The 288,358-nt window shown below is 45.9% G+C and overlaps 1 protein-coding gene across 5 annotated transcripts; it reads right to left on the reverse strand.

Annotated features, from left to right (window-relative positions):
* Window positions 1-69,229: 69,229 nt before the first annotated feature.
* ADD3 (adducin 3) lies at window positions 69,230-208,803 on the reverse strand. 5 transcript variants are annotated; one of them, XM_077455071.1, is made up of 17 exons: window positions 208,715-208,730; window positions 177,298-177,416; window positions 163,228-163,268; window positions 114,271-114,495; window positions 102,811-102,949; window positions 95,253-95,404; window positions 91,147-91,227; window positions 90,895-91,044; window positions 90,262-90,405; window positions 89,093-89,191; window positions 87,572-87,754; window positions 85,639-85,899; window positions 80,870-80,986; window positions 79,462-79,548; window positions 77,550-77,661; window positions 74,251-74,334; window positions 69,230-69,815 (listed from the first exon to the last, which is right to left on the reverse strand). In XM_077455071.1, the coding sequence occupies exons 4-17, from the start codon at window positions 114,463-114,465 to the stop codon at window positions 69,538-69,540; spliced, it is 2,082 nt and encodes a 693-aa protein (XP_077311197.1). In that variant the 5' UTR covers window positions 114,466-114,495; window positions 163,228-163,268; window positions 177,298-177,416; window positions 208,715-208,730; the 3' UTR covers window positions 69,230-69,537. The 5 variants fall into 5 exon arrangements, with proteins under 5 accessions (XP_077311197.1, XP_077311196.1, XP_077311198.1 ...); XM_077455070.1 differs by lacking the exon at window positions 177,298-177,416 and having other exon boundaries at window positions 208,715-208,803; XM_077455072.1 differs by lacking the exons at window positions 177,298-177,416; window positions 208,715-208,730 and adding an exon at window positions 191,811-191,927.
* Window positions 208,804-288,358: the final 79,555 nt, after the last annotated feature.

Here is a 288,358-nt window from a genome sequence, read left to right on the forward strand (position 1 = left end):
CCTGAATGCTGGGGGACAGTGGCAGCCCATCCATACGGGGCACAGGGGCGCCACCCCCGTAATCCATGAGTCCGGCCCCTAATCTACATCCAGGGCACTGGACAGATGGATTCCAACAGGGCTTTTTTTTTTTTTTTAAGCACATGATTAGAGCCAGAGGCTCTAATAGGCTTAAGAAAAGGGTGGGCTTGTGGCACGGAGCACTGCGCCCTGAGCCCACCCAGTTGTGTGGCAATAATATTAATAATATTTGTTATTGTCTGAGACCCAATAGGTCAGGGAGTCTGGGGGTTTGCCAAGGGGTTACTAGGAAGGGAGAGTACCTGCAAAGATTTCTGGAGGAAAAAAAAAGCCCTGGGTATGAGGGACATGATTCCCCCAAAATATTATGGGGGGTGGGGGGGGGGGGGGGGGGTGAAGGAAAGGAGAATGTTGCACTGCAACACAATAAACATAGAGCAGGCATATTGAGATGAAATAAGTCAAGCTTTGAACATGTACACTCACCGGCCACTTTATTAGGTACGCCTTGCTAGTACCGGGTTGGACTCCCTTTGCCTTCAGAACTACCTTAATTCTTCATGGAAAAATTCAAGATTTTGCTCCATATTGACATGATAGCATCACGCGGTTGCTGCAGATTTTCTCAGCTGCAAATCCATTATGCAAATCTCCCGCTCCACCACATCCCAAAGGCGCTCTATTGGATCAGATCTGGTGACTGTGGAGGCCATTGAAGTACAGGGACCTCATTGTCATGTTCAAGAAATCAGTGGTGAGATGATTTGAGCTTTGTGACATGGTACATTATCCTGCTGGAAGGAGCCATCAGAAGACGGTTACACTGTAGTCATAAAGGGATGGACATGGTCAGCAACAATACTCAGGTAGGCCGTGGCAATTAAATGATGCACAGTTGGTATTAAGGGGCCCAAAGTGTGCCAAGAAAATATCCCCCAAACCATTAAACCACCAACCTGAACTGTTGATACAAGGCAGGATGGATCCATGCTTTCATGTTGTTTACACCAGATTCTGACTTTACCATCTGAACGTTGCAGCTGAAATCCAGACTCATCAGACCAGGCAATGTTTTTCCAATCTTCTATTTTCCAATTTTGGAGATCCTGTGTGAATTGTAGCCTCAGTTTCCTGTTCTTAGCTGGCACCCAGTGTGGTCTTCTGCTGCTGTAGCCCATCTGCTTCAAGGTTCGATGTGTTGTGTGTTCAGAGATGGTATTCTGCATATCTTGGATGTAACGAGTGGTTCTTTGAGTTACTGTTGTCTTTCTATCATCTGGAACCAGTCTACCCATTCTCCTCTGACATCAACAAGGCATTTTCCACCACACAACTGCCGATTACTGGATATTTTCTCTTTTTTGGACCATTCTCTGTAAAACCCGAGAGATGGCTATGCGTGCAAATCCCAGTAGATTAGCAGTTTTTGAAATACTCAGACCAGCCCATCTGGCACCAACAGCCATGCCACATTCAAAGTCACTTAAATTCCCTCTCTTCCCCATTCTGAACAGTTTCAACTTCAGCAAGTCGTGTTCACCACGTTTAGATGCCTAAATGCATTGAATTGTTGCCATGTGATGGACTGATTTGATTTGAACAGGTGCACCAAATAAAGTGGCCGCTGAGTGTAAAGCAAATAAGTAGTGTGGATTGGGATTTTACCGTCATTCAAACTACTACTTCCTAAAAATACAACTTATATCATCATATACTATGTCACAAATATTAAGCTCACCATAGGTGAATAGTGAAACAATTAGTGATCAACAGGAAAAACTTGGGTAAAAGTTATGGTGAAAAAAAGCTAAAAGTTGAAAAAGTTTATTCTCTTCCTCAAGGGAACAGAGAAGGTAAACAGAGCCCAATGGATCACATGGCAAAGGTGCATGTCTGCTCTGCAATAAAAAAAAGCCTACTGCCCCATACACACGATCGGACTTTCCGACTTAAAATGTGCGATTGGAGCTTGTTGTCGGAAATTCCGACCGTGTATAGTCTCCAACGGACAGTTTCCATCGGAATTTCCTTCGCACAAAATTTGAGATCTGGTTCTCAAATTTTCCGACAAAAAAATTTGTTTGCGCAAATTACGATCGTGTGTACACAATTCCGATGAACAAAGTGCCACACATACTCGGAATCAAGCAGAAGAGCCGCACTGGCTATTGAATATTTTTCTTTCCTGTTTTTTCATCACCGAATTCTTGATGTTCGGAATTTCCGACCAACTTTGTGTGACCATGTGCATGCAAGACAAGTTTGAGCCAACATCCATCGAAAAAAACATGGAATTTTGTTGTCGGAAAGTCCGATCATGTGTACGGGGCATACCTGTTCACATTTTTTTGGCTTTAGTTCCACTTTAAAACGGATTTAACCCAAATCCAAAAATTTTATATAAAGCAGCTTACCAATCATTCGATCTGGTGGCTGCATTCGTTTTCCTTTTTTTAGGCTTTTTTTTCCACTTTTCGCCCTGTTTTCACCTGGCCAGTAACACATCTCCTGTATTATAGCACCACCGCTCTGGATAAAGGAGCACAGGGGACACCTTTGGAAAGCAGCATTGTCAGTTTGCGGGGAGGGGAGTGTTAAATGTACTAGCAGATTTACACACACTAACAAATTAAAGCTGAACTCCAGCTCACACTTTATAATCAGTTTCCTTTTGGGATAAAGGTTTTACATAAATAAAACTAGATTATTTTAATCACTTGTCACTGTTAAATGGTTGGTCTCATCCCTGTAAACTGATACATTCTGCTGGAGAGATTTTGAAAAACAAACAGACTTACTGGCTGGATCACCAGATAAAAATAGAAGAAAGAAAGCCTAAAGAAAGGAAACAAATGCAGCCATCACATCTAAGAATTGGTAATCTGCAATATAGTAAATATAATAAATGTTTGCTTTTAGGTTTAATACCTCTCTAGTCCTAGTCTACCTCTATAGTCTGTATTATCCTGGAAAACTAAAAGATAATTAGATCTGCACTGTAATATTAGTCTCAATTGTATTCCTGGGATATTGAGTGAGCAGGAAATAACCGGAGAACACCGTGTACTTGGCTGCACCCCTGTCGGAAATATCATTAAGAGGAGAATACAATGTATTTTCAACCAGCATTTATTTTGAGCAAGTATTGCATTATTTACTATGACATGGACCTGTCATCAAATATATATTTTCACATGAAGTACATGTATGCTCAGTGTAACACTTACCTCTCACAGAGATCATAGTGCTAACTCTGATAGTGCCATAATCTGGTTTTCTGTCCAGAAAGATGGCACCAACTTTGTTCAGGCATCATCCAGGGTTACCATATACTTCCTGACACGATTGGACTTTCTGGCAGATATGGTCCGGCGGACAATTCGATCGTGTGTGGGCTCCGTCTGACTTTTTCTTCCCAAAAGTCTGATGGACCTAGAAAGAGAACGTGTTTTAAATCTTGGTCTGCCGGATCTATCGGGAAGCCTGTTCATCTGTATGCTGGTCCGACGGACCAAATACGACGCAAGGGCAGCTACAGCACCTGCCCGCGAGAATGTTTCCAGCGTGATCCTATCACGCTGGTTCTCGGCTACAGGGTACTGTACACCAGGTCCTTAGGTCTGGTATGGATTTTAAGGGGAGGCCCCTACGCTGAAAAAATGGCATGGGGTCCCCCACAAAATCCATACCAGACCCTTATCCGAGCACGTAGCCCGGCCGGTCAGGAAAGGGGCTGGGGGAACCCCCACCCCAAAGCACCTTGTCCCCATGTTGATGAGGACAAGGGCCTCTTCCCGACAACCCTGGCGGTTGGTTGTCGGGGTCTGTGAGCGGGGGGCTTATTGGAATCCGGGAGCCCCTTTAATAAGGGGGCTCCCAGATCCCAGCCCCCCACCCTATGTTAATGAGTATGGGGTACATCGTACCCCTACCCATTCACCTGGGGAAAAGTGTCAATAAAAAAACACACTACACACTTTTTTAAAGTAGTTTATTAGGCAGCTCCGGGGGTCTTCTTCCAACTTCAGGGGTCTTCTTCCGACTTTGGGGGTCTTCTCCCGGGCTCCTCCGCTATCTTCTGCTCTTTTGCTCTATTTTCTGCCCCCAGATCCCGGCCCCCCACCCTATGTGAATGAATATGGGGTACATCGTACCCCTACCCATTCACCTGGGGGAAAAGTGTCAATAAAAAAAACACACTACACAGGTTTTTAAAGTAGTTTTATTAGGCAGCTCCTGGGGTCTTCTTGCGACTTTGGGAGTCTTCTTCCGACTTTGGGGGTCTTGTCCCGGGCTCCTCCGCTATCTTCTGCTCTTTTGCCGTGGCTTTCTCCTTCACCATCATATAGGCATACGGGACGGGGTCACTGGGTGACATCCCCCGGTGACCCCTCCCCTTATGCCTATATAAGTCGTCACGCACCATGTCCATGGCATTACAGCGGGAGAGAGCGTTGTGTCAACATCGGAAGAACAGAAGAAGGAAGAAGAAGAAAAAGACGCCGATGACGAAGAAGAAGGAGAAAGCCCGGCCACCGCTAGCAAAAGAGCGGCAAAAGAGCAGAAGATAGCGGAGGAGCCCGGGAGAAGAACCGGAAAGCACGGAGAAGTCGGAAGAAGACCCCCGGAGCTGCCTAATAAACTACTTTAAAAACCTGTGTAGTGGGTTTTTTATTGACACTTTTTCCCCCAGGTGAATGGGTAGGGGTAGATGTACCCCATACTTATTCACATAGGGTGGTGGACTGGGATCTGGGGGCCCTCTTATTAAAGGGGTTTCCCAGATTCCGATAAGCCCCCCGCCCGCAGACTCCGACAACCAATGGCCAGGGTTGTCAGGAAGAGGCCCTTGTCCTCATCAACATGGGGACAAGGTGCTTTGGGGTGGGGGGCAGCAGGGCGCCTCCCTTCCACAGAGTACCCACCCCCCCATGTTGGGGGCATGAGGCCTGTTACGGTTGAGGAGGGGGGGTTGCTTGTCCCCACCCCCTTTCCTAACCGGCCAGGCTGCGTGCTCGGATAAGGGTCTGGTATGGATTTTGGGGAGGTTCCCCTTAAAATCCATACCAGGCGATAGGGCTCGCAAGGTGTGAATCTCGTTGATGAAAGCTGCGAGATTGACTTCCCTTTCTAGTCCTGTCGTACTTGGAGTCACTTTCAAAATGAACGGACAGGCAAGTCCGTTAATTTTGAAAGTCCGTTGGGAAGTCCTTTCATGTGTATGCAAGTCAGCTCGTTTGGAAAGTCCGTCGGGAAGACCGTTGGACCTAGTCCGTTGAAAAGTCCGGTCGCAGGTACGCGGTACTTTTTTTCGACATCGATGCGACTTATTTTCCCATGGTTCTCACCATGACATTGCATGAAAAATCACATTGCAAAGTTGCACTGTAAATCATGTGACTTTGGGGTCGCAATAGTGGAAATCTAGCCTCATCCTTAAACCTTTTCACAGCCAGAGACGTTTTTTATTTTTTTTGCATTTTTAATCATTTCATACCTGAAAATGACATAAAACCAGCAAAAATTATATATTTCCTGACAGTAGACACCCTAGAGAATAAAATAGTGGTAGCTTTTTATGTCACATAATATTACCGCAAAGGTTTAGGAAACCCAATATTTCAGTAAAAAAAAAAACACATTAAAGCGGAAGTCCACCCTAAAGTGGAGCTTCCGCTCATTGGAACCCTCCCCCCCTCCGGCGCCACAATTGGTACCTTTCAGGGGGGAGGGGGTGCAGGTACCTGTACAGTACATGTATCTGCACCCACTTCCGGCGTAGATTCTGCAGAAGGTACGCCCCTTTCCGCAGAATCTACGCCCCTTTCCAAAGGTCCCCCGCTGCCTGCTGGGAAACACACGGATCCCAGAGACAGCGGGGACCATCCTTATTGCGCAGCGTGACTTGCGCATGCGCAGTAGGGAACCGGGAAATGAAGCCGCAAGGCTCCACTTCCTGATTCCCATACCCAAGATGGCGGCGGCAGCACCCGAGAGACGATCGAGAGATCAGCTTCGGGTGCCGACATCGCGGGCGCGCTGGGCGGGTAAGTGTCATTATTTTAAAAGTCAGCAGCTGCAGTATTTGTAGCTGCTGGCTTTAAAAAAAAAAAAAAAACGGCGGACTCCCGCTTTAAAAGTTAATTTTAGGGGGCACAAAAATGCAAACAATTACCCAACTTTTTGGTAAAATATAAAAGCCGAGGTTACACCGAGTAAATAGATGGCCAACATGTCAAAACTGTTTCCAGACCGCCCCATATACTGCGGCAGGGCGTCCTTTTAGCGCAAAATAACGTACCTGTACGTTATTTTTTTTCGGGTCAGGGGTGCACATGCATGCCACTGGCAACTCGCTCCCACTGTGATTGGACATGGTGGGAGCCAATTAGTGGGTCTGGTGGACCCGATGTCCTTTCCAAGGCAGTCAGAACGGCGGTCTGCCCATGTAAACAAGGCAGATCGCCGTTCTTTTAGAGGGAAAGATGGAGATCTTGTTTTTCTGCTAAGCAGGAACACGGATCTCTGTCTTCCCAAAGTCAGACCATCCCCCACACAGTTAGCAAGCACTCCCAGAGAACAGTTTGAACCCTTTGATCGCCCTTGATTTTAACCCCTTCCCTGTAAGTGCCATTGACAGTGCATATTTTTTAACACTGATTGCTGTATTGGTGTCACTGGTCCCCAAAAAAGTGTAATTTAGTGTCCGAATTGTCCGCCACAATGTCACAGTCCTGCTAAAAATCACTGATTGCCGCCATTACTAGTAAAAAAGTAAAAAAAAAAAAAATCCATCCCATAGCTTGTAGACACTATAACTTTTGTGCAAACCAATCAATATACATGTATTGCGATTTGTTTACTACCAAAAACATGTAGTAGATTAAAAATTGGCTTAAATTATGGTGATCAAATAGCACCAAAAGAAAGCTCTATTTGTGGGAAAAAAAGGACATTCATTTTATTTGGGTAGAGCATCACATGACCGCACAATTGTCAGCTAAAGTAATGTGCTAAAGTGCCGTATTGTCAAAAATGCACTCGTCATGAAGGGGGGTAAACCTTCCAGATCTGAAGTGGTTAAACATGTCAATACCCTATATTTTCCATAGGCGATGCTTTAAAAGTTCCCTATAAGTCATCAGTTTAGCATTACGAAGGAGGTCTAGTGCCAGAATTATTGCTCTCATTCCGGCGTATGCGCAATATGTAACATGCATATCGTTGCAATCAACGTTTTCAGGCATAGGCGCACCGCCACGTGTGTTTACGTTTGTATGTGCGTGTATGTGGGGCCTCCATTTTTTGGGGGTGAAAGGGGGGGTGTCTATGTGCTAGGGTGTAACATTTTTTTCTTAACTTTTTTTCCCCATCACCTATGGGACAAAAAAACGACCCTGCATGTCTCCCCTGTACTTCACTGAATCTAATGCAGATCGGACTGCATTGCATTCTTTCCCCTCCTTGATGTTCGGGAAAACTGTCAACTGGGACCTGGAAGTGACGTCACTTCCGCAGTGGCGGCCCGCCCATAGGGGGCGCCCGGGCGCCGCCCCCCCTCTCCCTAGGTGTAAAAAAAAAAAAAGTAAAAAAAAAAAAAAAAAAAAAAAAAAGTAAAAAAAAACAAAAAAAAAAAAACGGGCCCTTTAAGACATTTAAAAAAAAATAAAAAAATGTCATTTAACAATTTAACATAGTGTACTGTGGCGCCGGTCACAGTGCACTATGAGAAGCGCCACGTCCATGCAATCACAAGATTGCATTCATGGCGCTTCATTTGCGGGTTAAAAACCCGCCTTGCGGCGCACTGCAGAACGCCGACTAGCTTCCGCCCGTAAAATCACTGTGATTCTACGGGCGGGAGCATTGTCACTCTTAGACAGGCAGTCACTTCCGGCTTTCGGCTGCTTCACGAAACCCGGAAGTGACGTAGGCAGCTCCGTTCCTTAGCCCGAGCGGAGCTGCCAGACAGTGAGAGGTGAGTCACCGCATAAAGGCTTTCTAGCCTCTACTTTGTGGAGAATGTTCGTGCATTTAGCTGAATGAATGCAAAAAGCTTTCACAACCAGAAAGGTTTCCCCAGGCCAGGCGACTTTTGCCGTGGCCAATCAGAGAATGAGCTCTGAAGGGGGAACTCCACGCCAAATTTCTGAAAAAAAATTTGACGTGGGTTCCCCCTCCGAGAGCATACCAGGCCCTTAGGTCTGGTATGGATTCCAAGGGGAACTCCCTACGCCGAAAAAACGGCGTGGGGTTCCCCCCCAGACCCTTATCCGAGCACGCTACCCGGCCGGCCAGGAAAGGGGGTGGGGACGAGCGGGCGCCCCCCCCTTCTGAGCCGTACCAGGCCGCGTGCCCTCAACATGGGGGGGTGCCTTGGGGGAGGGGGGGCGTGCGGCCCCCCCACCCCAAAGCACCTTGTCCCCATGTTGATGAGGACAAGGGCCTCTTCCCGACAACCCTGGCCGTTGGTTGTCGGGGTCTGCGGGCGGGGGGCTTATCGGAATCCGGGAGCCCCCTTTAATAAGGGGGCCCCCGGATACCGGCCCCCCACCCTATGTGAATGAGTATGGGGTACAATGTACCCCTACCCATTCACCTGTGAAAAAAAGTACAAAAAAAAACACAACACAGGGTTAAAATATTTTATTGCACAGCTCCGGGGGTCTTCCGTCTTCGGGGGTCTTCTCGCCGGACTCCTCCGCTATCTTCTTGTAGCTCTTTTGCTAGCGGAGGAGTCCGGCTTTCTTCCTCGCCGCCGGCCTCTTCTCCCGACTTCGGGGGTCTTGTCCCCCTCTTCGGTTCTTCTGCCGGGCCACCGCGCCTTCTTATAGCTCTTTTACAGGCGGTGGCCCGGTCTTCTGCTGCCGCCGCCGCCCGTTCTTCTTCTTCTTCTTCTTCTTCTTCTTCTTCTTCTTCTTCTCCTTCTTCTCCAGGAGATGTTGCCTCGACGATCTCCCTGGCCGGAATGCCAGGGACGCGCTGTGCTGCCACTTATATAGGGACAATGGGGCGGTGTCACATGGGTTGATGTCACATGGGTTGGTCACATGGGTTGATGTCACAGTCGCCATGTGACATCAACCCATGTGACCAACCCATGTGACATCAACCCATGTGACACCACCCCATTGTCCCTATATAAGTGGCAGCACAGCGCGTCCCTGGCATTCCGGCCAGGGAGATCGTCGAGGCAACATCTCCTGGAGAAGAAGGAGAAGAAGAAGAAGAAGAAGAAGAAGAACGGGCGGCGGCGGCGGCGGCGGCAGCAGAAGACCGGGCCACCGCCTGTAAAAGAGCTATAAGAAGGCGCGTTGGCCCGGCAGAAGAACCGAAGAGGGGGACAGGACCCCCGAAGTCGGGAGAAGAGGCCGGCGGCGAGGAAGAAAGCCGGACTCCTCCGCTAGCAAAAGAGCTGCAAGAAGATAGCGGAGGAGTCCGGCGAGAAGACCCCCGAAGACGGAAGACCCCCGGAGTTGTGCAATAAAATATTTTAACCCTGTGTTGTGTTTTTTTTTTGTACTTTTTTTCACAGGTGAATGGGTAGGGGTACATTGTACCCCATACTCATTCACATAGGGTGGGGGGCCGGTATCCGGGGGCCCCCTTATTAAAGGGGGCTCCCGGATTCCGATAAGCCCCCCGCCCGCAGACCCCGACAACCAACGGCCAGGGTTGTCGGGAAGAGGCCCTTGTCCTCATCAACATGGGGACAAGGTGCTTTGGGGTGGGGGGGCCGCACGCCCCCCCTCCCCCAAGGCACCCCCCCATGTTGAGGGCACGCGGCCTGGTACGGCTCAGGAGGGGGGGGGCCGCCCGCTCGTCCCCACCCCCTTTCCTGGCCGGCCGGGTAGCGTGCTCGGATAAGGGTCTGGTGTGGATCTGGGGGGGAACCCCACGCCGTTTTTTCGGCGTAGGGGTTCCCCTTGGAATCCATACCAGACCTAAGGGCCTGGTATGCTCTCGGAGGGGGAACCCACGTCAAATTTTTTTTCCGATTACATAAGGGGCGTGTTTTATGAGAAGTGGGAGGGGCCAAAATGGTGGGCGGGGTCATGATGGGTGGGGTCTGGCGCCCCCCCATCCAAAAACTTCACCAGCCGCCACTGACTTCCGGGTCAACAACTAAAAGGAGGGGAGAGCGGACATGTGTGCAATTGCCACGCGATTTGTGATTTCAGGCAAATCTGAGACATGCTTCCTCCACCTTCAGCAGAATGATCGTCTTACCCTGGACAAAGTCACTGGAATCGATTAAAGTGATATGCTTGGATGTTTTATTCTAAAATAAAAAAAAAGAAGTTTATATTTACCTGGTATTGCACAGAGTATTCCCTTATAGCCTCTTCTGGAGTCCATCGCTGGCGCTGTCCGCTTCTCCTCTTCTTGGTAAACCCCCATAGCAGGCTGCTTGCTATGGAGCACACGAGCCACGGGCACTCCAGAGCCAGGCTGTGTCCGTCCATAGACACTCACAGCGTAGCTAGGCCCTGCTCCCTCCTCACAGGATTTGATTGACAGCAGTGGGAACTAATGGCATATCTCAGGAGGTACTGGGAACACTGCATGTCATTTGCCAAGGCAAGAATGGAGATTGGGGGATGGGCCGAAACCTGTACACTGGAAAAAAAAAGAAGCAAAAAACAAAAAGAGCGATATTTATGTAGCAGAAAATGGGAAAGTTGGAAAGGAGGAAAGTTAATTTACAGGGTGAAGAACTCCTTCAAGCATGGCTTTGGCATGGGAGGCTCATTCTTCCAGATTTTTGTCACTTTGTTAAAGAGATTTTTAGATTAGCCACTAGAAGGCGCTGTGAGCTGCTCAGTGCAATTACTCAGTCTCTCTCTTTAAGGAGAAACATGGAGGCTGTCATTGCTGAGACAGTGGTTTGGAGCAAGTCTATAGTTAGGGAATTCTGTCTTTTGGTTATTACATGCTTTTTCCAGGTCTCACCACAGTCCAGGGAATCAGCATTTTCATAACATGTTTTGTAATGGAAAACCCCCATAAAATTCTCATGACGGGTGCACTTTAAGAACATGTTCGAGGAAAGTTGTCTCTGTGGAGTCTTGTGGGAAGTGACTGTATAAGTTTCCATCTTCCTTGATTATATTAAAGAACGCCAGTCTAAACAACAACTTGTCTTTGAATTGTCGGCTATTTAGATTTCTAAATATAACCCAATAACAGTGTCTGGGTTTCTATACCAGAGAAGTCTGCTAAACGAGAGACCCTGATTCATTCGGTGTTACGTCATCTCCCCAGTGCATATGGTACATTAGAAAGGATTTTTAGGTATTTACCATTTTTGTTTTGTAGATATGCATGCAATCAGAGGTGTACGCACAGGGCGTTCCAGGTGTGCCTGGGCACACCCTAATTAGTCCATGTGGCATAACCCCCCCCCCCACACACACACACCTTTGGAGCTATGATATTTCAACAAAGCCCTCTAACAGGGATCCTAAAAATATTGTAGAAAATATTTTAAAAAATGAAATAATAAAAACTACAAACACTGCCCTACTGACACTGTCAGTGTGTGTATATATATATATATATACACGCACACAAGTGTTATGAAGAGATGTAGAAGTGGATAGAGAATGAAGTGGGGCACAGAGACGCAGTTAAGAAAAGACCCGTGAACTACACACCTGACTGACGCCCTGGTAGCAAGGTCCTGGCATGGGTTGAGACTGGGCCGACCAGAAACCTGTGGTTAGGGTGACATAAGTGTAACATGTATACTCCTTTTACTTGAAATGAACTGGCCCACCCCTGTCAGGTTACTGACTCTGGTGAAGATGTGAACTGTATGTTCTTCCCCTCTTTTTCTTTTGGGGAGATGACATCCAACCTGGTGCAGGATGGAAACCTGAACTCGACTGAAGGGAGAAAGACGGAGAAAATTATGAGTGGCCCGCATGCCACTGGAGATAAATGGCCAACTGGGTGCCACTACGTGTTTGCATGGCTGATTGTGTGCCACTGAGGTGTGTCTGCAAGTTGGTTTTGTATGCAGGCTTGCACGTAGGTGCGTGAGGTTGCAAAGGTCTCAACTGGGGTCAGGTTGCTGAGATGATATTGAGTGGTTTCAAGGATCTTGATAAATGTCAGGTTGCTGGGATGATTGCCTGGTTGCAAGGGTCTGACACGTGTCGGGTTGCTGAAACGGATTTGCGTGGTTGCAACGGTCTCAAGCGAGTGTCAGTCTGCTGAGGCGATTATGCGTGGCTGGAAGGGTCTTAGCGGGTGTCAGGTTGCTGAGACGATGTTGTGTGGTTAGAAGGGTCTCAAATGAGTGTCAGGCTACTGAGGTGATTTGCATGATTGCAAGGGTCTCGATGAATGTGAGGTTGCTGAGACGATATCACGGTTGGAAGGGTCTTAACCTCCCTGGCAGTTTTCCCAAGTATGGCTCAGGGTTAAATTTCAGTACCATTAGCGGTAACCCTGAGCCACACTCGGGATTGCATTGTAGGATCCTTGTGCAGTGTACTTACCTTGTCCCCAGGATCCTGCGATGTCCCCCCGTTGTGTCTGTGGGCTCTGTCCTCCGCCTGATGCCTCTGTGCGCCGGGCTCCATTCCCTGTGAGTGTCGCGACGCACGAGGGGGAGCTTGGCGACAACTTAAAAAAATTGAAAAATCATAATACATACAGTACAGTGTTATCTTACAGATTACATTACTGTATGGAATTATTTCACATCCCTATTGTCCCTAGTGGTTTGTCCAGGGCCCTGCATGCAGTTTTATATGATATATACCAGTGATGGCGAACCTTGGCACCCCAGATATTTTGGAACTACATTTCCCATGATGCTCAACTACACTGCAGAGTGCCAGAGCATCATGGGAAATGTAGTTCCAAAACATCTGGGGTGCCAAGGTTCGCCATCACTGATATATACTGTTCTTTCTGTCTGGAAACTGGAGATTGTCCATAGCAACCAAAAAGTGTCCCATTACATCAAAAGTGGTTTTAGACCAGCTAGAAAACAGCGATAGTAAATTAGAACACTTGCAGGAGTGAGCGATAGTGAATCATGGGGAAATTAATTTTATTCTTATTATATTGTTTTTTATAATTATTTATTTATTATATTATAATTTATGATTCTGTGTTTCAAACTTCATCCGTGCAAACAATACATGTTCATCTCCAAATGGATGAGACGGCAGCCCAATGAACAGCGAATCCTATAACCAGTGAAGCCTATGTCGAGTGATATCGGACAACAATAGGATGGGATGACAAACAAGGCAGAAGGAACCTATGAATGTACTAAGCCTGTGCCAAATGATGTTGGGACATGACTGACAACAATTTGGAGGCAGTTTTTTTACGAAAGGGATGCAGGATAGGAAGCATAACGAATTGCAGCATTGCGCATGATACGAAAAGGTTTGAATCCTACCTGCAACAGTGAATGAGAACCACCAACGAAGACCACGAACGAAGAAGCTGCAAAACACTTGTGATCGAATGCACTGACTCACGAACATGAGGTGAGCTAAGAAGAGTCGGCCTAGGGATGTGTAGTATCGTGCACTGGAACTGACAAAGAGCATGGGCGAGTGGGGCTGCTTAAATACCCCCAGCGCTCCTTCTATAAATTCAGGCCACCATATCTAACTCATGTTGGAGACCACACTGGACTAACTTGATTGGTCACTGGTCCTGGATGGGTATTCGTGTGGGCAAAAAGGAATGAATGCCTTCCAGTGGGTAGTGCCCAGTGATGGATAGTATGGATGGGGCCTCTTGGGGATAGAGCTACTGCGTTTTGTGTGCGATCTTATTGTCATTTTAGCATGCAGACTTGGATAAAAGGAAAGAATCACCCAGAGTGTCCAGAGTGATGCAACTTCTAAGATATGGGTCATATGCATTTATTAAAAAGTAGCAACACGACAGGTGCTTCTGCAACTGTGGACAGCGAGGTGATGTTATGCATACATGGTGGGCTTGCCCAAGGCTGGTGGGGTTCTGGTCGAGGATTTTTGGTTTGCTGCAGACACTTTTCCACCTAACCATCCGAAGGGACCCTAAGCTAGCCCTCCTACATTCTCCGGTACCTGGTTTGCGGGGTCCTCAACAGAAGTTGGCTACTTATCTATTTATAGAGGCCAAGCGGACCATTGCCCAAGCCTGGAAGTCCCGACGGGTAGATTTTCAAGGTGTTAAAACCCGCATGACTGCAATGTTACTGCAGGAACGTATGTCCAGTATTGTTCATGATTCTCGTGCTAAATTTCTAAAAATCTGGGAGCCGTGGATCTCCTACGAGTTCCCCGCGCTCCAAGCTGCATGCCTGGGCTTGGTCTGACTCCTCTTGGTGAGGCATCCACACCCGAACGTTTCCCCCCCCCCCTTTCCTTCCCCTTCTTGTCTCTTTATCTTTTCTTCTTTTGTTCCCTATTTTTCTTCACTTTTCTTTGTAATCTCTCCCACTGCTAACGAACTCTGCTGCCCCCCCGTTGGAGGGGGTGGTGGAAGAAGGGCCTGCCCTCCGGACACGACGAGGGAATGAATTGCCTGGTCCTGGAACCAGTCTCGATACTATCCCCTACGCATATTCCCTCCTTTTTTTCTTCTGTTTATTATAAGTATAATGTGCTGGCTGGCCCTTTGGTTTTACATTCATGTTTGTAGCCCCTGCGAGGGCGCACAAGGAGCAGATTGTAGTCTCTTGTTTATTTCTGTTTGTTCAACTTTTCAATAAAAATATTGAAACAGAAAAAGTAGCAACACGTAAATCAAGCCAACATGTTTCAGGGGAATAGACTCCCCCTTCTTCAGGGCTAACAAGCAAAACAAAGTGTGGATAAAAAAAAAAAAAAAATATATATAGATATATATATATATATATCTATATATATATATATATAGTGCCAGGGGGGCTTTGTACAAGACCGTAGCATAAAACAAATACAATATTTACTTGTCTGGGCTCCTACACAAATTTATACCAGTTCTTGACTAACATGGTGCCCCCTAATGGCTTATGAATACAAACAGGCAGCACTTGCACCTTTTTAGGCTTCATGTACACATAGGCCCCGTACACACGCGCGGACTGTTCGCCCAACTTTGTCCGCTGAACAGTGTTTGGGCGGACAGTCCGCTCGTGTGTGGGCTTTCAGCGGACAGTTTCAGCGGACAGTTTGACGAACAAGGTTTTTCGGAAATTCCGTAAAACTGTCCGCTGAAACCTTGTTTCAGCGAACAGTCCGCCCGTGTGTAGGCTTGTTCGTCAAACTAAGTTCCGCGCATGCTCAGAAAGGATTTACACGCCGAAAGTTATAATGCAGTGTATAGGACGTCGTATTTTTCGTCCCGTCGTACGTGCCGTTCACGTCATCGCGCACGGTTTCAGCAAACTGTTCGTTCGTCGTGTGTGGCCATGTCCGTCCATGCTGATTTTGAGCGGACTGTTTGCCGAAACTGTTGGACGGACAAAGTTGGGCGAACAGTCCGCGCGTGTGTACGCGGCCATAGCCTATTATGGCGGCAGGAAAAAGCAAAACGCAGTAATTCTCCCCCGCCACCCCCCCCAAAGACATCTATGGCATACCAGTGAGTAAGAGTGGCTACATGCAGTTCCTATGACTGTTGAAGGTGTGAAAGCCACCAAAAAAAAATCTGTAATTTTGCTAAAATTAAGCAAAATTAAAGTGGTTGTAAACCCTTACAAACCACTTTGACCTACAGGTAAGCCCAGATTAAGGCTTACCTGTAGGTCCAAGCAATATCTCCTAAACCTATATGGTTTAGGAGATATTTGCCCGAAAACAACAGGCACCGCACTCATCAGAGTTTACTTCCTCTTTAAAGAGTTTGATATCCAAAAGTGACATGGTCAGCATCAGTCAAGATAGTTGTGATCATCAAATTGTTTGGAGGTTGATAATGTGGATACATCAACATTGGAAGTGCTGATAGTGGCATGCAGAGATTATATTTTGTGTCATGCTCAAAAATCTCTATAACATAATCAGGATCATTCCCTTGTCTCTGTAGAAAAAGGAAAGGGGAAGAAAATTTGTTAAGATTGATCAGTGCTTAGATTCAATGATATATCCAGGAACAAGGCCATAAGACATGAAAGTCATGCTGGGGTGGACACTTTGGTAGATAATATCAAGTAACGTGTTGCCAACATATGTCTCTGTCAGTTGTTATTTAGATCCTCCAATAGTCGTTTGGTCTTCTAACACCCAACCGCTGTCATACATCCCTGCGTGCCTTAACTCCCAGGATGGAAAGGGATGGATGCAGCTTCAGGAACGCCAATTGACAGGCCGCTTGGGAAAGTGAGACAGGATTAAGTGACAGGTTAACAATGACCCCAGGAGAGGAGCTTGTCCTATGAGGAGGGGGAAGTGCCAATTTTAAGCCCCCTATCAATAGTCTAATGATAGCTTTCACTCCAGCGGCATCTGCCACCCCACAGTGGGCCTTTGAGGTCCTCCATGGCGCGTCTGCTGAGAAGACATCCTAGGGTTATAATCTCCCCCTCGTGTCTCCTGACGAATGCTGGGAAAGGAGTTCAAGAGACGAGCACATGGCCTATCTGGTGTACTAAAAACACATTGGGGCATGCCATTCATGAAGCCACGGTGGCCATGTAGTTTGGCTAAACCAACCAGCCAGCCAACTAACCAACCAACCAACCTCTCATTTCAAATGGGTCTAATGGTGTCCCTTGTTCAGAATGTTCTTTGTGGAAGAATCTGGGCAATAAATACATCTACTTTAATGGCCCATTTACTGCTTTGCTGTGTTAATGCACGTTAGGTTGACCATTAATGTGCATTGCGCTAAGGGAGGATATTGAATATAATGGACTGCCAATGTACCCTAAAGAAAAGCACATGATCCTTTTTTTAAATGCAGCGCACTACCATGCATGGTAGTGCGCTACTACGCAGGTGTAGCGCACTACATGTTGGGTTGCTATTCAAAATGTACACCACCACAATGCAATAACACGCGTTAAATGGGTCACTGCACGTTACCACAATTGCAAAATGTAAATGAGCCCTAAATGTTTCATTTATTAATTGTAAATTCTTGATGTGATGCCAATTTGTAAGTTAAACTATGGCAGGGATGCTTCTCAATTCATAAACATCTATGAGCTTTATGTCACAAGTCCCCACATTATACTTTATGATTTAGCACGTATATGAGATATATTAAATGTCAACTTTCTGCAGGTTTACCATGTTTGGCTTTTTTCATTTATTCATATTTTTCTTATTTTGGAATATATACAGTATATTACAAAAGTGAGTACACCCCTTACATTTTTATAAATATTTTCTTCTATCTTTTCATGTGATAACACTGAAGAAATTACACTTTGGTAGAATGTAAAGTAGTGAATGTGCAGGGTGTATAACAGAGTAAATTAGCTGTCCCCTCAAAATAACGTAACGCACAGAGCCAGTAATGTCTAAACCGCTGGCAACAAAAGTGAGTACACCCCATGTGAAAATTTCCAAATTGGGCCCAATTAGCCATTTTTCCTCTACGTTGTCATGCGACTCGTTGGTGTTACAAGGTCTCAAGTGTGAATGGGGAGCAGGTGTGTTAAATTTGGTGTTATCGCTCTCACTCTCTCATACTGGTCACTGGAAGTTCAACATGGCATCTCATGACAAAGAATTGTCTGAGCACCTGAACTATAAGAATTGTTGCTCTACATAAAGATGGCCTTGGCAAATAAAATATTGCCAAGACCCTGAAACTTAGCTCCAGCATGGTGGCCAAGACCATATAGCGGTTTAACTGGACAGGGTCCACTCCACTAGAGCCTGATAACGACCCCAAACACACCTCCAAGACGAGCACTGCCTTGCTAAAGAAGCTGAGGGTAAAGGTGATGGACTGGCAAAGCATGTTTCCAGACCTAAACCCTATTGAGCATCTGTGGGGCATCCTCATACGGAAGGTGGAGGAGTGCAAGGTCTCTAACATCCACCAGCTCCGTGATATCATCATGCAGGAGTAGAAGAGGACTCCAGTGGCAACCTGTGAAGCTCTGGGGAACTCCATGCCCAAGAGGGGTAAGGTAGTGCTAGAAAATAATGGTGGCCACACAAAATATTAACACATTGAACCCAATTTGGTCATTTTCACTTAGGGGTGTACTCACTTTTGTTGCCAGCAGTTTAGACATTATTGGCTGTGTGTTGAGTTTTTTTTTTTTTACGGATTGCAGGTAATACAAAAACAGACTGAAAAGAACATGCTACTCAGCTTTCCTTGGTACCGATCGATATATTATGTACATTATACAGGTCAATTACAAAAGTACAGTATTTCAGTGTTACCAACAGCTAATACTCTAGGGCGATGACTCTAGGTCTCTTTACTGGCCTTCATACTAGCGATCCCCACACGATTAGATAATTCTCTTAGGTGTTCCCTTTTTGGGCTGGCTATGAGAAATCGCCTCTAACCACCTCTAACCACTAAAAGGTAAGGCCTGGGCAGTACTACGCTAATAGTTGCCATTCATCGGTAAGGAAGATGAGGAAATAGTATGACAAAATCCTGACAATCACAAGATTTTTTGCTAGACTAAGGGGTAAAGGCAGGGGGGAAAGGGAGAGGGGAATGGTAGGGCAAGAGGAAAGGAGACAGAAGGATGAAGAGTAGGGATGAGCTGAACACCCCCCGGTTCGGTTCACACCAGAACTTTCGAACGAACCCCAAATTCGAACGAACTTTAGAACCCCATTGACGTCTATGGGACTCGAACGTTCGAAATTAAAAGTGCTCATTTTAACGGCTAATATGCAAGATACTGTCCTAAAAAGGGTTTGGAGACCTGGCTCTTGCCCCAGGGGACATGGGTCAATGCCTAAAATGTTTGTAAAAATGGCCGTTTTGGCGGGAGCACTGATTTTAATGATGATTAAAGTGAAATAAAAGTGAAATATTCCTTTAAATATGGTGCCTGGGGGGTGTCTGTAGTATGCCTGTAAAGTGCCACGTGTTTCCCGTGTTTAGAACAGTCCCTGCACAAAATGACATTAAACAGAAATAACATCATTGAAAACTGCTTGCGGTTTTAATGTTATATCTGGTTCCTGCAATATGGTTGAAAACCATTGAGAAAAATGGCATGGGTAGCCCTCCCTGCCCATTACCAGCCCCTTTGGGTCTTTTACGCATATCAAGGGGAACCCTGTACCCATATTAAAAAAAGGAAATGCGTGTGGCCCCCAGGCCCTATATACTCAGAACAGCAGTATACAGGCGGTGCAAACAAGACAGGGACTGTGTAGGTTTGTTGTGTTAAGTTGAATCTGTTTGTAATTTTCAACTGGTACATTTTTAAAGTGTAGCTCCAGTCAAAAAAATGGAAAATTGTATACTCACCTTTCCGTAATTTTCCTTTCCTGACGCATCTTCATGGCAGCACACACTGGGTTGTGACTCCGCCCCCACAACCTGACAGGATTGGATTAACTATAAATTTGAAGGGGAGACACCCTGCTGCATTCTCTGTAAATATCATCACAAAAGAAACAGGGAGGGCAACTGTGTGCTGCCATGAAGATGCGTCAGGAAAGGAAAATTACGGAAAGGTGAGTATACAATTTTCCATTTTCCTGACGCCTTCATGGCAGCACACACTGGGAAATAACTCGCCAGTTGGGTGGGTGCAAGTAAAATAATATTTATTCCTTATAATGCTGAAGAATTGGCTCTAATGACGGATCTGCCGAAGTCGGCCATGGATAAATGAGCAGAATCCACCTTGTAGTGGGAAATAAAGGGATTCCTGGAGGACCACGTTGCTGCCCTGCATATTGTCTCTGGTGAGACCCTGCAATACGCTGCCCAAGAGGTAGCCACTGCCCTAGTTGAATGAGCCCTGATGTCTTCAAGAATCGCCGTATGCTGGGTGGAGTAAGCTTTTTTTAATGGTTCTGACTAACCAGGATGCAATAGTGCATGAGGAGGCGGCTTGCCCACACCTGGTTCCATGGGGAATGATCAAAAGAGAGTTAGTTTTCCTAAAAGAGGTGGTAGCAGTTAAGTAGTTCATGATGGTTGTTTTGACATCTAGTGAATGAGGATTACCCTGATCGTCCGTGAAGGATGGAAGGATGATGGTTGTAATGGAAGGAAGTTGCCACTTTGGGTATGAAATGTTCGGAAGGTCTGAGGACTACTTTGTCAGGAAAGAGAACTAACTTAATGCTTGGATCTCCAACACTCTCCTAGCTGATGTAATCACAATGAGAAAAGACAGTTCTAAAGTCAAGTCCCATAAAGAGATAGTTTCAAATGGAACAAACGGAGGAGAAGCGAAAGCATGGAGAACTATTGAAAGATCCCATAATGGAAAGACTGGCCTCCTGGGGGCTTTAATGTTTAGATAGGCTCTGTAAATTGGATTACCAATGGGTGGAATGCCCACTTAGTATCTGTTTTAGCTGACAGAGCTGATACCTGAACCTTTAGGGTTCTTAAGCTTAGACCCTTGTTGACCCCTGACTGGAGGAATTCCAGGACCTGAGAGGGTTGCGGAGAAAGGGAATTCCATCCTTTCCGTTGTGCCATGAAGCAGAATCTTCCCCAAACCTTTGAATAGATGGTATTGGTAGTGGCTTTCCTGGCTTGCATCAGGGTTGACTTCATGAGAACAGCCTTGCGCTCTTAGTCTAGCCCTCTCAATCTCCAGGCCATCAGGTGCAATTTCTCTGATGCAGGATGTAAAAATTGACCTTGAGACAGAAGATCCGGAGTTATTGGGAGAGGAACTGGAGGTTGAAGGCTGAGCTGTAAGAGTCGTGAACCACGGCCTCCTCGGCCACAGTGGAATAATCGTAAATACCGTCACCGAGGATCTCCTAAGCCTGGATAGGAACCTCACAATTAACGGAGTTGGAGGGAATATATACCCCAACTTGAAGTTCCATGGGTGAACTAGACAGTCCACTCCCTCCACCCATGGGAATGAACCTCTTGACAGGAATCTGTGGCACTTGGTATTCGTCGGAGTGGCTGCTAAATCTACTTCCGGCGTTCCCCAGATTTCCGTAAGGAGGGAGAAAGTCCGAGGGTTCAACCACCACTCGTTGTTGGATAGCGTTTCTTGACTCAGGCAGTCGGGTAGTATGTTCTGTGCCGCTGGTTCATACACTGCTTTTAAACTTGTTAGATGTATCTGAGCCCATTCCAAGATGGGCCGAACTTCTTCCATCAAGGTGGCACTCCTGGTACCCCCTTGCTTCTGAACATAAGACACTGCTACTTGGTTGTCCATTCGAATGAGCACATTCTTGTCCGTCAGAAATGGTGCAAATGCCCTTAAGGCATAAACGGCTTACCTGAGCTCTAAAATGTTCGAGACCAAACCTTGAGCCTGAATATGCCACTGGCCCTGGGCTGCCTGGTCTTGATAGTGGGCCCCCCAACCGCTCTGGCAGGCATCGGAAGTGACTACTTCCGGGTCTGGAGGGACTATCGGTTTGTATTTCCCGAGATTGCTCGGGCGCGTCCACCACCATATCGATTGCTTCACCGATCTGGAGATGAAGATGGGCTGACGCATTGAGACTCCATCCCACTGCCTGAAGAATGAGTTCTGTAAGGTTCTCATGTGTCACTGTGCCCATCGCACCATGGGTATGGTTGCGGACATGGACCCTAGTACACTCAGACAGGCTCTGGCTGGTAAGTGATTCCTTGATAGCAGCTTCTGCATTTTCTGTATCAGAGGCCGGATCTTCTCTTGTGGGAGCTGTATCTTGTTTGTTTTGGTGTTTAGATCTGCCCCTAAAAATATCATATTTTGTGTGGGTTGCAGACAGCTCTTTTCCCAATTGATTATCCACCCACTTCTGGAGGGTTGTAAGGAGGATCTCTCGGTGATGAATCAACGTCTCTTGATCCTTTGCTAAAAGTAGGATGTCGTCCAGATAATGGTGGACGCGTAATCCCTTTTCTCTGAGGAAAGTCACCAACGGTAACAATACTTTTGTAAATGTCCTGGGTGCCGAAGAAATGCCGAATGGGAGGCACTGGAATTGGAAATGATGTTGGTTTATGGCTAACCGGAGAAACTTTTGAAAGGCCGGATGAATTGGTATATGCAGATAAGCGTCCAATAAATCTATTGAAAGCATCCAATCGCTCAGATTTATTGCTAGAAGTATGGATTGAAGGTTTTCCATTCTGAAAGCCTCCCCTTTGATATCCTTGTTGAGAATCTTGAGGTCTAATACAGGACGCAAATCCCCTGTCTTTTAGCAGAAACAAGGAAGAGTAGAACCCTCTTCCCTTTTGGCATGATGGGACCTCCAGGATTGCTCCCTTTTGTTTCAATTCTGCTACGTACTTTACTAGCAGAATCCTTTGGGGTACTGAGAATGGTACTCTGGTTGCCTGGAAATGATTTGGTGGGAGTCCGTTTTTGAATTTCCACCTGTGTCCGAATCGGATTGTGGACAATGTCCATAAATCCTTTATATGGTCTGACCAGATCTTGGTGAAGTTCCTTCTGTTCCCCTGCGGGGGTGGCCTTAGATTTCTGTATCCTTAGAAAAGAAGGTTTTGTGTTTTTCCAGTCCCTTCTAAATTCCCTACCAGGAGAGTAGGACCTGGACTCTCTATATTTGTCCGGAAGATTATGTCTGTAAACAGGTCCCTTCTGCGTCTTGGGTCTCCTGTCGGAGGGGATCAGGCCTGACTTCCCTCCTGTTACCTTGGATATGGCAGAGTCTAACTTGGCACCGAACAGATTTGCGCCATCATATGGAATTCTGCACCAATTTATTTTTGATGCTGTATCGGCCATCCACGGTTTGAGCCATAGCGCTCTTCTCGCTGTTACGGAGGCCAGCATAGCCTTGGCTGAAGATCTTATAATATCTACTGATGCCTCTGCTAGCTTGACTTCTTGCAGAGAGGAAATCTTTCCCATTTCAATGCCATCCTGTAGGCCTTTTTCTATTTTAGATGCCCATCCTGAGATGGCTGTGGCCACTGCTGCTGTGGTAATTGCTGGTCTACAAGCTCCCCCAGCCATGGAATATGCCTTCTTCAATTCTAGGTCCATCTTTCGGTCGAGCACATCCCGAAAGGAAACAGCATCCTCAATTGGTAGTGTGACGTGGCGGGTGAGGCACATTAATGAGGAATCGATGATGGGAGCATTAATTAAAGGCTTCACTTTTGACTCTTTTAAAGGGTACATCTTGGCTAATCTGTTTGTAAGACTAGATCTTTTGTCAGACCTCTCCCACTCGTCTTTAATGAGATCCTCCAGCTCCACTATAAATGGGAAGGATAACGGATCTCTTTTTAGGTTTGGAAAATATTTCCGTATTTTCTGAGGTTCCGCCGCATCATCTTGCCAGCCGAATGCTTCTTTAACGCCCTTTGCAAAGGGTTCCACCAGGGAAAAATCAAAGCCCACTGACATCTCCTGACCCTCATCTTCAGAGGAAGATTGTGATGCCTGAGTGAGATGGGGGTCTGCTGAAGATGTACTGGGAGCAGCTCTATCTAATGCTGGTGTTGTTGTTTCCAGTATGGACTCCCGCACTGATTATCTTATGAGGTCTGTAGCAATTCTTGCGCCTGCGACAGGCAAGTTATCTGGCAGTGCCGGAGCGCCGCATACCCAGCAAGCGTTTGCTGCAGGTTGGGTGTGGCGGCTTTGACATTGTGAGGAAGGAGATCTCCTGCGACTTGATCGACTGTGGCGTGAGTAGCTATGTTGTGAGTGGCTGTGTCTTCAGTGCCATGAAGGAGATCTTGAGCGGCTCCTGCGGGACATCCTGCTAGAGGTATGGCTAGACCTTCTCCCATGGCTGGAACTTGCGCCTCTTGATCTAGACGGGCTGCCAAAAAAATGCAGCATTTAACGTCTGGCACTCTTTTTTTCTCCCCTTCAATACTTACCTTGCCCGGTAAAGCCTCTTACCTAACTTGCTGATGGTGGTCTGCGTGGGCAGTGGACTCCATAGAAAAAAAGGGGTGAAGGACAGTCTGAGATATAGAGAGAAATAATGTGTACATATATACATATATATACACACACACACACATATATACATACACATACACACACACAATTCACTTATAAATATAAATATATATATTATTTATTAACAAAGTTTATCTGCAAGAAACAATATAATAACAATAATAATAATATATATAGGAGTCCCACAGGGACTTACCTGGAGACTGCAGAGTGATCTACATGCAGAGGCAGCAACATTCCTTAAGTTTTGCAGATTGCACAGCAGAATCACAGAGAAATACAGCTCTGTATTTGAAAATAGCGCCATTGTGGCGGCTAATTGACGCTCTGCGCATGCACAGAAGCGTCCCGAGTGTTCCGGCGCCATTTTGGATAAGGGAACACACATTGAAAACATAGGGGGAAAAAAAAAAAAAACACTAGCACTGCACGTGCTCAGAGTGGCCGAACGGCGCCATCTAGGCTGGAATTACAGCATAGAGAAAACACCACTGAAGGAGAAACAAACGGCGGCCATGACAGGGGACTACAAGAGACAGCAATCCCAAAGGTAGAGAAAAAAAGGGAATATAAACCACCACTTACTATAGGAATAAAAGATGAATATTATTTAAATAAGAGGAATTAATAGGCAAAGGAAGAAGGGGAGTCCACTGCAAAGGTAAAAAAGCTTCTTTAAAGCTTTGGTAATGCCAGAAATCCAGTAGCCCCTTGAGACCACCAGAGCGGGGGTTCCCTCCATAGAAGCTCCTTTAGAGACTGTACAAGAGGGACTTCCAAACAGGAGAGGCTTGAACCTGCTGGGGCGAATGCGGTAGAGGCTTATTCATCTGTAACAGGAAAACTCCATCCGTCCAACCTGTCAGGTGAGGATAAAAAAGAGAATGCAGCAGGGTGTCTCCCCTTCAAATTTATAGTTAATCCAATCCTGTCAGGTTGTGGGGGCGGAGTCACAACCCAGTGTGTGCTGCCATGAAGGCGTCAGGAAAACTATTTTTAAGCTTTTTGGAAAACATAGGGAAGGGTTATCACCCCTGTATAATTAGTTTTGTCGTCCATCTTTTTTCATCTCACTTGCTGTTGTCTCCTTCCGTTTGCAAGTAGGAGATGTTTGTAAGTTGGATGTTTGAAAGTAGGGGCCTGCCCTATATGCTCTGCAGAAATGGTGGAACAAGGTGTTGGTTTTGCCACAACATTGTAAGCCCTCAAAGTGACTCTTGGTGGGCGCTGGAGCGCCCTGCTGTGAACGATTATATCAAGAATTGTAATTACATGCCATTGTTGAACAGTGGTAGAAAAATTGACCTTTGGTGGTTGTGGTGCTGGTGCCACAACACTATAAGTCCTCACAGTTACTCTGGGTGGGCACAGGAACAGGCCCTCCTGTGAAATATTATATCAAGAATTGTAATTACATGTCCCTGTTAAACAGGGGCAGAAAAATTGGGCCTTAGGCACTGGTGCTGGTGCCACCACACTGCAACCTCTCCCATATACTCTAGTTTTATTGCAGGAATTAGCCCTGCTGCAAAGCATTGCATCAAAAATTGTACTTAAACGCCCCTGTTAAACAGGGGCAGAAAAATTGGGCCTTAGGCACTGGTGCTGGTGCCACGACACTGCAACCTCTCCCATATACTCTAGTTTTATTGCAGGAATTAGCCCTGCTGCAAAGCATTGCATCAAAAATTGTACTTAAACGCCCCTGTTAAACAGGGGCAGAAAAATTGGGCTAATGGCATCACCCAGAACCAGAAATGTTCTTCCAACATATCAGCGGAGGAGGAAGAGGATAGACAATCAACATAACAGGACAGTCACTCAGCATCAGCATAGGCAGTCTTGAAGGGATGTGATATTTTAAAAAAAATTATTCGGTTACATCAGCTTCAGGTGCTTGGTAGCTGTGGGTGATCCAAGACTGATTCATCTTGATGAAGGTCAGTCGATCAACTGATTCGGTGGACAGGCGCACACTGTGATCGGTAACAAAGCCACCAGCAGCACTGAAGGTGCGTTCCGAAAGAACGCTGGATGCAGGACAGGCCAGTAGCTCAATTGCATACTGTGCAAGCTCTGGCCAGTGATCCATCCTCAAGACCCAGTAAGCCAGAGGATTTTCGGTGGGAAAGGTGTCCAAGTCTGACCTTGCCCCTAGGTATTCCTGCACCATGTAAATCAGACGCTGGCGATGGTTGCTGGAACCGATCATACCTTGGGGCTGCGGACTAAAAAATTGTCTGAAAGCATCAGTCAGACGGCCACCTTCTCCACCGCTCCTTCTGACCGATGCCTCAGCAACACGTTGTCCAGGACCAGGAGTTTGTAACCTCCCAGTCTCTGGGAACGCGTTGCACAGACCTTTCTGCAAGGCCTCTCGGAGATGTCTCATCCTCTGCTCCCTCTGCGATGGCAAGATAAGGTCGGCAACCTTGCCCTTGTACCGTGGATCAAGGAGAGTGGCCAGCCAGTAATGGTCCCTCTCCTTGACCCGAAGAATACGAGGATCCTTCCGCAGGCTTTGCAGGATCAGGGAGGCCATGCAGCGTAGGTTAGCTGAGGCATTCGGTCCGGAGTCCTCTGGGTCACTAAGGGCAACATGATCCGCAGCTACCTCCTCCCAGCCACGTACAAGTCCACGTGTTTCTTGGGACTGTAAATCATCCCTACAAGACTGCTGCTGCTACTGATGCTGAGTGCCAGCCTCCACCTCCATGCTGACACAATCATCCTCCTCCTCCTCTTCCTCCTCCTCATCCTCTTCCTGTGTGATGGGTAGCTCAGCAGGAACACTGTCTGGATAAAGGGGGCCTTGAGAGGCAAGGAAGTCCTCCTCTTCCTGCCTCTGTTCTGCCTCAAGTGCCCTGTCCATTATTCCATGCAGCTTATGCTCCAAGAGGTGGACAAGAGGTACAGTGTCACTGATGCATCCACTGTCACTGCTCACCATCCTTGTGGCCTCCTCAAACGGTGACAGGACAGTGCATGCATCCCTGATCATGCCCCACTGGCGTGGTGAGAAAAAACCGAGCTCCCCTGACCCTGTCCTGGTGCCGTAGTCGCACAGGTACTCATTGATGGCCCTCTGCTGCATGTGCAGCCGCTGCAGCATGGCCAACGTTGAGTTCCAGCTGGTGGGCATGTCACATATAAGGCGGTTCTTGGGCAGGTTCAACTCCTTTTGGAGCTCAGCCAGCCGAGCACAGGCATTAAATGATCGGCGGAAATGCACACAGACTTTCCTGGCCTGCTTCAGTACATCCTGTAAGCCGGGGGGACCTGCCCAAGAACCGCTGCACCACCAGGTTAAGGACGTGAGCTACACAGGGCACATGGGTCAGTTGTCCCTGTCGGAGGGCGGAGAGGAGGTTGGTGCCATTGTCACAAACCACCATTCCTGGCTTAAGCTGGCGTGGCATCAACCACCTCTCGGCCTGCCCCTGCAGAGCTGACAAAACATCCGCCCCAGTGTGGCTCCTGTCCCCCAAACAAACCAGCGCAAGCACGGCATGGCATCGTTTTGCCTGCGTACTTGCGTAGCCCCTGGAACGCCTACGGAGCACCGCTGGTTCTGAGGACAGAGCACTGGAAGAGGCCATGGAGGAAGAAGAAGAGGAGGGGGTGGAGGAGAGAGGTGTGTCACAACCAATAGTAGCATTTTGGAGGCGTGGTGGCGGAACAACCTCCAACACTACTGCACCTTGTCCTGCATCCTTCCCAGCTGCCAGAAGAGTGACCCAATGGACCGTGAAAGACAGGTAACGTCCCTGTCCATGCCTGCTGGACCATGAGTCAGTGGTAATATGCACCTTACCGCTGACCGCCCTGTCCAGCGAGCCAAGGACATTGCCTTCCACATGCCGGTAGAGAGCCGGAATCGCCTTCCGTGAGAAAAAGTGGCGTTTGGGGACCTGCCACTGAGGAACTGCACATTGTACAAACTCACGGAAGGGGGCCGAGTCTACCAACTGAAAAGGCAGCAGTTGAAGTGCTAGCAATTTAGCCAAGCTAGCATTCAACCGCTGGGCATGTGGATGGCTGGGAGTGAACTTCTTTTGCCGGTCCAGCAGCTGGGGCAGGGACATTTGCCTGCTATATTCGGACGTGGGTGTACCGCTAGCAGAGTTCCCGGAAGCACTTGGCTGTGACACACCTAATTCTACACCTTCATTCCTCTCAGAGCAGGTTTCAGAGAGGACTGAAGGTCTAGTGGGGTTGGAGATGCCAGCTAATGAGGAGCAAGGAGAGGTCCGCTTTGTTCTTTGGTGTGGGTCTTTGAGGTACGCTTGCCAACGAGCTGCATGGCAGGTCAACATATGTCTGGTCAAGCATGTGGTGCCCAAGCGGCTGATGTTTTGGCCATGCGAGATACGCTTGAGACATATGTTGCAAATAGCAGCGGTGCGATCTGATGCACTCGTCTCAAAAAAGGCCCACACCAAAGAACTTTTAGAATAACGCGCAGAGGCAGCGCCCTGCACAGGCGGAGCTCTGCGGTGTGATTCAGTCGGTGTGCTGCCCCTAAGCTGGCCCCCGGAGGGCATCCTGCCTCGTTGGACATGTGCCTCCTCCTCCTCCTCCTCCTCTCTCCTACCAGGCACCCACGTGGAGTCAGTGCCCTCACCATCCCCTCCCTCTTCATCGCTGTAGCAAACCTGGCAGTATGCTGCAGCTTGTGGAACATGACTGCCAGATTGCTGTCCTTCTTGAGCATCCCCTCTCACTGCGCTCACGCTACTGCCTTCCTCTAGCTGAGTGTCATCATCAGAGCCCACAAAACACTGGGCATCCTCCTGGAGCATGTACCCAACACTGTTCTCAAAGAGTTCAGGAGACTCCTCAGGAGGACGTGGTGGGTCTAGGGAAGGAGTCACTGATGATGACATTGAGAGGAGGGAAGACGATGCGTTGGCAGCTGCTTTGCTAGTACCCTGAGACTGGGTGAGAGAGGATGAGGAGGATGAAGAAGGCTTGGTCATCCACTCTACCAAGTCGTTGGCATGTTGCGGTTCAACATGTCCAGCTGCCGAAAAGAAGGACAAGCGTGTCCCATGGCCAGGTGCTGATGACAATGCACCGTGTCCATGACCAGCACTGTTGTCTCTAGACACAGAGCCTGCTTGCCCTCTTTTATCGGCTCGCGCCTGTCTGCCTCTCCTTGCTGGCCTTCCAGACATGGTAATGGCCTGAAGGGAGTTGGGTAAAACAGCAGTGTAATGGAGTCACACAACACCCACTAAGTCCTGCAGATGGCTCTATTAGAGAACAGCAATAAACGGTAGATACAGGTGTATATTGTGCTGGAGTCACACAACACCCACTAACTCCTGCAGATGCCTTTATTATAGAACACCAGAGATAAAGGGGTATACTGTAATTGAGTCACACAACACCCACTAAGCCCTGCAGATGCCTCTATTAGAGAACAGCAATAAACGGTAGATACAGGTGTATATTGTGCTGGAGGCACAAAAAACCCACTAACTCCTGCAGATGCCTTTTTTATAGAACACCAGAGATAAAGGGGTATATACAGATGTATACTGTGCTGTGCTGGAGGCACACACAACTTCCAATAACTCCTGCAGATGCCTTTTTTATAGAACACCAGAGATAAAGGGGTATATACAGATGTATACTGTGCTGGAGGCACACACAACTTCCAATAACTCCTGCAGATGGCAAGTGGGCTCAAATAGAGAAGAGCTATGTAGGTGGATATAGCGGTGTGTACTGGGTACAGAGCACGCAGACAGCACGCACAAGCTCCTAACACTACTGACTGCAAGCTCTATTATAAAAGATAGATCACTAGCTATATAGGTGAGGTGAATATAGCGGTGTATTCTGCGGTCAGGGCACACAGACAACAACCACTACACAACAGCAAGATCGAAAATCGGCCAAAAAACGATCGGTGTGTACTGTGTTGAAGGTACACAGAACACCCACTAACTGCTTTAGACGCCAACACACTACACTAGGCCGCCGCGCTGGCGACCTTATATATTGTGGGGCGTGTACTACACAGCTTGAGCTATGATTGGCCACAGGCATCCTGCCTGTGGCCAATCATGGCTCTCCTCGCTGCTGGCGCTGTGATCGGCCAAGCATGCGGGGTCACAGTGCATGCTTGGCCAATCATGGGCCAGCAATGCACTGCGATGAAGCAGTGCATTGTGGGCCGTGAGTGCCACACGAATTTGGCGCGAACGGCCCATAACGTTCGGAATTCGCCGAACGGGTGAACAGCCGATGTTCGAGTCGAACGTATGTTCGACTCGAACACGAAGCTCATCCCTAATGAAGAGAAAGGATAAAGTAGACCAGCGTGGTCAAAAGGGAGTAGAGCAAAGAGGAGAGACTCCAGTGGATTCGGCGAGCCGGGCCCTCCACTCCCCTCTAGCAAGGGGGCTCACAAATAAGTGTTATATTCATCTGAAAACCTGAAAAGATTCCAAGGCAACCATTGGGTGTCGTGCTCCTCCTCCCTATCCCTCATGGTCGACGTAAGCTGCTCCATACGATGAATGTCGCAGACCCTTGCAAACCATTGTGTTACTACCGGAGGGGACTGTTGCCTCCACGCACTAGGAATGCATGCCCTGGCCACATTCAAGAGGTGTTTCAATAGTGATTTACGATATTTTCTACCAGACATGGGGGTCAAGTTGAGAAATATCGCTGCTGGATTATCTTGGAGTTCAACCATGGTAAGAGTGTGTATAATCCGGAGAACTTGTCTCCAGAATTGGGTCAGGTGTGGGCATTCCCAAAAGATGTGTAGCAAAGTGCCATTTTGTGTGCCACACCTCCAGCACAATGGGCTGTGTCCCGGAAAGATGGCAGCCAGGACTGTGGGAGTTCTGTACCAGCAGGTCAAAATTTTGTAGTAGGGCCCACAAGTTCTGGTCTATATGAGAAACAGTGGGCTGAGTCAACGGGGTCTCTCTCTGTGTCCCTGATACTGGAGCAGCCTGTCCGCATAGCTCTGGGGATATCAGTCCGCACTGTGAGGGCCATTGGGATGCTTGGGAGCCATGCGGATACCAGGGCTGCAGTCTGCTGTGCTCGCCAGTGAAGGATAGCGATCGGGGAAGACAGGGAGAGAGGTCACTGGGTGGTGAGAACGGAGGCATGTTGTGGCCTCGTTCTGCTCCCTTCTCCCTTTCCGTGGGTATGCCTAGTCCTGAGGCGCGGCTCCATCTTTGCAGGGTTCGGTATGGAGGCCGGAGGCTGGAGCGGAATTAATTACCTGTCCATCGCCCTGAAGACATCTCCGCTGGTCAGACTTGTTCCTGCCGCTGTTCGTGGCCGCCGGAGACGCTGGAATGTGCGGTAATTCTAGACTGTTAGGCTGCTGAAGGGTCACGGACCGGGAGCTCAGGAGGTTTGCTTCCTCACTCTTCCATGCCGAGACCACGCCCCTCAGCGAGTGATGTGTTGAGTTATTTTGAGGGGACAGCAAATTTGCACTGTTACTGTTGTTCTTCACATTGTAAAAAAGTGTAATTTCTTCAGTGTTGTCACATGAAAAAATATCTTAAAATATTTACAAAAATGTGAAGGGTGTACTCACTTTTGTGAGATACTGTTACATAGTTGCATAGTTAGTAAGGTTGAATAAAAACACCAGTCCATCCAGTTCAACCTGAGTGAGTGTGGGTGCATGTCTACAATTGTCCCTATCCCTGCACATTGTGTCTCATGAAGATGCTCCGCCATTATATATATTATTTCTTTTTTAGGATACCCATATAGCACCGTCAATTTACACAGCGCACCATACACACATCGGCCCCTATCCTCAAGGAGCCCACAATCCAAGGTCCCCAACTCACATTCATATACTAGGGCCAATTTTGGACAGAAGCCAATTAACCTACCAGCATGTGTGTGTATATATAATCATTTTGTATAAATTATATCTATATTTGTAAAAGATATAATCTGGATTTGTACAGGCACGCTATTTATAGTTTGTTTATTGCATGGGGTGATGTTGGTTATTAGTGTCACTTTATTTCATATTTTTGTACTTTGTAATATACACATTTATATAAACATTTTATTTTGTATTTTTTTATATGGTGAATTATGCTAACGGACGGTGATGGTAGCCCTATCAGTTCACTTGCAACAAAACAGATGAATGCTATCCATGAAACCTTTTTTATTTCAATTTTTTTATTTTATATTATATATTTTTTTCTATTAACGCTGATAAAAAAAAGTATCGTGAACAGCACAAAACTGTATGGAGAATTTCAATACACATAGGGGGAGATCTTACTATGCTGTGCTTAGTAACTAATCAGCTTCCAGGTTTTATTGTCAAAGTTTAATTGAACAAGCTAAAGTTACAATATGATTGGCTACCATGCACAGCTGCACTAGATTATGAGTGCACCAGTTTTAGAACCCCCCCCCCATATTATGTATATGGTTTACTGACCTGGGGTTGGTGTCATCCAAGGCTCTATTTAAAGATGGATTATATATAATAAAAAGAATAATAAAAAAAAAAGATGGATTATATATGGATTAATGTATTATATACATTGTCTAGGGGCTGGTGTATTGATATTATTATTATTTTTTTTTGGGGGGGGGGGGGTTCATTTTTTTTGTTTTCACATCATTTATAATAATGTTACTTTTTGTGTTTGTGTGGTAGCCACAACTGTCTGCAACAAGCATGCATGTTGATGCCACAATATTTCTAATTGCCAACGTTTCATGTCCGTGGGCACGTTCGGTCAACCGGACACGAGGCCATCCACATCTAGGTGAGGTTAGGAGAGGTGAGGGTTTCTGCCGCGGTAGCAAAAAAGGACAAGAAGCAGATGTCGCCCTCCCCACTGCCGTTGACCATCTCCTGAATTATGCAGCTATAGTCGGGGCGGGGAGATGCAGCTGCAGGTTCCACAATGGGGACATTTAACTTGTCCAAAGCCTTTTGTTTTTAGACTTAAAAAAAGTCTCTAATAAGATATGGCACAGAAGTGTGGAGACAAGACTCTATGGAGAGATAAGGATCCACAGAATGGGGAGGGGAAGAAATTGAAGGCTTGCTAGGAAAGCTCATTATATTATTTTTTTGTTTCCTAGAGTACATTCTGATTCATCCTCAAGCTTGCCATACACAAGAAGATTTTTGAACGAATGTTCATCTGAGTATGTTCAAAGATGAATGTCGTTTGAAAGAACTTAAAAATGTGTTTGCTTTTAACATTCAATTTTGGAACAAATTGACTTTGTTCAATCAAAAAAAAAAATTTCATCCTGTTCCTTTGAATTTTCTCATCCCTGTAGACGAAAACCAATGTCAATTCGACCCCACTAATGATTAGAGAATTAAACAAATGTTCTTAAAATTAAAAATGTTTGAAGGGATGTGTATGGCCAGCTTTACACCCCAATGCAATCTGATGGGGGGCCCATTGGGGTGGATTTACTAAAGGCAAATAGACTGTGCACTGTAAATGCACTTGCTCCAGAACTTAGTATATTAGGGGAAGCTCTGCTGACTTCCATCATCTCATCATGAGTAAGCAAAAATGCATTTTTTTTTTTTTTTTTTGCTTGCGTGTAATTGGGTATTATCTGTAAAGTGAAGCTTTGCCATACAGTGCATCCAGGAAAGTATTCACAGCGCTTCACCTTTTCCACATTTTGTTATGTTACAGCCTTATTCCAAAATGGATTCAATTAATCATTTCCCTAATCAGTTCTACAAACAATACTCCACAATGACAACATGAAAGAAGTTTGTTTGAAATCACTCTCTGCTATGTGCACCCCCAAAGACACTACCACCAACACCACCACCACCATATACCTTCCACTTGAGTCACAGGAATTATTTTCTGATCCATATCATGACATTTCTGATGCGCAGCCACTCTTGGCATTGGATCAGGAAGAGGAAGTAGCAACAACCGCCGCTCAGCAGTCTGACGACAGTACCCAGATCAGCCCAAGGAGGAGGTTTGTCCCCGCTGTTGCTGCCTACTCCGAGATCTCTAATTATAGTGGTGGGGAAGGTGACGTCGATGATGACATGTCTAGTGATGTCACGTGGGTGTCCACAAGAGAGGAAGAGGAGGGGAGTTCAGAGGGAGATATGGACCAGCAGATAGGGAGGAGAAGCAGGAACAACTTAGATTGCACAGGAGGGACAAAGCAGAATGCGAATGTATCAAGAGCGAGTCATTGACCATGTACGGTCACATCTTGCGCTCCCAGGACGCCGGCACATGGCTTCGCAGTGTGGGCTTTTTTTAACGTGTCCGCTAATGACAATAGTGTTGCCATCTGCAGTCTTTGCAGTCAAAGCATAAGTCGCGGTAAGCCCAACACTCACCTAGGGACGACCGCCTTAAGAAGGCACATGAGCTGCCATCACGAGCCCAGTGGGAGCAACGGAACACACAAAGCCACACTCCAGGCTCTCACCGTCCAGCCTCGTCTTCTACTTCTCCTTCTCCTCACAATTGTCCTCCACTCCACCTTCCATCACGCCATCCTCACGTTTTTCTGCAAAAAGGCAGGCTTCTGTGGGCCAAATGTTTGAGCGTAAAAAAAATATGATGCCGGATAACCCTCTTGCCCAACGCTTGACGGCTGGCTTGTCAGAACTCATAGCCCGCCAACTACTGCCATATAAACTAGTGGACTCGGAGGCCTTTTGAAAATTTGTGGCCATTGGAACACCACAATGGAAGGTCCCAGGAAGGAAGTATTTCTCACAGAAGGGCATCCCAGAGCTATATGGCTATGTTCAGCGGCAAGTGAATGTATCTCTGGCACACAGTGTCGGTGCCAAGATACATCTGACCACAGACATGTGGTCTAGCAAACACAGGCAGGGAAGGTATATCACTTTTACTACCCACTGGGTGAACCTTCTGATGGCCGTCAAGCATGTAACCCGTGGCACCCGTGTAGATTTGGTTTTACCGCCACGGATTGCATGCAGGCCTGCTCTTCTTATCCTCCTCCTCCGCTGACTCCTCCTTTTCCGCTGCTAGCGTCTCTTCCGCTATGCCGCCCAAGCTCCCCAGAACCTATTTGACATGCCAGGTGAGACATCGCCATGCCGTGCTGCGTCTGTTGTGCCTGGAAGCCAAGAGCCACACTGGCCCGGCACTCCTGTCAGCTCTGCCTTCACAGGCAGATCAGTGGCTAACACCGCTCAGTTTGACAGTTGGTAAAGTGGTGTGTGACAACGTGCCAATCTGCTTAGCGCATTGAAACAGGGCAAAATTACGCACGTGCCATGCATGGCACACGTCTTAAACTTGGTCGTGCAGCGATTCGTTGTCCAATACCCTGGGGTCCAGGACATCTTGCGGCAGGCAAGGAAAATCTCGGGCCATTTCAGAAGATCTTACATGGCCATGGCTCGCCTTGCTGACATTCAGCGGCGACACAATCTGCCGATCAGACGTCTTATTTGCGATTACCCGACACGATGGAACTCAACCTTCTATATGCTTGATAGGCTGCTCCAGCAGAAACGTGCAGTTAATGTCTACCTGTATGAACTCTGTGGCAGAACAGGTTCTGGGGAGCTGGGTTTTTTTTCACCGCGCCAGTGGCTGCTCATGCGTGACGCATGCAGACTTCTGTGGCCATTTGATGAGATCACCAAACTGGTCAGTCGCAGCCATGGCGCCATCAGTGACATGGTACCTTATGCCTTCTTTATAGAGCGTGCATTGCGTCGTGTCATTGATCAAGCCATGGAGGAGCAGGAGAAGATGAGGAAGTCGCAATGCTGGATGAATTCCCAGGGGGGCTACTCAACAGGAGTCTGAAGAGGAGTCAGAGGAGGATGGTGCCGGGGCGGATGAGGAGGAGCAAGAAGAGCATGCTTTAAACCTTTCTGGGATCCCTGTTGTTGTGCGTGGGTGGGGAGAGGAGAACGAGGAGGACGACATTTAGTGCAAATGGGGGCCTTCATGCTCCAGTGTTTTAACAGGGACCCCCCGTATAAAAAGCATAAGGGTCAAGGACCAGTACTGGGTGGCAACGTACTTAGACCCCTGGTACAAACACAAAATGGCGGAAATTTTACCACCGTCACAGAGGGCTGTCAGAATGGAGCACTTCCAGGCCTTGCTTCGAGAAATGCTGCATTCTGCTTTTGCGTGCGCCAATCCAACAGCGCCTGCAAGAAGAGGGTGGTTTGAAGATGTGTTGGTGACTTCTGATATTAGTGTCATTCTTTCAGCCGACCCATCGACAGGTCTCATCCGGATCCAGCATCAGGGAACGCCTAGACCGTCAGGTGTCCAACTACATCGGGTTAACAGCCGATGTGGACGCTCTGAGGAGTGATGAACCCCTGGACTACTGGGTGGGCAGGCTTGACCTCTGGCCAGAGCTTGCCCAATTTGCCCAATTTGCAATGGAACTGTTGGCTTGCCCCTCGTCCAGTGTCCTGTCCGAAAGGACGTTCAGCGCAGCAGGGGGGATCGTGACCGATAAGCGCACTCGCCTAGCTCACGACAGTGTTGACTACCTCACATTTCTGAAAATGAATGAGGCATGGATCTCAGAGGAATTCAACACATGTGACCAGTAGACCATGCATATCTCTATAAACAATTTATTTAATCGAGCACACAGACCTTTTTTCTACATTTGGCTCACTTCCTTGTACAAAAAAAGCACACTGTACTATATGCTCGTACCCGCCTGTTTGAAGAGGTTGAGTGGTGTCATATTTTTGGGGCCCAGTAGCGAGTTGCTGGTATAAGTGCTGCTGTCAGTGCTCTCTATCTCGGTGCTGGTGTCAGTGCTCTATATCACGGTGCTGGTGTCAGTGCACTCTATTTCAGTGCTGGTCTCAGTGCTCTCTATCACGGTGCTGGTTTCAGTGCTCTCTATCACGGTGCTGGTGTGGTGTCAGTGCACTCTATCACGGTGCTGGTGTCAGTGCTCTATATCACAGTGCTGGTGTCAGTGCTCTATATCACAGTGCTGGTGTCAGTGCTCTATATCATGGTGCTGGTGTCAGTGCTCTATATCACGGTGCTGGTGTCAGTGCACACTATCACGGTGCTGGTGTCAGTGCACACTATCACGGTGCTGGAGTCAGAGCTCTATATGACGGTGCTGGTGTCAGTGCTCTATATCACGGTGCTGGTGTCAGTGCACTCTATCACGGTGCTGGTGTGAGTGCTCTATATCATGGTGCTGGTGTCAGTGCTCTATCACGGTGCTGGTGTCAGTGTTCTATATCACAGTGTTGGTGTCAGTGCACTCTATCACGGTGCTGGAGTCAGAGATCTATATGACGGTGCTGGTGTCAGTGCTCTATATCACGGTGCTGGTGTCAGTGCACTCTATCACGGTGCTGGTGTGAGTGCTCTATATCACGGTGCTGGTGTCAGTGCTCTATATCACGGTGCTGGTGTCAGTGCTCTATATCACGGTGCTGGTGTCAGTGCACTCTATCATGGTGCTGGTGTCAGTGCTCTATATCACGGTGCTGGTTTCAGTGCACTCTGTCACGGTGCTGGTGTCAGTGCTCTATATCACGGTGCTGGTGATCATCTCTTGCACCCTCGTCATAACCTACCCTGACCTTTCCTCTCCTCCATTGCCTTCATGCGCTCCTGAGTCCTGAATTGTCAAAATTTCACATATAAAAAAAGAATGCTTGTAGTTGTGGATCCCAGATTCACTTCATACATGTGTTATGTCAGTGTCCATGCGGTGGTACTATGTGTGCACAGCTATTAATTATTTTGTGGCTGGAAATATGACCTGTAGGTTTTCAAAGTTCGCCTGCCATTGAAGTCAATGGGCCCCGCCGCAAACTTTGCGGTTCGTGAACTTTCGACCTCGTTCGCGAAACGTCCCGTCGGAAGTTCGTCCATCTCTGCTCATTGACCTTTTATACCCACACACTAATTCAGTGGCGTAACTAGAACCTTCAGGGCCCAGATGCAGGAAACCATGGCGGGCCCCCCGACCTCCGGACAGGGCTCTTTTCTCCGAGCCCGATGGTGGAACACCAGGGCCCAGTCCCAAGTGGGTGGCTGCATATAAAGGAACCGATTTAAAAAACATCAATTACAGCCACTGTGCCCATCAAACGCCACCACTGTACCATCTAATGCCACCACTGTACCATCAAATGTCACTACTGTGCCCATCAAACTCTGCCGCTGTGCCCATCAAATGCCACCGCTGTGCCCATCAAATGCTGCCAGTGTACCCATCAAATGCTGCTACTGTGCCCATCAAATGCTGCCACTGTGAATCCCCACCGCCCGCTCACTGTCTGCCTGCCACTTACCCTGTCTTGGTGGGGCAGCGGGTAACGGCCATGAGCGGGGCCCTCCATGCAGCTACTGCCATCCTCATCTCCCGCCCTCTCCTCCTGATGGGCGTCCAATAGCTGCACCTATCGTTTCAGCCAATCTGGTGATGGGTAAAAGACCCGCACACCTGATTGGTGGAGAGGTGGTTCAGCATTAGGAAAGTGAATATTAATTCACTTTTCTAACACACCTGGGTAGACTGTGAGTGTCAAGCATGGCGCTCGCAGTTCACCTATTTTGAAGCCTATTAGAGCACATGGCTCTAATCAGGTGCTGCAAAAACACCCCCCGCCGCTGTAATTCAGGCACCCGGCACCCCAAAAGGGACCAGACACCTAAATATGGGGGTGGCAGCGGTGGCCATGGATAGATTCCTGCTATGCTATGCATGAATCTATCCATTGGTCATAGAGGGGGTGGAACCTGTGCACCCTTTTGGATGCACCACCACTGATAAACACATGCACACACACATGCATACATACACATACATATATGAACACACACACACACATACATACAAGCATGCTCACACGCACACATACAAGCATGCTCACACACACACACGAGCATTCTCACACACACACACGAGCATGCTCACACACACACACATACATTAATGCTCACATACACACACATACATGCATGCTCACACACACACACGAGCATGCTCACACACACACACAAGCATGCTCACACACACACACACATACATTAATGCTCACACACACACACACATACATTAATGCTCACACACACACACACACACACACACATACATGCTCACACACATACAAGCATGCTCACACACACACACAAGCATGCTCACACACACACACACACACACACACACACACACACACACACACACACACACACACACACACACACACACAGTGCCGATTTCAGTTCGGTTGATGATCGGGGAGCTCCTCTCAGCCTTCCCTCCTATCGAAGAGTACAGGGGGCCCTCGGGCCCCCTGCAGCAAGGGGCCCGGTCGCCATGGCGATCTTGGCGACCCCTATAATTCCGCCACTGCACTAATTACAAGCAAACAGATCACATGTGAGGATGGTTATCTTTAATAGCCATTCAAACCCTTTTGTGTCAACTTGTGTGCTTGTTATCAGGCCAAAATCACCAGGGTATGATAACTTTTGATCAGGATCATTTGGGTCATTTTGTTATTATGATTTAAAAAACGTAAACACAGTTGATTGATAATAAATGGCTTCAGCCAAACACTAAACATGAGTGAAAGAAATGTTTTTGTGTTATCATTCATATTCTCTGAAAAATGGCCAAGAAATCATAAATGTTGCCAGGGTGTGTAAACTTATGAGCACAACTGTAGATGAGAACAGGCTGTGTCTGTGTCCTCTCTACATAAATGGAGCAGACATGAGCCACCCACCCACCTGCTCAGCCGACATCAGCAGACAGATTCTCTCGGAGCAGGCAGAATCCAACTAAACCCGCCCTGTGTGTAAGTGGCCTTAAAGCGGGATTCCACCCTAAAGTGGAACCTCCGCTGATCGGAACCCCCCCCCCTCCCCTCCGGTGTCTCAATTGACACCTTTCAGGGGGGAGGGGGTGGAGATACCTGTCAAAGACAGGTATTTTCACCCACTTCCGGGCATAGACTCCCACGGGAGTCTACGCCATTTCCTGCCCTGCCGCGCTGTCTGCTGGGGCACACACGGGTCCCAGTGACAGCACGGAGATTTCTTATTGCGCGTCGCGGCTCGCGCATGCGCAGTAGGGAACCGGGAAGTGAAGCCGATTCGCTTCACTTCCTGATTCCCTCACCTAGAATGGCGGCGGCAGCCGCCGAGGCCCGAGCAGTCGATCGGCCTCGGCTCCCGGCATCGCTGGAACCCGGGACAGGTGAGTCTCCATTTATTAAAAGTCAGCAGCTGTAGTATTTATAGCTGCTGGCTTTTAATATTTTTTTTTTGGGCGGAATCCCTCTTTAAATACACATCCATTACTTAACCACTTGTGGACCGCCTCACGGGGATGTACGTCCTTTTTTTGAAGAGGGATATCTCAGGAACGGCAGCAGCTGCTGCCACAACCGAGATATCCATCTCTTCAGGCGGCGGTCGGCTGTACGATAACGGTGGTCTCCGCGGCGGATTCGCCGCGAGATCACCGCTATCGGCGGCGGGAGAGGTGCCACCCCCCCTCCCGCCGCCCTCCCGCACCTTCTGCCGCTTACCGGAGCCGTCGGTAGCGGCGGAGGCGATCGGGTCCTCTTCCTAGCTGGGCATAGAGACAAGTGAGGCTAAGATGGCCCCCACTCGTCTCTATACCATAGGAGGGCGGAAGCTACGTCAAAACGTCACTTCCGCCCATACCTCTTAAAGGTATATTTTTTTTTAAATGTCAGATTTTCTTTTTTCTTTTTTTTTTTTTTGCATTTTAGCCCAAATATGAGATCTGAGGACTTTTTGACCCCAGATCTCATATTTAAGAGGACCTGTCATGCTTTTTTCTATTACAAGGGATGTTTACATTCCTTGTAATAGGAATAAAAGTGATTCATTTTTTTTTTTTTTTAAACAGTGTAAAAATAAATAAAATCAATTAAAATAAATAAGAAAAAATTTTTTTTTTTTTAAAAACACCCCGTCACGACGAGCTTGCGCACAGAAGCGGGCGCATACGTGAGTAGCGCCCGCATATGAAAACGGTGGTCAAACCACACATGTGAGGTATCGCCGCGATCGGTAGAGCGAGAGCAATAATTCTAGCCCTAGACCTCCTCTGTAACGCAAAAAATGCAACCTGTAGAATTTTTTAAATGTCGCTTATGGAGATTTTTGAGGCTAAAAGTTTGACGCCATTCCACGAGCAGGCTCAATTTTGAAGCGTGACATGTTGGGTATCAATTTACTTGGCATACCATTATCTTTCACAATATAAAAAAAAATTGGGCTAATTTTACTGTTGTCTTATTTTTTTATTCAAAAAAAAGTGCGCTTGTAAGACCGCTGCGCAAATACGGTGTACAAAAAAGTATTTCAATGACCGCCATTTTATTCTCTAGGGTGTTAGAAAAAAAAACAATATAAAATGTTTGGGAGTTCTAAGTAATTTTCTAGCAAAAAAAACAGTTTTAAACATGAAAACACCAAGTCTGAAAAAGAGGCCTGGTGCTAAGTGGTTTTAAAGGCTTAAGATTTTTTACTTTCGTGCATTCTATGCGTGAAGGTAAAAAAAAAAAACCTCCTGTGTATGCCCCCCCCCCCCCACCCCCACAATACTCACCTGAGCTCACTCTTGATCGAGCGATGTGCACAAGAGATTTTCCTGGGTCTCTCATTCCTCTTTCCTCAGCCATTGTCTCCTGCTACTGTCAATCACAGCCAGTGACCCAATGAGAAGTGAGCACGCAGCACTGCTCCCAGAGCAAGTGGTTTAGTATTGGGGCAGTGGCTGAAGAGGAGGAGCCAGGAGTGCCAGCAGGGTACCTGAAAAGAGGAGGATCAGGTTGCTCTGTGTAAAACCATTACCAGTAAGTCAGAGCCACAAAATCAGAGTTTAGTGGCACTTTATGGAAATGCTCTCTTATGCCGCGTACACACGACCGGACTTTCCGGCAGACTAGGTCTGACGGTCTTCCCGACTGACTTTTGGGGAGGTCCGATGGACTTTCCAAGCGAACGGACTTGGCTACACAGGAACGGACTAAGTCCGTTAGTGTTGAATGTGATGACGTAAACGGGACTAAACAAGAAAGTTCAATAGCCAGTAGCCAATAGCTGTCATTGCGTCGTATTTGGTCCATCGGACCAGCACACAGACAAACGGTTTTCCCAATTTTTTTTTTTTTTAGTCCGTCAGAATTGAGTTTGTCGGATAGATTTGAAACATGTTCTATTTCTAGGTCCGTTGGATTTTTTTTCCCGAAAAACGATTGGACTAGCCCACACATGATCGGATTGTCCGACAGACTGATCCCGTCGGACCTAGTCTGCCGGAAAGTCCAGTCGTGTGTAGGTGGCAATAGGTATCTCCATTAGATTTCCTCTCTATATCTGCTCTGGAGAAAATTCTAAATTCTGCATTAACCCATTGGCGCCAGCTGTACACAAATATGCGGCCTTTCGGCAGGTGGGCCTTGGCGCTGAGCGGCCGCATTTTTGCATGAATTGGTGGGATACAGCCATGCAGAGAGCACACGCCCTGCATGCTCCCGGAACACTTACAAGCAGCTAACAGAAATCTCAGGATCCCTGCTTGCCTATCATGTGACCGCCATGGCAGCCAATCAAGGCGGTCACATGGTCATAAACCCTGCCTGGCATCCTAAACCCCTTAAGGGGCTGGGAGGCAACAGCTCCATTTAGTTCTGGTGACATTGGTAAAACCCAGAACTTGTAGAAAAAAGTTTGCTCGTGACCTAAAATCACGAGAAAGGGTGACCATATAAAAGTTCAGAAGTGAAAACAGTTGCTGTGGCCATCTTTGGATTTTTGGTGAAAGCAAGGCGTTATCCCGTGGTGTCATTGTGACACCGGCAGTGTGTGTAGAGGAATATTATTGTCCACAATGATACTGATTGTCAAAAAGATTCAAATCCCGAGACTGGAAGATAATGCCTTGAAAAAGCAGAGCTGGGTTCGTCCCACACACGTGACCATTATGAGCACATTTTGCCTAAAATAGAGTGAAATAATGTGCCCACATTTGGGCATCTGGGTGAAGACACTCGCCTCCCTTTTCATCCCTCCAAGGGCAGATGGTCAGAGAGGAGAATGCTGGTAGATTTGGGAGATGTCAATCACAATCAGTCATTGTTATGTAGATCAGAAAAGCTGACCCTTCATCAGCCCAAGGACCCTTTAATTATCACCAAGCCCCTCTTCTGTGTCACATTGTCCTATGTGCTTATCACCACATTTCACCCTTTCAGCACCGGCTACATACTGGTTTTTAATGGACTGATGGGACATTTTTACCTTCCATTAGATGGCAATGGGAATTCTTTCAAAGAGGAGTGACTGGAGAATGGGGCTAGGACCATATGTGTAGGGGATCGTCACAGTGAACTAGAGCTGTTTCCATGAAGGGCAAAGCAACATATTCACTTACATGCCCACCCCACACTCTTAGGCCTCCTGCACACTGGACATAATAACGTTATAAAAACGCCAGTAGCTTTGCAGTGAGTTTTTCAAAGTTTTTCAACATTTTTGCAAATAACGCTTTATAGCAGTTTTCTGTATTTTTTTGCGTTTTTTTTTCATGGTATCAAAAATGTTAAAAACGTGATTTGAGTATTTATCTGCGTTTTTCTGCATTTTTTGACATTAGAGCGTTTTTACAGCTGAAAAACTCCTCTCAGAACTCACTAGTTTTGGGTTTTTTTACAGCCAAAAAACACCCTAGCCAAAAACAGTTGATAACAGCCTATGTGTGCATGGACACATTGGATAACATGCTGGAAAGTTTATTGACTGTAGAAAAAAAATGTCTGAAGCCAAAAACAGAAGCTATAAAAATGTCCAAAAATGTCCACTGTGCATGAGGCCTTATAAGAAAAAAATATAGAGTCGCGCTACCTATATAATTCTTATATTATCCACTGGGTGTTGCTCTGTCTCAGTGTGGAGTGTGTCACTATTGCACATATAGGATGTACTTCTGGTATGTGTGGATGTGATAGGATAATGTCTCACACTAAATTTATTTATTTTTATCTATTTCTTCATTTAGGTTTTAATATTATTTTATTATATGTCTGAGCCATTGACATTTGGTTGCGGATTAACCTTTAGATGATCATGTCTCGGTTTTGTGTTAAACTCTAAGTTGGCCACATACATAGTGTTCTAACAGATCCTGTTGGTGTGATGGACATCTGTTTCACATTACCGCGCATGTCCGGGATGTGTAGCGGCTCCGAACTTGGCTTGATACGCTTTGTCTTTATATAAATAGAAGTGACACGGCGCGCCGCCCGTGCCCCTGGATGACATAAGTTATTACAAAACGCGTAGGGCGGAGCAACACGCTGACGTCACCTCGTGCTCCATTCGCTTACCCAGAAGGACAGGCTGTCTGTCTGTGCTCCGGCCGGCGCATAAGATTTTTTGTTCCTTGATTACTGCAACCTTGTAAGTTCATTACTTCTTTTAATAATAAATATTTTATAAGGTTTTACACTATATGGAGCGTTCTATTTTTTATGCACCACTTTATTTACGGGATGACCTGAATGCTCGTGAAGTGGCTGTTTAGAGTTTGTGATTATGCCTAATGTCTCCTGGAAACCAAGTTGTAACCCATTACATGCCTTCCTTGATCCTCTGTCATAGGGGATCATGGTGATCCGGTAAGAGTTTATTTATGCTGCTCAGGTGGTGGAATCAACACAGCCTGCTGTTTTTAGAGTGTGAGGATGGCTTTTTTCACAATGGAATTTTACTTCACAGTGCACTGGTGTATATTCATTTGGTCACGTTTTGATTTTTGTCATTTAATTTTGTGCACTTTTGGACATCATATGTGTTTTTGATGCTTATATTTTTGATTTATTCACGGGCACATTAATGTTGATTTTTATTATTCAATTTAATGGTGGATACACATTTATTATCCATATCTGATTTTTTGCAATTTATCAGTTTGTCACACCATATACAGGATTTTCTCACATTATCTGATTAATGGGTGGTCTATATATGTGTTCTTTTTGATTTCAGTTTTAGAATAATATGGGTAGCCTGCAGGGGTCAAGTCCTGGGAAAAAAAGTGTGGGAACTTCCACCCAAGATCCACTCCCCCACCATGTACGTATTGTGTGTATGAAGCTTAACTGTTAGTACATAAAAAAAAAAACAATCCTCAATAAACATAAATACGGTAATTCTCTGAATAATCAGCATTCATTCAATTGTGCTTCCATGAAAATGTGTACATCATGTTCTGATTTTTATTGGGGAATTTTATTTCGTTTATGTGGTGAGTTTACACTTTTCATTGAACAGAGTTTGGATAACACAGGGTTAAACGGAAAGGTTATGAATTAACTGCACATTAATCTGGACAGAATGCTTGGGGAGATAGTGATGTGTTCCTGCTTAGGAGATGTATGTTAGCTTGGGGGGCTGCAAACTCTGCAGGGCTCCAACACACACTCGCTGCTATTCCAACCCATCACATATTTCCACATAAACTTCCCTCCTGGCATTAAACTTTGCCAGGTATTGTGCTCAGCTTACCACCCCAAACTGATGTTCCTCCCTCAGCTCACCACTCTCCCTGCATGTCCTGTGAGGAGAATAGCTGATCTACCCATCAGCTAGACTTAGACCTGATCTATCCGTCAGCTAGACTTAGACCTGATCTACCCGTCAGCTAGCTGTGATTGTCATGTAGATCGAAGCGGAAGCTGTCATGGGGCCCCATACTGGCAATGCCTGAACGGTCAGGGGTGCAGCACTTACTATTGTGAGCTGTGTCGGCAGCTGCTGGTGTAGTACCTGCCACACAGCTTGCATACTTCAAAGTCTTGCAGGACACGGCTGCTAATGGGAACTGAGTTCCTGTTGTGGAAAAAGTACAGGAACTCCGTTCCCATGCATTCCCGCAGGACTTGAGCCCTGGTAGCATGACTCTATATTTTTTTTCTTATTTTTAATTTGTATTTATGTTATACGTTAGAATCGCAGCTCCCGGACTATTGTATGGTTTGAATTCAGATTATCAGATATTCAACCATTTGTTTCGTTTTTCCCTAGTGCAGTTTTCTTCCAATTTTTCTATTTGCATGAGGCCTTATGCGCACCATATCTTCGATATCCTGTGATACTCTATACTTTGAGGTATGAGGAACATGTGACTCTCCTTCCTTCCATGGTGCAGCACCGGGTGGTCCATAATGAAGTGGAATTCCCCCGTACTTCTGAGTACGGGGGAACAAGTGACTCTCTCCCCTTCCTTCCAAGAAGAGTACTGGGTGCTACAGAGTGAGGGAGAATACCTTGTACTTCTGAGTTTCGGGAGCATGTAACTTTCTCTCCTTCTTTTCATGACACAGGTGGGTGCTCTAAAGTAAAAGGAAACACCCCTAGCTTTCAAGTACGGAGGAGTACTTGACTCTCTCCTCTTCCTTCCATGGTGCAGCACTGGGTGCTTCAAAGAGAAGGATAATACCCTATACTGCTGAATATGGTGGAAAATGTGACTCTCTCCCCTTCCATCCACAATGAAGCACTGGGTACTACAGAGTGAGGAGAAATATCCCATACTTTCAACTATGGAAAGTTCCCCTTCTTTCCATGCTGCAGGCTGGGTGTCTAAGTGGCCAATCAACAGCCCCAAAATCTCTGTCATGTGGGGGGGGGGGGGGGGGGGGCGGGGACGTGTGCTTTGCCCTCTGTAAGCTGAAGAAACAATTGAGTACAGCCCTTGATATTTTTTGTATTTGCATTAACATACAATTTTTCAGACAGGCTTTCAGGTATGTCCCCTCCTTCAAGGTCCTAGTCTCTAACAGGGCCGCTGATAAGCCAGTACAACTGGCCCAGTTGTACCGGGCGCTGCCAGCAGGGGACCCGGGCAATCTAACAGCAGAATGCATGCAGAATAAAATAAAAAATTCTCCAACCAGTGCCCAGTCCGCCAGTCCATCCACTCACTGTAACAAAGCCCCGCCTCCTAAATCGTGATAGAGAGAACACTGATCCAGTGCTGGGAAACAGCGGGGCCGCCAAACAGTTCAGTCCCCGGCTCCATGTCACAGCAGGAGCTACCCGCTCTGTGTAATTAGGGTGCTGAGGAGGCTGTAGAAGGGCACAGTGAGGCTGCAGATGGGCACAGTGAGGCTGCATTGATGGCACTGGCGAGGCTGTAGATGGGCACAGTGAGGCAGCAGATGGCACAGTGCGGTTGCATTGATGGCACCTATGAGGCTGCAGATGGCATAGTGAGGCTGCAGATGGGCACAGTGAGGTTGCATTGATGGCATTGACGAGGCTGCAGATGGGCACAGTGAGGCTGCATTGATAGGCATTGATCAGGCTGTGGATGGGCACTGATGAGGCTGCAGATGGCACAGTGAGGCTTCAGATGGGCACAGTGAGGCTGTATTGATGGCACCGATGAGGCTGAAGATGGGCACAATGAGGCTGCATTGATGGCACAGTGAGGCTGCATTGATGGCACTGATGAGGCTGCAGATGGGCACATTGAGGCTGAATTAATGGGCACTGATCAGGCTGCAGATGGGCACAGTGAGGCTGCATTGATGGCACTGATGAGGCTGCAGATGGGCACATTGAGGCTGAATTAATGGGCACTGATCAGGCTGCAGATGGGCACAGTGAGGCTGCATTGATATGCACTGATGAGGCTGCACATGGGCACAGTGAGGCTGCATTGATGGCACTGATGAGGCTGCAGATGGGAACAGTGAGGCTGCAGTGATTGCACGGGTGAGGTTGCAGATGGGCACAGTGAGGCTACATTGATGGCAATGATCAGGCTGCAGATGGGTACAGTGAGGCTGAATTGATGGCACAGTGAGGCTGCATTGATGGGCATTGATCAGGCTGCAGATGGGCACAGTGAGGCTGCATTGATGGGCACTGATCAGGCTGCAGATAGGCACAGTGAGGCTGCATTGATGGCACTGATGAGGCTGAAGATGGGCACAGTGAGGTTGCATTGATGGCACTGATGAGGCTGCACATGGACACAGTGAGGCTGCATTGATGGCACTGATGAGGCTGCACATGGGCACAGTGAGGCTGCATTGATGGTCACTGGTGAGGCTGCATTGATCTCTTGTATCATGTCTGCAGTCACTGACCATCTCTTATATAATCACAGTGCTTATTTTGGATAATCAAACTCAAAACTGGCTGGAGATAGATAGATATCACTTGAAAACAAACTTGCACTTTGTTTCAAGGTGGGGTCTGGGGTGGAGCCAGAGTGAGGCTGAAGGGGGCCCCATCAGGTAGGCTCTACAGGGCCCCCGTGATTTCTATCAGCGACCCTGCTCTGTAAGCTACAAACAGAAAGTTGCCGGTTGTACAGTGCTTCTTCCTTTGGCTCTGGTGGGTGAATGGAGCAGCAGGGAGCAAATAGAAGGTGAGTATAAGCACATGGGATGAGGGGCCAATAATTAAACCTGTTGCTTTAGAATGCATTAGCAAAGGCTCACTTTGAAGTGTTCCTGTCTCACTCACTGCTGCTATAAGTCAAATACCTTGAAAATAATGTTGCAAGTGGTTTAAAAAAAAGGGGGGCACAGAGAGCGAGAGCAATAGACCTACTATATTGTAAAAGACCATAAAAATTTAAGTGAATAAGTGAGACATTGAGATATACACTCACCAGCCACTTTAATAGGTACACCTGTTCAATGGCTTGGTAACACAAATTGTTAATCAACCATTCACATGGCAGCAACTCAATGCATCTAGATGTAGTGAAGACGACTTACTGAAGTTCAAACTGAGCATCAGAATGGGGTAGAAAGGGGATTTAGGTGACTTTGAACATGGCATGTTTGTTGGTGCCAGACAGGCTGGTCTATTTCAAAAACTGCTGATCTACTGGGATTTTCAAGAACAACCATCTCTCAGGTTTGCAGTATCCAGTGAGCGGTAGTTGTGTGGACGAAAATGCCTTTTTGATGTCAGAGGTCAGAGGAGAATGGGCAGACAGGTTTGAGATGATGGAAAGGTAACAGTAACTCAAATAACCACTCGTTACAACCAAGGTATACAGAATATCATCCCTGAATGCACAACACATCGAACCTTTAAGGAGATGGGCTACAGCAGCAGAAGACCACACAGAGTGCCACTCCTATCAGCTAAAAACAGGAAACTGAGGCTACAATGCACACAGGATCACCAAAATTGGACAATAGAAGATTGGAAAAATGTTGCGTGGTCTGATGGGTCTCGATTTTAGCTGCGGCATTCAGATGGTAGGGTCATAATTTAGCATAAACAACATGAAAGCATGGATCCAGCCTTGTATCAACGGTTCAGGCTGGGGGTGTAATGGTGTGGGGGATATTTTCTTGGCACACTTTGGGCCCCTTGGTACCAATTGAGCATTGTTTAAATGCCACGGCCTATCTGAGTATTGTTGCTGACCATGTCCATCCCTTGATCACTACAGTGTACTCATCTTCTGATGGCTCCTTCCAGAAGGATGATGCGCCATGTCACAAAGCTCAAATCATCTCACCACTGGTTTCTTGAACATGACAATGAGGTCACTGTACTCCAATGGCCTCCACAGTAACCAGATCTCATCCAATAGAACAGCTTTGGGATGTGGTGGAACAGGAGTAATGCTATCATGTCAGGATGGACCAAAATCTCTGAGGAATGTTTCCAACACCTTGTTGAATCTATGCCATGAAGAATGAAGGCAGTTCTGAAGGCAAAAGGGGTCCAACCCAGTACTAGCAAGGTGTACCTAATAAAGTGGTCAGTGAGTGTACATGTTCAAAGCTTGACTCAGTTCATTTTTTTAATGCTTTTGATGAAGGCCTAAGGCCCCTTTCACACGGGGCGGATCAGTAATGATCCGCCCCGTGATGATCCGCTCGCTCAGCGGGGATCGCTCCGTTGTCCCTGCTGAGCCGGCTGCGGACAGGGCGGTCTCCGCACACTGTGCGGAGACCGCCCTGTCAGCTATCCGCTCTCCTCTATGGGGATCGGACGAGCACGGACCGTGTGTCCGTGTTCATCCGATCCGCTCTGCAGACGGACAGAAAAATAGGATTTTCCTCCGTCTGCAGAATCGGACATTTGCGGCGGCGGACAATAGCGGGTGTCTGCGGATGCTCATCCCTAGACACCCGCTATCCCATAGGGATGAATGGATGTCCGTATTTCATCCGCAAACGGATGGATGAAATACGGACATATCATCCGCATGTGTGAAAGGGGCCTAAGGCCGAAACGCGTAAACAATTTTGGATGATGTTATTGCTGTAATGCTTAAATAGATATTTTCTATGGAGAAGCTGTCGAGTTGCTGGCCTGTACTTTCTATGTACCTAATAAAGTGTCCGGTGAGTGTATACTGTATATCAGTATTTATAGCTTGGATCCCACAGGGATGTTGCTCTGTTTCTGTCCAAATTTTTTTTCGAGTTTTGTGTCTCACTTTATTGCAGGTCGTAAATCTTAGGAGTTGCGATTTATAGTGATTTGTTGTGGATTTGGTTGGTTGCCATCTGCATGTTGAAGTCAATCATTGGATAACGAATGAGTTCTGTCATTCCTGTTTCCAAGCTGCTCCCTGGTCTTGCCGCTTGCAAATACCGAACACGGTATGGTCAGCCTTACTGGCCCAAGCTGGAGTCTCTTACTGATGAAGGATTAATATTCCCATGGAGCAACTGTCGATTGCCATAAAATAGGTTAATGAGTTTCTCAGGCCCCTCTTCTAATTAAAGCTGCACATCTGCTTTCACCTGCAACGGCCTGTGAAGTGGAGAGGGGGTTTCCCGATGGCCCAGGCCTGCTTTGTCTATACACAATGGCTGGATGTCAGGTCACACGGCAGAGCCGGGAGTAAGGAGGATGGCAATGAGCCATCTGGTGCCCCCCCCCCCCCACCTCATCGGCCAGGATCAATGTCTGCCATTCCCTGCAGGGTGAGGAGAGATCTCAGGGATCCTTCTGTACTGCAATGTGTAGATTGCTACAACAACCTGCAGCAACCTGTCGCAATTCTATATGTGACAAAATCGGTGATCTTTGAAATGCCGGATAGGTTGAAAAAAACACATCTATTAGGTTCAATCAAAAGCCAAAAATACAATCAAAACCTCACATCTTTAGAACCAAGATATTGTGCATATTTAATTTTCCTGAAATTTTCCTGCAATTTGGCAAAATTGCATTGGAGTTCATAATGAAGGCAAAATGAAGCTGTTTTTGGTGGTTGTTGGGAGTGCAATGAGCTTTAAGTCTAGGTTCCCATATATGCAGTTGATGGGTTTTTCAGGCACGTTTTGCAGTGCGTTTTAAACCCGCGTTTTTGCATACATTTTTTATACATTTTGTATTTAATTTTTTTCCTTCCCTTTAAAAACACTGTATATAGCTGGTTGCTAAGGCTCGATTCACATCTATGCATGTTGCTTTTGAGAGTTTTTGCAGTGCTTTTTGCGGTGCTTGTCACGTTTTTGGACACGCGTTTTTACCTCGATTTTGCGTTTTTTATTTCCTTTTTTTACACGGTAGTTGCTTAGCAACCAGCTATATACAGTGAAAAAAATGAAAAATAACTGAAAAACGCAAAATGCTAATCACAGCAAAAACACGGTAGTTGCATTTTTGATGCGGGTCTATTGACTTGTATTACATGCAAAATGCTGCATTTTGCATGAAAAAAAGTCCCCGACCCTTTCCAAAAACGCAGAGGCACAAAAATGCATTGATGTGAATATGTTCCATAGGAAAAGTTAAAGTTATAGTTAAAAAATTTCCCTGCATTTCTGCAAAATGCATCAAAAACGGGTTAGTGTAAATCAAGCCTAAGGAGCAGGCGGGGAAGTTGGCCGCCGCGTCCTTAACAACCGATGAGTCATCAGCTGTCAGCGGGGTTATAGAAACATAGAAATGTGATAGCAGTATAAGACTGAGCAGTCCATCGAGTCTGCTTATTTTTTTTTTTTTTTTTGGGGTGGTTTGGGGGTTTTTTTTTGGTAGTTTTTTTGTTTCACCCCACCCATCAACCTTGTTGCCTGACTTTAGATTTATGTCTATCCCAAGCATGTTTGAAGCTGGTTACTGTTGACTCTCTCAATACCGCTTCAAACATGCTTGACAGCTGAATATAAAAAATGAATTTCCGCTAAAATAAAAATTGGGAAAAAAAACAGCGTGAGGGTCCCCCCCCCCCCTCAGTCAATACCAGGCCCTTTGGGTCTGGTATGGATTTGGAGGGGAGCCCTACGCCAAAATTTTACAAAACAAATGGCATGCCCCCCTCCCCCCAAAATCCATACCAGACCCTCATCCGAGCATGTAGCCCGGCAGGTCAGGAAAGGGAGGGGATGATAGAGAGCCCCTCCCCCCCACGAACCATACCAGGCCACATGTCCTCAACATGAGGACATCCTTGGGGGACCCCAAATCACCTTGTCCTCATGTTGATGGGGAGAAGGGCCTCTTGCCAGCAACCCTGGGCTGTGGGGATCTGCAGGCAGGGGGCTTATCGGAATCTGGAAGCCCCCAGATTCTGCGCTCCCCATGTGAATGAGTATAGTGCAGTGTTTCTCAACTCCAGTCCTCAAGGCGCCCCAACAGGTCATGTCTTCAGGATTTCCCTCAGATGAAACAGCTTTGGTAATTATTAGGGCAGTGAAACTGATCAAATCACCTGTACAAAATAACGGAGAGCCTGAAAACATGACCTGTTGGTGTGCCATGAGGGCTGGAGTTGAGAAACACTGGTATAGGGTATAAGAGTTTTTGACAATTCCTTTATTAAAAAATAGAAAAACAATGTCTCCCGGTGTAGATTCATCGTAAATCACGCCGCCACAAACACCGGACCCTTAAAAAAAAAGCTGCTTTGCTTGCCACGAACGCTCCAGCGATCTGCCTGCCTCGCCGTATGGCATTTCTTAAATAGCTATGGGGTGGGGCCACCCGGCGAAGTCACCTGGTGGCACTGCCCCCCCCCCCCGTGACATTGGCAGCCCAGCGTGCACCGGTTGAGGACGTCACAGTAGGGGCGTCAGTGGAAGGTGCCTTGGCAGTGGAGTAAACAATGCCATAGGCTTGGTGGTCAGTCGAAGTAACGAATTACATTACTGGTTTCAGTAGGAGGAATAGTGCACCATCTCTGGTGTCACTGGGAAAATTAGATCCCCGTCATTGGTGTCAGTGGGAGGAATAGTGTCCCATGTCCCGTCAGTGGGAAAATTAGATCCCCATCATTGGTGTCAGTGGGAGGAATAGTGCCTATGTCCTGTGTCAGTGGGAAAATTAGATCCCCATCATTGGTGTCAGTGGGAGGAATAGTGCCCATGTCCTGTGTCAGTGGGAAAATTAGATCCCCATCATTGGTGTCAGTGGGAGGAATAGTGCCCATGTCCTGTGTCAGTGGGAAAATTAGATCCCCATCATTGGTGTCAGTGGGAGGAATAGTGCCCATGTCCTGTGTCACTGGGAAAATTAGATCCCCATCATTGGTGTCAGTGGGAGGAATAGTGCCCATGTCCTGTGTCAGTGGGAAAATTAGATCCCCATCATTGGTGTCAGTGGGAGGAATAGTGACCCATGTCCTGTGTCACTGGGAAAATTAGATCCCCATCATTGGTGTCAGTGGGAGGAATAGTGCCCATGTCCTGTGTCAGTGGGAAAATTAGATCCCCATCATTGGTGTCAGTGGGAGGAATAGTGACCCATGTCCTGTGTCAGTGGGAAAATTAGATCCCCATCATTGGTGTCAGTGGGAGGAATAGTGCCCATGTCCTGTGTCACTGGGAAAATTAGATCCCCATCATTGGTGTCAGTGGGAGGAATAGTGCCCATGTCCTGTGTCAGTGGGAAAATTAGATCCCCATCATTGGTGTCAGTGGGAGGAATAGTGACCCATGTCCTGTGTCACTGGGAAAATTAGATCCCCATCATTGGTGTCAGTGGGAGGAATAGTGCCCATGTCCTGTGTCACTGGGAAAATTAGATCCCTGTCATTGGTGTCAGTGGGAGGAATAGTGCCCATGTCCTGTGTCAGTGGGAAAATTAGATCCCCATCATTGGTGTCAGTGGGAGGAATAGTGCCCATGTCCTGTGTCAGTGGGAAAATTAGATCCCCATCATTGGTGTCAGTGGGAGGAATAGTGACCCAAGGGCTGGATAAACGCAAGCAAATAGCCACATCTGTGTTTGTAGACCCCCCGGGTTAAAGTAGAAAGACCTCCCACTAGCGCTGAGTAAGGTGCACTGGAATGGCCAACATATACAATGTCTTTTTATAAAGTCCAGGTTCTCGCTGACCCTGCATGTATTTGGACAACATGGCGTGTTTAATCAGAGCGTTGGAATGTGGCCACAGAGGGGTAAACAACATGTGCTGGCTTATTAGGGAAATTTATGGCCCGGGGTGAACTTTCGATCCCCGATGTCCTTCCCTTGAACCCCCCGATGATGGCTCAGCTAATAATACCTGCGTCATAGAGGCCTCGTTCTATAGCCTGGACAATGGCTGCCAGGGTCATCACACAATGAAGAGAAACTAGGAGGGGGGTCACTGGAGGATTAGGTGAGTCGACCAATTCTAGAGTGACCCAACGGAGGAAGAAGGACGACCTCAGGCTACCCATTGCGATGAGACGTGCCCGGCTGGAAAAGAATGTGGTCAGCAACATTTCAATGATTCTTCCATGTATAGAGTATGGTCTCCTATACAAACATGAGAAAAGAATGACCGGACGATGATAAATGGCCTTTGATACTTCCTCCAGCCTCATAACTGAAGGTACATACCTGAGCTAGAGGAATGGTCTGCAGGGCAAGGCAATGCTTTGCAGGCTCCAATACACAAAGATTATGAATGCACATTTTTTTTAAATCAGTGTTGGTGCATTTATAATTTTTGCATGCAAATTCCAAAATATTCAGTGCCGAAAGCACTATTAAACCCAAAGATATCTTTTATATATATATATATATATATATATATATATATATATATATATATATATATATATATATATATATATATATATATATATATACAGTATATTGCAGCTTATCAATTATTAGATGTGGGGGCTGCATTAATCGTATTTTTTTAGGCTTTTTTGCTGTATTCACCTGGTGATCTGGCCAGTAACATATCTCCTGCATTAGAGTCCCAATCTGGATGAAGGAGCACAGGGAGCACCTTTGGACGGCAACATTGTCAGTCTGGGATTAGGGGAGTGGTAGTGTATTTATATCTGCTAGTCCATCTAACAAATTGAAGCCAGCTCAGACGTTATAATTACCGGTAGTTACAACCATTTTTTTCCCTTTTGGGATAAAGGTTTTTAGTGGTGCACCAAAATTTCGACCGCTGCAAATTATCAGCCAAAAATAGGGATTTCAGCATTGTGCCGAAAGAAAGAGGAAAAAAAAGTGCAAATAACAGCTGCCGAAAACGCTGTGATTTTGCAGTTATTTTATCTTGCTTTGCCCTGGTTAACACTGAAGGCAACTTTGAAATCCGGCTACTTCACTTGAAGTAACCCGGTTTCAAAGCCGCATGTCAGTGCGATTTCAGGTGCGACTTCATGCACAAATGTCTATGCAAGTCACACCTGATATCGCAAAAAAAAAGTGGAGGAACCTTTTTTTTCAAATCAGTGCGGCAGCGCAAAGTCAGAGTCGCAACAATTTTGAATGGCTCTATTGCTGACAATAGAGTATGACTTGTCATGCTATTTGGAACTGTAAAATCGCTGACAAGTCGCACCAGTCTAATTGGTGCTTAGGGTGTGTTTTTCATAGGTCATGTGGCTCAACAAATGCATAACAAAAAAAAAGCAACAGGTGCATTTTTGATGCATTCTTGCTGCGTTTTCAATACATTTCAATGGGGAGGTGTGTTTTATGCACCAAAAATGCAGCAAGCAGGATTTTTTACAGTGCTTCAAAAAGTGGCGATAATGGCTGACAATAAATTCATGTTCGTTTAAATTTATGATATTAATTTAAAAGTCAAATATAATACAATTAATTATAAAATATATATATATATATATATATATATATATATATATTTATTTTTATTTTTTTTTAAAGTTGGTTTCGGCCAAGTGCATCCGGAAATTTCAGTTTCAGTACACCACTAAAGGATTTACATCAATAAAAGTTGATCATTGTAAGCACCACTATCAGTGGTAAATGGCCCCCAATTGCTACATCTGAAGAACAGCTTGCTCTGTTGAAAAACCAACAGACCTACTGGCTGGGTCACCAGGTGAAAATAGAAGAAAGAAAGCCTAAAAAATGAATGCAGCCATCACATCTAAGAATTGGTAAGCTGCAATGTAATATATATATTTGCTTTTGGGTTTAATACTACTTTAAAAAGGGAAAAGAAAAAAATCCAAATAAAAAATTATGAAAATAAATAAATAAATACATGAGACTTGTTATATGAAAGCCATCAATACATGGGGAGATTCACTTCACTTCCTGCACCATGACACCTTACATGACAGGGTGTCACCGTGGCAGGAAGTAAGCACAAACCTCCCCAAGGGGCATGCAGCAATAGAAATCCAACTGAGGATCTACCACTTTTCAACTCTACAGAACAAAAAATATAAACAGTTTGAATGTATTTGGGCTTTAATCACTTCAGCTCTGGAAGGTTTACCCCCCTTCTGACCAGGCCATTTTTTGCGATACGGCACTGTATTACTTTAACTGACAATTGCGCAGTCATGTGACACTATACCCAAATACAATTTCTGTCCTTTTTTCCCACAAATAGAGTTTTCTTTTGGTGAAATTTGATCACCTCTGCGGTTTTTATTTTTTCCACTATAAACAAAAAAAAAGACCGACAATTAAAAAAAAAAAAATGTTACTTTCTGCTATAAGACATATCCAATGAAAAAACAGAAAAAACAAAATCTAATTTCTTCAGAAATTTAGACCAATATGTACATGCTACATGTTTTTGGTAAAAATAAAAACGTAATAAGTGTAAATTGATTGGTTTTCGCAAAAGTTATATCAATTACAAACTCTGGGATATTTTTATATCAGCACATTCCCCTATCACAGACCGCCATTCTGTGATAGGGGAATGTGCTGATATAAAATCTCCCATCTCCCGAATGATCGGCGGGTCCCGACGGACATTGCATCCGCCGATTGGCTCCCGCTGTGTCCAATCACAGTGGGAGTGGTTCAAGAAAGGAAGGGGGACCCCTGGGAGTCACATATCTATGGTGTCCTGCTGCAATGAACGGCGTGGCAACCTCAGCCTCGACTCAGACAAAGCCACGCCCCAACGAGTTTCACTCCGCCCCTCTGGAGCTTAGTTATGTGGCTCCCAGACCCAGAAGTGTCAGATCACATACTATATATGTGATCCGGCACAGAGCGGCCACCCTGTCGCAGTAAACGTATGTGGGGTGGCTGCTAAGCAGTTAATCTGATGGTGTCAAATGCTCACAAATATTCTGCCCCTCGGCAGCTGTGCCTTGGCGCCGAGTGTGTCACATATTTGCATGCAATAGCGCCAATAAAGCTGTGCTGAGAGTGCGCGCTCCAGACACATTGACCGGTGGCTAACGTATGCAAGCAGCGATCAGGAGTTTTCCGATCATGTAACCGTGACAGCCAATAATGGTGGTCACATGGCCAAAAAGCCCCACCCCCTGGCACTCTAAAGCCCTTAAAGGGGTAATGGGAGCCGGCGCCAAAGTATTAAATGTCACAGCAAGTAAGGCCCCTTGTACACAGCTGCTGCGAGTTCCTCCTGTTTTAGTGCACCAGGGAGGGGCATGGGCAGCATCCAGCCTCATTGTCTATGGCAGGCTGCGCCTGAATGCTGTACTGAGTGGTGCCCGGAATTAGAGCTGTATGTGCTTTCCATGCATTCATCTCTGAACACACATGGCCATAAACGCAGGTCCTCAGTACAGCATTCAGCCCCATCTTACTATAGACTTAGCTGGACACGGCCCCTCTCTGTCCACACTGAATGGTCAGGAGGAAAGTACTGCAGATAGACAGCCCTGTGTGCAAAGGGCCATAAGATCACTGCCTGGAACTTGAATGATATAGGAAATGGCAGCTTCCATCCGAGGCTTTTCACACATGTATGTTGTTTCATATCAAATTACCTTTAAAACTGATCCCCGGCTAAGGTTGCCACCGATCCGGGATTCACCTGGACACTCTGGGTTTTAGTCTGCCAGAAACCCGGACACATTGTTCAGCCAGGAATGAGGAATGTGGCTCAAATCAAGGCCTGACAGGAGCGTGAGGAGGCGCTATGCATGCCCCCTGTTGCACAGTTTAACCGGTGCCTCCACTAAAATAGCTTATTCTGATTTCACCGCACACTGTGAGCTGCTTACAATGTGTATTAGAAGCTGCAGCAAGTCAGATAGAGCCTGCCTCATTTCCTGGCTGGAGGACATCCATCATCATCTAGCACTTTCCTGCCCTTCCTGACTGTCCCCGCCCACCCTTCTCATTCATTGGATTGCAGTTGAATCATGGAGGCTCCGCAATGCGTGGGTTTTACCTTGGTTGGTCCCAGTGCAACTACAGCTTAGGAATGCCCATTCCTCCAGACCGACATCCACTTATCAAGTCATTTTGATATTTGCATAACTCCTCCCAAGAGCCAACCTACTCTATGAATCAAAGCTCAGGACTCTAGAGGCAGGGTGTTGCGATATAGTTTAGAAAGCTATATACAGCACACTGCTGGCCCCTCCCACCAGTCAAGATCTGCCTACATTGCATAGAGAAACGCAGAGACCCAGTGAGGACATCACTGAGTGTAGTATACAGTATGAGATGAAAACTAAAAAATAATTAGCATGTAGATGGGGAAAGGAGGAACCAGAGATGGAAAAGATAAATGCAATAAGTGCCGCAGCTCGACTGTAAAGTTGCAATCCTTTATCAATAAAAAAAACCCACGGCACTTGATTGTACATGAATGTTGACACATTTCGGCTAAAAAGCCTAAGGGCCACACCACATGCAGTCCAGTGCATTTTTTTTTCTGCCTCAAAAACGCATGGAAAGTAGGTTATATGGTTTTCAATGGCATAGTTCTCACCAGTGCTTGTAGTTCCAGAAAAAAAAAAGTGGAACATGCTGCATTTTTCCTGCACTGGACTGTACAGGAACGCTGTAAAACGCATCAAAAAATGAAAATGCACAGGATCACACATGTCCTTTAAGGTCAAGAAAAGAGGGGGGGGGGGGGGAGAGAATGCACTGGACTGCATCAAAAACACACATGCAGAAAAGCATCCGAACTGCGTTTCTATGGTGTGAACTGGCCCTTAAAATGGTATTAAACATAAAGCCAAAAATGTAAAATATTGCAGCTTACCAATCATTAGATGTGGCGGCTGCATTTGTTTTAGGCTTTATTTTCCCCCCTCACCTGTTTTCACCTGGTGATCTGGCCAGTAACACACCTCTTGTATTAGAGTGCCCCCACTCTGGAGGAAGGAGCATAGAGGCACAGCAGACAGCAGCATTGCCAGTCTGGGTGGAGGGGAGGGTCAGGCTACTTTCACACCAAGGCGGGCGCCAGCGGCAAAGCGACGCTATTCAGCTGCTAGCGGGGTGGGTTTCAACTCCCGCTAGTGGCCAAAAAAGGGTTAAAACTGCCCACAAAGCGCCACTGCCCTATTGTTTTAAATGGGAAGAGGTGCTTTAGCAGGGGTGAATACACTGCTCCTATAGCACTGCAAAGATGTGGCTTGCAGGACTTTTTTGACCGTCCTGCAAGCGCACCGCTCCAGTGCGAAAGCCCTCAGGCTTTCGCACTGGAGAGGCGCTATTTTTAGCACTGTAGCGCCTGTAAAGCACCTCAGTGTGAAAGTAGCCTCAGATGTACTAGCAGATTTAGACACACCAACAAACTGGAGCCCAACTCCAGATCACACTTTATAATCAGTTACAAACATTTTTTTCCTTTTTGGGATAAAGGTTTTAAGCAAAAGCTGACCATTATAAGCACCCGTCAGTGGCAAATGGTTTGTCTCAACCCTGTAACTGCCATATCTGCAAGAGAGCTTGCTCTTGGGGGGGAAGACAGACGGAAAAAAAAAAGAAAAAAAAAAAAGCAGACAAAAAAAAAGACAGACTTATTGTCTGGATCACCAGATGAAAAACGGAAAGCTAATGCAGCCGTCACATATAAGAATTGGTAAGCTGCAATATTAGAAATGTTTGCTTTTGGATTTAATAAGAGTCAGTGGGAAAAATGCCCCTTACTTTGGCAGTGGAAACCATGTCTCTCGCATTGGTTGGTAGAATGCCAAGCCTAATTGGTGTCATGCATCCGGTTCTGCCAAGGGGTGTTGGCTCTAGATCTATGCGGGACAGTTACCATCAGATGGTAAGGGAATCAGCCACGCAGCTCAGGGAACCTGAGCAACCTCTGGAGGAACCCTTGCTGAAAAAAAAACAAAAAAAAAAAACACACTAACAGGTTGTCTTTTTGTTATTGAATGTAGAAAAATGTACAGTTGATCCAGCAAAGAAAAAAAAAAATTGCAGATCCATTTCAGGCCTCTGTTCTGTGTTGGTCATTTTATGGTTTTGCTAATGCCCCCAGCATGCGTGTGTTAGGAGGAAGTTCATGGTTCATTGCAATTTTTTAAAAAACTGCCTTTTGAATGCCACCTAGTGGACAATCATGTGTACTACCAAAGGATCCACAATAAAATGTTGCTGCCATGAAAAATGAAAACTGTACACAAGTCTCTTAACCTTTTTAACACAGAGGCACCCTTGCTATCTGGTCTCAGGAAAGCCCCGCTAAGAATTACATCTACAAATCATAGTACATTAGTGTGATGGTCAGTGGGAAAAATGCTCCTTACACTTGTGGTCATTGGGAAGACTTCCCTCTTACAGATAGCTAAAAAGATCAATGGCGTCAATGGGAACTTATCTGAGAGGCAGAAATTGCTCAAGGAACCCCTAGCAACCTCTGGAGGAACCCTAGAGTTTCATGGAAACCTGGTTGAAAAACCCTGCTGTACACTATATGGCCAAAAAGGTGGACACCTGACCATCACATTGCAACGAAGCAATCTCTGTAGGAGTGTAGACCAACATTAACATACAAAGACGTGTTAGACAATTCTGCACTTCCCATCTTGTGGCATAATTTTAAAGAATAAAACAAGATGTAAAAAGGTAGCACGGAGTTCCAAATCGCTCATCGAAAAACCAATGTGGAAAAAAGTCTGGAATAACATTAAAGCGGAGTTCTGCTTAAAAAAAAAAAAGTCAGCAGCTACAAATACTGCAGCTGCTGACTTAATAATCAAACACTTACCTGTCCCAGGGGTCCAGCAATGCGGGTGAACGAAGCCCCGCTCATCTCGCCTTCCTCTCTGTGGCACCAGCATTGTCACTGTGGCTTCACAGCCAGGCACGCACTGCGTACCTGTGACGTGTCTCAGACAATTGCTGAAACGGAGGAGGAAGAGGCGATCTCCCTTTTGGTGCCACTGTGCGCCGGAAGTGGGAGCTGGAACCCTCAAAAAGAGGGCATCCACTCCCTTAGACCCCTTTCACACCACACCGCCCATAGCGTCGGCGGTAAAAGCCGCTATTCTTAGCGGAATTTTACTGCCGAATTTGCGGCGCTGTAATACCGCCTGCAAAACGCTGCTATTGCAGCCTATTGCTGGCGGTTTTAACCCTTTCTCGGCTGCTAGCGGGGGTAAAAGCGCCCCGCTAGCGGCCGAGAAAGGGTTAAAACCGCCAGCAATAGGCTGCAATAGCAGCGTTTTGCTGGTGGCATTACAGCGCTGCCAATTTGGCAGTAAAATTCCGCTAAAAATAGCGGCTTTTACCGCCGACGCTATGGGGAGCAGCGGTGGAGGAGCGGTAAACATACCGCTCCAAAGGAGCTGCTGGCAGGACTTTTCCCTGACGTCCTGCCAGCGCGCCGCTGTAGTGTGAATGCCCGACAATGGTGCAGCTATGTCTAACGATATAGCGCCCGCAAAACGCGCTGGCGTGAAAGGGGTCTTAAAGCGGAAGTTCTATTTTTGGGTGGAACTCTGCTTTAAGCTAGAATTTGGATTCTAGCTTAATAAATCTTAGTCCAGACTTTTTGCACATTGGTATGAGATGAACACTTTGGAACTCAGCGCTACCTTTTTATATTTGGTTATATCTGAGAAATCTGTGTCTCACAATTATCAGATTTTTTTTTTATCTGGGATGCGTCTACCGGACCATGAGACCTACTATAAAGCCACACATCGGAATGGTTCCCCCATCCCTTTCTAAAGGCTTCGGTTATGATAGAGCAGGACTTGGCTCCTGTGGACATCTCAACGACCTGGCCCTCCTACACGCTTCCTCACCACTCACACTTGCCTCTCTCAGACTCTGGTACCACAGAGGTCTATATTCCACTTTGTCCTCAGACCCCTCCCCATTGTCCTGTTTGACAACCCCACTTTCCCCCAGGGCATGGGAGTGACCATTTTGGGATCGTTCAAACCCCCCCCCCCCCCCCCCGACTGACCGCAAGTGCATTCCTTTGTACACTGACAACACAGCGGGATCTTGCGACTGGCTCACCACCCTCCACCTATTCACATTCTCCAAACACCTACACTCTCCCTCCCCAGGTACACTGTCCCCATACTGAATTTGAAAGACTGTGCTCCCTCTCTGAAACACCTAGACACTTTCTTTCAACCATATATAGTCTCCTACAAGTTCTTACACATGATGACTTGCCACCTTATACTAGGATGTGGTCTGCAGACTTGGGAGAGGACATATCCCGAGTGGAATGGCATGTCTGCCATTCCACTCGGGATATGTCCTCTCCCAAGTCTGCAGACCACATCCTAGTATAAGGTGGCAAGTCATCATGTGTAAGAACTTGTAGGAGACTATATATGGTTCCACTTCACTCACAAGTCAACAATATGCTACTCAGAAGAGAAGAATTACAAGATTCTGTCCAGGTGGTATAGAGATCCCACTACATTACACAAAATGTTCCCATCCAAATCGGCCTCTTGTTGGCGCTGCAACTCCTCTACAGGAACCTATCTCCATGTCTGGTGGGAATGTGAGAGGATCTGTTCCTTCTGGACCCAGGTATTTGAATGTTACAGTAAAATTTACAATAAACCACTATTGCTTTCCCTTAAGATTGCCCTCCTTTCCATTCTCCCTGGGTCGGTGTTGTCCCAGAAGCGTAATCTTCTCCGTTTTCTTTTTGTCCTCAGCGAGAAAGATCCCATCCTTCTGGAGAATGACCACCACTCTTCCTCTGTCCCACTAGGTCTCGATTATGAATGATACCATGAGAACGGAGGAGATGCTGGCTCTCAACAATACCCTTGAAAAATATAAAAGATACCGTGGTCCATCTGGCTCCACCTTTGATACTCAACCGAATAGGTTTTAAGACCTTTAACCGGAACACCCTGCAGCGTTGCCTGAAGTTGGAGTGGGTTGGGATGTATACTCCTTGGTTCCCCCATCCCCTGTCTACTATGTTCTTCAGAAGTTCTGGCGCTTCCCTTCAACTCTCCCTCTTTTTCCTCTCTGTTCTCTTTTCACATCTGTCCCCCCCACCCTTCCGGTTACTTTGACACAGACTCTTTTCCGTTTTTTTTATTTTTTATTATATACAAATGGAATTTTCTTTTTTGGTGAGCATGACCCCTTAGCCAAAATGGCTTGAGACAGGCGTCAATATTAGCACTATATTGTATAATAAAGGGAGTCCAGCTATGGGCGATAGCCATTGGGGTTGACTCTCCATACATGGTTATTTGTGACTGTCTATGGAATGCAACTCCTTATGTTGTTCAATGTGATATCTGTTAAAATGACAATAAAAAAACTTTCAACCCTAAAATCTGAGACTCCACTATCTACATCACATGTCAAACACAAGGCCCATGGGCTGAATCTGGCCTGCCAGGCCATTTCACGTGGCCCTCGCACCTCTCCTGCAGCTGTGGCACCTCCTTCATTTCCACCTCAACCTTGTCCCAGCAGAAACGACAGAACTTATCCGCCAGATCCTGCGTTTGTCCTTGCAGCCGAAGCACCCCCTTATCTTTGCCTCCCCTGGTCTCAGCATTCAGCAGCTGACTTTGGCCATCCTCTGGTCCACCCCCGCACCTTGAACTTTCTTCTTTCCAGCTCCGGCCCCAGCTTCTTCCTAGCAACAGCACAAGGCAAGAGGCGTGGCATTGTGATGTAAGGAATGGTGGGGGGCTCTTGATATCTGATGTTTGGTGGGGGGCTCTGGACATCTAGTCATACAGATACAACGAGCACTTTGAGGGCAACCATAATGGAGATGTGGCCCTTGATTAAATTGCATTTGACACCCCTGATCTACATCAAACATACAAGAACTCTGAAATTCCAAGATTAACTCATCTTTATTAAAAAGGTGAAATTACAAAAATGTATCTACTTAAAATACTGTTTTATTTGTGATCCAACATTAATTAGCAATACAACTATTGGCAAATTTCAAGGTAACATATATATTTATAGTTCCACAGGACAGATTTCCAAATGGCTCATTCTTTAGGCTGAAGCAGGAATACAGAGGCATTTGCAGAGAGGGGGGAGGAAAGGTGCATACAGCATGAGATCGCATTTTTTAAAAATATTTATGAACATTGCATCCATATAGATATATATTTATATAGACATTTCTGTATATATTTTTTTTATTTAGAAAAAAAAAAAAAGTTATATGTAGCATAGTTCACAGACTCTTGTTCCTACAAGTTGTAATACAACGTAAAAATAACACACCAAAAAAAAAAAAAAATAATCAACACATTTGAGATAAAGCAATATTCAAAAAGGCATCTCACAAAATTGGAGCCTAATGCACTGGTAATGTATCAATGAAGGAAGCGGTTCAAATTATAATCCAGTATCTAACCAATGGATTAAAATATAGTATACATTGTGGAAAAAAAAAAAAAAAAAAAAAGAAGAAGAAGAAGTGTTTTGTCCTGCAATATTTTCCAGTAAAAAATAGAATTTGCTGTATTTACAGCACGTCTCAAATGCTTCTGCTAAAACTTCTATTCAGATATCTAATAAAACAGAACTCTGGGCAAAAAAAATTTAAAAATAAAATACAAAACAACAAAAAGACCTAAGATGCAGTCTGTCAATAGCATTAACATAGATGTTTGTTTTTCGAAGTTCCCCGGTAACAGTTTTATTATCCACCAAGAAACCACACTGATGCGTTTCACCCTGCCCACAGATGGCAAAATGTGTCAGTTGTGGTTTCTTGGCAGAAACATGTAGGCTGTAGCCAATCCTCATACACAGGTTATGGTAGCTGATTGGGAGGATAAAGGTTCTGGAGGGTAAGTGGTTAACGGGGGTGACAACACTCTTTGTGCTGCAGTGAAATTGTGTAACACTATTGTCACCCTGGGTATAGGGTAGTCTTTGATAGACTTGTAGTTTTAAATGGACTTTAAAGCGGAGGTCCACCCTAAAGTGGACCTTCCGCTCATTGGAATCCTCCCCCCCTCCGGCGCCACAATTGGCACCTTTCAGGGGGGAGGGGGGTGCAGGTACCTGTACAGTACAGGTATCTGCACCCACTTCCGGGATAGCTCTCTGCGGAAAGGGGCGTAGATCTACGCCCCTTTCCGAAAGTCCCCCGCTGCCTGCTGGGAAACACACAGATCCCAGAGACAGCGGGTCCATCCTTATTGCGCAGCGCGACTCGCGCATGCGCAGTAGGGAACCGGAAAATGAAGCCGAAAGGCTCCACTTCCTGATTCCCATACCCAAGATGGCGGCGGCAGCACCCGAGAGACAATCGAGAAATCTGCTTCGGGTGCCGACATCATGGGCGCGCTGGGCGGGTAAGTGTCCTTATTTTAAAAGTCAGCAGCTGCTGTATTTGTAGCTGCTGGCTTTAAAAAAAAATTAAAAAATAAAAAACAGCAGAAGTCCCGGCGGACTCCCGCTTTAATTAAAAGACAAAAAGGGGGTTATTAAGAAAAGGTGAATCCACTTTGCACTGAAAATCTGAGGGGTAGATCTGAAAAGAGTGGAAGCTCTGCTGATTTTATCATCCAATCACGTGCAAGTCAAAATGCTATTTTCCTTGCATGTCCCCCTCGGACCTACAGTGACTTTACTTCCAAGTGCACTTGCAGGGCAAAGTGTATTTTCCTTTAGTAAAATAACCCCCATTGTGTTTTGCCTTTGGGCTTCAGCCTTCTAAATAAAAGCTGGCCATTCTACGCATCGGGTAACGTTACATGGTTTGTTCCAACCTCTAAGAATGCCACCTTTGCTGGACAGCTTGGCCCAGTAATGAAAGAGTGGAAAAATAACCAATTTGCTGGCAAGATCAACAGGTGATAAATGTTACAAGAGGGCCTCAGAAAAAAAAAAAAAAGACTAATTCTTAATTTTACCCATAGTTCCACCTTAAGTGTAACCATCGTACGTGTGCTGGAAGAGTGGACATTTTCACCCTATCAAAGCAGCAAAATGAATTAAAATATTATGGGTGAAAGAATAAGGCAAAATACAAATTAATAATTATACAAATAGGCTGTTTTTTTTTTTAAATATACAAATTTTAGGTATATTATATATTTTTTTATTTAAAATTTGGCATTTATTTAAAAATGTCATTTTCTAAAATTTCCAATTTTTTCCCCCCAAACATTGGATTGTTGCACAAACCAAAGCAATGCAGCTGCTTTTAAGAGAAGGCATGGTCGGAGCATAGAACTGCTCATACATGTAGTGAATTTCAAGTCATTCCAACAGTTTGATCCAAGGACAATTGTAAATATGATTACAAGAAACTGAGCAATCTACCTCCCACACATTCGAGCAACCTACCAAAAATTGACATTTTCAATAGAATTTATCGAAATGGAATTTAATAATGGGGAAATAAAAATACGGTTATCTATCAAAGACCAGATTTTCCGCAACGTTATACCATCTCCTTTTTGTCGACTGAAACTACAGTCTTATTACCTTAAAATTGTTTTGTGATTTCAACAAATAATGAAATCGAAAACTTTAAAAATTACCACCTGCATTGTTAACATAACACTTTATAAATAATGGTAACCGCCCAGCGTCTCTCAGGAGACTCTGAATTAACACTGTGAATGAGAAGGGGAGTAAATGGAATACATTAATGCTATTCACAGATATATAAATGAATAAAATTACAACAGAAGCTCGTGAGATGAACGTAACAATATGCACCAAAATATGAATCAGGAATTCAAATAAAAAATAAATCATATTAAGGTTCAGCAGAACCCCGTTTTGTTTTTTTGTACAATAAATCTGGGCATCTTTGGCATTATTAAAAAAATTAATTTATTGTTGCATTTTTCTAACCTCTCAATAACCAGAAAAAAAAATTCCTTGCTTACTGAACCTTCTAATTTGCTAGCGAAAAAAAAATGATATGCTACCATACACTAAATGGAAGATAAAAATAGAGGCAGTGCATTTAGGGACTCCTAAGCAGACATTTAACAAGCTTTAATGAAAAAGTAAAAAGGCACTCTATTTGTTCCTCTATTTCAATGCAATATGCCCCCTACTAGGGCTTAACTGTAGAGTTAATAAATCTACGATGCAGCCCCAGGTAGGGGGTAAAATGCGTCAGCAGGATCGAGTGGAGCTTTCAATAAAGCTTGTTGGATTTGCATTACTGGGAATGAGCATATGGCCTCACATTATTATATTTACATAGCCAATAAATGGTATTGCCTCTATTTTAGGTTCCCGCAACTAAAGGCCATCACAGCATAACACATTACTAACACAAACTAAAAACCATCTCTTCATTAAATCTTCACATACCTGTAAACTCTGAAATCCATAACCACTGAACGGTAAAATATCAAATTCTAGTTCTATTTGGAGTTTATTTTTTATTTTTTTAAAGTACTTTATTCCTAATAAAAATAGAGTCTTCCCCTCCCCTAACCTAATTTGTATGACCAAACTGTGGCACACTCGAGAGACCTAATACCAAGTGCAAAAATAAACGCTTTCATTTATTTATTTTTTTAAAACTAGAATTTCCTGCAACACTACATGTAAATTTAAATTTCTTTTGCCAAAAAAATATCCACATTTGGTGTAAGCTGTACATTCTAAGATCTTCATAAGCATGTAAAAAAAAAAATAAAAAAAAAAATAATATCTGGAAAAGAGGCAATCTATAGGTCTACCATTACATCCAAGCACAGCAAAGTTTCTATTTATGTGCAGTTCAATGTTTGAAAAAAAAAAAAAAAAAAAAAAACACACACACACACACACACACACAACAAAAAAAAAAAAAAAAAGAAGAACTCACACAACCACAAACGTGAGAAAGAAAAAAAGAATTCTACCAACACCCCTTGACCTTATTGTGCAATATTTTATTTAAGGAGCCCTTTGGCAGCAAATTGTTAAAATGAGATATTTGGCAAAAAAAAATAAAAAAAAATACTAAAATGCTTTTTCCAGTATAAAATTCCAATACCTACATTGAGTGAACTGGTAGTTCTAAAGTATTTACAATAAAAGGCTTGGACAACACAACAGGGCATGCTGGAATTTGTAGTTCCTCAGTACCTGCTGTGCTGCTGGATATTAAAATTCCATGGAATAAAAAAAAAAAAAAAAAACTGAAATAAAAGCTTATGTCCAGTTACATGGCCCATCACTCAGGGGAACATAATGAAGGGGGGGGGGGTTACATTTCCCCCTTTTTTTTAAAAAAGTGGGGGGTTACATTTCCCCCTTTTTTTTAATGGAACAAGCCAAGAGCAATTGTAATATCATATTCTAAATTTTCCGGGTGCAGCATATCGGACAGTATAGCTAGGCTCCTCTGTACTTAGAAAATACAATCATAAAAGATACTTTCTTCCAGTTTATGCTTAACAAAAAAATAAAATAATAAATTCCCGATTCAAAAACTGACCAGACAAAAATAGAAATCGTAGATGAGGATATATTTTGAGTACACAGCCAATCTGGATTCATTTTGGATGTGCTTGCAGCCACGCAACTTGTAAGAAAATAGGTTGAAGCGCAGGAAAAAAAAAAAAAAACACCGGTTTGTAATTTTTTTTAATGTCTTTTTGTAGCGTGAAACATGAGTTTAAGGAGCTGGTTCTGCCAACAGTCCAGGGGGGGTTACAATGGCATGGGCTGAACGTCTTCTAGGCAGAACTGGGTGGTGAAGAAGCATGGAGATAAGGCTGAAGGATCAACTTTCTTTGGTGCACCTTGAAAAAGCCGGTGCGGCAGAAAGTTGGAAATTCGAACCTGCTGCAAACTCCGGACCATGCAACGTCCATCCGGCACAAAACAGGTGTCGCCTATGGTTCCCTCTTTGAAGCACCCCATCCTGGCGACACGTTACGCCTCCAGTTTTTCCTTCTTTTTGTTCTTCTTCAAGAAGGACGGAGTGCGGAATTTCTTCTTCTTTTTGTTGGGGGATTTGGAGGGAGAACCCTCGGGGGTCAGTTCCCCTTCGATGATCTTCTCCGTGGTCCGGACTGTGATTTCCACCGTGTCCCCGACGCTGAGCTGGTGTACGCGCATGGTCAGGTCTTCGTCAGCCTCGTGTCTGACGCCCTCCTTACCGTTTAGTATTATGGGTGAGTGGCACTGAAACACAAGGTCATCCAGGGGTTCTGAGAAGGAAGAGAATTTTTGATCAGCAAAGAAAAAAGGTAAAAAAGTGTTTGTAAATCTAAAACATGAAATATGAACAAAGCATATCCCTCTATAGTGTGCATCTGTCTCAGTCCAGAGCACCAAGGGTCATTTCTGTCAGTTGCCTCCTTCCTCTGCCATCAGCATGAGTCACTTCTGACTAGTTTTTCTGACACCAAAAGAATAAAAAGGTGACAGGGGAGGGAGCTCCAGCACACTCTGAAAGTCTCAGCTCTGTTCCTGTGTAAAGGGGGGGTGTGTCAGTTCCCTCCAATCAGTGCTCCTCAATGAGCTCTGCAGTGTGCAATTTCAGCTTACTGCCATTTTTTTTCCTGACAAGTTCTGGAATTTGAACAGCTGTAGAGAAGAGAGTGCTGCAGATAAACAGGTACAGCTTAAGCAGAAGGATTTTTCTTCTGAAAGACAGAAAGCAAAAACATTCTCCCCCAGCTTAACCTTCTTATGTCTGAAGTGAAAATTCTGAAGATCGGTGCACAGACTGGGGTGTCCATGGCCCCATGCAATAAAGTCCATTGCAAAAAGAAGCTGGAAAAACAATGCTCCTCTTATTAATCTTTATTAGCTACATAGCATGGATCCAGTACAAAATGTGGACGTGTTTCGGCCATTGCAGCCTTCCTCAGGCTGCAATGGGTGAAAAGCGTTACAATTTTGTACAGTATCCATGCTATGTAGCCAAGAAAGAAAAATAAGTGGAGCATTGAGTTTATGGCTTATTTCTACAATGGAAAATGAGGAACAATGTAAAACTTTTTAAATTTGTCACCAGAAACCACCCAAATGGGGACACCTGTGTAAGTGGCAACTGCCAATGGTGGGATTTCCCCTCTCTTCTTACTGTGTGTCTCAGAGGCAGGAAAAGAGGACAAATCTCCTTGATGTGGTCACAGAAACCAACAAAAAAAAAGTTTCTTATCCTTTCCTACCCCACCCAAAGCTACAAAAAGAGAAAGTTTTGCCACCAAGGGTTAGTTTGTGGTAGATACTGGAGAGCTAAAGTAGAGCAATTCAATTGTGGATACAGTAAGGGAGTTGAATAACCCCTGTTTTTTTTACCATTTGTCCCCCCAATTGCATAGATTTCCCTTCACTTCCTGTCCTATACCCACAACAGGAAGTGAAAGGAAATCCCTCCAAACTTGGTTGTCACCAGAACTAGTGTCCCCATTGGAAGATTTCCCATCCATTACTGTTCTAAGGACAAGCCAAAATTTGGGATATTCAACACGCTCAGTGATTTCAGTAAACAGGACACAGAGGATGAATCTCTAACAGCAACACAGACAGCAATGAAAGCCGGACAGGGGTTCCAAGCCCTCCCTGCTCTACTTAAAACTAAAAAGAAAAGTTTTGCCTTTAGTTATACTTCAAGGTATATCTAAAGATAGATATTTTTTCTTTAGTTTTAGACAGAATGATGAGGGTTTGGATCCTCCGTCAGGTTTTTATTGCGGTCTGTGTCCACATTAGGGAGGCTGATTTTTGAGTGAACGGAGTGCTGAATGGAATTTCAGTAAGAGTGGGTGTCTGAAAGTAGGGTTGCACGGATACAGGTTTTTTTCTTTTTAAATCTGCGAATACCGATGCTTTTGTTCAAGTATTCGCCGATAATGAGTACCAATACTTTGCGATGCGCGTCAACACAAAAAAAAAAGAATCAAATGCGATTTGAACGGGAACATGGTGCAATTCCTATCCGAATCACATGAGAATTTCCCCACTGCTCCTGTGTGTATATAGAAAGGGAAAGCACCATCTAGTGGGCAGTTTACATAAAATGTTGGAACTTACAGTAGATATCTGGTCAAATGCAAAAATCTTCATCTTGCCGATAAAAACAAATTACGGCTGCTGAAGGTGCTCATAGGGATAGAGCAGAAGTGATGTCAGCTTGTGGGCAAACGGCCTCTACATCTCCTCCAGCCCTGCGAGCCCCTCTAGCAGCCATGATTTGCCATCAATGGGACCGGGATACCTATGAAGGTTTTTGCATTTGGCCAGATATGTACTGTGAAGTCTAACATTTTTAAAGTCATAAAGGCTTGTTTTATTTTTTGTTTAAAAATAACAAACGTGTCATACTTCCCTGCTCTGTGTAATGGTTTTGCACAGAGCAACCCGGATCCTCCTCTTCTCAGGTCCCTCTTGGGCTCTCCTGGCCTCTCCCTCCTGTCGAGTGCCCCCACAGCAAGCAGCTTGCTATGGGGGCACCCTAGCCAAGCCGCTACTGTGGGTGTTCATTCCAACACTGAGCTGTGGCTTTGCCCCCTCCCTCTCTGTCCTCTCATTGGCTCACTGACTGACAGCAGCGGGTGCCATTGGTCTCAGCCAATCAGGAGGGAGAGTCCCGGACAGCTGAGTCTTTCTTGCTGGATCAAGATGGGGCTCAGGCAAGTATTGGGGGGGGGGGGGCTGGTGTACACAGAAGGTTGTTTATCTTAAATGCATTAAGACCCCTTTCACACCACACCGCCCATAGCGTGGGCGGTAAAATGCCGCTATTTTTAGCGGGGCATTTCGGACACTAGCGGGGCGCTTTTACCCCCGCTAGCAGCTGAGAAAGGGTTAAAACTGCCGGCAATATGCAGCGTTTTGCTGGCGGTATTACAGCGCTGCCCCATTGATTTCAATGGGGAGCAGCGGTGGAAGAGCGGTAAACACACTGCTCCTTCACTGCTCCAAAGAAGCTGCTGGCAGGACTTTTCCCCGACGTCCTACCAGCGCACCGCTGTAGTGTGAAAGCCCTCGGGGCTCTCACACTACAGACAGACAATGGCGCACCTTCTTTAGGGCGGATTGCAGGCGCCATTTCTAACGCTATAGCGCCTGCAAAACGCCCTGGTGTGAAAGGGGTCTAAGATAAAAAAGCTTCTGCTTTTAGAACCACCAAAAAACTGCCTGCTAACTGGCGCTTTGCCCTTTCGACACACACAGGAATGGTGGGGGGGGGGGGGGAATAAAAAAAAAAAAATCGCAGACGATTCGGACAGGAATCTCACCACATTCCTGTTCAAATCAGATGCAATTCTTTGCAGTGCGATTTATGTCCAATTATTTTGTATTGACGCAATTCGCACCTCAAAGTATCAGTTTTGGTATCGGAGCATTTGCGCAAGTACCGATACTTGTGCATATGCTTGGCATCAGCACCGATATCGGTTCATCCCTTTCTGAAAACAAAGAGCTTCCTCTCTTATATGGTCAATATTATTTCTGCTAAACAGCAGGAGCTAAAACATTTGAGTTGCTCTTGTCTGCCAAAAATGTCCACAACAATTTTCGGAAAAAAAAAAAAAAAAAAAAAAAAAAAATCACACTTTGGATTACTGTACAATGCATGTTACTTTTGAATGTGCTAAAGATAAAAAATAAAAATGTGTAAAATTATATACACACACACATATACACACACAAATATGACACCACTAATATTTACACTATAATACCAAAAGTATTGGGACACCTGCCTTTACACGAACATGAGCTTTAATGGCATCCCAGTCTTAGTCCGTAAGGTTCAATATCGAGTTGGCCCACCCTTTGCAGTTATAACAGCTTCAACTCTTCTGGGAAGGCTGTCCACAAGGTTTAGGAGTGTGTCTATGGGAATGTTTGACCATTCTTCCAGAAGCGCATTTGTGAAGTCAGGCACTTATGTTGAAGGAGAAGGCCTGGCTGGCTGTCTCCACTCCAATTCATCCCAAAGGTGTTTATCAGGTTGAGGTCAGGACTCTGTGCAGGTCAGTCAAGTTCTTCCACCCCAAACTCATTCATCCATGTCTTTATGGACCTTGCTTTGTGCACTGGTGCGCAGTCATGTTGGAACAGGAAGGTGCCATCCCCAAACTGTTCTCACAAAGTTGGGAGCATGAAATTGTCCAAAATGTCTTGGTATGCTGACGTCTTAAGAGTTCCCTTCACTGGAACTAAGGAGACAAGCCCAACCCCTGAAAAGCAACCCCACACCACATTTCCCCTCTACCAAATGATTTAGAGCAGTGCAGAAAGCAAAGGTCCATAAAGACATGGATGGGCGAGTTCGGGTGGAGGAATCCTGATCTCAACCCGATAGAACACTTTTGAGATGAATTAGAGTGGAGACTACAAGCCAGGCCTTCTCATCCAGCATCAATGCATGCCCTCACAAATGCACATCTAGAAGAATGATCAAACATTCCCATAGACACACTCCTAAACCTTGTGAACAGCCTTCCCAGAGGAGTTTAATCTGTTATAGCTGCAAAGGGTGGGCCAACTCAATATTGAACCCTACGGACTAAGACTGGGATGCCATTAAAGTTCTTGTAAAGGCAGGTGTCCCAATACTTTTGGTAATATAGTGTATTTCTAAGCACTAGACCAGAGCAGGCCCACCAGATGGCAGTTAAATACCTGTAGTGGTGGTTGGCGTCGGGGGTGGGGACTGAGTTACGGGGATAGAAGATTCTTCCTCTGAGATTAACTCATGCTCGGCATCTGCAGGGTTAAGAGCGGTGTTAGTTATCATGCGGGTTGTCATGCAGGTTGAGTAGACACAGTGAGGTGACGGATCGAGTTATAGAAATGGGAGACAAACAAAACGTCAGCAAAAATGTGACGGTGAGAAGGAAGTAATAAACGTGAGAAAATGAGAAGACAGAGAGGGCATTGAACAGACTGGCATGTTATATATGGAAACATAGGAAGGTGACAATGTTATCGTTCTAAAGCTTTTATGGTGAAAGAGTAGAAGACACTGGGGATGGATGGAGAAACAAAGGAGGGACAATAAAACAAAAGCCAACTCCAGCCAACATTAAATCCGAACATTATAAATACGCGACCCTTTTCTTAAAGAGGAGCTCCAGCTTTCAGTCTCGCACAGTTGTAAAGGTTCCTCTCCTGCACTGAAATGGCTTACTCTGATTTCTCTGCACACTGTGAGCTGCGTACATTGTGTATTAAGAAGCTGGAGGACTTCCAGCACCATCTAGCCTTTTTCCCGCCAGCCTGACTGTCCCTTGCCCACTCCTTTATTCACTGGATTTCAGTTCAATCATTGAGACTTAGCCACATGTGGGCATTGCCTAAAGCAGTCTCCATGTTCCTAGTCTGTCTCCTACAGCAGGCCTTCTCCAACCATTCCTGTAGAACAGTCTGACTATCTATTAAATAGATGTCAAAACACAAGGACTGCAGACCGAATCCAGCCCACTAGGCCTTGTCATGTGGCCCTCACACCCAGTTTTAAAGCCGGCAAATGGTGGAACGCCATTCTGCCACCTCTAGCTCTCACCTTCTGCTCCCTGCTGTCAATTACAGAAGCCTTCTGTGTTTACAAAGGACAGCTTTGCTCTCAGAGGCTCCTGGATCAAACAGATCCCCATCCGTACTCGTGGCAGGGACAGACCACCAGAATCAGAGAGAACAATCTTCCCGTAAGGTGAGGCAGGGCGGTACTACAATTGAATACACGGGTAGTAGAGCCGCCTACACAGTGAGGTACTACAGCCAGGCCAGGTAGGGGAGAGATGCGAGTAAGCTTTAGGGGAGGAGGGTTGGGGGTTGTGTAGCCCACCTCTGAACCCCCTTGAACCCTGCACACCCCTGAACTCTGTACAAAGAGCACCCCATAAACTGGCTCCCTGCCAATGTGGCCCGCCATGAAATTGAGTTTGACATCCCTGATTTAATCATATTAGAAACAGCTTTTTGGTGATATCTGGGGAGACATTCAGGCCCCCTTATAGTTTGTTAGTTGGCAACCCCAGGCTCAGAATGGCCAATCACATTGTCCTGTATAGTATGGAACCCCAAGACAAGTAAACGTATACAGCTAAGGCTACGGGTCAGGTTTCCTCCTCTCTGTTTACAGATGGTTGTGGTGCTGCGTTTTTATCACGCTTCCTTCTGTGGGTAGGTAAGGTCTGCGCAGCACCTGGCTGTGACTTATCCACCAGCATTGATTGGCACAGCACTGGTTACTGGGAACACACCTTAGCAGAGTCCACAAAGTCAATGCATTCCCATCTATTCTTTCCCCTAAGTAAAGACGTCATATTTGACACGTAGCCCCTGTATAGACCCTCCCCTAGAGGCTTAGCACACAACAGTTATCGGAAGAACACAAAGGACATCTCAAGGCAGAAAATGTATAATTACTAAAAGACTGGATTTTAAAAATTTGTAAACGTAATGTGCCTGGGGGCAGGAAGCTGGGGGCACAAAGTAGGCTGGATTCTGGAGTTTAGCTTCAAAGGTTTACGAAGGTGAGCTTTCCTCTTTTGCTGAAGTGTCCAGACTGGACCTCTTGGACTGTATATGATTTTTTTTTTAATGAACTAGTAATATCAATGGTCTGTCCCTAACAAAAAGCTGCAGTATTATAAAACGGGAAAGGTAGTCTTGAGTTTCTAGGAGTGATCTTCTCCCAGAATTCCATGGGATACCCTCCTGGAAGACTGTACCAGTTTGTTATATCTGATATTTTTTAAAGGAACTAGTAACAGTGTAATTTTTTTTTAATGGACTAGTAAGGACAATGGTCTTATCTGTAAAAAAAAAAAAAAAAAAAAAAAAAAGCTCCAGTAAGTAATTTAAAAAACAAGAAAGACTGAGTTCTTAGGAATGAGCTCCCCCCAGAATTCTATGGGATGTCCCAGAAGCTCAGACCTTGGTTTTGTATCTGGTTTTAAAAGACTAGTAATAGTAGAGATGATTTTTGTTAATGGACTACTCATAGCAATGGTCTGTCTTAAAAGAAGACGTAAACCCTGGTGGGTTTTTCTTCCTTTCTTCTTCCCTGCAATGTAAAGGCTTAATGTGCTAGTATGCATCGCATACTAGCACATTATGTGACACTTCCTCGCAAACAAAGCCACGTCGTCCCTGCTGCAGGCTGCATCCATCTTCCTTCCGGGCCACAGATTCCGGCTCTGACTGGCCGAAGCCGCATGATGTCATTCCTAAGCATGTGCGCAGGAGCCGCTGGTCACAGCACGCTTGCCTGAAGAAATGGCACGGGTGGCCGTTCCTTCAGAGTGCATGCGCCAATGACATCACTGGCACAGCATACAGTAAATATCTCCTGAACGGTGGGCGTATAGGAGATGATTACAGTACCTATAGGCAAGCCTTATTATGGGCTTACCTATAGGTTCAACTTTCCCATGAAGGTCTACAACCTCTTTAATAAAAGGTTCCAGTAAAGTAATATAAAAACAGGAAAGGTAGTCCGAGTTCTTAGGAGTGATCTGCTTTCAGACTTCTATGGGATGTCCCAGAAGACTGGACCTCTTTGTTGTAACAGTTTTTTTTTTTTTAAAGGACTAGTAATAGTATACCTGTTTTTTTTTTATGGACTAGTAATCGCAATGGTCCGTCCTTAACAAAAGGCTGCAATAAGTAATAGAAAACAGGAAAGGTAGACTGAGTTCCTAGGAATGATCTTCTCCCAGAACTCAATGGGATGCCCTTGAAGACTGGACCTCTGTTATAGCTGATATTTCTTTAAAGGGACTAGTAATAGCATAGCTGATTATTATTTTTTTTAATGGACTAGTAATATCAATGGTCTGTCCTTAAGAAAAGGCTCCAGAATAAGTCATTTAAAACAGGAAAGGTAGACCGTTCTTTAGGAATGATCTGCTCCCAGAATTCTATGGGATGTCCTGGAACGGGTGATGCAGATAATTTGGCTGGCTAGAGCTTACCTTGTGTCCCATTATCTTCACCCCTTCTATCGTGTGTCTCCTGTTCCAACAACTGGCTGAATGGATTGGGGGGCAAGGGAGGAGCGTTCTCATCCTCTATGAACTGCATGGGCTGCAGAGGACAAAGAAGAGACATTCACCTCTGCACATAATCAAGCAACAAAGATTAAAGTCAAAAAGGAAGAAACGAGTTAGTGTGTATTTTGTATAGAAATAGTCCCTTAAAGCAGTAACTCTTCTGCGAGACATACACAGTTCAGATCATACAATACAAATTCAGTCGCACTAACACAATATTGTTAAATAGTGTACCAGATTGAAATAAAAATTAACAAAATAAAGTCCCCATTTGCTGAAGAAAGAATTTAATTGGATATCAACATCCCTCCACCATAAGCAATGGATCCTCTTGTGAGATCACCAAATGCAAAAATGTATTACAGGAGGTCAATCACGCTTTGGCTTAATACCCAACCGGGGCCTTTACATGCCTATGGATCCTCCTAGGTGCCTACATCAATCCTCTTGGCAGAGGTGTCAATGGCACCCCAGAAAACAAAAGAGCTCCACAGTGTAAAAACGTCATCACTTTATTTTTAAAACTATTAAAAGGTTGCACTTACATCAGATTAACATTAAAAAACACCTTAAAAAGGAAAGGCCGGCCATACACAACACCCATCCTTCTGGGATTCCCCAATCGTGACGTAGCTGTAAGAAAGCATTTTTTTGCACTTGGTGGTGATATCACAAGAGGATTCTTTGTTTATGGTGGCCGATGCTGATGATATCCAATCAAATTCTTTCTACTTCAGCACACAAGGACTTTCTTTTTTCTTTTTTTTTTATGTTCAATCTGGTACATTATTTAACAATGTTGTGTTAGCGTGACTCAATTTGTATTGTAACAAAAGATGAAAGTCCAAAGAATTGTAGATGCTGACATTTATCTCAGTGCCCCCCTTTAAGCCTTTCAAGGGGGAACTTACGGGGGCCGCTATTGCCAACTTCTGTTTCTAAAAATGCTAGTTTGCCTGGCTGCTGCCGTGCTTTTGACTTTGAACAAGTATGCAGATCTGGAGCCCTGGCTTTATTCTCTGCATGCTTGTCAGTGACTCAGAGCCAGCCGACCAAAAACAGGTTGTTATCTGCTGTCTGAACAAATAGTTTATTAGCCTTAAAGAGGAAGTAAACCCTGGTGGGTTTTACTTCCTCTTTATTTCCCTGCAAAGGTAAAGCATAATGGGCTACTATACATCGCATAGTAACCCATTATGTGTCACTTACCTGAAACCGAAGCCTGCAATGTCTCCATTGTCCCCATGAGCAGGAAGCGTCCAGATTCACCCCTCTTCCTTCCGGGGCTGCAAACGCCAGCTCTGCGACTGGCCGAAGTCACGTGATGTCACTCCCGGGCATGCACGCGGGAGCCGCCAGTCACGGCATGACCCCTATTAGAAATGGCATGATGTGCCCTTTCTAAAAGGCGCATTCACCGATGACATCGGCGCATGCGAAATAGTCATCAGCGCTTGTCTTTTTAGTAAATATCTCCTAAACCATGGAGGTTTAGGAGATATTTCAAGCACCTACAGGTAAGCCTTACTATAAAACAGGGTGTACAAGCACTTTAAAAGGAAATATATAATGTACTGCTGGCAAGTGCATACACTAAGGTCTTCATTGTAGAGATGCTTATTGTTACACATTTCCATCTTTGTATTACAGATCTGTAGATACATAGATACTCCCTCTACTGGCTGCAAGCGTATCAGGCAATCTGTCAACATCTTTGCTTGGGTAAATGTGATCTAAGGATCTACAGGAGGAGTCCGAACGAGAGGAATGTCCCAGCTCATACACATCTGCAGAGCTGGATGAAGTGGTCCCTGGCAACCAGAAATTCACTTACCACACTTGGTTTATCCACCACAATGCCCGCCAGGACTTGTGACTGAGGCCCAGCGGTCTTCAGATCGTACCGATTCTGCTCCCTGATCTATAGAAGGAAGAGAACAAGTCAATAGTTAGGAATAGACAATCCTATTGACAGCAACATAACATCGCCAGTATTTTTTTTGTTTTGTTCCTGGGTCTGTACACCTATGTCCAATATGAGGGGTTGCCACCACCCCTGCAATAATGCTGCCATGTCTGTAAACTAGATGTGCTCATTATGAGAGGTTCCCACCCCACTGCTAAGTTCCTGGGTCTGCTTCCCTGCTGTGCCCAATATGAGGGGTTCCCCACCATCCCTGTGCCGAGTTCGCAGGTCTGCTTCCCTGCTGTGCCCATTATTAGAGGTTTCTACTATCGCTGCCTTGAGTTTCCATATCTAGAACCTGCTGTGCCCATTAGGTGGTGTTCCCACCATCCCTGTGCCGAGTTCTTGGGTCGGCTTCCTGGCTGTGTCCATTATGAGGGGTTCACACCATCTCTGCACTGCACACCTGCTTTGTCATTTATGAGATGTTACCACTAGCTCTGCCTTGGGTTTATAAATATGTAACCTGCTGTGCCCATTCGGGTGGCTTCCCACTATCCCTGTGCCAAGTTCCTGGGTCTGCTTCCCTGCGGTGCCCATTATGAGGGGTTTCCACCATCCCCATGTTGAGTTTGTGGGTCGGCTTCCCTGCTGTGCCTTTTATGAGATGTTCTTAACATCCCTGCCCTGGTTTTCCATGTCTAGAACCTGTTGTACCCATTATAAGGGGTCACCACCATTGATGTGCCGAGTTCCTGGGTCGGATTCCCTGCTGTGTCCATTGTGAGGGGTTTCCACCATCCCTGCACTAAGGCCTTGGATCTGCACACCTGCTGTGTCTATTATGACATGTTCCTCTGCCTTTAGTTTCCTGGTCTGGAACCTGCTGTACCCATTTTGAGGGATTCCCATCATCCCCGTGCTGAGTTTTTGGTTCTGCACCCCTGCTCCACCCATTATAATGGGTTCCCACTATCCCTGTGGTGAGCTCACAGGTCTTAACATTTGCAATGCCCATTACGAGAAGCTTCCAAAACCCCTGAGCTGATGAGAACATACAAACTCCATGCAGACCATGGTAATAGCTGAACCCAAGATCGAAGGGTTAATTGCTAAACCACAGCGCTGCCAGGAACAATGGAAAGCCACAATTTAGTAGTAGAACTGTTCAGTGCTTCCAGAATAGTTAAATCCTCAACGCGTTGCTCGGGACACTACAATCCACATACTAAACATGACAATATAAAGCCGGCAGGACATCCTGACCATAAAGCAACAGCTGCAGGAAAAGTCTGGACAATTATGGGCTGATGAGGGATTCAGGAATAAACGTCACCTTATTCCTTTTCTGAAGGACGTCTGTGGGGTTGGTGTTCAATGGGACAAACTGGTTGGGGTCTTCTATTTTAATGGGATATCCGCTGTTCTTGTTCAGCTCATTGGACTTCATCCACTGCAATAGAGAGAGAGAGAGAGAGAGAGAGAGGTTATCTGAGGATGGGGGGAGGTAATGAACTCCAGAGGGGACACCAGGAATGTTCAACAAGAGGAAAAGATTAAAATGTTTTATGGTTTCTGATATATGAAGGAGACTGGCTGGCACCATTTTTATGGATTTAAATGAGATCGGGTACTGTATATCGTCATCGTTCAGTGCAACATACTATTATGTCAGTGTAAAACCTCCAGGTATTTATTACTTCTCACAAAGATATCACCCCATTCCCCCCCCCCCCCCCCTCCGCCGGCAATACCTTAATTGAATTTTCTCTCTAGAAGTACTGAGTCATCTTTGTCCTGGACTGAAATGTCGGCTCAGAGAAGAGTTATGTAAAATCTGTGCAGTTCTTGCCAGTGTTTAAAAATGTCCAACACAGATCTGCCCCTGTTCCAGCCTCTTAATTTGTGACTTACTAAAAGTTATAATGTACAATCAGATAACTGGAGGAAGAGTAGACTGAGGAAATGCTTCATCCTGTCTGCAGCAGACTGGTGACATCATCTAAGCCAGGGGTTGACAAATTTGCTTGGAATGTAGGAGCCAGCTAAAAAAGTTAGGAGCCAGGTCTGTGACGGCGATCTGGACCTGTCCCTGGCCTGACATGGAGACGAGTGAGGGGAAGATAGCCCCCAGCCCCCCACCTGTCTCCAAGTCATTGCCCATAGCTCTTAGAGGGACATTTTATTTGTTTTATTTTTTTCAAATGACGAATTTTTTTTTAAATTGCATTTTAGTGTAAATATGATATGTGAGGTCTCTCTGACCCCAGATCTCATATATAAGAGGACCTGTCATGCTTTTTTCTATTACAATGGATTTTTACATTCCTTGTAATAGGAATAAAAGTGACACACATTTTTTTTTTTAAAAACAGTGAAAAAAATAAAAATAAAAAGTTAAATGCGCCCTGTCCCGCCAAGCTTGCGTGCAGAAGCGAACACATATATGAAAGCGATGTTCAAACCATACATGTGAGGTATCGCTGTGATCGGTAGAGTAGGAGCAATAATTCTAGCCCTATAACTCCTCTGTAACTCAAAACGTGCAACCTGTAGAATTTTTTTAAACGTCGCCTATGGAGATTTTAAAGGGTAAAAGTTTGTTGACATTCCATGAGCGGGCGCAATTTTGAAGCATGACATGTTGGGTATTGATTTACTCGGCGTAACATTATCTTTCACAATCTAAAAAAAAATTGGGCTAACTTTACTGTTGTCTTATTTTTTATTTTTTTTATTAAATAAATTATTATTCCCCAAAAAAAAGTGCGCTTGTAAGTCCGCTGTGCAAATATGGTGTGACAGACAGTATTGCAATGACCACCATTTTACTCTCTAGGGTGTTAGAATAAATTTTTTATATATACACATACATATACACACACATATTATAATGTTTAGGGGTTCTAAGTAAAGGGAAGGAGATAGCTCTATTAGCATTGCTGGTTGTAATTCCAACGGCCACCACACGAGGGCGCCAGATTCCAGAAGGAACCATAGGATCACAGAAGGCCTCAGAGTCGGGGGCTCAATTACCGGCTGCCGGCGGCGCGGCCCGACGCGATCGAGCGGGGGGGGGGGGGGGGGGGGTCCACAGAGACAGGATACCCCCAGCTGTGCTGCCCCAGGCGCCAGGTCGCTAATTCTAGTCACAAATGCGACCTGGCGCCTGGGTTTTGTCGAGCCCTGATCTAAGCCTAGGCAAAGTCACTAGACTGAAGATCAGAGATGGCAAGTAAACACTTCACAGCCACCCTTTTACAGCTAAAGGGTGGCCGCTGTGCGAAGGATAGATTATATATATATATATTCTATCCCATAGTTTGGGAAGCTCTAACTTTTGTGCAAACCAGTTAATATACGCTTATTGGTTTTTGTTTTGTTTTTTTAACAAAAATATGTAGCAGAATACACATTAGCCTAAACTGAAGAAATTCGATTTTTTTGTTTTTTCCACAGCCCAAGGGCTGAGGACTACTGCCCTAAAAACTGCTTGCGTTTAGATACATTTATTTTAGTGACTTTATATGCATATGGTTATACATGTTTAGGCTGCATTCGCACTGGCAAATGGCGCTGATGCAAGAGACAGCGGGAGAGATCTGCCGATTCCTGCAGCAGTTATTGTCACCTGTGAGCAGCTAGTTGCAGCCGCCGAGCCCTGTACACTTTAATGACAGGTCGGTGGTGGCCACAGCCATCCATGGCTGTCCGCCTGGCCAGCAATTATCTGTGTGCTTCTATGAGCAATCACCAAAAAGTGCATCCAACGTTTGTCCAGCAGTGACCTCCGCAGGTAATCGTGTACAAAACTGTACCCTGTAAATGATCAAGATTGGTGCAGGTAGGGATACAGCTAAACTACAACATAATCATGCACGTCAATGTGCTGTGGGGGTACAGGATTATAATAAAAAGTCCATAGATCCAAAAGGTATCCGTGGCAGCTCCTCCAGGAGACTGACGTAATCTCTGCAATACGTAAAACAGAGGGTGTCAAAGTGCAATAAATAGGAAAAGACCATTACAAAATCACAAGTAACAACTTACAAAAGATGAGAGCATGTAACTGAAACAGCACTGGGTGGATTACATGCTCTCATCCTTATGCATCTTGTAAGTATGCATACTTGATTTTTAAGGTCTTTTCCTATATACTGCACTTAGATGGCGGCCTCTTCTGTTTCCTATATAAAACAAAATCCTGTACACATCTAAATGCTGGGTTTTGCTAATTGCACATAAAATACTTTTATTATTTTCTTTAAAGAATCGATTTAAAGAATGTATAGCTTGAGAAAAAATTTTTTTTAAAGCATCTGATTGGCTGTTATGCCGATTTAGTGGCTTCAGTAGTTTTCTAAACGATTCAGGCCGCATACACACGCGGGGACTGTTCGCCCAACTTTGTCCGTCAAACAGTTTCAGCAAACAGTCCGCTCAAAATTAGCATGGACGGACTTGCCCACACACGACGAACGAACAGTTTGCTGAAACCGTGCGCGATGACGTGAACGGCACGTACGACGGGACGGAAAATACAACGTCCTATACACTGCATTATAACTTTCGGCGTGTAAATCCTTTCTGAGCATGCGCGGAACTTAGTTTGACGAACAAGCCTACACACGAGGGGACTGTTCGCTGAAACAAAGTTTCAGCGGACAGTTTTACAGAATTTCCGAAAAACCTTGTTCAGCGGACTGTTCGCTGAAACTGTCCGCTGAAAGCCCACACACGAGCGGACTGTCCGCCGAAACACTGTTCAGCGGACAAAGTTGGGCGAACAGTCCCCGCGTGTGTACGCGGCCTCAGAATAACCCAGCAAGCCACAAAAGTCTGAGAAAAAAAAAAATTCTAACTGCATTCTTGTTAAAGTGGTTGTAAACCCTCACATATACTCAGTGAAGCGACTGGCCTCAGATAATACACTTTACATACAGTCATGGCTGAAATTGTTGGCACCCCAGAAATTTTTACAAAAAAATCAAGTATTTCTCACAGAAAAGTATTGCAGTAACACGTTTTGCTATACACGTTTATTGGAACAAAACAAAAAAAGGGGAAGATAAAAAGTAAATTGGACATGTCACACAAAATTCCAAAAATGGGCTGGTCAAAATTGTTGGCACCCTTAATATTTGGTTGCACACCCTTTGGAAAAAATAACTAAAAATCAGTCACTTCCTATAACCATCAATAAGCTTCTTATACCTCTCACACGGAATTTTGGACCACTCTTCCTTTGCAACCTGTTCCAGGTCTCTTATGGGAAGGGAGCCTTTTCCCAACAGCAATTTTAAGATCTCTCCACAGGTGTTCAATGGGATTTAGATCTGGACTCATTGCTGGCCACTTTAGAACTCTCCAGCGCTTTGTTGCCATCCATTTCTGGGTGCTTTTTGACGTATGTTTGGGGTCGTTGTCCTGCTGGAAGATCTCGGACGCAAACCCAGCTTTCTGACCCTGGGCTCTACAGTGACCCAAAATCCTTTGGTAATCCTCAGATTTCATGATGCTTTGCACACATTCAAGGCACCCAGTGCCAGAGGCAGCAAAACAACCCCAAAACATCATTGAACCGTCACCATATTTCACTGTAAGCACTGTGTTCTTTACTTTGTAGGCCTCATTCCGTTTTCGGTAAACAGTAGAATGATGTGCTTTACCAAAAAGCTCTATGTTGGTCTCATCTGTCCACAAGACATTTTCCCAGAAGGGTTTTGGCTTACTCAAGTACAATTTGGCAAACTGTAGTCTTGCTTTTTTACATGTGTGTCAGCAGTGGGGTTTTTATTTGCTTTCAGGTGTGATTTTTACTTGCCCCAGGTGAGTTTAAAGGAGCATCACATGCTTGAAACAATCCCATTCATCCACAATTTTGAAAGGGTGCCAGGAATTTTGACCAGCCCATTTTTGGAATTGTGTGACATTATCTCCAGTTTGCTTTTTTTCCTCCTTTTTTTGTTCTGTTCCAATACACACAAAGTGAATAAACATGAGTTACTGCAATACTTTTCTGTGAGAAATACATGATTTTCGGGAAACATTTCGGGGGTACCAACAATTTCGGCCATTACTATGTGAAACTAGAGCTTAGCTCACCGTGATCTTAGTCCTCGGACTCATCTCGCCGTTAAAGGACTCCTCAGGAACCTGGACCTTCATATACGTGTTTGGCGAGTTCAGCCACCTTGTCTTCTCCCTCTGCTGCTTCTGGGCGAGGAATTTCAGAGGAGAGCATGGCATGGACTGGTCGTCCTCAAATGTGAAGGCCGTGACCGTAGCGGGGATCTCTACTTCACTCTTGTGGCGCGGCTTATCTCGTGTCAGCGGCTGCCTGTAAGCGAATCCGGTCCGGTAACCCTGTGGAGGAGAGAGAGAAAAATGTTCAGATGCAAGCTGTACAGTAACGGGTTAGCAGGACCATAACATATTGAAGCTCATCAGGGTTTAGATGTGGTGACTGAATTTGTTTTCCTTTTTCAGGATCCCCCCCCGTCCATTACCTGCTGATCCTGCCAGTAACACTTCCTGCCCTAGAGTGATAATACAGTCATGATACTGGAGGAGCAATGTTGTCACCACAGTACAAAAAGGTAGATCTACCCCTGAACTACAAATCGTCCCCCATCTAGGTTATGCATAAGAGGAGGGGGGGGGGGTTTCTGTATTCCTAATATACTTATTTGTTCAGTTTGGATGGAGAGTTATAACCCCATCAGGTTTTCATAGCAATCTGTGTCTCTACTGTAGGGATTCATTTCATGTGTGCTGGTGACAAAAAAAAAAAAAAAAAAAATACTTTACAGTAGTCACTAGAAATAGGTATAGGAGGAGAAATCATTGAATGGAGACCATGCGACCAAAAAAAAATAAAATAAAATATTCTGCATCAAACACACATTTTATAATTTTTTTTTTCTTTTTTGGAGACAGCTGAACAATCACCTTGAAAGGCTTGACGCCAATTCAGACATGTAATGATCCCAACAACCAGTAGATGGCAGTATAAACAAACGTGTAATATAAAGAGAAAGTGTACACGAGTGGAGGAACTGACCACTGACAACCATTACTTCCAATTGATAACAAATCAATACTTCCCTTGACACTCAATTGTTTCTTACTGATAATCAATAATCAGTCCCACTGAGGACAATCAATACTTAAAAGTGCAAAATAAAGAGAAATAAAATACTTCCTACTGATTTTTTTCCAACGTTTATACTTATGAATACTGCCTACTGATGACAATCAACGTTTTCTACTAACAAGCAATACTTCCTACTGATGAGAATCAATACGGACTACTAATAACAAATCAATAGCGCCCCGTCCATTAAAGGACGGCCAATAGCGCCCCGTCCATTAAAGGACGGCCAATAGCGCCCCGTCCATTAAAGGACGGCCAATAGCGCCCCGTCCATTAAAGGACGGCCAATAGCGCCCCGTCCATTAAAGGACGGCCAATAGCGCCCCGTCCATTAAAGGACGGCCAATAGCGCCCCGTCCATTAAAGGACGGCCAATAGCGCCCCGTCCATTAAAGGACGGCCAATAGCGCCCCGTCCATTAAAGGACGGCCAATAGCGCCCCGTCCATTAAAGGACGGCCAATAGCGCCCCGTCCATTAAAGGACGGCCAATACCGCCCCGTCCATTAAAGACGGCCAATACCGCCCCGTCCATTAAAGACGGCCAATACTACTGATGACAATATTTCCTTGCTGATGACAGCCAATACTTCTACATATAGTATAAAAGAATGGATGTACAATACTATTAAAAAGGCTCTCAATACCCTTTGTGAGATCAATACTCCCTATATGTACTATTGAAATGTTGAAAAACTCTGTAGCGTGAACACCTATAGAAAACACCAATGTGAAAAGAGCTTATGAACTCTGCGCCCATGACCCCAGTGCTACAGGGACCCTGTAATCCCTTTTGCAGTAGCCCATTCCCAAAAGTCCTAAAAAAAAAAAATGCAGAATTTTCTTTTGCCCTGAATTCCCTTGTAAAATCTTCATCACCCACCAGGTTGTCCAGCATTCTCATGAGCGATTCAAACTCCAGCTCCCCTGCTTTCCACTTGTGCTGGCCTTCCATGTTTACCCCTCCCCCGCCAGTCGCAGCCAACGAATGCGTGACGGCTTTATACTTCTCCAAGTCCAGAAGGCGGAGGTTGTCGATCCCTCCAGAGCCGGCCAGAGCGTGGACCTGCAGGAACAGGGAAGGCAGGTGTTAGCACTAACCGTATGAGATTATATATGTACGTGTATCTATATACACACACACACTGCTCAAAAAAAGAAATAAAAGAAACACCTTGAAAATACATCAGATCTCAAATGGGGAAAAATCTCATACTGGATATCTATACTGATATGGACTGGGTAATGTGTTAGGAAAGAAAAGACATATTGTTTGATGGAAAAGAAAATGATCAACCTACTGAGGGCTGAATTCAAAAACACCCAAAACCCAAAAGTGAAAAGTGAAAACATTATGCAGCAGGCTAGTCCATTTTGCTAAAATTTCATTGCAGAAACTCAAAATAGTCCCCAGTAGTTTGTATGACCTCCACGTGCTTGTATGCTTACCTGACAAAGCCGGGGCCAGCTACTAATAAGACGACGGATGGTATCCTGGGGTATTTCCTCCCAGATCTGGACCAGGGCATCACTGAGCTCCTGAACAGACTGAGGTACAACCTGGCGGTGTCGGATCAACCAAAACATAATGTCCCAGAGGTGTTCTATTGGATTTAGGTCAGGCGAGCGTGGGGGCCATTCAATGGTATCTATTCCTTCATCCTCCAGGAACTGGCTGTATACTCTTGCCGCATGGGGCCGGGAATGGTCGTGCACCAGCGTAGGGCCTGGGTCCAAGGATTTCATCCCGATACCTATTGGCAGTCAGGGTGCCATTGTCTAGCCTGTAGAGATCTGTGCGTCCCTCCATGGATATGTCTCCACAGACCATCACTGGCCCACCACCAAACCGGTCATGCTGAATGATGTTACAGGCAGCATAACGTTCACCATGGCTTCCCCAGACCCTTTCTCCCACTGACATGTGCTCAGGGTGAACCTGCTCTCATCTGTGAAAAGCACAGGACACCAGTGGCAAAATCTGCCAATTTTAGCAAATACCAATCGAGCTCCACGGTGCCTGTCAGTGAGCACAGGGCCCACTAGAGGACATCAGGCCCTGTACTCACTGCCCGGCACCGTAGAGCTCTATTGGCATTTGCCATTGAACACCAGAATTGGCAGGCCCAGTCCATATCAATATAGATAACCAGCATGATAATTTTCGCCATTCATATCTCTCTCTCTCTCTACACACACACACACACATATATATATTCACATACACTCTATATACACATAGTATGTACATTGTGAATGATATGAGTGAAACAACTACCCTGAACCTTCTATAACATCAGGGTCACTGAGCATTCAGGTAGAAGCATCTTTTCCTACATTCATTTAAATTCACCATTGATGACATCTGGATGGAGTGTCCGTATAAAAGAAGTTTGAGTGTTACCTGAACTTCACAGGCCAGCTGTACATTGAAGATGTAATGGAAAGCTTCTTCCAATGTCTCTCCTAAAGCCATCACCCCGTGATTCCGCAGAACCAGAACCTGCACATAGAGAGCCAATATGATGTTAGGGAATATTGTCTGGGCTTAGGATGACCAAGGTCAATACTATACTGTACAACAGGTACATACAAATGTTAGAATAAAAAATTGCAATAAGTACGTACCATGCAAGTTCAATTCAATTATGTACCATGCAAGGATAATACTATGCAACATGTATGTACAAAAGATACGTATCATGCAAGTACAATATGGTACAACAGGTAGGTAGTATGTAAGCAAAATACGTAATAATAATAATAATAATAATAATAATAATAATAATAATAATAATAATAATAGGTACACACGATGCAAGTTCAATAGGTATGAAAAATGTCAGTATAATATGGTACAACAGATAAATACAATGTGAGCATAATACTGTAAAATAAGTACGTATGATGCGGGTACAAGAGGTACACGTACAAGACTGCACAAAAGATGCTTCTCAAAAAGTACAATAGATACGTACAGCGCTTTACAACAGACCGCACCAAGTAGAATACTGTACAATACGTATCTTGTACAACAGATATGTATCACGTGCATACAATACTAAGTAGTACGTACCATGTGAGTACAATACTTTGCAACAAATATGTACCATTTGAGTAAAATATATCATATTATACCAGTACTTACCATGTGAGTACAATACTACACAATACATACATACATACCATGCAAGTATAATACTGTACAAAAACAACCACCACACAATAGGTACATATGATGAGTACAATACTGTATAATAGGTATGTACCATGTGAATATAATGAGAATACAATACACGCAATAGTCGATACAAAGTAGAATGTCAGTACAACACCATACAATAGGTGGGTAGGGAGTACAATACTGTACACTAGAAAGTATGGGGTAGTATGCTGCACATAAGGCAAGTACTACTACTACTAATATAATACTGCTGTAGCAGCGATCTAGTACATATCATGTTGGCACATATACAGTATCCCAAATCAGAGGACCCATAGTTGTTGCCCGTGCAGGCTTGAGCCCAATCCGGAAGAAACACATACATGTACAGGAACAGAGACAAATCATACCTTGGCACTCGGGCCCAGAACTTTCTGCAGCTGGATTCGCTCTTGCTGCTCATCCAGGGAGCCCTGGTAGTTGTAGTAAGCAACATCCCCAAGGATTAAAGCCTCCTGAGAGATGGGGAGGATGCCACATTTCATGGAGGAGACCTGAAATTTAAAAAGAAGATTCTGAGTATTGATCGTATACAGAACTTGTATGCCCATCAACGGATTTCTCTTCTCTCGTCAAGCTGACCAACAGCCGACAGTCAAACAGCCCGAAAATCTCCAAGATAACCATAATAGTCATATATATGTCACAATCTTTCCTCAAGATACAGTTGTCAATTTTCATTGTAAGAAATTAAAAAATAAGGTTAAAAATGAGTAATCATCATAAGTGCACATAGAAAAGTCGCATTGCATGTGGTTGCGGAGCAGTTGTGGTGTGGCTCCATACACCTCCATGGGTCACATTCCAAATTCAACATGCGGTTTAATTTTTGCAGTGGCCGCGAAGCACAGTATAGCCATGAGCAGTGGACATCTGCATTCAGACAGGCACTCAAACCGTCTGGTTTTAATGCCTCTTGGCCACTCGCATGCAGGAACTGTCACTCTGGACATCAAAAAGAGGGGGGAAAAAAAAGCACTCACGGCGGCCGTGGCGGGGGTGTGAATGTGGATGACGCAGCGCACGTCAGGGCGCGTGGAGTAAATGGCTGCATGTGGGCTGAATCCTGATGGGTCAACGAGCAGGTTGGTGCTTCCCTGATCGACCACCTCGCCGACAATGTTCAGCTTCACCTACAGAAAGAGACGGCGTGGTCAGAGAAGGAAACATCTGGCCAGGACAAGGGATAGCAAACATTGCCAATGGCATTATTGTAGGAGGCTGTAAAGGCTCACCAGATTGGAGGCCGACGCTTCGGAGAAGGAGAGGCCTCTGGGAATGATGAGAATGTGGTCCTGTTCCTTGCTCACTCTGACCTATAAAGAAGACAGGAATTAGTCAGGAGACATCATGTAGGCACAGAGGCCAATCACCAAACCCCAGCGCTGTCACATTGGGGGATTCAGCCCCGCGCAAGGTTCAACCAGACTGACTTTAGAGCTTACACAAAGCTTCTTCCCTTTATTCGCTGTGGTTGGATGGACCAACAGGGCTGTGAAGGATATGGGTGTAAAATTAGTTGTAGTCTACTAGCCACCAGGAGGAGCTCTTTTTTTCCTCCCCACATCAAAGGCAGGGTTAGGTCCCTGGTTACAGGCCCCAATGGATTTTTAGACTGGTGGCTCCATCCTCCAGATACCCGTGGTTTCACCTAGACAAGGGAGGCCACAAAGCAAGATGCTCTACTGTGTTGTCTCTACATAAACTATAGTAGTCAGTCCGTCTGTCTCCCTTTCTAGAAGAAAATAAATAAAATAGAGAGATAGATAGATCTAGCTACAGTATCGCACAAAAGTGAGTACACCCCTCACATTTTTGTAAATATTCTATTATATCTTTTCATGTGACAACACTGAAGAAATGACACTTTGCTACAATGTATAGTAGTGAGTGTACAGCTTGTATAACAGTGTAAATTTGCTGCCCCCTCAAAATAACTCAACACACAGCCATTAACCTCCCTGGCGGTATGATTCAGTCTGGAATTAGGTGCTGAAAGCGGTACAATTATTTTGCACAGAAATCTGGCTTTTATTTTGTAGTCCTGTAATTCTTAGGAATAACGCTCTTAAATCTGTTCAAACCAGAGTCTAGCAGACATCCCGGGTATGATAAAGTTTATAATATAATAAAGAATAATAAAAATTATTCAATAAATGTAATCAAATCCAAAAACACTGAAAAATTGACACTTTTTGGTTGCTATGGACAATCTCCAAATTCCAGGCAGTAAAAAATAGTATTTATAATATATAAGTGCATGCAGAGCATTGCACAGACCACTAGGGACAAAGGGGGTGTGTATTTTTTAAATACAGCGCTGTAATCTGTAAGATTACAGTGCTGTGTGTGTTTTGTGTCTTTTTACTTTTTTGAATTTGCTGCCGTTCTCCATTCCCGTGCGCCGTAACACCGCAGGGAACGGAGCTCGGCGGCATTCGGCACTGAATCGAGCGCAGGACGGCTCGATCACACAGCGCGGCGGACATCGCTGGATCCAGGGGACAAGGTGAGTAACTCTCCCTGTGTCCTCCCCTGCATCGAGCGAAGCCATCCCGAGTCTGGCTCGGGGTTACCGCTCCTATCAGTATATTCCTACCCCGAGCCAGACTCGGGATTACCGCTAGGGGGGTTAATGTCTAAACCGCTGGCAACACCCCAAAGTGTCAATACTGTATTTTGTGTGGCCACAATGATTTTCCAGCACTGCCTTAACCAGTCTTGGACATGGAGTTCAACAGAGCTTCACTGGAGCCCTCTTCCACTCCTCCATGACGACATCACGGCGCTGGTGGATGTTAGTGACCTTGCTCTCCTACACCATCTGTTTGAGGATGTCCCACAGATGCTCAATAGGGTTTAGGTCTGGAGACATGCTTGGTCAGTCCATCACCTTTACCCTCAGCTTCTTTAGCAAGGCAGTGGTCATCTTGGAGGTGTGTTTGGAGTTATGTTGGAATACTGCCCTGCGGACCAGTCTCCGAAGGGAGAGGATCATGCTCTGCTTCAGTATGTGACAGTACATGTTGGCATTCATGGTTCCCTCAATGAACTGTAGCTCCACGGTGCCGGCAGCACTCATCCAGCTCCAGACCATGACACTCCCATCAACATGCTTGTCTGTAGGCAAAACGCATTTGTCCATCTTGGTCTCATCAGACCACAGGACTTGGTTCCAATAATCCGTGTCCTTAGTCTGCTTGTCTTCAGCAAACTGTCTGCAGGCTTTCTTGTGCATCATCTTTAGAAGAGGCTTCCTTTTGGGACAGCCATGCAGACCAATTTGATGCAGCGTATGGTCTGAACACTGACAGGCTGACCCTCCACTCCTTCAACCTCTGCAGTAATGCTGGCAGCACTCATACATCTATTTCCCAAAGAACCTCTGAACATGACGCTGAGCACGTGCACTCAACGTTTTTGGTCGAACATGGCAAGGCCTGTTCTGAATAGAATCTGTCCTGTTAAACTGCTGTATGGTCTTGGCCACCGTGCTGCAGCTCAGTTTCAGGGTTTTGGAAATCTTCTTATAGCAGAGGCCATCTTTATGTAGAGCAACAATTCTTTTTTTCAGATCCTCAGTTATTTGCCATGTAGTGCCACGTTGAGCGAGAGAGCGAGCGAGAAAATGTTCAGATGCAAGCTGTACAGTAACGGGTTAGCAGGACCATAACATATTGCAGCTCATCGGGGTTTAGATGTGGTGACTGCATTTGTTTTCCTTTTTCAGGATCCCCCCCGTCCATTACCTGCAGATCCTGCCAGTAACACTTCCTGCCCTAGAGTGATAATACAGTCACGATACTGGAGGAGCAATGTTGTCACCACAGTACAAAAGGTAGATTTACCCCTGAACTACAAATCGTCCCCCATCTAGGTTATGCATAAGAGGAGGCCTGCTCCCCATTCACACCTGAGAACTTGTAACACTAACGAGTCACAACGGGGAGGAAAAATGGCTAATTGGGCCCAATTTGGACATTTTCATTAAGGAGTGTACTCACTTTTTTTGCCAGCGGTTTAGACATTAATGACTGTGAGTTGAGTTATTTTGAGGGGAGAGCAAATTTACACTGTTATACAAGTTGTACACTCACTACTTTACATTGTAGCAAAGTGTCATTGCTTCAGTGTTGTCACATGAAAAGATATAATAAAAAGGTTTACAAAACTGTCAGGGGTGTACCCACTTTTGGGAGATACTGCATCTAATCTCTCTCTCTCTATATACATACACATACACACACACACACGACTTGCAATGTGAATTCCTGTGTTGGCGTGTGTACACATTGTTTATGTTGGGGTGTGTATACATCAGTCTTTGAATGGTTGCTTTGTTCATGGCTGATATGTTTGGAATTGTTGCATTATGCATGACAATGTATATCAGGTGAACAAACCCTTGACAAAGTATCAACTCCACCCCATGTCACACCACCATGAATAATGTATTCTGGGTGGGGATTTAGTACTACGGTGGAAGATCTTAAAAATTCAGGTCAAAGCTATAAAAGATCTGTGGTATTTGACAGGTGTGAAGGTGACACCAGGACAAGGTATGTAGAAATAGAGTGCCAGAGTATGGTTGATGGGTTGATGAAGTTTATTCATTGCATAAACTGTATAAAAATATTTAGCGCTTTTTGGGTGCGCGCCCCCCCCCCTCCCCCTTTCATTAGGACTAGGCTAGAAAACCAGGACTGGGCAACAGGATCTTCAATGAACTCAGAGAAAGGGAATTTATGGCGAGTAGAAGGACACAGCTTGGCAAGATACTTGACCACTGGGCTGAGTGCTTCAATGCATGTAAGAGAAAAAAAGATTTGTTGGGAATACTGCAGGTGAAATTTGAAAACCTCACAAGTCCACTGTGGTTGCAGGTTTGAAAGCCTAAGGGCCACACCAACCTGAATGTGTCAGATCTCTGATCTCAGAGGTTCACCAGAGTTTGGTCTGGATGGTACTGGGATTGGAGACCCCCTGGGAACCTCAGGTGCTGTAGGCTGTTATCCAAGAAACCTGATGTTTTTTCATCCTGAAGAGGCCCTTGAATCCCTGAAATGCGTTGGAAGTTTATAACCAATACTGTGATGAATTAACCTTATCTGGACAGTCAACCAAACTTTGGCTCTTTTTCTGCAAACATTGAACTGATATGCACACAAGGCCTGGGTCAGGGTCTGTTGTGCTGCAGAGAGCTGCCTCAAGAAAAAAAAAAAAAAAAATATGCCGTCATATCGGAATGGTATACTAAACTAGACCCGTGTCAATCACTCTACTTCTCCCCAGAGAGGGAAAAGCTGGTACTGGTTTCAGTAAACGAAGACACGAAACTCACCGTAAAGTAGGCGTTGCTCAAGTGGGCCCATCCAAAGAGATCAGCTAGGCGGTACATGCTGGCTAGCTTACACCTTGTGAGCTTCTCCCCTTTCACCATCGCAGCCTCTACGGCAGGGTGGATGTCATTGATTGGCATGACCATCCCCAGACCTGAGGGACAAGTGTAGAATTACTCTTAAAACGCGTTTCACTTGTGATCATGTCCTGTTATATATTACACATTTTAGGATTTTTAAGTTCTCTATTTGTCTTTATTTTAATAGTTTTGCCACAACAGGTGCTGATACTGTTACCAGTTTCATAACCAAAAACAATAAAATAAAAAACCCATGAGAATACCCTTAGGCATATTCATAAAACATTCATTTGGCCTTCATCTAGTGCAGGGGTCTCCAAACTTGCTAAACAAAGGGCCAGTCTATTGTCCTTCAGACTATTGAGGGGCCAGATTTTGGGCAGCGGGACATTTTTTGGCATAAGTAAACATAGCCACATTTGATGATATTTGGGGGGAGGAGAAAACGCCCTGTTGGCATCATCGGGAGAAATGGTACCCCACTGTTATCAGCTGGCAGAATAGTGTCTCTTATCACTGGAAGGAATATGCCCCAAGGGACAGCTAAAGGCAAACAAAGGACCGCAGTTTGGAGACCACAGATCTAGTGGCATTGAGGTATTTCAGAAGACGATGCCACATATTGGCCACTAGATGGAGCTGGATCATTTGGAGTATTCTGTTCTCAAAATTACATTTAAAATTCATGCAGCATGACCAATTGTCAGGAGCTCACACCATGCCTGCACTGAGTTGCCAGGTCTATATACCTGCTGTGCCCATTATGAGGGGCTCCTACTATCTCTGTAGTGAGTTCCCAGGTCCTCACACCTGCTGATCCCATTATGAAGGGTTCCCACCATCCCTGTGTTGATTTCCTGTTTCTGTGCACCCGATGTGTTCATTATGAAGGATTCCCACCATGTGCTAATTTCCCTCACATCTGATGCGTCCATTATGAGGGGTTCCTACCAACCTTGTACTGATTTCCTGGGTCCTCACACCAGAAGAGTCCATTATGAAGGGTTCGCACCATCCATGCGCCGAGTTCCCGGTTCTGTACACCTGATGTGGCCATTAGGAGGGGTTCCCACCATCCCTATGCCAAGTTCCCAAGTCTGTACACTTGGTGTGCCCATTATAAAGGGATTTCCACCATCCCTGTACAGATCCTTTAAGTTTCACAAGAATTCCTGAAACTGTGTGCGTTATTCTAACTGCATCTGTCATCTTATCATATGATAAACTTTTTTGAAAACATTTACACACATAAAAAGGTGTTTAAATGAAGCAGCTATTTAGCCATTACACTTATTGGTCATAAATTGGTGTTTGAACTCATACCGGCTCCTCTCCTACCGAAACGGCTTACTCAGATTTCACTGCACACTGTGAGCTTCAATCATGTAGGCGTGCAGCCAATTTCTTCCTTCATCCATTGAAGTCCATTTACTGAATATTGTGTGCAATGACACACACCATGGTTGCAGCAGTAGCCGGAACAGAGGTGGACTGGTTTTGCACAGCTACACTGAGCGTCACACAGTGTGCATTCAAAGCTGCAGCAAGTCAGAGTCCACCTCATACAGTAATATACACATACATACATACATACCAAAAGTATTGGGACACCTCCTGCTTTTACACACACATGAATTTTAATGTCGTCTTAGTCTGTAGAGTTCAATATTGAGTTGGCCCACTCTTTGCAGCCATAAAAGCTTTAACTCCTCTGGGAAGGGCGTCCACAAGGTTTAGGAGTGTGTCTATGGGAATGTTTGACCATTCTTCCAGAAGAGCATTTGTGAGGTCAGGCACTTATGTTAAATGAGAAGGCCTGGCTCGCAGTCTCCACTCTTAGTTCATCTAGTTCTATCAGGTTGAAGTCAGGGCTCTGTGCAGGCCAGTCAAGTTCCTCCACCAAAAACTTGCTCATCCATGTCTTTATGGACCTTGCTTTGTGCACTGGTGCACAGGCATGTTAGAACAGGAAGGGGCCATCCCAAAACTGTCCCCACAAAGTTGGGAGCATGACATTGTCCAAAATGTCTTGGTATGCTGACGCCTTAAGAGTTCCCTTCATTGGAATTCCAAGCCCAACCCCTGAAAAACAACCCCACACCATAATCCCCCCTCCACCAAACGAGTTGGACCAGTGCACAAAGCAAGGTCCATAAAGACATGGATGAGCGAGTTTGGGGTGGAGGAACTTGACTGACCTGCACTGAGTCCTGACCTCAACCCGATAAAACACCTTTGGGAGCAGAGACTAAGAGCCAGGCATCCCAATATTTTTGGCAATATAGTGCATCCATCTATCCATACACACACCCTCACACACACACTATGACCTTCTGCAGGTATTCCGTCCCAGTGAAATCACAGGAAACAACAATACCCAGACAGCATAATAAAATCTGAAATTCCTGGCCATTGAAGGCAATAGCTCACCCTGTGTTGTGATCTTGCCACCAGCTGCCCCATGTCTGCACTTAACTTCCTCCAAATGCTGTTGTAACATGACCAGATCCAGAATATTTTCCCTTTATTAAAAAAGTCCCTCTCCTACGTGTTTCAACCGGCCCAGGACTCCTCTACAAGAGGCATCAACAAATCTCTCCAAAATGTGTCCGTAAAACGCTGGTTACACCCTCTAGATACAAATGGACTTGTATATTCCGGACGTATGTGAAGGATGTAGATGCGATCGATGTAGAGATCCGGGCTCAGAGAGAGATCCCTGGGTATCCCCAGCCACACATCGATCGAGAGAGGAAGGAGGTGCAGTGCTATCCGCTGGTGAACTCCATCGCCATGAATGATTTAGTCGCTCTCAGAACCCAGAGTCTTCCCCTGATTCCTCCTCTACCACACGGAAGTGATCCATCCCTCGGGGCGTCTACACTGTGCCACACTTTGTACTTTCACACCGTGCCCTTCCATAAACCTCAAGCTGCTTCTATAAGGGTGTGCCTGGCGGCAGCAGAGAGCAGAGGGATCCGGGAAACACCAACAGGAGCCAGATAGGAGAACAGCCACCGAGATAAGGATCACTGACATAGGTTTTAAAAAGGGGAATGAGGAAGGAATTTTAACTTTCTTGCATTAAAGTTAAGCTGTACTATTGCTTACATTTTCTAGAAGCTTTAACCCTTCAGTCTTGCCCAGATGTACAGATTTCTCTCCTTTATGCAAATCATTTACTCTGATTTCATTGCACACTGTGAGCCTCTCACAGAGTGCATTAGAAAGCTGCGAGTCAGATAGAGCCCACCTCATTTCCTGGCTGAAGGACATCCAGCATCATCTAGCTCTTTTCTCCCCCTGCTTGGCTGTCCCTAGCCTGTCTATCATTCACTGTATTTCAGATCTTTTAAATGAGTATCGGCATCACATGTAGGCATCATCCAGGGCAGCCCCAGGCAAGGCAGTCCTTTACGCCTCCCCTCCAACCTAACAAATGACTCCACTGTTAAAGTGGTTGTAAACCTCATTCATGAAATCTGTATATTTGTAGTGTTTACTTATCTCTTGCCAAAGCCCTGAGTCTTGTGTCTTTCTGCTGCTTCGGTCCTCTGTTATCAGCATGACGACATCTGACAAGCTCTCCAACACAGGAGATAAAAGCAGCTGGAAATTTGTGTCCGGGAGGGCACTCAGATAGATAAGCAGAGAGCTTGTCTATTCACAGCACAGCTCTACAACCTTTTGTTCCTCTGCCTATGTGGAGATTTGGGGGGGGGGGGGGGGGGGGGTGCCTTGCCTCCAATCAACTCTCACAGTGTATGCCCAGACATCTCACCCACTACTGAATGAGGAAACAAGATTTGTAAATAGTGTGGAAAGCCTAAGACAGCAGATATACATGTAAAACTTATGTAGGGAGATTTGTTTCATCTGTGTGTGTGTGTATCATCTGAGGCTGTCCACTTCACCGGCTATATGTGAAGGTTTACATGCACTTGAACTCTTCCTCTTGAAGACCAAAAAGTTCAGGGAAGTAGCACTGAGATAGCAGGAGCCAGCAGCAATGAAAGCTATAAACTGCAAGTACTGTGGTAAGAAATCTAAAGCCCCATACGCACTATCAATTTTTCTGCTGAGTTTTTCCTTCAGGTTTACCAAAACCATGTAGTAGAAGGGCCTGCCTGATTGCATACAAGTTGAAACTCCTAAGGTCTGACCTCATATCATATGTTTTCGGTAAATCAGGAAAAAATCTGCAGAAAAACCGATAGTGTGTATGGGGCATTAGGCTTCATGTACATTAGCCTACACTGGCAGCTCCTAAACTTGAGTTTAGGGGCTTTTTTTTTACCAAAACTCAAACTTAAAGAGGGATTCCACCAAAAAAAAAAAATATTAAAAGCCAGCAGCTATAAATACTACAGCTGCTGACTTAATAAATGGACACTCACCTGTCCCGGGTTCCAGCGATGCCGGCAACCGAGGCCGATCGATCGGCTCCCGGCTGCTGTAGTCACCATTCTAGGTGAGGGAATCAGGAAGTGAAGCGAATCGGCTTCACTTCCCGGTTCCCTACTGCGCATGCGCGAGCCGCGCCGCGCAATAGGAAATCTCTGCGCTGTCACTGGGACCCGTGTGTGTCCCAGCAGACAGCGCGGCAGGGCAGGAAATGGCGTAGACTCCCACGGGAGTCTATGCCCGGAAGTGGGTGAAAATACCTGTCTTTGACAGGTATCTCCACCCCCCTCCCCCCTGAAAGGTGTCAATTGTGACACCGGAGGGGGGGAGGGATCCGATCAGCGGAGGTTCCACTTTAGGGTGGAATCCCGCTTTAACTCCAAAAAAAGCCTATGTGTCAATGTACACACAGTATTTTACCACAGTTTAGGAGCTGCTGGGGGTTAGGGGAGCTTAAATCTCCCTCCCCTAAACATGGAAGAGTCGCATTCAGGATAGGAACGTTTTGACCGGCAGCCGCTGGAAAACGAAAGTTTTTAACTTGTGTTAGTAAAACAATTTTACTGTGTTTTCCCGCAGCTGGCAGTCAAAGTAGGCAGTCTGTACATGAAGCCTAACAAATCAGTTAATACGGGGAAATTTTAATCTCATTATACTCAATGTGTTACAAAACTCAGTTTTAGGTCAGTAAATTTTGTAAATAAGTAATTTTTCTCCTTCACGGATGTGCGCCGATAAGGCGGTATCAGGTGGGAACCAATAGGCGGCACTGACTGGCACCATTAATGGGCACCAATTAGTGTCCCTGATGGTGCTTTGCTGTAATCAGGGCACTGATGATCAGTGTACCGATTACTTGCCCTGGGACCCCCTGCGAGGAGATGCCACTGATCGGCATTCCTCACCACACACTGTCAGTGTGAGGCGAAGAGAGCCGATCAACGGCAACTCCGCAGTTACATGTGACTGGCTGTGATGAGACACAGCCGATCAAATGGGTAAAGAGCCACGTCATCAGCTCTTTACAGAGGGGGTCACACTATGTCCTAGGAACACTGCGTGGATACGATTGCCATGCTGCGCGCCAGCGGGCTTTCTAGGGCGTCATCATTTGACGTCCTCCCAGAACAAGAGCTGCACCGATTCATCATCATTTGACAGTTGGAAAGGGGGGCGGGGTGGAGTGGTTAACCACTTGCCTACCAGGCACTAACAGCCCCTTCCTGCTCAGGCCATTTTCAGCTTTCAGCGCTGCCGCAATTTGAATGACAATTGCGCGGTCACGCTACACTGTATCCAAACACATTTTTTTTAATCATTTTCTTCACACAAATAGAGCTTTCTTTTGGTGGTATTTAATCACTGCTGTTTTTTTTTTTTTTTTTTTTTTACAAAAGGGGGGAAAAAAATTATATATTTTTTTTCTGCCAGTAAATTTTGTAACCAATTTATTGCCTTCACTGATGTGTGCTGATGAGCCAGCACCGATGGGCACTGATAGGCTAACTGGTGGGCACTGATGAGGTGGCACTTATATGCTGTACTTATGGGCACGGATATGTGGCACTGATAAGCAGCACTGGTGGGCACAGATGAACAACAGTGATGGGCAGCTCTGATTGCCAGCACTGACTGGCATGGCTATTGATTGCTACCACTGGTGGGGAACTGTATGCTGGCATTGGTGGGTGCTGTATTGTTACACTTGATTTATTTTAAATCAGGGCACTGATTACATCCCTAGATGTTCCCCTGTAAGAAGATGCTGCTGATCAGCTCTCCTCTCCTCACACTCTGTCAGCGTGAGGTGAGGAGAGCAGATTACCAGCATCTCAGTGTTTACATGCGACCGGCTGTGATTGGACACAGCCCATGGTTAAAGAGCCATGGACACGCGAGAGTGGCCGCACTGGGCTGCCGACATGCGCCAATAATGTCATTGGCTGCATCCAGTGTGAATCTCTGTAAATGGGCATTTTACCTACAGGCAAGCCTCATTACAGGCTTACCTGTAGGGGGGGGGAATAAAAAAATCACAACGTGGACTTTAACCCAGATAAGTGTCCTTTAAGATAAAGGGTCCACGGATGTAGACTTGCCTCAATCAAAAGGTGCTTTGTTTACATCCAATGCCACATCTTCACTGTATTGGCCACTCCTGCGTATTACAGCATGGACTTCTATGGCACTATCTGTGGCCATGGGACACAGCCCTATAGAAGTCTATGGGGGCTGTAACACAGGCGTAACGCTTTTACTGACATTCTGAAGCAGTTTGGCAGCAGGTGAGAAACACATTTTACCCAATCCTGCTGCTGGCGAGTTAACTGCACAGTGCAATAACCATCTGCTGATAAGAGAGTATCTTTCTATACACAGACATAATACAATATATCTACCCCCATGTCCCTGTACACTATACCCCAGGTACTCGCCCTGATGAAGGGCAATGCTTCGCATTAGAAACTCCTAGAATTTGTACATTTTTCAATTGATTTTGTATTGGAACACTTGGATCCAGACTGCAATTTCGCAGTGCAGAGCTTTAAAAAGATGTATGGCCCCCCCCTCCCCCCCCCCCAAGAATCATACTCAGCTAGGTGGCTGCTGCATCTGTCCCCCGACTCCTTGGACACTGAGAACTGAGTGATCAAACACAGCTGATCGCTCGGTTCCCACAGCTTCCTGAGCAGAGAACTGGTGACAGTCAATGCTCTCTGCTCTGCCCCCTTCGCTCACTGGAGCGGTGCCAGTCCAGGCATGTGGGCGGATCCTGACTCCATTGTGCCGATCTTGCTGGGCCGGCTTCTGTGACATCAGCCAACTGCATGCTTCAGGCCGCTGTCTGCTGAAAACAACTCACAGGAGTACAGAATGAACTGCACTCCTGTGATCCACAGGATAAGAACAGCCTAACAAGCTTTGCCTGTACTTCTTTCATGTTGTGAGTGTCTTATAAAATCACAATCCCGCAATAAAGTCGACTGCCAAGCCGCCAAAGTGTACTGCCCTTCCAAAAGAACGCAGATTTAAAGGGGCACTCCCCACATTTCTATTCTTCTGTACTGGAACTTACTGAGAGGGGATGAGGCGAAACCAGCGAAGGAGCTGGCCATGATGTAATCGGCAATCTGCTGCAGGGCCAGGAGACCGGTCGGGTTGTTCCCCTTCTTCATCTGATCCTGGATCAGGCTCTCCAGATCCTCCCGAAAAGCCTGCAGAGACAAAGACATCCATTATAAGTCATCACAGGACATGGGTGTCCCCCCCCCCCCCCCAACCAACATTCACTGCTCCAACCCACCCAGATCCCTCATAACTTCCACTGGACACCATGGACACATTTGTATTGTTATTGGGAGCCCTTGGACCTGTCCGGGATGTTTTGGTGCCAATGATATGCAAAGCTGCTCATGCAGACGTGTTATGTGTTCTTTTAATATAACCAGCAATTTATTTTGGCTTCTATAAAACCAAATAAAAAACGGGTTTGGGAACGAGCACCAAAACAAAAAACAAACAAACAAACACACAACTCAATCACATACATAGAATGTTTATCCATTTATTATAACATTAAGAATGAATAAGACCAATTATAGGGTGAACATTTGTCAAGGATATTTCTACTCTTTTGAACATAGACAAATTCATGTAAAACATTTAATAAACATTTCATTATCCCTTTCCAATCGTTTCGATATTCTCTTCCTCGGGGGGCACAGACTGAACAATGTCCGTGAGGGGTATAGGACAAACAACCTGAAAAGGTTAAAATCAACCAATGTTAAAATGGTTGTAAACCCTCACATATACCCAGTGAAGTGAATGGCCTCAGGTGATACACAGATGAAACAAATTTCCCTACATACGTTGTATCCGTTTATCTGCAGCCATCTTTCCCCTAAAGGCGCCATTTACATTATATCTCAGCGTTTTGTAGCGCGACGCTTGAGGCTCCAAAACACTGGGAGGAGAAGAAGATCAATTATCCTCTATGGAATTAGTTCACATCTCCACTTTGGGCGTTGGTGATCTGAAGCTCAAAAAAAATAGTCCTGGAGCTTTTTTGTAGCTCAAATTAGGCAGATTTCTGCGTTTGTATTCCCATAGAAATGAATGGAAATGTGCAATTTACGCTTTGTTAGATTTTCTGCTCAAAATGAAAAAAAAAAAAAGAGGAATATATGAATAAATGTGCAATAATGAATCCCTAATCATACATATATATATATATATATATATATATATATATATATATATATATATATATATATATATATATATATATATATATATATATATATATATATATATATATATATATATATATATATATATATATATATATACACATATATACATACACACATATACACACATATACACTAAATACATTAATAAAATAATCACCCATATCTGAAAAAAATAAAAATAAAAAAAATTTGTTAGGATTAGGGTGTTTATTATTTTAATTTTTTTAAAGGCTTGGGGTTCATTTTTTTATTACATAATAATCATAAATGTAAAATAAATACACCAATAAAAGTACAATAGATTAATACCAACACCCTAGCAAATATAGATAAGATAAAAACAATAGTAACTCTTACCCGAACAAACAAATAAAATAAAATTAAGAGTAATAAAAAAATAAAAACTGATGGAAAAGCTAAAAAAGCTGAAAAACCTAGCAACAAATGATCGTTTTCTCTATTGGCAAGTAAAAAAAAAAAACCCACAAAGCTCAAAAACACTACATAAAAACGAGCAAAAAACATGCCAAAATAGTGCATAAAAATTTGTGAAAAAACGCCGGGAGAAAGTGCAGACGCTACACTCAGGTGTAAATGCAGCCCAAATCCATTCAAAGTGCAGAATTTACACAGATTACTGAGCTCTGAAAAGCAGGGGGCGGAGAGCTGAAGTTACATCAGTGAGGAGAGCGCTGAAAGCCGATTGGAAGGGACATGCCCCCACACAGGAACAGAGCTGAGGCTGTCAATCAGCTGGAGGTCCTTCCCCCGTCACCATTTTTCTCTTGTTGTCAGGAAAACATGTCATGCTGATAGCGAAAGAAGGCAGTGGACAGAAAATGATACTTAGTGCTCTGGATTGAGGCAAGTACACACTATAGAGGGATATACAACTGCACAATAAGAGACTCTGCCTTTCCCGTGTAGCTTGTTGCTCTACATGCAGCTTCAATTATATATTTTCTGTCCTCATCTCAGAGGACGGACTCCACCTTTGAACTGCATTGGCGTTATTGGTAATCCGCAGCTGAAAGTCCTAATTAACAACTGGAAAACTTTTCAAGAGCCGACCGCCTATCCTAGCAATAAATATTTATCAGAGCAATCAATAAATTGTTGGCTTGTCATCAAAGGGGATACAGAGAGGGTGTGACAACTGTCAAGATATTTATTAAGTAATCTTGCGAGCTGATAAATTCCTGTACTGCACGCTTATCAATTACAATGTTCCCAGGGCTCTCTGTGGACTACAAAATATCCCTCTGGTATAGAGAAGTGGAGAGGGGAATGTTCTGCAGTTCTGTCCTAAGGCGACAACGCTGCTCCTCCATATAGTACAGAGCATGAGCGTTGTCACTCTGGGACAAGAAGTGCATTACTGGCTGGAAGGGGAGGGGGGGGAAGGGGAGAGTAGGAAAGAGGGGACGGGGGAGGAGGGGGAAGGGGAAGGGGAGAGTAGGAAAGAGGGGACGGGGGAGGAGGGGGAAGGGGAGGAGGGGGAAGGGGAAGGGGGGAGGAGGAAAGAGGGGACGGGGGAGGAGGAAAGAGGGGACGGGGGAGGAGGAAAGAGGGGACGGGGGAGGAGGAAAGAGGGGACGGGGGAGGAGGAAAGAGGGGACGGGGGAGGAGGAAAGAGGGGACGGGGGAGGAGGAAAGAGGGGACAGGGGAGGAGGAAAGAGGGGACAGGGGAGGAGGAAAGAGGGGACAGGGGAGGAGGAAAGAGGGGACAGGGGGGGAAAGAGGGGTAGGAAGGGAACTGGAGGGGAATGGAAGGGGAGGGGTATTAGCCGTGCACCCCAGTCTGGAGCACATAAGCAAAGGAACACGCACAAAGATATGTTTTTGATTAACCAAATTAGAAAGGATATTGAATAAAAGAGGAAAGCAATTCCATTATTTAGGAGCACGCAATAAAAAAAGCATTCATTTTAATCAGAAGGTTGAGTTCCACTTTAATGTTTTTCAGTTCATCACTTGCTTTGCAGTCGACTTTATACGGGGGAAAAAAAAAAAGGTAATGGTTTATGGCAAGCCTAACAAACTGTCAGAAGGCGCGACGCTATACGGAATCAACCCACATGAAAATTGTGGGAGTTTGGGTGGGGGGCCGGCCCCTTAATTAACTGCCTCTGGCACAGGACCAGCTGATTATCAGCTCTGGTCAGTGTGGGAGGCACTCCGCTTGGAACACAGCCCAGTACTAACTCATCCTCAGTGTAAACAGCTTAGAGAGCTTCCCTCCTCCACACACAGGAAGGCAGTACTTACACTATAGTAGCGTGTGAAAGTGCGTAAACTCAAATGCTTTTGCGTGTGTTCAGTTTCAAATTTATGCACCGACATACCTCCTTGGACCCATTTTGCCCGGACATTACGGTCACCTGCTGACTTGGCACCATCCACAGGCAGCATAACTCGTCAATAAGACAAGTTCAATCCAACAGAATTTTTCTTCAGCCAATGGCAGTATAGAGGATGTTTTTCCAGCCTATTAAAGTGGAACTTGACTCTCCCAATCAACTATAAATGTGGCTGTGGGTTCCAGCATGGGAATCCAGTCCTGCTGGTTCACATATATGTGATTCGGATGGATTTTTGAACCGGAACTGATTTGCATAATATGTGAACGGAGTATTATGCTGCTAGTATTAGTAAATAGATATGCCTTTCTATCGTATTTAGTCGTTTTAGCCTTTTTCTTTTTACATTTCTTCAGTTACTGGTTTCCATGTCTAGGCAAATGATGTCATAAATCCCAGAAGTCTTCAGGAGGGGCTCTTCCCCTAAGAACACTCTCCTGCTTTCACACCTGAGCTAAGGGAACCTGAATTCTAGGAAGTAAATACCATATCAATCATCTGCCCTTATATGATTTAGTTAAGCTTTGACAAAAAAAAAAAAACTGGAAGCCGATTGGCTACTACGCAGAGCTGCACCAGATTTTGCACTCTCCAGTTTTAGTAAATCAACCCCAAATGATTTACATAAGCCCTGTCTCTGCAAATAACCAACACAGACTGAGGGAACATAGAAGAAATAGCGAGTCTAGCAGCACTAATACTAAACCAATTAGGATTAGACAAGAGGGGAGGGCAGGGGGAGAAAACAAAAATCAGTGCAAACAAGTTGCAGTGGCCCAAAATTGCCACTAGATGTCAACATACTACAAAAAAGTGCAGTTCAATATAAGACATAAAAAATAATGAAAGTGGGGAAAAAACAGCATGCGCATTCACAAAACATACAAAAAAAAAAAAAAAAAAAAAGAAGTACACCAACGCTTGTGATGCCTGTTAACGGCACGCCAAAACATGGCAACAAATGTGCCATTAAAATACAAGCACAATTTGAAGCTTAAGCTGCTTTGAGTGTAAGGCAATCCTTTAAAATGAATGAGCTTCCCTATGGGAGTAGGACAACATCATGTAAAAAGCGCAACAGTGTGAATGGGGCCCAAAACATTTAAGGACACAAAAGGAAAAAGAATCCAAAGAAAGATTAAATTGTTCATAAACAGCTCCTATAAGAAAGGCAAATGCGTTTCAGAGATCAGACACCCCCCCCCCCCCCTCCTCACCCTTCATCAGGGCTCAATACAGGATATATATAAAAAAAAACAACAACTTGAACAGGCTTAGAATGACCACACTGCTCTAAAAAACAAGCTCTTATGAAGTGACCGTGTACCAATCACTGGTCACCCGGTACACAAGCAGGCAAAAAAATAAATAAAATGCAGGTGCAACATGAAAAGCCTGCTGAATTGATGATGGAGACTATTATATTCTAAAAAGGGGGAGTTTTTGACTTTATCACAGGAGGAAAAAAGATTCTTGAATGAAAAACGTATCCTGTTGAAAAGCCAAGAAAATTGATTGGGGTTGGGGTACAATTAAGGTAATTTGGGGAGTTTTAGTTGTAGGTGGAGTCCAGTGAGACAGACTTCTAATTTGTCTTGGATATTCCAAATGTGATCTCTCCCGGTCATAATTACAGACTCTGTATAAAATCAAGCAGGGATGGTGGGAACCCCTCAATGGGCACTTTACAGCTTTAGGTGACCCCTGCCTGTCGGTGAAGAGTGAACCAGCAGTCTGATAATGACAGGCAGGTGAACTGCCTGTAATACTAAAGACTGACCAGCAGAGCGCGCTCCTAGAATAAAATTTTACACCAACTTTATTCAATGCTCAAAAATGTAAAGCACACCATCGCAGGAAATGCGGCTGTGCTTGACTGCGGCAGAAAGGAAAGCCTGATGAGGGCTTCTGAATATACCAAAACCCTGACTGTCATGCAGATCCTAAGATACAAGATCCTGATGGTCATACTGAACCCAATATTTCAGTAATATCTGAGCCCCTCCAACCTTATTCTGACCTGCATTCTTGCTCCAGGTTAGCGACTGATAGAATGGCAGTCAGAGACGGCCGGGGACATCAGTGTTTTCAGTTTGCAGTGCTTTCAGTACAAGTTTAAAGTTCTTTTGAGGCAAAAATCTCTAAACTTGCACATGAGTTACATATACAGGAGATGTTTAACTGCCAAAGGATGGGCACTTCTGTCTATCCAGTGCTCAGATTTACACAGCTCTGCAACATGGCAGTCGTGACTGGCAGGGAAAGACACTATTATTCTCTGCTGCAGTTCAGTAACAGATCCTGTTTCTCCCAAAGTCAATGACTGGACAGTGAAAAGAGAAGCAGCACACTGAAGAACTTATCTCTCCATCACTCTACTCTCTCGCTCTCTCTCCTTCTATCAGTAAAGCTCTCTACACTGCAGTATATGGCTCTTCGTGCTTCTTCCTTACCCCAGTCTAAGCTCTGCTGTACAGGAACTGCAAAAAGACAGATATCAGGTCAAACTCCAGTACTTGCACTGCTTGAATATAAAAGATATTTATTAATGCATTACCGATTACAGAGCGGAATTGGTTTGTGTCTTTTATATCTGCTTGGCGTTCAGCTTTAATTCACCATCAGGAAGATAAGGTGGGATGGTATTGGATTTATTAGTCTTTTACATGTTTATTTAGAAAATCTTACTCCTGTCCTTCAATAGCATGCTGGAGTGACCTGCACCGTGGAGCAATAAAGTGTAATCTATCTTATTTTTTTAGTGCCTTGCATTTACAGCCCATTGATATGAACTGTCACCATTAAAAACAATGAAATATTGCCTGATGTTGAGCAATATAGCCTAGCATTGGTAGCATGTAAAGTGCAGTACCCCAGCGCAGCCAATCAAAATCTACTGTGTCAACATCAGGCCAGTGTAAGATTGATGCTGATTGGCTGGTGTTGATAATTGCACTTGACACTTTGTCACAAAAAAAAAAAAAAACATTTAATGTGGAAATTTGGGAAAATTTCGACTATTAGTGGTTGTTCTTTTAGGATTTTTGTACTCTTGGGGACCATTGATCATTTACTGTTGGGTTAAACTGCTGCCTACTGGAGAATTTGGACACGGGCAGGCAACAAAAATCTGTAGACAAGCCAAGGATAACCTCCAGGAGAACCAAGAGCATGACCATGAACACAAAGCAGTGGTATCTGCCCAAGACAATGATTTTATGGTGAATACAAAAAAATGCAATTTTCTTTTTGGTCTACCAAAGGGTGCTGGAAGTCAAACAATTGAGGCGTCCAAAAGAAGTACAACTGAGGAGTGGGCAGCCAACAGGTACAACAAAATTTACTTGGACCTGTAGCGCAAGAGTTGCCTGAAGGACCAGCATCTGAAAAACGGACACTGGTAGAGGCCAAACCCACCGGCTTGATAGGGGAACCTGTCAACATGACAAAAAGGAGGACAAAATCAACCGCATGCCCAAGACCAATAAGAAATTGCCACCCACCAGACAGCAATGACTCAACATGGGACGGAGCACCCAACCATACAATACCAACCAGAACAAACAAAAGCTGAACAACCCAAAACAACCAAGGATTGGAACAAAAAATAAATCCTGTTTGGGAGGGAAAACCACCACCAAAGGGAACAAGTCCCTGGTAGAAACAAATCAGACAATGGACCTGAAAAAAGTCATACAGAAAAGCTAAACAAAAAAAATAAAAATAAAAATAGTTAGACTTTTATAAGCAGAGTGGAATAAAAGATGTCCATCCTTCTAGAACACTAGAAAAAAAAAAACTGGGCTGAGTAGAAGAGACGTTGTCTTGAGTAGGCCGAAAATAAATTTTCTGTTTGCCAGTGTCCAAATCCTCCCATTAGGCATCAGTAAAACCCAACTATACAACTTCCTGTGTCTCTCAAAGAATGAGAAAGAAATGCGTGAGTTTGGGTGAAGGCATTCTCAACCAGAGTTCCAGGAAACCCTAAGGTTCCTCCAGCAGTTACTAGGGATTGCTTTGCTGTTGCTGATTCTTCTATTGATAGCCCTGATGGCTATCCTACATGGTTCATGGAGTAACACCACCTGGAAAAATCAACAGGATAGCCTTGTGTGAATTAAAATGACATTGATGTAAAGGTTACCTCCAGAGCAGTTATTCTCAACCAGAGTTCCAGGAAACCCTAGAGTTCCTCCACAGGTTGCTAGGGGTTCCTTGAGTTTTTGCCAACTGACTTCCCATTGATCGTTCCAAAATTGGGTGAATTAAGGCAACATTTATGTAAAGGTTACCTACGAAACAGTCAGTCGTTCTCAATCAGAGTTCCAGTAACCTTCCTTGCGGTAATCCAGTGTGGCTCTGGGTCAATTTTTAGTACCAAAAGCAGTAAAACCCAAGCCATATTCTGAGTTACCCTCTAGTATCCCTCTAATTTACTTACCTTGTCCCTACGATCCCCCGATGTCCTTGGCCGTGTCCTCTGGCCGATGCATCCTTCTTCCGGGTTCGGTTCCCAGCGAGCATCGCAACGCATGGTGGCAGAGCCAGCAGGAAATTTAAAAAAAAAAGTTCAAAACATAACACACACACACAATACATTGTAATCTGTAGATTACATTACTGTATCAAAACCTCAGTTTTGTCCCTAGTGCTTTGTCCAGTGCCCTGCCTGCATTTCTACCATTCTTTCTGCCTGGAAACTTGACAATGTCCATGGCATTCAAAAAGTGTCCCTTTAGGTCAAAAGCGGTTTTAGACCAGCTAGAAAACAGAGATGGTGAATTAGAATCACTCGCATTATTGAGCACTAGTGATTTGCGGGGAAATTCGTCAGACACAAAGTGACGACAGCGACGATTCTGCGTCTGAGCTCAGCGATGTGCGAAATTGGTGCTCGATTGACTGTTGTATGGATCAGGTTGCGTCCCTAGGATTCCCCATTTATGGGAACATCTGGTGTGAAAGACGTTGAACACGACAACCCCTTGGCGTACTTACATTTCTGACTGATGTTCTTGAAAAAATGGTTACTGAGAAAAACCCGTTACAAAACGCAACCATTAGCTACTATGTATCAAAAGTTTTCAAGAAGCAGAAAGTGGGAACCGGTGACCAATGATGACACTTGGAAACTTATGGGCCTAATACAGAGAGGAGTGGTGGGGAAACCCTTGCAGAAGTGGTATTGGACAACTAATACAATTACTCACCACTCCATTCTTTGGCACGGTCATGTCAGTGTACAGATTTTCCCTGCTCATTAAACATTTACATTTCGAAAAACAACGAAGAATTTGATGCAACTACTTATCCCGCACCAAAACTAAAGACATTTTTGGAAGTATCTCAAATGATTTTAAAGAATTTCAAACAGAGCTATGTGCCAGAAAGATAGCAGCATAGATGAATGTTTAAGGGAAGGCTCAGCTGAGTACATTAAATTGCATCAAAGAGCAGGATTTGGCGTACAATCCTACATACTATGCTTTTTGCCAACTGGCTACATTTGGAATTCAGTTATTTACACTGGAAAAGGAACAGAATGCAATCCAAAATACAGCAACTATGGAATGGCAACATCTTCCATTCTTTCACTCATTAAGCCATTGCGTAATTACTGACAACTCTCATCTGCCTCCTGAATAGGGGTGCAATGGATCAAAAAACTCACGGATCGGATCGTTCCTCGGATCAGACTCACGGATCGGATAAAATAATTGAGTTAGCAAAAACCTGTGAAAATTCCACCACCATATAGTCCCCACTGTAAAATCCACGTCATCTGCCCCAATGTAATATTGGCTGAGCATGGAGGAGTATTGGCAGGTAAAGTTTTGGCAGTGTATGTACATAAAAAGATGTAGCTGCGCTATCTGACTCCTCCCACCCAACTATATTTAGTGACCAATAATACTGCAACGTATCACTAAAAGGATCAATGCTTTACCATATAATCCCTGAGTAAATAAAAAAAATTATATAAATATATAGATCAATATCATACACTTCATAAATACACTGGTAAAAAAAAAAACTAACTAAAAAAAAAAAAAAAAAAAGATAAAAAAGGTGGAAAAAGATCTGAACAATATCCAAATTAATAAATAATTAGAGAAAAATAAAAAATAAAAAGATCACTTATGTTAGAATCTAAATAAATGAATAATGAGTGAATACAGATCAAAATAATTAAATAGATAAATATTACAATAATAAATATATATCAAATAAAATTGTGACAGATTAGAATAAGAAAAATTATATTAATAAATATTTAATCAAATAAAAATAGTGCTAAAATGTAACAGTAATTCCAGAAATAATAATAAGACACAATGAGAGAAGCGCTAAAGTAATCAAAGAAGTGCCCAAAACCAAAAAGTGCAACAGTCCACTCAAAAGTATGTTGAATAAGAAGAGTGACTCCTTCAGTAGATATCGGTATAACGTGCAATCCTCCTTCACCAACAGTGTGCTGATCACCAGTATAAATGCACGCTTACCAGAAAAAGGCATGTAAAGGCTCACAGTATATGCCACTCAATCTGCCGGATGGGTCACAAATTCGCCACCAAATCTGACTAAAGCTTCTCCCGAAAGGCTTTCAAAATGCGCAGACAACTCACAGGATATAAATAAAAAAAAGTTCCCATAGCGTAAAACTGGTAAACAAACTTTATTCTTAAAGAGACACAAATACACAGAGGTATAAAACAGCGTTACTGCCAGCCGGCAAGCGAGAGCCCGTTTGCTCAGAGATCCACGTGACCGCGCGTGAACTATAATTTAGGATTTTGTGTTTCAAACTTTATCATACCTGGGATGTCTACTAGATTCTTGCTTGGACAAATTTAAGTGAGTTATTCTTAAGAATGAAAGGCCTATAATATAAAAACAACAAATTTCCATGCAAAACAACGTACCACTGACATAATCAGACTGCCAGGGAGGTTAAACCATAGTGTTCCTTCAGCACTTTTGCTAGGGGTTTCTTTACTGATGTTGATTGACCTCCCATAGATAGCCTGTCAGGGTTCCAGGACCAAAACCACAAGATCAATTGCTTTGACCCTTGGAATGGGTTTGGTGAATTTAAGGAACACTGAAGTAAAGTTGACCTGCCATTGATGGTCCCAGGACCAGCACCACCTGGCAGAGACAATGGCATGGCCCCAATGATTTTTAGCTACCTTGATAGCGGCACTCTTCCGACTGACCACCAAAGTAAAAGGGTATTTTACCCACTGATCCCTGATGAATTGGCTTCAGCTGGTGTTCCACAAGACCTGAGAATTAGGGTTCCTCCAGAGTAAAAAGCTGATATAGAAATTCAGCAGTATAAAATAAAGCGTGGCTGCACTAGTGCCATTTGTATCCCAGATTTTCAACTCAAACACCATGCGAGGACTGGTCCTCGGTCAGGAAGGGTTAATGTTCTGAATATCCCTCCCTACTCCCCCCCACCAACCTCATGGTTCCCCCCCCCCCTGAGCCTGGACACTTGTGATTGTGTAATCAAGCGCACCACTCTGAGCGCAGCTCAAAAGAATGAATTTGAAAGCCTTGCAAGTCCACCCCAGCCAGCAGCCGTTCGAGGGTCTGCAGCGGAGGGGTGGCCGGGCGTGGAGTCCACGTATAATACTTTTTAAGAGGGATTAAAGCTTTCAGGAAGGAGAAGTATTAGTGGTCAGGCTGGAGAGCTAGAAATTGTTACTCTGGGATAAAAGAAGGGGGTCAAGCCTCTTATCCAACCACTTAATAACAGGACCATAAAAGCAGCTCCGGATATCAACGGAATATCGGAAGCGCTTTGTCCGCAAACTTTACGAAACAAAAACAACAAAGACTCGTGCGCAGTCCCGTGTGACCCCGTAAACAGACAGCTTAGAGCAAGCTGACACAGCATGCCGGCTACTTACTGGGCTCTTCAGTATCTGCGTCACTCGCTTCTTCTGCTCCATCATGTTGAAGTCCTGCCGGAGGTCCGGAGACATGTTCCTCTCCCGCAGGTAGTTGGGGTCGTTCTCGTCGATGCGGTCGAAGTACCGCTCTTTGTGAGGCATGCTGGGAAGAGGAGGGGCCGTGATCACCCCTGGGCTGGATCCGGCACTCATGGTTCAGCTTGCAGCAGAGCTGGGTCTCACCTTGAAGAGAAGAGAAGAGGAGGCAGGTCAGCGGGGCTGTAGAGGCACCAGATGCAGACAGACATACACCTGACCACAGACAGAGACCTCAGATGCAAACACACGACTGGACTGCAGGCATACAGACCTCAGATGGAGACACGCCCAAGCACAGACATTTGCAGAAACCTACAGAGATTCACCTGGTCACAGAGATTAGATGCAGACACACAAGACCGCAGACATGCAGTGATGTCAGATGCAAACACAACCAACCACAGATATCCACCGTAGACACATACCTGGCTGCATACATGCAGAGACCGTAGCTGCACTCACAAGCCTGACCACAGATGTTATATGCAGAATCACACCTGACTGCAGAAATTCAGACATCTGCTGCAGACACACGGCTGACCCGCAGGCATGCAGAAACATCCACCGCAGACATGCACAAACATCTGATACATACACACACACACACACACACACGTGAACATCTGCTGACACACACACACAAACTGCAGACATCAGAAACAGACATATTGACATGAATTGGCAATCAAGATGAATGGCACCCCAAAAGCACTTTGTATAATTCATTACTATGCACTGCTGTAAAACACAACTTGTACGTCTTAATAGATCTGGAGGGTCTTTAATTGAACCATCTTATGGTTACCCCCCCCCCCCCCCTTTACTTGTTCTGGTGTCACAGGGACAGGAAATATCAGTAATCTCCTCAATGGGGGTCACTGAGGAACATTTGTAAATCTGCTCCACTTTACCCAGAGAATTCGATTTTAAAAGTGAACCTGTCCAGGGGGCACATAACATGAGCCATAAAGTGCCAAAGTACAAGGTTACCAGGACACCTCAGCCCCCAGAGCATCTGAAATACCTGTATACACAGATGTTCAAAACGTGTGCACACACCACGCAACAATGCTCAGTCGGCAAGCTGTGCCACACCGGAAGGGCCTGACCCAGGATTCCCATATTCTGAAGCTCATGCTTATTTGGGGGGCTTTGGTGGCATCACAGGGGGGACAATCTCATCTAGGCAAGTTGCAGCATATTATGGCGCTAGCATTAGTAGAGGGTAGGTAAACTTACTTTTTAGGACAGGCGTAGGAAAACATGCACTGCAGCTGTTGAGAACTACAAGTCCCATGAGGCATTGCAAGACTGACAGCTCTAGGCATGACTCCCACAGGCATGATGGGATTTGTAGTCTGGCCACAGCTGGAGTACCAAAGTAGCTGACCCCAGTGTTAGGATATAGGATTACCGCAGCAAGCTTGCCGTTAATAGATTTGTTTTCTTACCCCCCCACAACAGACAACATTCTCAAATGGCACCCATACTATGTTCGATGGTCAGCAACTATTTTTTTTTTTTTTTACGCGCTCAGCGACAAAAAAAGAAAAAAATGTGCGGATGATCTCCCCAGCAGCCACCACAACCCAGTCAGTGTAAAGCTTTTGCCGACTTTCCATTTATAAATATGCTATAAAGAGAATATAGAGGGCCACTCAAGGTCACAGAAGGAAGAAGATAGAGCACCATGCCCGGGGCCGTATATGTGCACTACGCACACAGTGACAGATCGTCCCGCAGATCCCAGAGGACAGATGGCATGGCCCTCCCGGAATGAGCCCGAGATTTGTTGTGAAATCTGATCGGGTCACATGGCAAAGATGCCGGATTATCTGACAAGGAGTGATTTGTGACGTGTGCGCAACATAACCCATCCTTGTGTAAATGCGTCGCCCACAGCCTTTGGCTGACAGTGCGGCTTTGTGTACGCAAACACCACAACAACTTCTGATAGCAAAACACATCACCTAAATACTTTATATTTATAACTTGCCACATGCATACAAGCATGGCAGTGCATTAAGATGCAAACTGACCACTTGGACCAGCCTCAAAAAGATGTGCGGTCCCATCACCTGGACGGACATAGTACTCTTCATCATTTTAGTCCCCATTCACATCTGTGAGCGTAGGCTGGAGATACCTTTTTTGTGTATTTGTATATGTGCATTTTATAGAGCTGGAAGCAGAATGGTGTATTTTTTACCCCATGACTTTTAAATGAGACATTTTTTCAGGTGCTCCCATTAACTGCTTTAGGGCCTTTTCCATAGTAGAGATGCACCAAAATTTCAGCAGCCGAAACATATCGCTCAAAAAATTGGGTTATTGGCATTTTGCCAATAAAAGAAAAAAGTGCCGTTAATGGCATCAAAAATGCATGCGATTTTACTATGTTTATGGTGCGTTGGCGTTGTTCATAGGTCATGTGACTCAAAAATAAAAAGAAAAGAAAGCTCTGTGTGTGTGTGTGTGTGTGTGTGTGTGTGTGTGTGTGTGTGTGTGTGTGTGTGTGGGGGGGGGGGTATTTGTGTACAGCGTCGCACGAACGTGCAATTGTCAGTTAAAGTAATGCAGTGCCGCATCACAAAAAATGGTCTGCTCATAAGGGGGGATTAATCTTCTGGAGGGCAAGTTGATATATTAAAGCCCAACGCCGCACAAGAACATAACATGAACACATGCTGTAAAGCAAACGATGACCTACCATATCTTTAATATCTTCTCCCGATTCGCAAATAATGGCCTGGTCATGAAGGGGGGTAAATCTTTCTGAAGGTCAAGTGTTTAAAGTCCAAAAATTGTGTACTCTGAGCGCCATGTAACCTGTGACAATGCTCAGGTGTGCATGGGCCCATTAAGAGCAATGGGACTTTACATCTTGAGCACTGTTGCCCTTCTGGAAGCCACGCAACAAAATTTGAATGAAGGCAAAGGGGTCAAAAAAAAAAAAACCCACATGCGCTAATGGAGGGCCTCAAACGTGGCCCCTAACAGTACCCAAGGGGCCGCACATAATGTTCAATATACGTAATGCTTGAAAGGACTGTCAAACTGCAGACCTGATAAAGGAAATGACGGTCAGAGAGTGAGGACAGGATAAATTGACAAATCGTAGAACGCACATTTGAGATGCCATTCATCTGAATGGCAATTAAAAGCGAGGTACGGTTCTGCAGTGTAAATTCACACTGCGATCGCAGCAACCTGCACAGCGTGAAGCTTGTCGCCCCAAAAAAGTTCAGGAGCTACTTTTGGGCGACGTGTTTCACGCGATATGGGTTGCCGCAATTGCAGCGCGGCAATACCATGATTTTAGGTGCCATTCAGATGAATGGTTTCTTAAATGTGCATTCATCAATTTGTCATTCACACCTCGGCACTCTGAAATTATGGGCAGAATCTTGGCAAATCTGCCCACAATACAAAATGCTCAGGTGTTCATGCAGCATTATACTCACCCGAGGCCCCTCTCGATTTAGCAAGGTGCACGAGAGCCTCATCTGCACCAGGACCCCCTCTCCTCATTGGCTGAGACAGCAGCTGGAGCCATTGGCCAGTGGCCTATTGGGAGCTCTGGTCAAAGGGCAGGAGCCAGAAGCACTGGTGGGGGGGGGACCCAAGAAGAGGAGGTTCAGGGGCGCTCTGTGTAAAAGTGTCTTCTTATTTGTCACCACTAGAGGTCCGCAGCCGACACTGAATTGTCTCTGCTGGCCACCGTTTTGAGACCATGTGACCGGAGGCCCAGGCTTTTGAGTGCTCAAAGTGGGTTTTCAACCATGGGTCCATTTTTTTCCTGAAGTAATATTATTTGGCAATGCAGATATGAGTCCTATGGATCTGAGAAAAGAAGAAGTAGTGAATGTTCGGGAGGGACGGAGTGCAACAATGTAGAATGCTTATTCATCTGCTGAGCTCATAGATAACAGCGGGAGGAAGGTTGCTGTCATGTGCAGATGGTGTGAGAACAATGGAAAGGAAGCAGACAAGAAAAGTAAACAAACGCTCTGCGATTGGGGCCAGTGATGGAAATACTGGAGTATGGGGAAGTGGACGGGGCCAACTAAAGTGACCGTGTCACTCAGAGGATAAAAATGAACCAACGTTCAAAGGCGGTATGGCTTCAAGGACACACTCAGGGGACAGAATGAATCCTAAAATAACTTTGTGCAACTAAAGTCAACTTTTGGCTTTGTATAGAGTAGGGAAGGATTAGAACCCCTGCCAGGTCTTCTTGAGGTCTGTGTCCTGCTGTGGAGATTCATTCTCTCCATTTCTCCTGGTGACCATTGTCAGAGAGGGATGGGAAATCCACAGGAGAGAGCAGGGGAAGAAAGTAATGGGGCAGAGAGGAGGGGAAGCCAGCATGTAGAAGGGAGAGAACAGAGAGCACAGCAGGAAGGGAGAGCAAGGGGGACAGAGCGCAAAACGCAACGGGCGAGAGCTAGATATTGAGAGCCTTTGGTCGCAATGGGTGGAGAGCAAAAAAAGACAGAGCGTGTGCGCATTGTGTGGGTGGAGAGAGAGGGAAAGGGCGTGCAATGGGGGGGTCGTCTTACAGCTATAGAGAAGAGAAATTTGGTGGGGGGAACGGGGTTGAAGAGAATGAGTAGGGGGGGACAGCGTGAGACAGCAAGATGTAAAAAGGAGGTAGGTACACTCCCATCTTCTCCAGGAGGTTGCTGGATTTGACCCTCTGTAGACCTGCCAGGGTCTCTTCACAGCCCAGAGGCGGCCTGGTACCCCTCCCGATCCCACCAACACTGTAGGATTTCCCGACCAACGATTTACCTGAACGAGCACACAGATGACATAATCCAAAATCAATGCCGGAATTCAGCGAGAAGAAACGTTCTGGTGATCATCACATGGCAGACACATGGACCCTATGAGGAGGGAAATACAAACAAACCCCCGGTGGGGTGGGGTGGGGTGGGGGTGGGGGTGGTCAGAGGACACTTCAGATGAAGAGAAAACACATGATGATATGGATGAGGCATCCAGAGGTCATCACCATCAGATGACAGAAAACGGAACAAAGGAAGGAAGATGTAATGGTTGCCAGTGGCAGCCGGTGTTGTGGTAAATAAAGCGGCCATAAAAACTGTGACAATGTCACCATTAACTCTGTTCTGAGGGCAGATAAACACGGATCACACCATCTAAATAGGGAACCAAAGTTATTTACTTCCAGCACTGATTATTATGGGTCAACCACAGCCTTCAGCTTCTGGGGGACCACAAATCTCAGCATTTCCTGTCTTAAAGTGGACCTGTCAGACAGACATTTTTCCATGTTGTATACATGCATGCTATATTATGTATTAATTATTCAAAATTTTAATTACCTCTCACAGAGATAATTGATATTTTAGTGGGCTGCAATCACATGCACGCCTTAAAATAAAATGCTTGTTAAAAAGCTGTGGGGCGAGTGACAAGAGAACGTCCGATAGCGCCTTCAAGGTGACCGAGCTGCAACACACCAACCCCCCCCCCAACCAATCTTGCCTGCCAGGAAACGCTCCGATTCCCGGTGCTGGGAAAGCCAGTCGCCCTTTTCAGATTTTAATTAGAGGGGAAAATCAAAGGAGCCGTAATGATCTGGGACAGGGCGCACGTCATGTAGTCGATGTCACATGCCTGCCGCGACCTTACTGCTGGATGACACGCGGGCGCCGTTTCTACGTTAGGCTGCGGAGAATAAAAACTCTCACCCCGTGTATGGCGGACACAGACGGCCCTTTGTGAAATAACGGGGGAAATGGACAGGGGCAGTACCAGTCACTGCATGTGCCATGAAGTCATGGTAAAGCCATTCGCAGAGGATTTAACCCTTTACAGACCAGCGGAGGACAACATAAAGAGGACCTGTCCTGGCAAGGCTTAAAAGATATCCAAAGCTTCATTTTTTTCATAAAAAATAGGTAAAAATTGCCTTTTTTTTTTAAATGTCTGCCATGTGTCCCACTGGGGAGATTTTCCTTCACTTCCTGTCCTGCAGAGCCAGCAGGAAGTGATAAGATATCTTTCCAATGTGAGGGAAATGAGCCGTCACTGCAACAGTTGTCCCCAGAGAAAGATTTCCCTTATATTCCTGTTGTGGTGTTCTATTGCCCTGTACACACGATTGGAAAGTCCGCCAGCAAAAGTCCGATGAGAGCTTTTGGTCGGAAAATGCCATCGTGTGTATGCTCCATTGGACTTTTTCTGGTGGAATTTTGGCTAGCAAAAGATTGAGAGCAGGTTCTCAATTTTTTCGGTCGGAAAAAGTTCCAAATCGGAAATTCCGACACGCAAAAATCCTACGCATGCTCAGAAGCATTGAACTTAAATTTTCTCAGCTCGTCGTAGTGTTGTACGTCACCGCGTTCTTGGCGGTCGAAAGTTCAGAGAACTTGTGTGACCGTGTGTAGGCAAGACAGCTTGAGTGGAATCCCATTGGAAAAACCATCAGAGCTTTTTCCGACCAAAAATCCAATCGTGTGTACACGGCATTAGATTTATATTTTCTGCTTTGTCCACATCACTGGAGTCTGACTGAGAAATCCATTTATTGGAGCAGTCACACCTGCTTGAAAGCACAGCCAGGCCGGTGACCCTACTTTTCTCTACTGCAGTTGAACAATATAGTCAGGTCACATCCCTGCCCCCAGTCTGACTGGACAGTGAGAGCAGCAGATTGATGAGCTCATCTTTGTACTCCCTCTGCCAATCACCACATGTATAAAGAGCCCTGGTTGGCTCCTCCCATATACTAGAGTTGTTACACCTACTTGAATGCGCAGCCAGAATGATGACCTGACTTCTCTCCCCAGCAGTTAGGTAATATATAAAACAGGGTCACATCTCTACCCCCAGCCAGTGATTGGACAGTAAAAGATCAGCAGGAGATTGAGGAGCTTGACTTTCTCCCTCTGCCAGTCAGCACAAATGTATTCAGCAGAGGCCTGATTGGCTCCAAGTATAAACTGGTGCTGGCAAACCCGCCTAAAAGCACAGCCAGGCTGGTGACCCGACTTTCCTCTACTGTAGTTAAGCAACATAGCAAGTGCACATCACCGGCCACCAGACTGTGATTGGACAGTGAAAGAGCAGCAGCAGACTGATGAGTTAATCTCTCCTCTCACTCCACCAGTCAGCACAAGTTCACTTAAGCAGAGCCCTGATTGGCTCCTAGTGCTGCCCCTACTTTTACAAGCTTGAGTGCTGCTGCACAGAGGATTACAGAAAGCCGATATGAACACAGAATCGGTAGTTGTGCGTTTTTGTTTTTTCAATGAACATGCATCTGAGCCAAATAGCGATTACGTTATCCTGGAGTTCTTCCAAAAAAAGCTTCCAAGAAAAATAAATATTGCGCAAGGTTTAACCCAATGTTATCCACCCACAACTGAAATCCTACTTTTGGATGGAGCCATCTTTCTATATTAGAAGACACATGATCCCTTTACTCCCATCCCCTCTCCAAGTCCCCCGGGATGATGCGCTGTCCGCGAGACATTGCAGAAACTTTTACAGTACGCGGTCAGTTGGAACGTCGCCCGCTGGATCCGTGTCCCCGGTGCGGGAGCCTCTCGCTGTTGCCGGGGGTGATGAGAACAGGCTGTCTCGGTCTGGTTTTGCTCACAACTCAGCCGGGTTATATAATCTTATGGAGGTGATGTCATCCACCCAAATCCCCGTAAGACCTTCGCCCGTCACTTTAAACATAGCCAGCTGCCAGCACAGCGATTAACCTTAACCCTTCAGCTGCTGGCTCTGCAAACATACCCAACCCCACCCATGCCTGAGCAGCTGCCAAGCACAACACTATTTAAAACTAACACACATTATTAGGCTTAAAGGGGGTAGTCCACCCAAAAATACTTCAGAGATTGGTAGACACTGGCAGAGTAAACTTCCCTCTCTTCTATCGCGAGGACTTTATTGGTGACATCTCTACACTGAATTTCCTGCTGTACCCATTATGAGGGGTTCCCACGATCCCTGTGGCGAGTTTCTGGGTTTGCATACCTGCTGTGTCCATTATGAGGGGTTCCCACCATCCCTGCACACATGCTGTGCCCATTATGAGGGGTTTCCACCATTCCTTTTCCCAGGTCTGTACATCTGCTGTGCCCATTATGAGGGGTTCCAACAATCCCTGCAGCTATACACCCGCTGTTCCCATTTTGAGGGTTTCCCACAATCTCCACAAATTCGTTTTTTTGAGTTCCTGGGCGTGTACATCTGTTGTGCCCATTATGACCACCATCCATGCACTGCATTCCTGGGCTTTTACACCAGTGGTGCCCATTATGAGGGGCTCCCACCATTACTGTGCGCTTGCTGTGCCTATGGAGGGGATCCCACCATCTCCACAATCAGTTCCTAAGTTTGCCCATTATGAGGGGTTGTCACTATTCCTGTGCCAAGTTCCTGGGTCTGTACATCTGCTGTGCCCATTAGGAGAGGTTCCCACCATCCCAGTGCGGAGTTCCCAGGTCTATACGCTTGCTGTGCCCATTATGAAGGGTTCCCACCATCCCAGTGCTGAGTTCCTGTGGCTGTATACCCACTGTGCCCATTATGAGGAGTTCCCAGGTCTGTACAAATGCTGTGCCCATTATGAGGGATTCTCCCCACTCTTGTGCAGAGTTCCTGGGCCTTCACACCTGCTGTGACCATTATGAGAGGTTCCCACAATCCCTGTGCTGGGGTCCTGGGTCTACACATCTGCTGTGCCCATTATGAGGGGTTCCCACCACTCCCGCTGGATCTGTACTACATTTTATATTATGAAGAATTTAACGGAGAATCTGGAGAAGGCGGACCACACAAAAGGTAGTTAGGAACACCCAAAACTCCCAGGAGGACAGAAGCAGTGTTAAGAACGAAGACGTAAAGGAAGCCTGGGGATGACTCAGTCCACCAAGATCCACCTAAAATACTACTTTTTTGTTAGGAAGACATTTAAAAATCACATCTCTTTAGTTAGTGGAAAACATATTGTGACGCTATAAAAATTCTAATCTATAAGCTGCAGCAGTAATTAGAACACCAGGTCAATCAGACGTTAGGACCACCATGGAGGCACTCTGAGCCTCATACCTCAGCAATGACACCAGCACAGGGTACGTTCACACGGCCCCCTCCATCAGGTGGAAGCAATTAAAGTTCAGTTTCCTGGGAATTCCAGCCAAGTTGAGCTAAAACAAAAAGCATGCTGGATCTTTATACCAGGCCGGTGGGATTTACACAACGCTCAGCTGAGAGCCTCAGGGGGATATGCAGAAATAGAAGGGAAGCGTCGGCCCTCAGAGGAAGTGCCCACCCTGCCACATCAATCACAGACCTACAGAAACATCAAAAGGTGTAACCTGAACATTTAGAGGAATGTGCTAAATGTCACCCACCAAGGAGACAACCCTGACAATACCAGCAGAGGGCCCTGTACTTTACCTCCGCCCAGGTGCACGCTCCTACTCTTTAAAGACTCGTTCACACTTGGCTGGTTAACATGCACAAATTTGCATGCCAATATGCATTGCTTTAAGGCATGAAGACATGAATGGCACCGCCTTACTGCAATGTGCAAGTGTGAACCCAGTCTAAGGCCTGGTTCACACCTATGCGTTTCGTGCGTTTTCAGTAACACACTTCAGTCCATTCAAGATAGTTTCCTATGGGTCATGTTCACAGTACATTTTTTTGGAAAGGGTCAGACACTTTTTCCCGCAGTAGGCAGTATTTTTGGTTCCATATACTTCAATAGAAACAGAGAAAATGTATAAGAAAAAAGCATTGCTTGCCTTTTTGTGTCTTTCTGCTGGTTTGTCTTGAAAGACAAGAGGATGAAAAAATGAAAAAACGCATCAAACACGTGTGAAGAGAACGCAAAACACACCCCAAAAACATTTCCACGGCAATCTGCATTGGTGTGAACCAGGCACCAGGCTAATTTCACACCTATGCTGGTTGCCATTGATGCACAGTCCTGAAGCATTTTTGATGCGTTTTTAATGTGCTTTTAGGAGGTGTCTGGTCATGCATGATAGTAAACCAGCGGAATCTCATCAAAAACGCAAGCACTGCATTCTGCTGCATTTCCATAGAAGTCTATGAAACCAAAAACGTGACATGCTGCGGGTAAAAATAGCAGGAAAGGGCTATATAATGCCGAATATCCTCCAGCCAGAAAATTAGATGGGCTCCGATTTGCTGCAGCTTCTAGTGTGAGAAGTTTACAGTGTGCAGTGAAATCAAGTCATTTCAGTCCAGGAAAGGAGCCTGTACAATTGTGTAAGACTGAAGGGAGGGACGGAGGTCAGAGATATATTATATATATATATATATATATATATATATATATATATATATATCTTTAGTTTGAATACAGATCAGCTTTGAAGGATTTGTGTACCTTGGACATCATGAAAGGGAAGGTAAACTAATGTTTTAAAAGTCCAGCTCTATACGTTGTCGTAGTATATGCATGTGCAACGTATTACATACCAAAGCACTTGCAAGTCTGTTCAGCCAGTCTTGTAATTCACTCCTACCAAACAGCACAGCCAGTTCCTGGACCTTCCTGCAGACTACACTGCAGCCAAGCAATACAGACTGGTTGAGGACCCGCACCCAGCTTGTAATTGGGCAAGCAGAACACAGCAGCACACTGAGGAAGCCAACCCTCTCTCCTCCTGTATGCGCATTCACAGTGTTAGACCGGCAGTGCGGTCTGCTTTTCCTTCATCCAGTGCACAGGATACAGCGAGCTCCAACCAAGACTAAGTCAGCTACTTATCTTGGTTGTGTAATAACAAATGTAACGATTATTAAGTGGCTTTCATATCCGCCCAGGGCTTTAATTCCAGACGCAAAATCATTCCACACAAGAGCCAATGTCCTTCTCCCTAAACACAGCCATGCGTCCAATGAGGCGTCAGCTAAGAAGGGTTAGCTAAAGGACATCCTGACTACTTGGCAGTCAGGCGTTGTCCATCATTGAGACGCTGTGGAAAAAAAAAAAAGGGTAATATTTTCTCTGTGATTACAAGCATCTGGACGATTCCAAAGGATGTCGTCTAGCGGGTCTTAAGTAGTAAAGGCGGGACGTGCGACAACGCATTAGGGCAGAAACGAGGTGTCTTTGAAAGGGACCATCACCTTCCCACTCACTTTGCGCTGCAGAATGTCTTCAGGAGTCCTGCAGGCTTCCTCATTCTTGTAGCCCCCAATGACGTGCTGCAGTGTGTGCCTGTCATGAGAAAAACCCCAAAGTATAGCCGGCTCCCGATGTCAAAAGAAAATGGTAGCGCAGGACCAGGTGTAAAGCAGCAGAGGGGTGTATACCGACAGGACACCGCCGGACAATACATAAAGAATTAGAACCTAAATTGGTCTTAAAAAGACCACATCGCCTTCATCCATTCAAGGAAGCAATTGAGTCTCTTTAAAGATTGTGTCCCCCCCCCCCCCCCCACTTTCAGCCATCTCACTCTTAACACCCCCATCCCCTCCTCCCAGAATCTGACTTCTTATATTGGGAACCCTCCCCTTCCTGGATTTTTACCCATACAAGAATAACATATGTAGTACTTCCTGGGCACCCCAAATCCTACAACCCAGGAGGCCTCTGGATCCTCCACAAGGCATGCACCACAGCATGTTATCAGGGGGCCTGCTGGTTCCTGCAGCCAGACCCAATGGTATGCCATGGCGTATGCACAAAGGACCATCTGGAAGAACCTGGAAGATCCAGTTGGTTCTCATTGACCCCAAGAAAATGGTAGTGTAGTTATGAGCGTAAAGCAACAGAGAAGCACATACCTAAAGAACACTGCTGGATTTTCTGGGTGGGCACGTATATTTTGTGCTTAATCCAGCAAAATAAGTGGGTTGTGGGTGAGAAATCTGAAGTTCCTCTTTAAAGACTCAAACCATCCAACCCATTTATACTGACCAGTGGCACTGCAAAATACTTCGGGATAAAGGGAACATGTGACCTCCACCCATAATGTAATGTTCAGGCCAACCAATTGCAAGCTCCAACCAGTATCATGTGAACATAGGTTGACACCATTGGCCTGGGTATATGGCCAGAAAGTTTGCAGTGGTTGCAATGGAAAAACCGCAGGGCAAGTATAAATGGGTGAAGAGGCGAGCTTTAAGGAGACTTGACCAATTTGCTCTAAGTGGGTAACGTGACTCATCCTCTGTACAGTAAACTGGGATCAAAGGCACTAATCGGGATCTGCACATGTACTGATGGGAGGAAGGGGGTCAGCAGAGCTGATAACAGTGTTCTGCTGCTCCTTTATCATCCAATCAGCAGGCTGTAAGCAGGAAGGTGGCACCACAGTTTTCTTTAACTCTAAAGAGAGAAAGTGGTGTCACTCTGCTTGCTGTGAACTGTACAGATCACAAAATTGGCCAGGCAGAATTGCAAATCCTTTATCACACTGTCCTTTTATAGGCCCTCTTACACGAGAAGGCAATCTTCTGTCCTGTTGAATTGCCCGATTGGAGAAACGCTCTTTATCAAACATAACGCCATGGGTCTGCTGCCAATAAATGGAGGGCATAAATAAAGAACACAAACAGCATGTGGGAACAGACGGACATGTCCCATATTCCTCTTTTATCTCTCCGCTACATCTGAGCAGCTCCAGGACTTGGCAGGGGCTCCGGGGAAGCCGACACAGGGCCGCGCTCTTGGAACGGTCAGGCCAGGAAGCAATTATGGTTATAAGTGTGGTGTAAGAAAAGCATACTTAAGCTGATGTATAAAAATACAATTTAGAACTTGCGGTGGGTAGTCTTTCAGTCTAATAATACAGAATATTAAAAAGTTGGCCAGGTTGTGCGGGGAAGTAGACGGAGAGGGACACTGGATGGAACATTAGCAGCTGTGAGCAACTTTTTCCTGAATCCAAGATGGAGGGACAATTCTATACACCTACCAGGGTCAGCTTCATTAGGAGACCCGCAGGTTAGAAAAGGCCCAGTGCACAATCTACACCTCACACATGGGTCAAAGGATGTCCATCAGACTATATTACTTGCAGAGCTAAAATGGCGTTCAGCTTTGTTCATGCATCATTCAGGGGCTGCCATCTAGAAATACTAAATACTGGAAATATCTGAACTTGAAAAATCTTTTTACCACATGGCTGATCCTTCCCTCTAGACTAAACCAGGGTTCCATTGAACCCTAGGGCTCCTCCACAAGTTGCAAGGGGTTCTTACAGCAGCTAACTGACCTCCCATTTGATGGTGCAGAGTTCCAGGAACAACGCTATTTGGCAAAGCCAACAGGACACCAATTATCTTTTTAACTGTCTGTAAGGGTTGCATTCTTCCTACTGGTCATCAATATAAAAGAGGCATTTTAACCATTGGCCACCAATGCAAGGCTTACATTCTTCCTACTGCCCACCAATGAAAGGGCTGCATTCTTTCCACTGACAAATGAACGTTTTGCACTCTTCCTGACTACCAACGAAAGGGTTGCGTTCTTCTCAGTGACCACCAATGTATGGCATTTTTGCCAATGACCACCAATGAATTTAGCAGGGTTTTATTACAAGTTCCCTGAGACCTGGACATTTCACAGGGTTTCATTGTGAAATACTGTTCTAGAAAAAAAAAAAATGGAGGTTTTACACTGAGAGGTGATGCTACAGTCCACCAGGAAAGTCAAGGAATCCAAAAACACACAAAGAAAGGGGTTCAGCCCAAACACTGATGCTACGGGGTGAGGGAGAGCGCTCTGCGCATGCATGGATTTTGGAGGAGCTCTTGATCCAGTGATGCGAAGGGCAAGCACTCAACATATGGACTGTACCAGATTCTGGACAGGACTAATTTCTTAGAGTAGAAATTTTTCGGTCAGGTTATGGGAATGCTGCTCATGGCCTACTGGTGAGGCAATTACAAAGCTGCAGTCCCTCAACTGCAAAGTGTATTTCATTGAAAAGGGCAGTATTTTCAATATGAAGCCAAGACCAGATCCTCACACTAGCAGGAGGAGGATAGCTTAGAAGCAACCTTAAGAAGTTTTTTTCTTCTTAAAAATATAAAATAAAAGTGGCTGATGCTTGGAACAGACTTCCAGCAGAGGTTGGTCACCATTAGGCATAATTAGGTTTTTGCATATTTTTTTGGGGTAGTGTTTGGCCCATACGGTGTTTGCAGCACAATTATTTATTCATATTCCATTGGAGTGCAGGAATAACTATTCTATTTATCCATCACCATTAGGCATGCTTGGGATACACATGGCTTTTATATTTAGTGAATAGTGTTATAAAAGAAAAAACCCTTGATGGATCACATGGTCTGTTCCTGCGGTCACTCCATGCTTCTATGGAATGGAGGTCTAGTTACTGACAGATGTCACAAGCATGTCATCTAATAGTCCCATTTCTCTACTTTGATTTCAGGCTCAAAAATGCAGACTCCAGTTTCAAGGTTTCCAAACTGTTCAGCAATAAAGTCCATACCCCAACATTTAGTTCCTCTATTACCAAAAGGTGTGGGTACACAATGGGTCAGTGGTCCTTCCCACCATCTCTATGTCCCTACAGGGGAAAGCAGAGATTTTGAGGTTGGCAGGAGGAACCACAGAGCCCAGCAGAGGGGATCAAGAGATTGACACTCCAGGAAGCAACAATTTCTGAAGGACAATTTCTCAAGTAGCGATTTCTCTTCAATTATATTTTCTTATTTTCAGGCAGGAGCAGGTTCATTGGCAAGTCCAGTATGGCGAGAGAAAAAAAGAAAAAAACAGGATTCAACTTTTTACCTTCTGAAGACAAAGAAAAGACTACCAATTACAAGTGCCAAGTGGATGAAAACTTCCAGCATGCTGGATGTTAAAGCCCCTCAATATAAATGAAGATCCTTTCTCTGTGCAGGCATCAGAATGGGAAAGACAATCTTGACGGAGCGTCACTTGGGGACCAGCATGACCCAGAAGAGCGGCAGATATAGGCACAGGATACAGACTGAAGCTGTGGAGACAGACGCCTAGTAGTCTCACAGTTAAGTGGCCCCGATTTCCCCAGGAAGAGAGGTCTCTGCAGAAAAGTCAACTTCCTTCCATGACAGACACGGCATCGACACCCCCTCAACCCTCCCACTAACTGACCATCCATCACAGAGGTGACGGCTCTGCCTTGTATCAGCAGAATTGCAAGGAAAAGTCAATGAACATTTAAACAAAAGTGAAAACGTACAGCCCTACACAATTAAAGGAGAATGCCAAATTCAAAAATGTAATACACTTCAGCTTACCAATTTGATGTGGTGGCAGCATTAGTCTTTCTTTTTTTTTTTTTTTTTTTTTAAGGCTTTTTTTTTCCCATCATTTTAACCCGTGATCCTACCAGTAACAGCTCCTGTCCTAGGGTGACAACAGTCGTTCTGTGTCTAAACAGAGACAACAGGAGGACTATGTTCTCCTTAGAACAATTGAAAGTGTTGTGATAACTGTTGGTTTTGCTGAAACTATAATAACTTCCTGTGCCTACAGCTATCCGTTACATTGTTCCCTAAGGCAGTGTTTCTCAACTCCAGTCCTCAAGGCGCACCAACAGGTCATGTTTTCAGGCTTTCCAAGATGAAACGGCTGTGGTAATTACTAAGGCAGTGAAACTGATCAAATCACCTGTGCAAAATAATGGAGAGCCTGAAAAGACGACCCGTTCGGGTGCCTTGAGGACTGGAGTTGAGAAGCACTGCCTTGGGGAACAATGTAACGGATAGCTGTAGGCACAGGAAGTTATTATAGTTTCAGCAAAACCAACAGTTATCACAACACTTTCAAATGGTATGTTTAACAGAACAAAATGGACCCAATAAGAAGGAGCTCATTGTTAAGGCTTACATACACTTTAATTGCTATGTGTATCACAGGAAGAGAATGTATATCTCAGCAGGGACGCAAGTTAAAAAAACTCAAGTAGAGGTGGGAGCGAGGCACTGCATGAGAATTCTTTGCTAGTAGATAAGATGGTCTATGTCAGGTTCTCAACTATGGTGCAGCAGCACCCTGGGGAGCTCTTTGGGTTCCCCCAGAGTGCCATGAACACAAGATCAGAGGTGAATGAGGGGACTCTAATCTAGGGCGAGGGCCTGTGTGATGAGGCGCTCCTCATTTGATGGGGTCCTTTGACTTCCTGATGGGAGAAGGACCTGATGTTATGTTTTTGTCATCAGGGTTCCCACTGATTGGTAACTTATGTGCCTTTACATTTTACATATAGTTAGTCTGAAACCTGATCACAAACTCAAAATTCGAGGTCTTGACAGAACAGGACCCTCTCCCATCAGAAAGTCAAAGGACCCCATCAAACAAGGAGCGCCCCATCAGACAGGCAAGTCTAGGACTTATCCTAAGCCTCTCCCATCTTTCAGAATACCCTACCCCAATCTGTCGGCCTACCTCCAAAAGGCATCTACTTTTAGGTGATCCCTGAAAATGTTTCTCTTCAGAGGTTACCCTGTCTCCATCCAACAACTGTTCTTTTATTTTCTTCATCAGCTCACCTCCCACAGTTATTACACTTTCATATCACTTGACCCACCTTCCTAGATTGTAAGCTCCAACGAGCAGGGCCCTCCGATTCTTTCTGTATTGAACGGTGTTGTAATTGTACTGTCTGCCCTAATATTGTAAAGTGCTGTGCACACTGTTGGCGCCATGAAAATCATGAATAATAATAATCATAATAATAATATCCACAGTTGATTCCGAGGAAGGCAAAGACAAAACCCCAGCATAACATGATCCAATTTGTCCACCAGGGGAAAAAAAAAACAGAGGCAATCGGATATTCCCTGGATCAACTTTACCTATAAAAGGTTAGTCCCCAGTTATATTATGTACATTTAGGAAAGAAGCCAGGCTTTTATTAAAGCAATATATTGAGCTGGCCAGAACAACCTCATTTTCACAGCTCTTACTGTGAAGAAACCTTTCCATATTTAGAGATTAAAATCTCTTCCTCCAGACATAAAAAGAGTGCCCCCTTGGCCTCTGATGACCTTAAAGTGAATAACGCCACCAATTTCACTATATGGACCACTTATGTATTTATACATGTGAACATACCCCCCTTAAGCCTCTCTTCTCAAGAGAATAAATTCAGTTACTTCCAACTTTCCTCATAGCTGAGCTCGTCCACGCCTCTTATCAGTTTGGTTTTAGATTGATCTTGAGATTTTGCACACTTAAAAAAGGAAGGAGGGAGGTATTTTATCAAAAGAAAACAAAAAAATAAAATAAAACAAAAAATAAGCATCCAACGTATTTTGAGGCCAACTCATCACCTTCATCAGGGCTACAAATAGATTAAATTAAAAAATAAATAAATAACAAAAAAAAGCGTGAGACGTTAGCTTGCGTTTTTGTAAGCTTTGTAGTCCTGATTAAGGGGGATAGTTTTGAATGATAGCCGCTTTTTGTTGTCTCCCTTGCCAAAATAATAATTAAAAAAACAAACACAAAACGAGTTGTAAATCTTCCAAAATACCCCCTAAACTAATTTTGTCTGGAGTTCTATAAAAAGAGAAGTTTCCTTTTAAGGCTTTGCATGGAAGTAGTAAACAGCCTCTGTATGCTGCCCTTCCCTGTCCATCACATGGGGTCCGCGCCTTGCAAGGAACCAGAAAACACAAATTAGGGGGGAGAAAAAAAAAAAAAAAACTCAGACATGTAGAACAGACAGAGCCAGGACTAGCGGACAGACTCCATCCATGGCTGGGGCTCTTCATTGAACTCCAGTAAACTCTCTACAAAGCTGGAAGCTCATACTTGGAGCTCTATGGCCGTTATATAACACTGGGTGAGGTCTGTGCAACAGAATCTGGAGAGCCCTATAGACAAATACTTGAAACTGAAGTTTAATCCCATCAGATTTAGATTTTGTCTTCTCTGGTTCCCCTTTACCCCCGCCCTCATGAACATGCCAATTAAATTAAATAAAACCTTTCCATATACATTCAAAACCTTATTTTAGATCCAGTGGTTTCATCACTAGGTCTCAGATTCTCTATGCAATGCCGGTGTCTTATCATATAAGGTCCTCCATCCGATAGTGTCCGCTGCGTACTGAGCATGCGCAGTACACAGCAACACAGATTCCGAAAATTGCAGAGGATGAACGGCGCCTGCGCCATGAGTCCACGTTCTATCCCCACTATCCAAGTGGACATAGAGTAGGAATATAAAAGAGCCGAGCGCAGTGAGGCCGAGCCCGAAGCGTGGCGAGCCCGAAGCGTGGCGAACGAAGCTCGCCCGCGAGGGGCCCTCTAATATTCACAACCCTATGTCCGCTTGGATGGTGGGGCTACCACCTCCACTCATGGCGCAGGTGCCGTTCATCTTTGGAGATTTTCCGAAGCTTCGTCTGCTCCGTACTGTGCAGTACGGCATGGACACTATATGATGGCCGCACACTATATGGCAGAACACTGGCAGAGCCTGGCTGGTGGGAGGAGCCTGGCGGGGTGCTGTACAGAGCTTTCTGAATCACATCACCCGGCCTCAGTACTCCTCTGAAGAGCCCCCAGTCCTGACACAAGTAGTGGGCTGGCTCTTGGGAGGAGTTATGCAAATATTCAAAAGCTTTGATGGGTGCTGTTTGGAACAGTGGGTGTTCCTAGGCAGACTGAATTTGCATACAGACTGCTCACAAGTAATGCCGATCTTAGAAGCTCCTTAGAAAAGAAAAACGAATGCAGCCACCACATATAACGATTGGCGAGCTGCAACATTCTGAATTCTGAAGTGATCAATGCATGTCTTTTTACAGATAACTTGTGATCAGATCTGTGATTACCGTTGGCTTGAAATTGTCCCATGCATGGCCAACGTTCAGGCATCCAATCATTAAGTGGTCTTAGAAGAAAAAACAAATACTGAGTATTTTTCCCAGGGGTCTCATATTTCCAACAAAGGTTTCCCTGACACAGACGCCCCCGGTGGTTATACCAGATAATAAGTTCAATATTGGGTATCCAGCTGAGTATGGGAGGTCACATACACAACTTTTTTTTTTTTTTTTACAAGTGGTGTGACGGAACACACTGCTGGAGATGATTGGCGGTGCAGGGCAACCCGTGTATGCCCGAGCCGCATAGATAATGGTCACTGCGCTCACAATGTGTACAATGCTTTTAATATTTCATTTCTCCTGAAGTTCAGAAAATTATCGCCGGTAATTGGCTTCAAAAAGGAGCTTCCTTCCCTGCAGAGATGGACATCGCCTTGCTGAACATTATGGGAGGTATGTGGGCAATTAAAGTGGAAGTTTAATTTGATTTTGCAACCCCCGATTCCTCCTTACCCTCCTTATCAACATTCATTACAGGTACTTACACTCACCGGCCACTATTAGTTCCACCTGTTGAATTGTTTGGTAGCACTAACTAATCAGCCAATCACATGGCAGCAACTCATTTAGGCATCTAGACGTGGTGAAGATGACTTGCTGAAGTTCAAACCGAGCATCAGAATGGGGAAGAAAGGGGAGGGTTGTAAGGATGCATTAAAGTGAAAAAATGCCTGCCAGTGACCAGCCCACCCAGCCTGTTTTACTTACCTGAGCCCTGGAATTTCATCCTCTGCCTGGGGTTCTCTGCTCTTGATTGGATAGATTGATAACGCAACAACCATTGGCCATTGGCTCCCGCTGCTTTCAATCAAATCCAATGACGTAGGTGGCAGGGCAGTCATACATTCGGCAGCTATGGGCGCTGAATGATGGACCCGGGAGCGCACCCGCAAGGTAACCCCCCAGGAGAGTGCTTCTCGTAGGGGCTTACCTGATGAGGGGAGGAGCTGCAGAGGGACCCCAGAAGAAGTGTTCGGGGCCACTCTGTGCAAAACGAGCTGCACAGTGGAGGCAAGTATGATATGATGTGTATGTTTTTGAAATAATCAAAGCTTTACAAATCACATTAAGCGACTATGAACGTGGCACAGCTGTTGGTGCCAGACAGGCTGGTCTGAGTATTTCAAAAACTGATCTACTGGGATTTCCACACACAACCATCTCTCAGGTTTACAGAGAATGGTCAAAAAAAAAAAAAAATACCCAGTGGTGGTGTGGACAATAACTCCTTGTTGATGTCAGAGGAGAATGGGCAGACTGGTTCCAGATTATAGAAAGGCAACAGTAACTCAAATAAGCACAACACATTGAACCTTAAAGATGGGCTACAGCAGCAGAAGACCACACCGGGTGTCACTCCTGTCAGCTAAGAACAGGAAACTGAGGCTACAGGTCACACAGGATCATCAATAGTGGACAATAGAAGATTGGAAAAGCATTGCCTGGTCTGACGAGTCCCTATTTCAGCTGTGACATTCAGATGGTGGGGTCAGAATTTGGCATAAACATGAAAAGTATGGATCCATCCTGCCTTGTAGCAACGGTTCAGGCTGGTGTGGGGGATTTTTTCTTGGGCCTCTTAGTACCACAATTGAGCAGCCTTTAAACACCACGGCCTACTTGAGTAGTGTTGCTGACCATGTCCATCCCTTTATGACTACAGTGTGCCCATCTTCTGATGGCTTCTTCCAGCAGGATAATGCACCATGTCACAAAGCTCAAATCATCTCACCACTGATTTCTTGAAAATGACAATGAGGTCCCTGTACTCCAATGGCCTCCAGTGTCACCAGATCTCATCCAATATGATCAATTCACATCATGGATGCATACCTCCCAACTTTTTGAAATGGGAATAAGGGGCAGCTATCAGCAAACATATGCAGAAATAGGACACCCCTTGCCACACCCCCTTAAAAGGAGAATTGTACAAAAAAAAAAAAAATCCACAAGTGCTTTTTTTTTACCACTATTCCTTTATATTGGCTTTTGGAATTTACAAATGCAGCAATTTAGAAATCAGATGAAAGGTTTAGTGCTAGAAAACACTTTTTGATAGATAAAAAGTGCATTTTATATACAACTATATAGATCAGACCAAAATGAGTGAAAAACGAGGAATAAGGGACATTGCTCCAAATCAGGGACAGTCCCTCAAAATCAGGGACAGCTGGGAGCTATGTGGTTGTGCAGCCGACATATCTGCAACAACTGCATGATGCTATTATTATAATACAGGATTTATATAGCTCCAGCAGTTTACACAGCACTTTACAACACGAGGGCAGACAGTACACTTACAATACAAATCAATACAGGAGGGATCAGAGGGCCCTGCTCATTAGATCGAATCAATAAGGACCAAAATCCCTGAAGAATATTTCCAACACCTTGTTGAATATATGCCATGAATAATGAAGGGCATTCTGAAGGCAAAAGGGGGCCCAACCCGGTACAAGCCAGGTGTACCTAATAAAGCCAATTAACATACCATGACCGAGCAAACTGAAATCCATTGAAATAAAAAGGGGCAGGGGCAAAGGACTATCAAGTTGGAGAGGAAAGAGCTAAATGATGCTTGACATCCTCCAGCCAGGAAATGAGTCTGGCTCCATCGATCAAGACATGTGCTGTATGGATATGAGGATTGAAGATTACAGGGGGTGGGGCTTAACACAGGGGCAGTACCGTGGTTGGCACAGACCAAAGCCCCTCATTTGTAACTTCCACCAGGGTCCACATTTCTCAAGCTGTGCAGGCACTTCACTGAAGGCATCAATGTATCCTCCCAGTTACCAGGCACTTCACTTAAGGTATGTGCTGAATGAATATAAAGATTGAAGGTGACAGGGGGTGGGGCTTAAATGCAGATGGTACCAAGGATGGCATAGAAGACGAAGGGCCCCTTATATGTCATCCAACACCAGGGCCCACATTTACCCAGCTGTGCAGGCACTTCACTGAAGCCACGTGCTGCATGAATATAACTGAACATTACAGGGTGGAGCCTAAAATACAGGCTTTGCTGTGTATAGCACAGAAAACCCAAGGGGCCCTGCTCATATCTTCCACCAGGAGCCACATTTATCAAGCACTCTACCTTAGGCATGCACTGTATGCATATAAAGACTGAAAATGACAGCAGCGGGCACTGGATCAACCAATAGAAGTTCATTTCATTTAATCCCCAAGGATCCATTTACTCTTTCATTTCTCAACCACAAGCCACCACACTTGCTACAAAATCCCACAACCCCTGAAGCATTTAAAAGCACACCAGAGGCGTGCCACGACTCCATCGCCTTGAAAAAACTGAACGGAGATGAGTTTAAATGAAGAACATCTGGGTGGCCAAATTCATTAATCCCTACGTGCCCAGATGTTCATTCCTGATCGTGCCCGACAAGCTGGTACCTGAACTTCTGCTGATGTGCAGGAGGAGATAACATCTACAGATGGAGGAGAGTGCCAACAGGCGGAAAGTTTTTCCTTCCTTCTCGAAAAAGGAAACTTTTTTGTTGGGTCTGCCTCTCCGCCTGCATCTGCCCAGATGTCGGAGCGACTGTTTTATTTCCTTCCATAGACCCTGAAAAGTGATACCCATAAGGCTGGAGACGGTTTGCAACACGCTAGGAATGTACGTGAGCTCACGCGGAGCGGAGAAGGCACACAATCCAAAGAGCCCGAAGGGTGGGGTGATCGAGGATGGAGTGGCACGGTGCCAACACTCTACCTTAGATGCAATGCGCGCCGCTGACACCGCGGTGACTTACTGGCTTGCAGAGGGTGAGAAATTCCCTCTAGAATCAGAAGGCAGATTAGATTCCAACAAGGAGAGGGGGGGGATTTACCAGGAATCATGCCAACTACGCCACTTGGGCAGCCATCGCTCGCTCTTTCCCCGGGAATAAACTACAGATGAAGAAAAAGCATGCCGAATGCCCAAATGGACAAACACACAGCCAATTTTCTAGATAAGGAATTGAAATTTTGAGACGGGTTTAACAAAGGACGCGTCACTATCTGGGAAAAAGGGGGGGGGGTGGGGGCGACAGGGAAGAATTGGCAGGAAATACTAATCAATCGCAGAGATTTCAAGCCAGGATTTCATTTTTTTTTTCCCCCTTTACAAAAAGATGAAAAAAAATGTACTTTGAGATATGGGGCAGACTTCTAACACAGCGAATGTGATCGTCATTCACCAATAATGAACCAATCCCATTTAGAATGCATGTGGTGGTGAATGTCAGAACTATGGCTTTAGAAATACTCTCCATTCAATGTCATGTGGAACGCAAAAGGAGTGCTGATGGAATGTTCACATTTACTGTTCTATAGTTGATGGCCGATTCCCGTCAGGAGGAGTACTGCACGCCATACTTTATCCTAACAAATGGCCGGTTCCTTCACATAATTTTTTTTTTTAATCTGCACTCTTTAGGTCCACGTAGAGTGGCTACCAATACCACGCTTACAGATCTGTAGGTTCTTCCTCAAAGGATTAGAACGATATTAGCAAGAACTACTGAGATAAACTCAATTAGTCAGAGGTTGTCCAGGATCACTCTCTGCCTTCCTCCCACCAACACAGTCCTTTCCCACGCAAAGCCATAGAGGCCAAAGTGCGCCCTTCTTCGTAAGCTGTGAACTAATTCAGCAACATAGGTTGCAGATGTTGCCCTTTTTGTGCACCCTTCTGCTAAAGCTCCCCTGCCTATCCCCAGACCCAACCTGACTATCCCCGTCTACCCCTCCTATCCATCCACCAACCCCTTTATACGCCCAACTTCTCTCTTCCCATCCCCTTCTCCTTCCTTGCCCTTCCATCTCTCCCTACCTCAACGTCTCTTCTCACCCCCCCCCCTCTTTGCCTGTCCCCCCTTATTTGCCCGTCTCTCCCTCTCTCTACCCCATCCATCCAGTTCTCCTCTCCCATTCTTAATTCACACCATTCCCACCACCTACCATCCCTCCTCTACCCCTCTTTCTCTCCCCTCCTCCTTACATCATTCATTCTCTCCCCCCCCCCCCCCCCTTTCCCTACATCAATCACCCCCCTCCCCACCATCCCTCCCCTCTACATTACACCCCCACCTTACATCCTTCATTCTCTCCTTCTCCCCCCACCTTACAGCCTTCATTCTCTCATTCTCTCTCCCCCCACCCTCTCTCCTTCTCTTCCCTCCTCCTTACATCCTTCATCCTCCCCCCTCCATGTGCTTTCTTCCCTCCCCTCTAAACTTCATCCCCCCTGCCCCCTTACATCCTTCATTCTCTCTCCTTCGCCCTCCACTTTACTGCCTTCACCCCCCCCCCCCCCCCCCCCCAACAATCCATGTGCTCTCCTCCCTCCCCTCTCTACCTCCTTTCATCCCTCCCCTCTTTATACATCCTTCCTTCTCTCTTCTCCCCCAACCTTCCATTCCTCTCCCCCCCTTCTTACATCCTTCATTGTCTCTCCTCAAAACACAACAACATAATTTTATTTATATTGCCATTTTTTTTAACCACACCCACTTCTTAAAGTGATCCGCTTCATGTCACAATGGGGGCTTTAAAAGAAAAATAAATAAATCAAAGCAAGAAAAACAAAAGCATTGCTGGTCCCCTTTAACTTCTAGCAGTATGCAGGGAAAACTGAAGCAAGTCAAACTGAGCTCGCCTCACTTCCCCGCATCATCTAGCTCTTTCCTCCCCAGCCTGACTCTCCCTGGCCCATCCCTTTCATTAATTGGATGTCAGCTCTTTCAATCGTGGAGGTTTAACATCACACATGGCTGTTCTCTAGGGTGTTCTACGTGTAAAATTCATACTACCTAGGAACGCCCACTCCTCCAGACTGACATCCACCCATCAAGGCATTTCGATATTAGCATAACTTCTCCTAAGAGGCAGCATCAGGACTGAAGGGCTCGAGATGAGTACTGAGGCAGGGTGCAGTGAGGTCATCAGGAAACTTTGTACGCCCCCTGCTGGCCCCCCTCCCACCAGCCATGACCTGCCGGCATTGCATAGAGAAGCATAGAGAGCCAAGTGATGACATCGCTGGGTCTAAAATAACAAAATGGAAATGTATTAAACATGTAATCAGCAAGATGAAGGAACCAGGGAAAGCAAAATATAAAGCAGCATAAACCTCTCTTAAATACATCAAGCTGAAACCTGATCGTAGGGACTGAATGTAAAATCCGAGTACTGACCATACACATGATCCGTGCCGGGCAGCACCACTCAGCTCCTCATACAAGAAATGAGAATGTAAAGAGTTGACATCAAGATTCGGGTCCCACCCTACGATATTAGAGGTGCAAATCAAAAAGATGAGCCGACCTCTCCAGCTGGGATTCAACAGCATCCAAAATGACATCACAAACCGGGAATGCAGCCAAAATCCCTCCCGCTGACTGCACCATCAAAGCAGGAGCGGGGAACAGCGTGTACCAACACCAGAGATCTCCATAGTAAAGTTCTCCGGGATAAACATCACTGGGTTTTGAAAAGTGGAAGAGAACCCCTTTATGTAAAATGTGGCAATCACCAAGAAAACACCCATTTCACCAGTGTGGAGCAATCATCCACCCAGCGTTCTGAATGGCACCATGACTTTTGGGTGCCACCTCCTACACAATGCCTCTAGGATTTACTTCAAACACTTAAAGCACGGGTGTCCAAACTGCAGCCCTATTAGCGTTGCAGTACTACAAGTCCCATGAGGCATTGCAAGGCTGAAAGTTGCAAGCATGACTGCTAAAGGCAGAGGCATGATAAGACTTAGTTCCACAACAGCTGGAGGGCCACAGGTTGGACACCCGTGACTTAAAGGATCAATCCACCCAAAGCAGACGCAATGTTTGGTGGATCCTAGATAGTGAACCCACCTAATGGTGTATTACATCAGCCAGCCATGATCCACCATAACCCATCGCTGCATGGACTCCACTAGACCTCTAATGGTATTCTGGGGTATCTTGGTACCTAACCCATCAGTAGCAGATCCGTTAAAGTGGATATAACCCCTTACATACATCTAGTGAATTGACTGGCCTCAAGTGATACAGAGATTAAACAAAATTCTCCTAATTAAGTTGTACCCGTTTATCTACAATCTCCTCTACATCTGTGCAAAGTGCTGAACTTTAAAGCTTGTCCGAGCATCACACAGATGCTCGATTGGATTGAGATCTGGAGAATCTGAAAGCCAACACCTTCAGGCTGGGTTCACACCACAGCGATGCGGGAACGCCGCGAATCCGCGGCGTTTTCCCGCATCGCATGACTCCCGCCGGCAGTTCACACTGCCCTATGCGAACGGCTGGGAGTGTCAATGAAATGTTAATGACACCCCCAGATCCGTCCGCATATCGCAGTGCGATCTGCAGACTCGCACAGGAATCGGATCGCATGGTGTGAACACCCATGCGATCCGATTCTGCTGCGGACCAAAAAAAGGGTCCCGTGCAAATTTGCTGCGGGAGCGATGCAAATTCAGCCATACTATCTGTATGGCTGAACTCGCATCGCTACGGAGATCGGATGTGATTTGCACTGCAGTGCGGTGCGAATCACATCCGGATCTCCCCCTGCAGCAGTGTGAACCCGGCCTCAAACTAATCGTGTTCCTCAAACCATTTTTGAACCATTTGTGCAGTGGGGTGGTGTGCATTATCCTGCTGACAGAAGCCACTCATCAGGGAATACCATTTCCATGAAGGGAGTGTACTTGGTCAGCAACTTTTTTTTTTTTTTTAGGTAGGTGGTATGTGTCAAAAGTAACATCCACATGAATGACAGGACTCAAGGTTTCCCAGCAGAGCATTGCCCAAAGCATTACACTAATCGGGAAAATTTGGAGGCCATCGCTACACCTCCAACTAATTGTTGTTCCTCAAACTCTTCTTAAATTTAGACCAGGCCACCTTCTTTCAATGCGCCGCGGTCCAGTTCAGGAGCTCACATGCACACTGCAGGTGCTTTTTGCTGCTCGATATGGGTCAACATGGGCAACGTGACTGGTCTGCAGCTACACGGCCCCATACAAAAACGGAGATGCCCCGTTTTCTGACACCGTCAGAACAAACACAGACTTTTTCAGAAATTTTAGTAACTCTTCTATTGGATAGGACCACACATGCCAGCCTTCATTTCCCACATGTATCAATGAGCCTTGGCCACCCATGACCCCGTCATTGTTTTTTCCTTCCTTTTGGTCGGTTCTGATCATTGCAGACCAGAACATCTCAAGAGATGCAGCTTTGGAGTTGCTCCGACCCAGTCTAGCCATGACAATTTGGCCTTGGTCCAAGTCGCTCAAATCCTTAAGCTTGCCCATGTTTTCTGCTTTCAACACATCAACTTCAGGGACATGTTCACTTGCTGCCCAATAAAGCCAACCCAACTTTCAGATGCGATTGTCACAAGATAATCAATATTATTCACTTTACCTGTCAGTGGTCAGAATGTTATGGCTGATCGGTGTATATTTATCAAGGACTCTTGACGAGAACCCTGCGCCGACTTCCTAGGTCTGCACAGCACCCGTGGCCATTGTTAGAATTTCCATCCTCCCAGCTGGATTAGTGTTAACATTTTATGACAGAGAAAGCAACAGCAGGATCTGAACCACCCACAATTCCAAGGAGTTACCCAGGAACTCGGGCTGCCAGTAGGTGACTCCGGCACCTACAATGGATGCCACTTTTGGGTGGGCCAACCCTTTAAAGCTTAAGTTTAACCTGCTTATATTTTGGCTTCCCTGGTTTTTCTGTACCATCCTCGTCAACATGCTAATGACATTTTAGAATAAAACCCTTCCATTTTTATTACATACTAGGTTCCTATGCTCCTCTATGCAATGCAGGCAGATCAGGGCTTGTGGGAGGATCAGAAGGGTGCTGTCCTATATGAGGTGTGCTCCGATTTGTCTGAACAGCTCAAGCTGGCCAAAGACATTGAATGGAGCTCAAGAACCATTTAATAAGCATATTGTTGCAATTTACTGGCATTATAATACAGATAGTTCTACATGAATCATCAGTCAAATGCAGAACCAGAAAAGGTTCCGTGTAACATAAAAAGTCATTGTTCAGGGCCTTGTATCTCTTCAGTGTTAGAAAAGAACTCCAGGCAACCATCTAAAAGAGGATTCTATGTACCAATGGCAGAAAGCCAAAATGTCAATCTGCCGGTTGTATCGTATGGCAGTAGTGTGTGGATCACGAGACCGGCTGGACAGAATTACAAATCTTTTGGCAAGAAAAACAGTTATGGATTTGGCTGGTTGCCTGGAGTTTGGCTTTAAAGGGCGATTGCCGGAGCAGGGGGTTCCAAGTCTATAAAAAAACTCCAGAATTATTTCAGGGAGCGGCTGTCAGGATAAATCCTCCATGTAGTATGACGGACGAAGATAGGACCAATGACCAGCTGCTTGGAGAAATGTACAGAGACTGAAGACACATCATCCGCAATAAAACCAGAGAATCCCTTTAAAACGGGCCTTGTAGAAGGGTTCAAAAAAAAGTGTGACAGCTTGCAGATCTGGCAACACCGAATCAATCACACTGGGGACACCATGCAAAGTGGGTAAAAAAAGGGGGGAGGAAATAGGGAAAGAGACCGGGTGACACCAAGTGTATCTGGTCACACCCAACGGGGGGTGGGGGGTGCTGGATAGGGTTTGAGGGGTTCAGTCGCATTAGGGGTGGGGGTGTTGGAAGTGTCACTTACATTGTGAAGATAGGGACCACCCTGAAGGCCTGCTTCAATCTAACTGCACAAAGTGGGAGGAACCCTGAAAGGTCCAGCCACATGGGGTAGGGGGGGAGCGTGATTAGGGTTCTTAGTTAGGGGGTCTCTATTTACTCAGCATAAGCTTAAAGGGGGAAAGAATCCTGAAGATCTAGTGTCAGCCCGAGAGAAACCCTTAAGGTCCAGCCACACCCTGAAGGAACCTAGTCAGTCAATCTGGGGGATCCCCTGCACATTCGGTCACCCTGGTGGAACCTCGACAAATCCGGTCACTCTGAGGGACACACTGCTGGTCTGTAAAAATGGAAAGTTCTGCATAAAAGGGATGACATTTCTAGTCTGGAAATCAAAGACAAAGAATTGATTCAGAGGAAGAAGCAGAGAACAGTTGCTGGAAAGAGATGATAAAACCAGAGAGGACACAACTATCTTGTTTATTGGAAACAAGGAACTGGCAGTACCTAATTCCAGGAAATAATTATCAGCTGGAACGACAGGAGTTGAAGAGTGCAGTAAGCTGGCCATTGATCTAAGAGGACCTGTCAGACAGGAAGTTCAATCCAACACCTGGGAGGCCCGTCAATTGGCCCACTAGGATATAAACATGTGTACAGGGATCTCTTGTGCATACAAGAGATAAACAATGATTAGAAAAGTTTTAAAAAGTGATGCTCAGTCCCACCAAGACCTGATCTTCATCGCTTTTTCCAAGACCAGAAGGTGAGCATTGTGTGAAAAATGGTCCAGAGTTAAAACTTCCAGCAGTTTTGTCTGTGACCCCAAACTGCGGAGATCTTCCTCCTTGTCCTCTCCTTGTGACACCTACATAAAAAAAAAAAAAAAAAAAAAAAAAAAAAAGAAGAGGTATGGCTGTGGTCGACAGCTGGGCAGGGAGACGCAGTTGGCAATAAAAACCAGTGGCAGAAGATCTTCACTACCTAGAATTCATTATGAATTGGCTGCAAGTGCAGCACAATGAATGAGAAGAAAAAAAAAAATATTAAAAATATAAAACGTGCATAACTTCTTTTTTTCAAAATGCAATGCAACATGCATTGGGCTATAATGTAAAATGCATTGGGGGGGGGGGGTCATTGACAAATGAATGGCACCCACAATGTACAGCATACAGAGCAGGTGCATTGCTGCAATATGCATGCCTTAACCCCGAGGCTCGGTTCACATCTATGCATCTCAGGAACCAGCTGCTTTTTAGCAGATGCATGATGGTTCCATCAATTCTTATTAACACCTCAACGTAATGTCAACCGCATGCATTTTTGCAGGCACTAAACTGGATGGTGCCGCAGCACTACGCGGTTAGGTGCGACTTTTTTTTTTTTAAATCAAAAGGCCAGGGACCTCTCTTTTCCAGCGTTTCGCGAGTAGGGCAGCCTATTAAAACAAATGAGCTAACCTACATGCGTTGAGTATGCATAGAGATGAACTACGGTAAGGTTAAGGGCGCATTTACATGTGTGCATTGGGACAACACATGCATTAATGAGCATCACCACAACACGTGGCAATGCACCTGCTCTATATGTTGGTGCTTTGGGTGCCAAACATTGTAAAATGGCACCCCAATACATTGTACAGTGGAGTGCAACACACCGCAGGGCACAACAATGCGCATACTATGCGTTTGTGATCTGTTGTGATGCATTAGCAGCTCATTCATAATACATGGGCTGCTTTAACACGGGCACATTAACACACCACAATAGATTGAATATGAATGAGCCCTAAAGTTTTTTTTTGCTCCGGGGGGGTTGCAGCCCTCGTACCACATCCAGCTGCGGATGGTAGAGGGTCTCCCACGCTATATACACAAGCAGTCCATGAAAGCCGGCTATCCTTGGTGCACACCCAGAGCCTTGTCCACGCTCAGGCCTCCTCGCTGGATGGGAGCCAGCCCCGGCTCGGAAATATTTATGAAAACAGCTCTGGGTTTGGGAGCGAACAGATGTTCCTCGTTAATACAATAGATGGAAAAATGATAACAGCCTCATTTATATTAACCCCATCGCCACTGCCCAGAGCAGCCACAGGACATTTAAAAAGCACGTACAAAACATTTCATTTCTTTTGGTTTTGGATAGGGCACCTCAGCTGGTTTTCTAGTGCTGCCTGTGCTCCCGCATGGGAGGTCACCATCTCAGTTTGCCCTGGTGGTCGAGGTCACCGAGACAGGAAGTCATGGGAAATCCTAAATTATACAGCTGTTACCAGAACAGGAAGTGATGGAAAAATCTTCCTTTGGGGACATCTGTTCTGGTTGACAACCGTCTAAGAGGGGAATTCACATTTTTTGTACAGATTTCTTCCTGCCGCATCTTCAAGACAGACAGGTAAAATACTATATTGGACATTTAGATGATAATACTAATCTACTAATCATCTAAACTACTGGCAAGAAAAGCGAGTACACCCCTGAGTGAAAATGTCCAAATTGGGCCCAAAGTGTCAACATTTTGTGTGGCCATCATTATTTCCCAGCACTGCCTTAACCCTCTTGGGCATGGAGTTCACCAGAGCTTCACAGGTTGCCACTGGAGTCCTCTTCCACTCCTCCATGATGACATCACAGAGCTGGTGGATGTTAGGGACCTTGCGCTCCTCTATCTTCCATTTGAGGATGCCCTGCAGATGCTCAATAGGGTTTAGGTCTGGAGACATGCTTGGCCAGTCCATCACCTTTACCTTCAGCATTTTTAGAAAGGCAGTGGTAGTCTTGGAAGTCTTTGGGGTCATTATGTTGGAATACTGCCCTGCTGCCCAGTCTCCAAAGGGAGGGAATCATGCTCCGCTTCAGTATGTCACAGTACAAGTTGGCATTCATGGTTCCCTCAACGAACTGTAACTCCCCAGTGCCGGCAGCACTCATGCAGCCCCAGACCATGACACTCCCACTACCATGCTTGACTGTAAGCAAGAAATACTCGTCTTTGTACTCCTCACCTAGTTGCCACCACACACGTTTGACACAATCTGAACAAAATACGATTATCTTGGTCTCATCCGACCACAGGACATGGTTCCAGTAATCAACGTCCTTCGTCTGCTTGTTTTCAGCAAACTGTTTGCGGGCTTTATTGTGCATCATCTTTAGAAGAGGATTCCTTCTGGGACAACAGCCATGCAGACCAATTTGATGCAGTGTGCTGCGTATAGTCTGAGCACTGACAGGCTGACCCTATCCCCCCGCCCCCCCCACCCTTCAACCTCTGCAGCAATGCTGGCAACACTCATATGTCTATTTCCCAAAGACAACCTCTGGATATGACACTGAGCACGTGTACTCAACTTCTTTGGTCGATAATGGCGAGGCCTGTTCTGAGTGGAACCTGTCCTGATAAACCGCTGTATGGTCTTGGCCACTGCACTGCAGCTCAGTTTCAGGGTCTTGCCAATCTTCTTATAGCCTAGGCCAGTGATGGCGAACCTTGGCACCCCAGATGTTTTGGAACTAAGTTTCCCATGATGCTCAACTACACTGCAGAGCGCATGGGCATCATGGGAAATGTAGTTCCAAAACATCTGGGGTGCCAAGGTTCGCCATCACTGGCCTAGGCCATCTTTATGTAGAGCAACAATTCTTTTTAAGATCCTCAGAGAGTTCTTTGCCTTGAGGTGCCATGTTTAACTTCCAGTGACCAGTATGAGAGCGAGAGGGATAAACACCAACATTTAACACACCTGCTCCCCATTCACACCTAAGACCTTGAAAAAAGTAAAATAAAAAACAACAAGTCACATGACACCAGGAAGGGATAATGGCTAACTGGGCCCAATTTGGATATTTTCGTTTAGGGGTGTACTCACTTTTGTTGTCAGCAGTTTAGACATTAATGGCTGTGTGTTGAGTTATTTTGAGGGGGCAGCAAACTTACACTGTTATACAAGCTGTACACTCACTACTTTGCTATGTAAAGTGCCATTTGTTCAGTGTTGTCACATGAAAAGATATCACAAAAATGTGAGTATGAAAATATATATATTTTTTTGCATTCAGTCAATAAACAGAAAAAAGTCTTAAAGCTAAACTCCAGAGACAAAACACGCTCAACTTAAAATATATTCTTCATTAGCTGCAAAGGATATAAAGCCACTTTATGTGCAACAAATGCCTTTCTCAATCTAGCTATTACCTTGTAAAAGAAGCAGTGACATCACTGTACTGTGCACAGAGCTGTGGGAAGAGCCCAGCAGGCTCCACCCACTACAGGAGGCCTGCAGAAAACTACAGGTGGGGCAGAGACAAGACCAGTCACCCTGCTCAAGGAGAGAGCACAGCAGTGAGCGGTCTTTATTACAGGAACCTTTGGAAACTACATTTGAAAAAAAAAAAAAAAAAAAAACACAGAAAGCTAAAAAGGTGATCATGCTGTCAATCATTGTAAACAGCCACTTTTATGGCTGCAATGCTATTCTTCACATAGCAGGAACGGGTCCGAGTCGTAGGCGATATTCCAAGCCTGAGAATAGCCAATTTGATCCAGTGTACATATGGAAACATTTTTTTTTCCTTGCAACAAAGCTTTTAGCAAAATTGCATCAAAAGCAGTCACTGACCTGAGGTCCGAGGGTTTCATGGGGCGGAATCAGTCTCCTTCAAACCAAGGTGTCACCCCACAGCAAAGGTCCTACAGGGAGCGACACACAGCCTATCTCCTGCACAGGCTGTGGTACAGTTCAGGACGAAGCTGGTCGGGAGGGAGGGAGCAAGGAAAGGGCTGGGAGCACTTCTTCTAGGAACACAAGCAGCCGAGATAAAATAAAAAATGCCGCACTCACCAGATTCCAAGAAAACAAGGGAGCAGGCACTGCCCAGAGGAAACCATCACTGCAAGTCACAACTGCTGTCTGACGTTGTACTGGTTTAGAGTCTTCAATTTTAGTTGATGCTTAGGAGTTAAACCGCTTTATGGTTTCCGCCATCTCTCCATTGGTGGGATCTCTGCATTCCTGGTTCTGCACACCTGCTGTGCCCACTATGAGGGGTTTCCACCATCTCTGTACCGAGTTCCCAGATCTGCACATCTGCTGCGTCCATTATGAGGTGTTCCCAAGGTTTGTACACATGCTGTGCCCATTATGAGGTGTTCCCACCATCCCTGTGCCGAGTTCCTATGTCTGCACGCCTGCTGTGCCCATTATGAGTGATTCCAACCATCCTGGTGCAGAGTTCCTAGGTCTGCTATGCACATTATGAGGGAGTTCCCACCATCCCTGCTGGACTTTTTTTTTATTTCATATTACAGAGAACAGGAGGAGCTGGAACACACAAAAGGTGAGTGAGGGCAACCAAAACCCCCAGAGAAGAATCATGGCAAGGAGATATCATTGCTAAAGATTCTAAGATACATAAAAGATGAGACATTGGAGGCCGAGTCAGCCAATCAAGGTCCACCTATACCTCAAATATGACTTAAGTAGACTGACCCTCTAAAATAAATTGTGTATTCTAAGCAATAATTACATATACTGAATAATTGCTATAAATATCTGAGAACATATCAAGGCATTATTGCTCCCCCCAATAGGTCCTGGTGACACAAAGGAAGTGAGGAATACAGACTGAAACAAAAGCCAGAAAGGAGGACCCAACCCTTCTCTACCCAAAAAGTCTCCAATGTGTTTTATATGCCATTAAACCTGTTCCAAACATGGGCAACAGAAATAAAACAGGATGAGGAAAAAAAATTTATAAAAAACAAAAACAAAAAAAACAAACGTCAAAACCATTACGGATCCGGAGATATGAGCAGTGGAAGTTTTAGGACAATCCCGACATTTCCTATAAAAGCCAGTCCTCCCCAACCCGCCTAATTGGTCAGCGAGGCCAATCACGTTAAAGAACCAACAGGAAGGGCCAAAATGAAAGCAGGCCTCCACCCTCCTCAGTGACTTTCCATAATCCCCCTAATTTTTTTATTTTAACAGGAATCGTCCTCACACTTACGACTTTAGGCAGAGGCAATGTCTTCTGCACTGCGCATGCGATGGCCGATCTCCACCACATTGGCATGTCTTCAGGGATGCAGCTGCAAGAACCAAGATAAAGCAAGTCCCCCTGATGGAATATGAAGAGAAGATGGCAGCATAGGACCGGCAGTGCGGTGAGGGATTACCTCAGACAGCGCGAGATTTGGTGGGTGTATGTCATTTTAAGGAAAAACCCCAACACGCAAGATAAGAGGGAAAATATTTATATATATATATATTTATATATATATATATATATATATATATATATATATATATATATATATATATATATATATATATATATATATATATATATATATATATATATATATATATAACCCACACACAGTACGGGGGGAGTGAAGTTCCCCTATAAAGGATTTGTAGCTCTCAACTGCGCAAGTCTGAAGGGAAGGCTGGAGTTCTGCTTCAACTCCGTCGGTTCACATTGTGCCGGAGTTCTTGATTAAACACAGGGAAAACCTTGAAAATTAAACTTTTCGACCAACGCTGATTATGGATTGAAAACATCTGCAGGAATGTCCTGAATGCTGATTACAATGTAGCGAATGTCGGGTCAATATAACAATTCTCATGATCCCTACAGACGGGAGGACCACTTGATTGCTATGATAATAATGAGTGGCTGCAGAGATGAACAGGACTAATATACAGTATAATAAAGGATTTGGGGGGGGGTATGGGATGGTTGAACAACAAAATAAAAAATAGACAAAAACAAAAACACTTATATAAAATATAGTGGACAATTTATGATGCTCTGTACTTTAGCAAACTTAGAGCAGCTCCACCCACCAGTGGAAGCTCTGCTTATCAGCCGGGCTCCCATTTCTGGGTGATCCCACCGTCGCGGAACTCCGCTTTAAACGGTAGTAAACCACAAAAAAATAAAAATAAAAAATGTATGGCAAAGATAATATTTTAAATCTCAACTCCACACAAAAAAGAAACACCACAAATGATAAAATTAGTGATACAAAAAGCCTTCTGCCTTTCTACAAATTGATCTCTCAGTAACCACAAGGGCAATCATGCCACTGCTTGAACTACAGTCAGTGGAAGAAGCAACAAAAAAAAAAATAAAAAAAAACACACACAAAACCCCACACCACACAAATTCAAAATTATAAAATGCACTAGATGGGCAACAAATGAGACGACCTCCAAAAAACAGGAATGTTTTACAGGTGGAGGCCACTGACATTTTTTTCCCACTACTCATCTTTTCTGGCTGTTTTTCACTAGTTTTGCATCTGGCTAGGGTCAGTGTCACTACTGGTAGCATGAGGCAATATCTGGACCCTATAGAGGCAGATAGAACAGGCAGTCCAAGTCTTCCAGAATGGATCAATACATGCCATTGGCAGGTTTGGATGCATCTCCCAGCACAGTCTCAAGAGCATGGAGGAGATTCCAGGAGACAAGCAATTACCCCCTAGGAGAACTGGGCAGGACCGTAGAAGGTTCTTAACCCATCAGCAGGACCAGGATGAGCACTGCCAGAGCCCTACAAAAGAACCTCCAGCAGGCCATTGTTATGAATGTCTGACCAAACCTTTAGAAACACACTTTATGAGGGTGGCCCAATGGCCCAACATTCTCTAGTGGGCCCTGTGCTCACTGCCCGGCACCGTAGAGCTCAATTGGCATTTGCCATTGAAAGACAGAATTGTCAGGTCCACCACTGGCGTCCTGTGCTTCAGATGAGAGCAGGTTCACCCTGAGCACATGTCAGTGGGAGAAAGGGTCTGGGGAAGCCATGGAGAATGTTATGCTGCCTGTAACATTGTTCAGCATGACCGGTTTGGCGGTGTGTCAGTGATGGTCTGGGGAGGCAGAGCCATTGGGGGGGGGGACACAGACCTCTACAGCGCAGGGGTAGGGAACCTCGGCTCTCCAGCCGTTTTGAAACTACAAATCCCTTCATGCTTCTGCCTCTAGGAGTCATGCCTGTGATTGTTAGGGTTGTACAATGTCTCATGGGACTTGTAGTTTCCAAACAGCTGGAGAGCAGAGGTTCCCTACCCTTGCCGCTAGACAATGGTACCCAACTACCATTAGGTATCAGGATGAAATCCTTGAACCCATTGACCAACTATGTTGGTGCAGTGGGTCCTGGGTTACTCCTGGTGCTTGACAGTACCCAGCCTCATGTGGTTCCTGGAGGATGAAGGAATTTATACCATTGAATGCCACCACCCCCCATGCTGCCTGACCCAAATCCAATAGAACACTTCTGGAACATTATGTTTTGGTTTGACGCCACCAGGTTGTACCTCAGTGATGCCCTGGTCTAGAACTCAGGACACTGTCCGTCTTATTAGGATCATGCCCTGATGGTGTCAGATATGCATGCAAGCATGTGGGGGCCCATACAAACTACTGATGACCATTTTAGGTTGCTGCAATTAAAATTTCTGCAAAATGATCTAGCCTGCTGCATAATTTTTTCACTTTGATTTTCGGGGTGTTATTGAATTGGTTGACAATTTTCATCAAATGATGTGACATCCTTTTGTTCCTAACAGTCCATATCAGTATAGATATCCAGCATGAGATTTTTCCCCATTGAGATCTGATGCGTTTTGAAAGTGTGCATTTTATTTTTTTTGAGCAGTGTATTTTGATAATGGCTGTTACGTATGGATATAGATCCTCTAAAGCCCCCTGCTCACTCACCCCAAGCCAGGAATTCTCTCCCACCCAGGCAGGATACAGTGTTGGGAGATAAGAGAGAAGTAGGAATCTACTGCCCTCTCACAGATAACAGGCAAAGTGCTGAGTGCAGGGGGACATGACACAGAACAGACGCTACAGGGCTCACAGTCCTGCCAGGACAGGTCAATGGGGACCAGGACACAAGCTGAACCTCTATACTGACACTCGTCAAAGACTTACACCCCTTCAAAAATAGTATTTAAAGTGGAACATTAGAAGCTGCTGACCACTTTAGCTTAGTCATTTACTGTTGTGCTGTGAATAGCTGGTGTAATTTGATGTCCAGCTTTTTAGATCTATTGACAAACACACAGCTGTATAAGTGAGAGGAAGCACACAACTAAAGCAGAGCTGCTCTAAATAGACAGAGGCAGTAAAAGTGAGCAACAAGTGCTGGACATGCTTAATTGGAAAGCGCAGACTTACCAGCAAACTGTCATGGAAGCACAGTGTCAGTCTCTGGCTTTTACACCGAGACTGCAGGGGAGGCAGTTTTTTCAGGCGCCATTTTTAGCCCAAAAACGCCTGAACAACTACTCAATGTGAAAGGGGTCCAAGAAAAACATTGACTAAATTTTGTAAAAACACATCTGAAGTCTCCCAAAAGCATGTGGGAAAATGTGTTATGGTTTGATGAAACCAAGGTTGCACTTTTTGGCCATAAGTCCAAAAGATATTTGGTGCAAAAACCATACCCACAGTGAAGCATGGTGGTGGCAGCATCATGCTTTGGGGCTGTTTTTCTTCAGCTGGAACAGGGGCCTTAGTCAAGGTATTAGGGAATTATAAACAGTTCCAAATACCAGTCAATATTGGCACAAAACTTTCAGGCTTTTGCTAGAAAGCTGAACATAAATGGGAACTGAATCTTTCAGCATGATCATGACCCCAAAGCATCCATCCAAATCAACAAAGGAATGGCTTCACCAGAAGATTAAAGTTTTGAAATTGCCAAGCCAGTTCTAGACCTGAATCCCATTGAAAATCTGTGGGGGTGATCTGAGGAGGGCTGTGCACGCAATCTGACAGATTTGAAGTGTTTTTGCAAAGAAGAGTGGGCAAAATATTTCCAAGTCAAGATGTGCCTTGCTGACAGACTCATACCCAAAAAGACTGAGTGCTGTAATAAAATCAAAAGATGCTTCAACAACATTAGTTTAACAGTGGGCACACTTCCGCAACCATATTTTAACTTTTTACTTCCCTCCACCTTAAAAGATTTTAGTTTGTTGTTCAATTGAGTTGTACAGTTTATAGGTCACATTAAGCCCCCTTTCACACTGGGGCACATTTCAGGCATTAACAGCAGTGCTTTACCGCTAACGCGTGCTCCGCCCCAGTGCGAAAGTACACCAAAGCTGGAAAAAGTTCTGAAATTATGTCTTTTTTACATCACAGAAACCTGACATTTTAACAGGGGCGTGTAGGCTTTTCAAAATATTATATGATTTTTATTTATATACATGTTCTACACAGTAGTACTATATTGTGGTAATATGAATTAATGGAAGATTCTGTTATAACTAAACATACACGTGAAAATACGACCCCAGATAATCCTGGCGCTGAGGAATATCCAACAATAGATCACTCACACCCCCCAGGAGCACTAATGGACTCCAGCTCTCCAGTAATGTGTGAGGTTGGCAGCAGCTGATAAAGTTGGAATGTTAAATGTTATCTGCCAAGGGCCAAGATTTACTGCAAATACCTAGGACCACCCCACGATAGGGCCCCTCCATGTGTACAGCCTACAGAGCATCACCCCAGATGGACCAGCTCATGAACCCCATGCAGCAAGGACATCCCCAGCCCTGTCTTCTACAGAGGAACTCCGGCCTCAATACTGCGCCGGAACACAGGGGGTAGCATTTTTGCAGGGGCCGCAGTGCAAATCACTGTAGGAGCACCATGTGAACAACTTGCTGCTGTGTTATTTAAAAGTGGGCAGTTTTACTATTCGACTGCTAGCCTTTAAAAAAAGGTCTAATGAAAAAAATTCTAATCATGAACTTCTGTTATTTTTTTCTTTTGGTCCACACTACACCTTTGAATAATAATGTTTGCTTACAAAAAGTACAACTGTTGATCCTGCTAGAAATCCAGCACTTTCCTGTGTCCTATGCACTCTCCAATCTTAACTCAAATTTTATCCTGAAGTTTATTAAAACTACGAAACATCCCCCCCCCCCATAGACCAATTGGGGTTGTTATGTAGTTCCAACATACTTCCTGTTCTGGGGAGACAACCTCATTGCTAGTTAAAAGACAATGCTATTAAAAGACAATGAGTGAGTATTGTCACCTTTTGCCGCGTACACACAAACTGAGTTTTTGTCTGAAAAATCTTGGATGGTTTTTCCGACGGAATGGCGCTCAAGCTTGGCTTGCATACATAAAAGGTCACACAAAAGTTTTCTGAACTTTCGACTGTCAAGAACGCAGTGATGTACAACACTACGGCGAACCAAGAAAATGAAGTTCAATGCTTCAAGCATGCGTCAGAATTTTGCACATCAGAATTGCCACAGACGATCAGAATTTTCCGTCGAAAAATAGAGAACCTGTTCTCAATCTTTTGCTGGTGGGAATCCCGCCAGCAAAAGTCCGATGGAGCATACACACGGTCAAATTTTCCAACCAAAAAGCTCTCATCTGACTTTAGTTGGCGGAATTGCCAATCGTGTGTACAGGGCATTAGGACAGGTATTGTGTTATTGGGAGGATAACCAAGTGAAAATAAAAAGGGAAAAGCCTTAAAAAGAAAAAATGAATGCAGCTACCACTTCTAAGGACTGGTAAGCTACAATATATAACTTTTTCAATTTGTGGGTTTAGATACTTTTATACCAAGCTGGTTCATTTTTTTTGTTGTAATCACTGCCGGAGGTCAGTTTGAACTGTGTACTTATTGTAAAACAAGTATTTGCCTATAATCCCTGACAGTGTACTAAAAAAGAAAAAAACCAAGGGAAAAAACAAAATAGAAGAGGAAAAAACTAGTAACTGGATAAATCCCAGATGCTGCACCCAGAATGAAGAGCCTGGATTCTGTACACATAATGAGGTCATCACAACGCAGAAAACTTGCAGGAGGGCTGAAACACAGCACAGGATATTACACTGCTTATGTTTTTTGAATTTTTTTAAATTCATTATAATAAAGTGATAAAATAAAAAAGCAAAAATTAGGATGCTCATACGGACACTGTCTGGACATTATGAAAAATAAAACCCAGCATCCTCCTTTACAGATTTCCTTCCTTGCTGCCCCCCATTTCTGCAAGGCGTGCGAGTGTCCATGCCCTGCATTTCTGTCTACAGCAGGAGTCCCCAAACTTTCCAGTATGAGGACCACAAAAGTGTACATTTTACAGATATTCGCAGGCCAAAAAAAAAAAAAATCTGTTTTATCAATAAAATTAACAAATTTATACTGTTTTTATAATCAGCAACAGAGGGGGGGGGGGGAAGAAAAAAAAAATAAATAAATAAAAATAAACCTTGCGCACCTCACCCCCCTACATCAGAGTCTCCATCAAATCCCCCATTACATGAGAGTCCTTAGAGTTCTCCCCTAACATAGTCCACAATAGAGACACCTATCAGAGCACTCCCTAAACATTGTCCCCAATGGAGTCCACATCAAAGTCTACCCCCTTACATCAGAGTCTACCCCCTTACAAAGTCTTCATTAGCGTGTCAGAGGGCTGTAAAAAAAAAAAAAAAAAAAAAAAAACACACAACCTTGCAGTAGGCCATATTTTGGAGACCCCTGAAATATAGGGCGACTACATTGCCTTGCTGGTTCCCAATGGAACCTCAGCATAGCCACCCTTTACGTACATGGTCATTCCAAAACCCCGTGTGTACAGGCAGCACCAAAGCCCGAGTCCCAAGCTGTCTTTTAAAAGAAGCCCTGGCAAGCAGTCCTATTTGGCTCATGATGGCCATGGGAACAATCTAGGAAGGAACAGATACTCAAAAGTTTAAACCTATTCCTTACAGCAGAAGTCCCCGGAATGGGAGTTCGCAGAACAGGTTTAAAATGATGCCCTGTACACACGGCCGAACATTCCGACCACAAAATCCGTCGGATTTTTTCTGAAACTTGTGTTGCATACACACAGTTGCACAAAGTTGACGGAAAATCCATCAAACACATACGTTGGGACTATAAACAGGCCAGTAGCCAATAGCTTTTGTCTTAGTTTATTCTGTGCATGCGTGGCACTATGTTCGTCAGAATTGTCTATACGCGATTGGGATTTATGCGCTTGGATTTTGTTGTCGGAAAATTTTAGATCTTGCTCTCAATCTTTGTGCGTCGGAAAATCCGACAGAAAAAGTCAGATAGAGCCCACACACGATCGGATTTTCTGACAACATAATCCAATCGATCTGTCTTTTTTCTTCTGAATTTCCGACCGTGTGCACAGAGCATTAGAGATCACAGGCAGCTCTGAAAAGTGATCTGCAGTCGATCACAGTTCAGAGGGGATGTACAGTCTCCTGGATTCCTCTTTATTTGGGGGAAATCCCACCACCTGAACTCCAGGATAAGGAAATATTGTCCAAATCCATGCATGTGTATTCTTCCTGGAATCTCGGTGTACTTTGTGCATTTCTTCCAGATCTGTGCAGTAATCCAGTGTGAGACTTTTCCTGTAATAAAGACCACTGACTGCTGTTCTCTGTGCAGTGTGACTGGTCTCGTCTCCGCCCCCTCCTGTAGTTTGCTGCAGGCAGCCTGTGGTGGGTGGAGCCTGCTGGGCTCCTCCCACAGCTCTGCACAGGCCATGTACAGCTTGGTTTGCAAAGGCATTTGGTGCATGCAGTGTGGATTTATATCCTTTATCATTAATTACAAAGTAACATATGACTGAAAAGGTTTGTGCTCAGGGTGGACCTTTAATATTTAGGCAGCCAGGTTTGTGCTACAAGTATCCATCTACACACACACACAGTGGGCTCAAAAGTTTGCATACCTTGGCAGAAATTGGGAAATGTTGGCATTGATATTGAAATTATTACTGACCATGCCAAAAAAACAGTCTTTTATTTAAGGATTACAATCACATGAAGCAATTTATCACCACATTGTTTTTTTGGCGCTTTTGAAATCCTAAGGAAATTACCCAAATGGCTCTGAGCAAAATGTTTGGCCTTGGTACAGACACAGAAGGTGGCACACACAGGTTACAAAGGCAATTAAAAAGGTTAATTTCTCACATTAGTGGCTTTTTAAATCACAATGTAAAGCTTCATTACCTTGTTATGCAGGCCTTTTGACTGTTCTTTTCTACCTCCTCATGGCTCAGTGTGTCTAGACTGCTTAGTGCATCCATGTGAGAGCTAACAAACTCATTGACTATTTATACACAGACACTAAATTGTGATTTAAAAAGCCACAACATGTGGGAAATTAACCTTTAATTGCCATTTTAGTGTGTGTGTGTGTGTGTGTGTGTGTGTGTGTGTGTGTGTGTGTGTGTGTGTGTGTGTGTGTTCCATTGGATCTGCAAGTGTTAATTGGGACTTAAGGTGGGGGTGGGAGCTGTTCACATGTTAAAGAGCTTCTGATCTCAGGTGATTGATTATAAGGGAAACCTACAAGGAATATTGGTGCCGATTTCCTGGCTGTGTCCTTCTGTGTCTGTACCAAGGCCAAACATTCCAGGGCATGTAAAATTTATCAGGGCCATTTGGGGGATTTGTTATTCCAATATAAAAAAAAATAAAAAAAATAAAAAAAAAACACCACACAAACCAACAGCAATAATAAATGGCTTTGTGTGATTGCCATTTTGATATTAATGCCACATTTTCTGCCAGGGTATGCAAACTTTTCAGCACAAATTATATATATTATATATATATATATATATATATATATATATATATATATATATATATATATATATATATACACACATACACATATATACATATATTTTTTATTTATTTTTTCTCACTTCTAAAGTAATTTACAGCATTTACTTTAGGAAAAATCCATTGCGAGTGTGTGAAGTAGACTTTTTGTTTTGTTATAAAATCGGCACGCTCACTTTCTTTGAAAATATTTTTCGGCACACTGTACGCAAAAGGTTGCCTAACCCTGAGCTACAACATCAGCCCAGAGCTTCTCAGATCAACACCAACAAACAGGAAGCCAAGAAAAGTGCAACATATACCCGGAGCTCACCCCACCCAAACCACAAACCGGCCGAGGAAACCCCACATCACTCTTCTGTGACCTCTGCGGGAGAATATAAAAAGACCGCCGTCCCGCCCATCCTCCGCCCTGTTAACTCCCATCTACTATCCTGAGCCTGAAGGGAAGGCACAGGATCTTTGTACAGTATTATGCTCAGGATTAAACTCCAGGCAAAAAAAATGTATTTAAAATATCTTCAAGGATATAAACCCCCTTCACCTAACCAAATGCATTTACAAACTCAGATATTACCTTGTAAAGGTAGCAGTGACATCACTGTGCTGTATATAGCCCATGTAAAGCTGTGAGGGGGAGCCGAAAAGGCTGATTGCAGAACACTACAGGAGGGTGTCCACATCACTGGCTGAGTGACACGGACACGTCTTATTGGCTCTCCAGAAGAGGAGTCTGCAGGAGCGATATCAGTGCAAGGGGACTGGCCAGTGTTGGCACATCTGTAGCACTGAATTAGCTACAGTCATTTGTGCATATTCCAAGAAATAAAATGCCTTTAGCCAAAGCATATCAAAATGCACTTGTTTCAGTGTTGTGCGATTTTGCCAAAGGGCAGCCCGCTCTGTCGCACCTACATAATGTGAATGGGGTCTTTATTTCTTTACAAGTACATGCATGCATACACACACACACACACACACACACACACTTTAGCTTTGGGTCGATTTGAAGATGTATTAGAACTCCTGTTATTCTTTTATTGCCATGTGTGCTCCCTCTCTATTTCTCCTGTTCACTGTTACCATCAAGAGTAAAAGAAAATCCCAAATTGTGGGCTCTTCCAACTAAACCCTAGTCTGGCAAACCCCCAGGATTCCCTCACTTTGGAGGGATTTCTTCAAAATTCCTGTGTTGGCTACGAGACAGGACGTGAAGGGAAATCTCAATGGGAAACAGATGGCAATAAATAAAAAATTACATATATGTATCCCTTACTCCAGGCGTGGCCAAAGTTCAGCCCACGTTCCGGTTTCTAACAGAGCGACTGGTAATTTGGACATGTATATCTTTTGTGGCTCTCTACGAATCCCAGAGTGCTGGGGCCACAGAAGATATATATGCTGGCCGCTTTGGAGGGGACGGAACGAGTGCCGTACATACAGGAGAATTTTCTGTTTACATGGCGGCCTCTGTAATAGGAAGTCCTGTCTCCTGTGCTGCCACTGGACGACTGTGCTGTCCATCATAGGAGGCGGGACATTTTATTAAAGAGGCTGCCGAGAAAACAGGAGATTCTCCTGTATGTAATCTGTTGGCGCTCATCCTGCCCCTAAGGCTGCAGATAGGCATGAATGAGGCTCCACTCCTGGGCACCGGTGAGGCTCCACTCCTGGGCACTGGTGAGGCTCCACTCCTGGGCACCGGCCCTTATTTTGCTCCAAAGTTATTTATTTAAAAATTAAGATTTTTTCCCCTCTTAAAAGTGAAGGTGCATGTGAAATACGGTATATCCAAATAACACGCCCAAGTTCATCTCTTCACCACACACAGCCACAAAAGGTAAGAAAATTCTTGTTGGGCAGTGTATTGGTGCTTGGACTAACACTTAGACCGGAATTTAATGGTTCAAAGAAGGTCAGGCAAAACCGGCCCGTGACTATACAGCGTCACTGCCGGTTTCGAGCTGTGGAGCACAGATCGCTCCGGTTTCCCCCGGTTTGGAAATTTGTACAGTATCACTCTATGGAGTTTCTTTCCTCTCTACATGTGGGCAACATCTAAGGAGGTTAACAGTGAGGAGACCACTTACATCACAGACAAGGAGGCACTTGGAGAACACGGGACAGGAAGTCTCCTCCACAGGCTGCACAGTGGCTCATACTGTGAAGGTGAAACACCTCCTTGTGGGGTGAATAATAGCGGCGAGTGCGTTTAATCGGGCACCGTTTTACCAGAAGCACAGAACAATTTGAAGGAGCGCGTTGTCACTTTATTGGACTTTTTTTATTTTTATTTTTTTTTATACACCAAGGTTTAAGGACGGTATATGTATATTACTAAACCCAGTTTCACAGCAACAATATACACCAGTCATATGTTGGATTTTTTTGCACAGAAATGTCATTTTGAATTGCAGGTTGTGCACAGGATTGTGTATATTTTATTTTAGTTTGAACAGAACAATATGAATTATATACAGCATAAGCGGTTAGGAAGTTTACACAGTAGGATTTTTGTAAAATATACAAAATATTTTCTGCATTTTTGCCACTTTTTGCATGCAATGCACCCGTGACACACACACCCCTCAAGTACTTAGAAGTTGTAGGTCACCTAAGAGCAGCGCCATACCCTCTCCTTTTCACATTTCGTATAGATTTACCTTAGGATGAAAGTCTGCAGCTCCTCATTTTTAATTTTCACCATAAGCGTAGGGGTCTACCATTTTTCAAAAGGGAGGATTCACAAAAAAAAAAAAAAAAAAAAAAAAAAAAAACACAGCTTCCCATTGCAAATTACAGAAATCTGATGAGCCTGGAAAGAAATCGCCACACGAAGATGTCCATTTACAGATAAGGGACCCCAAAAATCTAACTCTTGCAGAGAGGTCATCACTGAACATCTAGCCCAGTGATGGCCAACCTTGGCACCCCAGATGTTTTGGAACTACATTTGCCATGATGCACCACTACACTGCAGAGTGCCTGAGCATCGTAGGAAATGTAGTTCCAAAACATCTGGGGTGCCAAGGTTCACCATCACTGGGCTAGCCTATCTGAAACAGAAGGACGTTCAGCAGCTTGAGATATTAAGATAGGGACACGAGGTCTATTTGGCTTTGGAATTGCTACCATTTGATTCTCTCACAACAACAAGCCCTTAACTTCTGCTCCAAGAGCAAATGCAAGGCAAAAGACTGGCAACTCTGACAGACCCAAGAGATGCACTTAGCCTACCAGGTTTCTGTGGGCTAAAGATGGAACAAACCACCGCAGAGACTGCCCTAAGATTTTCTGACCTGAAATACTCTCAAACCCAGCAGCCTCAGATGCCTCCCTCACCCAAGTGGGGAAAGCTTACAGCATCTGGTATCACTGGGCAGTCTCATCTATATACTAACCAGGCTTGATCCTGCTTAGGCTTCAATCAACCGAGATCAGGCATGATCAAGGTGATGCGGCTGCAGTCTGATGAAAGATGAATGTGCCAAAAAAAAAAACACTACAATTACAAACACCGCAGTGGCTCAGATGCAACAGAAACCACTGTCCATTAGGAGAGGTGTACAGCACCAGATCCCTGAACCTGAGAGCTGTGCCCCTGCTACCTGCAGCTGCCTCTTTTCTGGAACCATTTAACTAGTAAATAATGTCGGAGGGCTTTCACACTAGAGCGGTGCGCTGGCAGGACGGTAAAAAAAAAAAAAAAAAAAGTCATGCTAACCGCATCTCGCATCTTTTCAGCGGTGAAGGAGCGGTGTTTACACTACCCATTGAAAACAATGTTGCAGCACGGCTATACCGCCAGCAAAGCGCCGCTGCAGCGGTGCCTTGCGAGCGGTTTTAACCATTTCAGCCGCTAGCAGGGGGGGGGGGGTAAAACAGCCCGCTAGCGGCCGAATACCGCTGCTAAAAGGACGGTAAAGCGCCGCTAAAAATAGTGGCGCTTTACCGCCGACGCCCACACCGCCCCAGTGTGAAAGGGGTCTTAGGTATGCAAACATGCAGGTATACAAGTATTCTTGCATTTGTGTATGCAGTACAAGGTCAATAAGCACACGCATGTACCCCCAGGAAAACAAGCACCCAGGCAAAATAAGCCCATATGCATGTAGTCCTATGCAAATAAGCACATATATATGTAGCCCCAGGAAAACAAGTACATATGTATACAGCTTAATGTAAATAAACATACGCAGTACAAATGAAAACATGCCAGCATGCGTTTAAGCAATATGCATCTATGGAAGCATGCGTTTATGGAAGCATGTGCTTATGCAACTATGCATTTAGCCAAAATATGAAAGCGTGCGCTGTACACACACATTCATGGAACATGTGCTCATGCAAACAAGCAAGCATGCAACACATATCTATGCAGACATGTATAAAAATGCATCTCTTTGCAATCATGCATCACCATGTTTATTTAAGCAAACGTGTATAAACCTGAATCTTTATGCAATCACATATCGTGAATAACCATGTCTATTTTATACAAAACATGTACCTTTATGCAACCATGCATCTTTAAGCAATCACGTATAACCATGCATCTTTATGCAATCGTGAACAACCATGCATCCTTGTGCAATTATGCATCTTTAAGCAAACACGTACATGCATCTTTGTGCAACCATGATCATGCATCTCTTTACGTAAACATGCATCTTCAGCAACCGTGCAAGCTAGCACCTGCTTAACTGCAGTTGGCCCCATACTAGACCTGCAGGATTTAACCAAGCCAATATGCACTATACTGGAGATACAACTCTTTAAAATGCACCCATGCTCATGTTTTTTCCAAAATGTGTATATTTAAACATGCATTTAAGAAACAAGTCTGCAAGCATGTATACTACACTCTCCCTTCCTGTGTCGCGGTGCGCTGGGAGGAAATGGGAGCTGGAACCCTCTGAAAAGAGTGTACTGGCTCTCTACCCCAAAAAATAAAATAAAATTTGACATGCCAAATGTGGCATGTCAGGGGGGTCACCTCCCTTAAAACAGAAATTAAATTTTTGGGTGGAACTCCGCTTTAAAGTTGTACAGTCCCCCCGGATAAGCAGTATGCGGCATATAATCTTGTCTGTCACAGTTCTCCCATAGTAAGTACTCACACTTTGTTAGTATCCATGGGCTGCTGCCATGTCTCCAGAGGCCTACTGAACCTGTGACCACATGGCACGGCCACCCTTCCTGCCTATATAAAAATAATCCATACCGAGTGAGCCTGGACCCTCTAGTGGCTGGAGGAGAAACCGCAGCCCACACGATTAAGAGTAAATATCACCCCCTGCCCCCCCCAAGATGCACATGTATTACATCAGTGAACACCACCTTACAGACACTGGGTAAAAAATAAAAATCTGGGAGGTACTTCCTGTATAGGAGGAATTAAAAATGGGGGGGGGGAGAGGAAGACTTCCTATCCTTTGGGTGTGCCAGTGTCCAATCACCTATAGGTGGCGTATAACCCAGATAGTAATCAAAATAGGTGCTCTATAAAGAAATTTTTTTTTTTTTTTTTTTTTTTTTTGTAAATAAATGAGATGTAATCAATACTACATAACAAATAAAAAAATTGAGGAAAATGTTCGATAGACAAAAGACAAAAACTCACTCAGTGTGTATTCCTTCGGGATTGGTTCAGCTTTTCACCACCTACAAGAAAGAACGGCATTGACACATTAGAAACACATGAGCAACACAAACTGGAAACAAAGTTACAATTTAAAAACACACCAATGAGAAATCAAACCAATATACAGAGAACACTGAGCTGTTCACATCATTGCTAAGCAGCTCACTCATTGAGGATAGCCACCAACACTGAAATCAGAGATCATCTCTTTCGATTCCAATTATGGAGGACATCCGCATCATCTAGCCCTCACCTCCCCAGCCTGACTTGCCCCTGGCCTGCCTCTTATTTATTGGATTTCAGTCCTGTCAATCATAGTCACATGTGGGCGTTACCAAGGTTGGTCTGAACGTAAATATTAGCTGGCCTAGGAGTACCCACTCTGGCCTCCACCTATCAAGGTATTTTGCCATTTGCATAACTCCTCCCAAGAAGCAGCCCATTGCTTGCATCAGGGTTGTGAGAAGCACTTAAGGAGAGTGCTGGGATGCTTTCAGTAGGCACGCTACAGCCCCCTGCATGCCAATCCCACTAGCTAGGAGCTACCAGCATTGCACAGAGCAGCAGAGACCCATAATGTAATGAAAATTAAAAGAAGATTTAAAATGGGGGGGGGGTTGAGGGTGGCAAGTACCAGGGAAGGCAAAATATAAGCAAATTCAGCAGTTTTCCACTTTTTCATTTACAATTAGCATCAGTCAGTGCCGCCACCTCCGCTCCGTACTGTGAGCCGACTCATATTAATGACTTCTGTTGTCCTGAATATACACACAGATATGCCGATTACATATTTACTTCATTTATCATCAAGACTTTTTTTTTTTTAGTAATAGGCGGCGCAGTGTCCGAAAAACACGTCCGTCTCTTTACCAGAAATTACTCAGCGGAACAAGTTTTGACAAATTTATTATTAGAGGCTTAGGTTTTATTAATCTTAGATCTCAGCGTGGGCAGATCACATCCAATTTCCCCACCTCATTAACGCCGACTTACAGATTAGCTGCAAAATCACTTGAACATCAGCGAGCTGCCGGGGGCACTCTCAAAGGGCTTTTCCACATTAGCAAGGTGCACATTAGTACAGCCAAGCTCCAGGAAAACTGCCAAATACAAACCCGACCAAGGATTTTTAATTTTGCCTGGCTATTGTTGTGATTGCCATTGCTGACCTTTTATTATAAAGCCATCTTCTGCTGCCATCAGTGACATTACCTAGGCCGAGATGATGTCACCAGGTACTCTCCCCCAGTAATCAGACTGTGCATTGCAACAAGTCACAAGATGAGGGGCTGATCTGTTTGGCTGGTCTGTCAAATATTTGTGACAATACAGATGAGAAACTAAGGAGGGCATGCCCATTCCCTCCACTCAGGTCTCAGATTACACTCTCAGTTTACATGCTTTGCAGTGTGCAATGTCAGATCCCACAACCACATTAAACCTTATCGTTTATAAATTTATTGGATGACAGTTTTTTTTTTTTAAAGCCAAATAATCTGCCCGATAACCAGGGAGTGTAGCCTGCATGTAAAAAATGCATGGAGCAAGACAGCGGCGCGCAGGCACTGAGCGCGGCATTGTCCATGACGAAGATGCCGCGCGTGTCTGCTCCTGTGTGCATGCGCGGGAGTGACGTCATTGTGGCTTGGCCAAATGACAGCGGCGGAGCTGCGAGACCCCACCGAGAAGATGGATGCGCCGGACTACAAGGGACAGCGGTGACATCGCTGGCTCCTGTGTCAGGTAAGTGACACATAATGGGCTAATATGCGATGCATAGTAGTCCATTATGCTTTGCCTTTACAGGTAATGAAAGAGGAAGTAAACCCATCAGGGCCTTTCTCATCAGAACACCAGCACTGGGGACCTACAGTTGGAGGGAACCATGAATGCCAACATGTACTGTGACATTCTGAAGCAGAGCTTGGTCCCCTCCCTTCGGAGACTGGGCCGCAGAGAAGTATTCCAATATAACGAGCAGAAAAACACCTCCAAGACAACCACTGCCTTGCTAAAGAAGCTGAGGGTAAAGGTGATGGACGTGCCAAGCATGTCTCCAGACCTAAACCTTAATGAATCGGCGGGGGATCCTCAAAAAGGTAGGTGGAGGAGCGCAAGGTTTCTTACATCCACCAGCTTTGTGATATCATGGGAGGAGTGGAACCTGTGAAGCTCTGGTGAACTCCATACCCAAGAGGGTTAAGGCAGTGCTGGAAAATAATGGTGGCCACTAAAAATATTGACACTTTGGGCCCAATTTGGACATTTTCACTTAGGGGTGTACTCTCTATTGTTGTCAGCAGTTAAAATAACTCGACACAGCCATTGATATCTAGAGGGGACAGCAAGTTTACTGTTACACAAGCTGTACATTCACTTCTTTACATTGTAGCAAAGTGTAATTATTTCAGTGTTGTCACATGAAAAGATATAATAAAATATTTACAAAAATGTGAGGGGTGTACTCACTTTTGTGAAAATTATATATTTTTCCCCCTCATTACCTAACTCCCTGGAATAATTAATAAACACGGTGTGCACACAACTGTTGTGGATCTACAAGATTCGGGACTTCATTCCGCATCGGAGACTTCGCTCATCTCCCACGTTGACCTGAAATGTCTTCATTTCCTGACTCAACCACAACCAACCACTTCCCCATTCCTGGCCAGGTACACCCATCGCCCTCTTCCTCCTCTTCCACCAGCTACCACTTCATACAGGAAGATCGCACCTTGCTGAGCTGCTCTGCAAACATCCCGGCTATTCTGCACTTTACCAAAAAAAGTCACCGATTCTTGAAGCTGTATTAAACTCAAAAGCAAACCATGATATTACAGCTTACCAATCCTTACATGTGATGTCTGCAATAGTTCTCTTTAGGTTTACTTTCTTCCATTTTTATCTGGCCAGTAAGCTTTTCAAAAGCACAGGCTCTCCAGCAGAATGCATCAGTTTACAGGGAAGGGACAAACCATGGCAGGGGTGCTTGCAATGATCAGTTTGTATGTAACCCCCCCTCCCCCCAAAATAAAAAATAAACTGTTTGCTGTAACCGATTATAAAGTCTAAGTTGGAGTTTGGCTTCGTTAGTGTATTTAAATCTGCTAGAACATCTAACACTCCCCTCCCACCAGATAGACAATGCTGCTGTGCCTCTTCATCCAGAGTGGCGGCGCTCTAATACAGGAAGTGTGTTAGTGACAACATCACCAGGTGAAAAAACAAGTTTAAATAAATGGAAACAAATGCATCCACATCTGATTGGTAAGCTGCAATACATTGGATTAATACTGCTTTAAGCTGGCCAATGGCCATACACACAAAGATTTCCCCCAGCAGTGTGGATGGAGGAATCTCCAGTGCCAGCCATTGTACTCAGACAGCAGCACCCGTGGCTGTCAGAATACCTGAACCATGCCTGAATCGGATTGGATACAGTTGCTGTTTGGTTATCCCACCCCGCTCCTTCCATTTTGAAGAGAATCATGCTGGTGGGACGCACCCAGAACTGGATTCTACAGCACACATTTATCAGTCCTTTTTACACAGCTTTTCATGCCTTTTATAGAGTTTTCTGACTATTTTCTACCACATTATACGGTCACACGCAGTCTTATCAGCAAAGGACAGCTTCAACCCTGTGTATGAAACAGTAACCCTTCCACCAACTATTCAGAAATCCCACCTCCAGCCTTGCACAGTTTTACCGGCTCCTTCCCTGGACTGAAATGGATTTCTTCCGATTTCATTGCACGCTGAGCTTCTCACAATGTGCATTGAGGCTAGGTTCACACTGCTGCGATGTCCATGATCGGATGTGATTCGCACCGCACTGCAAATCACATGCGATCTCTGTGCGATGCGATTTCAGCCATACAGATAGTATGGCTGAATTCGCACCGTATCCGGCCCAAATTCGTACAGGACCCTTTTTTTGGGCCGCAGCAGCATCGGATCGCATGGGAGTTCACACCATGCGATCCGATTCCTGTCCGAGCTTGCAGATCGCACTGCGATATGCAAAACTGATTTGGAGGTGTCATTAACTTTTAACTGACACTCCCAGCAGTTCACATAGAGCAGTGCGAACTGCCGCCAGGAGACATGCGATGCAGGAACCCGGAGTGGATTCGCAGCATTCCCGCATCGCAGCAGTGTAAACCTAGCCTGAAAGCTGCAGCAATGCAGATAGAGCCTCATTTCCTGGCTGGAGGATGTCCAGCATCATCTAGATCTTTCCTCCCCAGTATGACTGGCCCGCCCTTTGCATTTGTTGTATTTAAAGGGGTTGTAAAGGTAAATTTTTTATTTTCTACATAGGTTCCTTTAAGCTAGGGCATTGTTGGTTCACTTACCTTTTCCTTTGATTTCCCTTCTAAATGTTTTTTTGCTTTGTCTGAATATCTCACTTCCTGTTTCTCCTCAGTAAACTTCTCACCATCATCTGAGCTGGTGGTTAGTCAGCCAGAACAGCTTACTGAACAGCTTACTGGGGTGAAACAGGAAGTGAGAAATTTAGACAAAGAAAGCAAAGAAAAAAAACATTTAGAAGGGAAATCGAAGGAAAAGATAAGTGAACCAACAATGCACTAGCTTATAGGAATCTATGTAGAAAATAAAAAAATTACCTTTACAACCCCTTTAACTTCTTGCAATCAGGAGGAGCTGGAAGAGAAAAAAAAAAAAAACACAACACACAACACACCATGCACAAGGAGGGTGGTGGGAGGCCATGACCAAAAATCCCAGTGAACAGGAGCAGAGCTGGGAAATCTAGAAGGGAATTCACTGAAGGAACACCCAAGAATGACTTGGCCCACCTATAAAACTAACAACCGATCCTTTAAATAAGCAGTACAGGGATTATTTAGACTGAAAACAGTTTCCTACCTACAAAGATTTAAAAACTGTAATAACTTAGATTGTAAAGCATAGTTAAAAAAATTAAATAAAAATAAATAAAACACCACACAAACCACAACACAACATAAAGTCATACTTGCCTCCACTGTGCAGCTTATTTTGCACAGAGTGGCCCCGATCCGCCTCTTTTGGGGTCCCCCCAGCAGCTCCTCGCCGCATCCAACAACCACTCCGAGAGAAGCGCTCTCCCGGTTGCATTTGCATCCATAGACACGAATGCCGGACTCGGCCCCACCCCCAGCACCCACGTCATTGATTTGATTGCTAGCAGCGAAGCCATTGGCTCCCGCTGCTGTCAATCTAATCAAGAGCCAGGACCCCGTGGAGAGAGGGACAGCACGTCCCCGCCGAGGAGATGAAGGGGCTCGGGTAAGTAAAACGGGGGGCCGGTGACTGCCAGGCGTTTTCACCTTAATGCATAGGATGTATTAAGGTGAAAAAACATGAAGGCTTACAAACCCTTTAAAAGCTGGATTAAACCCCAAAACCAAAATGTTATACTGCAGCTTAGCACTCAGATGTGTTGGCTGCAATTTCTTTAGGCTTTTTCCTCTTCTCTTTTCACCTGGTGATCTGGCCAGTAACACCCCCTATATTAGAGCGCCCCCAATCTGGATGAAGGGCACAGCAGAAAGCAGCAAGTCTGCTTTTTATTTTTTTTTCAAAGAACAAGCTCTCCTGCAGATAAAAGCATCAGTTACAGACATGAGACAAAACCATTTACCGCTGACAGGGGTGCTTACAATGAACAGCTTTTATGTATAGAACACCACACACACACACACACACACACACACACACACACACACACACACACACACACACACACACACACACACACACACACAAAAACACCACAATTTGCTCTATCTGCTTATAGAAGTAGAGGGCTGGAGTTTGGCTTCAATTTGTTAGTGTATCAAAATCTGCTAGTCCAGGGGGAAGCAACCTTTCTGAGGTGGAGCTCTATCTAGACAACATGGGAGTTAGACAAAAGATAACCGGGAGGTGGGGTCTATTACGCAGCAAAATTCACATTATATACAACAATTATTTTAGTAAACATAAAAAACGCTAAATAGATTTTCTCAGCAGTATATAGCAGTCTTGTGATGTCTATCAGTGTCTGGTTAAAGCTTGTAGGAGTTTTCATTCTACTCTGATTGTCCTATGAAGCTGCGGGACCCCTGACCCTCTGTCTGGACAGTGCTGATCACATACACCCTCCCAAAAAAAATAAAAAATAAAATAAAAAACACAACACACACACCAAACACAACATGTGCAGAGTGCCCATACGGCTCTGTACTCTGATTGGGGAAAGTGGAAGAAGGGGAGGATCAAAGACAAGGAAAAAAAACTGCCGTTTTACACAATGCAAAGGATTAAGCTCTTTGCTTTAAAAGAAATCTGCCACTTTAACAGGAAAAAGCCTTTGAAAACCGACAATGAAAATCTATGGTTCAGAGCCTTGAAGGGGTTTACTAGTATTTGTATGCGCTTAATAAGCATGTAAAATACTAATTACGCAGATGGTAGAAACATAAGCATAAAAACGTGAAGACGGCGCGTGCTGACACCACATTCCAGGGGAGGGTCATCTATATACCGGCCCTTTAAATATGGACTCCAGCAAACATCTGGTGAAAAGGAATGAACACAAAACACGCCTCACATCCAGAGGCACCCCTGATGTCTTCTGTGATTACAGTCGCCTGTCTGCATGTCCATAGACTGTAAACAATGGGATGCTTAGGCTTTGTTCACACGGGGAGATTATTGTGTACACCCGTGCGTAGTCCATTACATATTGGTGTGTACCCCAAAACACACACACACACACACCTCAGCTGCACGGGGGCAGAGAATGAATGGGAAGTGCTCTGTGCTGAGTGCCAGTTATGAATGAACACAGTGAGTGGATGTTTATTTAGAAAAGGACGGGGCCGGTAAATTTCATATTTACTAGCCCCTTCCCCCACGCTTCCTCCTGTTTGCGTCACCTATGAAGATTAAGTATTGAGGTTTGGCGCCATTCCACAAGTGTGCGCAATTTAAGCGTGGCATGTTAGGTATCCATTTACGTGGCATAACATCTTGGGCAGTATACAAAAAAAGTTGGGCTAACTTTATAGTTTTGTTTTTTTCCCCCCCAAATAAATCGCATTTGAAAAATTGCTGCGCAAATACCGTGAGACATAAAAAAAAAAAAAAAAAAAAAAAATTGCCAAGACCGCCATTCCCCAAAATCTCTGCTAAAAAAAAAATATGTTTGGGGTTCTGGGAAAAAAGGAACATATGTGGGGAAAAAAATAAAATAAAAAAATAGTGCAAAGCTCAAAATACTTGTTACTTTGCTGTGTTTGTCACATGTACAGCAGCCCAATGAAATGAACGTTCCGCCTCATGTGCGAAGCGTGACCATGAAAAATGCGCAATCACAATGGATCTGCACCGGACTTCTCTGAAATAAAAGTCCTTCTGGAAATACCAGGGGGAGGAAAATGTCGGCGTTTCCTTTCAAATAGATTTTCTAGTCCCGAGGCCGGTCTCAGCGGAGTGTTTTTATTATAGATCACCACTAGACAGACAGATCTCCAGGGAAAATAAAACCGGACTGCTGGAAGCAAATCGATTTTCAGGGAGGGCTGTGGAACGCATTATGGCTCGTGAAAGTGGTCTGGAGAAGAAAAAAAAAAAAAAAAAAGAGAAGAAGGGGGGGGGGGGGGGGTCAGAGGGGCTCCATAGGTCACTAGACAGTTTATGGGCCAGTTCACACCACAATTTCTGCATTATAAGTAAAAGCAAACATGGTCACTTATCCAGCGCTCAAGATATGTAAAATTAAACTAAGCAGCTGCTATAATCAAACATTAAGGATAAAGCAAAAAAAAAAAAAAAAAAGTTCAAAAGAAATAGGTTCTTTAAGCAGTGTTAAGCTGGAAACCATTTCTGCATTGCCGATTTGTTTTTGCATGCACGTTTAACACTCCCCCCCCCCCCCCCACTTTTTTATCTTCAGAACATGTGCAGTCTGGTGCATTTTAAATGCGTTTTGATGCATTTTTAAAGTGTTTTGGTGCACCCTCCCCCCCTTTTTTTGTTTTATCTCAATTCAGGACGTGTTGGGTCAACCGATTTATTTTTTTTTTTAATCAGGGCCGATACAGATGATTTTTTGGCTGCCTTTAGGTTTGATATACTGTAGATTTAAAGTTTTTTTTTGAAAAGTCAGTGTAAAAATAAAGTATCACTTTTATTTCTGTTACAAGGAACGTAAACATACCTTGTGACCGGAATAGGCAGCACAGGTACTCTTTATGGAGGGATTCGGGGGTCTTTAAGACCCCGAATCCCTCCACTGTACTTAAAAGTATTCAAAACGCATTTTTTTTTAATATTTATTTTTCTTTCTTTTTTTTTATTTTTTCAAACTGGCGCCTTTAGGATGCTGGATGACATCAGCTGCAAGCATCACCCTGGTACAAGCACTTGAAACAATATTGGTAAGTTTGTTACCGATTCTTCAAAAAGGAAGAAGGAGGGCGTTTATGATGCATTTTTTCTATGTTCCAGATGCGTTCCATACAGAAAAACTGCAGCATGTTCCACTTTTTTCGACTGCACTGGAACGCACCGCACTGGTGTGAACAGAAACTATTAGATTCCATGGAAAACACTGCGCATGTGTTTGATGCAGAAAAAGGGCCCTTTCACACTTCTCTGTAGCAAAATCTCAATAAAACTGCATATGAGTTTTTACCACCATATTGCTGTGTTTTGGAAGCATTTCTGGGTTGCCTGTAACTGAGAATATTTTTTGAAGCCTTTTCCACTAATTTCAATGGCAAAACTAATTTTTTGGTGTGGTTTTCAAGACTGCACAAAAAGATGCAGCATGTAGGACTTTAAAAAGGGAAACTTTTTTTTTTTTTGTAAGAAAAAAATAACACAAGAAAGTGTGAAAGGGCCCAAAAAACACAAACAAAAAAAAAAAAAAAAGTTATGCACTGGACTGCAGCTGCCGCGCCCACTGGTACTGGTTAATACTGTGAATCACACAGGAACGTGCTGCATGTTCCTGTGTGCAACCAGATGCAATGAGATTTCAGCCCATTTATTTGAATGGGCTCAAAATTGCGGACTGCACCAAAAGTAGTTGCATGAACCATGTAATCTGGTGCAGGCTAAAATGCGCTGCGTTTGGGGTGTTAACACAAACGCCCTCTGCAGGTTGCAAGTCCAGTGTATTTTAAATGCAGTGTGGGAAATGCACATGGAATGTGGGTTTCCGGCACTGCGTTCTGGTGTGAACCAGCTGAACTCTACATGTCAGTCACTACTCTACCTATATTTTTGCCTGCGAGTTTCAAAGTAGCAAATAAGGTTTTGTTTGGATGAATAGGTTTGTGTTGTACTCGCAGCAATGCAGGACTAGCAGTATTAGATTTTCATCTATTCCTGCAGCAGTAACTGGGGAGTTCTCTGCTCCCCTGTCAGTGCCCAAGCATCCATTGCATGGGAGAGAGGAAAGCCTTGGCCCAGAAAACAAGGGTCCTTCTGTGCGGCGTGCTGGCAGGGAATGGGCTTTTCTACCAAAGCTGTGGCTGCTTTCTAAAGAAACTAAAGCTTTGCACGCCATATGCACCCGGAATATATTTAGCCTGGGGCTGCTGCAGTGCCACGCATTTTCGCCCAAATCCGTGGCACTGCACCATGAGTGGCACTTTGACACCATTTTCAGAATGCTCCACCATTCACTGTGGAGTGCTGCCTTTCAAAAAATAAAAATAAAAAAAATAAAAAAAGGGGAGAAGAAGGGGTACCTATTTTGCTGAATTTTAGTGCATTAAGAAGCCCAATCGAATAACTTTTTATCTGCTATGAAGGAGCCCTGTAGACACAGCATACAAGCAAACTGCAATAAATACATTCGAAGGCCATCAACGGCAGCACCAAGCCCACAATTAAGCGACTGTAGAGGGGGGAAGAGGAGGAATTTGGGACAGTTATAAATGGCAGAGACCATTCAGAGTTCAGAGCTCCTGATCACATTACACACTTATCTGCCGCTCAGACGCCAGGAATTCACACCCGACCTCTGCCAGGACTAAACAGGCAACTCATCCCAGGAATCCTGTGCACGTTCAGCTGGGAAAGCATGGAAAAAGGATCCAGTGTTCGATGAGCCAGGCCGATACCGACCTCCAAAAAGAAACGCCATTATTTTTTACTAAAGATTATATAAAAAAAAAAAAAAAACCCACACACCCCTTTAATCCTTGAGACTGCGACTACAGCAATCTGACACATTGGCCTGGAGGATAGCACACACAAAAATAGAATATAAAATTGTTTCAGAACTTTCCACCTTTAAAAATAGGAGGTAAACTGCCTCTGCTTACATTGACCTATAATAAGGCTTACTTATAGGCAGTGAAAATATCTACTAAACCTGTACAGTTTAGGAGAAATTTACATTACATGCAGCCAGTGACATCACACCATTGGGCGCTGTTCCTTCCAAGCTCTGTGCCGTAAACGGTGGCTCCCATGCATGTGAGTGACGTCATCGCGGCTCCAACCAATCACAGCGACGGAGACTATGAACCCGGAAGAAACTCCAGGTAAAATGTCAGTCGTCTCAGCGTTGTGCTGGAACTGCTTAGTGCTAAGGCAAGTAGAGCTGAAACCAAGCGATTAATCGACAAATAATCGATTATGAAATTAATCGATTAATCGGCCAGTAACAAAATGGGGTTAAAGTTAATGAGTCTGATGATATTTAACAGATTGACCCTTTAAAAGTATAGATCTCCTCTAATAGTATAAACACTATATCTCTTCTAATGGTATATACAGTATATCTCTCCTAATTGTTTATACAGTATATCTCCTCTAATAGATGTAGTATATCTCTCCTCATAGTATATACAGTATATCTCTTCTGTCTGTTATTCTCAGAATGGATTAGATATTTTGCTCCCTAACCATATAGTTATTTATATTTACCACTGCATATAGAGATATTTAAGAATAAATTGCCTTTTTTTTAAGCTTTACATATTAACTAAAATTATACACCACACTTTTTTTTAAGGTTATTAACCGACTAATCGAAACAATAAAAATCGGTCAACTAATCGATTATGAAAATAATCGTTAATTGCAGCCCTAAAGGCAAGTATTTCATAATGAGCTAGTATGCGATGGGAACAAAAAAAATAAAAAAATTAACATGGTTGCATAAGTGTGCACACCCACTTATAACTGGGGATGTTGTTAAATGCTATCAGTCAGGATAAGGGTACAAAAGAATTGCCAAGGCATTAGATATACCTTGGAACACAGTGAAGACAGTCATCATCAAGTGGAGAAAATATGGCACAACAGGGACATTACCAAGAACTGGACCGTCCCTCCAAAATTGATAAGATAAGGTCAGGAGGCTGCCAAGTGGCCTACAGCAACATTAAAGGGGCTGTAGGAATATCCGACAAGAACTGGCTGTGTGGGACATGAGACAACAATCTCCCGTGTTCTTCATATGTCTGGGCTATGGGATAGAGGGGCAAGACAGAAGCCTTTTCTTAAAGAAAAACATCCAAGCCTGGCTACATTTTTGCAAAAAAATACATCTGAAGTCTCCCAAAAGCATGTGGGAAAATGTGTCATGGTCTGATGAAACCAAGGTTGAACTTTATAGCCATCAATTCCAAGATACGTTAGGCACAAAACACTGCACATCACCAAAAGAACACCATACACACTGTGAAGCATGGTGGTGGCAGCATCATGCTTTGGGGCTGTTTTTCTTCAGCCTGAACAGGGGCCTTAGTCAAGGTATTAGGGAATTATGAACAGTTCCAAATACCAGTCAATATTGGCACAAAACCTTCAGGCTTCTGCTAGAAAGCTGAACATGAAGAGGATCTTCATTGTTCAGCATGACCATGACCTGAATCCCATTGAAAATCTGTGAGGTGATCTGAAGAAGGCTGTGCACAGGAGATGCCCTCGCAATCTGACAGATTTGGAGTGTTTTTTCAAAGATTGGGCAAATATTGCCATGTCAAGATGTGCCATGCTGATAGACTCATACCCAAAAAGACAGTGCTGTAATAATTCATATTGTAAAGCGCTGCGCAAACTGTTGGCGCTATATAAATCCTGAATAATAATAATAATAATAATAATAAAATCAAAAGATGCTTCAATAAAGTATAAGGCCCCTTTCACACTGGGGCGGGAGAAGCATCGGCAGTAATTTTTAGCGCCGCTTTACCGTTGTTTTAGAGGCAGTATTCAGCTGATAGCGGGGCGGTTTTACCCCCGTGCTAGCAGCCGAGAAAGGGTTAAAACCACCACAAAGCGCTGCTGCAGAAGGGCTTTGTCGACGGTATAGCCTCGCTGCCCCATTGATTTGGCGACAGAAGAAGACCGGGCCACCGCTAAAAGAGCTGGAAGAAGAAGCGGTGGCCCGGCAAGAAGAATCGAAGAGGTGGACAAGACCCCCGTAGTCAGAAGAAGAGGGCAGCAACGAAGAAGAAAGCCGGGCTCCTCCGCTAGTAAAAGAGCTAGCAGAAGAAGATAGTGGAGGAGTCCGGCGAGAAGACCCCCGAAGACGGAAGACCCCCGGAGCTGTGCAATAAACTATTTTAACCCTGTGTTGTGTTATTTTTTTTTTTTCACTTTTTTTTCACAGGTGAATGGGTAGGGGTACATTGCACCCCATACTCATTCACATAGGGTGGGGGGCCAGGATCCGGGGGCCCCCTTAAAGGATTCCGATAAGCCCCCCGCCTGCAGACCCTGACAACCAACGGCCAGGGTTGTCGGGAAGAGGCCCTTGTCCTCATCAACATGGGGACAAGGTGCTTTGGGGTGGGGGAGCCGCGCAGCCCCCCCTTCCCCAAGGCACCCCCCGCCCCCATGTTGAGGGCACGCGGCCTGGTATGGCTCGGGGGGGGAGGGGGTGCGCTCGCTCGTCCCCACCCCCTTTCCTGGCCGGCCGGGAAGCATGCTCGGATAAGGGTCTGGTATGGATCGGGGGGGGGGGGCTCCACGCCGTTTTTTCGGTGTAGGGGGTTCCCCTTAGAATCCATACCAGACCTAAGGGCCTGGTATGCTCTGAGGGGGAACCCGTGGAGTTCCCTCTTGAGAGCTGATAATTCTGTCAGAGTCGCCTCCGTATAGACGGAGATCCGACTTGTAGGTGACCTCCATTGAAATCAATGCGTACCAGTCGCCTACAAGTCGGATTGAAGTAGTACAGGAACCTTTTCTGAAGTCGGAGCGACTTTAGTAGCGTGCATTAAGGCGGCTCTCATTCACTTACATTGATTTTTAAATGTCCGACCTGAGGCGACTAGGGGCGACCTGAAGTCGGATCTGAGTTGCCCCTGTGTGAACCGGCTCTAAGGGTGTGCACACTTATGTAACCATATTTTATTTTTTTACTTTTACTTCCCTCCACCTAAACGATTTCAGTTTGTTTTTCAATTGGGTTGTACAGTTTATAGGTCACATTAAAAAGGTGGAAAAAGTTCTGAAATGATTTATCTTGGTCTCATTTTTTACGTCACAGAAACACACTTTTTTTTTTGTTAAACAATTACAAAAATCATTATTAAATAGATATTATATATGTATCGCTTGAGCAATCTCACACATGACAATTATATAGTCCCCGGGAAAGAGGCAAATTGAAACATTACTTTTATGCAAGCAGTGTAAGTAGCAGAAATTGACCTGGTATTGGCCTTATTGTAGCCCCTGTATAGGCTGGGAGAAAACCAGCACAAGGAGCCAATCAGCTGAGCAGTAGTGCAAGGAACATGCTGATAGGAGGAGAGAGCAAAGTGACAGATGAGCTCATCTTTCTGCTTTTCCTTCTACTGTTCAATCACAGGCTGGGGGAGGGACAAGACCTGTAAGGAGTACTCAATTGGAGCAGAAAAAAAAATCCGGTCTCCTGCCCTACTAGATGGGCCCGTGCTGTGCGGTAGAGCTGTGTTAATCTCAGGACTGGATGGACAAATACAAATCCTTTGACAGGTAAATTCACTCCCATGAAGGCATTTCTGCTTTGCCGTTTTACTTCCTCCGTCAGCTCATCCCTACCTTTCCTTTTTAGATTGTAAGCTCCAACGAGCAAGGCCCTCTGATTCCTCTTGTACCAAATTGTAATGTTTGCCCTCGTGTTGTAAAGTGCTGCGCAAACCATTGGCGTTATATAAAACCTGTATAAAATAACAAAAGAGATGAAGATCAGACATCCATATTTATGCTACACCCATCCCTTCCTCCTCCAACTGCTACATGAAGGGGGAGCAGGAATTCAGTTTAGAACTAGAAAAATTCTTCCAGAAGTATGTGGAACTCCAAGTAGATTTCACAGAGCCACCGCCTTTCAGAATTTCCTGCGTTTTAATAGAAATTCCTACTCACCGGGGTTCCAAAAAATAAATAAATGATTTAATTAAATTTTTTTACTTTTTTTTATTTATTTTTTTTATTTCGTTTTAATGCTGACAAATTGTTTTGCACCAAATTAATTCCGAAGAACGTTGAGCGGAAATCATTGCAGCCACCTGAACTTCACCAAAACCTGCTGAGCCATCAGGAGAATTATCGAGCCAGGATGGCGTTCCTCTAGACGATCCGCGATTCATAAAACGGCAATTACACCCGGCGCCTCCGGAGGCAGATTTCACATCTAAAAAGACGTACGCCCTGCAATTACACCTCACACCCACGTTCTTGAGGCCTACGGCAAAGCCAGGATCATTTGTAAAGTAAAACCAGAGAACTCAGAGAAAACCACGGAGGCATAGGACGACCATGCAAACTCCATGCAGATTGTGGCCTGACCAGGATTTGAGCGAATGACCCCAGTGCTAGCCACTGTGCCAAATAGAAGCCAATTGCCCTATGAGCATATGGTGGGTGTGGGAGGAAACTGGAGTACCCACAAGAAACCCACGGAAGCAAAGGGAGACCATGCAAACTCCATGCAGCTAGTGGCCTGACCTGGATTTGAACCCAGGACTGCAAAGCAAAAAGTGCTAACCACTAAGGCACTGTGCCAAGAGGAAGCCATATACCCTACCAGCATGTCGGAGTGTAAAAAAGAACCAAAGTATTGGAGGGAAACTGCACACAAGCAGAACATGCAAACTCCATGCAGATTGTGTCATAACCAGGATTTGAGTGGTGCCCACTGTGCCAAGTGGAGGCCAATTACCCTATGAGATGATCTTTAGTGTGTGGGAGGAAACTGGAGTACTCAGAATAAACTCATGTATGCACAGAGAGCACATACAACCTCCATCTATTTAGTGTCCTGAGCTGGATTTGAACCAAGGAATCCAGTGCTGCAAGGCAGAAGCGCTACCAACAAAGCCACTGTGCCAAGAGGAAGCCAATCACCCTACCAGCCTGTCTATGGAGTGTGGGAGGAAACCAGAGTAACCAGAGGAAACCCACGCAGGCACAGAGAGAATATGCAAACTCCATGCAGTGTTCAAAATGGATTTTAACCAATGACCCCAGTGCTGCAAGGCAAAAGTACTAACCAATAGGCCACTGGTCCAAGAGGAAGCCAATTAGCCTACCAGCATGTCTGAATGTGATCGGAACAGGAGTACCCAGAGGAATGCCATGCAAACTCCAGGCAGATTGTCACCTCACCGGGATTTGAACCAATGCCCCAAGTGCTAACCACTAAGCCCCATGGAAGCCAATTACCCTACCAGCTTGTCTTTGAAGTGTAGGAGGAAACAAGGGTACCCACATGCAGGTACAGGGAGAATATGCAAACTCCATGCAGACAGTGTCCCAAAGGGATTTTGACCAAGAACCAGTGCTGCAAGGCAGAAGTGCAAACGATTAATCCAGTGTACCGAGAGGAAGCCATATACCCGGTCAGCATGTCTGAGTATAAAGAGGAACCGGAGTATTGAAGGGAAAGGCACACAAGCACAGAGAGAACATGCAAACTCCATGCAGATAATGCACTGTATATCTAGTTTATTTTATATGGAAGCAGCTATGTGTTACAAATACATTTCCTATGACCTTCATTCTAATGATTTGCAGAGTTCTGACAAGTCCTATCTGTATACAAAATATTCTTCAAAGGGATACAATGACAGCAGCATGCGTGGTCTCCCCCCTTTGTAATTACTATGAAAGAAGGAAGCACTCTGCGGAGTCATTGTTTATGACTTGGCTCGCTGGTCGGAGCGGACGGCTGCAGGAAGCCGATGTGGAAGTGTCGGGGGGTCCTCCAGCTCACGCCAGGAAACACTCGGGAGAGGAAGCCAGGTGCGCATTAGAGGGGAAGGGAAATAAAATAAGGATCGTTCCAACAAAGTGGCCATTCTGGCCGTTCCAGCTGCCACTGACGCAGTCGCCTCGCTGATCGCGCTCCCTTTAAAAATTCCACAAAGGATGGGAAGAGCGAATGCCAGAAGGTCACAGATTCCTCCACACTCATACCCTCCAAGGACACCATTCACAAGGGCCAATGAGAAAAAAAAAAAAAAAAAAGAAGGGCATGTAAACCTCAAAATTTACTATATTGCCACTTAGGGGCAGCTGCCTTAGTTTTCTTTTTTCAGACAAAAAATAAATACGCCTGCTGAGTAATACTACCGAAGGCAGAAACTGTCGTCAATGACTTTGCCTAGGCTAAAATGATGTCATCAGTCTGCTGCAGGATGGACGAAGCATTAGCCTTGATCCACTTGCCAATCAGGCTTTTTCTGGCACTTGTTTAAGGCCTGGGTCTCACCTATGCATTTTTTTGTGTGTTTTCAGTTTTGCAGAAACACTACAGTCCATTTAACATGGTTAATATGGATGTAATTCACATCTGTGCTTTTTATGGAATGGGCCAGGGACTTTATAGTAACAGACTGCAATGGATGAAGTGTGCATTGAAAACAAAAAAACAAACAAAAACACACACACACACACACACACACACACACACACACACACCTAAATCTATTTTTTTTTTTTTTTTTTTTTTTTTTTTTTTAGACAGACGCTAGGGAATAAAATGGTGATATACAAATGCACAGATTCCTGTGTAAATCACACTGGCAGTGAAGGTGTTAACCACTAGGTGGCAGTCTAGGGGTTAAGTGTGTCCTGGGGCTTGTTTCTAACTGTGGAGGGGTGGCTGTGTGTGACACGTCACTGATCATAGCTCTCGATGACAGTGAGCAGAGATCAGTGACACTGTCACTAGGGAGAACCGGGAGATGCTTGTTTACATTAGCATCTCCCCATGAGACGATTGTGGGCAACCCTGCGGTGGTCAAGTCCGCGGGTTCCGTGATCTGGGGACGTCCCCTTCTGTCACTTCAAAAATTAGAACATTCATCCAATTCTCTAATAAGTGGGGCCTAGCGGATGTTCATTTTTGACCGCAGCGACACAAAAAGCGGGATGGAAAATGTTTCATAATTGACACACTTCTAGTGGTGACTAGGGGTTTTTCCTTCAGGAAAGTCCATTCATTCTGAAATGTAATGTTTAGAACTAGGGGATGCACAAATAACGGAGGGCAAAAGTTATCGGGCAAAAATATGGTGAGGAAGGGAGGAAGAAGGATAATGTCCGCCCAAAAAATAAATAAAAAAGCCAGCGATTCATAGGTCACATGGCTCAAAAACCATTTCAAGCAAAGATTCATTTCAATGGAGAGGTGCATGTCTGGTGTGTGTGTGTGTGTGTGTTTTTTTTTTTTAAGTGACCAAATATACACTAAAAATGCAGCAAGCAGGATTTTTTAACACAGCAACCAGTGTAAAGACATACATAGAATTTAAAAGGGATGTATTTTCTAACACTAACGCAAAGGCCCTTCAAAAACTGCTCAGTATAAAAGCAGCTTATTGGCTAAAAAGGTGCCAATGATGGCCAAAAATAAAAATGTATATGCACTTAAAGAGGAACTGCAGTCTGCTCACATAATTGTTAATAAAACATCTTTGTCATTCTGAAGCTTCACTACAGGCACTTTGTATTTTTTCATTTATATTGAAAAAAAAAAATGTTAACATCCTTGTACCTTATGTGCACGTCTAGGTTGCCACTTATTTCCACAACGAGACACGTTGCCGATATGATAGATATTTTGTACTTGCCAAATATGCTGCAGAAAACTCCCTCCACCGAGTCTGGCTGCAGCCATTTTAACTGTGGGCAGCTGAAGCTGCTGCCTGTTCACTTCCTGGATTTACACACAGACACACACCTCCAACTCTGCAGCTCTCATTGGCCTGGCAAATTATATATATATATATATATATATATATATATATATATATATATATATATATATATATATATATATATATATATATATATATATATATATATATATATATATATATATATATATATATATATTTTTTTTTTTTAATAGATTGAAAGAGGAATAAAAAATGTAATGACTGAAGGTCCGCTTTAAGCTCCACTCACACTTGTGACGACATCAAACTCACATGACAAGTCATTCCATGAGTTTCCAATGACAACCATTCATACTGTATATGTGCGACTTCAAGGGCCATAGACTTCAATGTTAACCCTCAGAAGTTGCATGAAAGTTGTACCTGAATATTATACAATGCAACAGTTGTCAATTATCACTGGTCAAATATCGTTTGAATATCGACTCATGTACAGCCAGCTTTACACAAGGAAACCTACTCACAGAGGGATGATCACTTTATTGTGCTGATGCTCCGTCACTATCCAATTAGATCTTTTTGGGGGCGGGTCTGTGACCAAGCCCTCTGGTCTTACTGCAACTCAGAAAAAGGGAGGTCAGGGACCAGGCTTATGATCAAGTAAAACCATCACATATCTGTATACTACACTTAGTACAGTTCTGCTTGATATTCAAGGGCAGGGCATTCGTTTTCACAGAATATGTTTTTCTGGAACAAAAACGCGGAGATTTTTTGGTTTAGATGTCGCTCTCGCCCTGATCATGTAACAAAAAACGCTGTCCGCGATTGAAGCCATGAAATGAAGCATTGAAGAGACTTCCTGTGAGGGGAAGCGTAGATCGCTGACCTTCTTCGAGGGTCTCTGCCCGCTCTCTGATCTCGGCTGGGAACGCGAGATTCGCTAGCCTGGAGGGTAAACACAAGCCTCTCCAAGAGGCCCCAGCTGTGCGCTCTTTACAGACATCGGTAAACAAACAGACGCTCACTGAGTGAAGTGCCCACTACAGACGCGAATACTGCGGGGGGCCCCTGCTCTGTAAACAAACATGCTTCGCCAAGCGAAGAAAAACCTTCGTTTCGCGTCCCTAAAGGGTCAGTCCACCCAAAAAACGATATTTCACTGTTCGCTGGAGAGTAAAAATGCCAAAACACCTCCACAGACTTAATCCTCCAGTTTCTTTGATATTCCAAGCAAAGATTCAAAAATAAATAAATAAATAAAACCCAACACACACACACACACACACACACACACACAATATAGGGATTGGAGAGGTTGTAAAAATGTTTTTTGCCCAATTCACGTTTTTCAGGCGATTTTGTGAGGGGGTTTTATAAACTTCAGGCACTTTTTGTTTTTGCCAATGGAGAGCAATACCATGACATCATGGGTCATGGTCGTCCTTGTATCTGCTTCCTATATGGTGTTGTGGTATTGGTGCTTTTGAGTCATGCCACCAATTCCTTCCAAAGCCCTCCGCCATGGTTCCTGTAATGGCCAAGATTGGAGTTGCAGAGGTTCTCATGGGAGAAAGGGCCCGCATCCAGCAAGGACACTCCATTTTGTTAACAGATGTGAGGTTGCTAGGAGGTAGAGATCAGTTTTTAGGCAAAAAACAAAAAACACACACATACACACACGTTGACGGAAGTGGAGGAAAATAGATGATCATTCGTTGTCATCCGTTTTCCATGGAATGCATTGATGTCTGATTTTCATCCGTCAACGTATGGATGAAAAACAAACTAACGGTCCGAATGTATGAAAGGGGCCCAGAATGTGAATGGGCACCAATAAATACAAAAAGGTACAAAAGGGAATCAATGTGGAGGATTGTCGCTCTTCAGACAACATGCAATAAAAATCACTTTGGTTGGAATGGGGGCTTTAACAGGATTGTAGCTTTTATGGGATCTTCGAATGAGTTTGCGCAGGATCTTTTTTAGAAGGTGCAGAAAAAAATAAAAAAAATAAATAAAGCCTCAAACTCTCCTAGCCTTCGCCTTGGAGCACATAGGGCACCACAATCCTTTGACCAAAAGCCAAGTTTTTATGACTCTCTCCTAGAGGGCAACGCTCAACACCTCCTTCACCTTGCGTTTCCCTATGGGGAAAAGATCTGGGCAACTTGTGCCATACCAAAGGTCTGAAATCTGGGACACATATCTACATGGTTTGCTGAACTCGTCATACAGAGGAGCAAAATTACAAATGACTAAATCGGATGGTACATGGCATCCTATAGACTAGTGGTTTCAAAACTGCAGCCCGGGTATTTTCCTCCCACTGACAAACATGGGGCATAATTCCTCCTACTGACAACAGGGCATTAATTTTGCTCATTGACGCCAACAATCGGTAGCTATTCCTCCCACTGTTACCAATTAAGTGACATTTTTGTCCTGACACCAATGATGGGGCACCATTCCTCCCACTGGTACCAATGATGGGACACTATCCCTCTCACAGAAACCAAAGATTCTTTATTTACTTCCACTGCCGCCAAGGAAAATTACATTCCCAATGGCCACAGTTCAGCCCCCCCTAAAGTCTGAAGGACATGTAACCGGCCCTTTGTTTAGGACGTTTGGAGACCCTATAGGAAAAAAAAAATTCATGCAGGGCACCTAGAGTCTTTGTTTAGGGGTTGCAGAGCATAGGGTACACCAACACACCTCTACCCCAGAATCAAATGATTTTGGATAGGAGTCAATCAACTAGCATACACTGTCTGGGTACAGCTTTCCCGTAAACCCATAGATCTTAATCCCCAACCAACTGGCAACACCATCAACCAATTCAAGCTGCTTACTTTCATTTCCATGATGACTAAGCATACTCTGGCTAAAGGTTGGTGGTCTGAAACTCAAACAGTCATGCAAGTTAACAAAAATGATGTTGCATCTGGTCAAGAAACAATGGTGGCCATTCTTTACAATATTGGACTCCATGGATATCACATGGCTTTCCTGGAGACTTCATTGGCTCACTAATAGCGATTGTATTGCAAAACAGTGGCAACCAAGATGGGCCGGCTCCATTCCCACAAACACCTTTTCTTGCCCACCCATTAGCCTCCTTATCGCTTACTGGCATCCTCTCACTAACCTTTCCTACTCCGTCCCTTTCTTCTTCTTCTACTAGTTTACCTCAACATTTTCATCGAACTCTAGGAATCCTCCAGTGAAAGGCCAGGTTAAACTAATCTTCCTGGCTCTGGCCAAGGATGAGATTCCCCTGGTGCCAAGGTTCAACTATGCAGACACCTCCATACCTTGCTAGGTAGCATAGAGTTTCAACAATTGGATACCCACGTGTTCCCCACCTGTTTGCGCCAATAAGCATAACAGTAATAAAAGGAAAGCAATATTACGTCCAAAAAAAAACGTAATCTTATTTCCAGCAAGGCCAGAATCCTATGACTTAACAGTAGAGAACAGTGTTTTTTAGCATCAGATAAATGCCTAAAGTGTCAGAAGACCTTCAGTAGTAACCTTGAACAAGCAATCTCCATAAAAGCTAAGTGCTGCACATAGGTCGGAACTTTGACCGTGAGGAGAATGCTAAGCGAGTTTCAAGAATAAAATCCAGGAACTTCAATAATTCCATTACGGGAATAAGTGACCATTAGCCTGTAGATGTTTCCATGATGAACCCAAAGACAACATCCGCTCATCCACCAGAATCAAATCTCAGCTCGCTTATGCAGGCCATTCAGAGATAGATGTTATGAACTCAAAGGGAGATGAAAAAGCCATAGGAATGACAGCAGAAGGCAACAACCTGCATTTGGTTCTTCCAGTCCAAGCACCACTGCCAGACAGCACAGCCATAGCAATGATCTCACTTTACTTGAGGAAAGCACTGTAGCTTGGTCGTTAGGACATATTGCTCATCCACAGTGCCAACAATGAATAAGAACCTGCCTCTTGATGTGCAAGTATGCTCACAGCGAGTTTGTGCTGTGGTGGCCCTATTCAGTCTTATAGCTAATGCCCCGTACACACGATTAGAAAATCGTACGGAAAATACCGCTTTCGAAGCGATCGTACGAGAATCGGATCGTTACTACAGAGCTTATGAGAGCCGATTAGGACAGTTCATCCGATATTATTCTATCGGACATGCACGGAAATTTTTTTCGTACGATGCTAGATCGTACGATTTTCGTTTAATCAGTACAGCTATCGTTCGAAAATGCAATACAAATGCATTACAACACATGACATCACTTCCGAATTTTTTTTTTTGTCGTGCGGGAATTTTCGTGACTTTAGTAAACTCATCAGATTCGATCTGAGATAGGCATGCAATAAAAAACGGATGATCATTCGTCCGATAATCTCATTGTGTGTATGGGGCATAAGAAGCATTCCAAGGGGCTGCTGGAGGGTGCCATGAGTATGTATAAAAAGGAACCAGTCAGGAGCCTGTTGGAGGAAAGATTATTGAATCCACCCCCCCCCCCTCCCATTCTATCCAATACTCCCTCTGTGCCAAATCCAATCCCCATCACATGTTCCCCCTCTCTACCATGCCCAACCTTTCCCAAGATATTCTAGTAACACACTTCTAGTCTTAAGGTGACAACGCCTCCTGAACTGTATCAAAAGCTATAGAGCAGCATTTGTCACCCCACCACCCCCTTTCCTGGCCCCCCACCATGTCCATCCCAATACCCACTCCACTATGCCCAACCACCCCAAAAAAATTCTTCCAGCAACAGATTTCCCGTTCTAGGGTGAACATGCTTGCTGTACTATATGCAATCTATGGAGTAGCATTGTCACCCCACTACCCCATCCCATGTTCCCCCCTCCCTTATGGCAAACCTTAAAATTCTTCCAGTAGCAACGTCAGTCCTAGGGCAACAACGCTGTTGGCACAATATCCAATCTATGGAGCATAGCTGTCCCCCTAGGACAGGAAATGTGTTTAGACTACAGAGCAGCCACCTCCTCACATAGAGGAAAGGAGAACCGGTAGCCCACAGAGTGGCCTGAAACCAATGCTACCTAATCGTACTGCAGAAAAGGCAGAGTCAAGGACATCAGCTCACTGGATTTCCGGTAGGATCAACACGTATCCCTTTCCACTGATCCAATGTTACAAAGCGTTTTCAAATGGTATATTTACCAGATCAGCAGGGAGCAAATAAGAGAAGAAGTTAGTTATTATACACGATTTATATAGCACCAGTTTACGCAGCACTTTACAATCTATAAGGGGGACAACACAATTACAGTACAAAACAAAAAAAGGTACAGGTGGCCCCTGCTCGTAGAGCTTACATTCTAAAAGGGAGGGGGTGGTAGTACAAAAGGTAATAGCTGCAGAGAATGTTTTGATGTGGGGGTGGCTCGGGGTTAAGTTAAGGGGGGTAAGTTAGTTGTTAGGACATACAAAAAGGGAAAAACGCAGGGACACCAACGGTCTAAACTTTTGGTATAAACCAAGTCTAAATTGGTGTCACAATGCACCAAAATGTGCGGTCTTCTACTAAAGTGTCATGGACGCAAGCAGAATGACCCCACAGCTGCAGATTTTACACCGCTGACTACTCAGCATTGCTTTTGCATGCACACAGTTTAAATTTTCTCCACCAACACTAACCTTGGCTCCAAGTGTGACAAATTGGTACTCAATGACTGCAGCACAGAGCAGTGCTGAAAACATCTCAAGGAGTCAATTTGGGTTATGAGTGTGACCTCTCTAGTGAACCGGTCCTGAAAAGCTTTCAAGCCACCATCCCAGTCTGGAGGTCTCTGCTCACCAGCCCAACATCTGGCATTCATTTGTTTAAGCTAGAAACTTGACCTTGCTTACCAATACAAAGACTGGCAGGATAGAACGACCGGCACCCCTCCGCCCCTTTAACCGCTTGCTTTCCAGGCCAATGAGATCCCAGAAGAAGGGGTGTCACAGCCCCTATTGTTTGCTCTGGCGCATTCTCACATTGCACACCGCTGGCCTGCGAAGAAGGAAAACCTGTTCCAAGACCTTCGAGCAGATGGGGAAAACTTATTCGAGCAGAAAACCAGCTGAACTGGTTTCAATCTCGGTTTTCTCAGCTTAGCGCTTTTGCTTGCAGGAAACCGTACGCTCTTCAGGCAAGCTGCGATTAACTAAGAATAACACAAATACATGATTCTATGCACAGTGCCACCCTGTAGCAGTAAATTTATAGGAGGCGGTTGGTAACTGGCCATCTATGCCTCCTCTATGGTTCAGATTTTTCTGCTCCCCAGTTGCAGACCATTAAAACACCCCCCAAACACCTGACCCATAACATGGTATCTGCCTGACTTTTGTTGAGAGGTATATTTCTCGGGAGCCAGACCACAGCGCCACCCTGCGACAAACAAAAACAAAAAAATAAATAAATAAATAAATAAAACACAAAAACACACACACACTAAACCTCCTACCCCTGTAGAGATATGTACAGCAGGACCGCTATGTGAAATCAAGGGGCCCCATGAAGCCTGTCTGACAGCCACCCACCCTCCAACTCTAGGAGGTTATAGAATATTAGTAAGAGTCCGCTCTTTCGGACCCCCTTAACAGCATATAAAGGGAGTTCTCTCCTCTCTCCGCCTTTTGATTCCAGTGCTGAACTGATAGAGCCCAATACAAGAGGGGGCAGCTCTACCCCCCCCCCCCCCCCCCCCCCATCTGTGGTCGCAGCATACAGGTTCCAGCTTTGTAGACATCTGTAGAGAGCAGCGGCAGTATAGAAGTCTATAGGTCTGGCCACACAGTTTGGTAAAGCAGCGCTGCTTTCAGCGGCATAAAAAAAAAATGATAACAAAGCTACGCCTGGGGCCATAATTTCTGCATCATTTACACCAGTCCTTCAGAATTAGCCAAGGATCTTATGCGCCGCCGCCTCATAATTGACTCGCTCAGGGCCAATAAGTAAATAACAATGCATAAGCAGAGGTGGCGCCTATATAGCTATATATTGTTGATATTTACACATCAGCCCTGATTAACAGCAGTTGGCAATAGGGTCAGGTATGCGAGATGCATGAAAATATCAGCACAAGCTTTACATGTGTACATATAAGGTCTCGTTGCCAGCACTACAGAAACCCCCAAATAGGAATATTAATAAATACAGTCCTGGTAACAAGGCCTTAAAGCTGTTCTACAGGCAAAATTTCTCTCATGCAAATAGTTTCCACAATAGCCACATAGGATATTGATCCACTACTGTTTATGCCTTCCAAGTGCCTTAGTAAACCCAGATATTGCCTTGTAAAAAGTAGCAGTGACATAATCACTGGAAGGGCCTAGTAGGCTCCACCGAATATAGGCAGCCTGCAGAAAACTACCGCAGGGGGCGGAGACAAGACCAGTCACCCTGCACCAAAGCGAGAGAGCAGCAGAGCGATCTTTATTACAGTAAAAGTCTCGCACTGGATTACTGCACAGATCTGGAAAAAATACACAAAGCACACCGAGATTCCAGGAGGAATACACATGATTGAATATATTAACTTATCCTGGAGTTTAGCTTTAATAGCCACCCCTGGCTGTACTACATGTCAGAAGAGGCATCGCTACAGATTTCATGCAACTGCCCGCTCTTTGTACTGCCATCACCGCACTGCACTGGCAAAACCCTTCCTCCCTCACCCAAATCATCTTTTACGAAAGGATCCTCCAACTGCAGGCCTCATCCTAACTGAAGGAAGGAAGGAAAAAAATAAAAAAAAGTGTGGGGGGGCGGAGGGATGAGGAAGGAGTTTTTACATATCAGAAAAATATGGAAACAAAAAAAAAAAAAAAAACCCTAATCCTTTCAAACGACCTGCTGGTTGGGTCTATGCCGTTATCTCAACAGGAAATTGTGATGATTTTACAGGAAAGGTTTCTGAGTGAATGTTTATTAAAAGCAAAACACTAGATGGAACCCATCCATTTCTCAGCCCGTAAAAAGTGACAGCCATGTGAAAATATTAGGTGGTTACATTTCCGCACATAGAAAGAAAAAAAAAAAAAAAATATTATATATATATATAATTTTTTTATGATATTAAAGTACATGTAAACCCTCACACCCTGTAAAACCACCCCATTCAGTGCAACAGAAATGAAAGGCAAATATTTATGTGGTCGCATTCCCTCTGTTCTCAGCTGCATAGGAGCTGGGGGGGTTGTTCTCAGCACAGAAAACTGATCACGATGTGCTCTCCTGCCTAGTGTGGTCAGAAAAAAATAATAATAAAAAAACAGGAGGGACTGACAGGAAAGCCAGGGATTTCACACAAAGAAAGAACAGCACACTATCTCATACAAGTAGCTGATACAGCAGGCACATATCAGAAATAGGAAAAATGTTCTATTTACATATTCTTAAGAAAGAAGAATGGATGATTATTAGTACTAGAAAAACCAAAAGTTAAAATATAAAAATGTAATACTTGGTCATATATGCAAAAACAGTCCAATGTAGAGGGATCCTACACGTCTTCAGACTGATTATAGGATTACCAGTTAAGGGCCGGTTCACACAGCGAGGCGATGCGAGGCGACACGGCTCGCCTCGCCTCGCTCCCGCAAGTCGCCCCCGTTCTGTACAATGGAACCGTTCTGAGAGGAGCGACTCGAGTCGCTCCGACTCAGAAAAAAGGTTCCTGTACTACTTCGGGGCGACTTGCATTGACTTCTATACAGAAGTCCTCTGCAAGTCGCCGCTGAGGTCCCCGCAGGTCGCGGCGAGGCAAGTCGGAGACGCCTCGCCGCGCCTCGCTGTGTGAACCGGCCCTTAAAGGGACAACTGATCACATCCTATTAGACAAGTACAGATTACCAAAGACAACCCAATGGAGCGACAGGACTTTAATGGATGTGAGGTTGTCACGTACAATTTGTTAGAATAAATCTTTATTGCACATATTGGTTAAAAATACATACCACTCTTAAAAACATGAATATAATATACAGGCTTAAAGCTACATCAGTGACTCAACAGATTCATATTTTGAGTTAAACGGTACATTTGACATTTGTTTCCTTAACACATAAGGTGCCAACATGTTTCACAGAGCACTTCTGCTTCTTCAGGGAACTTGTGTGCGCAAACTAGGGCTACAACTAACGATTATTTTCATAATCGATTAGTTGGCAGATTGTAGTTTCGATTAAAGCGGGGCTCCACCCTAAAGTGGAACTTCCACTGATCGGAACCCTCCCCCCCTCCGGTGTCACAATTGGCACCTTTCAGGGGGGAGGCGGGGGGGATGGCGATACCTGTCAAAGACAGGTATTTACACCCACTTCCGGGCATAGACTCCCGTGGGAGTCTATGCCTCTTCCTGTCCTGCCGCGCTGTCTGCTGGGACACACACGGGTCCCAGAGACAGCGCGGACAATTCCTATTGCGCTACGCGACTCGCGCATGCGCAGTAGGGAACCGGGAAGTGAAGCAGATTTGCTTCACTTCCCGATTCCCTCACCTAGAATGCTGGCGGCAGCAGTCGAGAGATCGATCGGCCTCGGCATCGCTGGACCCCGGGACAGGTGAGTGTCCATTTATTAAAAGTCAGCAGCTGTAGTATTTATAGCTGCTGGCTTTTAATATTTTTTTCCCCAGTACAGTCCCGCTTTAATAACCTTAAAAAAAATAAAATAAAAAAAAAGGCAATTTATTCTTAAATATATCTCTATGCAGTAGTAAATATAAATAACCAACTATATGGTTTGGGAGCAAAATATCTAATCCACTCTACTATTAAAGGGTCAATCTAGTAAATATCAGACTCATTAACTTTAACCCCATTTTGTTACTGGCCGATTAATCGATTACGAAAATAGTAATCGATTCATTTCATAATTGATTAGTTGTCGATTAAATCGATTAGTTGTTTCAGCCCTAGCGCCAACTGAACCAGGGTAATCCGCCAAGGGACAGTTCCATGAACACTGGAACACCCAAGGGGGAGCAGACGTGGGCCACAGCCGCACTGCCCACAACAGCTTAAACGTCCAGATTGGGTGGGTAACAAATCTGCTGCTGTAGCGAAGCACAAATCCCACGTTTATAAGAGTGGTATGGCTTTGACAACCCATGAATGGGTTTTAATACATATATGTACAATAGAGAGGATTTTAATAAAAACTGAATGGTCTACCTCAGTGACAACCTCACATCCATTAAAGTCCCATCGGCCCACTGGGGCGTCTCTTTGGAATCTGTACATGTCTTCAGACTGGTCACCCACCACATTCCCCAACCTCAAGTAGCTAAAACCTGGTGGTACAAGACATGGGGGGGGCGTAGTAGTCACTGGGGCATGCAGAAAAAAAACCCGGCAAGATCTACTCAAAATAATAATATATAAAGAAAAGAAAAAAGAAGAAGAAAAAGAAAAACCCACCACCACAGACAGCAGATGTTGCTTCTTTCGTCACCGCCATCTCAAGTTGCGGCAGATCACTGGGCAGCTGATAACGAGTCTTGTTAAACATAAAACCCGAATTTCACCAGCTCCATTACTAACGCTTTGAAAGGCGAGAAGCCTACACGGTGGCTGTCATCGGGTTCCGTTGCTACAACTGGCCCGGTAGGCTGGACTATTGAACTGTCTTATGTACACAACGTCCTCAATCCCAAAGCAAACACGTTAGAATTCAGAGCACACACAGGGGACACTGATAAGGTTGTTAGACGCTCCTCATCGGCAAACAGCCACACACGCAGATAACAGGTGTGAGACACAAAGGATACCGCCTGCAGACGAGACGGTGGTTGGACATGCAATTTTGCAGGGAATGGGACTTTAACAATCAGGACGGCACTGGGGAATAGTGGTCAGCCTGGCTGCAATGGAGCCTGCTATTGGCATGGAGTTTATAAACTCTCCTCAGTCTACTCTGTGGGGAAGGTTCACCAGTTTATTCCCACTAAAATATACAGACAGATCAATAAGTCCTAAAAAAATTAATAAAAATAAAAACACCACAATTGTGCCTACTTTATGCGGAACGTAGGCACATACAAATTTAATTCTAGATTTTATCTCTCAATGTTAATGCAGCTTATTGGTTGTTGGGCCACAGGAGTCTATGGCTGTCTAGCAACCTCTGTTAAGACGCATGTGGTTATGGTTACATAACATCCACTGTTCCAAGGGTTCAAGATGTTAGGGTCACCTAGTGCCCTCCATTGCTAGGATGCAGGCAGGTATTGCTGCCTAGCAGGCTTCATGGGCAAGACTCAGGTGGCAGCCTAGTGTTCTCCGTTGCTAGGATGCAGGCAGGCACTGCAGCCTAGCGTCTTCTGCTAGAAAAGCAAAAGGTGGTAATGGTCAACATTTTCAGTTACTAGGATGCAGGCAGCTATGACCCCCCCCCCCCCCCCCCCCCCCCCCCCCAAATTGCCAAGATATAGACAGGTAAGCAGGCAGCTACTTAATTGTTTAGATGGTTACCTGACACCTAGTATCCTCTGCTGCCAGGATCCAGGCAGCTAAGGCCACCTAGTGTGCTAGATTGCCAGTAAGCAGACAGGTATGGATGCCTAGCATTCTCCATTGCTAGGATGCAGGCAGACATTGCCTCCTAGATTTCTCTTGTTTTTAAGATGTAGGCAGCTATAGTCAGCTAACACTTTTATGCTAGGACACAGACAGCTACGGCGAAATAGTGCCCTCTGTTGCTAGGATGAAGGCAACTAGCTAGCGTCCTCCATTGCTAGGACCCAGGCAACTCTATACCCACTTGTAGACTGCCTGCCCATGCTGCCCACCCGCTGCGATTGTACACAGCAAGAGTCTGTCAGCAAGTCCAGGCCAATAAATCATGGCAAGAACCTGCTGATGGGCTGTGTCAGATCACAGCACAGAGCTCTGTACACAGGCAACAATCTGTTTCTTATCTCTGCAGAAGCAGAGATAAAGAAAATATAAAAAGGAGATCTTATGTAAAAAAAAAAAAAAAAAAAAACCCCCATCAGCACACATTACACCCCTTGATTGCCCCAGAGGTTAACCCACTCCCCAGTCTCATTAGTACAGTAACAGTGTATATTATTACGGGTCATAGTATTAGTGTCACAGGTGAGGTCAGTGGCAGTTAGTCAATCCCCCCCACCCCAGCATCAGTTCGTGCAAGATTGCCTGCCTCACTATTGCAGTCCCATTATAAGCTGCTGATCACCATCAGTAGTATAAAATAAAAAAAACACACACACACACACACACACACACACACACACACACACACACACACACACAATGTCCAAAAGGAGGACACTAGGTGGTCATAGCTGCTGGATCCTGGCAACAGAAGATACTAGGTGACCATAGGCACCCGTGATTTAAGGAAACAAAAAAAAAAAAATAAATAAATAATAATAATCGCTCTCATTCGTTTTTTCAAGGAGGGAGGCAGTCAGCATTCGTGTGGTTTCTGTTTACCAACACCAAGCCTGCCCTGATGTAATCATTGGTTGAATTGTTTGTATTTTGCGATTGCTAAGCAGGAAACAGAAAACAGGCCCAAAGACGCAGCTGATCCAAGGAAGAGCAAGCTGAGGGCTGGAGGGGGATCCAAAATCAGCTTCTGGACTGAAGTAGCTTATTCAGATTACACTGCACACTGAGCTTCTCACAATGTGCATTAGAAGCTACAGCAAGTCAGATAGAGCCTCATTTCCTGGCTGGGGACATCCATCATCATCTAGTTAAGGGGTCTGTTACTAAACAAAGGGCCAGTTTACTGTCCTTCAAACTTAAGTGGGGCCAGACTGTGACCATTGGGTGTAGAAAAGGTCCCGGGCAGCAGTGGCGATAACGTGTGCCCCATCGTTGGCGTCAGTGAGGTGGAAGTGTGCCCCCATTTTTGGATGAAAATAGTGAAAGCAAATGGTACAGTTGGGAGATGACAGATCTAGCCCTTTTCTCCCCAGCCCAACGGTCCCAGACCTTTCAGTCATGAAGGCTCAACATCAACATATGGGTATCAAGGATGGCCTGCAGGCAAATACAGTGGGAAGATCCACTCTTCTCTACTGATATCCACCTATCAGGGCATTTTGATATTTGTACAACTCCTGCCAAGAGCCAGCCCACTGCTTACTTCAAGGCTGAGAGGAGCACCGAGCCGATAAGGCAATCGTTTATGCTACACAGTGCTTCAGCAAACAACATATCTTTAATTCGGAGTTTAAGATGTACTTTAAGTGACTCCCACCAGCTGCCGTGGGCGTATAATTGTTACCACACATTAGCTGAGCTGTAAACGTGACGGAGCTGTACTCCGCAAGTGATTGCAATAAAGCGCATCCCAGCTGAATGTCACCACCTCGCCTGCCTGCCTCAACAATTGGGGCCATTTGTTTCTCATTAGGTACATACATGACCTCATCAGACTGCTCTTGCTCCTTCGATGTTTCCATCCCCAATCTCCAGAACAAAAAACAAAAACATAATCATGGCTCAAAAAATAAACCAATACAAAAACCTGACTCAATAAAAACTTACAACATGTTTGGGGTACAAGGGAGGACCAGCCAAACATTTTTATTTAAATGCAACTAAAGCCAAAACTTTTGATTTAGGTTTCAGGTAGCGTAGGGTCAGCACCTCCAGTGTGATTGCGGTCGGTGTCCTTGTTGGAAAGATTCTCTAAAGGCTGGCTCACTCCAGTGCATTGCATTGAACTTGCCTTATTGCACGTTTACATGCATTTAGTTTAAAGTGAGGTTAAGAAGGACAGTCTTATTAACGAAAGGCAGCCTGAAGTTGAGGGTCTTGAGCCGGAAGAAACCAGCGGATGAGTGCCCTGAGGTGAAGGCAACCAGAAGAAGTTGAGGGCCCAGAGCGATGGCAGTCTGAAGTTTAGGGCTCCGAGACAGAACACCAAAAATGTCCCCAAGAGTCAGATACCAGAAGCAAAGGGCAGATGACAACCAGACATTTGCATATATCTGCCACTCTTGTGATCAAAGCTTTTAACAAGAGAGGAGGACAATGTTATAATAACATATATAACAGTGATGGCGAACCTTGGCACCCCAGATGTTTTGGAACTACACTTCCCATGATGCTCATGCACTCTGCAGTGTAGTGGAGCATCATGGGAAATGTAGTTTCAAAACATCAGGAGTGCCAAGGTTCGCCATCACTGATATATAATATGTTTATACATGTGTGAGGAGACATGGCTGGTTGTAGAACTTGGTAAATAACGTTTTTCTTATTAAACCTCTATGACATAGAGAATAAGCCGGAGTTCCTGGACATATTTCTCACCACAGGAGATTGAGGAACACAACAGAATGTGTTTGCCAACGCCGCCTCATCTGTCAGACGTCATGGCCTAGTCTTATCGGCTCAGAGAAGTTTATTATCTAATGACTGGATAGCCAAGAGGATCCCAAAACACCTCGGCGCCAATTTCTCATACTTCATCTGGATTCTCTCACAGGGAAGGGTGGGATCCTGATAACAGATGAGAGAAGGCCAAGAAAGGAGAATACAGACTTATATCAATGGGGGGAGAAACAGATTGTAATGTGAATGGTCAGCAGCAGCGAAAGCTCCTTTTCAAGGGTGTCATCTGTTCAGAGTGTCTGAAGAAGAGGACAGGACTGTGCCGGCCAATGACAGCAGCCAATCTTGGCGAGGACAGAATTGCTCAAATTCTCCCATCTGTGTGCTGATAAAAGTAGATCCCATGTAATTTCATCTGTGATCGACATCACAGGAATCCTATTCCTCCACACCAGGATGGACCCTACGGTCTACAAAATGGAGAATCCTTGATTGGACTCCACAATCCCAGAGAAGGCGGTGGGAGAAAAATCCTGACTGGGGTTCCAATTATACACCCTCAGCATACTGTTGCCCAAAGGAATGCATTATCAAAAACGACGTGCGTGCGCAACTGGCAACACCGGCAGCAAGCATTGTAGGATCATATAAGTGCACAAATAAATGCACTGTGTTATAGTCAATAGAACTACCAGTAAATGAACTGTCACTTTTAACACTAAGTTGTGTGTTTTTATTAAAAACACACACTACAAAAAAGGAGCACAACACCGTTACATCCACCGTAGCGCAATATGCATAAACGCACTGCGTGGGCTTTTTTGTTGTTTTTTTTGGGGGGAGGGTGTTAGGTTTCTGCACAGTGCGAACCCATGAATGGACTACCTTGATGTAGGGCACATTAGTATGCGACAAAAACCGTGTCAACGCAACACACCCTTATAGATTCCCTTAAACATACTCTTTGTTGCCAATAATACCAACATCCATTTGTCCCATCACTGATCCTTCTGTCGCCAAAGGCCACTGCGCAAGCACCATGTTTGAAAATGTATGCCGGAGGCCACAGCGAGGCGGTGGTGACATGACATGCGCGGAATGACATAATCTCTGTAATTTGCTAGAGGGGAATTCCTGCCAAAAAAAACCCGCAGATCAAACAGAGCAATTACAGGAGCGAGGCTCATTAGGAGGAAAAGACTTTAATGACGGACAGGTTAGGGATAATTGCGGCGGGATACGGTTTTCCGAGCTGGCCCCGCCCCATTGACAGACGCACCCAAGCGAACTTTACATTGCAAAGCGATCAACGCACGGACAGGGTTGGAGGATGGATTACCAAAATAAAATAATGCCCCTCCATATGCCAAAAAAAATTATATTTAAGATTAAAATAATTGCGATAATGAGCGGTCGGACAGACACGGGATTGTGCCCGCTATAGAAGGACGAAAATTGGACCAATCATAACTCATTATGTTTTATTACACTGATGAGCTACTGAAAACTACCTAATCCTATTAGAGCGGGGGCTGGGTTCAATTAGAGCAGAGATTTGATTATGGAGGGTCAGCTGGCTTTTTTTGCTGCGTCATGCACGGGCAAGCGGCGCAGTGACGCCGGCGGAACTACAAATTCCAGCATTCCGGATTCTTTGAACTGCAATAAAAAAGGAGGAATCCTTGGGAATGCTGCAATTGTTCACACACCATTGGTTGGCAGCTCACTGCACCGTAAGTGCATCACGCAGCAATGCATGTCTGCCGGCAGGTGTATTGGGTGCCATTCAGAAGGAAAGGAACTGCATTACACTAATCCATTTTATGTGCATTGCAATAATTTAATGAGACCTTTAGGGCCACTTACATTGATTTTGGTATGTTAATGTGCGTTATGTTGCACATAATGTTTAGCCACCCTATAAAAGCAATGAGCTGGCAATGCACCAAAATGCGTCAGAATATTTTATTGCAATGTACACATCTAAATGGTGCGTTTGGAGTACCACAAGAAGTGAATGGCAACTCATGTAACATGCAATGGTCTAAGGCAGGGGTCTCCAACCCTTTTTACAGAAAGGGCCAGTTCACTGTCCTTCAGACTTCAAGGGGGCAGGAGTAGAAAATGCCCCATCACTGATATTATTGGGGGGTGCATTGGGGGGGGCCCATAGTGCCCCGTCATTGGTGCCAGTGAAGAAAGGAGCGCCATAATGCCCCCTCATTGGTCCCAGAGAAGGGGGGGGCCCATAGTGTCCCGTCATTGGTGCCAGTGAAGGGGGGGCCCCATAGTGTCCCCTCATTGGTGCCAGTAAAGAAAGGGGGAACATAGTGCCCCGTCATTGGTGCCAGTGAAGAAAGGGGGGGGGGGGAACATAGTGCCCCGTCATTGGTGCCAGTGAAGAAAGGGGGGGGGGGACATAGTGCCCCGTCATTGGTGCCAGTGAAGAAAGGGGGGGGGGGGACATAGTGCCCCGTCATTGGTGCCAGTGAAGAAAGGGGGGGGGGACATAGTGCCCCGTCATTGGTGCCAGTGAAGAAAGGGGGGGGACATAGTGCCCCGTCATTGGTGCCAGTGAAGAAAGGGGGGGGGACAGTCCCCCGTCATTGGTGCCAGTGAAGGGGGGGACATAGTGCCCCGTCATTGGTGCCAGTGAAGAAAGGGGGGCCCCCATAGTGCCCCGTCACTGGTGCCAGTGAAGGCAATAGTGCCCTATTGTAGGTATGAATGATGGGAATTAAGAACCATCATTGTTGTCAATGGGAGGACCAGTGCCTCAAGGAACCAATAAAGTAAAGGGCCATATCCGGTCCCCCGGGATGCAGTTTGGAGACCACTGGTCAAAGGGCATGTTCACTTCCAGCCCCTCTGAAAAGCAATCTGTGGTGGATCCCTTTTTGGAGAGAAAGCCCTATGTCGCCTCCTCACTGTGTGATTCAACCCTGTAAAAGCCGCAACGCCATGCTGCAATTCTCGCGGTTGCAGGATGATTGTGCCGTGGTCTCAGAGGGGCATGGGTCGCATTCAGCGGTGGTAATAACACCCTCTGAATGCAACTTGCCGTTTAACTTTTGTTGCTGCATTAGTAATGGTAGCCCAAATATGTCTGTCAACAAAAACAAAATGCATGAAAAAAAAAAGAAAAAACTAAAAACTCAATGCAACAAAACGCTACACGAGCTACTTTGCTACGCTTGTTGCATTTAAGGCAGCTCTCACAGTCATCCCCATTGGTAGATTTCCCCTAAAACTCAGTTCTGGCCGCAACTCAGCTTTCTTTGCTCTGCTCCTGCATCAACTCTAATACCAAAATACTTAGATGCATTTTAATTATCTGCATTTATTGGTATTAAGAGGGGGAGAAATCAGTGAGTAATCACTACCATGTATTGATGCTGAAAGGTCAGTGCGATTATACGTGCGACTTCATGCACAGATGTCTATGCAGCCACACCTGAAACTGCAAAAAAAGTGCAGGAAGCTTTCTCTCTCCCCCCCCCCCCCCCCCCCCCATCAGTTTGGCACTGTGGGGTCGCACCGATTTGAAGGGTTCCATTGCCGATGATAGGGTGAAACCTGTCGTGACAAGTCACACCGGTGTGAACGGGGGGCTAAAACCTGGAAGCTGATGGTTTCTATGCACAGCTGCACCAAAGTAAGTTCATCTCCTCCAATGCATCGTAAGGGGCATAAACGAGCGATAACGCCCATGAGGGCAATGTGCGTTTTTTATTCTCATTGTACACGAGCCGCAGTCTGCCCGTGTATGGCCACCCATGACCCATCCAGTACTCGTGTGCGAGATCTCATCTACACACTATTTATCAGTCTACAGCCCCCTGCTGCACCACACAATAGGACTGATTAGCCATGGGAGACCAGCCACCTCCCACCCCTTCCCCCATCACAATACTCCAAGCAAAGCAATGGGAAACTACCTGCCTATGAAATCCAGAGAGGAAACACTATATTATCAAAAGTATTGGGGCACCTGCTGCTTTAGTGCCATCCCAGTCTTAGTCCGTAGGGTTCAATATTGAGTTGGCCCACCCTTCGCAGCTATAACAGTTTCAACTCTTCTGGGAAGGCTGTCCACAAGGTTTAGGAGTGTGTCTATGGCAGGGATATGCAATTAACAGACCTCCAGCTGTTGCAAAACTACAAGTCCCATCATGCCTCAGGGTGTCATTCTTGTGGCTGTCAGAGTATTGCTATGCCTCATGGGAATTGTAGTTCTGCAACAGCTGGAGGTCCGCTAATTGAATACCCCTGCTCTATGGGAATGTTTGGCATTCTTCCAGAAGTGCATTTGTGAGGTCAGGCACTGATGTTGGAGGAGAAGGCCTGGCTCACAGTCTCCGCTCGAAATCATTCCAAAGGTGTTCTATAGGGTTGAGGTCAGGACTCTGCAGGATAGTCAAGCTCCTCCACCCCAAAACTCGCTTATCCATGTCTTTATGGATCTTGCTTTGTGCACTGGTATGCAGTCATGTTGGAATAGGAAGGGACCATCCCCAAACTGTTCCCACAAAGTTAGGGAGCATGAAATTCTCCAAAATGTCTTGGTATGCTGACACCTTAAGAGTTCCCTTCACTGGAACTAAGGGGCCAAGACCAACCCCTGAAGAACAACCCCACACCATAATACCCCCTCCACCAAAATGATTTGGACCACAAAGCAAGATTCATAAAAGACATCCATAGCAGCCAGGAAATCAGCAGCAATATCTCTTGTAGGTTTCCCTTATAATCAATCACCTGAGATCAGAAGCTCTTTAACATGTGAACAGCTCCCACCCCCACCTTAAGTCCCAATTAACACTTGCAGATCCAATGAAAAAAAAAAAAAAAAAAAGACACACACACACACACACACACACACACACACACACACACACACACACCAACCACCTGCCCATCCCCCACCCCAGCTGGAAGGCAGGAATAGGAGTCCCTAAAGAAGAATGCTGTCGGGAGCTTTAAGGAGATTAGAAGTAGCAGCAATTAAGACATCCGAGTGACAGGCCACATCACAAACCCCAAAATTATTATTATTTTTTTTTTAAAGTCACTAGGAACACGCCGTGGTGCGGCCACTAGGTTTAATTTAAATACATTTTAGGACAAAAGACAAAAATGTGACACAGCGTAGCGGGAGCGTGGAAACTGGCGAGCCCAGGAGAGACATCAAAGTTCTACCCTCGTTAACTTGAAAAGAAGAGCCCAGCATGACCGCCGGCCGGCTGGGAGGATGCCAGAGAACGGGGGTGGGGGGAGATCTGGCCACTTGTTGCATGAAATTTCCATTTTAAACCCAACAGAATGAGGTTTATAAAATGGGACATTCACCAAATTTTTACTGTGAATAAATCTTCCTCCTGCGCCCAATTTAAAGGACCACATTTGATTCACTTGTGGTGAAAGCGAGACATTCACTACTTTACAGATACAACCCATACACTAGATTGCCAAAAGTATTGGGACACCTGCCTTTACATGTCCATGGACTTTAATGGCATCCCAGTCTTTGCCCCCGTTCACATGCAATTTGGCATGTCAAATCACCCCAATTACCGGCATCGGCAGGACCACACCAATTTCCAAAAGCAGCTCCTGTACTACTTTTGGCGACTTTGGGGGCAACCGAGGTCCTTCAAATCACCCCGAAAAGTGCAATGAAATGCGGGTTTGAATTTGCGCGGCATTAAAGTCACAGTGATTTGGAAAAGGAGCCTGTACTACCGCGATACAACTTTGGTCCAGAGACTGGAAAGTTGGACCAAAATTGCACTTAAAGTTGCACCAAAAAGACGCCCTGGAAAGAGTGACGAAAGTGTGAATGGAGCCTTACTAGGAGTGGGAGGACTAGTTTATAAAGGGGCTGTAATGGCCGCAGTCTCAAGTAACATCCTCAGTCTTTGATCATCTCCTGCCCCCCCCCCCCCCCCCCCCCCCAGTCCATGACCACAAGTCTCCCATAATCTTCTGCAGAAACATCTACAGTCTCTTAGAGTCTCCTGTAGCATTGACATATGATATATATGGGACCTTAGTGATGTAAATCAGTGCAGGCCCAGGGATACCCACAAGTGCCAAGCTGTGCCCACCAGGGATACCAACCTGCAGGGTGGATTGGATTTAAATCATTAATAGCAGCTGTCATCTCTGTCCCACAGCAGCTCCTACTCTGACCTGATGTTGATTCACCGACAGTCCCATTCACTTTAATGGGACGGCTGGTGATGCGGCAGTGACACAACAAGGTGAGGGACGCATAGCAGGTGAGTGGATGCCCGCTAACAGGCACTGCGATGATGGATCTGAAAAAAAGGCGCTCTTTAAATGTAAGGACTTATTTTTGCTGGTAGTTAAAGTGGTTGTAAACCCTTTACAACCAATTTTTACTACAGGCAAGCCTATAATTATGCTTACCTGTAACTACACCGGATATCTCCTAAACCTACATGGTTTAGGAGATATCCCTGTATTTGCCGACATCATCGGCACATGCGCACTTAAAGCAGAATTCCACCCATTTTCTGAACTTTGTCTGCGCTGCATGCCCTCAGCTTATACTTTTCACAATTTTTTTTTTTATATGTACTTGTAAATACCTTATTAGTTTGTTCTCCACTTCCGCCTCCAATTTCCTAGACGATTATGTCACTAGCCGATTCGCAAGGGTTCCCGGGATAGCATCGTCATGTATCCCAGGATTCTTTGCGCATCGCCTATTGCCGAAATCTTGCTACAGCAACGTGTCAGGATGAAGGAGCGCCAAGTGGTGACATTACTGCGCAGGCATGAGATCGGGGAGGTGCATGCTGGGAATCCAGCTGCACCTAGTCCGGGAAATAGATACCAGGGGGCTTCAGATGCCCACAGTGGACATGGCCCCTGCCAGCTTCCGAGAACAAGGTAATCTTTATTTTAAACTGAAATACACTATAGGCACTAGCTAAATGTGGCAGACAAATGACAGCAGCATTAAAGAAATAAATAAATTTGACCTGGAGGACTGGAACTCCACTTTAAGCAAACAAGCAAATGGCACCATCGCGGCTCCAGCCAATCACAGCACCGGAGCCGCGATACCTGGAAGTAACACCCCCCCCCCCCCCGGGGAAGTGCACGAGGACCGCTGCGGGGGCTTCAATCTCAGGCAAGTAATTCATAATGAGCTAGTATGCTATGCATACTGGCTCGCTATGCCTCCTTTGTCTTGCAGGTTTTTTTTGTTTTGTTTTTTTTAAACAGGTTTACAACCACTTTAAAATCTTTAATATTTGCAAACAAAATGAAGGTTTTCTATTCAGAATAATAAGCCATCAGTTTAGTAAAACAATGATATTAGAAACGATTCAGTCATACAGTTTGTAGTGTACTTAGATTTGCAAAACAATGGGATAAAGGAATATTCTTGAACTTTCTTTTATCTTATGGTTACTGTGTGGATGCATCAATGCAGTACATGTCATCTCAGCTTGCATTCATTGAATGAGTTTACCAAAAAATTGAAATAAATATTGCAGAATATATAGCCTCATGCGATATAACAAAGCTCCATTTCATGCTGAATAAACTAAATTATTAGTAGGTATGCACCGAATGGGTTTTTTTGGTGCCGAAACCGATACCGAAAATTAAAAATACACTAGGCCGAAAACCGAAACTAATACCGAAAATGACTTTTTTTAAAAAATATTTTTATACAGGAGGTGGTCAGAGACTGGGGACATGGTACAGGAGGTGGTCAGAGACTGGGGACATGGTACAGGAGGTGGTCAGAGACTGGGGACATGGTACAGGAGGTGGTCAGAGACTGGGGACATGGTACAGGAGGTGGTCAGAGACTGGGGACATGGTACAGGAGGTGGTCAGAGACAGAGGACGTGGTACAGAAGATGGTCAGACTGGGGACATGGTACAGGAGATGGTCAGAGACAGAGGACGTGGTACAGAAGATGGTCAGACTGGGGACATGGTACAGGAGGTGGTCAGAGACTGGGGACATGGTACAGGAGGTGGTCAGAGACAGAGGACGTGGTACAGAAGATGGTCAGACTGGGGACATGGTACAGGAGATGGTCAGAGACAGAGGACGTGGTACAGGAGGCATCCCCCATTGCAGGCCAGTGTGCCCCATTGCAGCCAGTGTGTCCCATTGCAGCCAGTGTGCCATTTTGCAGCCAGCCTGTGCAGGGAAGAGAGCCGCCTCCGCCGCCTGTTTGATCACAGCGCCAGGAACATCAGAGCTTTCATTTCAATAGCTGCGTGTTCCCGGCCGCGCGCCGTCACACGCAGCCCCTCCCCCTTGTCCGGGCACTTTGATAGACAGATCATCCGTCCAATCCTGCGGATGATCTGTCTATCTAAGTGCCCGGACAAGGGGGAGGGGCTGCGTGTAACGGCACGCGGCCGGGAACACACAGCTATTGAAATGAAAGCTGTGATGTTCCCGGCGCTGTGATCAAACAGGCGGCGGAGGCGGCTCTCCTGCGCTATACACCCCCCATGATGGGCGTCACCAGGGGCGGGGCCCCGTCCCCACCCAGGCCACGCCCCATTTTCGGCTCCATTATCGGTCGTTTTTCTCTTTCGGCAAATTGCCGAAAAAGGCATTTTCGGCCGATATGTTTCGGCGGCCGAAATTTCGGTGCATCACTATTATTAAGCTATCTTGCATAGAAAACTCTTTAGGATTATCAAATTAATTTTAATAAAAATGCTTTTGGAGAAAAAAAAAAAAAAAACATGACTGCTCAATCGTCAAATTGTGAGAGCGCTGAAAGCTGAAAATTAGCCTTGGCAGGAAGGGGGTAAAAGTGCCCGGTACTGAAGTGGTTTTAATGAAGCCCCCCAGACCCTTGAACAGGGAAAGGTTGAAGCAAAGCGACTTGCGAACTCCAGAAAACATCTGACTTATCGCATACAGGAAGGTAGCAGAGAAAAGCGTTTATGACAGTCTGGGAAGACAGCGCGCTCCACCCTTCCTGAGAAGACCCGTTCCCCCGCCGCTGGCCAGGAACTGACAGTTTCATAATGAGCCGTCATCATAAGCACGGAAGGCAGCGAAAGCTCAGCTAACCAAACAGGCAACACAACTGCGCCGCTAAATTCCCAGCAAGCTGATATTGACGGCAGAAAAAGACCGAGCGGTCCATTGCACCTGCATGCAGTTGTAGCATGGTGGCGCGCCACTTACTGTATTTATTGGTGTATAACACTCACTTTTTCACCATGAAAATCGGGTGCAAATAGCCTGTACGTGTTATATGCCAATACAAAAATTTAAGTTTTTTCCTGAAACTTCCCTCTTAAAATGAATGTGCCGATAAATACGGTACATTTCCAAAAATAAGTGGTGGTAGCAACAGCATTTCTCTACCAGCCTGTCAAACAACTCTGAAAAGTAAGCTGTTGCCAATCTCTTTTCAGAGGGGCAGCAAAACCAGCTGCATGTGTAAACGTAGCCTCTGCTGAGAGTCTGTTTCAAGCATTAACTACTTTTTCAATAAACTAAAAGGAGTTTTGAACTTTGCTCCTGCTACTCTGAGGCCCCGTGTTCTAGATCTGATCATATTGAAAATGCTGACCTCCTGAACCCCATTCACCTTTTAGGGTTAGTTTTGACCTTTTAAACCTCATGCACATGGGGCGCTGACGCTCATATATGTGAACACTACATTTATGAGGCTTGAGCTGCCAGGCATCATATGCAAGTCTATGGGGACGCAACGGCTGCACGCAACAGTGGCTCATTCTATTTTAAAAAGTGCAGGTAAGTGGACCCCGAACACAGACAGTGTGCATTCTGGCCCACTCAACCACTCCTGTCGAATTTGGAGGAATGGCCGTGTCCGTGCGGCCACTGTGTTCCCCATAGACCTACATGGGCAGCACCTGGAGGCTCAAGCCACATAGACATTCACTGCCCAAGTCAATGAGACAAAGTGCTTGGAAACCTCAGACATGAAATATGAACAAAGCATAGCTTGGCACAAATAATCTTTTTTATAACTGTACCATTCTGACCCCCCCTCCCCCCCCCCCCCCGATATTTCCACTAACCACCAATGAATTGGTCTTTAAAAAGGATTTTCCTCTATAGAACAGCGATGGTGAACCTTGGTACTCCAGATGTTTTGGAACAACATTTCTCATGATGCTCAACTACGCTGCAGAGTACATGAGCATCATGGGAACCAAGACTCCTCAAGACGTTTCTTGAGGTTCCTTGAGCCTTGTCTGATGGACTGTCCATTTGATGCCTGGAAACTTCCAGGGCATGCATTACTTAGCAGCCTGGCATTCTGACCAACCCTGATCTATTTATTGGTGGTAAGTGGAAAGGTCTTTAAAGGGATTTTCCTGAACAAAATAATTTAAGGGTTCCTCTGGGGTAAAAACTTAAAATGGTCAATAAAGTTAAACTAGGACCTCCTGCTGGTAACCCCTCTAGTAATGCACCCCAGAATTCCATTTATCTCCCTCACTGCCGGGCCACACACACACACACACACACACACACACACACACACACACTACACTCCTTTTATAATCATCAGTAGTAAACACCCTCAAATCTTTGTCTTCTGTAGGTCTGACCAAGGCTGCACCCCAACATTGTGATCTGAGGCTTCTTCCCCCCCCCCCCCCCCCCAACTCAACACCATCAACCACAACGGAAGACAGAAATGAACCTTCAGCCATATAGATTTGAATACAGCATCCTTCCAGAAGCATCGCAACACATACAATTTTGGGTGGGGACCCTTAATGTTGTGTTAGAAAGTGCTGTCAAAGGCCCTTCTCAACACACCCCACAGGCTACCCCATGTACCACGTATGGATGGGCAGCTCAGAAAAAAAAAAAAAAAGGGGTGCCCTCAAGGTAACAAAAATGTATTGCGGCTCTTCAACGGGTCTGCTGCGAAGAGGAATATTTGTGATTCAACAGGTGATCCTCTTTCACCCAAAGAAAACAGGGCAAAATAGCAGGTTGACAAGTACAGGAGTCCACTTACCTGTACAGTCTCATTTTCCCTTCACTACCCCAACACCAGGGAGAAGGGGGGAGATCTGTGTAAATTCCAAAGCGCAGCCCTTTCAAAGCCGCGATGTGTGCTGAACCGCAAGTGGCCAATGCCATCTTTGAAGGGCGGGGGGGAACAAAACAAAAAAAAAAACATTTTTCTCGGCTCCCATTGGCCAACTTAGCATCAGGGTAGCAAATTCAAGGTGAGTATGTGCTGCTGGTAAGGCCACCATTAAAATGAGCATGTTACATTATTTCTCCCTTCGTGGGCAAATTGACACCATTTTAAATAACAAATGTAACAAAAAGCTTATGGAATGTTTGCCGACCAATCAGAGTTTATCAAAAGATGACTAAGAGCCAGAAAGAAGACAGTCCACACCCACCCTCCAGAATACAACAACACCAGGGAAAACAGTACAGAGGATAGTCAGGAGCACTATGACCACGTTCTGTAGCCAACAACTATTAAAGGTTTAGTACAATCTAATATAAGAAGGAGGCTTCCGATTGGCTGACATTCCCCCCCCCCCCCCCCCGTCCCAGCGCACTGCCTTCCCACCCCACAAAAAATAGTTGTTGAACCTGGATGCCAAGGCAGACAAATCAAAATCACTCTCCAGCTTTCAGTACTGCCAGTGCCCAGCTGACTGGGAGATAAGATCTGGCAGCAACAAGTCTCACTCCTACTGCTGCATTCTCTGCAATGTCAGGTACAAGTCCTAAAAAATAATGCTGCACTGAAAGGATCACAGCAGAGCCAACAACTGTCCTCCACCGTGCTGCACCAACTACCACAGCACTGCAGTTCCCCGAGAGCCCAGCCTGCATAATACAGAGAGAGATCTCACCGACACACTGCGTACCGTCACTGCACCATCCCATCCGTCACAGCACTGCACCAACCCCGTCCACCCACCCACAGCCTGACCCAGCTTCTCCCACCCCATCACCATCCACCCACCCTCACCCACAGCCTGACCCAGCATCTCCCACCCCATCACTATCCACCCACCCTCACCCGCAGCCTGACCCAGCTTCTCCCACCCCATCACCATCCACCCACCCTCACCCACAGCCTGACCCAGCATCTCCCACCCCATCACTATCCACCCACCCTCACCCGCAGCCTGACCCAGCTTCTCCCACCCCATCACCATCCACCCACCCTCACCCACAGCCTGACCCAGCTTCTCCCACCCCATCACCATCCACCCACCCTCACCCGCAGCCTGACCCAGCTTCTCCCACCCCATCACCATCCACCCACCCTCACCCACAGCCTGACCCAGCTTCTCCCACCCCATCACCATCCACCCACCCTCACCCGCAGCCTGACCCAGCTTCTCCCACCCCATCACCATCCACCCACCCTCACCCGCAGCCTGACCCAGCTTCTCTGCCACCCCATCACCATCCACCCACCCTCACCCGCAGCCTGACCCAGCTTCTCTGCCACCCCATCACCCTTCATCCCTGTCCATTGCCATCCCATCACCCTCCATCCCCCTCCACCAACATCCACCCACCCTCAGCCTGACCCAGCTTCAACCACACTGCATCTCTGCCACCCCATCACCCTCCATCCCTGTCCACTGCCATCCCATCACCCTCAATCCACCCACCCTCACCCACAGCCTGACCCAGCTTCTCCCACACTGCAGCTCTGCCACCCCATCACCCTCCATCCCTGTCCACTGCCATCCCATCACCCTCCATCCCCATCACCCTCCACTGCCATCCCATCCATCACATCTCCACCCCCCTCCACTGCCAACCATTCACCTTCCACCACTGTCTACTGCCACCCCATCACCCTCCACCAACGTCCACTGCCACCCCATCACCCTCCACCAACGTCCACTGCCACCCCATCACCCTCCACCAACGTCCACTGCCACCCCATCCGTCACCCTTCACTGCCACCCCGCCAACCTCCTCACCCTCCGCCTCTCCCCGCTGCACTCACCGATCATCCAGCTCCGGCTCCCCCGATCTCCCGCACACTGCTTAGATCTCTCCTGCCTGCTCTCCAGACTGGCCGGCCCCGCCCCCTCCTAACGCCACACCCCTAGGTGGTCGAGGTAGACATTGGCCGGAACGCCATCCAATCACCGAGCGGAGTCCCGTTAACTGCAACTCCCAGAAACTCCAGCGGCAACCATGGGTCGCCTTGACCCCGCCCACTGCCCTCTACCGATCCCTGATCGTTAACCCCTTCCCTTCTACCGAGGCTTTGATTTACCCACCATAACAGGAGATAATGATTAACCCTTCACTAACCGGGGAAGGGCGGAGTGAGAGCGGGGTTGTTCCTGGTGTGGGCAGGGGACCCATAGTCACATTAAGTGTTACTAAGCCCAGGACCTGCACTCATTATATCTGCTCTCCCACAGTACACACAGCATGGCAATGCAATTATCTTATTAAATATAAACTGCTAAACACCTTTTCTCATCAGCAGTACATAGCAGTCTTGTGACTTCTATCAGTGTCTGGTTAAAGCCCGTAGGAGGAGTTTATGCTCACCTCTGATTGTGGTTCATTACTATTAGCAGATCGATTGGGGACAGTGGAAGAAGGGGAGGATCAGAGAAGCCTTTTCACACAATGCAGAGGATTAAAGAAAGAAAAAAGAAAAGCATAAAAAACAAAACGAATGCAGCCATCACATCTAAGAATTGGAAAGCTGCAATAAATAGATGATTGCTTTTGGGTTTATTACGGCTTTAACCAATACAATCATTCTAACTTCCTGCTTTACCACTGCTGAAATAAGATATCAGCCACATGTGGGGGGCATTGTTTTATCAGTCATAAATGCAGTGCACTGTTGTATATACTGTGCGTGCAGGATTGTCAGCCGCACACACCACGTCTATTGTTTTCAGTGCCGCACACAGAGTGCCTTATTTTCATTCACGCACACGGCGTGTATTATTTTCAGTGCCTCACACCGCGTGCGTTTTCATTCCCAGACGCGGCGTGCATTATTTTCAGTGCCGCACACGGCGTGCGTTTTCATTCCCGCACACGGAGATCATTGTTTTCATTCCCGCACACGGCGTGCATTGTTTTAAGTGCCGCACACAGAGTGCATTATTTTAAGTGCCGCACACAGCGTGCATTGTTTTCATTCCCGCACATGGCGTGCATTATTTTCTGTGCCGCACACGGCGTGTGTTTTCATTCTCGCACACGGAGAGCATTGTTTTCATTCCCGCACACGGAGTGCATTGTTTACATTCCGCACACGGCATGCATTGTTTTCAGTGCCGCACACAGAGTACATTGTTTTCAGTGCCGCATACAGAGTGCATTATTTTCATTCCCGCACACGGAGTGCATTGTTTACATTCCCGCACACGGCGTGCATTGTTTTCAGTGCCGCACACGGCATGCATTGTTTTCATTCCTGCACATGGCATGCATTGTTTTCAGTGCCACACACGGCATGCATTGTTTTCATTCCTGCACATGGCATGCATTGTTTTCAGTGCCGCACACAGAGTGCATTATTTTCAGTGCCGCACACGGCATGCAGTATATTCAGTGCCGGACACTGGGGGGGAATGGGGGTTGCAGGGCCATTGATAAAGGTATGCAGGGGCCCTGATGGAGGGGTGCAGGGACACTAATTGAGGGTTGCAGGGACAGTGATGGAGAGGTGCAGGACACTGGGGGGAATGGGGGATGCAGGGAAATTGATGAAGGGGTGCAGGGACAGTAATGGGGAGGTGCAGGGACACTGATGACGGGGTGCAGGAACAGTAATGGGGAGGTAGAGTGACAGTGATTGAGGGGTGCTGGGACACTGATGAAGAGGTGCAGGGACACGGGGGGGGGGGATGTGGGATGCAGAGACACTAATGGAGGGGTGTAGGGACACATGGAGAGGTGCAGGGACACATGGAGGGGTGCAGGGACACTGATGGAGAGGTGCAGGGACACTGATGAAGAGGTGCAGGGACATGATGAAGAGGTGCAGGGATGCTGGGGGGAATGGGGGATGCAGGGACACTGATGAAGGGGTGCAGGCACAGTAATGGGGTGATTGCAGGGACACTGATGGAGGGTGCAGGGACACTGATGGAGGTGTGCAGGGGCACTGGTGTGGATGCAGGGTCACTGATGAAGGGGTGCAGGGACAGTAATGGGGAGGCGCAGGGACTCTGATGGACGGGTGTGGGGACAGTGATGAAGGTTGCAGGGACACTGATGTAGCAAAGTCATGAGCCTCTTTAGGCCTAATGGTGACCTCCAGAGATAGGGACAACTGACATATTTCATTGTAGATTAGGTTACAAGGCATGATGGGTGTAATGCAAGATGAACAGGTGGGCGCCAGACACTTTTTGAATGCAAAGAGATTTATTGTGTCAAACAAAATGTGGAAGAGAGGATTTGGAACACAGATTGAGGGGCGCAGGGACACTGATGGAGAGGTGCAGGGACACTGATGGAGGGGTGCAGGAACACTGATGGAGCAATGCAGGGACACTGATGGAGGGGTGCAGAGACACTGATGGGGGGGTGCAGGGACATTGATGGAGGGGGCAGGGACACTGATAGAGGGGTGCAGCGACAGTGATGGAGAGGTGCAGGGACACTGATGAAGGGGTGCAGGCACAGTAATGGGGTGATTGCAGGGATACTGATGGGGGTGCAGGGACACTGATGGGGGGTGCAGGGACACTGATGGAGGGGGTGCAGGGACACTGGTGTGGACCTAGGGACACTGATGAAGGGGTGCAGGGACAGTAATGGGGAGGCGTAGGGACTCTGATGGAGGGTTGTGGGGACAGTGATGAAGGCTGCAGGGACACTGATGTAGCAAAGTCACGAGCCTCTTTAGGCCTAATGGTGACCTCCAGAGATAGGGACAACTGGCATCCTTCATTGTAGATTAGGTTACAAGGCATGGTGGGTGTAATGCAAGATGAACAGGTGAGCGCCAGACACTTTTTGAATGCAAAGATATTTATAGGGTCAAACAAAATGTGGAAGAGAGGGTTTGGAACACAGATTGAGGGGCGCAGGGACAGTGATGGAGAGGTGCAGGGACACTGATGGAGGGATGCAGGGACACTGATGGGGGGGGTGCAGGGACACTGATGGGGGTGCAGGGACAGTGATGGAGGGATGCAGGGACAGTGAAGAAGAGGTGAAGGGACACTGATGGAGGGGTGAAGGGACACTGAGGGAAATGGGGGATGCAGGGACCATGATTGAGAGGTGCAGGGACAGTGATGAGGGTTGCAGGGACAATGATGGAGCAGTGCAGGGACAGTGATGAAGCAGTGCAGGGACAGTGAAGGAGGATTGCGGGGACACTGATGGAGGGGTGCAGGGACACTGGTGTGGATGCAGGGACAAAGATGAATGGGTGCAGGGACAGTAATGGGGGGGTGCAGGGACTCTGATGGAGGGGCACAGGCACAGTAATGGGGTTATTGAGGGGACACCCAAGGAGGGTGCCGGGACACTGGTGGAGGGGTGCAGGGACACTGATGAAGGTTACAGGGACACTGATGTAGCAAAGTCACAAGCCTCTTTAGGTCTAATGGTGACCTCCAGAGTTAGGGACAACGGACATCCTTCATTGTAGATTAGGTTACAAGGCATGGTGGGTGTAATGCAAGATGAACAGGTGGGGGCTAGACACTTTTTGAATGCAAAGAGATTTATTGTCTCAAACAACATGTGGAAGAGAGGTTTAGGGCCAGGACACCCTTAGGTAGATGCAAAGCTAATTATCAGACTCCAAGACTTCTATAGGTGGACAGCTATACAGGTGAAGGCTTCCAGCTGGACACCTCTTCTGTATATGTAGGATAACTGTCTCCTATGGCAACAAACTTGTAGCTGTTACTAACAGTCATGGTATTCAACTATTTGCAACTCGAACATTTCTCCTTACCCCACACTCACTGACTGGGGGTCTTCACTCAACAAGTTCCCAGTCTCTCTTTCACTAGACTTCAGATCCACTCGCCACTGGATCCCCTGAGCCCTTCCACTGTTATTACTCACTATCTTCCTGAAGCGCCACCCCCGCTTCTCTGATAGATCCCTGGTTTGGCACTCACTGATGCTCTACAAGCGTCACCTCTACTGTCCCGCTGGGTCCCTGACTTGGCACTTGCTGAAATTTTACCACTTATTCACCATCCCCGGCTGGTGAGAAGTCTGCTCTGGTACTGGTCTCATCTCACTCACTGTGGTCTCCAGTAGCAAGACGAATGGTCCCTTATTGGCGACAGCTTCCCCTCTACTTCCGACTGCCACTGGTTCCCCAGCCGGCAGAGCCGTTACTTCTGGTTGGACTACAATCCCAGAGTCCCAACCCTATGCTGCTCTCGTGCTTCTGGATAGGCCCTCAGACAGTCTAGCAGCCAGCTGTTGCTGGGATAGGCCCAAATTCCGGCCTAGCAGCTCAGGGCAACATGACATTGTCCACCCAGACAGTCGTCCAGGTGGCACAGAACCCGATCATCTGACTCCACACAAATAAATAGGTTCTCCTAGCAGGCCAAGGGTCCAAAGAAAATCCCTTTGGCTGAGACACCCCATTCATTCATAATATGTCCTTGCTATGCCCTTGTCTTATCCAAGAGAGAAGTGCAGCAATTCCAGAATTAGGGAGAAATTAATTGTTCCCCTAACAATTGGCCAAGGTAACTATTGCCTGGCAACTAGATTTAATAGCAGCCCTGCCTAAACATCAGGGTGCTACATTGACGAAGAGGTGCAGGGGCAGTGATGGAGGGATTGCAGGGACACTGATGGAGCAATGCAGGCACACTGATGAAGAGGTGCAGGGACACTAATGGGGAGGTGCAGGGACACTTATGGAGGGGTACAGGTACTCTGGGGCAAATGGGGGATGGAGGAGCATTCATGGAGGTATGCAGGGACAGTGATAGAGAGGTTCATGGGCATTGATGGAGCGATGCAGGGACAATGATGGAGGGGTGTGCAGGAACACTGGTGGAGAGGTGCAGAGACACTAATGGGGAGGTGCAGGGACACTGATGGAGGGGTGTAGGGTTAATGATGGAGGGTTGCAGGGGCATTGAAGAAGCAGTGCAGGGACACTGATGGAGCAATGCAGGGACACTGATGGAGGGTGAAGGGACACTGATGGAGCAATGCAGGGACACTGATGGAGGGTGCAGGGACACTAATGGAGGGTGCAGGGACACTAATGGAGGGTGCAGGGACACTGATGGAGCAGTACAGGAACACAGATTGAGGGGCGCAGGGACACTGATGGAGAGGTGCAGGGACACTGATGGAGCAATGCAGGGACACTGATGGAGGAGTGCAGGACACTGATGGAGCAGTGCAGGGACACTGAAGGAGGGCTGCAGAGACAGTGATGGAGGGGTGCAGGGACAGTGATGGAGGGGTGCAGGGACACTGATGGAGGGTGCAGGGACACTGATGGAGGGTGCAGGGACACAGATTGAGGGGCTCAGGGACAGTGATGGAGGGTGCAGGGACACTGATGGAGGGTGCAGGGACACTGATGGAGGGTGCAGGGACACTGATGGAGAGGTGCAGGGACACTGATGGAGCAATGCAGGGAAACTGATGGAGGGGTGCAGGACACTGATGGAGCAGTGCAGGGACACTGAAGGAGGGCTGCAGAGACAGTGATGGAGGGGTGCAGGGACAGTGATGGAGGGGTGCAGGGACACTAATGGAGGGTGCAGGGACACTGATGGAGGGTGCAGGGACACTGATGGAGCAGTACAGGAACACAGATTGAGGGGCGCAGGGACAGTGATGGAGGGGTGCAGGGACACTAATGGAGGGTGCAGGGACACTAATGGAGGGTGCAGGGACACTGATGGAGGGTGCAGGGACATTAATGGAAAGGTGCAGGGACACTGATGGAGCAATGCAGGGACACTGATGGAGGGGTGCAGGACACTGATGGAGGGGTGCAGGACACTGATGGAGGGTGCAGGGACACAGATTGAGGGGCTCAGGGACAGTGATGGAGGGTGCAGGGACACTGATGGAGAGGTGCAGAGACACTGATGGAGCAATGCAGGGAAACTCATGGAGGGGTGCAGGACACTGATGGAGCAGTGCAGGGACACTGAAGGAGGGCTGCAGAGACAGTGATGGAGGGGTGCAGGGACAGTGATGGAGGGGTGCAGGGACACTAATGGAGGGAGCAGGGACACTGATGGAGGGTGCAGGGACACTGATGGGGCAGTACAGGAACACAGATTGAGGGGCGCAGGGACAGTGATGGAGGGGTGCAGGGACACTAATGGAGGGTGCAGGGACACTAATGGAGGGTGCAGGGACACTAATGGAGGGTGCAGGGACACTGATGGAGGGTGCAGGGACACTGATGGAAAGGTGCAGGGACACTGATGGAGCAATGCAGGGACACTGATGGAGGGGTGCAGGACACTGATGGAGGGGTGCAGGACACTGATGGAGCAGTGCAGGGACACTGAAGGAGGGCTGCAGAGACAGTGATGGAGGGGTGCAGGGACAGTGATGGAGGGGTGTAGGGACACTGATGGAGAGGTGCAGGGACACTGATGGAGAGGTGCAGAGACAGTGATGGAGGGGTGCAGGGGCAGTGATGGAAGGGCGCAGGGACAGTGAGGGAGGGCTGCAGGGACAATGATGGAGGGATGCAGGGATAGTGATGGAGGGGTGCAGGGACACTGATGGAGGGGTGCAGGGACACTGATGGAGCAATGCAGGGACACTGAAGGAGGGCTGCAGAGACAGTGATGGAGGGGTGCAGGGACATTGATGGAGGGGTGCAGGGACACTGATGGAGGGGTGCAGGGACATTGATGGAGGGGTGCAGGGACACTGATGGAGGGGTGCAGGGACACTGATGGATGGGTGCAGGGACACTGATGGAGGGGTGCAGGGACACTGATGGAGCAGTGCAGGGACACTGATAGAGCAGTACAGGGACAGTGATGGTGGGGTGCAGGGACAGTGAGGGAGGGCGGCAGGGACAGTGATGGAGGGCTGCAGGGGAAGTGATGGAAGGGTGCAGGGACAGTGAGGGAGGGCTGCAGGGACAGTGAGGGAGGGCTGCAGGGACAGTGATGGAGGGGTGCAGGGACACTGATGGAGGGGTGCAGGGACACTGATGGAGGGGTGCAGGGACACTGATGGAGGGCTGAAGGGACACTGATGAAGCAGTGCAGGGACAGTGATGGTGGGGTGCAGGGGCCCTGATGGGGGGTGTGCAGGTAAACACAAAAAATAATTTCTCCTGCGCTCTGGTATCTAGTTCCTCAATGTGTGTTGTAACCAGGAGGTGTGCAGGGACACTGATGTAGAGTACTGCATGCTGCCTCATACATGCTGACTGTATGGAAAGTGAGGGGGGCAGATGTGATGCATTTTGCAAGAAGATATTAGGAGAGGAGATCTGATTGGTGCTGATGATACATTTTTGATTTCAGATAATTTATCTCCTACCAGAAAAAAAGCTCAGCATTCATTTGAGCTATCCCCGGGAATGACGGTAGTGGGAGTGTTCCAGTCTCAGTGCCTGCTTGGTTTTGGAAAAAAAAAACAGATGTCCTCAGTCTAACCCTGAGGGGGTGCCAACATGGCACATTTCATTTACCATGTACTGCTCCATATTATTAAGAACCACCTAGTCCAGAGAAGAGGAAGAAGACCCCACAATGTGACATTAGGGTCACAAGGGGAGATAGGTGTGGGTTTGAAGGGGAGCTCTGATCCTGCAGTTGGGCTTTAAAGCCCACCCATAATTCAGTTACACCCATGGTAACTGCGCACCCCTACCTTCACAGTCACTGCAAAATACTTGCTGAATATAGGAGAGCATGTGACTTCCTTTCTTGATGCAGTCCTCAGGCTAGTGTGGACTAGCTTTTGTGACATGTTCTCTTTATTGAGACATCAGGGGTATATTAGATCCCTGATGTCTCATCTGCACTCCAATGAAGTTAATGGAGCACAGATTAGGCTCTGTTAGCCTCTTACCGGCCACAATGGACAGGGAAAGTGACACCTGAAACTGGAAGTGACATTATACGCGTTGCTTCCAGGTTTTTTGGTGGTAGGGGAGATCAATGAATGGATGTTCGCTGGTCTCCATCCTCTCCACCTGATGACACCCACCACATCCATGCTGGTCCGATGCATGAATCAGAAACGCAGCCCTGAGTTGTGCATCAGATGCCGATGGATGTACATTCCAGGAGATCCATGTAGGTCCCTGCAGCCAGCTGCCTGTCAATGATCTACCTGCATGGCTCTGCAGAGAACACCGGTGCATCCTGCGTGAGTGAAGAAGGCCCCTTCGGACAGGTATAGGGATTGGTCCGTCCATGCGAACGAGACCTGAAAAAGAATCTGCTGTTCCGTCATGGCCAATTTTAATATATCCCACTTTAAAAACCTTCATAGGTTACTACTTTAGATTTTTAGATGTCTGGTGCTAGAATTACTGCCCATGATCTGACGTTTCCAGTGATATCTCACATATGTGGGGTGATCTCTGTTTGCATGCGTGCAGGACCGACGCATGTGTTCGCCTTTGGGGAGGGGGGGGGGCTTTTTGCTTTTTTTATTATTTCTTTTTTTTTTTACTGTTGCTTTCACTTTTTTTTTGATTGCTTTTATTACTGTCTCAAAGAATGTAAACATCCTTTTGACAGCAATAGGCGTGTAACAGGTACTCTTGGATTTGGGGGTCTATAAGATCCCAGATCCCTCCTCTTGCGCTGTTGACATGTCAGGTCATCACTTCTGGCTTACCATAGCTGAGAGCCGATGCGGGCTTTGTTTGACTCTCCAACCAGCCGGTAAATGTGTCGGCTGGTCAATCGGGTCTCCCGGTGGGATGGGAGAGCTTGAGAAAGCCACAGAAGGTGGAGAGTGTGGGGGGGGGGGGGTGCTTTTACAAAGGAGCGGACCGCCGGCTCTAAAAAAGGATACCAGTATGATGCCTGCAGCTGGCACCATCCCTGTATAACCACTGAAAGTGGTTATACCCAAAAGCAAACATTTTTTATATTACAGCTTACCAATTCTTACAGTGCCTTGTGAAAGTATTCGGCCCCCTTGAACTTTTCAACCTTTTGCCACATTTCAGGCTTCAAACATAAAGATATAACATTTTTATTTTTTGTGAAGAATCACCAACAAGTGGGACACAATTGTGAAGTGGAACGAAATCTATTGGATTTTTGAAACTTTTTTAACTAATAAAAAAATGAAAAGTGGGGCGTGCAAAATTATTCGGCCCCCTTGCGTTAATACTTTGTAGAGCCACCTTTTGCTGCGATTACAGCTGCAAGTCGCTTGGGGTATGTCTCTATCAGTTTTGCACATCCAGAGACTGAAATTCTTGCCCATTCTTCCTTGCAAAACAGCTCGAGCTCAGTGCGGTTGGGTGGAGAGCGTTTGTGAACAGCAGTTTTCAGCTCTTTCCACAGATTCTCGATTGGATTCAGGTCTGGACTTTGACTTGGCCATTCTAACACCTGGATACGTTTATTTGTGAACCATTCCTTTGTAGATTTTGCTGTATGTTTGGGATCATTGTCTTGTTGGAAGATAAATTTTCCGTCCCAGTTTCAGGTCTTTTGCAGACTCCAACAGGTTTTCATCCAGAATGGTCCTGTATTTGGCTGCATCCATCTTCCCCTCAATTTTAACCATCTTCCTTGTCCCTGCTGAAGAAAAGCAGGCCCAAACCATGATGCTGCCACCACCATGTTTGACAGTGGGGATGGTGTGTTGAGGGTGATGAGCTGTGTTGCTTTTACGCCAAACATATCGTTTTGCATTGTGGGCAAAAAGTTTGATTTTGGTTTCATCTGACCAGAGTACCTTCTTCCACATGTTTGGTGTGTCTCCCAGGTGGCTTGTGGCAAACTTTAGACAAGACTTTTTATGGATATCTTTGAGAAATGTCTTTCTTCTTGCCACTCTTCCATAAAGGCCAGATTTGTGCAGTGTACGACTGATTGTTGTTCTATGGACAGACTCTCCCACCTCAGCTGTAGTTCTCTGCAGTTCATCCAGAGTGATCATGGGCCTCTTGGCTACATCTCTGATCAGTCTTCTTGTCTGAGCTGAAAGTTTAGAGGGACGGCCAGGTCTTGGTAGATTTGCAGTGGTCTGATACTCCTTCCATTTCAAAATGATCACTTGCACAGTGCTCCTTGGGATGTTTAAAGTTTGGGAAATCTTATTATATCCAAATCTGGCTTTAAACTTCTCCACAACAGTATTCCGGACCTGCCTGGTGTGTTCCTTGGTCTTCATGATGCTCTCTGCGCTTTCAACAGAACCCTGAGACTATCACAGAGCAGGTGCATTTATACAGAGACTTGATTACACACAGGTGGATTCTATTTATCACCATCAGTCATTTAGGACAACATTGGATCATTCAGAGATCCTCGCTGAACTTCTGGAGTGAGTTTGCTGCACTGAAAGTAAAGGGGCCCAATAATTTTGCACGCACCACTTTTCAGTTTTTTATTTGCTAAAAAAGTTTAAATTATCCAATAGATTTCGTTCCACTCCACAATTGTGCCCCACTTGTTGGTGATTCTTCACAAAAAATTAAAATGTTATATCTTTATGTTTGAAGCCTGAAATGTGGCAAAAGGTTGAAAAGTTCAAGGGGGCCGAATACTTTCGCAAGGCACTGTAGATGTGATGGCTGCGTTAGTTTTCTTTTTTTTAGGTCTGGTTCACACCTATGCAGGTTGCAGTTTGCATATTCCAGGTGCATTTTTCATTTTTCAATATATGTATTTGATCAATTTAAATCTATGGAACAAAAAAAACAGAAAAAAGTCCCTGGCCCCTTCCATAAAATGCACAGATGTGAATTACATCCATAGGAAACCATGTTAAATGGACTGTAGTGTGTTTTTGCAAAATTGAAAACGCACAAAAAAAAATGCATAAGTGTGAACCAGGCCTTAGCCTTTCTTTTTTCTATTTTTATCTGGTGATCCAGCCAGCAAGTCTGTTGTTTTTCAAAAGAACAACAGGTAGTGGGTTGCTGGCCAGATCACCAGGTGAAAACAGAGGGGGGAAAAAAGCCTAAAAAAAGAAAATGAATGCAGCCACCACATCTAATGATTGGTGATCTGCAATATATTACATTTTTTGGGTTCAATAACACTTTACTAATTTCAAACTTGATCCAAAATTAAAAAAAAATCCTTTTGGCTTTTGAAAGAGTTTAAAGAGCACAGCGGGGAGGAGCCCCGGGTCACAAATCTGCGTTTTTGGCAGTGAGTTCTCATAGCTGGTAAATGAATAGAGAATTCAGTAGGAACCCGGGGCAGTGGAGCCACTCCTTCCCCATACAAACCAATGACTGTATTAACCCTTCTGCCTATGAAATAGAAACCGCAAATTTGTTTGCAATCATCAGTCAGGTGTGCAGTGCAGATTGCAGGAAGGTAAACAACGCTCACTAGTCATTGTCTTCCATAAACCAGTCAGTGTGGTCAGGGCTGATGTACTATATAAAGGATGATTACTTTGCTATTGCAAATGAGAAAGATATTAGGGAATAATAAACAAACACTGAACCCAAGGAAAACACTTTCATTTAAATATATTCTGTAACTGCCACAAAGGATATAAATCCACTTTGTGCGCATCAAATGCCTTTGCAAACCCAGATATTAGCTTAGCCTTAAAGCGGAGGTCCACCCTAAAGTGGACCTTCCGCTCATTGGAATCCTCCCCCCCTCCGGCGCCACAATTGGCACCTTTCAGGGGGGAGGGGGGTGCAGGTACAGGTATCTGCACCCACTTCCGGGATAGCTCTCTGCGGAAAGGGGCGTAGATTCTGCAGAATCTACGCCCCTTTCCGAAAGTCCCCCTCTGCCTGCTGGGAAACACACAGATCCCAGAGGCAGCGGGTCCATCCTTATTGCGCAGCGTGACTCGCGCATGCGCAGTAGGGAACCGGGAAATGAAGCCGAAAGGCTCCACTTCCTGATTCCCATACCCAAGATAGCGGCGGCAGCACCCGAGAGACGATCGAGAGATCGGCTTCGGGTGCCGACATCGCGGGCGCGCTGGGCGGGTAAGTGTCCTTATTTTAAAAGTCAGCAGCTGCAGTATTTGTAGCTGCTGGCTTTTAAAAAAATAAATAAATGGCGGAACTCCCGGCGGACTCCCGCTTTAAGTAGTGAGTGTACAGCTTGTATAACAGTGTACATTTGCTGTCCCCTCAAAATAACTCAACACACAGCCATTAATGTCTAAACTGCTGGCAACAAAAGTGAGTACACCCCTACGTAAAAATTTCCAAATTGGCCCCAATTAGCCATTTTTCCTCCCCCGTGTCATGTGACTCATTAGTGTTACAAGGTCTCAGGTGTGAACGGGGAGCAGGTGTGTTACATTTGGTGTTATCGCTTTCACTCACTCATACTGGTCACTGGAAGTTCAACATGGCACCTCATGGCAAAGAACTCTCTTAGGATTTGAAAAAAAAGAATTTCTCTACATAGAGATGGCCTAGGCGAGTGATGGCGAACCTTGGCACCCCAGATGTTTTGGAACTACATTTCCCATGATGCTCAACTACACTGCAGAGTGCATGAGCATCATGGGAAATGTAGTTCCAAAACATCTGGAGTGCCAAGGTTCACTATCACTGGCCTAGGGTATAAGAAGATTGCAAAGACCATGGAACTGAGCTGCAGCATGGTGGCCAAGACCATACAGCGGTTTAACAGCACAGGTTCCACTCAGAACAGGCCTTGCCATGGTCAACCAAAGAAGTTGAGTACACATGCTCAGCGTCAGATCCAGACGTTGTTTTTGGGAAATAGACATATGAGTGCTGCCAGCATTGCTCGATGCACAAATTGAAGGGATGGGGGGTCAGCCTGTCAGTGCTCAGACCTTACACCGCACACTGCTTCATATTGGTCTGCATGGCTGTTGCCCCAGAAGGAAGCCTCTTCTAAAGATGATGCACAAGAAAGCCCGCAAACAGTTTGCTGAAGACAGGCAGACTAAGGACATGGATTACTGGAACCATGTCCTATGGTCTGATGAGACCAAGATAAACTTATTCGGTTCAGATGGTGTCAAGCATGTGTGGTGGCAACCAGGGGAGGAGTACAAAGACAAGTGTGTCTTGCCTACAGTCAAGCAAGGTAGTGGGAGTGTCATGGTCTGGGGCTGCATGAGCGCTGCCAGAACTGGGGAGCTACAGTTCATTGAGGGAACCATGAATGCCAACATGTACTGTGACATATTGAGGCAGAGCATGAACCCCTGAGAATACTGCCCTGCGGCCCAGAGACTGGGCCGCAGGGCAGTATTCCAACATGATAACGACCCCAAACACACCTCCAAGACGATCACTGCCTAGCTAAAGAAGCTGAGGGTAAAGGTGATAGACTGCCCAAGCATGTCTCCAGACCTAAACCCTATTGAGAATCTGTGGGGCATCCTCAAACGGAAGGTGGAGGAGCGCAAGGTCTCTAACATCCACCAGCTCCGTGATGTCATCACGGAGGAGTGGAAGAGGACTTCAGTGGCAACCTGTGAAGCTCTGGTGAACTCAATGCCCAAGAGGGTTAAGGCAGTGCTGGAAAATAATGGTGGCCACACAAAATATTGATGTTTTGGGCCCAATTTGGACATTTTCATTAAGGGGTGTACTCACTTTTATTGCCAGCGATTTAGACATTAATGGCTGGGTGCTGAGATATTTTGAGGGGACAGCAAATTTACACTGTTATACAAGCTGTACACTCACTACTTAACCACTTCCCACCCGGCCAATGCGTATATACGGCCGGGTGGGAGCCGCCTGCTCCTGATAGGACGTTTGGGAACGTCATTCAGGAGCAGCGGGATCGCGCGCGCGCGCGCCCGCGCAGCGGCGCGATCCCGATGTGCTCGTGTCACCCGGACACGGCACATCTCAGATCGGCAGGAGGGCTCTGTGATTGGCCCTCCTGATCACATGACGGCCGTGTCCAATCACGGCCGTCATGTGATGTAAACAAACAGCCGGTTGCTAGGCAATCGGCTCTCCTCTCCTCACACGGAAGTCACCGCTGAGGAGAAGAGAGCAGATCGCTGCAGCCGGCTGATGATCAGTGAGTATGGGCTGCTTTTTACAGCTTTTTACTCACTGATCATCAGTGTAGTGTACACACACAACACACCACACAGTACAAACACAGTCCCCACATATGTCCCCAAAACACACATGTCCCCAAAACATACATGTCCCCAAATAATAAAAACACATGTCCCTAATAATAAAAACATGTCCCCCACATATGTCCCACTAAAATCACATGTCCCAATGATTATCTGCACACATATGTACGTGATCACCTGCACACATATGTACATGATCATTTGCGTACATATGTCCGTGATCACACAAACCAATTATTATACACTTAACGGAATTTTTTTTACCAAAAACATGTAGCAGAATACATTTTGGCTTAAATTTATGACAAAATTTGATTTTATTGGATTTCTTTTCAAATAGAAAAAAGAAAATATAGTTTTTTTTCCAAATTTCCGCTATTTTTGCGCTTATATCGCAAAAAAAAAAAAAACGGAGTCGTGAATAAATAACACCAAAATAAAGCTCTATTTGTGCGAAAAAAATGATAACAATTTCATTTGGGTACAGTGTAGCATGACCGCGCAATTGTCACTGAAAGAGCGAGAGCGCTGAAAGCTGAAAATTGGGCTGGGAAGGAAGGGGGTGAAAGTGCCCTGTATTGTAGTGGTTAAAGAGGGATTCCACGAAAAAAAAAAATATTAAAAGCCAGCAGCTATAAATACTACAGCTGCTGACTTTTAATAAATGGACACTCACCTGTCCCGGGTTCCAGCGATGCCGGCAGCCGAGGCCGATCGATCGCTCGGCTCTCGGCTGCTGTAGTCACCATTCTAGGTGAGGGAATCAGGAAGTGAAGCGAATAGGCTTCACTTCCCGGTTCCCTACTGCGCATGCGCGAGCCGCACCGCGCAATAGGAAATCTCCGGGCTGTCACTGGGACCCGTGTGTGTCCCAGCAGACAGCGCGGCAGGGCAGGAAATGGTGTAGACTCCCACGGGAGTCTATGCCCGGAAGTGGGTGAAAATACCTGTCTTTGACAGGTATCTCCACCCCCCTCCCCCCTGAAAGGTGTCAATTGTGACACCGGAGGGGGGGAGGGATCCGATCAGCGGAGGTTCCACTTTAGGGTGGAATCCCGCTTTAAGGTTAAAGGGGTTGTAAAGGTTATTTTTTTTTCTAAATGGGTTCCTTTAAGCTAGTGCATTGTTGATTCACTTACCTTTTCCTTTGATTTCCCTTCTAAATGTTTTTTTTCTTTGTTTTCTTTGTCTGAATTTCTTACTTCCTGTTCCTCCTCAGTAAGCTGTTCAGTAAACTGTTCTGGCTGACTAAACACCACTCAGATAATCGTGTGAAGTTTACTGAGGAGAAACAGGAAGTGAGAAATTCAGACAAAGAAAAAAAAAACATTTAGAAGGGAAATCGAAGGAAAAGGTAAGTGAACCAACAATGCACTAGCTTCAAGGATACTATTTAGTAAATAAAAAACTAAGCTTTACAACCCCTTTAAGGTAATATCTGGGTTTGCAAAGGCATTTGATGCACACAAAGTGGATTTATATCCTTTGTGGCTGTTACAGAATATATTTAGGGCCGGTTCACACTGCAGGCGAGGCGAGGCGACTCCGACTTGCCTCGCCGCGACCTGCCGCGGCCTCAGCGGCGACTTGCAAATGACTTCTGTATAGAAGTCAATGCAAGTCGCCCCGAGGTCGCCCAAAAGTAGTACAGGAACCTTTTTTCTGAGTCGGAGCGACTCGAGTCGCTCCTCTCAGAACGGTTCCATTGTACAGAACGGGGCGACTTGCGAGAGCGAGGCGAGGCGAGTCGTGTCGCCTCGCATTGCCCCCTGTGTGAACCGGCTCTTAAATGAAAGTGTTTTCCTTGGGTTCAGTATTTGTTTATTATTCCCTAATATCTTTCTCATTTGCAATAGCAAAGTAATCATCCATCATCAATACATTGTAGCAAAGTGTAATTTCTTAGGGCCGGTTCACACTGCGACGCGAGGCGAGGCGACACGGCTCGCCTCGCCTCGCTCCCGCAAGTCGCCCCCATTCAGTGCTATGGAACCGTTCTGAGAGGAGCAACTCGAGTCGCTCCGACTCAGAAAAAAGGTTCCTGTACTACTTCGGGGCGACTTCGGGGGCGACTTGCATTGACTTCTATGCAGAAGTCCTCTGCAAGTCGCCGCTGAGGTCCGTGCAGGTCGCGGCGAGGCAAGTCGGAGACGCCTCGCCGCGCATCGCTGTGTGAACCGGCCTAAGGCTCGGTTCACACAGGGGCAACACGACTTTCGGAGGCAACTTGGATGCGACTTGGACACGACTTGGACGTGACTTGGACGTGACTTGGACGTGACTTGGACACGACTTACAACACTACTTTGTCGCCCCAGGCCAGGCGACTTGCCGTGGCCAATCAGAGAATGAGCTCTCAGGGGGGAACTCCTTTTGAGAGCTGATAATTCTCTGAGAGTCGCCTCCGTATAGACGGAGATCTGACTTGGAGGCGACCTCCATTGAAATCAATGGGTACCAGTCGCCTACAAGTCGGATTGAAGTAGTACAGGAACCTTTTCTGAAGTCGGAGCGACTTCAGTAGTGTGCATTAAGACAGCTCTCATTCACTTACATTGATTTCTACATGTTTTGCGACCTGAGGTGACTTGGGGCGACTTGAAGTCGGATCTGAGTCGCCCCTGTGTGAACCGGCTCTCAGTGTTGTCACATGAAAAGATATAATAAAATATTTACAAAAAATGTGAGGGGTGTGCTAACTTTTGTGAGATACTGTATATATTTTAGCAGAGACCTAAGAGAAAAAAATGGCGATGGTTGCAATATTTCATGGTATTTGCGCAACTGTCTTTCGAAAGCAATTGTTTTTGAAAAAAGGTAATGAAATTAAAATGAAAAAAAAAAAACCCACAATAGTTACCCCAATTTTTTGTATAATGTAAAAAATGATGTTATGCCAAGAAAATAGATACCTATCATGTCATGCTTTAAAATTGCGCACGCTCGTGGAATAGCAACAAACTACACTACTTAAAAATCTCCATAGGCAACGCTTTCAACGTTTTTACTGGTTACTTGTTTAGAGTTGCAGAGGAGGTAACGTGCTAGAATTTTTGCTCTCGCTCTAACGATTGCGGCGATATCGCACGTTTGATTTAAACACCTTTTACATATGCGGGCGTGACTTACATATGCGTTAATTTCTGCGAGCGAGTGAGATGGGATGAAACGCTTTAACCACTTCAGCCCCGGAAGGATTTGCCCCCTTAATGACCAGGCCATTTTTTGCGATACGGCACTGCGCTGCTTTAACTGACAATTTCACAGTATTTCACAAACAGAGCTTTCTTTTGGTGGTATTTGATCACCCCTGCTTTTTTAAATTTTTTGCGCTATAAACAAAAAAAGAGCGCCAATTTTGAAAAAGAAACCAATATTTTTTACTTTTTTCTATATTAAATATCCCCAAAAACATTTTTAAAAAACTAATTTCTTCATCAGTTTAGGCCAATATATATTCTTCTACATATTTGTGGTAAAAAAACGCAAAAGGCGTATATTGATTGGTTTGCGCAAAAGTTATAGCGTCTACAAAATAGGGGATAGATTTATGGCATTATTATTTTTTTTTTTACTAGTAATGGCGGCTATCTGCGATTTTTATCAGGACTGCGACATTGCGGTGGACAAATCGGACACTTTTGACAATTTTTTGGGACCACTGACATTTATACAGCGATCAGTGCTATAAAAATGCCCTAATTACTTTGTAAATGTGACTGGCAGGGAAGAGGTTAACACTAGGGGGTGATCACGGAGTCAAATGTGTTCCCTCAGTGTGTTTCTAACTGTGGGGGGATGGGACTCACTGGAGGAGGAGACTGATCGCTGTTCTAAGCACTAGGAACAGACAATCTCTCCCTCCTCCTCTGACAGAACCGGGATTTGTGTGTTTACACACACAGATCCCAGTCCTGGCTCATGTGCCTCTGATCACAGGTGGCTGGCGGGCATCGCGACCGCTGTCTACGTGCATCGGGTCCCCCCCCCGCGCGGCGCAGCGCGTGCCTGCTAAGGCTCTTTCAGGAGCTGATTAGTGATGGCCGAACGGTTCGCCCGGCGGTCGTTTCGCGGCGAATTTCCGACTTTCGCCGTCCGCGGGTTCGAACGCCTTTTTCCGTCGTTCGCCCCGGCGGACTTACGTGTTTAATGTATACAAGAACTTTAACCTTTCGTGACACGTTTATCATGTGTTACAGGACAACCAATTGAGACATGACAGCTCATGGACACTTGGACATTCCCCCTAACCTATAAATACACCCGATCCGGTGGCCATTTTACATTCTTTCTTCTGTCACTGTAGGGAAAGGATCCTGTGTGGAGTAGGGACAGAGAAAACGCTAGCTATTTGGTACACAAAAGTTCTTTTCAGGACTGGTATAGGTGTTAGGTCAGCAGCCTGAGTTTCTTTTGTCAGTTTAGATAAAGGGACAGAGCGCTGTATGCTGCTATTTTAGGGACAGCTCAGCCAGATTAGTCTTTCTTCATCATCATCATCATCATCATCATTAGCTGTTACTATCAGGTCCACAAAAGAGCTGTTCCAGCTAATCGTTCCAGCCTACTCTTTTTTGCCAATTTGTATAGGGACAGGCAGGAAGCAGTGTGTCAGGCAGTGAGGATAATTTTAAAGACTTGCTGTTACTATTAGTTCCACAAAGGTTCTTTTCAGGACTGGTATCAGTGGTACGGTAATAGGCTTGTACACGTATAATATTCTTTCTTCCAAATATAGAAAGAATATTATACTTGACTGCTGCCCTTCTGCTGCAGTCTGCTAATCATTCACAACTCACTTGTTCCACAAAAGTTCTTATAAGGACTGGTAACTTGGTCTGTCTAGGGTGCTACGGTACATAGGCTTGGGTGCGGTACAGTCTGCTGTTCTGTAAGGACCGCTATCGGTCCACAATAGATAGGGTTGCCGTGCACTACTGCTGACCGCTGCCCTATACTGCAGCAGTCCTTCAGCGGTATAGGGACTGACGCACAGTCTGCTAAACACTAATACACAACCTGCTTGGTCCACAAAAGTTCTTATAAGGACTGGTAACTTGGTATAGGGTGCTACGGTACATAGGCCTGAGTGCGTTACAGTCTGCTGTTCTGTAAGGACCGCTATCGGTCCACAATACATAGGGTTGACGTGCACTACTGCTGACCGCTGCCCTATACTGCAGCAGTCCTTCAGCGGTATAGGGACTGACGCACAGTCTGCTAAACACTAACACACAACCTGCTTGGTCCACAAAAGTTCTTATAAGGACTGGTAACTTGGTATAGGGTGCTACGGTACATAGGCCTGAGTGCAGTACAGTCTGCTGTTCTGTAAGGACTGCTATCGGTCCACAATACATAGGGTTGCCGTGCACTACTGCTGACCGCTGCCCTATACTGCAGCAGTCCTTCAGCGGTATAGGGACTGACGCACAGTCTGCTAAACACTAAAACACAACCTGCTTGGTCCACAAAAGTTCTTATAAGGACTGGTAACTTGGTATAGGGTGCTACGGTACATAGGCCTGAGTGCGTTACAGTCTGCTGTTCTGTAAGGACCGCTATCGGTCCACAATACATAGGGTTGCCGTGCACTACTACTGACCGCTGCCCTATACTGCAGCAGTCCTTCATTGGTATAGGGACTGACGTACAGTCTGCTAATCACTAACACACAACCTGCTTGGTCCACAAAAGTTCTTATAAGGACTGGTAACTTGGTATAGGGTGCTACGGTACATAGGCCTGAGTGCGTTACAGTCTGCTGTTCTGTAAGGACCGCTATCGGTCCACAATACATAGGGTTGCCGTGCACTACTGCTGACCGCTGCCCTATACTGCAGCAGTCCTTCAGCGGTATAGGGACTGACGCACAGTCTGCTAAACACTAACACACAACCTGCTTGGTCCACAAAAGTTCTTATAAGGACTGGTAACTTGGTATAGGGTGCTACGGTACATAGGCCTGAGTGCAGTACAGTCTGCTGTTCTGTAAGGACCGCTATCGGTCCACAATACATAGGGTTGCCGTGCACTACTGCTGACCGCTGCCCTATACTGCAGCAGTCCTTCATTGGTATAGGGACTGACGTACAGTCTGCTAATCACTAACACACAACCTGCTTGGTCCACAAAAGTTCTTATAAGGACTGGTAACTTGGTATAGGGTGCTACGGTACATAGGCCTGAGTGCGTTACAGTCTGCTGTTCTGTAAGGACCGCTATCGGTCCACAATACATAGGGTTGCCGTGCACTACTGCTGACCGCTGCCCTATACTGCAGCAGTCCTTCATTGGTATAGGGACTGACGTACAGTCTGCTAATCACTAACACACAACCTGCTTGGTCCACAAAAGTTCTTATAAGGACTGGTAACTTGGTATAGGGTGCTACGGTACATAGGCCTGAGTGCGTTACAGTCTGCTGTTCTGTAAGGACCGCTATCGGTCCACAATACATAGGGTTGCCGTGCACTACTGCTGACCGCTGCCCTATACTGCAGCAGTCCTTCAGCGGTATAGGGACTGACGCACAGTCTGCTAAACACTAACACACAACCTGCTTGGTCCACAAAAGTTCTTATAAGGACTGGTAACTTGGTATAGGGTGCTACGGTACATAGGCCTGAGTGCAGTACAGTCTGCTGTTCTGTAAGGACCGCTATCGGTCCACAATACATAGGGTTGCCGTGCACTACTGCTGACCGCTGCCCTATACTGCAGCAGTCCTTCATTGGTATAGGGACTGACGTACAGTCTGCTAATCACTAACACACAACCTGCTTGGTCCACAAAAGTTCTTATAAGGACTGGTAACTTGGTATAGGGTGCTACGGTACATAGGCCTGAGTGCGTTACAGTCTGCTGTTCTGTAAGGACCGCTATCGGTCCACAATACATAGGGTTGCCGTGCACTACTGCTGACCGCTGCCCTATACTGCAGCAGTCCTTCATTGGTATAGGGACTGACGTACAGTCTGCTAATCACTAACACACAACCTGCTTGGTCCACAAAAGTTCTTATAAGGACTGGTAACTTGGTATAGGGTGCTACGGTACATAGGCCTGAGTGCGTTACAGTCTGCTGTTCTGTAAGGACCGCTATCGGTCCACAATACATAGGGTTGCCGTGCACTACTGCTGACCGCTGCCCTATACTGCAGCAGTCCTTCATTGGTATAGGGACTGACGTACAGTCTGCTAATCACTAACACACAACCTGCTTGGTCCACAAAAGTTCTTATAAGGACTGGTAACTTGGTATAGGGTGCTACGGTACATAGGCCTGAGTGCGTTACAGTCTGCTGTTCTGTAAGGACCGCTATCGGTCCACAATACATAGGGTTGCCGTGCACTACTGCTGACCGCTGCCCTATACTGCAGCAGTCCTTCAGCGGTATAGGGACTGACGCACAGTCTGCTAAACACTAACACACAACCTGCTTGGTCCACAAAAGTTCTTATAAGGACTGGTAACTTGGTATAGGGTGCTACGGTACATAGGCCTGAGTGCAGTACAGTCTGCTGTTCTGTAAGGACCGCTATCGGTCCACAATACATAGGGTTGACGTGCACTACTGCTGACCGCTGCCCTATACTGCAGCAGTCCTTCATTGGTATAGGGACTGACGTACAGTCTGCTAATCACTAACACACAACCTGCTTGGTCCACAAAAGTTCTTATAAGGACTGGTAACTTGGTATAGGGTGCTACGGTACATAGGCCTGAGTGCAGTACAGTCTGCTGTTCTGTAAGGACCGCTATCGGTCCACAATACATAGGGTTGACGTGCACTACTGCTGACCGCTGCCCTATACTGCAGCAGTCCTTCAGCGGTATAGGGACTAAGAGTTTTGTCACAGGGTGATTTAAAAAATGACAGGCAGAGGAAGAGGCAGGCCCTTCCGCAGGGGTGGTAGGGGTAGGGCAGGAGCAACAGCCTTGAGCCAAAGTGGGAAGTTGCAGAAGGTGCGTTCAATTACTTTAAAGGACGCACCAGACTTGGTTGAGTGGCTCACTCAGCCTTATTCTTCTGCACCCTCCTCATCCTCTCGATCTGCACCCTCTTCTTCACTCTCTGCTATGTGCACCCCCAAAGACACTACCACCAACAACACCACCACCACCACATACCTTCCGCTTGAGTGCAAATGGGGGCCTTCATGCTCCAGTGTTTTAATAGGGACCCCCGTATAAAAAGCATGAGGGTCAAGGACCAGTACTGGGTGGCAACGTACTTAGATCCCCGGTACAAACACAAAATGGCGGAAATGTTACCGCCGTCGCAGAGGGCTGTCAGAATGCAGCACTTCCAGGCCTTGCTTCGAGAAATGCTGCATTCTGCTTTTGCGTGCGCTGGCAGAGGAGCAATTCCCACTCCCAGAGAAGGATTTGCGGGTACCAATCCAACAGCGCCTGCAAGAAGAGGCCGGTTTGAAGATGTGTTGGTGACTTCGGATATGAGGTCATTCTTTCAGCCGACCCATCGACAGGTGTCATCCGGATCCAGCATCAGGGAACGCCTAGACCGTCAGGTGTCCGACTACATTGGGTTAACGGCCGATGTGGACGCTCTGAGGAGTGATGAACCCCTAGACTACTGGGTGGGCAGGCTTGACCTCTGGCCAGAGCTTGCCCAATTTGCAATCGAACTGTTGGCTTGCCCCTCATCCAGTGTCCTGTCCGAAAGGACGTTCAGCGCAGCAGGGGGGATTGTGACCGATAAGCGTACTCGCCTAGCTCACGACAGTGTTAACTACCTCACATTTCTAAAAATGAATGAGGCATGGATCTCGGAGGAATTCAACACATGTGATCAGTAGACCATGTATATGTCTATAAACAATTTTTGGAATCAAGCACACAGACCTTCTTAATTCATTTGGCTCACTTCCCTGACCCAAAAAAGCACACCGTACTATATGCCCCTACCCTCCTCTTTGAAGAGGTTGAGCGGTGTCATATTTCTACTGGGGCTGCTTATTATGAGGGGTTCCCACCATCCCTGTGCTGTGCTGACTTCCTCCTGGGTGTTCTTATTATGAGGGGCTCCCACCATCCCTGTGCTGTGCTGACTTCCTCCTGGGGGTTCTTATTATGAGGGGCTCCCACCATCCCTGTGCTGTGCTGACTTCCTCCTGGGGGTTCTTATTATGAGGGGATCACACCATCCCTGTGCTGTGCTGACTTCCTCCTGGGGCTGCTTACGGTGCTGCTGTCAGCGCTGTATGTCACGGAGCTGCTGTCAGCGCTGTATGTCACGGAGCTGCTGTCAGCGCTGTATGTCACGGAGCTGCTGTCAGCGCTGTATGTCACGGTGCTGCTGTCAGCGCTGTATGTCACGGAGCTGCTGTCAGCGCTGTATGTCACGGAGCTGCTGTCAGTGCTGTATGTCACGGAGCTGCTGTCAGCGCTGTATGTCACGGAGCTGCTGTCAGCGCTGTATGTCACGGAGCTGCTGTCAGCGCTGTATGTCACGGTGCTGCTGTCAGCGCTGTATGTCACGGAGCTGCTGTCAGCGCTGTATGTCACGGAGCTGCTGTCAGTGCTGTATGTCACGGAGCTGCTGTCAGCGCTGTATGTCACGGAGCTGCTGTCAGCGCTGTATGTCACGGAGCTGCTGTCAGCGCTGTATGTCACGGTGCTGCTGTCAGCGCTGTATGTCACGGAGCTGCTGTCAGCGCTGTATGTCACGGAGCTGCTGTCAGCGCTGTATGTCACGGAGCTGCTGTCAGCGCTGTATGTCACGGAGCTGCTGTCAGCGCTGTATGTCACGGAGCTGCTGTCAGCGCTGTATGTCACGGTGCTGATGTCAGTGCTCTGTATTACGGTGCTGCTGTCAGTGCTCTGTATCTCCTGCACCCTCTTGTTTGCCTACCCTGGTCCCTGACCTTCCCTCTCCTCCATTGCCTTCATTAGCTCCATAGTCCTGAATTGTCAGAACAATTTCCCAAATAAAAAAAAAATGCTTGTAGTTATCGATCCCAAATTCACCTCATACATGTATTATGCTATTGTCCAGGTGGTGGGACTACGTGCTACCCCCTAATAATTACCCCGTGGCCGCAAATTCGACCTAAAGGTTTGCGAAATTCGCCTCCCATTGAAGTCAATGGAGCCCGCGGCGAACGGTCGTTTTCGCGAACGTTTGTGCCCGTTCGCGTTTCGCGTTCGCGAAACGTCCCGTCGGAAGTTCGTCCATCACTAGAGCTGATGTACCTGTATGGCGGTTCACGCAAGGCTGCCAACCTGCCGCAGTATATGTGCGTGATTCAGTCGAGAAGTGGTTAAATAAAAAATAAAATGATTTAATAAAAGTTATTTAGGTCACTTTTTATTTTTTTTACACTGTCCCTTTATTTATTTTTATAACTTTTATTCCTATTACAATTTTTTTCCCCTTATTTTATTTCTTATTTTATTATACTCTAAATTACTCAGTTAGAATGGGATTTTTGACAAGGGATCTAGAACTGTAAAACTGTAAAATGGTCCAACTGTTCATCCATGCTTAACAATTACTATTACGTTAAGAATACAAATTATTATTATCAGATGAACCGCACATATTGCATTCCCCATTCTTCCACTATAAGCCTTATTTGACACATTCTGTATGATAACTTTTTGTTTGTACAAATTATCCATAAAACATCAAAAATTATGGGAAAAAAAAAGCATAAGGGAAATTATTATTTTTTGAACACTTTGACTTAAAGAAAAAAAAAATTTCTTTATACCCGAGAACCGGAAAGTGATGTCAGAGGTCGCTCCGGTCCTCCAAGGGCATAGAGCAGTGATGGGGAACCTTGGCCCTCCAGATGTTTTTGAACTACATTTCCCATGATGCTCAATTACACTACAGAGTGCATGAGCATCATGGGAAATGTAGTTCCAAAACATCTACAAACATCTATTGTAAATGGTCAGCAAAAGTAAACATAGCAATGGCATCATCACTGTGCAGAGCAGAGATTTGGGAGGGGTCGAGCAGGCTCCACCCACTATAGAAAACCACAGGAGGGCACAGACAAGACCAGTCACCCTGCACAAGGAGAGGGTGCAGAGCTGCGGGAGGGGCCCACTAGGCTCCACCCACTACAGGCTGCCTGAAGAAAGCTACAGGAGGGGGCGGAGACAAGACCAGTCACCCTGCACAAGGAGAGAGAGCAGCAGTGAGCGGTCTTTATTACAGGAAAAGTCTCACACTGGATTACCGCACAGATCTGGAAGAAATACACAAAGCACACCGATATTCAAAGAAGAAAACACATGATGAATGGATTTCGATAATATCTGCTCATCCCGGAGTTCAGCTTCAAGGAAATTTTAGGCTGTTTTCACACTGAGGAACTTTACAGGCGCTATAGCGCTAAAAATAGAGCCTGCATAGCGCCTGTAAAGAGCCTCTCCTCTCACTCCAGTGTGAAAGTCCGAGTGCTTCTACACTGGAGCGGTGTGCGGGCAGGACGCCAAAAAAAGTCCTGCAAGTTGCATCTTTGAGGTGCTGTAGGAGCGGTGTATACACCACTCCTACAGCGCCCCTGCCCATTGAAATCAATGGGCAGTGCTGACGAAGTGCCGGCAAAGCACTAAACAAAGTGCCACAAAAAAGACAGTAAAACACTGCTAAAAATAGTAGCGCTTTACCACCGACGCCCCCAATGCCTCAGTGTGAAAGTAGCCTTATTGTTGACTTTTAGTCCATCAATAAATCTTTACGATAAACATAATTTATGTGTAACTGCCTGGAATCTGAATAGGAAACTGTTCTATCTATGAAATATTATACCTGTACGCACCTCATGGGATACAATAAAATGGGCCCAGTATTATATATATTCTCCACATTAACGTGAATCCAGATTTAGATGGATTGGGAAAGGATTGGTATCCCTTTTGTGTTTTACTGTTGTTCGGGGCTCCATTAGAAAGATTTTCCCAAAACTCTTATAAGATCCTCTATTTTTGGTATCAGACCCCAGACCTCCTCCATAAAATATACCCCTCCACCTCCGACCGGTGTTGGCGCTGTCAGCGCGACAGGGGCTCTCTCTTCCATATCTACTCGACGTGCCCCCTAATAGCTTCCTATTGGACTTCGGTCCGAAACTTATTGCCTCTTTGACGCACCTATACCCTTTACGCCACAATTTTTCATGCTTGGCTTATCGCACCCGAAGATGGCCAAGCCGTCCAGGAAGTTACTCCGGCACATACTCACAGCTGCCCGCTGCCTGCTCTAAATTGGAAAAAAAAATACACCCCCATCCCAAGAGGACCTGTACGCCAGAATTAAGGATGTTGAACTGATGGAAAAGTTGACGGCTAGGGTGAGGGACAAGCTGGACGAGCACGGTGTGGTCTGGGAGCGCTGGCATCTTCGGGAGGACACAAGGTGAGATGCCCTGGAAGCGGAGATGCTAATCTACCTACCCTTCTATTCTCTTCCCCTCCCACTCTCCTCCCCCCCCCCCCCTTTTCTTCTCTCTCTCCTACCTCCCCATTCTTTTCTTCTTCTTCTCTTGTTACTTCTGTTTGTTACTAACGCTGTGAGCTACAAGTTGGTACTCGGTGTTCCCTGCCTACTGTTTCGTTAGGGCCTGATGTGCCAGTGATTGCTGATTTTTTCTCTTTAACTGGGCACAGTCGTTTCCACATTTGACAGTTCTATTTTGAATGCCCATCCTGCCGCTGTGCCCTCGGCATGTAATGTTTCTGATTTTGTTGTTGTATATTCTAATAAAAAAACGTTAATTGAAAAAAAAAAAAAAGAAAGATTTTCCCTAACTTCCTGTACTGGTGACACGGACAGGAAGTTACAGTAAACGCTCCTACAGGGGGCGTGGCTTAGCGGCTGATGTAGGAGGACGTGCATGCCTTGAGCTCCGCCGGCCATCCGTGCTTACATCCTTACAGTCTGATCTGAAAAGCAATTTTTGGAGCCCTTACCTCCCGCCACGCTAGGAGAATCATCCCGGACCACCGCGATATATCTCGGGACCCCCGCTGTGATGTCCAGACGCCATACCGAAGGGAAGGGGCTGACGGACCCCCCAGGCCAAGATGGCGCCGGCGCTCGGCGTGCAGCCAGAGACCAGTACAAGAAAGCGGCACAAAAGCTCCTCTATGGCGGTAAATCGTACAAAGATGCCCTGGCTGGCCAGCCCTCACCTCAAGCTACCCCTGGAAGTTCTCCTGAGACAGATGACACAGTCCCCTTGGAGGATGATGATGGATTGTCCGCAGCATGGCGCACAGTGAGTACACCTAGAGACAGTGATAGGCCTGAGACACAGACCATCCCCTCTCCAGTACCAGAGGGAGAGCCTACGCTAAGGGACATATTTGCTGCTGTTACCTCCTGTAATCAATCTATTGCAGCCCTCTCAGAGGACATCAAAGGGGTTAAGGCTGAAATAACTTTTGTCCGCCATGACATTCAAAAGCTGAGGGAGAGGACAGATGCCCTTGAAGGCAGGCTGAGCACAGTAGAAGATGATCTGGCCCCCATGCAAAGGGATCTGAAATATAATTGCCATCTTACCGAACAGCACGCAATGCGACTTGATGAGATGGAAAATCGCATGAGACGCAATAATATTCGCGCTCTGGGGATTCCGGAACGTGTTGAGGGTAAAAACCCGGTTGACTTTATTGAAAACTGGTTAATTGCCACCTTTGGTAAGGACTCCTTATCACTTTTTGCCGTGGAACGCGCCCACCGGGTACCGTCTCGCCCCCTACCTCCGGGCAACCGCCCCAGGCCCTTCTTGTTTAAACTCCTCAACTATAGAGACAGGGACACCATTCTCTCTAAAGCGCGGGGGTTGTCAGACAAAATGGAGATTGAGAACTCCAGGATTTCGCTATTTCCGGACTTTTCAGCAGAGCTTCAGAAAAAGCGTGCAACATTTCTTGAGGTTAAGTGACGCCTTCGGGACCTTAACGTTCAATATGGTATGCTATATCCGGCCCGGCTCAGGGTTACGGCTCTGGGCTCTACGCACTTTTTTGATCGCCCTGCGGCAGCGGCACAGTGGCTTGACCAGGAGCACAACGCACTCAAAGCCGCCAAGCTTCAAAGATCTCCTCCACGATAATGACACCTTCAGACAAGTTGACTGGACTTACATTTCTGCAGGCCCAGCGGAAGGCGAAGGTTTATGGCTCCATTACAGACCCACCAGTGCTACATGATGCCTGCACATGTGAAACCCTGTTTACCATCTAGAAGAGTCTTCTATGGGTGTTTCCATGGCCTTCCCCCCACCCCAGAGTTCCGGATGGGGGCTATTAGTCTGCTGCTTCTCCCGTTTGGGAGCCCGGCGGGCTTCGATACAGAAGATACCACAGTTTTTTGCTGTTTAACTGTTTCTCTTTTCTTTTTCCTTTTACTTAATTTTTTCTCTCTCGGGACAACAGTGGACACGGACTATATCCCAGCATATCTGCACCCGTCTGGGCGACTTTTCCTCGGTACTGCTGCTCATGAAGGACTTTTTTCTCCCCCTTTTTGGGGCATCTCAGGTGATGCGACTTATCAGTCGCTTGTTGTTGCTGTATATGTGTTAAATGCATCTTTCCACCCTAGTTTCTTACGAATGTTAATAAGGTCACTTCTATCTACACTTATGTTTTGTATCCCTGATGGCAAAGGTTAGATTTCTCTCTTGGAATGTTAGAGGGCTGGGCAGCCCGGTAAAAAGGCTGGCGGTGTTAAAACACCTCAAAGATATGAAGGCTGGAATTGTGTGTCTGCAGGAGACACATTTTGCTCCTGATGGTACGCATAGCCTTGGGCCTAGACTGTATACCCAGCAATTCCACTCTACATACTCTGCTTATGCAAGGGGAGTGAGTATCCTAATTAGACAACTTACCCAATTCTCTTGCTCCCAACAGGTTATTGACCCAGGGGGGAGGTACATCTTTTTGCTGTGTAAGATTGCTACTGTACATTGCATTATCGCCAACGTATATATCCCACCTCCGTATTCAGCTGAGATCCTCAGGCGCCTCGCTGGGTTTATGGCACAGTTCCCTAGCATACCCCTACTGGCGATGGGCGATTTTAATAACTATGTCAATGGCATGTGGGATAAGATTCCAACGCCTCCTTTGGTTCCCTCCCGCCCTAATGGTGATACTCCCTTTGCTGCCCTATTAGCTGAACTTGGGTTGGTGGATGTCTGGCGGAGAGCCCACCCCCACACCCGATTGTACTCCTGTTGCTCTCCAGCATTTGGGAGCTTGTCTAGAATAGACTTGGGACTGGGGAACTCCGCCCTTCTCCCCCTAATTAGTGACTCTGGGTATGGGGATAGACACATATCCGACCACTCCTCTTTGTGGATTGAGATGTCCCTATCTACTGACCTCGCACCTAGGAGTTGGAAGCTTAACCCCTTTTGGCTTACACTCTTTCCGCAGCCTGACCCCATAGTGAGTGACCTTAAACTCTTCCTGCAGGACAATTTAGACTCGGCCTCTATAGATGTAGTCTGGGATGCAGCTAAGGCCTTCCTTAGAGGGCAATTTATCACTACTATAAATGGTATAAAACAGAATACTAAAGCTTGGGAAATGGAGGTCGGTAGGGCACTCAGAGAGTCAGAGCAGGCCTATATTGCCAACCCCTCAGAGGACACAAAGAGAACTTGGTTGGGGGCGCAGTCTATGTCCAGACAAGTAGCTTTGAAACTGGCAGAAAATAAAAGATTTTTCCTACAACAAACACACTTTGAGGAAGGGGAATTGACAGGTCATATGCTGGCTCTGCTGGCAAAGGCTCAGGGTTCTACACCTATGGTTCACTCGCTGTGCAATTCGCAGGGGGTGACCCACTCGGACGCCCTGGGATCTTACAGATATTTCGGTCCTTTTATGCAGACTTGTACTCATCCAAAGTGCAGCCCGGTGACGGGGAGATTGTGAGCTTCCTGGACGGATGTGATATTCCATGCTTGTCTGCGTCGGATGGGGAGCTGTTGAATGCCCCCATAACAGAGGATGAATTGGCCTCTGCACTGGAACACTCCCATAATAATAAAGCTCCGGGGGCAGATGGCCTTCCATCCGAGGTATACAAGCGTTACGCTAGTGTTCTACTGCCCACTCTCTTGAAAGTGTTTAACAACGCCCTAGAGACAGGGGTTCTGCCTGCTTCTATGAACGAAGCAATCATAATTGTACTCCTAAAACCGGGTAAGGTAGCGACATCACCGGACGCATACAGGCACATCTCCTTGCTCACGACGGACGTTAAACTATTGGCTTGGGTATTGGCAACGAGATTGTCCCTGGTAATACATAAACTGATCCATAGGGATCAATCAGGGTTTATTCCCACACGTTCGACTGCCCTAAATATTCGCCGTTTATTTCTAAACCTACAGGACGCAGCTAAGGCCTTCGATAGTGTTGAATGGCCTTATCTGTGGAAAGTGATGGAAAGGATGGGGTTAGGCAGTACATTTATTAGCTGGGTCCAACTATTATATGCTAAGCTTACGGCTAGAATTAGAGCTAACGCGGAACTCTCCGAAACCATTCATGCTGTATAGAGGCACGAGACAGGGGTGCCCTTTGTCGCCCCTGCTCTTTGCCATGGCGCTCGAACCACTGGCAGCAAGAATGAGGTCGGCTCCGGACATTGTTGGATTCTGCAGGCCCACTGGGACGGATGTGGTATCACTATACGCGGATGACACACTTATTTACCTGGGGGACACACAGGGTTCCCTAACAGCAACTATGCACTTGATTAACCTATTTGGTACATTATCCTGTTTCACGATAAACTGGGACAAGTCTGTATTAATGCCCTTATCCCCTTTAACGGCACCTCTACCCCCATGCGCAAACATGATACAGACGGTTGCGTCCTTTAAATACCTGGGGGTACAGGTATCCCCCGAGGTGACGAACTACGCCAATCTGAATCTTCTACCGCTATTACTTAAGTTCAGGGAGAAATTTAAAACTTGGTGCAAACTACCGCTATCGGTAGTGGGAAGGGTGAATCTCATCAAAATGGTATGGGCTCCACAATTGCTCTACGTTTGTCATAACTCGCCGACCTGGATTCCGAAACGTTGGTTCGATAAAATTAACTCTCAGTTTAGGGAATTAATATGGTGTAGGAAGACGGCCAGGCTTAGTTTACTTACCCTGCAATATAAAAAGGACGAGGGGGGGTTGGCACTACCACATGCTAGATTGTATTTCTTGGCTTCGCAGCTTCAACACTTGGGTGGTTGGGGGTCGGATGATCCCCTGGACCCGATACGTAGGATACTTGATGACACTGTCACCCCGGACACAGCATTGTCCAGGTTGGAAGCAGGCTTCCCTCATATGGACAGGAGTTCCCCAATTATTATATTACTGAATACCCTATGGTCCCATGTTAAACGACTGCTACAAATACGTGGTTTCCTTGGTCTCACACCTATTTGGCGGAACGCTAACTATGGCGAGCTTTTTAAGCTCAAGGGATTTGGTAACTGGAGAAGGAGTGGCCTCCGGTACCTCTCGCAGCTGTATAGTGGCCGGGTGCTGAAGTGAATGAATGAATGAATGAATGAATGAAATACTTATATAGCGCACAATGCGTACTGAATCGCCTCTAGGCGCTGTGGCGAGCTTTGATCATCTGCTAAAAGAGGAAGGTCTTGAGTTTTTTCCTAAAAGCCAGGTTATTTTCTTCCAGGCTTCATGGAAATACAGGCTGAGTTTGGCATACCGCGTAGGGACTTTTTTAAATACTTACAGTTACGACATGCGCTACAGGCGCAAGCCCGCAGTATTCAGCTTTGCCTGATGGATCATGCTGTAGTACATGGGATATTCATGCAAACTGAACGAAAGGGTATGATATTTAGGGGGTATGACATGCTTCTTGATGCAATGCAAGACCCGGCACATCTCCCATGTCGGCAGAAGTGGGAGGCGGACCTGGGGCCTATGGACGCGGAGACCTGGAACCTTTGCTTGTCCTCCGCTCCGTTGGTGTCGGTATCGGCCTCCCATAAACTCTCCCATCTATATCTACTGCATAGGGTTTATAGGACGCCAGTTAAACTGCACAGCTGGGGTGTTAGGGGATCCCCCCTTTGCCCAAAATGTATGCGGGACCGTGGGGATCTCCTGCATATGTTCTGGAGGTGCCCAAAACTAAAAAGGTATTGGGATGAGATCCTTGACACTGTCTCTTCTGTATTCTCTGTTAGTATTCCGCGGTGTCCATTGGTCTGCCTGTTGGGGGCCCTAGACGAAGAATCGTTAACGCCTTCGGCTCATACTGCCATTATTCGGTTATTATATGTAGCCAGGAAATTAATAGCACGATTGTGGATAACACACAGAGTTCCCACCAGGCAGCAATAGACAGACCAAGTGAACCAGATGCTGATCAGGGAAAAAATAACATACCAACGCAGAAACGCAGAGGCGGCTCTAGGCTTTGTGAGGCCTTAGGCAAAATTTACACATGAGGCCCTACTCACACTCTTTGCAGGGGTTAATGAAGAACCCCGGGGTGGAGCATCTTATTACTGCTGCTGCTTGTGTGGGTGGGATGTGTACTGCGCCAATCACATGGGATGGATAGGAGAGGAGGGTCAGCAAAGATTGACGCAGTACACATCCCACCCACCAAAGCAGCAGCAGTGGTAAGATGCTCTGCCTCAGGGTCCTTCCTTAGCCCCTGAAGAAGGAGGGGTAAAAAAGGGATGAGGGATGCTTAGAGGAGAACTGGAGTGAAACTGGGAGATTCTGGTCTGTATAGAGATAAAAAAGGAGAAGGCTTTGTGCTGGCATGGGGGGGGGGAATACTGTTGGATGGTGAGGAATAGCCATTGTATAATCCAAGCAAATGGACTGGCAGGGAGGGGGAAAAAAAGGAAGGAAAGAAAAAGTATTGTGGCGGTGGGTAGTTTGTGCAGGAGAGGGGCACAGATTGTATGGAGGTGGGTGGTATGTGCAGGAGAGGAGCACGGAGTGACTAGGGGTGGGTGGTATGTGTAGGAGGGGGCACAGAGTGACTAGGGGTGGGTGGTATGTGCAACAGGGGGCACAGAAGGACTAGGGGGGTGGTATGTGCAGGAGGGGGCACAGAGTGAATGGGGGTGGGTGGTATGTGAAGGAGGGGGGCATGGAGTGAATAAGGGTGGGTGTTATTTGCAGGAGGGGGGCACGGAGTGAATGGGGGTGGGTGGTATGTGCAGGAGAGGAGCAGGGAGTGACTAGGGGTGGGTGGTATGTGTAGGAGGGGGCACGGAGTGAATGGGGGTGGGTGGTATGCGAAGGAAGGGGTCACGGAGTGACTAGGGGTGGGTGGTATGTGCAACAGGGGGCACAGAGTGACTAGGGGGGGTGGTATGTGCAAGAGGGGGCACAGAGTGACTAGGGGGTGTGGCTATGTGCAAGAGGGGGCACAGAGTGACTAGGGGGTGTGGCTATGTGCAAGAGGGGGCACAGAGTGAATGTGGGTGGGTGGTATGTGAAGGAGGGGGGCATGGAGTGAATAAGGGTGGGTGGTATGTGCAGGAGGGGGCACGGAGTGAATGGGATGGGTGGTATGTGCAGGAGGGGGGCACGGAGTGACTAGGGGTGGGTGGTATGTGCAACAGGGGGCACAGAGTGACTAGGGGGGGTGGTATGTGCAAGAGGGGGCACAGAGTGACTAGGGGGTGTGGCTATGTGCAAGAGGGGGCACAGAGTGACTAGCAGGTGTGGCTATGTGCAAGAGGGGGCACAGAGTGAATGTGGGTGGGTGGTATGTGAAGGAGGGGGGCATGGAGTGAATAAGGGTGGGTGGTATGTGCAGGAGGGGGGCATGGAGTGAATGGGGGTGGGTGGTATGTGCAGGAGGGGGGCACGGAGTCAATGGGGGTTGGTGGTATGAAGGAGGGGGGCATGGAGTGAATGGGGGTGGGTGGTATGTGCAGGAGGGGGGCACGGAGTGAATGGGGGTGGGTGGTATGTGCAACAGGGGGCACAGAGTGACTAGGGGGTGGTATCTGCAAGAGGGGGCACGGAGTGAATGGGGATGGGTGGTAGGTGAAGGAGGGGGCATGGAGTGAATAAGGGTGGGTGGTATGTGCAGGAGGGGGGCACGGAGTGAATGGGGGTGGGTGGTATGTGCAGGAGGGGGGCACGGAGTGAATGGGGGTGGGTGGTATGAAGGAGGGGGGCACAGAGTGAATGGGGGTGGGTGGTATGTGCAGGAGGGGGCATGAAGTAAATGGGGGTGGTTGGTATGAAGGAGGGGGGCATGGAGTGAATGGGGGTGGGTGGTATGTGCAGGAGGGGGCACGGAGTGAATGGGGGTGGGTGGTATGAAGGAGGGGGGGCATGGAGTGAATGGGGGTGGGTGGTATGTGCAGGAGGAGGCACGGAGTGAATGGGGGTGGGTGGTATGAAGGAGGGGGCATGGAGTGAATGGGGGTGGGTGGTATGAAGGAGGGGACAATGAGTGAATGGGGGGTGGGTGGTATGTGCAGGAGGGGGGCATGGAGTGAATGGGGGTGGGTGGTATGAAGGAGGGGGCATGGAGTGAATGGGGGTGGGTGGTATGAAGGAGGGGACATGGAGTGAATGGGGGGTGGGTGGTATGTGCAGGAGGGGGGCATGGAGTGAATGGGGGTGGGTGGTATGTGCAGGAGGGGGGCACGGAGTGAATGGGGGAGGGTGGTATGAAGGAGGGGGGCACGGAGTGAATGGGGGAGGGTGGTATGAAGGAGGGGGGCATGCAGTGAATGGGGGTGGGTGGTATGTGCAGGAGGGGGGTGCAGATGGTTTGAAAGTGCCTGGTGTGAACAAGCCCTAATGCATTGCTCCAGCACTGCAGAGAGTGACCACTGGTATGCAGTGAGGAAGTGAAGCTAGCTGCACACAAACAGCTCCAGAACTGGCCTCGCACCTCCCTGCAGACATTGCTCTCACGGTCACACCGTCATCTCAACCACAGTAATAACTCCCGGAAACTTGCACAACTCCACCAACTTACCACCCTGCACCCACCATGCAGAATGAACTCGTGCTGGTTCTATCCCTCCCCGTGGGATCTCCGATGTCGGCGCTATGAGCTCTCAGCGTCCCATTCCCATCTCAGCACTTGTCAGCTGCAGCTCCGCCTCCTCCCTTGTTGTAAGATTTTTTCAGAAAGTGCAGGAACACACTGAGCGGGAGCGCCACAAAGAGCTGAGAGAGGGAGAGGATAATCCATGCCCGTGCACGGCTGTGTTTTTAGAAATGTGACAGGAGCCAGAGAGTTACAGGCACGGCTTTGTCTCATCCAGACCATGGGTACTCTGTGAGCCAGCCTCAGAGCCGCCTCTTAGGCAAATTAAGCAGCTGCAAGCGAGGCCCCTTTGAGCGTGAGGCCTTAGGCAATTGCCTAATTTGCCTAATTAGAGAGCCGCCTCTGCAGAAACGTACCGCACAAATTTAATGCTATGTGGCAGGGATGGCTTGAGGTTCCGGGGCTAGCCCCCCACCAACTTATACAGGACAGACTTTTACAGGGCTGAATGTGGGTCCAGGGGCATGTGCATGGAGGCACATAGACAATCTTAATCTCTTCATGGGGCTAATTCTATGTCTCTCCCTCACCCGGCATTTATGAGGGGTAAGAGGAGGGACCAGCAGGACTGGGTAGAGGGATGCTGGACGTTGTGCATAACACTGTACTTATATAGCTGTCCCAAAATGCAATATGGTCTCAGAGAGAATGCCACTTTTGTTTATGTTCTTGGTTTATTTTTCTTATTTTTCAGTTTTAATGACATTTCCTATGTCTCAGCGGTCTACAAACCGGGTCAATTTGTACTTTGTATTTCCAGTATTCCTTTAGACGTAAAAACCAATACTGCTGTACGACTGTATTTCCTGTCTATGTTTGGTTTGTACCATATATGTTTTGCAATAAAAACGTATTTGATTTAAAAAAAACGCTCCTACAGAAACACAGACAGAAGCAAAATTTTAAGTAGAACTAAAGGCAAAACTTTTTTTTATTTTGGATAGAACAAGGGAGGGATATAACCCCTGTCAGATTTTTTTTCTGTTGGCCTCTGTGTCACATTGAGGAGATTTCCCTTCATTGCCTGTCCCATAGCCACAGCAGGATGTAAGGGGGGATTTCTCCAAAGTGATGGAATTCCTGGTTGTCACCAGAACTAGTGTCCTCATTAAAAGATTTCTCCTCTATTCCTTTTCTGGCAAAAACACTAAATTTGGGATTTTGTTTCACTCTCACCAAAAATTGTCTCCCTGACGGGGGACACCAACAGCAATAAAATCCTGACAGGGGTTCTAATACCTCTCCACTCTATCCAAAACTAAAAAAAAGTTTTGCCTTTAGTTATACTTTCAGGGCTGGTGTTACCTCTAGGCAAACTTGGCAGCCGCCTAGGGCACAGTGCCACTTAGGGCGCAGCCACAGCCGCTAGTTTCTCTACTCTCCACAGGCTTCCCAACACTCCACTGGCTTCCCCACTCATTCTGCTCCTGTTGTGCACACCTCTGCGGCCGTACCACAATAGGAACAAATCACATACACAATATGCAGTAATAAAACAACAGAATACAAAAACTTTGCAGGGCAAACTAGATATAGTATTTGGCGTCTGGGAACTCTCTCCACTCCTCCATGCCCAAGACCTGCCTAACTACATAATAATGGATGTCCTCGGAATTGGGACAGGCCACCACCACCCTGTCCATGTAAAAATGGCGTTCATAGTTCCTCTCCGGAAATACTCGGTGGAACTCTGTACAGGTGACTGTCCCTTCCCCAAGCACCTGATGGTGTTTGGGCACCTGTAAATGATCCCAGACAGCAGTCTCGTACCACTGCTGACACTGTGTCTCTAAGGAAGGGAACAAATCTTCCAGGAGATAGAGGAACTCAAGTCCACAGTGTTCCCTAACGTCCCTGATCACCGGAGCCACAAAAACCACATAAGGTTACAACTACAACTTCACCTGGATACTCACAAACTCCTGGACCCGCTTCAATCAGGCTTCCGCCCAGGTCATGGAACAGAAACAGCTCTCCTCAAGATTTGGGATGACGCCCTCGAAGCAGCAGATGACGGAGAGCCATGTCTCCTCGTACTGCTAGACCTAAGTGCAGCGTTTGATACAGTAGATCACAATACTCTACTCGTCTGCCTCACAGAAGTAGCCGGAGTCCAAGACGTAGATCTCCAATGGTTTGCGTCCTTCCTAGGAAATCGGTCACAGACAGTGAAACTAGGAAAATTCCTCTCCGAAACTCGGGCAGTCACCTGCGGAGTCCCTCAAGGCTCTCCTTTGTCACCCGTTCTCTTCAACATTTACATTCACCCACTCCTTCAAATCATCAGATGCTCAGATCTCTGCTTCCACTCTTACGCTGACGACACGCAACTTTATTTCCGGATCAATGGAAAAAAAGATCACCAACAACAACTTGAAAACTGCCTCAAATCAATAGAGAACTGGATGACCACGAACTCAATCCAGCTGAACGAATCAAAGACAGAGCTTCTTATCTTACACCCAAATCATAAGCCCGCAACCAAAACCTCCTGGTCTCCACCAACCGTCTTTGGGCAGACCATCTCCCCAAAGACCAAAGCGAAGAGTCTCGGGGTTATTTTAGACGCACAAATGTCAATGGATGCGCAAATAGGATCTGTAGTCAGTGGATCTCACCATCTGCTGCGCATGCTTCGCAGACTCATCCCTTTTATCCCAAAGAATGACAAAGCAGTGGTAGTTGGAACAATCATTAATTCACGACTGGACTACGCAAATTCGCTTTACATAGGATTACCACAATATCAACTTGCGCGATTACAACTGATCCAAAACACGGCGGCAAGGCTGATAACGGGAAAAAAACCCTGGGAATCCATCTTTCCTTCGCTGAGGAGCTTACATTGGCTAACCGTAAAAAAATCGGATCACGTTCAAGACCCTTTGCCTCACCCACAAATGCGTGCATAGAGAAGCTCCGCAATACCTAATGGAGAAAATTAATCATTACACACCAAACCGCAGTCTTCGATCAGCCAACAAAAACCTCCTCCTCGTGCCCAAAGCCCGGTATAAATCCAAGGGTGATCGGAGATTCGCTGTCCAAGGGCCTCGGCTATGGAATGCTCTACCAATCAACATCCGCCTGGAAGAAAATCACTTGGCTTTTAGGAAAAAACTCAAGACCTTCCTCTTTTAGCAGATGATCAAAGCTCGCCACAGCGCCTAGAGGCGATTCAGTTCGCATTGTGCGCTATACAAGTATTTCATTCATTCATTCATTCATAAGGTGGTGGCTCTTCAGATCTCTTGGAGGCAGGTAGGATGTTGGGCATTGGGGGTCTCCGGGGCACTGCTGGTCTCCTCCCCTTCCTTCTCCTCTGACAAAACAGCGGTGGGGACTGGTGAAGATGTTGCAGGTGAAACAACATGAGCCATAGATCCTTCCAGCTCCTTCGCCAAAGCAGTATCTTTAGGGGCATCCCACAAAGCCCCAGGCCACTCGTCGAGCTCCTTTACAAGGCCCACATATCACCACACCACCATGACTGTGTCGGTTCCTAGAGAACCACCTCCCTCTGCTGAGTGTGATGCTGTGCCTCAATCGCCTCCACGGATGGTACCCCTGATGCAGATTCTCGACATAGCTCGACCCCGGCTGCTGGCACTTGGGGAGTGCTCAACCCTGTGGTCCTTGGTGGAGCCCTGGTGGGTGCTATCCTCCTCTTTCTCCAACAGGTCTGGAGAGCCTGGGTGTTGCTCTGCAAATGACGTGGCCACAGTGGTGATCTTAGCAGTAATGGTCCATAGGGCATTGTGTCTTGCCAGGGTACCAGGTAGTCACATGGAGCCTCCTGACTGGGAGCACCTCAGAGGAAGGCCCAGCTCTCCCCACATCAGACCAGGATGTGAGAGCCGATTTCAGAGCTCCTCACCCAGGACATACAGAGACCAAGGTTTCTGTGATCCAAGTGCGGTGCGCTGCCAGACCCCTTCACAAAGTCCAGTATCTGTAAAAACATCACAGATATCAGGTGATATAAAGCGGGACCATGTTACCCCAGCTACAGGCTGTTTGGATATTTTGTACAGATTTAAAAAAAAATGCATTTTTGGGGGGGGGGGGGGGGTTAAGTAGCTGGTCTTGCCTAGGGAGCAAATGAGTCTAGCACAGGCCCTGTATACTTTAAAGTATATATTACCCTAAATACGTATTTTTTATATATTACAGTCTCCTCTATTTTTTATTGTCCTTCTTCCATTTGAAGTATCTGCTTGATTCTGCCAGTCGCCTTTCTTCTTTGCTCTAAACTGACCACACAATTGACAGAGGGTGATCTGGGTTAACGTGATCATTTTCCATTCTTTAATAGACCAATCAGGGGTACAGGACACTGTGCAGACACATAGCATGCCTGTATTGGGTGGATTGTTCAGCCACCACAACCCCCTCCCAATCATAGCCTGTCTCAGACACACACCCCCTCCCAATCACAGCCTGCCTATTGAACATGCCTCCTGCTCAATCACAGCCTGCCTCTGGCACACACCCCCTCCCAATCACAGCCTGCCTCTGGCACACACCCCCTCCCAATCACAGCCTGCCTCTTGCACACACCCCCTCCCAATCATAGCCTGCCTCTGGCACACACCCCCTCCCAGTTACAGCCTGCCTATTGAAGACACCCCCTGATCAATCACAGCCTGCGTTTTGAACACGCCCCCTGCTTAAGCCTAGCCTGCCTCTTGCCCTAGGCTGAACAGACTATGTGCAGACACACAAGGTGGTTGTATTCCAGAGTCCTGTTACCTCCACCCCTCACTATCAGGAAGAATAGATGATTGGTCACGACAGAACTTTTTAACCATGTAAATAAAGATAATTTCTGAATCTCATGAAAAGCAGTTATAACTGTATTGGAAATTGTCTATTTATGTTCACAACTTCTTTAACCACTTGCAGCCCATCTGCCCTGTACTGCAGATGGGTAGCCTGCAAAGGCAAAGCGACAAACCCGTATGTGGCTGCCTGCTACCGGATTTAGTGCACGTGCATGCTGATTGTACATGGCGGGAGTCTATCAGCATGCCCCAGCCAATGATTCATGGCCAGGAGCTACTGATTTCTCTGTGTGTAATCATAGCTCAGAGCCCTGTGTTAACAATCAACACAGAGCTCTGTACACAGGGAACATCTCTCAGTTTTTTTTACCTTGCAAAGCAGAGATAAGAAACAAAGAGATCTGTAGTACAAAGCAGCACACATTACACATTGTTAGGCACACATTTAATCTCTTGATCTCCCCTGATGTTAACCCCTTCCCATCCAGTATCATTAGTTCAGTGAAAGTGTATAGTATTAGCACTGATCACTGTATTAGTGTCACTGGTGATGTCATTGGCAGTCAGTGACCCCCCCCCCCCCGCAGCGTCAGTTAGTTTTAGATATCCTGATGCACTATCACAGTCCCATTATAAGTCGCTTATTGCCGCCATTAGTAGCATACAAAAATAAAAATTCCAGTATACTGTATATACAATAGTTTGTAAATGCTAGAACTCTCATGCAAACCAATCAATATATACTTATTGGGATTTTTTTTCTTTTACCAAAGACATGTAGCAGAATACATTTTGGCCAAATCTATGAAGAAATTAGATTTTTCATTTTATTGGATATGTTTTATAGCAGAAAGTAAAAAATCTTGGGTTTTTGAAAAAAAAACTTGGTCTTTTTTTACTTATAACTAAAAATAAAAAAAAGAGCAGAGGTGATCTAAATACTTCCAAAAGAAAGCTGTATTTGTGTGAAAAAGATTATATAAATTTAATTTAGGTACAGCGTTGCATGACCGCACAATTGTCAGTTAAAGTAGTGCAGTGCTGAATAGCAAAAAATGGCCTGGTCGTCAAGGGGTAAAACCTTCCCGAGCTGAAGTGATTAAGTAGGGGGCTAGACTAGAACCCCTGTCAGCTATTTATTGTTGTCTGTTCCCCTGTTGGAGACTTTGCTTCACTTCCTCTTCGGTTAAAAAGGTGTCACACGGACAGGAAGTGCGTATGTACATGCATACAGTACTTCCCCTGACAATGCCTTCATCTGCTTTTCTCTCCAGAAATTCAGCACCATCTTTGTTCTGGTATCATTCAGGGTCGCCATCTATTTCCTAGTCTGAGATGCCAGCTCAGAGTTGGCACAGTGTTTGGTCATACCAAATCCAGGTGAACTGCTAAGAAATGCACAGGCATGAGGATTCACATGGGGGGTTAATTTACTAAAACTGAAGCGTCTAAAATCTGGTACAGCTGTGCATGGTAGCCAATCAGCTTCTAACTTCAGCTTGTTCAATAAGCTTGGACAAATAAATCTGGAAGCTAATTCCTTTCTGTGCAGAGCTGCACCAGAGTTTACACCTCCAATTTTAGTAAATCATCCCTCTGATGTCATCAGTCTGCCGCAGACGGGAGGAAGCATTTCCACAGTCTCTCCTCCTCCATTAATCAGTCTGCAACACTGTAACTTTACCAATCATACGATACATTCTGCACTACATAAATTGCCTACTCCACATCAAAAATGACCAAAAAAAAAAAAGAAACACACATATGTGCTAAGGCTATGTTCACATTTATGCATTGCAGGAATGTGTGCAAAATCGCTGGCTTTCCTGCTGCACAGAGACAAGCGCTGCCCTTTTGCAGACATGCGGTGGTGTCATAACTCCTAATGGCAACCCCACGCATCTGTGAAGGCACCCGTTTTCACGTGGGGAAAAATGTGCATGGTGCCAGGCGATTTCTCAAAGGGTCAAGGATTTCTTGCACGTGGGGTAGCCCATCGGAATGAATGCCCTGTCCTACATGCGACGCTTGGGAACGCCTGGAAATGCACACATGTTGTTAATAAAGCCTAAATCTCCTGCTGCCACACTAAAATGTGCTAAACCCGCTTAATACAAATGTATATATTTTAGGCTAAGTTCACACTGATGGTGCGACTTTGCCAGGCGACTTACTGACGATTTTCTAGTGGCTTGAGTACGACTTGATGTGATTTTGAAGCCACTTTGAAGCAGCTTTCAGGGAATGTAATGTTGGATCCAAACCACATCAATGTAGATGAGGATCTGACTTGGAGGCAACTTCCATTAAAGTCTGGGGGCACAAGTAGAGTTACCTTGAAGTAGTACAGGAAACTTTTATAAAGTTGGAGAGACTTCAGTAGTGCTTATTAAGATGGTTCTCACTGACTAACATGGGATTTCACATGTCACACGATTTGGGGTCTCACAAGTCGGATCCCAAGTCTCAGCAGTGTGAACTGAGTGTTATGCCGCGTACACACGAGCGATATTTCCGACTGATTATCAGTGCAGACCCATCAGCGGTGCCTACAAAGATGTCCACAAGTGCCCACCTAGAGTGCCAATCCATGCCTACCAGGGATGCTAATCTGTGTCCATCAGGGATGCCAATCATTGCCTATAAGGGATGCCAATCAGTGCTCATCTCTGTTGCCTGTCAGTGCCTCCTCAGTGATGCCTGTCAGTGCCATCTATAAGTGCCCATAAGTGCCACCTATCGGTGCTCATGAGTGCAGCCTATCAGTGCCCATAAGTGATGCCTATCAGTGCCCATCAGCGCTGCCTATCAGTGCCCATCAGTGCTGCATATCAGTGCCACCTATCAGTACTGCATACTAGAGCTTCATTATCAGTGCCGCCTCATCAGTGCGCCATCAGTGCCCGTCAGTGATGGAGAAAACATTTACTTATTTACAATTTTTTTTTTTATATGTTTAGCAAAAAATAAAAACCCAGAGGTGATCAAATACCACCAAAAGAAAGCTCTATTTGTGGGGAAAAAATGCTAAAAATTTTATATGGGTACAGTCAGTGTTGCATGACCGAGCAATTGTCATTTGGCAGGAAGGGGGTGAAAGTGCCTGGCATTGAGGTGGTTCAACAGCTCTGTCAGACATTTGTGAACACAGCTAAGCTTTGTGAACAATACCAGGATTTACGTCACTGTGCCATCTCTGAGCAGCTATCTCAGTCCATGAAGTAGATGGTGACCCCGGATGATGCCGAAACAAAGATGGTGCTGTCCTTCTGGAGTGGAAAGCAGATGAAGGCATTGTCAGGGGGAGTACTGTGATCTCTGTGAGAGGTAATAAATACCTGCAAGTGTTACACTGACACATCACACTTAACAAATATCTGATGATACACCCACTTTAACTCTAATCAATATCAGTCTGGGCCTTCAATGAGGCGGCATAAATGTCAACTGCTAGTTAATGTTCACTGAATATGTCCCTTCCGCACATCAAACAGCCATCAATTCCTCCACCTTTCTCCATGAGCCATTAGTGGCAGGTGACAGCTGCTTAAGGACTTTATAACCTGAGGGGACTTTGGTGGCGCTCACCATCCAAAGCACCTCGCTAGGTCCCGGCAGCTGAACAAATGTAGATTTGGCTTGTTCAAACATTGCACTGCTGAAAAAATAAAATGCAAATTCCTGTGCCAACCCCTCCGCCGTGTCTCTTCACCACGAGCAAAGCGTCGTTTTTATAGAGTTCCGAAAAGTGTTTTTTTAGTCGCTTATAGGAGAAATGGATACACTCACTAAAACCCGGCGTGTTGACATTACAGGGCGCACTACTGTAAGTGCCTCTATATACAGAGGTGCACGAGGTCTCCAGTGCCACTTAAAGGGAAGTTATATGTTTGTGTAGTAAGGGCTCATTGCCTGTTATTATTGGAAGACTTACCTGGAAGTTGTTTTTAACCACTTCAATACTGGGCACTTAGACACCTTCCTGCCCAAGCCATTTTTCAGCTTTCAGCACTGTAGCAATTTGAATGACAATTGTGCGGTCATACAACACTGTACCCAAACTAATTTTTTATCATTTTGTTCTCACAAATAGAGCTTTCTTTTTGTGGTATTTGATCACCTCTGTGATTTTTATTTTTTGCACAACAAATAAAAAAAGATCGAAAATTTAGAAAAAAAAACAAGTTTTTCTTTGTTTCTGTTAAACTTTTTTGTAAATAAGTATGTTTTCTTCTTCAAAGACAGGCACTGATATGGCTGCACCGACGGGCACTAATAAGGCGGCACTGATAGGCACAGATGAGGTGGCACCAATGAGGTAGCACTGATAGGCACTCATAGGCAGCACTGATGGGTACTTATGGGTGGCACTGATGGGTACTTATGGGTGGCACTGATGGGTGGCATGCATGGGCACTGATAGGTGGGCACTGATAGGTGGCACTGCTGGACATTGATGGGTGGCACTGATGACACTGATGGGTGGCATTGCTGGGTATCACTGATTTCATTTGATTCATGATGCTGCCAGTCAGTGCCCATTGATTGGCACAGATTGGGCTGTCATTTGTACATGTGGATGGCCATGAGGTACATATCTGGCCATCCACATGTTGCCTCCCTTCCTGGTGGTCCTGGGGGCTTCCCTGGTGGTCTAGTGTGGGCATCCGAGGGGGGGCTGCGCTGATTAACAATCAGCGTAAACCCCCCTGTTAGGAGAGCCGCCGATTGGCTCTCCTCTACTCGCGTCTATCAGACGCGAGTGAGGAAAAGCCGATCAACGGCTTTTCCTGTTCACATCGTGATCAGCCATGATTGGACATGGCTGATCACGTGGTAAAGAGCCTCCGCTGGAGGCTCTTTACCAAGATCGGTGTAGCGGTCTGTCAGACTGACCACTGCACCACCAATCGCCGCGATGCCCCCCCCCCCATGGGCACGTGGCGGCTGTTATCCTGAAGGACGTCATATGACGCCCAGTCAGGATAACCGAACCACTTCCCGGACGTCAATCTGCTATTGACCGGACGGGAAGTGGTTACTGTAACTTTTAAATTTTTTTATATACTTGGTGGTCAGAAAGAGGAATATTGTTTTTCATATACAGAAGTGGAAATGCTCCCTCTAGTGGCCAATGGTATATTAGTAAATGTGATCAACATCCCTGCTGAATGACTGCTGAGATAAACCTATTAAGGCTCCATGTACACTGGAACTCAGAAAAGCTTTTTCTGGATGGCAGATTGCTGGCAGAAAACGCTGGTTTAAAAATGCGCTTTTAACAGCATTTTTTACTAATGTTTATGCGCGTTTTTTAGCATTAGCGTTTATGGGCATTTTTAATAAAAATACACAGAGGACACTCCAAAAATCCCACAATGCATTCCCAAACTCCCATTGAAAGAATAGAGTGCAGAATGCTAATTAACGTGCGTTAATGCGCATTTATCAGCGTTTGGTGGTTTTTTGTGTGTCTTTTGTGGGTCAGAAAAATGGCACTTTGAACGCGATTTTATGGCGTTCGGAGCACAGCTAATAAACTCCACTGCTGAGAAAAGCTAAAAAACTTCCATGTATGCATGGACACATAGGATAACATAGAGTAGAGTTGAGGGGCTGTTAAAAAAAACACCCAAACTCCAAAAAACGTCCGTTTATGAGCTGCAGAGTGAATGGAGCCTTGGGCATCAAGCACACTGCATGTTTTTTGACATTTTTACAGCAGCTGTTTTTGGCTGTAGACATTTTTTTCTAATGTCAGTAAACTTTCCACCATGTTATCCTATGTGCCCATGCACACAAAGGCTGTTATCAGCAGTTTTGGGCAGTGGTGTTTTTGAACAGTAAAAAACCCCCAAAACGAGTGGGTTCTGAGAGACGGTTTTCGGCTCCATGCACACTGGACGTTAAAATAACATTATAAAAATGCCAATAGCTTTGCAGTGGGTCTTTCAACGTTTGTTAACCTTTTTGCAATAGCGTTTATTAGCGTTAGCGGTTTTTAGCGGTTTTTTTCTACAGTGGATCAAAAATGTTAAAAACCGACGGTGAGCCACGCTTTTGAGCATTTATCGATGTTTATCAGCATTTATGAGCTTTTGAAATTTTTGTGGTCAGAAAAACGACTCCTGAACGCGGTTTTATGGAGTTTCAGAAAACAGCCCATAAACTCCACTGCTGATAAACATCCAAAAACGTCCATGTGTGCATGGACACATAGGATAACATAGAGGGGAGTTTATGGGCTGTTAAAAAATAATCGTCCAAACTCCCAAAAACTGACGTTTATGAGCTCCAGTATGCATGAACCCTTCAGCTGTAAAAACGCTCTAATGCTGATAAACGTCGATAAACACTCAAAAACTTTGCTCAACAGCGTTTTTTAAGGTTTTTGATCCACTGAAAAAAAAAATTTTTTTTTTTATTAAAAAAATAAATAAAATAAAAACAGCAAAAAACCCAGAAAAACACGAATAAACAGCAGTTTTCAGCTCTTTCCACAGATTCTCGATTGGATTCAGGTCTGGACTTTGACTTGGCCATTCTTACACCTGGATACGTTTATTTGTGAACCATTCCTTTGTAGATTTTGCTGTATGTTTGGGATCATTGTCTTGTTGGAAGATAAATCTCCGTCCCAGTTTCAGGTCTTTTGCAGACTCCAACAGGTTTTCATCCAGAATGGTCCTGTATTTGGCTGCATCCATCTTCCCCTCAATTTTAACCATCTTCCCTGTCCCTGCTGAAGAAAAGCAGGCCCAAGCCATGATGCTGCCACCACCATGTTTGACAGTGGGGATGGTGTGTTGAGGGTGATGAGCTGTGTTGCTTTTACGCCAAACATATCGTTTTGCATTGTGGGCAAAAAGTTGGATTTTGGTTTCATCTGACCAGAGTACCTTCTTCCACATGTTTGGTGTGTCTCCCAGGTGGCTTGTGGCAAACTTTAGACGAGACTTTTTATGGATATCTTTGAGAAATGGCTTTCTTCTTGCCATTCTTCCATAAAGGGCAGATTTGTGCAGTGTACGACTGATTGTTGTCCTATGGACAGACTCTCCCACCTCAGCTGTAGTTCTCTGCAGTTCATCCAGAGTGATCATGGGCCTCTTGGCTGCATCTCTGATCAGTCTTCTCCTTGTCTGAGCTGAAAGTTTAGAGGGACGGCCAGGTCTTGGTAGATTTGCAGTGGTCTGATACTCCTTCCATTTCTAAATGATCGCTTGCACAGTGCTCCTTGGGATGTTTAAAGCTTGGGAAATCTTTTTGTATCCAAATCCGGCTTTAAACTTCTCCACAACAGTACAACGGACCTGCCTGGTGTGTTCCTTGGTCTTCATGATGCTCTCTGCGCTTTCAACAGAACCCTGAGACTATCACAGAGCAGGTGCATTTATACAGAGACTTGATTACACACAGGTGGATTCTATTTATCACCATCAGTCATTTAGGACAACATTGGATCATTCAGAGATCCTCGCTGAACTTCTGGAGTGAGTTTGCTGCACTGAAAGTAAAGGGGCCGAATAATTTTGCACTCACCACTTTTCAGTTTTTTATTTGCTAAAAAAGTTTAAAATATCCAATAGATTTCGTTCCACTTCACAATTGTGTCCCACTTGTTGGTGATTCTTTACAAAAAATTAAAATTTTATATCTTTATGTTTGGAGCCTGAAATGTGGCAAAAGGTTGAAAAGTTCAAAGGGGCCGAATACTTTCGCAAGGCACTGTATATAGACAGATATAGATAGATGGATGGATAGATAGATAGATATATAAATATATGTAAGCTAGCTAGAGAAACAAGCGGAGTGGGGTACCATGGCTCTTAGAGACACCCAGCTCCCACTTCCTCCCCTTGCACCGCGGAGCTGGAAGATCACCTCTCCCCCCTCCCTCCCTGCAATCTTCTGGGACACGTCACAGGTCCCAGAAGATTGCCCGGCCAATCACATTGGGAAGGTTGCTATGCCGACTCTCCTGCTTACATGTTTCTCGCTCCTGCGCTTTGTCAAAGCTGGAGCGGCATACAGCAACCAGAAAGATAAAGGCATCGGGTAGTGTGTAGGGGCGGGGACTGTCGAAGTCTCTCAGGTTAACCCCTAATGTGTCACTAAGCCTCCTGCAGTTAAAACCTTATTAGACAGGGGTCTGTGTCAGTGAAAGAACTGTTAGAAAACATCTAATAGGAAATGTGGATTGAAACATATGGTTGACACAGTGGTGTAGTGGGAGCGCGAAACATGTAAGCAGGAGAGTCGGCATAGCAACCTTCCCCTTCACAGCCTTCCACGTGACAAGCCTCTCATGTGATCCACAGCCGCTCGGACAAGCGGCACTGCAGGCAGTGCAGCGTTCTCCAAGCTGCCTATGTGTACAGCTGATATCATCTGGTGACTAAGCTTGATCTTTACCACCTAGCGTGCAGCATTACACCTCTGCCTCCAAGCCGAACGCTTCAGATGGAGCTGAAATAAACACCTCCCCCTCGGTCATCAGACTGGACTCATCAGCTCTGCAGCCCATTGAACACCTATGAAGTGAGTGTCCCTAGGAACGTTGTTCCATTCGTTTACACTGACTTTTTGGGTTCTTTCAGATGATTGATTGCATTCATTAGGCATTCGAAAGCTGTGCACATTGGTCTTTGGTTTTGACCTTTCCAAAGTTATAATTGAGAGATCTGAGGAGCTTTTCATTACCAAACATCTGTCCGTTTTATGATTGGTGTTTTTTATGTGTTTGAGATCCTGTAGGGATCAGATGTCTGTGTTTATTTTTTACATTTAATAAATGACATTTTAAAGTCTTTTTCACATCATTCTACTAGTCCCTTTGATGCGCTGTTTTTGATCGTTTTTTATTTTTTTTATTTCTCACACACAGCATATGCATACAACAAATTACACCCCAAAATACATTTTGCTACTCTTCCTGAGTACGGCGATACCACATGTGTAGGACTTTTACACAGCCTGGCCACATACAGAGCACCAACATCGATGTAGTACCTTCAGACGTTCTACGAGCAAAAATTACGCATCTCATTTCTCAACCACCTATTACACTTTTGAAGGCCCTGGAGTACCAGGACAATGGAATTTCCCATAAAATTACCCCATTTTGGAAAGCAAACACCCCAACGTATAATCTGTGAGGCATAATGAGTCTTTTGAACGGTTCATTTTTTTCCAGAAGTTTTTGGAATATGTGGAAAAAAATTAAAACGCATTTTTTTTTTACACAAAATTGTCAATTTATAAGATATTTCTAACACATAGCATGTATATAGCAAAAATTACACCCCAAAATACATTCTGCTACTCCTCCCGAGTATGGCGATACCACATGTGTAGGACTTTTACACAGCCTGGCCACATAGAGAGGCCGAAGATTGAAGTAGTACGTTCAGGCGTTCTAGGAGCATAAATGACACATCTCATTTCATTCCTACCCATCACACTTTTGAAGGTCCTGGACCACCAGGACAGTGAAATTACCCACAAAATGACCCCATTTTGGAAAGCAAACACCCCAACGTATATTCTATGAGACATGGGCTGCAAATAGGTACTCGGGTACTCTGATGGCCTGGTGACAGGTACTCGGGTACTCTGATGGTCTGGTGACAGGTACTCGGGTACTCTGATGGTCTGGTGACAGGTACTCGGGTACTCTGATGGTCTGGTGACAGGTACTCGGGTACTCTGATGGTCTGGTGACAGGTACTCGGGTACTCTGATGGTCTGGTGGCAGGTACTCGGGTACTCTGATGGCCTGGTGACAGGTACTCGGGTACTCTGATGGCCTGGTGACAGGTACTCGGGTACTCTGATGGCCTGGTGACAGGTACTCGGGTACTCTGATGGCCTGGTGACAGGTACTCGGGTACTCTGATGGCCTGGTGACAGGTACTCGGGTACTCGGATGGCCTGGTGACAGGTACTCTGATGGTTTGGTGACTGGTATTTGGGTACTCTGAAGGGCGGTGACAGGTACTCAAATGGACTGTGACAGGTACTCGGGTACTCAGATGGACTGTGACAGGTACTCTGGTACACAGATGGACTGGAACAGGTACTCGGGTACTCAGATGGGTTGTGACAGGTACTCGGGTACCCTGATGGACTGTGACAGGTACTCGGTACTCTATTGGACTGTGACAGGTACTCGGTACTCTAATGGACTGTGACAGGTACTCGGGTACTCTAATGGACTGTGACAGGTACTCGGTACTCTAATAGACTGTGACAGGTACTCGGGTACCCTGATGGACTGTGACAGGTACTCGGGTACCCTGATGGACTGTGACAGGTACTCTAATGGACTGTGACAGGTACTCGGGTACCCTGATGGGCCGTGACAGGTACTCGGGTACCCTGATGGGCCGTGACAGGTACTCCGGTACCCTGATGGGCCGTGACAGGTACTCGGGTACCCTGATGTGCCGTGACAGGTACTCAGGTACTCTGATGTGCCGTGACAGGTACTCGGGTACTCTGATGGGCTGTGACAGGTACTCGGGTACTCTGATGGGCTGTGACAGGTACTCGGGTACTCAGATGAACTGTGACAGGTACTCGGGTACTCTGATGGTCTGACAGGTACTCTGATGGGCTGTGACAGGTACTCGGGTACTCTGATGTGCTGTGACAGGTACTAAAATACTCTGATGGACTGTGACAGGTACTCTGATGGACTGTGATTGACAGGTACTATGAGGGGTGGTGACAGGTCCTCTTTATTGGGGGGGGGCAATCAGTATGATTGGTGTACACTGTATGCGGTAACGAGATGTTACCGCAATCTCCTCCTCACACACGATCGGTGTGTGAGGAGGAGAACCCGGTAACATCCCGTTACCGCAGTTTGTTTACATTTTTGTGATCGGCTGTGAAAGGATCACAGCCGATCACGTGGGTAAACAGCCGGCCAATGGCTGTTTACCAGCGTCGGTGACGAGCAGTGTTCCCGGGGAACACGCCGCCACCGACGTGCACGCGCAGCGCATAGCATACTAGTTCATTATGAATTACTTACCCAAGAACAAAGCCCCCGCAGATGTCCTCGTCTCCCTCTCCGGCTGGCGACATCTATCCCGGAGGTTACTTCCGGGTATCGCGGCTCCAGCGCTGTGATTGGCTGGAACCGCGATGACGTCACTCCTGCGCATGTGCGGGAGTCGCAAGGAATGGCACAGTACAACTGAAGCAGCGGCACGTACGTGCCATTGCTTGAGTTGGCTTAATTGCGCATGTGCCGCATGATATCGGCACATGCAAATACAGGGATATCCCATCTCCCAGGTTTAGGAGATATCCAGTGCAGCTACAGGTAAGCCTAATTATAGACTTGCCTGTAGTTTAAAGTGGTCATAAAGGGTAAATTGCTGTGTGGCTGATTGGCAGCGTGTGTCTTCACTGGTCTAGCCACCACATTGGCTGTGCTGTCACTCCTAACAGGTCAGGGAAAACCCAAGTAAAACTCTGAAAAGAAAAGGAACAGAGGGCGCACCGGCCTAGCGCATTACCTTTGCAATTATTTATTTTTAAAAAGATGTATAAAGCATACTGACAAACGAATGATAAAATCAAGCAAAAGATAGAGTCCACCAGAAGCTCCATCCAGCATGGTCAAAAACTGACGCGTTTCGAGGGATGCCCCCTCTTTTTCAGAACTCTGAAGAAGAGGGGACATCACTTGAAATGCATCAGTTTTTGGGACTTTTCATTCCACAATTGTTACTGTCCAGCAGATTATGCTGGATGGAGCTTCTGGTGGACTCTATATTCCACTTTGTGAGTATGTTTTAAACATCCTTTAAAAAATAAATGATCGCAAAGGTAATGCACTAGGCTTGTGCGCCCCTCATTCCTTTTCTTTTCACTACCATCCAAAGATCCTTCTTTGTGTGCCTCGCTGAAGCTAGTTTTGCTTCATTATAAGTGGATTTATATGGCTTAAAGCTGAAGTTTAATTTAGTTATATTTTGGCTTCCTTGGTTCCTTTCCTCCCTCATTTAAATGCTGATAAAATGGCTTAAGTAAAACCCGTTTTCATTACATACCCATACCAAGTTTTAGTCTCGTTGATAAAATCACTGGGTTTCTGTGCTTCGCTATGCAATGCAGGCACATTCTGGCTGGTGGTAGGGTCGGCAGGGGGGCTGTACATAGCTTCCTGACAGTCCTGAGCCCTGACGCAAGCAGTGGCTGGCTCTTGGGAGGAGTGGACGTTCCTAGGCAGGATACATTTGCATGCAGACCACCCTAGGTAACCCCCATATATCATGCTGAGCCTCTATGATTGAAAGGACTGAAATCCAATGAATGAAAAGGAAGGGCCAGTGACGCTATATGATTCTAGACATCCTCCAGCACTCTCTCACTTTGCAAATTGCTACAAAGTTATAAAGTTTCAGTCCAATCACTGGGGGAGAGGAGACTGAGGAAATGCTTGCTCCTGACTGCAGCAGACTGATGACATCATCTCAGCCTAGCCAAAGTCACTGACTGGAGCTCAAGGATGGCTTTTTAATGATAAAAGGTGGAGCTATTCTGAAAAATGATCCACTTGCTGTATATTGTGACCTGTCAGGGATGTATTCAGCACTGACAGGTCCACTTTAACTAGTCGCTGCCCACCCACTGTCAAATGATGGCGGGGCGGTGAGGCTCGATTTCTGAGACGCCGCCATATGACGGCTTCCCAGAACGGCTGCTCTCGCGTTCGCGCGAGGGCGGGCAGCGCGGCCGCTCCGTGTTGTTAGGACACGGCGTGACCCTGATCTCTGCGTCCGCGGCTCTTTAACCATGTGATCAGCTGTGCCCAATCACAGCCGATCACATGTAAACACGGAGATGCCAGTAATCGATGCTCCTCGCCTCACACTGACAGAGTGTGTGACGAGGAGAGCCGATCAGCGGCATCTCCACGCAGGGGGCTTTAAAACATGTAATCAGGGCACTGATCATCAGTGCCCTGATTACATTATAGCACCAAAAATGTCACCATTCAATCCCCACCATTGCCAGCAATCAGTGCCCACCGGTGCCAGCAATCAGTGTCCACCACTGCCCACAAGTGCCAGCAATCAGTGCCGATTAGTGTTGTCAGTCAGTGCTGGCTATCAGTCCCGTCTATCAGTGCTGCCCATCAATGCCCATGACTGCTGTCCATCAATGCCACCCATCAATGCCCATCAGTACCGCCTATCCGTGCAGCCTATCAGTGCCCACCTATTAGTGCCCATCAGTGCTGCCTATCAGTGCCACATATCAGGGCCACCTATCAGTGCCCATAAGTGCTGCATATTAGTGTCTTCTCATCAATGCCACCTAATCAGTGCCCATAAGTGCTGACTCATTAATGCTCACCAGTTCAGCCTATCAGTGCCACCTCATCAGCGCACATCAGTGAAGGAGAAAAATTACTTGATTACAAAATTTACTGACAGAAACAAAGTAAAAAGACATTTTTATTTTTTGGTCTGTTTTTTGGGGTTTTTTTGCACCACCAAAATAAATTTCTATTTGTGTGAAGAAAATGCTAAAAATTTAATTTGGGTACAGTGTTGTATGACCACGCAATTGTCATTCAAAGTACGACAGTGCTGAAAGCTGAAAAATGGCCTGGGCAGGAAGGGGGTGAAAGTGCCCTGTAGGCAAGTGGTTAAGCCACAGCGCCTTTCATCAGAAACTCGGCACAGGAAAACTCTGACAACTCCGGATATTTCCACAGATCTGTCGTCACCCGGCATCGGTATTTCAGATAACGGATGGAGTGAGATTTTCTTTTTTTTCAGGCCGCTCCTCCTAAGAGCAAAAACAATTCCTGACCCGCCGGTGACCCTGGAAAGTGCAAGACAAGCAGGGCTGGGTGGGGCTCGGCCACCTCCGTCCAAAATCGCAAACACATGCTCCGTTCCGCCCATTACCTGTGTCATTGGTCAGACTTTGTTTTTATTTTGTGCATGGCTGGACGTGGTCCACATGATGTAACCGCCAAGAAAATTTTGTTTGCGTTGTTTAAAGTGCATCAGGTGCCAAAACCTTTTCTTAGGTTTTGTATGGAGTGTGGAGGGGTTGTGACTGAGCCCTGGCAGGTTTTTATTGCTTGCAGGAATGGACAGACAGAGCTTGGACCTTAAAATACAGAGGGACCATTCACAATAAAGTATTCCATGGAGGTGTGTTAATGTGCGTTGCGTTAAGGCGATGTGGTTTGTAGGGGTCATGGGGTGACAAATTGACTCCTGTGACTTCAGAGCACCCCAGACATCCTGTGCCTGCTCATGACCCCTGAGACTCCAGTGCATCCTAATTATTTGTTGTGACCCCAGAGCACCCTTATTATCCTTTGTCACCCCATGACCTCTGTGACTCCAGAGCACCCTGAATATTCTGTCACCCCATGACCTCTGTGACTCCAGAGCACCCTGAATATTCTGTATCACCCCATGACCTCTGTGACTCCAGAGCACCCTGAATATTCCTTGTCTCCCTATGACCCATCTGACTCCAGAGCACCTTGAGTATACTGTGCCATCCCATGACCCCACTGACTCCAGAACACCCTGAGTATCCTGTGTCTCCAGAGTACCCTGAGTATCCTGTGTATCCCTATGACCCCCGTGACTCTAGTACACCCTGAGTATCTTGTGTCTCCCCATGACCCCTGTGACTCCAGAGCACCCTGAGTATCCTGTGGCACACCATGACCCCTGTGACTTCAGAGAACCATGAGTATCCTGTGTCACCCCATGACGCCTCTGACTCCAGAGCCCCCTGTGGATCCTGTGCCATCCCATAACTCCTGTGACTCCAGAGCACCCTGAGTATCCTGCGTCTCCCTATGACGCCTCTGACTCCAGAGCACCCTGAGGATCCTGTGCCATCCCATGACTCCTGTGACTCCAGAGCACCCCCAGTATCCTGCATCTCCCTATGACTCCTGTGACTCCAGAGCACCCCGAAGTGTCCTGCGTCTCCCTATGACACCTGTGACTCCAGAGCACCCTGAGGCTCCTGTGCCATCCTATGACTCCTGTGACTCCAGAACACTCTGAGTATCCTGCGTCTCCCTATGACAACTGTGACTTCAGAGCACCCTGAGGATCCTGTGCCATCCTGTGACTCCAGAGCACCCTGAGTATCCTGCGTCTCCCTTTGACACCTGTGACTCCAGAGCACCCTGAGTATCCTGCGTCTACCTATGACACCGGTTAATACAGAGCACCCTGAGGATTCTGTGCCTCCGAATGACACCTGTGACTCCAGTACACCCTAATTATCATTTGTGACCCTGAAACTCCAATGCACCCTGAGAATCCTGGGTCTCCCTATGACCCCTTTGACTTTAGTGCACCTTAATTATCCATTGTTGGCACACCTGCACATTATGGGGTGAGTGTGAGGAATGAGGACATCTGATAGTAGTAGGAAAGAAGAAAGAAATGGCTGCACACCCAGAACCTCCAATTGCCTTTTATTTTGTTTCACAAAGATAACACCAAACTGTGGTCACGTAGACGCATTTCACACATACATCTTGTGCTTAATCAATCAGGTAACGATTAAGCACAAGATGTATGTGTGGAACGCGTCTATGTGACCACAGTTTGGTGTCTTTGGTGTTATCTTTGTGAATCAAAATAAAAGGCAGTCGAAGTGCTGGATGTGCAGCCATTTCTTTCTTCTTTCCAAGTTTCCCACAGAGACGGGCCGGGGCTAGCGCTCTGCAAGATCCTCCAATCAGCCTTAACTTTATACACCTGGAGCAGCGGTTCTTTTTCTTGTCTGATAGTATTAGAGTGGGCATGTGCACACATAAGACTGTAAGAATGCAGCAGGACATATGATAGTATGGTCTGGGCATGGGGACACAAGACGACACCTAGTAGTATTAGAGCGGGCACACATGTGCATTATGGGCTGGGCACAATGATACAGGAGGACATCTGATGGTATGAAAGCAGACACGCATGCATGTTGTGGGATGGCTGCCACATTGCAGGAGGTCACCTGAAAGAATTAGGGTAGGCACACATTTGGTGTGAAAATGTTTTTTTGAAAAAATAAAAAAATGAAGGACTTGTTCAAATATGCTTCACTCTCTGAAGAGCAGTCAGCATTTGGATCACTCTTCAAAGAACATCTGACAAGCGATACAAAGGCATCTCCTTCAACCCAGCACTAACACACTGCAGGGCAGAACAGTGTTTATTCAACTGAATGAGTCTGTATCGATGGGGGTATAATTTCTGCCATGGCTGTGAAGCATAGCATCACGCTTGTGGCATTTTAGCGAACATATTATTTGATATTTTTCAGCATGGGGCCCCATACAGCCTACCTGACAGGGCCCCTGTCAGGTAGGCTGTACGGGGCCCCATGCTATCTAACAGCAGCCCTGGCTGACTTTATTATACTGTGAAACATCTGGATGCTGCAAACATTGCCCTTTTTTCCTCCAGCTGCATAGCAGAGAAAAGGGGAGACTCCCAGAGCCCAGATGTGCCTGATAAATATGCGATATTTACACCCGCTGCGATGGCGGATAGCTATGCCGGCTACACCCTAATAGTACGGTGCCCTGGGGTCACCAATCACACCTTTATATGCTCAGATCAGCTGGGCGCACTATTGCTGATAACAGAGAGCAAACAGCCCATATTGCCTCCCGATGAGGGTTGAACTTGTCACCTTGGCTGCCTCCTGTCTGCGTAAACACACAGAGGTCACAGAGTGGCGCCTCCTACTGGCCACTTCCAGAAATACCACTGTTGTCCCAGCCCCAGGATCTTGCACACATTAATACCTCATGCACACAGGTACAGTTCCTTGAAAAAGTATTCATACCCCTTGAAATTTTTCACATTTTGTCATATTACAACCAAAAGCTTAAATGGATCTTATGTGATATTCCAACACAAAGTGGCACCTAATTGTGAAGTGGAAGAAAAATGATGGTTATCAACATTTTTTGCAAATAAATATGCAAAGTGTGGCATGCATTTCTATTCAGTTCCCTTTCCTCTGATACCCCTAACTAAAATCTAGAAGTCACCTAATTAGTGAATAGAGTCCACCTGTGTGTAATTTGGTCTTAGTATAAATACAGCTGTTCTGTGAAGCCCTCAGAGGTTTGTCAGAGAACCCTAGTGAACAAACAGCATCATGAAGGCCAAGAAACAAACCAGACAGATCAGGCATAAAGTTGTGGAGAAGTTTAAAACAAGGTTAGGTTATAAAAAAAATATATCCCAAGCTTTGAACAATTCACAGAGCACTGTTCAATCCATCACCCAAAAATGGAAAGAGTATGGCACAACTGCAAACCTACCAAGACATGGCCGCCCACCTAAACTGACAGGCCGGGCAGGGAGAGCATTAATCAGAGAAGCAGCTGAGAAGCCCATGGTAACTCTGGAGGAGCTGCAGAGATCCACAGCTCAGGTGGGAGAATCTGTCCACAGGACAATTATTAGTCATGCACTCCACAAATCTGCCCTTTATGGAAGAGTGGCAAGAAGAAAGCCATTGCTAATAGAAAGCCATAAGAAGTCACATTTGACGTTTGTGAGAAGCCATGTGGGGGACACAGCAAACATGTGGAAGAAGGTACTCTGGTCAGATGAGACCAAAATTGAACTTTTTGGCCTAAAAGCAAAATGCTATATGTGGTGGAAAACTACACTGCACATCACCCTGAACACACAATCCCCACCGTGAAACATGGTGGTGGCAGTATAATTTTATGGGGATGCTTTTCTGCAGCAGGGACAGGGAAGCTGGTCAGAGTTGATGGGAAGGTGGATGGAGCCAAATAAAGGGTAATCTTAGAAGAAAACAACTTATGCCGTGTACACACGACTGGACTGTTCAACAGCAAAGTTCCGACAGAACGAATCCATCTGACAATTTCAAATCTTTCCGCCGGAACCAGTTCCTGTCGAGAAAACAGCTCGTCTGTATGCAGGTACGACGGACCAACAACAAACGCAAGGGCGGCTATTGGCTACTTGCTATTGAACTTCCTTTTTCTAGTGCCGTCGTACATCATCACGTTAAATGATCAGACTTTGGTGTGATCGCGTGTAGGCAAGCCCATTTCGTTGGAACTCCGTTGAAAAGTCTGTTGAAAAGTCAGTCAGAGTTCATTCCAATGCAAAGTCCAGTCGTGTGTACGCGGCATAAGAGTCTGCAAAAGACTTGAGACTGAGGAGGAGGTGCTTTTTACTGGGCTTTCCGTTTTTTTTAACTGCACTTTTACCACAATTTTGCCGCAATTTGTTTTTGCATATGTGTCCCCCCCCCCATTCACTGTATATACAGTGCCTTGCGAAAGTATTCGGCCCCCTTGAACTTTTCAACCTTTTGCCACATTTCAGGCTTCAAACATAAAGATATAACATTTTTATTTTTTGTGAAGAATCACCAACAAGTGGGACAATTGTGAAGTGGAACGAAATCTATTGGATATTTTAAACTTTTTTAGCAAATAAAAAACTGAAAAGTGGTGCGTGCAAAATTATTGGGCCCCTTTACTTTCAGTGCAGCAAACTCACTCCAGAAGTTCAGCGAGGATCTCTGAATGATCCAATGTTGTCCTAAATGACTGATGGTGATAAATAGAATCCACCTGTGTGTAATCAAGTCTCTGTATAAATGCACCTGCTCTGTGATAGTCTCAGGGTTCTGTTGAAAGCGCAGAGAGCATCATGAAGACCAAGGAACACACCAGGCAGGTCCGTAATACTGTTGTGGAGAAGTTTAAAGCCGGATTTGGATACAAAAAGATTTCCCAAGCTTTAAACATCCCAAGGAGCACTGTGCAAGCGATCATTTTGAAATGGAAGGAGTATCAGACCACTGCAAATCTACCAAGACCTGGCCGTCCCTCTAAACTTTCAGCTCAGACAAGGAGAAGACTGATCAGAGATGCAGCCAAGAGGCCCATGATCACTCTGGATGAACTGCAGAGAACTACAGCTGAGGTGGGAGAGTCTGTCCATAGGATAACAATCAGTCGTACACTGCACAAATCTGGCCTTTATGGAAGAGTGGCAAGAAGAAAGCCATTTCTCAAAGATATCCATAAAAAGTCTTGTCTAAAGTTTGCCACAAGCCACCTGGGAGACACACCAAACATTAGGAAGAAGGTGCTCTGGTCAGATGAAACCAAAATCCAACTTTTTGCCCACAATGCAAAACAATATGTTTGGCGTAAAAGCAACACAGCTCATCACCCTCAACACACCATCCCCACTGTCAAACATGGTGGTGGCAGCATCATGGTTTGGGCCTGCTTTTCTTCAGCAGGGACAGGGAAGATGGTTAAAACTGAGGGGAAGATGGATGCAGCCAAATACAGGACCATTCTGGATGAAAACCTGTTGGAGTCTGCAAAAGACCTGAAACTGGGATGGAGATTTATCTTCCAACAAGACAATGATCCCAAACATACAGCAAAATCTACAAAGGAATGGTTCACAAATAAACGTATCCAGGTGTTAGAATGGCCAAGTCAAAGTCCAGACCTGAATCCAATCGAGAATCTGTGGAAAGAGCTGAAAACTGCTGTTCACAAACGCTCTCCATCCAACCTCACTGAGCTCGAGCTGTTTTGCAAGGAAGAATGGGCAAGAATTTCAGTCTCTCGATGTGCAAAATTGATAGAGACATACCCCAAGCGACTTGCAGCTGTAATCGCAGCAAAAGGTGGCTCTACAAAGTATTAACGCAAGGGGGCCGAATAATTTTGCACACCCCACTTTTCATTTTTTTATTAGTTAAAAAAGTTTCAAAAGTCCAATAGATTTCGTTCCACTTCACAATTGTCCCAGTTGTTGGTGATTCTTCACAAAAAATAAAAATGTTATACCTTTATGTTTGAAGCCTGAAATGTGGCAAAAGGTTGAAAAGTTCAAGGGGGCCGAATACTTTCACAAGGCACTGTAGCTGGTTTCTAAGAGGCCGGGAAGCCGATAAACAATTTTTTGTGAAAAAGAGTGGTGTGGGTTCCCCCCAGGTCCATAACAGGCCCTTTGGGTCTGGTATGGGTTTGGAGGGGACAGCCTACATCAAAATAAAAATAAAATGGCATGGGGTTCCCCCAAAATCCATACCAGACCTTTATACAAGTGTGCAGCCCAGCAGGTCAGGAAAGGGAGGGGATGAGCGAGCGCCCTCTGCTCCTGAACCATACCAGTCCACCAGTCCTCATGCCCTCAACATGAGGGGGTGCTTTGCCACCGACCTGCTGAAAATAAATAAAAATGATCCCCCTCCAATCTGTCTGCTCCATTGTCAAACATTTCTTATATGGGGGTGGCCATCTGATAATGTCATCCAGAGACCCCACCCCCTTGTGATGTCACCGATTGGGGCATGATGGGTCCGTGATGTCACAAGGGGGTGGCGTCTCCAGATGATGCCATCCGAGGGCCATGCCCCACAGTTATATAAGAAATGTTTGACATCGGAGCGGAAAGATTGGTGGGACCCAGCGTCGTAGGAGGGTAGTTTTTTTTATTTTCAGCGGGTTGGCAGTGGGAGCGGCGGCAGAGGAAGCAAAACACCAGTGGAAGAACACCGGAGAAAGAAGAAGAAGAAGACCAGGGGAAGAAGAAGAAGACTGGAGGAAGAAGTGGGGAAGGAGAAGACGTTCAATAAAAGACTTGTCAAAAACTGTCTTTTGTCAGACTACACTGTCACACTACACTACTTTTTTTTTTTGGTAAATGGGTAGGGGTACAATGTACCCCATACTCATTCACATGGGGGGGGGATCTGGGGTTCCAAATTCTCATAAGCTCCCTTCCCCCACAGCCACCAACCAGGGTTGTGGGGAAGAGGCCCTTGTCACCATCAACATGGGGGCCACCCCCGCCACGTTGAGGGAATGTGGTCAGGTATGATTCAGGATGTGGGGGCCATTCGTTCGTCCCCTCCCTTGACTGGCCTGCCAGGCTGCATGCTCGGATAAAGGTATGGTATGGATTTTGGGGGGACCGCACAGCCTTTTTTTTTGTGAATTTTTTTTTTTAGCCGGCAAATATTTTTTTTACATTCAGCTGTCAGCGGGGAATCCCACTGACAGCTGATGACTCATCAGTCGTTAAGGATGTTGCGGCTGGCTTCCTGGCCCACTCCTTAGCAATAAGCTATATACAGTGACTGTAATGCCAAAAAAACTCACAAATTGCAAAATGCAAATGGTGGGAAAAATGCAGTACTTGCATTTGGATGCGGGTCCATTGCAGTCTAGTACATGCAAAACGCTGCATGCTGTGGAAAAAAAGGTCCTTGACCCTTTCCAAAAAATTGATGTGAACGTTTTCTATAAGAACTCATGTTAAAAATAATGTCCTGCGTTTCTCCAAAAGCAAGGCAAAATGCATTCGGAGAATGGAGCCTTAGAATAGCCCAGTCAAAGCCCAGACCTAAATCCAATTGAGAATCTGTGGCAAAACTTGAAAATTGCTGTTTACAGATGCTCTCCATCCAATCTGACAGAGCTTGAGCTATTTTGCATATGAGAACAGGCAAAAGTGTGACTCTTCAGGGGGGCTGAATACAAATGTACACCTTACTTTTCAGATATTTATTTGTAAAAAAAAAAAATTGAAAACCGTTTATCATTTTCTTTCCACTTCACAATGTGCCACTTTGTGTTGGTCTACCAGATAAAATCCAAATAAAATACATTTACATGTTTGGATGTAACATGACAAAAGGTGCAGAATTTCACGGGGTATGAATACTTTTTCAATGCACTGTATAAAAAACACCAATCTAAGGCCGCGTACACACGCGCGGACTGTTCGCCCAACCTTGTCCGCTGAACAGTGTTTGGGCGGACAGTCCGCTCGTGTGTGGGGCTTCAGCGGACAGTTTCAGCGGACAGTTGGCCGAACAAGGTCTTACGGAAATTCCGAAAAACTGTCCGCTGAAACCTTGTTTCAGCGGACTGTTCGCTCGTGTGTAGGCTTGTTCGGCCAACTAAGTCTCGCGCATGCTCAGAAAGGATTTCCACGTCGGAAGGTTGCATTGCAGTGTATAGGACGTCGTATTTTTCGTCCCGTCGTACGTGCCGTTCACGTCATCGCGCACGGTTTCAGCAAACTGTTCGTCCGTCGTGTGTGGCCATGTCCGTCCATGCTAAGTTTGAGCGGACTGTTCGCTCAAACTGTTGGACGGACAAAGTTGGGCCAACAGTCCGCGCGTGTGTACGCGGCCTTACAGGCATACGGTGTATTTTCTCCCCCCCCAACGCAGTTCATAGCAGACACTTAGATCAGTATTTTAGGAGCAGCATTTAGAGGCATAGAACCAGATGGTGTTGCCAATCATGGGGAATAAGTATTTATTTGCTATGATAATGAGTTCCATCTAGTGGCCTTGGTGTGGTATTTTCCTGATTCACGCTGTTCTTTATGAATGAATAACATTTGACCTGCAGAGGAAATATAAGAACACTAGATGGGGTGAACAGTGAGATCACTGGCCAGGCTGTCCTGTTCGGCAGTGGTGCCTTAATAACTAGACTGGCTGAGCAAAACTACAAATCTTGTGTCTTTTCAATGAGAGCTCCTTTCTATTTCCTTCTCTACACTCTCCAGGCTGCTGCAAGCTGGCATTCGATAGCGTGGGCTGCATTGAACAGACTGCAATTAGAGATGGCTGCAAATTGATGGGAGTGCTGCGGAGCAGAGCCCGGAATTGAGCAGATGATAGATCTTAGTAGGACTAATTAGAAACTCAGAACGAGAAGACGGGGACGGGGTCATTTTTTTTTTTGCCTCGTCAGGTGATCTGTGTCACATCACAAGTCGATGGAGACATTAGGCATGATTCCAAAATTCTCCCTTCAGCAGGGTAATGGAAAATGAAATACAAACCCGAAAGGGACTCGTTTCTGAGTTTCGGAGTTTTGCTTTCAGCAGAAGACATTGGCAGGAGCTCAGGGAGCCGGTGCCAGGAGCGCTGAGGTCACCTTGTCCTCTGAAGTCACCATTGTTCTGAGCCGGGCAGCTGGACCCCGAGCCAAGGATTGTCACAGGGAAAGCGAAGAGCGGCTACAGACGCATCCGATCGATCCCAGACCACCTTCCAAACCTGAAATTAGATGAAAGGGATGGAATAGGCAAGACCCAAATGAAACCACAAACCTCCTCCTTTAGGTTCCATTTACATCTACGCATTTCAGTGAAGTGCACAAAAGCATGCATTTCAGCGTGTGCTCCTGGAGGATGCAAAAAATGTGTGTTGCACTTGCAGTGGCAATAATTGTTAATGCCACCCCATACATGGCAAGCAAATGCACAGTTTGCCACATAAAAGAATGTCCAACAAAAGTGTCAAAATGCTATGTACAAAACACATGGTCTAACGTGGCAAAAAGTTCCATCAGCTACTTTGCCGCATATGTTGTGCATAGGGACCATTGAAGTCTATAGGATGTCCAAAGCGCGTCGCATGAAATACACGTGTATAAAAAAAAACTGTATGTGGACAGAGCCTCACAGCATCTCCAGCTTCAGTATTTTTGTTACCTTATTTCTGTAGATTTTATTATTATTTTTTTATTATTTAATATTATTGATATTGTTATGTATGTTATTATTTATTATTATTATTGTATTATATATTATATTGTTATTATTATTATCATCTCTAGGTTTGTAAAACGTTTGCAGAGGTAGCTGCTGGGAGCATAGTTCCTACTGATGTAGGAATGCCCCCAGAACTACACTTCCCAAGAGCCCTTTCCCTTGTCGACTTTTGAGATCGATTTATAAAGAATTCACAGAGCTAATGGCAAGTGGAAATCACCCAAAAAATGAATATGAATAGGCTATATCCTTTGTTGTACGAATGAGAATATTTGATTTAAAACTGAAAATACCGCATTTGGCCACTAGATGGGGATAAGTAACAGGAATTTCCTGTAATACTTAGCTCCATCTAATGGTCAAATGTGATATTTTTTATTTAAAATTCATGTGTAAGTTCACCTTTTCTAAAAAAAAAAAAAAAAAAAGAAGAACCTACACCAGTGAGGCAAGCCTTGGCAACCCAGATGTTTTTGAACTACATTTCCCAAGATGCTCAACTGCACTGAAGAGTGCATGAGCATCATTGGAAGTGTAGTTCCAAAACATCTGGGGTGCCAAGGTTCGCCATCACTGTCCTACACCCTTCCCACACCCCCGGTCCCTGCTGTACTAACCTCCATGGGTGATGAGCTGTCAGTGCCCGCACATTTAGTGTAACAGTCCTGGGATTTGAATTCCCCGCTCTTCTTCCCCTTCTTTCTCGAGGGCTTCCGGGTCAGATTCCTATTGGTCAAAGTGGTTAGGTACCAGCACTGACCAATGGGAATTGCTCTGATCCATCATGATAGCCCTACAAAAAAAGGGAAGAAAGAGCTGAGATTTCAAATTTCCGGACCACTACACCAGCTGTGTGGGCACTAATAGCAAGAATACCACATTTTTACCACTAGATGGCGCTAAGTATTATAGGCTATTCCTATGAGAATTATCCCCATCTACTGGCCAAACACAATTTACATTCCAACAGGGCAGGATGTATCTTATTAACATTTGTTTATTTCCATATTTGCCCAGAATGATTGTACATGCACCTTTATTGGGTGAGTTCTTTATAACTCAACCCCATAGTATGTGGGTAGGCTCTTTGGAGTCCAGGCAGCAGAACTAATTAGCTGCAAAATAATTCAATGTTTTCGTGCAGAGAGGAATAGAGAGGGACAAGGATGGGGGGAGTTCTGTATTCCAGCAGGCAGGGCTGACACCTTGTTTGGGATTTCAGTGTAGTACAGGCACAGTGATGGAACAGGAAGTCAGGTGCTCAGTGGACTTCCAGGTAATCAACATGTATCTTTCTTCGTTTTGAAAAAAAAAATTATTAAAGAGGAAGTAAAGGCAAATTTTTTTTTCTTAAAAGCACACCCTGTAAGGCAAAGGCATAATGAGCTACTATGCATTGCATACTAGCTCATTATGAATAACTTACCTGAGAACGAAGCCCCCGAAGCAGTCCTCCGTCTCCCTCTTCGCCGCTGCCATGGATCCCGGAGCGACTTCCGGGTCTCGCGGCTCCGGCGCTGTGATTCACCGGAGCCGCGATGATGTCACTCCTGCGCATGCGCACGGGAGCCGACACTCGCGGCATATCGCCGCGATCTGCGGCCTGCCCCAGTGCGCCTGCGCGCCATTGTCTACGGCGCATGCGTCGTAGACAGCGGTGGCTGTCTTCGGGTAAATATCTCCTAAACCGTATAGGTTTAGGAGATATTTCTTGGACCTACAGGTAAGCCTTAATCTAAGCTTACCTGTAGGTCAAAGTTGGTTGTAAGGGTTTACAACCACTTTAAGTACTTGGGTATAGCGTTATTTTTTTAAACTATTTTTCACTAAAATGCTATTTATATCATATAGGGCAACACAAGTCCAGGTGACAGGTTCTCTTTAATGAGACATCAATGGTCTTTTAGGCTAGATTTCCACTATTGCACCCCCAAAGTCGTGCGATTTTTGATGCAATGTCATGCGACCGGTGAGAACAAGCCGCACCGAAGTCGGAACAAAGTAGTGCAAAAAACTTTTTTGGCGCCGCTGCGACTTGAGTCGCACCAATTAGTACGGGGATCATTGAAATACATGGGTTTTGACTTGTCATGCGACTTCACATTTGTCAAGTCACACAACAGCTCGCAGTAGTGGAAACAGAGCCTTAGGTATCATACACACTTGTACAATTCCAAAATCGTGAGACTTTGGAGTGCAACTTTGGTGCACCTTTGATGTGGCTTTGGATTGGTGCGACTTGGATGTGACTTGTTGTCCCTCTGCCAAGTCAGAACCCACTGTTGCATGTAAAACATTCAGGTATGACTTTCATGCAACTTTTGAGGGTTAACATTGAAGTCTATGGACCTCAAGTTGCATGAAAGTCAGAACAAAGTAGTTCATGAATTACTTTGAAGTTGCTGCAACTTTAAGCCCTTGTACACACGGTTGGAGATTCCGACAACCAAATCCGTCGGATTTTGTCCGACGGATTTTATCCGAAACTGTTGTATACACACGGTCGGACAAAGTTGTCGGAAAATCTGACATGATGACGTTATTTCGTTACGACGGGACTATGTTCACGCTAGTAGCCAATAGCTTTGGTGTAGGAATGTGATCTGAGCATGGTACTTTGTCAGATCGGAATTCTCTACACATGATCGGAGTATGTCCGATCGGAGCATTTTGTCGAAAAATATTTCCGGCAAGTTGGAAAAGTTGGTCCAACGGAAACAGTCCGATGCAGACCACACACAGTCGGAATATCCAACAAAACGATTTGATTGGACACATTCCGACGGAATCTCCGACCATGTGTACAAGGGCTTAGGCTTCATTCACACTTGAGCAACTTGTCATTCAACTCTGGACATCAAAGTCACATGACAAGTCATTCCCCATGTTTTCCAATGATAACCATTCATATATGTGCGACTTAACATTGCAGCAACTTCAAAGTAGTTCCTGCACTACTTTGGTCTGACTTTCATGCAACTTGATGGCCATAGACTTCAATGTTAACCCTCAAAAGTTACATGAAAGTCACACCTGAATGTTATACAATGCAATAGTTTTCCATTATCACTGGTCAAAGCCAAAGTCGTATCCAAGTTGCACCCATCCAAAGTTGCTTCAAAGTTGAACTCCAAAGTCGGCACAACTGGAGTCGTACAAGTGTGAATAGAGCCTAAGTTGCACAGATATGATTGGTTATCATTGGATAACATGGGATATGACTTGTCATGCCACTTTGATGTCCAAAGCGGCATGACATATCGCACAAGTGTGAGTGGGGGTGTTAGAAACCTGATGTCTCATCTGCCCTCCATTGAAGATAATAGTGTGCAGATTACGCTCCATTAGCTTCTTCCCCGGCCAATTCTAGAGGTCAGAGAATGTGACTGCTCTCTAATGCTTTTTTTGTGCTTTTTTTTAGAAAAGTACTGCAGTCCATATAACATGATTTCCTATGGGACACGTTCTCATCTATGCTTTTTTCAGCCGCTGCATTTTTGGAAAGGGCCAGGGACTTTTTTTAAATGCAAAACTGTGCGTTTTTTTGGTTCAATTGACATCAATGGAAAAGCTGCAGGAAAGCATGTAGTGCGGCAATTGTGCTGCTTTTTGCGGTTTTTAATCTGCCTAACAACCAGTTGGCCAAAAAAAAGCATTAAAAATGCAAAACGCATCAAGAACATGTGCGCAAAAATGAAAAGCGTACTGCAGAAAGCACAGCAGAAATGGATCAAAAGCAAACTGCATAGCTGGGAACCAATCCTAACATCTGTCTATTTGGGGCTGTAGCGCTGGATTGGAGCGAATCGGCAGCCGAACGCATTCCTGTGCTCCATTATTCATGTTTAAGTCACGGTGCACCCCGTACGTGTCTAACAATGTTTACAATTGGCGCAATGTGATTGTTTCCAATGTAAAAAAAAAAAATTGTCCTCTGCGGGACCTCAATGACATTTTCGGAAAGGCATGATGAGACAAGAACAACAGATCGTTCGCTCCGAGGCCCCACTGCTCCCGAGCGACACATTCCTGAACTTTTCACCCATTACCTTTTACTGTAAAAACATGAGCTTGGAACAATAAAAATGGTGTGCATGTACACGGGAATTCCCTCCACTTGCTTCTTATGTGACCGATCGTGACCCACTTCACAACCAGTTCTGCGCTATAGTCTTCAAATAATATAGGGGGGGGGGGGGGAGTCGTTTTTTTTTTTGTGTTCTGTGTATTTGTGTTTTTTATGTGTGTATTTGATGGCTGCTTGTGTACTGGCCCTTTACATTTGTAGTTAACCACTTAAAGACCAGCCTCGTTTTGAGATTTTGGTGTTTACAACAGATTAAAACTGTTTTTTTTTTTTGCCAGAAAATTACTTGGAACCCCCAAACATTATATATTGCTTTTTTTTCTAACACCCTAGAAAATAAATTGGCGGCCATTACAATACTTTTTTTCACACAGTATTTGCACAGCGGTCTTACAAGTGCACTTTTTTTGAATAAAAAAATAAGACAACACTAAAGTTAGGCCAATTTTTTTTTCATATTATGAAAGATAATGCTACACCAAATAAATTGATACCCAACATGTCACGCTTCAAAATTGCGCCCACTTGTGGAATGGCATCAAACTTTTACCCTTAAAAATCCCCATAGGCGACATTTAAAAAATTCCACAGATTGCATGTTTTGAGTTACAAAGGAAGTCTAGGGCTAGAACTATTGCTCTCGCTCTAACGATTGCGGTGATACCTCACATATGTGGTTTGACCACCGCTTTCGTATCCAGAGCGCTACTCACATATGCGTTCGCTTCTGCGCGCAAGCTCGCCTGGACGAGGCACTTTAAAAAAAAAAAAATCTTATTTTTTTTACTTGATTTTATTTCTTTTTTCACTGTTCAAAAAAAAATTTAATTGGGTCACTTTTATTCCTATTACAAGGAATGTAAAATAGAAAAACAATAGAAAAAAAATCACATATTAGCGGTACCCAGGCTGATCCACCCCAGCCTGATTGTCCCGCCCCGTTCATTCATTGGATTTTCACTATAAAGGCTCAGAATCACATGTGGGCGGCACCCAGTCTAGTCCACCCCAACCTGACTGTCCCACCCCTTTCAGTCATTGGATTTCAGTTCTTCCAATCATGGAAAATCAGCATCATATGTAGGTGTTACCTATGTAAATACAGCCTGCCTAAGAACGACCACTCCTTAGACTGAAATCCACCTATCAAGGCATTTTGATATTTGCATAACTCCTCCCACTGCCTGCATTGGGGTAAGAGGAGAGGAGTACTGAGGCGGGGCGCTGTGATGTTATCAGGAAGCTATATACAGCCCCCTGCCAGGGTTGCCAACCGCCAGTAAATTTACTGACAGTTTGTAAAAATCTGTGATTTTTTGTTACAACTGCCAGTAAATATCAGGGGCTGATAATTTCATGCTGTGTTGACTTTTTAAGTGTAAATCAAGCAAATGACTTTGTTATCGGTATTGTCATTGTTTCCATATTATGTTTATACTGTTCAAATATTCACTGTGATAGTATTTAATAGGAGTTCTGTCATTTCTCAGGTTGCCACTAAAACATGTGCTCCGCCAGTAAATTCTCTATGTTTTGTCAGTAAAAAATGCTGCGGGAGGTTGGCAACCCTGCCCCCTCCCACCAGCCATGATCTGCCATGCATTGCATAGAGAAGCACAAAGATGATGTCATTGGGCCTAAAATAAGGTATGTAATGAAAAAAGAATGTTCTCATTAAAAAGTTTTATTAGCATATTGATGAAGGGGGAGGAGACACCGGGAAGACAACATATAAGGAGATTAAAGAGGAACTCCCCCCCCCTTCCCTGTACGGGCATTTTCATATTGCTGTTGCATGTACAGATATGCTGAAGTGCTCAGCCCGGCCCTCAAGGTCCTTCCCTTTGGAACATATGTGCATGCATGGGGTGGGGGAGTCGTGAATGTCATTGTCACCAAAGCAGGAAACACGGCAATGCTACTAAAGTAAAAAAAAAGAAAAGATTATCAAAATGTGTGAGAGGAGTAGAGAGGGATTAGAAACTGTTTTTTATTGCTGTCTGTGCCCCCATCCTCTCTGTTTGTCCTGTCTACCATTATCATTGAAAGTGGAAAGTAAACCCCAAATTTTGGGTTGTCATCAGAACAGGAATAGAGGGGAAATCATCCAATGGGGACACTGGTTCTGACAACCAGGGATTCCCTCCCTTTGGAAGAATTTCCTTTCACTTCCTGTTTGATCTATGGGACAGGAAGTGAAGGGAAATCCTCCCAATGGGACACAGATGGCAAAAAAAAAAACTGACAGGGGTTATAACCCTCCCTTACTCTATCCAAAGTGATAAGAAAAAGCTATACCTTTAGTTATACTTTAAAAGACAGCAGTATGTGTATATTATAATATATATATATATATATATATATATATATATATTTCGGCTTTGAAGTGGTTTACTGGAATTATGGCTGAAGTTATCATCCATAACCCCGTATTGGTTACAGTCGGTGGCTGACTTTCTCATGAAACTCTTCAGAGTGGCTCATAAGCCCCTGGAATGCTTTCAGAAGCGGTAGGAAGGTGTCTCTCGGGCTGCCGGTTTGCCCGAGAAACGATCCTACTGTGCAGCCGGCTGATCCCAGAGGTTGTCAAAGAGTAGATCCTTTTTGATCCCCTCTATGGTCTTGGAGGATCAGAGTGACGTCATAACGTCACTTCCGGCCGAGGCTGTAAGTAAACTATTTTTTTTAAAGCAAAAGATCACTTTTTTTTTTTTTATCTTTTGCTTTTAACCACTTCAATACCAGGCATTTCCCCCCCCTTCTTGCCCAGACTTTCAGTGCTGTTACACTTTGAATGACAATTGCGTGGTCATGCAACACTCACTGTAGCCATATCAAATTGATAATTTTTCTTTCCCCACAAATAGAGCTTTCTTTTGGTGGTGTTTGATCACCTCTGCGTTTTTGTTTTTTTGCGCTATAAACAAAAAAAGAGCAACAATTTTGAAAAAAACAATATTTCGTACTTTTTGCTATAATAAATATCCCATAAAAAAAAAAAAAAAAAATATATATATATATATATATATTTTTTTTTTTTTCCTCAGTATAGGCCGATATGTATTCTACATATTTTTGGTAAGAAATAATCTTAATAAGCGTATATTGATTGGTTTGCGCAAAAGTTATAGCGTCTACAAAATAGGGGACAGATTTATGGCATTTTTATTGTTATTTTTTTTTGTAATGGGATTTTTATCATGGCTGCAATATTGCAGCGGACACTTCGGATACTTTTGACACTATTTGGGGGCCATTGCCATTTATACAGATGAGTGCTATAAAAATGCATTGATTACTGTGTAAATGTGACTGGCAGGGAAGGGGTCCTGCTGTGTTCACGGGCAATCGCGGGTGCCCGGCGGGAATCACGGCATCCGGGCATGCGCATCGGGTGCCTAGTGATGTGACAGGCGCGCGCCGCTTAGAGGCTCAGGAAGTAAAAGATGTCATATGATGGCGGCCCAGAGGGACTAAGGTTTCCTGACGCCGTCATATCATTATGCGCTGTAGGAAAGTGGTTAATCATTCTATGCATTAAGGTGAAAAAGCTTCTGTGCTGTAGCCCTCCAGAGACGCACTTTTACTTACCCGAATCCGATCGTTCCAGCAGTGAGGACGGGCACACCAGCTCCAGCTCCAGCTGATGACTCTGACTCTGACTCATTGGATAGATTGATAGATTGTATCTATCAAAAAGTGTTTTCCGACACTAACCCTTTCATCTGATTTCTAAATTGATGCATTTGTAAATTACAAAAGCCAATATAAAGGAATATATATAAAGGAATAGTAGTGCTACTGTCACGTACCTAGTAGACGAGCCCGGAATGCAGGGAGCGGCCCCTCGTATCCCCTGGCTAATGAACCCCTGGAAGTGGTAACAGGAATTCAAAAGTTCAGAGGGCACAAGTGCCTGGCAGATAGAGGCAGGTCCGGATAAGCAGCAGAACACCGACAGCGAGTAGGTAGGGCTGATGGTAATCGGCTGGTGAGGCAGGCACAAGTGGGTAGACTGGCAGGCAGACGGTCGTCAGCGAAGACAGCAGTCACTGGAAATCCAAACGGGTAGGCAGGAACAGCAGAGTCGGGTGCAGGCCGGGTCAGCAGGAAACGGTCAACGCAGTACAAGAGGATGAGGCAGAGACGTGGTCAGACAAGCAAGAAGTCGTAGGCAGGCAGCAACGGATCAAGGTCAAGAACTAGCCGGGTAACAGGAACCAAGGTAACAGGTACAGGAACTGAATAGCAGGATCTCCGAACACGCTGTAGACTGGACAGCAAGAAGGGAATGGAGCAAGGACCTTAAGAAGCCTTTAGGGCGCCAAAACGGTCGCACGACGAGTCAGCGTGCCCCCGCGAGTGGCCGTGCGCCCGTTCGTGACCCCACGTGCACGCGTGCGCTCGTTCATGCTGCCGCGAGAGCGTCCGTTCGCTTTAGCGCGCGTCAAAGGGGAACGACGGGTTCTCAATGACAGGCTTCTGCGGGTAAGTCTCCCGTGTGCGACCGGAACGCCAGGACGATCGTGACATTGCCCCCTCCCAAGGGGCAGCCTCCGGATGCCCAACTGAGCCATCTTACTCGGGTGAGAATTCTTGAAGGCACGGATGAGTCTCTTAGCGTGGATGTTAGATTCTGGCTCCCAGGAGTTCTCCTCAGGTCCGTACCCCTTCCACTTGACCAAAAATTGAATCTGGTTCTGTCTCTTCCTGCAGTCCAGTATGGATTCAATCTCGAACTCAATTTCCCCATTGACCATCACGGGTTCTGGAGGACTGGTAATTCTGTCAGCGAAAGGATCCGGGACAGCGGGCTTGAGAAGTGACACATGGAAGACTGGATGGATCCGGAAGGATTCAGGAAGCTTGAGCTCAAAGGCCACGTTGTTTAATTTCCTCTTGATCGGGAAGGGACCCACGAATTTTGGGCCCAGCTTCTTGGAGGGGCAAGACAGTCTAAGGTTCAAGGTGGACAACCAGACCTGATCCCCAACCTTGAGATCCAGCTCCCCCCTTCTCTTCCTGTCGAAAACTTCTTTGTTATGCTCCTGCGACTTGGTCAGGGTTTCTTGTAGAAGTTTGTTATTTACTTCAAAGAAGTTAAGACTCTCCTGTACCGCGGGTACCGAACACTCGGGGAGATTGCCAGACAAGAACAATGGATGGAAGCCAAAGTTCGCATAGAAAGGGGACTGCTTGGTGGCAGAGTGGACTGTGTTGTTGTAGGCGAACTCGGCCATAGGTAGAAGAGAGACCCAGTCATCTTGGGAGAAGGACGAGAAACAACGAAGGTACTGTTCCAGTGTCTGGTTCGTCCTCTCGGTCTGGCCGTTGGTCTGCGGGTGGTAGGCTGAGGACAGGCAAAGGTCGATTTTCAGAGCTCCGCAGAGTGCTCTCCAGAATCTTGAGGTGAACTGCACCCCCCTATCAGATGTGATGTTGGCGGGGATGCCATGGAGTCTTACAATCTCCTTAACTAAGGTGTTGGCTGTCTCTGTGGCTGAGGGGGTGCCCTTCATGGGCAGGAAGTGGGCCATTTTGGTGAGTCTATCGACTATGACGAAGATCGTTGAACAGTTCTCCGAAGGAGGGAGTTCGACGATGAAATCCATGGAGATCATCCTCCATGGTCTATCAGGAACAGGTAGCGGTTTTAGCAGACCCCAGGCTCTAGACTTGTTGCCCTTACTCCGAATACAGGTGACACAAGCCTCCACATAACTCTTGCAGTCGTCCTTCATTCGTGGCCACCAGAATGTACGTCGGAGTAATTCCAAAGTCTTGAATACCCCAAAATGGCCGGCCAATGGGTGGTCATGACAGGAGGCCAGAACCAGAGTCCGAACTTCCTGGGGAACAAAGATCTTGCCCTCATGCCACAGAAGGTCATTACTGGAAGATAACGGGATACCGGATGGAGGTGTTGTGCCTATGGAAGCCTGCTTAACTTGAGACACCACATCCCCCTGGAGCAGAAGAAAGTTCCCTGTAGAAAGGATGGTATCAGTAGGTGGCAGGCTCTCCGGTTGACTGTACATGCGGGATAGAGCGTCTGGCTTGGTATTCTTGGATCCGGGACGGTATGTGATGTGAAATGAAAACCTGGAGAAGAAGAGTGCCCACCTGGCCTGACGGGGCTTCAATCTCTTTGCTGTCTTAAGGTACTCCAAGTTTTTGTGGTCGGTGTAGACCAGGATCGGATGGATGGCTCCCTCCAGCAGGTAGCGCCACTCCTCGAGTGCAGATTTAATTGCCAGTAACTCACGATCTCCGACGTCGTAGTTCCTCTCTGCCTCCAACAATTTGCGGGAAAAGAAGGCAACCGGGTGGAGTAAGGACTTGGGCCCCTGCCTCTGGGAAAGAATCACTCCGACTGCTATTTCTGAGGCGTCAACTTCGAGGATATATGGTAGAGCGGAATCGGGGTGTTTCAGGACAGAGGCCGATACGAACAAATCCTTCAGGGTCTTGAAGGCCTCTTGTGCTTCGGGGGTCCAACGAAACTTCTGGCCCTGCTTGGTCAGTCCGGTAATGGGAGAGATAATAGAAGAGAATCCCTTAATAAACTTGCGGTAAAAATTTGCGAATCCCACAGATCGCTGAACTCCCTTTTTATCGGAAGGGACAGGCCAGTCCTGAATTGCGGAGATCTTCTGGGGATCCATCTCAATCCCTCTCACAGAGATGACCAGGCCGAGAAACTGGATGCTCTGCCGTTCGAAGACACATTTCTCGGGTTTGGCGTACAAGCCGTGAAGGCGGAGACGAGTCAGAACTTTCTTCACGTGTTCCCGGTGGTCGGCTAAAGTGGGGGAAAAAATTAGGATGTCGTCAAGGTAAATAATTACAAACAGGTCAAGTTAATCTCTAAAAATGTAATTGACAAAATGCTGAAACGTGGCTGGGGCGTTACACAACCCGAACGGCATCACCAAGTATTCGAAGTGCCCGAATCGGGTACGGAAGGCAGTCTTCCACTCGTCACCCCTCCTAATACGGACGAGGTTGTAGGCACCCCGAAGATCCAGCTTGGAGAACAACTTAGCAGAACCTAGTCTCTGAAAAAGTTCGGGTACTAATGGCAGGGGGTAGCGATTTTTAATGGTGATTTTGTTCAACGCCCGATAGTCCACACATGGGCGTAAGGAGTGGTCTTTCTTTTCCACGAAGAAAATCCCAGCGCCAGCCGGGGAGGTAGAGGGTCGGATAAATCCTTTCTCAAGGTTATCATCCAAGTAGGACTTCAGGGTACTCAGTTCAGACTCGGATAGAGGGAAGATTCTTCCGAAGGGGATTTCTGCCCCCGGGAGTAGTTCAATAGGGCAGTCATATGGCCTATGAGGTGGTAGAGTCTCGGCCCCCTTCTTACTGAAAACATCTAGGAAGTCATGATATTCCTTGGGCACAGCTTGTCGGGTTTCTTCGTCTGCTTCCAAGCAGAGGAGGGCCGAAGAGTCCCCGTTAACTGTAGGGCAACAATGCTGGAGACAGTAGACCGAAGGAAACTCAATAATTCCAGTGGCCCAATCGATGCGTGGGTTGTGTGCTTTCAACCAAGGCATACCTAGAATGATGGGGAACAGAGGAGACTTGATGACATCTAGGCATAGGAATTCTTGGTGAGTCCCGGCGATGACAGCAGATAGGGGACTAGTCTCCTGAGTCACTGGTCCTGATTCCAAAGTAGACCCATCGGCCAGGTATACCGAGAGCCCCTTCTCTCTCGGTCTAAGGGGAATCCTGTTCTTCAGGGCGAAGGACGAGTCTACAAAGCCACTGCACGCCCCGGAGTCAATACCTGCGTGGGTTGGAATAGTCCTTCCTGGAAGCTGCAAAAGAACAGGGACAGCCAGGTGAGAGGAGTTATCAGACAACACAGGTGAGGGGACAGGTGGAACAAGGAGGCACTTACGCATCTTAGCTGGGCAAGTGCGAACAAAGTGTCCTGGCTCTCCACAGTACAGGCAGAGGTTGTTGACCCGGCGATGTTGGCGTTCCTCTGGAGTCAGGGATGGACGGAGTAGCCCCAGCTGCATAGGTTCCGGGGGATCCAAGGTGGCTGCGGCTGGAACAGAAGGAGCTGGGTGGGCGGGGCTAGGCACCCGAGGTAACATCCAGACCGGGCGAGTAGCTGCGGTAGAACGCTCTTGGCGGCGCTCTCTCAGGCGCCTATCAATTTGGACTGAGATGTCTATCAGAGCTTCCAGAGTTTCGGGAATGCCCACACGTGCCAACTCGTCCTTCAGAGGCTCGGACAGACCCATGCGGAACTGATATCGCAGGGCCGCATTGTTCCAGTCCGTGTCGGCGCTCCAACGTCGGAACTCCGACACATAGTCCTCCACAGGCCTGCGACCTTGTTCCAGGGCGTGTAAGGCTGCTTCAGCGGTCGCAGCGAGTTGGGGGTCCTCATAGAGTCTAGACATTGCCAGGAAGAAGGTGTTCATGGTGTCTAAGGACGGATCCTTTCGTTCCAGCAGACGATGTGCCCAGGCCTGAGGTTCGTTCGTCAGAAGGGAAATAACGAACCCCACCTTAGTCGCCTCAAGGGAGAAGGTCCTCGGTTGCAGGGCGAAATAGAGCTCGCAGGAGTTGCGGAAGGCTCTGAACTTGTTCCGGTCTCCCGCAAATCGTTCCGGAGTTGGGACCCTGGGCTCGGGTGGCATCATCACCACTGATGGTGGGGCATGGGCCCCCGGAGCAGCTGGCGAAGAAGCAGATAGGGCCTGGACTTGTTCTTCCAATCTGCCGTAGCCTTCTTGTAGACTCTTTACTGCCTGGGTAAGGCCAGCCAGGTGGCGGCAAAGCTCGTCCATGGGGGAGGCTCCCTGCGCAGGCTCGGACATGGCTGTCCAGTACTGTCACGTACCTAGTAGACGAGCCCGGAATGCAGGGAGCGGCCCCTCGTATCCCCTGGCTAATGAACCCCTGGAAGTGGTAACAGGAATTCAAAAGTTCAGAGGGCACAAGTGCCTGGCAGATAGAGGCAGGTCCGGATAAGCAGCAGAACACCGACAGCGAGTAGGTAGGGCTGATGGTAATCGGCTGGTGAGGCAGGCACAAGTGGGTAGACTGGCAGGCAGACGGTCGTCAGCGAAGACAGCAGTCACTGGAAATCCAAACGGGTAGGCAGGAACAGCGGAGTCGGGTGCAGGCCGGGTCAGCAGGAAACGGTCAACGCAGTACAAGAGGATGAGGCAGAGACGTGGTCAGACAAGCAAGAAGTCGTAGGCAGGCAGCAACGGATCAAGGTCAAGAACTAGCCGGGTAACAGGAACCAAGGTAACAGGTACAGGAACTGAATAGCAGGATCTCCGAACACGCTGTAGACTGGACAGCAAGAAGGGAATGGAGCAAGGACCTTAAGAAGCCTTTAGGGCGCCAAAACGGTTGCACGACGAGTCAGCGTGCCCCCGCGAGTGGCCGTGCGCCCGTTCGTGACCCCACGTGCACGCGTGCGCTCGTTCATGCCGCCGCGAGAGCGTCCGTTCGCTTTAGCGCGCGTCAAAGGGGAACGACGGGTTCTCAACGACAGGCTTCTGCGGGTAAGTCTCCCGTGTGCGACCGGAACGCCAGGACGATCGTGACAGCTACAGTTCTCCTTTAAGGGGGCGTGGCCAGGGGTGTGTCCTATGCCTACATACTTTTACTGATGTCCCTCATTCCCATCTCAAAAAGTTGAGATGTATGCGTCACTAGCCACCATTAGCAGATTGTTACTTGCCCCGTCATCTGCCACTAGATGTGGCTTGTCATTTGCTGTGCCAGCCAGCGCCACCAAATGTGCATTGTCGCTGCATTGGTGGCAGGCTGACAGCACTGGTCCATTTAATGAGGGCACGAGAGCGGAGGGTGGGCAGTGAGAGATGATGTCATCTCTCTGCTTCCCGCCGCACCTCCGACATTGAAGAGGCCCGCACTGTGAGGGCGGAAGAACGCTGATGTGTGGCGGGCAGTGAGAGATGATGTCATCGCTCTGCTCCCCGCTGCACATCGCTCCCACATTGAAGTGGCCCGGCTGTGAGGAAGAGTGGTGACATGAAGTGGGCGGAGAGAGATGATGTAATCTCTGCTCGTCCGCCCGCTCGTTTCTCTCCTCCACCTCTAATGCAGCTTGCCCGCCGCTGCAGCCGCGACCAGGGCCGTCTTTAAGGCAGGGCAAAAGGGGCAGCTGCCCTGGGCCCTGTCATTGTTGATGGGCCCAAAGCAGCTGCCTCATACTTGCCAACTATCCTGGTTTAAATTTCCTTGTCCCTTGAAGTTTTAGCCCTGTTGTTGTGTACAGATGGCTCACCTGCAGACCCTGTGTTTACATGTAAATAACTGGCATCCATATGTAAATAGCAGCAGCATTACTAAGCAAATAGCTGTGGCCATCTGCATTGATATGTAAATAAAGGTGGCATTCATATGTATATCATGCTACCCCTGCAGTGAGAAGATGATGTGCTGTAACCTCTAGCAATCAGTGAGCAGTATTACTCTAGCAACTAATTAACAAGCAGAAATCATTTGCTGTAACCTCTAGCAACTAATCAGTGAGCCGTAATGTGTGCTGTAACTTCTAGCAACCAGTCAGTAAGCAGTAATGATATGCTGTAACCTCTGGCAACCAATCACAATTGCTGCCTGACCTGATACAGTAAACTGATTTTAAGTCCAGCTTCTATTTATTGTATGTCTCAGAGCAGGTGGAGAGTGAAATTGCATGGGAGGGGGCCCCCAAAATTTTTTTTGCCCGGGGTCCAATCAATATTAAAGACGGCCCTGGCCGCGACCTGCTGAGACACGGGGACATGGTGTCAGTACTAGAATCCCTTTAGGACCCAGCACAACTCACCTGACACAGCCTGTGTCTGGGAAACAACAGTGATTGGCCAGCTCACGTTTAAATCACCTGTATCAGCATTCAGTCAGCGCTCGTGTTAGAGTTCACTTGTGTTTGATCCAACTGATATTTGCTCTGTGACTTTCTTGTTTGACCCGGCTTGTTTGACCTTCCTTGCTTGCTTCTGATTCTGTACCGTTTGGATTCTGATCTACCTGTGTATGACCCAGCTTGCCTAGACTACGCTTTGCCTGATTCTACTAGTACCCACATCTGCAGCAGTGAACCACAAGGTCCAGCAATCATCTATCCTCATCTACAACAGTGAACTACAAGGTCCAGCACTCATCTATCCTCATCTACAGCAGTGAACTACAAGGTCCAGCAATCACCTACCTTCGTCTGCAGCGGTGTACTACAAGTCCCAGCTGACCTGCTCTGCTTAGACCTGCTCATGGTATGTGCTTTGAACTCTTTGTATAATCAGCACACCTGAACTGTTACTTGTTATCTGCACCTAGCCTGACATTAACACGAGCCAATACATAAAGGGAAACCTATCATGAATCCTGAACAGGCTCAGTTGTTTACACAAGAACTTTGCCGTTTATCGCATCAAGTTCAGGAAATGGCCACAGAGCTCACCAAGGTGCAATCTCCTTCTACTACCACCATTACTAAAACTCCATCTGAACCAAAAATTCCTTTGCCCGACCGGTTTTCTGGTGACCGTAAAGCGTTTTGCAACTTTAAAAACAGCTGCAAATTATATTTCAAGTTGAGGCCATCCTCGTCTGGCCCTGAAACTCAGAGGGTTCAAATCATTATCTCTCTACTACAGGGTGACCCCCAGGCTTGGGCCTTTAACCTGGAACCTAACCATCCAGCCTTACTAACAGTAGATGCCTTCTTTGAAGCCCTTGGGTTGCTATATGATGATCCAGATCGTGCTGCTACTGCAGAATCGACCCTGCGTAACTTAAAACAAGGAACTACCACAGCTGAAATGT

Source organism: Lithobates pipiens, unplaced genomic scaffold, assembly GCF_037356315.1.
Source record: "Lithobates pipiens isolate NorthernLeopardFrog02 unplaced genomic scaffold, aLitPip1_a1.2 Scaffold_25, whole genome shotgun sequence".
Taxonomy (NCBI): Eukaryota; Metazoa; Chordata; class Amphibia; order Anura; family Ranidae; genus Lithobates; species Lithobates pipiens.

Excerpts from the sequence above, each read along its gene's own strand:
- ADD3 (XM_077455070.1), bottom strand. The coding sequence starts at position 114,465 with ATGAGTGCCGGATCCAGCCCAGGGGTGATCACGGCCCCTCCTCTTCCC. Across the intron at positions 91,045-91,146 it reads AAGCGTCGGCCTCCAATCTG|GTGAAGCTGAACATTGTCGG; the intron begins GTGAGCCTTTAC and ends CTCTTTCTGTAG. Across the intron at positions 80,987-85,638 it reads GTCCGAGGACTAAGATCACG|TGGATGAAGTCCAATGAGCT; the intron begins GTGAGCTAAGCT and ends TCTCTATTGCAG.